The sequence below is a fragment of the Daphnia magna genome, linkage group LG5 (assembly GCF_020631705.1).
Source record: "Daphnia magna isolate NIES linkage group LG5, ASM2063170v1.1, whole genome shotgun sequence".
NCBI classification, from domain to species: domain Eukaryota; kingdom Metazoa; phylum Arthropoda; class Branchiopoda; order Diplostraca; family Daphniidae; genus Daphnia; species Daphnia magna.
Genome location: NC_059186.1, coordinates 9,570,164 through 9,835,744, shown reverse-complemented (window position 1 = coordinate 9,835,744; position 265,581 = coordinate 9,570,164). Strand labels below are relative to the sequence as shown.

The 265,581-nt window shown below is 39.9% G+C and overlaps 44 protein-coding genes, 5 long non-coding RNA genes and 2 pseudogenes across 76 annotated transcripts; 24 read left to right on the top strand and 27 right to left on the bottom strand.

Moving 5' to 3' along the window:
- Nucleotides 1-1,218: 1,218 nt before the first annotated feature.
- LOC116922667 (dolichyl-diphosphooligosaccharide--protein glycosyltransferase subunit STT3B) lies at nucleotides 1,219-4,806 on the bottom strand. The gene is made up of 15 exons (XM_045173962.1): nucleotides 4,519-4,806; nucleotides 4,240-4,458; nucleotides 3,935-4,178; nucleotides 3,717-3,873; nucleotides 3,428-3,641; nucleotides 3,189-3,367; nucleotides 2,997-3,124; nucleotides 2,808-2,939; nucleotides 2,610-2,749; nucleotides 2,368-2,539; nucleotides 2,126-2,299; nucleotides 1,946-2,059; nucleotides 1,753-1,877; nucleotides 1,606-1,690; nucleotides 1,219-1,525 (listed from the first exon to the last, which is right to left on the bottom strand). The coding sequence occupies exons 1-15, from the start codon at nucleotides 4,710-4,712 to the stop codon at nucleotides 1,451-1,453; spliced, it is 2,352 nt and encodes a 783-aa protein (XP_045029897.1). The 5' UTR covers nucleotides 4,713-4,806; the 3' UTR covers nucleotides 1,219-1,450.
- A 207-nt stretch (nucleotides 4,807-5,013) lies between these two features.
- On the top strand, nucleotides 5,014-6,712 carry LOC116922669. The gene is made up of 4 exons (XM_032929031.2): nucleotides 5,014-5,418; nucleotides 5,479-5,669; nucleotides 5,733-5,979; nucleotides 6,037-6,712. The coding sequence occupies exons 1-4, from the start codon at nucleotides 5,140-5,142 to the stop codon at nucleotides 6,601-6,603; spliced, it is 1,284 nt and encodes a 427-aa protein (XP_032784922.2). The 5' UTR covers nucleotides 5,014-5,139; the 3' UTR covers nucleotides 6,604-6,712.
- Nucleotides 6,713-7,173: 461 nt separating this feature from the next.
- Nucleotides 7,174-21,726, bottom strand: LOC116922668 (T-box transcription factor T-A-like). Its single transcript, XM_032929029.2, has 9 exons — nucleotides 21,646-21,726; nucleotides 16,954-17,009; nucleotides 13,414-16,334; nucleotides 13,245-13,343; nucleotides 13,007-13,175; nucleotides 12,373-12,507; nucleotides 12,150-12,306; nucleotides 10,679-10,939; nucleotides 7,174-8,577 (listed from the first exon to the last, which is right to left on the bottom strand). The coding sequence occupies exons 3-9, from the start codon at nucleotides 13,677-13,679 to the stop codon at nucleotides 7,769-7,771; spliced, it is 1,896 nt and encodes a 631-aa protein (XP_032784920.1). The 5' UTR covers nucleotides 13,680-16,334; nucleotides 16,954-17,009; nucleotides 21,646-21,726; the 3' UTR covers nucleotides 7,174-7,768.
- On the bottom strand, nucleotides 21,493-23,484 carry LOC116922670 (general transcription factor IIE subunit 1). The gene is made up of 6 exons (XM_032929032.2): nucleotides 23,227-23,484; nucleotides 23,001-23,164; nucleotides 22,570-22,931; nucleotides 22,267-22,510; nucleotides 22,005-22,200; nucleotides 21,493-21,934 (listed from the first exon to the last, which is right to left on the bottom strand). The coding sequence occupies exons 1-6, from the start codon at nucleotides 23,345-23,347 to the stop codon at nucleotides 21,753-21,755; spliced, it is 1,269 nt and encodes a 422-aa protein (XP_032784923.1). The 5' UTR covers nucleotides 23,348-23,484; the 3' UTR covers nucleotides 21,493-21,752.
- A 963-nt stretch (nucleotides 23,485-24,447) lies between these two features.
- On the top strand, nucleotides 24,448-25,793 carry LOC116923445. The gene is made up of 3 exons (XR_004394526.2): nucleotides 24,448-24,513; nucleotides 24,587-24,725; nucleotides 25,351-25,793. It is a non-coding gene; the product is annotated as an uncharacterized LOC116923445 (long non-coding RNA).
- Nucleotides 25,724-26,360, bottom strand: LOC116923444 (cytochrome c oxidase assembly factor 5). Its single transcript, XM_032929911.2, has 3 exons — nucleotides 26,136-26,360; nucleotides 25,955-26,056; nucleotides 25,724-25,896 (listed from the first exon to the last, which is right to left on the bottom strand). The coding sequence occupies exons 1-3, from the start codon at nucleotides 26,241-26,243 to the stop codon at nucleotides 25,834-25,836; spliced, it is 273 nt and encodes a 90-aa protein (XP_032785802.1). The 5' UTR covers nucleotides 26,244-26,360; the 3' UTR covers nucleotides 25,724-25,833.
- Nucleotides 26,361-26,541: 181 nt separating this feature from the next.
- Nucleotides 26,542-27,368, bottom strand: LOC123472443 (U4/U6.U5 small nuclear ribonucleoprotein 27 kDa protein-like). Its single transcript, XM_045173967.1, has 2 exons — nucleotides 27,220-27,368; nucleotides 26,542-27,140 (listed from the first exon to the last, which is right to left on the bottom strand). The coding sequence occupies exon 2, from the start codon at nucleotides 27,119-27,121 to the stop codon at nucleotides 26,573-26,575; it is 549 nt and encodes a 182-aa protein (XP_045029902.1). The 5' UTR covers nucleotides 27,122-27,140; nucleotides 27,220-27,368; the 3' UTR covers nucleotides 26,542-26,572.
- Nucleotides 27,369-27,374: 6 nt separating this feature from the next.
- On the top strand, nucleotides 27,375-29,396 carry LOC116923438 (pyridine nucleotide-disulfide oxidoreductase domain-containing protein 1). Its single transcript, XM_032929902.2, has 6 exons — nucleotides 27,375-27,547; nucleotides 27,609-27,805; nucleotides 27,868-28,501; nucleotides 28,593-28,727; nucleotides 28,782-28,995; nucleotides 29,057-29,396. Exons 1-6 carry the CDS (start codon nucleotides 27,476-27,478, stop codon nucleotides 29,230-29,232), a joined length of 1,428 nt encoding a protein of 475 aa, XP_032785793.1. The 5' UTR covers nucleotides 27,375-27,475; the 3' UTR covers nucleotides 29,233-29,396.
- Nucleotides 29,397-29,490: 94 nt separating this feature from the next.
- On the bottom strand, nucleotides 29,491-37,366 carry LOC116923436 (DNA polymerase theta). The gene is made up of 10 exons (XM_032929900.2): nucleotides 37,234-37,366; nucleotides 34,944-36,088; nucleotides 33,853-34,876; nucleotides 33,333-33,792; nucleotides 32,945-33,269; nucleotides 30,720-32,876; nucleotides 30,352-30,651; nucleotides 30,157-30,276; nucleotides 29,938-30,089; nucleotides 29,491-29,877 (listed from the first exon to the last, which is right to left on the bottom strand). The coding sequence occupies exons 2-10, from the start codon at nucleotides 35,599-35,601 to the stop codon at nucleotides 29,740-29,742; spliced, it is 5,334 nt and encodes a 1,777-aa protein (XP_032785791.2). The 5' UTR covers nucleotides 35,602-36,088; nucleotides 37,234-37,366; the 3' UTR covers nucleotides 29,491-29,739.
- LOC116923437 (cytochrome P450 2K4) lies at nucleotides 37,147-39,528 on the top strand. Its single transcript, XM_032929901.2, has 9 exons — nucleotides 37,147-37,350; nucleotides 37,466-37,616; nucleotides 37,795-37,934; nucleotides 38,000-38,190; nucleotides 38,246-38,451; nucleotides 38,542-38,704; nucleotides 38,788-38,902; nucleotides 38,966-39,125; nucleotides 39,190-39,528. The coding sequence occupies exons 1-9, from the start codon at nucleotides 37,147-37,149 to the stop codon at nucleotides 39,369-39,371; spliced, it is 1,512 nt and encodes a 503-aa protein (XP_032785792.2). The 3' UTR covers nucleotides 39,372-39,528.
- LOC123472442 (NIPA-like protein) lies at nucleotides 39,524-41,039 on the bottom strand. Its single transcript, XM_045173965.1, has 5 exons — nucleotides 40,726-41,039; nucleotides 40,450-40,661; nucleotides 40,171-40,373; nucleotides 39,756-40,100; nucleotides 39,524-39,660 (listed from the first exon to the last, which is right to left on the bottom strand). The coding sequence occupies exons 1-5, from the start codon at nucleotides 40,776-40,778 to the stop codon at nucleotides 39,604-39,606; spliced, it is 870 nt and encodes a 289-aa protein (XP_045029900.1). The 5' UTR covers nucleotides 40,779-41,039; the 3' UTR covers nucleotides 39,524-39,603.
- A 395-nt stretch (nucleotides 41,040-41,434) lies between these two features.
- On the top strand, nucleotides 41,435-43,266 carry LOC116923441. 2 transcript variants are annotated; one of them, XM_032929908.2, is made up of 6 exons: nucleotides 41,435-42,103; nucleotides 42,199-42,244; nucleotides 42,311-42,451; nucleotides 42,518-42,671; nucleotides 42,736-42,891; nucleotides 42,958-43,266. In XM_032929908.2, exons 2-6 carry the CDS (start codon nucleotides 42,211-42,213, stop codon nucleotides 43,085-43,087), a joined length of 615 nt encoding a protein of 204 aa, XP_032785799.2. In that variant the 5' UTR covers nucleotides 41,435-42,103; nucleotides 42,199-42,210; the 3' UTR covers nucleotides 43,088-43,266. The 2 variants fall into 2 exon arrangements, with proteins under 2 accessions (XP_032785799.2, XP_032785797.2); XM_032929906.2 differs by having other exon boundaries at nucleotides 41,717-42,244.
- On the bottom strand, nucleotides 43,198-46,239 carry LOC116923440. Of its 2 annotated transcripts, none has more exons than XM_045173966.1 (6): nucleotides 46,105-46,239; nucleotides 44,750-45,244; nucleotides 44,555-44,687; nucleotides 44,408-44,476; nucleotides 44,052-44,293; nucleotides 43,198-43,628 (listed from the first exon to the last, which is right to left on the bottom strand). In XM_045173966.1, exons 2-6 carry the CDS (start codon nucleotides 44,824-44,826, stop codon nucleotides 43,460-43,462), a joined length of 690 nt encoding a protein of 229 aa, XP_045029901.1. In that variant the 5' UTR covers nucleotides 44,827-45,244; nucleotides 46,105-46,239; the 3' UTR covers nucleotides 43,198-43,459. The 2 variants fall into 2 exon arrangements, with proteins under 2 accessions (XP_045029901.1, XP_032785796.2); XM_032929905.2 differs by having other exon boundaries at nucleotides 44,750-44,883; nucleotides 46,105-46,235.
- Nucleotides 46,240-46,249: 10 nt separating this feature from the next.
- LOC116923439 lies at nucleotides 46,250-48,377 on the bottom strand. Its single transcript, XM_032929904.2, has 4 exons — nucleotides 47,581-48,377; nucleotides 47,432-47,520; nucleotides 46,968-47,365; nucleotides 46,250-46,904 (listed from the first exon to the last, which is right to left on the bottom strand). The coding sequence occupies exons 1-4, from the start codon at nucleotides 48,125-48,127 to the stop codon at nucleotides 46,643-46,645; spliced, it is 1,296 nt and encodes a 431-aa protein (XP_032785795.2). The 5' UTR covers nucleotides 48,128-48,377; the 3' UTR covers nucleotides 46,250-46,642.
- Nucleotides 48,378-49,322: 945 nt separating this feature from the next.
- On the bottom strand, nucleotides 49,323-70,052 carry LOC116924082 (homeotic protein deformed). 3 transcript variants are annotated; one of them, XM_045173963.1, is made up of 5 exons: nucleotides 69,984-70,045; nucleotides 58,197-58,362; nucleotides 55,876-58,124; nucleotides 51,029-51,195; nucleotides 49,323-50,935 (listed from the first exon to the last, which is right to left on the bottom strand). In XM_045173963.1, the coding sequence occupies exons 3-5, from the start codon at nucleotides 57,137-57,139 to the stop codon at nucleotides 50,651-50,653; spliced, it is 1,716 nt and encodes a 571-aa protein (XP_045029898.1). In that variant the 5' UTR covers nucleotides 57,140-58,124; nucleotides 58,197-58,362; nucleotides 69,984-70,045; the 3' UTR covers nucleotides 49,323-50,650. The 3 variants fall into 3 exon arrangements, with proteins under 3 accessions (XP_045029898.1, XP_032786555.2, XP_032786554.2); XM_032930664.2 differs by having other exon boundaries at nucleotides 51,029-51,177; nucleotides 55,876-58,362; nucleotides 69,984-70,052; XM_032930663.2 differs by having other exon boundaries at nucleotides 55,876-58,362.
- Nucleotides 70,053-70,204: 152 nt separating this feature from the next.
- Nucleotides 70,205-77,129, bottom strand: LOC116924081. Of its 4 annotated transcripts, none has more exons than XR_004394743.2 (8): nucleotides 76,997-77,129; nucleotides 76,018-76,140; nucleotides 75,017-75,553; nucleotides 74,845-74,954; nucleotides 74,650-74,771; nucleotides 72,804-74,522; nucleotides 70,596-72,650; nucleotides 70,205-70,502 (listed from the first exon to the last, which is right to left on the bottom strand). It is a non-coding gene; the product is annotated as an uncharacterized LOC116924081 (long non-coding RNA). The 4 variants fall into 4 exon arrangements; XR_006646861.1 differs by having other exon boundaries at nucleotides 75,017-75,255; XR_006646860.1 differs by having other exon boundaries at nucleotides 75,017-76,140.
- Nucleotides 77,130-77,872: 743 nt separating this feature from the next.
- LOC116924078 (alpha-(1,3)-fucosyltransferase C) lies at nucleotides 77,873-78,688 on the top strand (the record flags this gene model as incomplete). The annotated part of the gene is made up of 1 exon (XM_032930661.2): nucleotides 77,873-78,688. A coding segment is annotated over one exon (549 nt), but the record flags the coding sequence as incomplete, so codon positions are not given.
- Nucleotides 78,689-80,135: 1,447 nt separating this feature from the next.
- Nucleotides 80,136-81,862, top strand: LOC116924076 (alpha-(1,3)-fucosyltransferase C). The gene is given in 2 exon segments (XM_045173960.1): nucleotides 80,136-80,516; nucleotides 80,581-81,862. A coding segment is annotated over 1 exon segment (1,146 nt). The 5' UTR covers nucleotides 80,136-80,516; nucleotides 80,581-80,584; the 3' UTR covers nucleotides 81,731-81,862.
- Nucleotides 81,863-81,969: 107 nt separating this feature from the next.
- LOC116924075 (chymotrypsin-2) lies at nucleotides 81,970-84,050 on the bottom strand. The gene is made up of 8 exons (XM_032930657.2): nucleotides 83,694-84,050; nucleotides 83,260-83,495; nucleotides 83,032-83,202; nucleotides 82,871-82,959; nucleotides 82,683-82,809; nucleotides 82,451-82,592; nucleotides 82,243-82,388; nucleotides 81,970-82,165 (listed from the first exon to the last, which is right to left on the bottom strand). The coding sequence occupies exons 1-8, from the start codon at nucleotides 83,812-83,814 to the stop codon at nucleotides 82,013-82,015; spliced, it is 1,185 nt and encodes a 394-aa protein (XP_032786548.2). The 5' UTR covers nucleotides 83,815-84,050; the 3' UTR covers nucleotides 81,970-82,012.
- A 147-nt stretch (nucleotides 84,051-84,197) lies between these two features.
- Nucleotides 84,198-86,013, bottom strand: LOC116924077 (protein D7). The gene is made up of 8 exons (XM_032930659.2): nucleotides 85,746-86,013; nucleotides 85,545-85,680; nucleotides 85,325-85,472; nucleotides 85,179-85,253; nucleotides 85,024-85,115; nucleotides 84,735-84,956; nucleotides 84,622-84,667; nucleotides 84,198-84,554 (listed from the first exon to the last, which is right to left on the bottom strand). The coding sequence occupies exons 1-8, from the start codon at nucleotides 85,848-85,850 to the stop codon at nucleotides 84,497-84,499; spliced, it is 882 nt and encodes a 293-aa protein (XP_032786550.2). The 5' UTR covers nucleotides 85,851-86,013; the 3' UTR covers nucleotides 84,198-84,496.
- Nucleotides 86,014-89,701: 3,688 nt separating this feature from the next.
- LOC116924072 (dendritic cell-specific transmembrane protein) lies at nucleotides 89,702-91,820 on the top strand. 2 transcript variants are annotated; one of them, XM_045173959.1, is made up of 3 exons: nucleotides 89,702-90,536; nucleotides 90,606-90,731; nucleotides 91,282-91,416. In XM_045173959.1, exons 1-3 carry the CDS (start codon nucleotides 89,751-89,753, stop codon nucleotides 91,285-91,287), a joined length of 918 nt encoding a protein of 305 aa, XP_045029894.1. In that variant the 5' UTR covers nucleotides 89,702-89,750; the 3' UTR covers nucleotides 91,288-91,416. The 2 variants fall into 2 exon arrangements, with proteins under 2 accessions (XP_045029894.1, XP_032786542.2); XM_032930651.2 differs by having other exon boundaries at nucleotides 89,703-90,536; nucleotides 90,606-91,820.
- A 371-nt stretch (nucleotides 91,821-92,191) lies between these two features.
- Nucleotides 92,192-93,058, top strand: LOC116924073. The gene is made up of 3 exons (XM_032930652.2): nucleotides 92,192-92,441; nucleotides 92,564-92,737; nucleotides 92,823-93,058. The coding sequence occupies exons 1-3, from the start codon at nucleotides 92,229-92,231 to the stop codon at nucleotides 92,970-92,972; spliced, it is 537 nt and encodes a 178-aa protein (XP_032786543.2). The 5' UTR covers nucleotides 92,192-92,228; the 3' UTR covers nucleotides 92,973-93,058.
- Nucleotides 93,059-94,831: 1,773 nt separating this feature from the next.
- On the bottom strand, nucleotides 94,832-96,236 carry LOC116924070. The gene is made up of 3 exons (XR_006646859.1): nucleotides 95,259-96,236; nucleotides 95,056-95,172; nucleotides 94,832-94,970 (listed from the first exon to the last, which is right to left on the bottom strand). It is a non-coding gene; the product is annotated as an uncharacterized LOC116924070 (long non-coding RNA).
- LOC116924051 (inter-alpha-trypsin inhibitor heavy chain H4) lies at nucleotides 96,203-99,836 on the top strand. Its single transcript, XM_032930615.2, has 12 exons — nucleotides 96,203-96,414; nucleotides 96,475-96,653; nucleotides 96,714-96,824; nucleotides 96,892-97,006; nucleotides 97,068-97,200; nucleotides 97,266-97,438; nucleotides 97,501-97,701; nucleotides 97,762-98,679; nucleotides 98,740-98,836; nucleotides 98,905-99,200; nucleotides 99,283-99,431; nucleotides 99,504-99,836. Exons 1-12 carry the CDS (start codon nucleotides 96,253-96,255, stop codon nucleotides 99,646-99,648), a joined length of 2,679 nt encoding a protein of 892 aa, XP_032786506.2. The 5' UTR covers nucleotides 96,203-96,252; the 3' UTR covers nucleotides 99,649-99,836.
- On the bottom strand, nucleotides 99,652-101,118 carry LOC116924071. Its single transcript, XR_004394741.2, has 2 exons — nucleotides 100,451-101,118; nucleotides 99,652-100,378 (listed from the first exon to the last, which is right to left on the bottom strand). It is a non-coding gene; the product is annotated as an uncharacterized LOC116924071 (long non-coding RNA).
- A 745-nt stretch (nucleotides 101,119-101,863) lies between these two features.
- On the top strand, nucleotides 101,864-105,661 carry LOC116924049 (inter-alpha-trypsin inhibitor heavy chain H4). Its single transcript, XM_032930614.2, has 12 exons — nucleotides 101,864-102,103; nucleotides 102,172-102,350; nucleotides 102,411-102,521; nucleotides 102,592-102,706; nucleotides 102,769-102,901; nucleotides 102,967-103,139; nucleotides 103,200-103,400; nucleotides 103,473-104,387; nucleotides 104,451-104,535; nucleotides 104,605-104,978; nucleotides 105,041-105,192; nucleotides 105,268-105,661. The coding sequence occupies exons 1-12, from the start codon at nucleotides 101,945-101,947 to the stop codon at nucleotides 105,395-105,397; spliced, it is 2,727 nt and encodes a 908-aa protein (XP_032786505.2). The 5' UTR covers nucleotides 101,864-101,944; the 3' UTR covers nucleotides 105,398-105,661.
- A 410-nt stretch (nucleotides 105,662-106,071) lies between these two features.
- Nucleotides 106,072-109,439, top strand: LOC116924055 (xaa-Pro aminopeptidase 1). The gene is made up of 16 exons (XM_032930634.2): nucleotides 106,072-106,090; nucleotides 106,152-106,287; nucleotides 106,382-106,577; nucleotides 106,652-106,733; nucleotides 106,806-106,985; nucleotides 107,062-107,173; nucleotides 107,241-107,351; nucleotides 107,415-107,655; nucleotides 107,720-107,840; nucleotides 107,916-108,165; nucleotides 108,229-108,339; nucleotides 108,401-108,634; nucleotides 108,707-108,775; nucleotides 108,843-108,919; nucleotides 108,996-109,091; nucleotides 109,167-109,439. Exons 2-16 carry the CDS (start codon nucleotides 106,266-106,268, stop codon nucleotides 109,389-109,391), a joined length of 2,127 nt encoding a protein of 708 aa, XP_032786525.2. The 5' UTR covers nucleotides 106,072-106,090; nucleotides 106,152-106,265; the 3' UTR covers nucleotides 109,392-109,439.
- A 457-nt stretch (nucleotides 109,440-109,896) lies between these two features.
- On the top strand, nucleotides 109,897-114,064 carry LOC116924048. Of its 2 annotated transcripts, none has more exons than XM_045173956.1 (11): nucleotides 109,897-109,989; nucleotides 110,049-110,179; nucleotides 110,251-110,494; nucleotides 110,558-110,783; nucleotides 110,847-112,580; nucleotides 112,653-112,979; nucleotides 113,044-113,184; nucleotides 113,255-113,330; nucleotides 113,396-113,514; nucleotides 113,591-113,775; nucleotides 113,841-114,064. In XM_045173956.1, exons 3-10 carry the CDS (start codon nucleotides 110,256-110,258, stop codon nucleotides 113,729-113,731), a joined length of 3,003 nt encoding a protein of 1,000 aa, XP_045029891.1. In that variant the 5' UTR covers nucleotides 109,897-109,989; nucleotides 110,049-110,179; nucleotides 110,251-110,255; the 3' UTR covers nucleotides 113,732-113,775; nucleotides 113,841-114,064. The 2 variants fall into 2 exon arrangements, with proteins under 2 accessions (XP_045029891.1, XP_032786504.2); XM_032930613.2 differs by having other exon boundaries at nucleotides 109,932-110,179; nucleotides 110,847-112,323; nucleotides 112,381-112,580.
- On the bottom strand, nucleotides 113,707-115,053 carry LOC116924063 (translin-associated protein X). The gene is made up of 3 exons (XM_032930646.2): nucleotides 114,595-115,053; nucleotides 114,094-114,361; nucleotides 113,707-114,030 (listed from the first exon to the last, which is right to left on the bottom strand). The coding sequence occupies exons 1-3, from the start codon at nucleotides 114,920-114,922 to the stop codon at nucleotides 113,853-113,855; spliced, it is 774 nt and encodes a 257-aa protein (XP_032786537.1). The 5' UTR covers nucleotides 114,923-115,053; the 3' UTR covers nucleotides 113,707-113,852.
- Nucleotides 115,054-115,348: 295 nt separating this feature from the next.
- On the top strand, nucleotides 115,349-132,721 carry LOC116924045 (cubilin). Its single transcript, XM_045173948.1, has 59 exons — nucleotides 115,349-115,642; nucleotides 115,859-115,919; nucleotides 115,981-116,412; nucleotides 116,490-116,619; nucleotides 116,684-117,055; nucleotides 117,127-117,378; nucleotides 117,467-117,709; nucleotides 117,772-117,898; nucleotides 117,972-118,211; nucleotides 118,284-118,430; nucleotides 118,495-118,571; nucleotides 118,643-118,750; nucleotides 118,819-118,990; nucleotides 119,051-119,235; nucleotides 119,295-119,457; nucleotides 119,534-119,724; nucleotides 119,802-119,958; nucleotides 120,028-120,209; nucleotides 120,275-120,446; nucleotides 120,513-120,875; nucleotides 120,939-121,125; nucleotides 121,199-121,359; nucleotides 121,440-121,624; nucleotides 121,690-121,846; nucleotides 121,915-122,274; nucleotides 122,334-122,515; nucleotides 122,575-123,087; nucleotides 123,146-123,266; nucleotides 123,338-123,525; nucleotides 123,586-123,673; nucleotides 123,737-123,844; nucleotides 123,914-124,141; nucleotides 124,234-124,424; nucleotides 124,493-124,706; nucleotides 124,771-124,974; nucleotides 125,032-125,178; nucleotides 125,243-125,427; nucleotides 125,506-125,646; nucleotides 125,720-126,107; nucleotides 126,174-126,395; nucleotides 126,462-126,808; nucleotides 126,880-127,291; nucleotides 127,365-127,459; nucleotides 127,635-128,034; nucleotides 128,107-128,291; nucleotides 128,352-128,492; nucleotides 128,564-128,921; nucleotides 128,981-129,104; nucleotides 129,163-129,389; nucleotides 129,461-129,675; nucleotides 129,738-129,900; nucleotides 129,969-130,186; nucleotides 130,271-130,366; nucleotides 130,434-130,578; nucleotides 130,715-130,896; nucleotides 131,481-131,643; nucleotides 131,773-131,913; nucleotides 131,994-132,109; nucleotides 132,355-132,721. The coding sequence occupies exons 3-59, from the start codon at nucleotides 116,336-116,338 to the stop codon at nucleotides 132,481-132,483; spliced, it is 11,385 nt and encodes a 3,794-aa protein (XP_045029883.1). The 5' UTR covers nucleotides 115,349-115,642; nucleotides 115,859-115,919; nucleotides 115,981-116,335; the 3' UTR covers nucleotides 132,484-132,721.
- On the bottom strand, nucleotides 132,654-134,396 carry LOC116924061 (nicotinamide N-methyltransferase). Its single transcript, XM_032930644.2, has 4 exons — nucleotides 134,252-134,396; nucleotides 133,526-133,865; nucleotides 133,116-133,362; nucleotides 132,654-133,020 (listed from the first exon to the last, which is right to left on the bottom strand). The coding sequence occupies exons 1-4, from the start codon at nucleotides 134,394-134,396 to the stop codon at nucleotides 132,820-132,822; spliced, it is 933 nt and encodes a 310-aa protein (XP_032786535.2). The 3' UTR covers nucleotides 132,654-132,819.
- Nucleotides 134,397-136,639: 2,243 nt separating this feature from the next.
- LOC116924054 (signal transducer and activator of transcription 5B) lies at nucleotides 136,640-143,434 on the top strand. Of its 2 annotated transcripts, none has more exons than XM_045173958.1 (15): nucleotides 136,640-136,796; nucleotides 137,019-137,174; nucleotides 137,240-137,396; nucleotides 137,461-137,550; nucleotides 137,616-137,900; nucleotides 137,969-138,142; nucleotides 138,225-138,388; nucleotides 138,452-138,566; nucleotides 138,625-138,773; nucleotides 138,850-138,973; nucleotides 139,039-139,445; nucleotides 139,514-139,638; nucleotides 139,710-139,923; nucleotides 140,018-140,161; nucleotides 142,077-143,434. In XM_045173958.1, the coding sequence occupies exons 2-15, from the start codon at nucleotides 137,047-137,049 to the stop codon at nucleotides 142,234-142,236; spliced, it is 2,436 nt and encodes an 811-aa protein (XP_045029893.1). In that variant the 5' UTR covers nucleotides 136,640-136,796; nucleotides 137,019-137,046; the 3' UTR covers nucleotides 142,237-143,434. The 2 variants fall into 2 exon arrangements, with proteins under 2 accessions (XP_045029893.1, XP_032786524.2); XM_032930633.2 differs by having other exon boundaries at nucleotides 137,616-137,903.
- LOC116924060 lies at nucleotides 142,888-145,366 on the bottom strand. The gene is made up of 7 exons (XM_032930642.2): nucleotides 144,956-145,366; nucleotides 144,838-144,899; nucleotides 144,745-144,755; nucleotides 144,513-144,663; nucleotides 144,358-144,430; nucleotides 144,220-144,289; nucleotides 142,888-144,143 (listed from the first exon to the last, which is right to left on the bottom strand). Exons 1-7 carry the CDS (start codon nucleotides 145,041-145,043, stop codon nucleotides 144,059-144,061), a joined length of 540 nt encoding a protein of 179 aa, XP_032786533.2. The 5' UTR covers nucleotides 145,044-145,366; the 3' UTR covers nucleotides 142,888-144,058.
- Nucleotides 145,367-145,621: 255 nt separating this feature from the next.
- LOC123472654 lies at nucleotides 145,622-147,700 on the bottom strand. Its single transcript, XM_045174536.1, has 2 exons — nucleotides 146,790-147,700; nucleotides 145,622-146,630 (listed from the first exon to the last, which is right to left on the bottom strand). The coding sequence occupies exons 1-2, from the start codon at nucleotides 147,698-147,700 to the stop codon at nucleotides 145,622-145,624; spliced, it is 1,920 nt and encodes a 639-aa protein (XP_045030471.1).
- On the top strand, nucleotides 147,201-166,006 carry LOC116924046 (thyroid adenoma-associated protein homolog). Of its 3 annotated transcripts, none has more exons than XM_045173952.1 (9): nucleotides 147,201-147,324; nucleotides 147,960-147,974; nucleotides 148,054-148,153; nucleotides 160,769-160,894; nucleotides 160,960-162,925; nucleotides 162,998-163,137; nucleotides 163,194-163,547; nucleotides 163,608-164,628; nucleotides 164,698-166,006. In XM_045173952.1, the coding sequence occupies exons 4-9, from the start codon at nucleotides 160,790-160,792 to the stop codon at nucleotides 165,810-165,812; spliced, it is 4,701 nt and encodes a 1,566-aa protein (XP_045029887.1). In that variant the 5' UTR covers nucleotides 147,201-147,324; nucleotides 147,960-147,974; nucleotides 148,054-148,153; nucleotides 160,769-160,789; the 3' UTR covers nucleotides 165,813-166,006. The 3 variants fall into 3 exon arrangements, with proteins under 3 accessions (XP_045029887.1, XP_045029884.1, XP_045029885.1); XM_045173949.1 differs by having other exon boundaries at nucleotides 160,752-160,894; XM_045173950.1 differs by lacking the exons at nucleotides 147,201-147,324; nucleotides 147,960-147,974; nucleotides 148,054-148,153 and adding an exon at nucleotides 158,336-158,473 and having other exon boundaries at nucleotides 160,752-160,894.
- On the bottom strand, nucleotides 150,495-160,029 carry LOC116923970 (angiotensin-converting enzyme). The gene is made up of 40 exons (XM_045174535.1): nucleotides 159,882-160,029; nucleotides 159,400-159,703; nucleotides 159,201-159,297; nucleotides 158,997-159,140; nucleotides 158,739-158,927; nucleotides 158,586-158,683; nucleotides 158,351-158,520; nucleotides 158,232-158,280; nucleotides 158,084-158,159; nucleotides 157,770-158,019; nucleotides 157,599-157,697; nucleotides 157,386-157,526; nucleotides 157,137-157,299; nucleotides 156,504-156,628; nucleotides 156,124-156,439; nucleotides 155,968-156,064; nucleotides 155,761-155,904; nucleotides 155,496-155,684; nucleotides 155,341-155,438; nucleotides 155,104-155,273; nucleotides 154,972-155,020; nucleotides 154,829-154,904; nucleotides 154,503-154,752; nucleotides 154,339-154,437; nucleotides 154,132-154,272; nucleotides 153,891-154,054; nucleotides 153,832-153,841; nucleotides 153,187-153,507; nucleotides 152,820-153,126; nucleotides 152,654-152,750; nucleotides 152,449-152,592; nucleotides 152,185-152,373; nucleotides 152,025-152,122; nucleotides 151,794-151,963; nucleotides 151,679-151,727; nucleotides 151,536-151,611; nucleotides 151,221-151,470; nucleotides 151,053-151,151; nucleotides 150,847-150,987; nucleotides 150,495-150,778 (listed from the first exon to the last, which is right to left on the bottom strand). The coding sequence occupies exons 1-40, from the start codon at nucleotides 159,971-159,973 to the stop codon at nucleotides 150,613-150,615; spliced, it is 5,907 nt and encodes a 1,968-aa protein (XP_045030470.1). The 5' UTR covers nucleotides 159,974-160,029; the 3' UTR covers nucleotides 150,495-150,612.
- Nucleotides 165,888-169,297, bottom strand: LOC116924056 (sodium-coupled monocarboxylate transporter 1). The gene is made up of 18 exons (XM_032930635.2): nucleotides 169,059-169,297; nucleotides 168,861-168,950; nucleotides 168,639-168,798; nucleotides 168,491-168,556; nucleotides 168,367-168,418; nucleotides 168,237-168,304; nucleotides 168,092-168,160; nucleotides 167,922-168,007; nucleotides 167,777-167,840; nucleotides 167,609-167,685; nucleotides 167,424-167,532; nucleotides 167,243-167,352; nucleotides 166,991-167,174; nucleotides 166,838-166,924; nucleotides 166,564-166,775; nucleotides 166,301-166,502; nucleotides 166,198-166,227; nucleotides 165,888-166,132 (listed from the first exon to the last, which is right to left on the bottom strand). The coding sequence occupies exons 1-18, from the start codon at nucleotides 169,178-169,180 to the stop codon at nucleotides 166,019-166,021; spliced, it is 1,902 nt and encodes a 633-aa protein (XP_032786526.2). The 5' UTR covers nucleotides 169,181-169,297; the 3' UTR covers nucleotides 165,888-166,018.
- An 8,099-nt stretch (nucleotides 169,298-177,396) lies between these two features.
- LOC123472440 lies at nucleotides 177,397-178,358 on the bottom strand (annotated as a pseudogene).
- A 793-nt stretch (nucleotides 178,359-179,151) lies between these two features.
- Nucleotides 179,152-180,211, top strand: LOC123472441 (annotated as a pseudogene).
- A 3,039-nt stretch (nucleotides 180,212-183,250) lies between these two features.
- On the top strand, nucleotides 183,251-205,442 carry LOC116924047 (neural cell adhesion molecule 1). 3 transcript variants are annotated; one of them, XM_045173953.1, is made up of 17 exons: nucleotides 183,251-183,402; nucleotides 183,471-183,710; nucleotides 191,937-192,255; nucleotides 192,552-192,808; nucleotides 198,713-198,823; nucleotides 198,912-199,026; nucleotides 199,104-199,192; nucleotides 199,348-199,526; nucleotides 199,749-199,893; nucleotides 200,002-200,132; nucleotides 200,872-201,034; nucleotides 201,635-201,781; nucleotides 203,068-203,262; nucleotides 203,406-203,593; nucleotides 203,736-203,844; nucleotides 203,920-204,381; nucleotides 204,504-205,442. In XM_045173953.1, exons 2-17 carry the CDS (start codon nucleotides 183,536-183,538, stop codon nucleotides 204,929-204,931), a joined length of 3,213 nt encoding a protein of 1,070 aa, XP_045029888.1. In that variant the 5' UTR covers nucleotides 183,251-183,402; nucleotides 183,471-183,535; the 3' UTR covers nucleotides 204,932-205,442. The 3 variants fall into 3 exon arrangements, with proteins under 3 accessions (XP_045029888.1, XP_045029890.1, XP_045029889.1); XM_045173955.1 differs by having other exon boundaries at nucleotides 183,344-183,710; nucleotides 204,451-204,647; XM_045173954.1 differs by lacking the exon at nucleotides 204,504-205,442 and adding an exon at nucleotides 204,448-204,473 and having other exon boundaries at nucleotides 183,344-183,710.
- LOC116924069 lies at nucleotides 192,144-194,229 on the bottom strand. Its single transcript, XR_004394738.2, has 4 exons — nucleotides 193,550-194,229; nucleotides 193,156-193,427; nucleotides 192,337-193,037; nucleotides 192,144-192,272 (listed from the first exon to the last, which is right to left on the bottom strand). It is a non-coding gene; the product is annotated as an uncharacterized LOC116924069 (long non-coding RNA).
- A 96-nt stretch (nucleotides 205,443-205,538) lies between the features above and the next one.
- On the top strand, nucleotides 205,539-211,186 carry LOC116924058 (venom carboxylesterase-6). The gene is made up of 16 exons (XM_032930637.2): nucleotides 205,539-205,664; nucleotides 205,730-205,801; nucleotides 207,586-207,739; nucleotides 207,814-207,962; nucleotides 208,029-208,302; nucleotides 208,404-208,627; nucleotides 208,710-208,850; nucleotides 208,937-209,093; nucleotides 209,159-209,228; nucleotides 209,335-209,450; nucleotides 209,552-209,742; nucleotides 209,824-209,986; nucleotides 210,068-210,255; nucleotides 210,334-210,508; nucleotides 210,573-210,699; nucleotides 210,760-211,186. Exons 6-16 carry the CDS (start codon nucleotides 208,442-208,444, stop codon nucleotides 210,914-210,916), a joined length of 1,671 nt encoding a protein of 556 aa, XP_032786528.2. The 5' UTR covers nucleotides 205,539-205,664; nucleotides 205,730-205,801; nucleotides 207,586-207,739; nucleotides 207,814-207,962; nucleotides 208,029-208,302; nucleotides 208,404-208,441; the 3' UTR covers nucleotides 210,917-211,186.
- Nucleotides 211,187-223,263: 12,077 nt separating this feature from the next.
- On the bottom strand, nucleotides 223,264-226,456 carry LOC116924059. 3 transcript variants are annotated; one of them, XM_032930640.2, is made up of 9 exons: nucleotides 226,290-226,453; nucleotides 226,087-226,218; nucleotides 225,889-226,022; nucleotides 224,997-225,362; nucleotides 224,745-224,937; nucleotides 224,265-224,672; nucleotides 224,033-224,203; nucleotides 223,775-223,971; nucleotides 223,264-223,685 (listed from the first exon to the last, which is right to left on the bottom strand). In XM_032930640.2, exons 1-8 carry the CDS (start codon nucleotides 226,319-226,321, stop codon nucleotides 223,794-223,796), a joined length of 1,614 nt encoding a protein of 537 aa, XP_032786531.1. In that variant the 5' UTR covers nucleotides 226,322-226,453; the 3' UTR covers nucleotides 223,264-223,685; nucleotides 223,775-223,793. The 3 variants fall into 3 exon arrangements, with proteins under 3 accessions (XP_032786531.1, XP_032786532.1, XP_032786530.1); XM_032930641.2 differs by lacking the exon at nucleotides 223,264-223,685 and having other exon boundaries at nucleotides 223,740-223,971; nucleotides 226,296-226,456; XM_032930639.2 differs by lacking the exon at nucleotides 223,264-223,685 and having other exon boundaries at nucleotides 223,740-223,971.
- A 1,524-nt stretch (nucleotides 226,457-227,980) lies between these two features.
- On the bottom strand, nucleotides 227,981-229,283 carry LOC116924062 (ER lumen protein-retaining receptor). Its single transcript, XM_032930645.2, has 6 exons — nucleotides 229,125-229,283; nucleotides 228,972-229,072; nucleotides 228,824-228,912; nucleotides 228,614-228,752; nucleotides 228,291-228,557; nucleotides 227,981-228,229 (listed from the first exon to the last, which is right to left on the bottom strand). The coding sequence occupies exons 1-6, from the start codon at nucleotides 229,213-229,215 to the stop codon at nucleotides 228,101-228,103; spliced, it is 816 nt and encodes a 271-aa protein (XP_032786536.2). The 5' UTR covers nucleotides 229,216-229,283; the 3' UTR covers nucleotides 227,981-228,100.
- Nucleotides 229,284-230,019: 736 nt separating this feature from the next.
- LOC116924067 (partner of xrn-2 protein 1) lies at nucleotides 230,020-230,743 on the bottom strand. The gene is made up of 3 exons (XM_032930649.2): nucleotides 230,578-230,743; nucleotides 230,372-230,503; nucleotides 230,020-230,308 (listed from the first exon to the last, which is right to left on the bottom strand). The coding sequence occupies exons 1-3, from the start codon at nucleotides 230,607-230,609 to the stop codon at nucleotides 230,167-230,169; spliced, it is 306 nt and encodes a 101-aa protein (XP_032786540.1). The 5' UTR covers nucleotides 230,610-230,743; the 3' UTR covers nucleotides 230,020-230,166.
- A 551-nt stretch (nucleotides 230,744-231,294) lies between these two features.
- Nucleotides 231,295-232,617, top strand: LOC116924065 (TATA-binding protein-associated factor 2N). The gene is made up of 5 exons (XM_032930647.2): nucleotides 231,295-231,545; nucleotides 231,718-231,756; nucleotides 231,836-232,090; nucleotides 232,153-232,317; nucleotides 232,386-232,617. The coding sequence occupies exons 1-5, from the start codon at nucleotides 231,338-231,340 to the stop codon at nucleotides 232,487-232,489; spliced, it is 771 nt and encodes a 256-aa protein (XP_032786538.1). The 5' UTR covers nucleotides 231,295-231,337; the 3' UTR covers nucleotides 232,490-232,617.
- On the bottom strand, nucleotides 231,625-245,913 carry LOC116924053. 8 transcript variants are annotated; one of them, XM_045173944.1, is made up of 17 exons: nucleotides 245,813-245,912; nucleotides 245,391-245,750; nucleotides 244,288-244,437; nucleotides 241,321-241,940; nucleotides 240,756-241,262; nucleotides 240,350-240,691; nucleotides 240,115-240,283; nucleotides 239,673-240,046; nucleotides 239,456-239,596; nucleotides 238,887-239,396; nucleotides 238,389-238,806; nucleotides 236,917-237,292; nucleotides 236,699-236,850; nucleotides 236,277-236,418; nucleotides 233,144-233,535; nucleotides 232,699-233,009; nucleotides 231,625-232,343 (listed from the first exon to the last, which is right to left on the bottom strand). In XM_045173944.1, exons 4-11 carry the CDS (start codon nucleotides 241,660-241,662, stop codon nucleotides 238,789-238,791), a joined length of 2,403 nt encoding a protein of 800 aa, XP_045029879.1. In that variant the 5' UTR covers nucleotides 241,663-241,940; nucleotides 244,288-244,437; nucleotides 245,391-245,750; nucleotides 245,813-245,912; the 3' UTR covers nucleotides 231,625-232,343; nucleotides 232,699-233,009; nucleotides 233,144-233,535; nucleotides 236,277-236,418; nucleotides 236,699-236,850; nucleotides 236,917-237,292; nucleotides 238,389-238,788. The 8 variants fall into 8 exon arrangements, with proteins under 8 accessions (XP_045029879.1, XP_045029877.1, XP_045029878.1 ...); XM_045173942.1 differs by having other exon boundaries at nucleotides 238,389-239,396; nucleotides 241,321-241,675; nucleotides 241,735-241,940; XM_045173943.1 differs by having other exon boundaries at nucleotides 238,389-239,396; nucleotides 241,321-241,675; nucleotides 241,841-241,940.
- On the top strand, nucleotides 233,531-238,871 carry LOC116924052 (transient receptor potential cation channel subfamily V member 5). 5 transcript variants are annotated; one of them, XM_032930616.2, is made up of 19 exons: nucleotides 233,531-233,730; nucleotides 234,564-234,640; nucleotides 234,748-234,926; nucleotides 235,002-235,083; nucleotides 235,181-235,357; nucleotides 235,427-235,616; nucleotides 235,691-235,844; nucleotides 235,910-236,060; nucleotides 236,144-236,247; nucleotides 236,316-236,398; nucleotides 236,470-236,866; nucleotides 236,937-237,068; nucleotides 237,147-237,298; nucleotides 237,410-237,519; nucleotides 237,900-238,063; nucleotides 238,142-238,204; nucleotides 238,272-238,325; nucleotides 238,401-238,526; nucleotides 238,599-238,871. In XM_032930616.2, exons 1-19 carry the CDS (start codon nucleotides 233,690-233,692, stop codon nucleotides 238,785-238,787), a joined length of 2,625 nt encoding a protein of 874 aa, XP_032786507.1. In that variant the 5' UTR covers nucleotides 233,531-233,689; the 3' UTR covers nucleotides 238,788-238,871. The 5 variants fall into 5 exon arrangements, 4 of the variants coding, with proteins under 4 accessions (XP_032786507.1, XP_032786512.1, XP_032786511.1 ...); XM_032930617.2 differs by lacking the exon at nucleotides 233,531-233,730 and having other exon boundaries at nucleotides 234,036-234,640; XR_006646858.1 differs by lacking the exons at nucleotides 238,142-238,204; nucleotides 238,272-238,325; nucleotides 238,401-238,526; nucleotides 238,599-238,871 and adding an exon at nucleotides 237,583-237,839 and having other exon boundaries at nucleotides 237,900-238,016.
- Nucleotides 245,861-246,995, top strand: LOC116933778 (homeobox protein araucan). The gene is made up of 4 exons (XM_045173947.1): nucleotides 245,861-245,955; nucleotides 246,035-246,148; nucleotides 246,210-246,281; nucleotides 246,356-246,995. Exons 1-4 carry the CDS (start codon nucleotides 245,938-245,940, stop codon nucleotides 246,593-246,595), a joined length of 444 nt encoding a protein of 147 aa, XP_045029882.1. The 5' UTR covers nucleotides 245,861-245,937; the 3' UTR covers nucleotides 246,596-246,995.
- Nucleotides 246,996-252,036: 5,041 nt separating this feature from the next.
- Nucleotides 252,037-254,120, top strand: LOC123472653 (alpha-protein kinase 1-like). Its single transcript, XM_045174534.1, has 3 exons — nucleotides 252,037-252,665; nucleotides 252,727-253,315; nucleotides 254,041-254,120. Exons 1-3 carry the CDS (start codon nucleotides 252,510-252,512, stop codon nucleotides 254,118-254,120), a joined length of 825 nt encoding a protein of 274 aa, XP_045030469.1. The 5' UTR covers nucleotides 252,037-252,509.
- Nucleotides 254,121-255,679: 1,559 nt separating this feature from the next.
- Nucleotides 255,680-258,213, top strand: LOC116924057 (histidine-rich protein PFHRP-II). Its single transcript, XM_045173330.1, has 3 exons — nucleotides 255,680-255,909; nucleotides 255,978-256,376; nucleotides 257,963-258,213. Exons 1-2 carry the CDS (start codon nucleotides 255,682-255,684, stop codon nucleotides 256,281-256,283), a joined length of 534 nt encoding a protein of 177 aa, XP_045029265.1. The 5' UTR covers nucleotides 255,680-255,681; the 3' UTR covers nucleotides 256,284-256,376; nucleotides 257,963-258,213.
- The last annotated feature ends 7,368 nt before the right edge of the window (nucleotides 258,214-265,581 follow it).

The following is a 265,581-nucleotide window of genomic DNA, read 5'->3' as shown; positions in this document are numbered from 1 at the left end:
ACTATAGCAATAAATATACATGATTTAAATATGAAGTTGAACGAGGATCGTGAAAATCAACTTTGTTTTTACCTGGAGTTGATAATTTTTGAGTTATTTGTGTTAAATAATCTTTTCTAATATGCAGGCTGAACCCAGTTTTTTGCCAAAAATTTTACTTTCCAATGTTGTTATAGTATCAGAAATATCAGTTTGATATTATCATGAAAATGGCTCTTTTCAAATGTTGTGTTTCAGCATCATCAAGTGGATTAATCTGAAACTTTGTTAGTCTGAAATAAATTCATGTGTTACAGTTGCAAATTTCTCATTTTTAAATAAAAATTTTTGAAAGACATCTTTTAAATGTTAAATGACAAAGTACATAAAAAAAGCCTTAACTTCTTTTTCTAACTGTTTCACACTTACCTTATTTAAAGACTGTATCTCGATGTCGTTCGGAGATAACAAAATTCCCTGATGCCCTAATTTTCACCCGTATCATAAAAACCAATTGGCTTACCCCCCAATCTGACCTCGTATTTGAAAGCCTCATTGAATCTCCAAGAAAATGGCTTATAGTTTCGTCAAAACCTGATACAGGGTACAGATCACACTTCTGGAATTTTTGAGAAACCAAAATAATAAATGTAACTTAAGGGCTTTTACAGTTTACAGCATCAAACTAAATTTGTTTAGTTAAAAAAACTTACGTTTCAACGAGCTGTTTCTTGAACGGTACCGTAACGAATTTTGAGCAGACCGATTTTATCTAGATGAATTAACATGATTTAGGTATTTAAAAGTCCAATTTCATACGCATTAGATGTGTTTGGGGCAGATTCTATGATTTTTTCAACTGTCCAGGCGTACCGCGCACTAGAACGTGTAGTGCAAGATGTCACTTCGCTGCATTTACGTTAACCAGATGAAAATTTATTAACGTATAGTTAATACCACTGCGTTAAGAAGATGCGTGTCCTCCATGGAGTGGTGCAAAACATGTACTGTGAATGTCAGAATGGCTACACCACACTAGCAAGTCTCAAGGGTTTTAAGTTCATTAACCGTGAACAAAACTAGCCGAACTTCGAATCCGCCAGTATCCACGTCACACTGGGATACAAATCTTCAGCAAATTCAGAAGTTACTTTTGACTACACTGGCTTAGATCAACACTTGCAATTCAATGACATTTGTAGGAGTTTTCAATGCGTTCATAACGTGTTTCTAACCCAATTTCCACCTCAAGAAACCTTTTTTATTACCTCTGATAACGGCATTGTTGGTGGCAACACTCAAGACTATTCGCAACATACCAAATGGACAATTTTTTGGAATTGTTAGTGATCGATACAACCGTACAGGGAGGAAAATGTAACTGGGACGCTGATTTTTTCCCACGTCAAAATTTTTTTTATCTTTCCAAGGCAGATTTGTCTTCATTGTCGTCAGAGAACTGGCTAGGAAATTACTGATCACTTAGTCTTTGTCCCCGTATGACAACTGGCTTGTTCTTAATGGACCCCTTCTTCTTTTTAGCCGTCTATGAAGTGAAAGAACAGACAAAAATAGAAGAAAAACGCAATGAATTTTGTTCTTTGTTTTCCATTTTAAAAATCTTACCTTTTTCGAAACAAATGACTTGCTAATGAATCTCCTCTCTGCTTTATCAATTTTGGGGCGATTGAATTCGTGTGGTTTCTTGACCCTGTCGTAGATACGTATTTTAAGCATGTCTTTTAAAGAAATAACAAGCAATAGCAAACAAACCTATATATTCGAACAAGCCAGTGTTCCGAAGTGTAAGCCTCCTCCAAATAAGTCAAATCAATTGAGCGTTGTCCGATGACTGCATTACGAGTTCGGTCGAACCCAGCTGGGTTGCGGAAGTCCAACTAATAAACGCACAACAGATTATGCAATACAATACAGGATAGGGTGTTTCTTCGATTGGGACGTTTACCTTCATATCGCCAAATCGATAGTAAGAAAGTTTATACATCAAACAATTAAGCATGGTTTGAGAAGCTTCGGAGTCGACACGAAATTCACCTCGTTCGCTAAAGTAGTTGCTTTCCTGAAAACAAACGAATAACCATGTGGAAGTTGTACAAGACGGTTTTACTCACGCTAAACGAAATACCTGGATATCTTTGGGATGCTCCCCTTCAGCAATGCGCACCATCCATAGAAATTTGTTAATATCATCACCGGAATAGCCGATAACTCCTCCAAAGATGACCAAAACGTAGTCAACATCTAAGTTAGTCATGATCTTGTATGCTTCGCTTTCGTTCGAAGACATGGCTTTCCCAACCTACATTGTTTATCATTATACTTCCTTCGAACTGCTTGCATTTTCAAACAGGTAAAAGTAAGCCTTACCAAAGCAATATGTGAATTGTTCCAAGTGTTGTTGTCCACAAGTGTAGTGCGATTGCCCATTCCTGCTATCTGATAACCATAATCCCACCAGGACATAATACGCGCATCATCACGAGTGTTTTGCCAAAGCCAATAGTACGCCTCTCGGAAATCATCAATAATTTGGCGTGAACTGCATGGAACAATAGGTCACAATTGATTTTTAAAAATCTTTAAATTCCATTAAAACAACCGAAACGTACCCATCTTGACCGTAGGAAGCCAAAACTATTGAGGGACTGGAGTATGCGTTGCTCGTAACCCAAGTGCAATGGACAGCAAACATCATAAGCATCATCATGACCGCGACGACGACGAAACTGCGAACGTTGATTCCCAAACCCTATAGAGCAAAATTGTTTCGGTTCTTTTTAAAATTAAATATAGTTTACTGAATTCACCTGATCAGCCTCGTTTTCTTTTAGCTGTTCGTGTTTCATTTTCTTCAACTTGCCGGCCTTGTCATACATGCCTTTCTCGTCATTTTCGTCGTTATCAGATGAGTCTCCCCCCTTTGAAGCCGATTCTTCTTCCTAAATAAAGAATGTGTGTTAGCTGACGTTCAGATACACAGAGTGAAAAGCGATTACCTTTAGATACAACTCCAAGAGACGCGAGAACGCCACGGCGCTCAGGATGCATACAACAGGTGTGAGCGTAAGCATCAAACGAACCATTACACCGGCAAAATAAACGGCACTGACAGCGTACAAGACAACTAATAAAAAAAATTGAAACATTTTAATTTAGTTTTCACAGCCAATACTTTGACTACGACTTACTGAAGACTCGTTCATCGTTTATGTTTTTGATGGTGTACCACAATCCGACCGGGAAAGTTATTACCAGAATATGAAGATCGAAAAAAAAAGAAAACCATGTAGTAGGTTGATGTTCAGAAACCGAGGCAATGATCGGAATGTGAATTTTGGCATAGCCAGTATCCCAAAGGGAATAAAACCTGAGTTGATAAACGTTCAGTAGGATTCAAGAGACAGCAGATTACAATGTGTTAGCGTACCTTCCACTCCAAGGAGCAATTACTCCAGCATATGTAAGCAGAACAACGACGCAAAACACAGCGGCACCAGCAATCAGCACTCCGATGGTGAAAACATATTTGATCTCGGAGGAAGAAAGCTTTGACTGCAAATAGCGAAGAACAGCTACGGCATTGAGCAAAGCAAAAACGCCCAAGGACGCCATATGCTCGCTTGTACGAACAGGCTGGAAACCTACAGGACGAAACATATTTGTGAAGTTGGGAAAATGATATGATTTTTTTTTTTACTGATTGTCTTAAAATTTACCGACAAAGGGAATCTGCATGGAAAGCACGAGTCCCAAAATGAAGAAAGTGGTGTAGGCTGTGTAAATTCTATTCGAAAATCTCCCCATGAGCAGCAAAACGAATACGTGAAGCGGGATCAAGTTAATAATAAACACATATCCACCCCATGCTGAAACCTGACATTGAATAAGAGAAATTGCAACATGTTTTGTTGATTGTTTAAAAAACCAAATTTACCATGTAGAAATATGACAATGCAGTCCATGTTGCCCAGTAAACTGATCCTGTCTTAACTGATTTGACCCACAAGTAGTAGGTAAACATTAAGGCAAATATAGCAATGCCTTCATTGTCGTAGCTTCCTGCTACTGAGCGGCTGATGTACCCAGGAACAATTGCAATAAAACAAGCCGCCAAAAGCCCAGCACCAGAAGACCAAAGCTCTTTGGTTAAAAAGTAAGTGGCCAATGCTGTTAAACCACTGAAAAAATAATTTTTAATTGAAGTCAATTAATCAACTATATAAGTTTTCAGTTGAATACCTGAAGAAAGGAGCAAGAAAAACACAAATATCCCTTATGTGAACTGGGATATTCAAAGCATGCAGGATGTAATGAATTGAGCCAGATGTGATCATCAGGCCAGGATAGACTGTCCCTCCAACAATTCGTCCCAATGGATACCATGCCCGGTCATCAAACCAATTCAAGAAATTGTAGAAGTTATGTTGGACCATATATGCTGTTGCTCTGTAGTTAAACCTGCAGAAGCAATAATGTATTACAAATAGTCTTCACTTGCACTTCAGTCGAACAATATACCAGGGATCGAATTCATGGATGATGCTTTCGAAACGTATGACAGCAAACAATCTGGAAGCAAAACCAGCGATACATGCTAGAGCTAGTATGGTAAACGTTAACAAACTTTTGTAACCCAGCGCATTAAGGAGTGTTGCTTTAGATTTTGTTTTATTAGATTTCGATGCCGGCTTCGCTACACTCGTCGCCGCCATGGCTATTTCAACAACAGACGAATTTGGATTTCTGAACTTTGTGGATGTGTCAGTCTGTCATCTGCCAATCTAGCATAGCCCACCACCTTCTGCCACGTTGATGACCACCTAGCGGTAAAATTAATCTAACAAATAATGCAGCAGATAACGTTTTGCAACTGAGTAATCGGGAAAAAGAAATATTTTCTATTTTTTCTGTATATTGAAATCAAAAAAATTATTTTTGTTCTTTATGGGTGATCTTTTTAATACATAAACACATTCACCCAAGGGTAATTTTATCTTTCACAAAATTGCAATAGTGTGTGGAGCAGACTGAGCTTAGAAAACAAACTACCAAAAATTGTTTACAAGGCGGGAAATGTGTGGAAATTCTGCTGCTGCCCATTAACAAAACAACATTTTCAGTGCGTCAGCTAACTTTAAAATGGATGATCTTAACGAAGACGCTGATAAGAGTGCATTTTGTGGCGACAAAAGAGATGAAGATGGTGAAGAGGATGACGTGGATATATATCAAGACCTACAAGAAGAAATAACGATAAAAGAATCTGACGCCAATTCTAACGTCATTGAAAGGTTCAACAAACTCTGCAGTCCCAGAAAGCGAACGCGCGTCGACTTTTCAGCCGAGGAGGCCTCAGATGAAGATGTTGATTTATATGGTGACCTCAACACTTTTGAGAATCAATTAGTTGCTGAAGAGGTATACCCTAATTATTCTTACAAATGTTTCATTCTTGTGAGTCATCTATTGTTAAACTAGCTACAAGCCAAAGTGGAATCCTTAGAACAAAAATGTTCAAACCTGGATAGTCAAAATACAGAATTAAAAAATGAACTGGATAAAGTCAATAAACTAAATTTGGCTCTAAGGCGTAATATTTCATCCATATTTAAAACTGCAAAAGCTGAACTTGAAAGGAAGGATCGACAACTGAAGGAACTTCAAAGAGCGTAACTGCTACTAAGGCTTATTGTCTGTTACAAATCTTGATTTATTTTCATTGATTCCGATAGGCATGATGCACTGATATTCCGTAGAGGGGCAGGGAACAATCAAATGTTACCACCTATCAGTAGCAATCCGCCAACTGACACCTCCACTCCGACAAGCAACATTAATATTAATACTCCATCTTCATCAAAAGCAAGCATGCTCAACCCAGACTACATGACAAACCCTAGTCAATCTACCACTATTCCCAGATGCTTTGTACTGAAAAAAGATCAGGTCAAAGGCAACATAGTGACAATTGAAAATGAGGTAGTTGTTTTTAAATGAAACCTCAGTAACTGCCAGTTATCAATCTGGTGTTTTTAGACAGAGTGCACGTTTCATATGGGCAAAGTGACTGTTTCTTTTACGACGGAAAATGCTGACTTCAAAAAAAGACGCCTCCAACGGCTTGCAAACGCAGCATCCGGAAAAGCATTTGCTAAACAGGATCTTAAAAATGCAAACCAAAACGTCAATGGTGAACAACCCCGACAACAGGAGGACAGCAACCAGGGCTTACCCAAATTGCTCGCTGAAAAAGCTTCTTTACTTGACGAACTTGCCAGTACTGATGAAAATCTGGAGGAAGGAGAATTTACAGAAGAAATGAAAGGCGAAGAAAATCCAAAATTAAACAAATCTCGCGAAACGTATCGACGAAAAGACAATTTCAATCCACGTCACAGATCACGCTCTTCCTCTAGGTCCCGCAGTCCAGTCAATAACAAAAGGAAGAGGAGCTCGAGCAGTGAAAGGCATTTTTTGCGGAATACAAGGCCCAACGAACGAGGTCCACCCAAACGTATGATCAAACCACGTTCTCCTGCCAAGAACTCGCGGTACCGTAACACAGGGAACTCACACTTCAATTCTCGTTCCAGCCGACGCTGATGCCAGAACGGATAGTCGTAATTTTATACGAGAATTGACATTATGACGAATCCAATTGAATTGTTTGCGATTGTGTTGACTAATTTGGTATTACATGTTTTTTTTTGTACCAACGAATGTAATCATTATAAAAGGGGAATACCTGCAAGCAGCCGAGTCACAGCAGAGGCGATAGAACTCGAAATATCCCAGGGACCACACGTCCACACCCTTGGTCGTTTCAGCCGATGTTTGTTCGAACCTTTTGAACTGGGTAAACAAATCGGTTGAAACATAAAAACTCTACGCCTTTTGTTTCTTTTCCTTTCGTCCTGAACGACCACATGGCGTCAAAGAGAAGTCTTAAGATCACAGTTGTCGGTCGAGAACCAACACCAAAAGGGAAGAAGAAATCCCCTGCTTTAAAACAAAACAAAAAATGCTCTACACACATAGAGAAAAGATTGTGAATCATTCTGTTTGCCCATCTCATTTACACTTGGGTCCAGTCGCCGTGGAAGAAGTCGTCCTGAGGGTGGAAGGGAAACCTTTCCAAGTTAGTACTCGACAGCAGGTGGAAGACACCATCGGTGAAAATGATTCGATATCTATTTACAGCTCTTTTGTCTGTCCCTTTACAGTACTAGACACATACAGCACTACGCACAGACTTTTGCTTATATATCAGTCAATGGGAATAATAGGGGAGGTGGGACAGGGACAGCAGTAATAAGGAAATTGAGGGGGGATTCAAAAGTGTTTTGTAATTGGATTGTAGGGGAGAAGGTGCTGTAAGAATTGTAAAATCAACAAAAAAAAAACAATTGCGATCTGGGGGAGCGGATTATTGCGCACGTGAAAAAAAATCACACAAAAATAAAAGAATACATGGTGAATGTCGTGCTAGTTCAGCAACCTCTTAGCTGTGGCGATGACCACAAATTAAAAAAAAAAAAAACAAATCAAAAAGAAGCTAAAGACTATCGAGTAGAGACGGAGATAAATATGATACAACTGTCCGGTTGAATTCGAGACGAGGCCTACAATGATAATCTCATCTTCCGGAGTGCTCAAAACAAACAAGGAGCAGTCACTGGCGCTTCGACGACGATAAACATTTTTTTCAGTCACGAATTAATTTTTTTTTGTTTTCTTTTGACATCATTTTGGTTTGATTTGAATTGTTTTAAACTCCGGTAGGAGGAGTGAGTGGACTCCAATCCTGTCTCGGCGAACTGTGATCGCTGAAACTCTCGGAGAGGAGATCTTGCTTCACTTGGACTTGTTGTTGCAGCACCACCTGCTGTTGTTGTTGTTGCTGATGAGATTCAAATGCAGGACTGGAACTGGTTGATGCTGATCGCTCCACGGCTACTGGTGACACTTGCTGGTATTGCTGTTGTTGGTGAGTCTGTTGTTGTTGTTGCTGGCATCCAGCATTGTTATAGAAACCGCAATTATCTCCACCACCGAAAAAGTAGTGACCAGATGGATACGAGCCGGGCAAGCCGACGGGATAACCAGTTGAAGAGAAGGACAGTCCGAAATCTGTGCTGTGATGGGCGGTCGGTGCTCCTCCGTAATGGGACGAGGGCATATAGCCGGCACTGTAAGCGGCTGCTGGATTCGTTCCGTAATGTTGTTGTTGATGCTGGAAAGGTTCGCCAGCCGACGAGAGCCATGGCAATTGATGATTGCTGGTCCAGCTGCTACCTCCGGCGGAAGATGAGGAGGCAACCGGAGCGCCTACAGATCCATTTGTGATATTGTTGTTGCTGGTAATGGGTGGTGAACCGGAAGAAACGGCTGCTGCAGCGGCGGCGGCTGCTGCGGCTGCTGCGGCAGCGGCCGCCGCATTATTAGCACCGCAATTCCAGTTGTTGGCCGTCCAGCTGGCCGCTGTGTTGTTGTAGCTGCCGGATTGCCCCGCATTGTGATGCGGTGCGCCGTACGGTGTACTAGTCGTCGTCTGAGTTGCACTGATTGGATAAGAACCTAAGAGATAATAAAAGAAAAAAGAACAAATAAATGCAATGTTCTCCATGTCACGCATCAAGGAATTCACGTTTTCTCGTACGCAATTGACGAGCGCACAAGCCAAACACGCAAATCGCCACAACATTCCTTTAGTAGTCGCTATCATTTGGCCCATCTCGGCGGTTAATTGAACGCAACCAAATGGATCCATCCGCCATTGCCGCCGCCATCATTTGAACCATCAAAACCGTCAGAGAGGGGTACCACAAGAACCGACTGCTATTTTCTTTTATTTCTTTTCTTTTTTTTTCATCTTTATGCTTCGTCAAAGGGTCGTAAACCGTTTGGGGGGTTTATCCAAATGAAATAACATTGGCCTATCATATAACCCACCCGCCCTTGACTTACTACTACTACTACTACAACACTAGTTCTTCAACAACGATTATACGAGACTCTTCTATTCCGAAACGGGTAGCAGCTAAAGAAACTCTCGGTTGGCAAGAAGTGTGTGTGTGTGACAGTATATAGGACCCCATGCCGCCCAGTTAATGGTTATTACACGTTGATCATTTCAAGTTGCCGCCGCCTAAAATACAACTACAACAAAAAATAAAACAAAGACCAAGAGAGAAGTGGCGTTTTTGTTCCCTTTTTTAGGCTTCGTCAACTTGAAAATTGACCCGCAGGAATGTGTGCATCGCTTTAATTGGACTCGATAGGTCAACCCTGCAGGCCTGACATATAATACCCAGTACAAATTACAACTACGCGCATGTTTGTCTACGTAAAGGCGCGGCTAAAAAGACGCTCCAAAAAGAAAATCGTAAACTTAAGAAAAGAAATGTAATAACGGGGGCCTATCACTACTCGACGATTTGATCTTCAAATTCTCTTTTGTTTATTCTTCATTTCTTGATTTTGATACTTTAACGACCGATCCATCGTCAAATGGACGCAGTCGATGGAAATTCCATTCGATTTCGTACTGCAAAAAAGTTTTTTTTTCGTGGCCGTTAAAAAGAACCACGAAATTTATAGGAGTCAGGGGTGCTAAATGGTGATTGCAAGTCACACTGGCTCACTAACGAGGAAATCAAAGACGGTAAAAAGATACGAAAAAAGACGGCGATTCCAATACAGGCGATTGTTGTGTTGTAGTTTTGATGCTCCACTTGCCCATGTGTCTAAAACAAAAAAATTTTCTAACGACTCTGCTAACAAAAAAAAGCTTTACCCGCTCGGATAAAAAAAAAAAAAAAAATCAAAAATGATCCTCAAAGGACACAAAAGCCGACTAAAACATCTCCGCCTAGTACAGCCACTGTGTGTGTATACGACATCTAATCACTGTTCTCGGAAGACTGTCACACAATCCAATGTTTTTTTATTTATTTCCCCTATTTTTTTAAACGGACTTGCGATAAGGGGATCTTAGGTATTAAGTCATCAATCTAAAAGAGAAGAATTTTCTTTTTACAGCCAAAATTAGGCCATCGGAGGTTAAAGCGCCGATGCGCGCGAACAATCGCCGCCGTGACCCCTAAACTAGCAGCCAAAATAACGCTGCATACCTGATGACAGATACTAAGGGGTATAGGACGCGGTGATTATGCTGTAGAGGGAGGCGGGGTGTTATTATGCTGTAAATTGATAGGAGAACACACGAAAGAAACACACAGGTTCGAGGCAGCCAAAACTCATTATTTCAGGTGGGTTTTTTTTTTCCTCTTCTTATTCTTCTTCTCCCTGTGTGTGTGTGTGTGTTGCCCGTTTACAGCCCAGGTGGACGTGTTTTTCTTTCGACTCTCTTTATACAACATGTACGAGGGGGGAAACCTTGATTGGAGTTGCCGCGCGTTCTTCTCTTTTTTCTCTCTAGTTTATCACTCTCAGTCGCTTTTTTTTTATTAAAAAAAAATAAAAAATTAAGTACACTTAATGACACCGCGCGGCAACGGTTCTATCTCCATTGCCCTGGCCCGTTTTCTTCCAAAGAGATAACATGACATCATCATTACAACTAGAGACGACGACTGCACACCGATAAGTCAACCACAGGTGTGTCGTAAACGATGATGTCAACGTGTGGGCAATACTGTGAAAAAGGAAAGCTTACCGGGAACGGTGCTGGGCGATTTATGTCCAGCCGACGGGACGCTGTAAGGAACGACGCGGTGACTTGCGTGATGATGATGCCCGGCGTTTGTAGTGCCAGTAGATGATGATGAAGACGATACTCGACCAACAGGCGATGAAGATGAAGTCGATCCGTTGCTACCCGACGGTAATCGAGATCCTCCTCCGCCGGCTGCTAATTGCTGGGCAGCGTAGACGCTCTGATGATGGGCGGCGCTAGGCGACAAATACCAAGATCCGTCTACGTATTTGATTTTTAAAAAATGTGATGTGTTAGCAGGACGAAAGAAAACAATCGATTGATGAATGTCCACAAGACGAAAATAACCAAACTGACATGATGTGATGAAATCTAAAGAAATAAAGTCGAGCCAGTGCGACAGTCATAAAAAGGATTCGAATGACAATTCCGTTCCCATCTTCTTCATCAACCCACGGTGATTACATACGCAGATTGCGTGATGCTTGATTATTTTCTTCTTATCAAATGCGATATATACATGTGTACAACAAAACCGGGACAACTCGTGAAAAGGCATGGCCATTCCTGTCGACGGCTTCGAATCAAAAACTTTTGTTTCCTTTTCGGCTACACTAATAAACTTTTTTCTTGTTCTTTGTAACACCAAGAGAAAAGAAACAAAATCTGATGAGAGAAACTTTATCATTCGACCGATTTTTAAAGGTGAAATCATTCAGATTTCTAAATAAAAAAAATCGTGAAAGGGAATTTAAAAGGATCATCATAAACAAAAATGTGCTATTGCGTAGGCCAGGAAGCCTCTCTATTTTAGCTCCTCTTATTTTTTGGTTGTCAACTTGTTGCCTGGACAGCCGTCGATACAAGAACACAAAAAAAAAAGGGCATAAAGCAGCCCCTACATCAGGACACGTTGCGGCTGCTGCGGGACTGAGGCCCACATTAAAGCAATATAATCTAAACCCGTTCCCCCCTTCTAGCCAAGACTGTGGGGCTCATGATGAATATGTTATTGGAGGCTGGCCGCTCTCGGCTCGCGGCTTTTTTGATTTGATTGCCGCACCGTCTCTCCCTTATTTCTTACGACATAAGAAAAACTGCTGCTGTTTATTATAACAACCCGTCCACACAAAAAGAAAAACACTAAGAGAGCAAGCTCTTTCTATTCTCAATCCTTAACCACGACGCAGAGTTGCGTGACGAAAAGGAACGCACCGCCGGCTACTACACTCTTTCTTTTAAAAGAAAAAATTGCCGTTGAGACAGAAATTTGCATTTTATATCCCTGCTCCCTTCTTTCAAATCTTTTCAGGGATTCACGAGTGTTTTTTTTTTTTTTGGCTATTTAAAACTACTGTTACAACATGTATAGAGGGAAAAGAGAGAGCTGCTACTGGGCAATATACGTTGCTAGCTGTTATTTTTGTGTCCCTTTTCCCTTAAAACCATAAGGAAAAAAAATTTGACTTACATTGAGAATACTGATGATGAACCATAGAATGCGGATGGACACCACTGTCGGACGAGTCGCCGTGCTGACCACCGTGTCCGCCTCCCCCGCCGGATCGCTCTTTCGAGTCAAGAAATGCTTTGGCGAAGGGATTGTGTTTAATTTTTAACGCCGTTACCTAAATAGAAAATAATGCTATTACTATTGATTTCTTTGATTGAATGGATGTTAAAAAGAGTATTACCTCTGGATTTTGATAGGCAGTGACAGCAATAAATTGAGTCTCGGGGAAAGCGTAAGTCAAAATGCGCCGTTCGTCGGTGCCCACCCGGACGATATGAACACGAGCCTCGTACTTATGCAATGAATTTAGCATAATCTGCGTGTGAAAAATTGGGAAGAAAATGATCAAATTTTTCCAAAATAAAAATTTGAAGGCCTTTGATTTTTTTTTTATGCACTTCAATGGTAGCAGAGACATTAAAGGAAAATAGTGTGGAGCCCGGAATTGTAGAAAAATGAAAATCCGCGAGTGCACTTTTGGGAGAAGGGGGTTAATCGATATCGCCGATTAAGAATGCCAATCGGCCAATGAATATCAAGATACTCTTGTGTGGGAAGATGTTGGTATAGACGTTCCCACGCTGGACCATGGCCGGCAACGATCAAAAGCCAGCAAGGTTACGAAATACCAAGGGAGTCATCAAGCTATTCCGCACAAAACTCACCCCTTCAACTCTCTTCTTTTCCCATTGTTTATCTCTTTCTCTAAACAAGCTATGGGCATCCATTTCGAGAATTGGTTGGTACCCCCCCCCCCCCTTCTTTTTTGCAAATTCGCGATAACAATAATAATGAAAACCAAATTTAATTCTCACCATGCCCGGCTCTGATTTCTTGTTAGATAACTTGAGTTTGGAGAAATTCACTGGCTCCTTCATCCAATGGGCACCAAAATTTGGTGACTCGTTGTGCACGTAAATGGCGTTGGATGGAGGCCGTTCAGCTTTCCCGCTCGGGATCCATCTTCCTTCGACGTATCGGCACCTAAAATAAATAGAGATAAAGATCCCACTGCAGGAATTTTTAAGTTTGAAAAACAAAAAAAACACTTACCGCCCTTCGCTATCAATTTGAACAAATTCCAGTAAGATAGAGTACATGGCTTTAGGGTCTAAGCCGCCAACTGACACTTTCACGACGGGAAACATCCGCCTGGCGGAATCGGAAAAAAAAAGATATGAAAAAAAAAACGTAAAGAGTTTCGAAAAAATCACGACTTTACCTTCCGTTTTTGGTGACAATCATTTCGTTGGTGAGTTCTTGGAATTTGCTCCAGAGATCACGTTCCTCCAGTGAAACGCGGCATTCACGATCGATGCCCGCATTGCCCGGATCGTTCTTGATGTAGCGGCCGTGACCGACCATTGTCGGGAGTCCGCCTTCAGCCGCTGACAGAATATGTTGATGAGCGGATGGATTGCTGGACACGACTGAATGAGTGTGTTGATGCGAGTGCTGGAGCGGCGCCTTGTCCATTTCAAAGCGCATCCTTGGCCGGCAAGAACTGGGCAGGTGTTCAAATTCGATTGCAGGTTCAATTTTGGGCTCCAACACGAACGCACATGCACATACACAAAGCCACACGAAATTATAAAAACGGGGCACGACAGAATGAGTACAATGAGTCTCACAATGACACGACAAATGAACTGTTGCCTATACGAAATCAATTTGTGATCGCACTGTGGAATGAAAAAAAACAAAACAATTTTTTTTTTTTCGACGTTTAAAAAATTTCGATTTTCTAAATTTTTCTTCGGTCAAAGTCACAATGGTACGTCGTCGGACGTGGATGGTTGAAGACAGTTGGGTTTCGTGTTTCACGCAGCCACCTTTCTACTGGCTTGGGAGGTCCTGCCCGGTTTACGGAACGGGGTTGTCCCATTGGTGGCAGTCGAGACTCCACCCACGACCTCTTCCGCACTAAATGATTGGTCGGCATTTTCTTGTTTTCACAGAGGCTTCCTCTTTACCTTTCTGTGTGTGTTCCCACCATCAACATTTTTTTTTTTTTTTATTCTTATCTTTTGGAGAGGGGAGGACTGTTAAAGGTTTACAAATCTACCTGTTCTGCTTTTAGATGAAGAAGAATACCCGCTGTGTGTGACACTCCTACTTCATCTAGCCCTATCCAACAGCTCATAAGGAAAAAGAATGGAAGAAAAAGAAAACTGAAAATTTAAAAAAGAAAAAGGAATTGATTTCACAAATTGACCCTAATCCACCGCCAATGTTCGAAAAACACAAAAAAAAAAGAAAATGCAGCCAACCAACAAACTCACTGTTCATTGGTCAAATCAAATAAAAATGCAATATATAACTCTGGGCAAAAAAGCAAATCCAATAAAAACACAAGAGCAATCACTCGGCACAAAAAAAGAGTCCAGCAAACTAGAACTTAGCATACATACTAGAAAATTGATTTTAAAGTTCGTACGAATGGTTAATCGAACAGACAAAAGGGAGGAACTGATTTTCGTGTGCTACCTCTAACTTTTGTTTACTTCTTTGTTAAGAGCTCAACTCAAGTCAAAATTCCGTAACAATTCCATCGTTCTAATCCCGTCTGTACTTTGTATCGGGATATTTAAGGTTGCTGTAGTTATAAAACCAAGCTTAATACGAAAACTGTCAGGAGGTCTTCGACGCCATTTGTAAGATCGACTACCCAATATAAAATCCATCAGAAAATGTAGGAAAAGACAACGCCGAAAAGATCTATCGAAGACTTTACGACATCCAAATTTTTTTACGAGCCGTTATAAGATGGAAGAGAAAATAGTATGTGGGTGATGGCGAACGTCGCTTACAAATTCGGAAAACAACAAACGGAAAAGCAACTAGAAAATCTGACTTGAAAAATGTAATGAAGGCAAAGAGTATTGTTTAGACTGCCCTGAATTTACTGCAATCACTACAACAAAAGAAGGTGTTGTCGAACCGCGACAGTTCAACCTAAAACAATCGAAAATAGCCAAGTTGCCAGCAAAGGCAAAGAACTTTCTGGGAGGTCCAGCCATCTTTTATTTCTTGTGTGTCTTTTGACTGAGATGGAGAAACGTGGCCACAATCCAAATAGACACACACAGTAAAAAGAAACTAGATTTTTTTATGACACACACACACACACACAAACGAAAAAATGTTTTTTTTTTCCTGCTCCCCTCCTCTGCGAGTCGTCTTCTGTTTTTCAGCCGGCGTTGCCTGTTCTGTGTATGTCGTAAACGAGAAATTGAAAGAACTAAAAACAAAAGAATGTTGTCGATCGTATTGATGATTGTCGAAAATTTCGAAACAAAAACAAAGTGGAATTACAAGAAAATCTGTCGGCTCCACTAACTGATGCTATCATAATCACTGAACTGTAATGAAATTCGTGTCTTTGACCGTCATTCAATATTCAGTCACAGCATCTTGTTAAAGTTGTTATCGTCCATGGGAACTCGAACAAGAACAAAAAAAAAATTGGATCAAGAATGGCGTAAGACTAGCAGTATCCCCCCTAAGGACTTCTTAATATCTACGTACGGGGGGAAGATCGATACAGGTTGATAAGAATCATTTACTTCTTTTTCTTCTTTATCAACCAGAAGCTTCTTTTTTTGTTTCCCTTTCTTAAATTTCTTTATCCTTTTAACTATAAACACCTTGTCTACGGTTTACTACTGCTGTAAGGTTAATTATAAAATGTATCCAGATCGGACAGGGGTCGCCCCTATGTGTTTCCAGTGTCAAGTCAGAGACCTCACCATTTTTTTTTTCAGTTTTCTCCGAAAATTTCATCAGCACAAAAGTGAAATAGCGACAGAAAAAAACCATCTTTTTCCCCTTTCTCTCAAAAATACACTACTGTTGTACTATACAAAATATAGAGAAGAAGAAGAAACAACTCTCAATTCCAAGAAACCAAAATATCCTACTGTACAATCTTTAGTGTGTAATATAAAGAATACTCCCTAAAGGAAACGCCGCTAGTTGCACTATCTTAATATTCCGCTTACAATGTATGTAGCATACCTTTTACATTTTTGTTCTCACTTTATTTAGCACCTGACAGCATCACGATGGGAATAATGCGACATGGTAAAAGCACACACACACACACACACCGATATTCCCAAACACAGTCTGCCAAAGCGAAACCTACGAATAGAAAGAAACGAGAGTGAAATTAGAAAGTTGATAAAAACGGATGCAACAACACATTTTGGTTGTGTGTATATGTGTGCGCGATGAATGTACCAGTTGGAAACACACATTTGGTTGGAAAAAAAAAAACATCTGCTACTGATGTTTAAAACGATCATGTAGGCCCAGGCATTCAAGCGTACAGCCCGGTAAAGTCCCTCCTATAAAACACTAATTAAATGTGGCATGCAAATGAACTTGTACTGTACATCTATACATGCGTGAGGGGGGGTTAAAAAAATGGGGGAAATATAGTTTTTGGATAGACGTGCAGCGTGCTTACATAGGCTTATGTGAGTCTAAGAAGAAAGTCAGGTAAGGTAGACAAAAACTACGAAATAATAATAATAAAAAAAAGAAAGTTATGGATCGGGCCACCCCTCATCAAAGTCGCACGTATAAAGAGCAACAAAATAGAATACTACACGATATAAATAAATTGTAGTCTCTGCTAGACGAAAAAGGCTTATATAGACCCAACAAACAGACGGGACAGTCAGGAAAAGAAAAAAAAAAAAAAGGATAAGGCACGAGCGGATCGCATGGAACATAATAAATAAATCTATATACATACCCTAGTCGTAATGGACAAACTGCTGTACAAAACGTGGCTTGTGCTGTGTTTGAGGCCTGGAAACAAAAGTTTATTGTATAGACCCTTGTAATTTTTCTTTTTAAAGGGGGGTTTTGTGTTTTTGAGGGGAACACGACCCCAAGAACCACAGCAGATAGGCCAAACACAAGTTTTCACTGACGTTGTCGTTTGCGTATCAATTTTGTTTTGAAACTTAAAAAAAAAAAGACGACGTAGGCAGCGGAGGAAGAAAAACTTTTTTGTCTCCATTCCGTCGGAGTGGACAAACCAGACAACTCTTTTTCCTCCTCTCTTTTTGGCATGTCAACTAATGAAGGCCTATACTGTCATTACCACACTAGCATCAAGAATGTACGTGTGGAACGCATAGGTGACGTGAAAAAAGTTCCAATTCCACGTAACACTTGCGAAGGAGGGGCGAGTAATAATAATGACGTGAGTTTCTATTTTTCCAAATGACCTTAAAATCAAAAATGATAAATTGATTTTCATGTGACACTATGATGATAGTGTGATCAGTAGCCACCAATCGACTGTCTCGGCGCAAGTCTCGGAAGATAATCACTTCTCACCTGGCTTTGATTACCAATCAACGTTTTGGATCCATGCCCTTTTGTTTCATTTCCCCATCCAGGGCATTTACACACTCAACCTGTACAACACAAGTTCCAGAGAAAAAAGTATCCGACCTCCGATCAAGTAATAATAATATTTCCATCTTCTTCTTTTTTTTTCTTTACCAAACTGTACCTTCATGTAGGCCTAGCCCAAAATGTGTGTAACACCTGGCTGTGTTTTGATGTTCATCTTTAGGGAGATGATCCTCTGGACAAGCCCTGCATAATTGATTCTAAGGATTTTTTGTTAAAAACAAGTAAAAAAAGAAAAATCACGTTCAATCCCGACGTTTCTTTACATTTCCATGACCTGGTCAATATTTGCATACAAAATAAAAATACTTATGCACAGTTCTAAAAATAGGGGTGATGTACGTCATAAGCGTGTACGACTGATAGGAATTATCACCAGAACGTTTGGTGTGTGCTCGACCGCTTGTACATTACTTTTGGCATTAGAGCGCTATACGGCAGCAGTCTGCGTAAATGAAACAAAACTATGCCGTTTTGCCATTCATGAAAATGGGAGCTCATTTGCTAGTTTAACGAAACGAGAATAATTGTCACTTTTCTCACTTTTTCTTTAGCGAGTCTACGTTTAGATGTGCTAATATGTACCACTAGCTTCCCATTTTGTCTATTCCAATTTTACTTACAAGTGTCGTTAACACAAAAACAACTGATATACATCATCCGGTCGTGACGATTACACACACACACACACATACAAGCCTGTAAACAAATGGCTGTGATTCGTGATTTGATAGAGTTCAAGTACGAGACAAATATGAAGCCACCAACGAAGTCTGACACTTTATTAGGCGGAAATGTCATATTTACAAAACACAACCGGACAGGCATAATATAAAGTTTCCCACCATTACTACACCCTTACCCCCCTGTTGACCCACCGTGTCTGATAAAACGTGGGGTACTCAATCCAATTGCGTACGCACAAGACGGTTCGTGGAACAACCACACATATCAGCAATTTGTCCAGTTTGTTGATAGAGTCCTATTGTTTCGTTTGACAGAATACTTTAGCCCTTCTATTTTCCTTTCCCCCCTTTCTTCCTTAAAAAAAAAAGAGAGAGATACTACAAGTTAAAAAAAAAAAAAAGGATAGTATCGGCATCGATAGCCGAAAACAAAGCGTATATACACATAGACCTTTTACACACATAGACACACAAGATAGGGCGGACTAGCATTTAGCGAAATCTTGCCGACACACCTTTGGCGGCAATCAATTCAGCAGAAGGCTTTCTCCCACCTATACAGCCGTAGGTGGACGTAGACTACATGTACACAGTGTCGTACATATGGCCACAAGTATGGAAACATTACCCTCACCTACCTGTGTGAGGTTACCACCGGAGAGTCAAATTTATCTATCTATTTTTTATTTTTTTAAAGAATAGATAGGTTAAACATAGCAAGCGCGGCCATTTTGTGAGTGGTTGGGTGCGCGGCCCTTTTGCGCGAGTCACACCTTTTTGGGAGGCTCGGAAGGGAGGGACCTAAAAGGCCGGAGCCATCTTCTTTTTTTTGTTTTTTGTTTCTCGGGATTTTCAAAATTCTGTGTTCAAATACAAGATACCTTCTTCGCCAGCTCTTTGCATCTTTAGAGCGAAGGTATATATCGGTGAAGATGAAACGCTGTAGATGGATAGAGTCGTCGTCCTTTTCCCACGATTTTCTTTTTTGTACACGAACTCTTTTGCTATCGCCCGGCGACGGCTAGATTCGATGACTCAATTGATTCGCTGCTGCGTATGACCCTTTCCCACGCCACATCGCGTCTTCGGTTAGAAAGGCGGCACCTTCTCAACCGATGCCGACCACTTTGGCAATTTTCTCCTTGTGTTAAATCACAATTTTTTGTACACTCGGGAAAGACGAAAACGTTTCAAATGACGGCAATAAAAATACAAGCCCGTAATTTCTCTATCTTAAAAAAAAAAAAAAACGCAATTTACGATTCTTTTTTTCAGGTCGTGAATCGTGACGCAATGCAAAAGAGACAATTTTAAACAACTTGGTTCACGATCGCTTCTATTCGATGGTCGAATCAAAACTTTTAAAAGAACATGGAATTTTTTAGCAGATCAATGGATTATACTTTAAGAGATAAGCAAATGATCTGGATCCTTTTGGGTTTAGAGTACAAAACGATTACACAGTGGGCAAAAATTTGTTTTGCGAGGGGTTCGAAAGTACTTGTAGTATAAAGGCATATAGATTTGGGTATTTGTTGAAGAAGAAAAAAGACATTGGGAAGGCGGAATATTTAGACAGTTGTAGGCGTGGGAGAGCGGCAGGGCGGATTGATCGTCTGTCCCCTCTTCATCACGAAAAAAGAGAATTGGTTAGTCCCAAAAGAGTTAGCAACATTATACGGCAGTCAACGGATCAGCTTTTTTTTTCGATGCCCCAATTTCTCACACGTTTTTCCCCTCTTTTAGATAAAATTTATACGATTTTTTTCCCAGGCACATTTTAGCTAAATTTGTAGGATTCGTCATATCGAGGACACTAAGAGATCAGGTGAAGACCCACAACAAAAAAAAAAAAAAAAAGGATATGGAAATGGTTAAAAAGATTTATTTATTTTTTATTTTTTGCTATAGATTCGCCGCATGCCCGGTCAGCACCGGTTTTCTGTTTGGTGCTGGTTGGGTGTTGGGGGAGTTGTCCTGGGCTGCGCGTTGCTGCTTGCGAGTGATGCTGCTGCGCGCACACACACACACACACACACACACAGCTCCCGTTCGGCCATTGGCTTTTTATTGTTGGCTATAATGTGACCTTTGACCGCCCCCCGCGCCGACAAAGGATGCCGACGTGCGCAGACAATGGCCACCGCACCTTCAAAAAAAAAAGTGCCGCCCAGCCTCGTTGTTCTTTTTTTTTTCCTAGCTGTCTTTGAATCTATATACATGTCGTCTTCTTCAGCTATTCTTTTTCCATCTCGGTATAATGCATACAGCCTTGGGCCTTACATATACAGACCTAATGGCATCTTTAGATGGGACTCTAATGCGTTCGCCCTTACCAACACTCTAAAGAGTCGAATGTAATGTGTACACGGAACGCGTCGAGAAAACATGCAGACACACCTTTTTCATTTCTTTTTCGACATGTACACTTAAAGAGTCAATCAAAGTAAATCGCCCACCTCACGCGGAAAATAGATAAATAAAAAAAAAAAAAACGAATTAATACAGGGTATTTTAGAACCAGTTATACACCAGCGAAAACCCATCTCACTTTATCAAACAAAAAAGGAAATTAACTGCTCGTTAGGCTTATCAGTGAGTCACGTCCAATAACGTCTTTCGGGGCCGACAAAAACTTGCGCTCACCAATATAATGTCTTGTCTATTCGAGATTCCGCTACAACGCACGGTGCTACAGGAGAATCAAGATAAAAGATTTGATACGGTGGGTAGTCACTGAGCATAAAATTACGTGGGATAGACGAGGGTATACTCTACTAAATCAAGGTATGACGACAGTTATTAGCTTTTGAATAAATGTCATTGCCTCTACATCAAACGACGCCGGTTCAAATAAATAACTAACGTCGTTTGCGGGTAGATGCATTGGCGTAACAAGAGCTACATTCGTTTTTTTCCTTAATTACAATATTTTCGGGGGGATGGAATAGCTCAACAAACGAACCGCGGGCACGAGTTTCACTTAAAATTGGTACCATAAACAACGAGGATAACCGGAAGGAGTATTACGATTTTGTCGGTGCTTTTAACATTGCAAACAGATTGTTACGTCAGAAAGACTACCCAAATCCAGAATTTTGTTTAATAATTTACTTCGCACCCGCTGTAAGGTTTTAAAAATTGGATCGTCACCCAATTTTTCCTCCCAATTGTCAAAAATGTTTAAAAATTCAATCATAGTGTAATCGCATCATTAGAGTTTGTAAATTTTGAGGAATATCTCGTTGCTCATTTCAAATGCAAATGGAAGAGAAAACGAAAGAAAAGAAAAAAACGGGAAAGAAAAAGAATATTTCTTTGCTTTCGCACAGTACCTTGATAGATGAAATGATTGATAGAGATAACGGGTGTCCATCTAGCGAGCGGATGACACATTATACCAGGTACCACTCTGGAACATCCCACAGCTGTCAGATGAGGGTTAATCGAGATATCCCATTCGTTCCATGTATTCTTGGTGAAGTTGGACGTAGGCATCCTTTTCAGATGGTGTCATTCGAGCAATCTGTTCGGATGGAACTTCATGTACAGGGAATTCCATGTCTCCCACTCGGACCATAGGGACGTCTTCTTCAGAATCGCTATCCATCAACTCCACGTCGCCTGCAAAGAAGGTAAATAAGAGAAATGCCTACCACATGAACTGCAATGACGTTACACAGATCATCCTTACTATCATATTGGACTTGACGTTGCACAGTGTCGGTTGCTGGAGTAATTTGTTCAAGCAGAGACCTGGCCGCCGCTTCATCATCACTTGAGTCACCAGGAACTGCGGCTTTTGTGCTTTGCTTTTCAAGTTCCATGAGGACGGACATGATGTCCTCTTGATTACGATTTTTCTCGGTAGTCTGGCTAGCTATTTCCATCTTTGAAAAAGGAAAAATTGCTGAGAAAACACTTAAAATTAAGAAATTAGAGATTTCTGGTTTTACTTCGTCGATTATGGCAGGTCCCGCAACAATTTCACTACTGGTAGTTGCAACTTCGTTGTCGACCGTACTTTCTCTCATCCAGATTGGCGCTTCTTTGCGAACTTCTCCTTTCTTGACAACGGCATTATCGCCGATAGTAACGTCCACCCGTTGTTCATCCAGTCGGAAGCCTCCTCCTCTTGTCGCCTCTCCAGACCAGTTTTCTCCCAAAGGCCCCTTAGACTTGATTTTACCGTCAGCATCTCTGTACACAAATTAGAGATGATCAAGGTACGAAAAGATAGGAACCATTTTTTAAGTAACCTTTGTAGATGGGATATATCTGTGGGTTCAGGTTCAAGCAAAGCTGGCGCGAGTTTTACGTCTTCCACCTCTCTTAGTAATTTGTAAAGTGGCTCCATTTGATCGTTGAATCGCGCCATAAGTTGCCGCGAATCTGTCTTGGGTACGGCTGACTCATCCTCTACAACAACAGCACCACAAAAGTTACATTTGAATTCCCCAAAAGGATCGTTTGGATTGAATAGTCTGTCAGCTTCCAAATCTGTGAAGTTCTTTTTACAACACGGACAATGGAAGCTTGCTCGGCTTGTGGCATCCCTCTCAGATGTTTCCATTTTCTTCCTCATGTGATCCAGTTTATATTTGACAATGTTGACAAAAATCTATGAACAGATAAATTGGATAGTATTATTTTGATCTCCAAATATAAGAATTTTATCACTGATTCAAACTTTGTAATTAATGTAGTAATAGTTGACTTTTTGAGATTTTCCATCCACAGTTTCCATCTTCAGACGTGTTTGGAGAAACTTGTCACTCCTTAATGTTGAAATCCGTCCCCTTAGCATTTTACGTTCAAATTTCAATAAGTCAGAAATGTCATCCTCTTTCATACCTGGACACAGAAAACAATTAGTTTGGAATTCTGCTATGTTTGCACTAGAAATATATACAAACATGGATTTCTGACAAGCATGTCAATAATCAACGCATCCTCGATCGTATAGAATGCCCTAGCAACCAGTCGGGCCAATTGTTTTAAACTACTAGGAACCTCATGGACGTATCCGTCATCCATTCCCGTACTGAAGAAAGCTATGAGTCTTATAAATCAAATAATTTTTTCTGTTCGGTTTGTATAAACATTTGAGTCTAAAGTAAGCAACATAAAACAATTGCAAACATCGACTGCTATGCTGGCGGCCTTCCTGAGTCCTGACGACATTGCCGCATATATTAGGGAATGCACTGTACTTAGAACTAGGGCTCGGCCCCGATCGTTTTCGATCGGGGCGAACCGCGGTTTGCCGGCCAAAAATCACCAAACCGTCGGTTCGGTTTAGCCGTTTTTGACTTTGGTGCGGTTCTCGGTTTGGAATTCGTCAAACCGGTGCGAACCGCCGCCATTTTGAAATTTTTTGAAAATTTGGCGGAAATTTCAAATCAACCAATCAAATCGCGTTGAGCGTAAAGTTTTTTAGGATTGATCTTATGTGGAAATCCTATAGTTTGCCAGCTGACAGCGAAACAACGATTGATAGTGATCCCAAACCCAAACACGGAAGTTCAAAATCCAAGACGGACCATTCTTTCATAGCTGCTATTATATCCACAAAAACTACTGAATCAAAAGCAGATGAATTGAAACAGTATGTGAATGAGGAGACCGAGCCCAGTAACTGTGATCCGACCGATATACTAAGTTACTGGGACCAAAGGTCTAAAAGATGGCCTAAATTATCAAACATGGCTAGAGATATGTTAAGCATTCCAGCCACTAGTGCAGGCAGTGAGAGGGCGTTCAGCACTGGAAAAGATTGTTTTGGAATTGCTAGGATGAGCCTTAATTCCGAGACTGTTGAAGCCCTCATCTGCTTGCGCTCATGGTTTAAAGCCGGTTTTATCAACGAAATTGATTCACGTTCCCACAATCTGACTGAATTCGATATTGAAAACATTGACGAATGATGATTAAGAAAATTGTTGTAATGATGTGGGCAAAAATACAACTGGTTTTTCACATAATTTACGACTTATACTGTTGTGTAAACTGTGTAAAACTTGATGTGTAAACTGTCTAAAACCGCGGTTCTTACGGGTCACACCGCGGTTCTTACGGGTCACACCCGTAAGAACGGGTGTGACCTTATTCACAAGTGAATAAGTTCATTATAGATCCAATACTGTCCGCTAGGTGTCAGCTTTGAAGCAAAGCTCACCTCTCTTGCCCTGTGTAGTGAATAGGTCAATAGCACATAACTCTTTTACTTTTTTTTATAACTCATTAACTTAAGATATTGTTTTTAAATATTGACAGATAAAAAAAACCCGCAAAATTGAAGAATGTAGTTCACTGTTTCGAATTCTTGAATTTGTGATCCGTACTTATGAAATTGTGAATTATACTCATCACTCACCACCTGATTGCAAACGGTGTTTGACCATCAAAACTGACGGTATATAAAGGTTGATAAAACATATTATTATTGGGTAGGGAGAGCTAGTGATTATGGAGTTGTGGGTATCCCACCACTCCTTAGTACAAGAGGCGAATGAAACGTGCAATTAAAGGCAAGACTGGTGATGAGGTCTGACGCACATAGTACCTTTAATCCACGTCGCATTCCTAAGCCGACCTGAATACGCAGTTAAGTCCCAGCGCGTTGCATGTGTGCTGTAGCAGTCACAAAGCTGGCTATCAGATGGACTAGTATTGGGTAACAGATGTGAGAATGTCGACGATCATTTCTGTGAGGATGATCCCACCATCCAATACCGATATTCGTGAATATACCCTACGGGGTATACGCATGAGTATGATTTGTAATCACGTGAAATGTGAGAATATTCGAGCAAGAAGAAACCGCTAGGTTCAGATCCTTCTGGGTCAGATTACTGAAGAAATTTCGGGTGGGGATACCCGATATTTCGACATACTCCTGTGGCGATTACTACACACACCACGGTGGAAACTCAACCGATGTATTCAAGTCACACTGAGCAAGCCTTTACCTAAAATTAATTTTTTACGTTTTCTACAGAATTCGGCAAAATTCCTTTAATTTTTTACGTTTTCTGCAGATTTCGGCAAAATTCCTTCTGGACGCACGCAGACTTGAAGAACTGTTTCACACGTTACGCAACGATTTCATTTACAAACAACTTCGCGGAACGATAAGGGGAAATGTGAACGTTTTGTGGGATATCAAAATGAAAGGCTCCTCAAGTCTATTGACGTCGATTCCATCGATTACCTTCACGTAACCAATCGGGAATGCTGGCATTCGGGTGCCCACCTCGTTTAGATATCCCGATTGAAACCCCACAGTCCTAAATTGGTATCGTAGATATAAAAATGCTTTACTTAAAAAACAAAGCCAAACTTTGTTTAAAACACTTCTTGGTGGTTTACAATAAGCACAAACCATGGTACTTTCAAAAATTATCTTTTGAATGTGTTTCTACAAATAACTGTGGTATTTATTCAAAACTGATTACATCAGCAATGATTTGCAATCTGCCAATAGTTTTTCAAATGGCACAACATCTATTGATATTTGGTAATCAAGATTTTGGTGTTGCGGCAGAATAATCTTTTCTGCCTCGAAACCTTTGCCTATTATCCAGCTGAATAACAAAAAAAGACAATAAATTTTCAGGCAATAAATTACTATCAATAAATTACAATTGAACGCTTGCATTCAAAGAATGATTTGCGTAGTTGATGACACTCCAATGGTACTGATGGGTGATTGGAAAGTAGACATTCCCGCGGTGTTTTCTTTTCCTAAAACGCGGTGAGGGTTTTACGATCATAGCTAGAAAAATCTCTTAAATAAATTTTCTAATTAACATGTCTGATTCACCTTTTTGTAACAGTCTGTATTTTGAATACAGAATTTAAGGTCGTCGCGCAAAGCACTACAAGGTCTGGTATCGGCCAACTGTTCAGGTTCATAGAAGCTCTGAGGCATTTTAAAACTATTTTCTCATATCAATGACGCACTGCGAGAGAGAATTCAAGTCTTTTTTTTTTGCAACGGTACGTGACGAACTACTCTAGCCGGTCGCAATACAAAAATTCGTCCGCTGTGGATGTAAAAAACAAAACTACGCACTAAACAGCATCCTTCTCACCCCTGAAATATTATTAGAAATTTTTTGCCCGTTACGCACGTTATTCGTTATTTTTTAAAATCGTTATTAGTCCTTTTTCTGCGATTAAAAACAATTTTGTAGGTTGCAGTGATAAGCCAAAAAATTTTCAACATGTATTACAAAAATCTGTTTATTCAATTTTCAATTAAGCGATTGGGTCCAGAGGTCGATTAAACCCTCCTTTCCTGTTCATGTACTGTCTATATTTACGTTTCAAAACAACTTGAACAGTCCCATGCAAAGGTTCTTCATTGCCTTGGACATGTTTTCCTTTAGTAGAATCAAAACTGCCAAAACCCATAAGTTTCATCATTTCAGCTTCTTCTTCTGTAGGGTCTTTGAATTCTTCTGATGTCACTGGTTTTCTTGTGACTAATTTTGCCAGCTTTTCTCTGGATCTGGAACGACTTCCCGATTTAGATTTTCTTGTCCTTCTTTCCTTGCTCACTGATCTCTTTCTGCGTTCACGATCTCTGTCATGCTCACGACTTGATTTGCTTTGCTTTTCACGGTCTCTATCACGTGGTTTGTCTCTATCCCTTTCACGATCCTTATCCGCTTTTCCACGATCTCTGTCCCGATCGCGTCTATTCCTGTCTCTTGAACGAGATCTTTCACGAATTTTATCTCGCGACCTCGATCGTTGTCTTCTTCGGGATGATGGAGAAACGCTTCTTTCTCTTATTCTTCCCATGTCAATTCCAATGAGTTTCCTGTTTGATAGAATCGAGGCATGCTGATTTGTAATGCTACTTTTCTTATTTACAAGTGGACAAATTGAAATATTATTACCGTGTTAAAAGTCAACCTCATATAAAAGGTTGTGTTGAGCGTAAAACAAGACAAATCGAAGCTGTGCGTCAAAAGTACGAACTACGAATCCACGGGTGAGCTAAACAGCATGCCAAAATTGTGCCGAAACCAAAACAAAATACAACTTCGTCTGCTTGACTGGAAAATTAAAATTAAATAATCGTATGTCGTACGAAGTCGTCTCTGACGTTGGAAAACATAATTTGTAAAATTAGCTGTTCACTGATGTTGTACAATGGGTGACTTGAAACTTTTTGATTTTGTGGTGGTAGGAGGTGGCATTGCAGGAATATCAGCAATTGAACAGGTCTGAAGCTTTAAATTTTTTTTTCACCAATAATTGTTCCAACACACCAAGTTGTACTTAGATTTGTCTTCAAATTCCGGAGTCTACTGTATTATTGTTAACTGCCAGTGCCTTCGTGAGAGTTGCCACAGCAAAGTTAAGAATAACTTCTCATATAGAAGAACTGCAAATTCAAGAGGAAGCAGTTAAAGATTTCCACAAAAGATATCCTAAAGTAACTGTTATGATAGCCAAGTTGGAGACCATCTACTCAGTGTCGTAATAATTTATAACATTATAATGACTATGATAAAGAATCTGTGCTAAAAAAAATTTCTTAGGCACTCAATCAAAACCACAACTGGTACAACCTATGGATACAGGAAAATCTGTATTTGCTCTGGCTCTATTCCTAAATTGGTGAATTTTGACAGCCCTAATATTATTGGATTAAGAGACACAGATTCAGCTGTAGATTTGAAACAAAGATTGGAAAAGTCAAATCGCGTGTGCGTACTTGGCAACGGAGGGATCGCTACAGAATTAATTTATGAACTGAGAAACATCGACGTGATATGGGTTATCCGTGATAAATATATTGCCTCCGCATTTGTGGACAGTGGAGCTGCTGAATTTCTTATGAACTGTGCTGATGCGGATAGGACTGGAGACCAGCACTCTAAAGATTTACGATACACTACTTCGTACATCGCTACCGGTACCGGGAAAGATGTTCCGGGATGCGCTTTGGGTCCTAACTGGCACTCAAACCTGGAACTCACTGGGGCTCTCGCTAAGAAAAACCTTACAATTGAATTTCAAACGTTTATTAAAGACGTAAATGAAAAGAAGCCAGACTCATGCCAGGAAATGGATGAATGGCCCGTTTACGTTACTCTGAATAACGGTAAGATCTTCGGCTGTGATTTTGTAGTAAGCGCAACTGGAGTATCACCTTCGATACCAGAGATCAAGGTAACCGATCTGAGTTTAACAAGGTTAAATATGTATAATTTTTTTTTTTTTTTTTTTTTTTTTTAATTTAAGCTCTGTTTCAATTATTTAGGAGGGCACGCCTTTTGAACTAGGAAAAGATGGAGGAATGTTGGTGAATCAGTCCATGGAATCATCTGTCCAAGACATCTATGCTGCTGGCGATGTTTGCACGGTTAACTGGGATGTGGCTTTTCATTGGTTTCAGGTCAGTTTTAAAATTTACTAGATAAGAATATTGACTCGCAAATTTTTTTAACAGATGCGGCTATGGTCTCAAGCACGACCAATGGGATCTTACGCAGGGATGTGTATGGCAGCCTCTTTTCTTAAGGAAGCCCCTCCACCGCTTGATTTCAGCTTTGAACTGTTCACCCACGTTACTCGTTTTTTCGGATTTCGTGTTGTTTTGCTTGGGTTATTCAATGGGCAGAAGTTGGAAGGAAGGTATGAAGCACTCGTGCGCGTGACAAAAGGTAAAGAAAACAAATAGATTTTGTTGAATTTATAGTTAGGTAATTTTCTTCTTTTGTGAAGGTGTCGAGTATCTCAAGCTAGTTGTCCAGGATGGTAAGCTGCATGGTGCGGTACTAATCGGGGACACAGAGATGGAGGAGACATTCGAAAATTTAATATTGAACCAATTAGACATTTCTCAGTATGGGGAAAATCTCCTCAATCCCGATATTGATATTGAGGACTACTTTGATTAATCCAAGGTCAACTTCAATGAGACTTGACCAAACCAGGAAAGATTTCCTATGCAGTGTTTTTGCTCCAGCATCTGTCTCAGTCTAAGTTTTTTCGATGGCGCAAATTGTGAATATAATTGACTTCTGACATTCTCGTGTAAATAACATGAGGAATCACAACTGGATCACTTGTCTTAATCAAATTACTTTCTTCGCTTCTACCCTTTCTCTGGACCACCAATTTTAAAATATGGGCTGCTAATGATAAAGGAAATAAAATTATTAATAATCGTGTAAAGAATAACAATAGAGCCACAAACATGTGAAAATTTTAAAAATATATAGATTTATGCATGCAATACTTTTCAATTCACTAATTGTAGTCCAATTTCACGAAGGTGCACGAGCATTACGACGGTTTTGCTCTGCGGGTTTTCAACACAAAAAAAAGTCTTGGCCACTCCCTAGACGAAGACTTGGTGAATTAGGATCATGAGTCAAGTGGTTGATATTGTGAATCACAGATAATTAGCTTTTGTAGGGCTCCATTGTTCCCCATGTTTTCCCAGTTTTAATAGCTACTGGCAAGCGAATTTTCATTGGAATAGCCGTCTCCATGCAGTGCCGCACTACACGAGCAGCGCGTTCCATACTTTTTACTGGTACCTAAACAACGGTCGAAATAAAGTACAGAAACAAACCAGTCAATGGACTTGCTACACTTACCTGGAAAAGCAACTCATCATGTATTTGATGTACCAAATGAACATCAGCCAGTTTCTCATTTAACGAACGATTCAGAAGAATTACGGCAGTTTTCACTAGATCTGCTGCTGAACCTTGAATTTTAGTGTTCACTGCTTGCCGTTCCGCTTGAGCTACGATAAAAATCAGAAGAATACAGCACTAAAACGAGTTTTTAAAAATGCGCATCTGAACCGATACCTCTTTGAACTGCATTGTTGCTATTGATGGCTGGTAAGAATCTTCTTCTACCAAGAAGCGTAACCACAAATCCATTCGTGCGGCACTGGTTAACTGTGTTTGTTATAAAGCTTTGTATACCTAAAAGGCATTGATGTAATCAGATTAGAAAGATTAGGCTATATCCAGAATCGACAACACACACGATTAACTTACTAGGATACGTTGCGTGGAAAGTGTTAACAAAGAGTTGAGCCTCTTCTTCCCCGACTTCCAACTGTTCGGCTAAACTTTTACATCCCATGCCGTAAACAATCCCGTAGCAGATTTGTTTCGCTTGTTGCCTTTCATCGTCTCTGACTTCTTCTTGCTTTTTCTTTTTCCAAACCGATACAATGCCGCGGAAAACATCGCCATCGGGTTGGCTAAGAACAGAACAAAGACCTGCGTCTTCGCTCAAATGCGCCAATATTCGAAGTTCCAACTGAGAATAATCCGCCGAAAGCAACATAGTTCCTATATTTGAAAAAAAAAAAAAGAATTACTAACCGGAAACATTTTTTAGATAAGGAAAATAAAATCACCTGGAACAGCATAAAAAGCAGTTCTAACGTTAATCAGCCTACCATCTGAAAGTGGGAATGGTCTCGGAATGTGCTGCAAATTCGGTTGGACAATATTAACACGACCCGTAACGTTGCGGAATTCGCATTCTCCTGCTATCCGTTCAATTCCATCAACGTGAAACGTCGACGCTTGTAATAACGGGCAGATGATGGTTTGGACAATAGCGCTGACTTTTCGAAATTCGACTATTAGTTTGGGTAGGGGATGGATTCGGCCTAATTTGACTAAAGATGTTTTGGTTGTAGAAGGTGGTTGGTATCTCTTTTTTAACGGATTGATGAACGACTGGGGATTTTTTTCTTCGATGCAGAGGTTCAATGACGAAATGACTTTAGATACTTCTTTGGAGCTAGACAAAGAAAACTGACGACCAGCTAAACGATGAGCTGTCTCTTCTAGCATTTTCAAATGCTCGCGCAGTGTCTGCAAAACCGATTCACAACTAGAACGGTCGAAAGCGATTCCCATTTCTTCCATTTTTAACATTAGCATTACCAAAGGCATCTCCAACTCAATCAAAGATTGCAATAATTCGTTTTGATGTAGGCGTTGCTTCATCTGATGGAAAATGTCTAGCAGAGAGCAGCATTCGTGGAGCACTTTCTCACGGCCTCTATACGTCTTGGTAGGTGAACCTTGTTGACCGTACATCCTAACGAGTTTCTGTAGGCTGACTGAAGGGTTGGACGGTTCCAGAAGCCATTGGCAAAGATCAACGTCGCGAAACAACATTTCGTTGAGCAAATGGTGGAATAAGGATCTGAGGTCTCCTGTGGTCGATCGAATATCATAAACAATGAATTCAACTTTCAATCGAATGAGAGCTTCGAACAAATATTTCAGTTTGGAAACCTTGGCTACATCCAGACTAGAATCAAATCGCTCTCTGAGCTGGATGTAGTTCACGTTCAGGCAAGACCAGGCGACAGCTAAGCCCAAGATAGAATTTTTCTCCTTGTAGACCATGATGGCCAAACAATTCTGTCGCATCGTTTCCTTGATGAACAATTCTACTCGAGAACTTGTTGTGATTTCATTAATCTTGAATTTTGGAACAGGCAGACTGGATGGAATGATAGAACTATCGTCAGAAGAGAAGGACAAAACAAGTGGAGACTGACAAATGGAATGGGGTTGGAGTGGAGAAGCCAATGTGGTAGAGATTTTGCTTTTTTTGTTTGCGAGTTTTCCGATGGATTGATGAGGCGGAGGGGTAGCATCCAAGAACGAAATGTCATCCGTCGACACGCGTCGTTTGAGGTATTTTTCTAGTGGCTTTTCTGTTACCGGTGCCAATTTTTCTGCACAGGCAACAAAGGGGGGCGTCCTTATGGTGTCGAATAATTCATCGTCGGATAATCTGAGACTCTCCAAAACTCCGGCAGCTTTAGTGAGTGGAGTGCGAGGCAGTACCTGTATTACCGCTTGATTTGTGGGTGATTGTTGTAACGTTTCGACTGCAAACGAATGTGAAGAATTTACTGACGACTCTGCAAACATGTCAGGTGTAATATCTGCTGGTTTGACATTTTCCTTCGTTGCAGATTTTGTTTTGACTGGTGGTGTAACGGTTTTCTGAGGGATTGGCGTATCTTCGAAAATCGGCGTTGAGGCTAGAGGAGAGTTAGTACATGACAATTTGATGGAAGTGTTTTTTCCTATTGGACTAGGGAAATCTTTTGGAACAAGAGAAGGCCTTTTAAATTTCTCTTGAGATGGTTTTGGTAATGCTGGCTCGCTCTTGCCTTTATCGCTCCATTGAATTTTTACACCGAGTTCTAGCTGTAAGAGCTTTCGGGCTTCGGCAACAAGGTCGTGAGCGTTGACATCAGTTTCCCCCAATTTTTTGGCTTCTTCAGTTTCCTTTGCGCTCTTAAAAGGGCACGCATTCTTCAACAACACTTCTATGTTTTCTGCCGCTGCCGTGGCTACCGCTGACACGTTTGTCAAACCGGCATCATAAAGCAATCTTGCCGTGTGCGACAACATGGATGGTAACCGCATCAAATCGCAGAGTTCCAGTTGTACGCCAAACAGTAAGCGAGACTGAAAATGTTCAAGTAGAACATAGAGTGTGTTCCATCCCAGGCGGTGACAGAAGATAGTGACCATTCCTAAATGACATGTAAAAATAAATTTATATCAACGTATGCTTTAACGGAACTCAACAAGGTTAACAAACCAGCAAAGGTGGCTGTTTGCTGTTGCAACGACTGTAGGGTTCCTTTGTTCATTTTGTAGGTTCGAGCCACTACAGCCAGGCGGACTTCGTTCATTAACTCGTGAAGCGCAAGAGCTGTGTAGAAACGTCGATGGATCGCCATTTGTCGTGATTGTCGGGGAGCAGTTGTGGTAACCGTACCCTTCATAGCCCGTACCAGAAATCGTTCCTCTACGCCTACCGCTTCTCCTACCCGTTTTTGACTTTCACTCAGTTCTTCCCACAACGTGAGATAATGAAGCCAATCAATCTGTGTCATCTGGTCGGACACGTAAGTGGGTGTGATCTACAAACAACTGAAAGTCAAATCTATAAAAAATAAAATAAAATAAATGATCTGTAAACAAACCTGGTAAACAAGATGTAGATCACTATCTAGAATGAGACCTCTTCTTGCTGTTTTCAGTTCGTTTAGAAGATTCAAGCTTTCGTCTGGGGATAGCGATGAAGCCAGGCAGGCCAAACCCAGTTGGGTAGGGGTCAATCGTTCCTTTCCGTCCTCAACTGTTTGTCGCCGAATAAACTCATTGCTCACTAACCAAGCTACACAAGCTTGAATTGCCACATCTGGCACGTCATTCAAAACTGCAAGGAGAGTACATGAGGCATACAGTTTCAAGTCGTCTTCCGTAGAAGCTGAACCCGTAGCAATGACCTCCAACATGGCACGCTTCATACTAGAGGTAACGGCCAGGGATGGATCGGTCGCCGACGTGGAATCTAGCAGCAAACAACTTTTTAAGGCTGGTGGCACAGCGTTAAACATTCGCTGCACTTGATGCTTCTCAGATGGTTGGCAAATCAGGTAACTGTTTAGTTTAAGTTTTAAACATGAATAATAGAAAAATTAAAATAGTTTTATTTGTTACCTATCCCCGTCCGTGTCTACACCGAAGCGGCCAGCTCGCCCAATCATCTGTCTGTAGACTAGTGGATCTATTACCGTTCCGTGGAACATGGGTGTACGAATGATGACTCGACGGGCAGGTAAATTAACGCCGGAAGAGAGAGTTGATGTGGCAACCAAAACGCGGATAACACCATGTCGGAACGCAGTTTCAATATTTTCTCTTTCTTCGGACGTTAAACCCGCATGATGGAAAGCTACACCAAAACGAATTGTTTGGCCAAGAACTGCATCCAATCCAGCAGGTGTAGCCTTTAGACGTTCAAGGACTTGAGCGAGTAAATCTCCTTTCAGCTGTTGGCGGAGTATGATACCATAGTGGGATGTTGTGCTAGAGCCCAGATTAAAGAATTCTGTGCTGATATTTTGAGCCATTTTTTCGCACCAGTTTTTTGTTGGGCAGAAGATCAAGACAGAGTGGCCATCAAGCATGGTTTCTAGACACAAGTAAATTAAATGCTCAATGTCGTTAGGAACAAGACGGTTCGGATCAATCTTTCTTGCTAATCGGAAGTCAGGGTGGAAAATATCGATTCCAATTTTGATATGTTCTTTCAATGCGATTGGTCTGAAGTCCGTCCGATAGAGATCTGCACGAAGCCATTTCGCAAGAACTTCCAAACTCGGCAAGGTGGCTGACATTCCCACTAATTGAATTCGGGAGCGATTTCCATTCCGTGACGTGGCATAGAAAATTTTTGTTAACAATAATTCGAGAAGGAATCCACGGTGAGAGTCCCCAATGAGATGAAGTTCGTCGACCACGACTATACCCAATTGATCGAGAGAGCCATCTTCAATTAGCCTATTGATGAGGCTGTTTGCTTTTTCTATCGTGCAAATTGCTAAATCACAGTTTTTCAGGCCGCCTGGTGGGCTGCTGGATCCAGCGAAGCTCTCAACTCGAATGCCAATGTCCTCCGTGACGTATTTTAAAAATCGCGTTTTTTCCCTCGCAACAGCCACGAAAGGCAGTATATATATCGCTGTAACAACAAAATTGCCAAAATGAAGTTGAAACTTTGTCCTTTGAAAACTTTGTGAAGTGCTTACCTTTCTTTTTCGAATCAATTATGGTTTTCAGCATCAGTAATTCTGAAACCAGGGTTTTGCCAGATGAAGTAGGGGCACTATAGATCAAATTGCTTCCACTTAGCACCTTTCCAGTCTGGAGACATTCCACTTGCCAGGGAAATAATGTCGTTATTTTCTTTTCCGCATATTTCTGTACAACTGCTGAGGGAAGGCCCCAATTTTGTAGCTGGAGTTTTAAAACTGAGCTGGAACGCAGGCTGGCTCTGCGTAGGCTAGCTGCTGAATTTGCAACTGGTGTGGAACATGACAGAGGTGAATGAATAGACACTGAAAGAGAATTAGTTCTGTGTTCCATATTTGAAGAAGTTCCTGTTTTCATTTCAGATGGATTTGAACCCAACAATCCAGCAACAGATGTCAAGCAACTGACATTGGTATCATTTGACAATTGATTACTTGAGGAGTGTGACAAGTTTAAAATTGGTTTAGTTTTCACAGCACTGGTCTCAGACATTGATGAAGAAAGATTTGAGTTGGCAAGTATAGATGTGTTGTTGGTAGACAGAGATGGAGAACATTCACAGTCTTCCATGCACTTAGCATTTGCCTCTAGTAAACTTATTTCAGCCAACACTTGGCTCCCAATTGATGCACCCCAACTTAAATCTATTGACATTTTGTTTAAATTAACTCATGAACTATGCTACATGCAAATGAAATTGAATCAATCAAGCAAACATTTACTCCTATTCTTTTTCAGCTATCTAGTAGATTTGGACTATTGTTGCAGGCTATTAAATAGTAGGAAGACAAAAGTAATCGATAAATACAGTCAAAAAGTGGCTCAGTGAAAGAATGGACCCAAAGAAATCATTGAAACAAAATTAAAATATATACAAAGAAATGTCAAATATGTAAATACATTAAATCAACCCAAATATTTTATCAACAATCCAGTTCCACTCTAATTGTAATGTAAACTGCTCTTTTGCTCCCCAATCCAGGTAATATTTACAAATTTCGTCGACAATAAATTTGAAACTTCAATTACAAATATCGGCTGTCAACTAAAATCTGCGATGCCATACCGAATAAATGTAGAACACGGCGTATTTTAAGGTTTCCGCAATCCGCATTTTCCTGCACGGTAAGTTTCCCGTTTTCTATAAGAACTCAAGAACTCAGTTCACTATTATCGTTAGAAACGCATAAAAATGAAAGAAAATAATTTATAAAATGTCAATCGGATTCTTCCTTTTTATTCTAACATAGTTTTTCTACGTACTGCTTTTCATGTATCAAGAAATGCCTAACGTCTGCTGGGTCCCGCACAATTCAAAAGTCTTGTCCAAAATTAGAACAATACTCGCAATGTGCAACTCTTACGTTTTTTTTTTTTCATTGCTAGGCCCTGTTCCCCAATTGTTAATCTTGTTTGCAGGCTCTTCGTTGAAAACAGGTAAGAATTACACAATGTGAACCCGTTTGATAAAGCTACGAATGGGTCACTTGGCGATCCATTGACTCCAAAGGAACATGTCGAAGACAAATTCGGTCTCACTATTGACTTTTAGGCTGGTACCTATGTTTAGTCCTCTGAACTTAGAAATTTTAATACTCTAATCATAAATCAGCAGTTTTGTGACATCACTGGCTTTATCGACTAGGAAATTAATCAGCAAACTTCATCGTCTAATTTAAGCTGGGTCCAAAAATCATCATCTCTTACATTTACAGGTCGATAAGCTATTTATACAATTTGCCTTATAGTTTCTATGTCTATGCAGACTTCGGGCAAAGGTTAGTTGGACTTTAGGTTGCTGATAGTGCATTGACATGTTACTGTACCAAATAGCAGTTAGCTCAATTATGCACCGCATGAACGTTCGTGGTCAATTGTCTAATGATCTAAAAAGGTAACTGCGGAAGGAGAATTGAAGGCTGAGAAGATTCTGCTAGCAACACATTATAAGTTCAATGTAGTCGAACGCTTATGATACCTGCCAATCAGTTATTTATAGCTTGGTGCTCTTTTGAACAGAAGGATATGATAGACTATTTATAGCAATGGTAATAAAAGATACGTAATCTTTAACAAAGCGCAGGTACAATCTTATCTTACACTCTATGGAATTTTCGTCGTGGATGCTCCATCCCTACGCTATAAAATCCCCCCGTTTACAAGAAGTATGACTATTAAGACTCAGGATCAAGTTCTATAATGGCCGATTTCCTTAGCGTTGCAGCACCGATCCTCATATTAGTAATAACTATCTACTACCTATCGAGATTAAATGTGAAGACTTACCGCTTACCTCCTGGCCCCGAGCAAAATCTCATCTTCGGTAGCCTGTTGGATTTAATTTGGTCGACCTTGTTCAAAAAGGAACCAGCGTTTCTGAAGCTCGCCAAATGGTCTTTCCAGGTAAAGAAGTTTTTTCTTTCCTTTGTATTTTGTTTTGCAAGTTGTAAGCATCTTACTGGATAGATGGAATAAATATTTTATTAATTATTGTTAACGTTGATTTTGCATTGACAAGCATGGACCAATATGCTACCTGAGGTTTTTCAGGCAAAGGGTTATCGTGGTTTCAGACGCTAGGATCGCTCAGCAGTTATGTATAGGGCAGGCGGACAAGTTTAGCGAGCGGCCACCAGGATTGCTTTTGTCACGAGTGCTAAAGAACAAAGGTAAATACTGTTTTAAAACTCAAATCAGTTTGGAGTAGACCAACAGTCGATAAACATGATGTAACATTTTGTTTAGTTCACAAATTTTATCTATGATGACCCGATTTCATGTTCCCTTAGGGCAAATAACTAAAAATAGAGTGTAGCCTAAGTCAATAATCATTTACAATAATAAAAGGAATCGTATTCAATGACGGACCGTCGTGGAAAGCGCACCGTAATTTCTTAACTCACGAGTTTCGTAAGTATGGATTTGGAAAACTCTCAATGGAGCAAAGAATTCAATACGTAATTGATGATTACCTTAATCAAATTGGCGTAAGTCATTGTCTGTGTGTTTAAAGACGTTGATGAAAATCACCGGTAAATTTCTGTCAATCTAGAAAATGAAGGGCAAAGTCCACGATCCCCATTCAAATATTGCTATAGCCGTCTATAACATCATCTGGACTGTGATTAGTGGCGATAAGTTCGACTGGGGCGATCCGTTCCTACAAAAATTAATTACAAACCTAGAAACTAATTTACATGCTGTCGAACTCACCGGGCCCCATAATTACGTCACTCTTCTCACGTAATCTAAATACTTTGCCTTTCAGAAAAACTATCTCAAATCCATCTTTTAACAGTCTGTGTCATTTGATATGGCACAATTTTTTCCGTTTGTGGAGCATTACCTCGACAAGGCTATATTACTTTAAACAGCTCATAAGCAAGTTCAAAAAGCAACAAGAAGAAACTACAGACTCAGAAGCAGAGGAGTCCATCATTCTTGATTACCTGGTTAAATTGGAAAATTCTAGGAAACGTGATGATGTACCAGCTGACTTCTCAGGTAGGTAGCTACTTATAAAACATGTTGCATGCCGCTTCTCTTGTGATTCCGGAATCAAAACTACTAAAAAGTTCCTTCACTACCGTTAAGAGACGCAGTTACTTTGGCTGGTATCCGACCTGTTTATCGCTGGTGGTGAGACAACCGTAACCACTATTCGTTGGATTCTACTTTGTTTGGCGTTGTATCCGCAAATCCAGGAACGTGTCCGGCAGGAGATCGTAGAGACATTCGGTCGGGACTCAACACCGACGTAATTAAATTTGATACATTCCTAGGGTTATGTTTCCTTCATGGTTTAAGCCACTAACACTCCAGTTACGATACTTTTGATAGATACGCTCAGCGAACGCAGTTACCGTACACAGAAGCATTTATAAACGAAGTGCTTCGTTTAGGCGGTGTTACCCCCGGCATGTGGCGCAATACTAGTCAAGATGCAACATATGAGGTTAGCTGTCCTTCTCTTTTTCAAATTAAAAAGTAACAGCATCTTACCTCTTATGTTTTAAAGGATTACGATATTCCGAAGGATACGTGGATTCTGCTTCATTTTTGGGCGATGAGTAATGATGCCAATCAATGGGACGATGCAAGAACATTCAAACCAGAAAGGTTCCTAAATGACCAAGGAAAGTTTTTAAAAAATGAGAACCTTCTAGCCTTTTCCACTGGTAGCCCTTCTTTTGATTGTTTCATCTATTGCTTTCTTTATGTACTAAAACGAAACTTGAACAGGCAGGAGAGAATGTCCCGGGCAAGGATTAGCTCAGACAGAGCTCTTCCTCTTTACAGTGGGGATCCTGCAAAAATTTAAAGTTGCTTTACCTGACGGTCAAAATAATATCGACATTAACAGTGGCCAGTTTGGAATTACCTACACTCCACCACCTCATCTACTGGAATTTACACCTGTCTAAAATATTTTTATTGACGAACATTATTTTAAAAAACAAAAAACTGTAAACCGATTCCCAGGGTAGATTACTGAAAAGAATGGTTGCACAGTTTCTTTTTCTAGCCAATTCAAGTTTTAGTTTCAGAAAACTTAATATAATTACTTTTTTCACAATTATATTGAATTTTTTGTATTGAAACTAGAATTGAAACAATGTTGTGTCATAAAAAAATATTACCATAGTGATAAATGCATCAGATGGTACCATTCAACAGTTTTCGAACAGCTCTCATACTGTCAGTAAGCGAACCCTATTTAAATATAAAAAAAAAAAAAAAAGGATGTAAAAACATTTGTTTTAAATCATTGGAAATTAGTTAACAAATAAAAAAAAAAGTAAACGTACACAAACACTGGAGTTGAACCGACTCCTCTTTTCCCGACTTCGAGATTCCTTGAGTTGTTGCAATTGAAGGAGACGACATTTCCAGCCTCGCTCTTCAGCTCTCCATGCACACCACATCTGATGTTGTCCAACTGGATCTACTGTTGGTTTTACACAATCAATCTTTTCTACTGCATTTCTCTGGATTAAGTATGGTTCTATAGACCACTTTCTGTTGCAGTAATCACATTGCAATAACATGTCATCTTTGAGAAATTGCCATCCAGTAAGAACCAAAATAAAGCTAGACAGATTAACATCAGGTACTGTGACTGTTTCCACAAACCAATCAAATATTTCTTTAACCTTGTGAATATGAAATATCAATGTTAATGAATTATTGAAGTTACAGAAAATGAATTTTCTTATGGCATACCTCTTCTTTTGAACTAGTTATGTGGGAAAGAACTTCAATATTTTTAAAATCAAGTAATTGCTGTTGAATTGTATCTTGTAATTCCATATTTGATAAATGGTTGATTTCCAAAACAGAATCAGGCAGTGGATTGGTGGAATACAAGCAGAATTTTGAATGAGCTGAAGCCAATCTTGATCTAATTTTTGAACAAGCTTCTCTGTCTAGTATCAAACAAAAAATAATAATAAAACTGTAGTATGTTTCAAATAAAAACCATGACCAAAAACTGGTACATACATGGCAGATGCTTGGATGGTGATGGGAGGGTGACACTCAGAAACTGGTGACACATTACACATTTCAGCACATCTTTTTCTGCAATCTCCCAGCCTTGCCTAGCACACTGAGGTGGATTGACTGGCTTTCCTGACCAATTGAAAACATTGTAGGTTTTCAAGCGTTTCAGAAAGCTCTCACGAGTGGGATCCTTACAAGGAACACCATGATATCTGGGTTAAACAATCAATAAGAAATGTTGTTATATGACATGGTGTTCAGAATACGATAGCTTACAATTTCCGAATGATGCTTTCATCCAATTTACGTTTCCTGCCTGACGTTTCCATCTTAAAAGTGGAAAACACGCGGCTAGAGCGTCTGCTATGGTTTATCGGAGTTGCCTTGCAATCCCTTACGCAGTTACGTGCTCTGCTTCGCTTGGTTCGGTAAGAGTTGGAGACTTGCAGTTCTTCGCCGTCTCAAAGATGAGAGAGAACCATCTTAAAAGAGTATTGCTTGAATAGAGTAGAACTGAATGAACAATCAAAAAATTCCAAACGCCAAAAACTAAAATTTTCAAACAATATTATCGGCTGCTACTTAAAGCTATTGCAAAGAATGGTTGTTGCTGTGCTAAACCGAGTTCGTACTACCACAACTCTACAAAATACAAGTAAAAATCTAAAAACTTTTTGTCTACAAGCAAAAAAGTAGCTCATCCAACTGTCTTCCTAAATGACTTAGTCTCTGCACTCTCTGAATATCCAGCAGAACTCCTATTTAGGTAGCAGGAGTTCACTTTGGTTAACTAACTGTGTAACAGCTATCAAAATAGTTTTGTGCTGCCGTGTAAATAACAACACGTTTCCTGATGCTATCACAAAAACATCTAATATCCCTTTATGTCTATGAAGTGTTTTGACTTGTCTTATTGACGGCTCTAGTTTATTATTGTTATGCAATTTTTCTAATAGGCTTGCCTTCGAATATTATAATCTTTTGTGGGTGTTTGAGTTAACACTTAACAGAAAGCTACAAGAATTCAAGAAAGCTTTATGAAAGCTAACTATAGAATAACTGGCCTGTCCGATGGCACAGTGGAGAGGAAAGGATATGCGTAATAGCGTGGGCGTCGGAGCGTTAATCAATTCGTCCGAGAAAGGTGAACGTACCCGTTAGGGTAGTTGAGCTCTTTAAAAACAATGGAATGAATGTTTTTGCTTTTTCAACCGTCACTGCGTCACTCAACAACACCTGTCCAGAAACAGACGCAATTCTTTCTCAAGAAAAGATACAAATCTGAAAAACGCCAGCTTAGGATAAGACAAAAACATCTTATCCTTATTGTAATGTGAAAATTCAGCAAAATTGTTGAGCAGACTCACCTGATGATCAAGTTTCATCAACTGATTTCAAATTTACTTTCAGAAGTTGACTTTCGAGTTTTTTTCAGTTTTCAGTGGCGACCGGTGGCGACAGTCTAACTAACTATTAAACTGTGATTGTCGAAGACCCTCCCATCCGGAGATTCACTTTCAATTAGCCAAATGAAGCGTGGGCTACGGAAGTCATCTGTCTTTTCTGAACGGTTAAAAACCTGATGCATCTAGCGAAATCTAATCAGTTGAAAGAAAGTAGTCGAAGAGTACAGAACTGATTCCCATCGATAGAAGTAATTAATTAGTTGTCAATTGTTTTGTGCTATTTGAAAGAACTATGATAAAAATCTGCATCTTCGCATCTTTCTTTGTAATGACGTGTTGTCAGACGGATTCGGCAATGCCTTCCGCTTCAAATTCCAGCTCATACATAGGTAGTGAAATAATTAATTTTTTTTAAAGAATATCTGGCTTGAATGATTCGTGTTTTTGGCTAACAGAGGAACGTAGGGGTGGTTATGGAGGAGATTACAGCAGTGGAGGTGGAGGGTACGGAAGCGGATACGGAGGATATGGCGGAGGACATGGGCATGGCTCCATTTCGCTGGACGCTGTCTCAGTTTTGGGACTTTTGTCCTTAGGTTAAGTTGACAACGTTCACCAGTTACTGTAAAATTTTAACTGACACAGTATGCATCCTTGCGTAGGAGCGGTTTTATTGCGAAGTATCCTAACCTTACTGCCAACAAGTGCACGTAGTCTGGACGTGTCGGACATTAACCTGCCACTGATGCTTTCCGATATTCCGGAAGCCATTGTTAAATGGCATGGAATGACGAGCAGTCACGTTGTCCACGAAAGGTAGGCTTACTCAATTTTGATTGAATCTTCTACTTACAGATTTCATGGTGTCATTATGTTCCAGGAGTATGGATAACCAAGATGATGACGATAATCCAGTAGCTCCTATTCGTCATTATCTGAACATGTTGACGACGGAAAAGGCTTGTCTTCCGCATTTCCTTTGTAAATTTTGGAAGAACAAGTCGATGGAGGAAGAGAGTTTCCTTGACGTTGTTATGTAAGCATCTTTACATCAGAATTTGACTTTGTTACGCAGCACTATGCTTTGTTTACGGCCCCACAGGTTGGCCACTGCTGCCTGGAATGGTCTCACAAAAAGTGCTGCTATCTACGACCACATAAAGAAACCAGATTCTTTGAAAGCGGAACAACATTGCATTCAAGCTCGTTATGAATGCCCAGCAGGACGCTGAGTATTCACCAACGGTGGGATGACAATTCTCTGCGATCGTTCACAATCGTCTACAACCGACTGATTTTTTGGTTTAGTTGTAACGCTGGCTATGAATCATTAGTAACTTGGTGGGTCTTTATGTCGTATAGTTTGTTACGGTGTTTAATTGGGCTATAATACACACGACGTTTATTTCTACTTAGCTGCAGTATTTCTACTTATCAGCAAAGTGCAGAGTGAATTTTTTTTTATTGCCTCTTGAATTTTACTTTGGGAAGGAAGGGAAAGGAAAAGCAAAGTTTAAACATAACCATTTGCCTCGGTAAATAGATTTACCAATTGATAAAATTACCCAAATGTAGACTAATTCTATTAAAAAAGCCAGAAGGCATTAAAACAAAGCCATTATATCAGTGAGACCACAGTCGCTTTCCGACGGTCCGTTTCTGTTGTAATCGCAATCCTGATTAGAGTCGAATTTGTCTTGAGCCGCATCGTTTTCTACCTGATCGACGTAACGGGCAGTACCTTCCTGGCCATAATGATGTGCTAGCGATGTTCTGTTACAGACAAAAGAAAAGAAAAACATTTATTGATCAAATGCCATCCTGTCACAGCGAATTACATGATATTCTTAGTCGCTAACTGGTGAAATAATAAAATGCCAAAAAACGGTATAAACCATTGCGTTTCAACAGTTTCGCATCCACCACCACGAGTGCCGAAAGCAATTAAATGGTGTACAAACAATAACTTTTGCTGGCTGCCATTCAAAACTTTAGAAAACAACTTTTCGGGAGAGGAATATCAGCCAACAATAGTCATATATATACTTGGATGGCTTTTTGAAAGAGTTAACCCATCCATACAGCCGAAACGTATAGGCACATCTCCTGCGCATACACGTATATACACGAGAAAGTGTAGATCTAATACAGAAACAAAAAAAGGGGGGCAGGTCTAAGTTGTACGAGTTTAGTTACATGTAGAGTTGCATGGCTTTGATCGCCATGGCCGGTTGCCTGTTCCACGCGATCGCGTCGTTGCCCAGCTTGCAGAGGAGAATTTTGGGACAGGAGGCCGGATAACGACGAATGGCTTGCGCGACCCGTTGACCCACTCGAAGCGACTCCTTGAAAAAGAGCAGGCGATGCGATGATTCCGGTGTCGACGACAACTCACCGTCGTCCGACCAACTTATTTCCTCGTGCCACGATTCCTCCTCCTTATTGACAGTTGCCCGTTGTTTGGGTTGTTTTAGCGTGTTTCATTTAGAAAAAGATCGATTTTAGTAAACGCGATTCATTAGTCAAAAAGCGATGTTGCTTAACGTATTCACCAGGTAATGGCTTGTGGCATTTTCCAGGAAATTGTGCAATTCTTCTGGTCGATCAGACAATTGCAATGGCTAAAGAAAATCAAATCAAAAATCAAACACACAATTTAGCTCATTACATTCAAACTGTTGTGTCGGGTGTAGGCCTACCAAATTCATGTCGGAGACGTCCACGCTTCTAGCGCTGCGGTTCAACAAGTTGTAAATGATGTTGAACAGGAAAACGCCGAACCCCAAAGAAGCCAACACAACGTAAGGGTCGACGTAATCGTTTCCGTACTCGCTTGAATGGACAAACATAACAATCACTGTTAAGCCTTAAAGACATATGAGTAAACGAATTACCTGGCGCCGTAACCTCCTCCGCCGTATCCTCCACTTCCTCCACCGCGAGCTCGTTCAGTCAATAGCATATCGGCCATCTCATCAGTCTCCCAGTGGCTTTCACGACAAACACTGAACGCGACAACGACGACTACCTATCAGTTAATGAATTTCTTGCCTTCATCTTGCAGTTTAACAAGAGTGACAGACCGTCATTCAGTGAAAGTTCACTCAACTCATCAGCTCAACAGACAAAAGACCTATCATCTCTCTTTCTTTCGTCGTCTAGGTGGTTCAAGATGACGCACTTTACGTGCACCGTTGAGTTCCATTGGTTTTTTCTTTTCAAAAATATTTGTAGGCATTCTGTGGTAAAATTCGAGGAAAAGAGGCACGTTCAATACAAAGAGAATGTAACCAAAGTTGTGTGTAGATGCACGTAGTCACTTGCTGTCATTGCCGTTCCAGTCTGTACATTCCTTATTCCGGAAATGTCCGACAGCGGAGCGACACCAGCTAAACAAAAGAACATTGGAAGTGTTAATGCCCGCATGACAGCTTTTTAGCGGAAAGGGACAAAAATAACTGTATAGGCGCGGTAGACTGGTGAATAAAAATTGTATTCACAGGCCGACGAATCGACGGTCCAAAACAATCAACATTGGAATAACGTCTACAACAATGCCGTTACCTTGGTGTTGAATCATTATTTAAAATTCTAGTAAAACAAAAAAACGAAAATTGAAATTTTTTTAAAAAATCTGTTCCCATTAAAATAATTTACTACACACAGATTAGTTTAATATACTGTTTACTTTTTCTCTTAGTATAGAACTGAAAACCCATTGCGAAATCAACTCGAATTATAAACAAATTCCTATATGCTTTACAGCCTACGCTAGGGGCATTTCAAACGCTAGTCTTTGATCTATTATCATTAAATCCAAAGAATTAAAAAACACGATGTAAACCGGTATGTGTGCGTCAGGCCGAAAACCGACATATTCCACTTTATTCCTGTTCTAATGTAAATGGTAAGTGCTTACCAGAAAGAACAAAACAACGAACAGCTGGTAAAATGTTACGGGATTATTACTACAAGGGCATCTGAAAACAATGCAACTCAAAACTTACTAAATGTTTCACCTATCAGTTATGCTGAGCCAAACGGATTATCTCGGGGAAAACAAAAGCTTCGAATAGGTGGCTATCTACGAAAGTTTCTACGTATATAGCTTTGGACACGTTAAGATCGTGGTTCTTTAAGCCGACTGTAGACGGCGGCGTGAGATCCCGGACCTTTCAAGTGTTTATTCTTACTGAACACGACTTAAATAGGATTTTTTATTTTCAAAAAAAGGACTGAATGACCTTACCAAGATAAGAATAAACGGGAACCTTTTTATCAATGAGGCAAGAATGATGAAAACCTTGTTCGAAATTTCGTGAGTCGTTACTGAAATCCTTCATTACGTACCGAGTAACTACGCGTTGCAGCATAGAATGAGAGACACCTTTTGCTTTACCTTCGTCTGCAACTTGTATTTGTTACAATAAACAATTGAAGAGAAGAATGCGTTTTGGTGATTTCTGACGCCATAAGGGGACAGAGGGAAGGGTCATAAAAACAATATTTCTTTTCTCTCTCAAAAATATCCAGCGGCATTTTCATTGGGAAACGTATCATACGATGTCGACAAAAAGGGAAAAGGAGAAGAAAGATATTTTTTTTCTCTCAATCTACGACAATCTACAGGCCTTGCCGACATGCCCTTCACCGGACTCGACAAAGAGTATTCAAAGTGGCCTTTCGTGTTATCCCTTCCTCTTTATTTTTTGTTAGAAAAAAAAAAATGCACGCACAGTGAAGTATAATGTAGTCTACTCGAATTCATTTGTCATCCGCTTTTTTTTTTATGACCATGTGATTTCATTCCGAGTAGAGACGGTGGCGTCGTCATCAGCAAGCGGTTTCAATCTTCCCTTAGTGGCGGATGAAAGCATTAGCGGCGCTGACTGAAGGCTCCGACATTTCGGCACGATGGTCGAACATAAGTCGAGTATCGTTGATCCATCAGCCGATTTGTTACCGCTATCAACTCCGAGCGCTGCTTGCATAACGCGATCCACCGTGTAAGCAGAATCGTGTTCTCCCAGCCAATAAGCCATGCCAATTCTGTTTGATAAACATTGATACCTTCAAGCGGTTAAAGAAATGAATTCATTATCGTTTAGTTACGTGGCTATTTGAACGAGAGGGTCGTAGGCGACGTCCTTGTTGGCTGTCAGCGTCTCGCAGATGCGTCGCTGAGTACAGCGACGTGAATAACCGCGTCCGACCTGAGTTTTGAGCTGATGGGCCCGCCATAATCCGTTAAAGATACCGGCCGTTTGGTCGAGAATGTCTGAATTTTCCTCCTCGGCCGTTGTCATTGAGGGTGGATCGTTCAGGTCTTTGGTAAATAGTAGAGGGTTTTCCATCAAGAGACGGTCGACGTTGTGAAAATCGGACATGAACAAAGGAGCGTCCGCGTCCATTACACGACCTGTAGCGGCGCTCTGAGTGGCCAGCTGGTAGAGTAACACGCCCAAGAAGGTCAGGAAGGAAAGGCCTCCCAAAATAGAAAAGGCCTTGCCCTTACACAATTCACAAGCACAGAATAAGACATTCGATTGATTTCAAAATGCATTGTTTTTTCTTACCGAAGAATCCATTCCATAGCTTCCTCCACCATGTCCGCCTCCACCATGTCCGCCTCCACCGTAACCACCACCACCGTAGTCTCCTCCGCCTGAAATGCATTGTTGTCAAATTTAGCCGATCGGATGTAACTGGAAAGAGTGTTACTTACCGCCATAGCCTCCACCGCCATAACCTCCTCCGCCGTAGCCTCCCCCTCCGTACCCACCGCCATGCCCTCCGCCATAGTAGCCTCTGTCGTGACTACTGTGACTGGCGGAGAAGTCCTCGTCTATTTCTTCGTCCAGATCATCGATCGGTTTCGATTTCTTGCGGATGTAGGCCGGAATTGCTGCAGGTTTGTAGCGCCAATTTAAGATGTAATCATTCATCGTGCTCCTGCGTTCCTCCCGCTCTCTTCTCCCACTTCCAGCAACGCCAGCCAAGGCTTCCAGCAAATCGGGATCTAATTTCGCGGCCAGCGCTTGGCCAGCCGAGACGTACAAATGGACAGTGTCCAGCTTTTGCACGATCCACTCGACATAAGGAAGTCTGGACAGAAAACCAATTTTCGTGACTTTCCTTAACACGCCCCTCGTGACGTCCAGCAAACGGATAGAATCCGATAAACTTTGATGTCTTTGGGGTTGACCACGATTCTCGTTTCCTTCGACCAAGGCCAGGACCAAACAAGCCCAGCAGGTAACGAAAAACTTCATCGTGATCGTAACGTTTCAACAGACCTACCGCAATTTACTAACCGACCACCGTTTCTCAGCCAAGGTCCAAGACCGTCTGATCTGCTTCTCACCTTCGATCAGTCAAGTAAGGGCTGACAGAAACAATTGAAGAACGGTACAACTAGAATGTCGATTATGCTTGTTCAATACCCGAACGTTAAACGTGGCTCGCTCGACCGCCCTTTTTTTTTCAGGTAGTGTTTCATAATCAGGAAATAAGTTAGCGATGCTAAACGTGATTTTCAATTGAAAGAACAACATGGAACAATTGACGTGAAAAGGAAAACAGTTAAAAATAGCTGACGCTATTGTCAACAGACAAGGTTCCATTTTGATAGAAAGATCATTGAATCGTCTTCTTGTTATTTTCGTAAATATGATACACACATAAGTATATAATAACATGGATAATGCCGTATAACACACGCACTCTTATCGATTATTCGCCCATTCGTCGTCAACTCTTTATCTTTTTTTTTTTTTCAAATTTTTAAAATGTTTTTTTAAAGGGATTAAGAATTCAGAAACGCCCGCGTAATTGGAAGGAGATACAGTCATTTATAAAAAAAAAAATGGAAACACGGAAGAAATTCCCAATGAATTTAACCAACAAACAAATAATAATCAGCAGAACGTAAACGACATTCAACCTATTCAATGTGATGATTGGAGAACATGTTAATTATTATAATTATGTATCAAAGAAAACATTTGTTCGTCAATTGTTTGCATTACAATCAATTATTACATATATACGACACCAGTATGACCACTCGACAGGACGCGTTTAACATGATGGAATGAATAACATTTTCTATAGAGTGGCTCAAAAGGATTTACGGCGATGATATTAAATTTTACTTGTCAATCACCATCGCACGGTCAGCAGTTGAGAATGGGAGAAATGTTCAAACACCACATGTGCGTTTGCTTTCTTTTTTTTTCTTCTTCTGTGAGATCTAGAGAGAACGATGATAATGGATATTGCTAACAGTTCCAGTAGCTCTTTTGTTTTTCCGCATCAATTAAATCTAATTTTTTTTCAATTTTCTTTCTCTCGTCTCAAAACAAAAGAGCTGCGGGTCTCCCTTTTCCCCGGCAAACCAGCAGCTACGTTTCTTTCCTTTTAGCAAAGCGGCATGTCTTTCATTATTCCCTTGTTATCGTTATTCTGTTACTTTTTGCATGCGGTATATTGTATAGTGGTAGTATAGATAGAGGCTTATAATGAATTCAACGGATTGTTTGGGAGAGGTTCTTTTTTTTCCTTCGAATAAATGGGCAACATAAAGAAAAAAACGATGCACGATTCTTTTTTTGCACTTGTTCGGCATTTCTTGTTTCAAAACGGTATATAAGCTATAATTACAAAGCATTAGATGCCCAATATCAGAGGAAACTGAAAGTTGTTTTTCATTTTTAGAGAGAACGGGTTGGGTAAGGAAAATCGAAGATGGGCGTCGCCGATCAATTTTTATATGTAACATGTCAATGAAAAAAACACACGGAGAAAGTATATAGGTATAACGAATAAAACAAAAGAAAAATACAAAAAAAAAATAAGAGGTTGAGGAAAAATTAAATGTTGGGGGGGAAATTGACAAGAACTATTTACGATTACATCCGAATTTTTTTTTTTATAGATATCAAGTTTGTACAGTACAATCAATCAGTCATTCACACATTACTATTTCTTAAAATTTAAGTTTTTTGTTCTTTAATTTTTGATTTTGTAACCTTTTTTTTTTAATTATTATTTTTACCTTCTGTTTTAGTTCAAAATGTTTGGGAATATTTTTTAAAATCTTAATTTTTCATTATCAACCAATGAAAAAATAAAATAAGGAAAATAAAGAACCAAACCTTTTCGTGAATAGAAAAAAAAAACGAAATACAAGGGACGAGAAAGAGAGGCACTATGAATATATATATGTATAGGGCGATACTGTACAGGTTGTTAACATCGCAATCGAACAGAAACAGACGCACAACGCGTTCGGGAGAAAAAACAGGGACAAGGAGAGGCAGCACTATTCAGCAGTTTAACGAAGAATTCCTTTTTTTCTTTTTTTAAAATTAAATTCACCTTTGAAACTGTCGATCAAAGAGGAGAAGAAACGACGTTTGCTTTTTGATTGTGTTTTTTCTTTTGTTGTTTCGTTTCATTTCAATCACAACAAACTGAGAGAAAATAGATCCATGACGTCACTGGAATGCTCTTGTTGCGAGACTGAGGGCAGGCTGAATCAAGGAATAAAGGATCGATTCAATTTGTGTATCGCGTTCGCCTTTTGTTTCTTTTTGTTTTGGGGCCCCTTTTTTCAAACGTCGGATCGAATAGCCTCTAGCAAAAAGAAGCCGATTCTTTTCGATCCGCAACGATAATGACACACACAAAAAAAAGTGTCTTTCAATTTATACAAAACAGCGAGCTCGATTTGAATTTCGCGCTTCAATAGAGGAACTCTTTTTAACACACACACACACACACAAAATAATAAATCAATCGAGCCCTAAGATGGGCTTGGTTTCCAACTGAACGGATCCCATATGCTGCTGCATGGATGAAGAGATTTGAGGATTGCTGACCAAGCTGGAATGTTGCTGGACACCCATATGTTGCATGTGCTGTTGCTGCTGGCCAGAATGAAGATGATGTTGTTGCTGTTGTTGCTGGACAGCGCCCAAAGATGGAACGACGTCCAATTTCTCTTTATGCAGCATTTCTTCGCGCTTCTTCACCTGTTTGCGCTCCTTGGCTCTCCGGTTTTGGAACCAAATTTTAACCTGATTAATCCAATGAAATAGAATTAATCAATCAGTATCAAATAAAGGAATACTGGGTTAATAATGAACATAAAAATCGATTTCCATATTTACCTGTCGTTCGGAAAGGCCTAAGACGCTGGCCAGCTCTGATTTGCGTCGGATCGTGATGTAACGACTGTAATGGAACTCCTTCTCCAACTCGAGCCGTTGGTGGTCGGTGTAAACGACGCGGTACTTGTCCTTGGTCCTCGTCTTCCCTGCTGAGAACACATCCGATTCTAAATTGTAGGCATGTCAGTATGTCTTGATTGTCTCTTTATTTTTAAAACTAGAGTATTCACGTTAAAATCAAATGTTATGTCTACCAGTCATTTCGCAATGGCATCTTACGTAAGAAACCCATTTTAACCCAATCTCTTGAGTGAATTTCTTTTACGATGTCATCAGATTATGTACTATCGTAACGATTAAGACCCGATTCTTTCTCTAGGGTGTGTGTGAAACAGGTGAAATAGTTCACCGCAGTTGCGCACACAAGAGTCGGAAATCGTTTGAAGTGTTCCACAAAAACATGACGCAACTAGTGACACACTTAAAACTTGATGCTCCTTAACGCTGATTAGAACGACACACACAGAAAACGAAGGACATTTCGGGTATAGTATTGCGTAGCATTCAAAAATGGCACCGCCAACACCGGAACTTTGTGGCTCAGGTGTGAATTGGTTTCAGTCGGTTCGTTCGCTTTGTTCCATCAAACGTGAGAGTTAGCTCAAAAGATAAATCCTGACTTCAAAATGTTGCGCTGTCGCCTCACAATAGGTGTGGTCTAATATACTGCGAGCGTCACCGAAAAGAAACCAAAAAAAATGGCCTATCTTTCTAGTTGGACGACAAGCCGCGGTGGTCTGTTTTTAATCTGCTCACTTTGTGTCTACCCAACAATGTCCTTACGTGTATATCAGAGGCCTTGTGTCTGTCTTGTTTGATTTTCTCTTGCACACACACACACACAGCGAGAAACACGTACTCGTAATCAAACCTGACCGTGTGCGTTATTTGTACCCCATGTCCTCTCTCTTTTTCGGTACTTATTATGTTCTCACTCACCGTGCGCGACCCGCTTGTGTCACAAACACCTTTTCTTTAGTTTGTTGCCCATGTGGATTTTCGGTTTGTTTGAACGGCGATAACGAGGAGTCAAAGCGGCGGCGGCAGACATGGTGAACATTGTAGACATTGAACAAAACACGGGTTTTTCGAAACGAAGGTGAAACACAGTCGGCAAAACATGAATGGGAAAAGCTTTTCTTCTATTATCTCTACATTTTTTGGGATGTCGGATGAAAGGAATGCCCGAGTATGACGTCAATTGATTTCTTTGGCGTGTGGATTCACGAGCAAGAGATTATCAAGTTGATTTGATTAAGCGGAGAATCCGGAACTATGTAGTCGCAACAGTTGCTCAATTGTTTTTCTTTTTTTTTCGATTGTTTTGTTTTTTTTACGGTGCCCTTGTATTGCGTACGCTGAACGTTAAACTGCGACGGGGGAAAAACGGCGGTTTTGATTAAGAAAAAATTAGAAAATCAAAGGATAAAAGAAACTAGCGAAACAACAGGAAATGTCGACATGTTCATGCAACTGACGTGAACAAAATAAGCAAAACAATCGCGCAAAAAAAAAACCCCGCGGAATACGACAAGTGACCTAAATCACCTGCACGACCTTTAGTCGTCGAACCTCGTGATCCTGACGAACGAAAAAAAAAAAGGAAAACAGCAAAAGAAAGATGCGAGATCTCTCTTTTTGTTGGGGGCTTTTCTCTTACGTGCCTCACATTCAGGTAAATGACTAGACTTTGGGCGGGGTTCTCTCAACGTCTAGAAAACAGAAGGAAGCGGACTTTCCAAAAGGAACCGCTCGACAAACATCATGGAAATATAACAGAAAAACAAAAATAGATAACAAGCCGAAATAGAAGGAAAAAAGAGGCGCTGCCAATAGCATCGTCGTCACTGACTAAACCGTCGCATTCATAATTGATATAATCATCGCCATAAAGAGTGGCGGCAGCGGAACGAAAACCGCTGCCATTGGAGCGCTGGCCATTGCTCCGTTCATTTCGACCAGGTAGGCAGATACACACCTGATATATAACGAAAAAAGAAGAGAATTCTTCTTTTTAAAAAAAGACACACAAACCCCTCCGACAGGGAGGGTTTGGCTTAACGGAGCAACTGGGCTCGGTCACGTTGTCTGATTGGCCGGAGCGAAACTCTGGGGTAGAGCGGCTGGAGCGCTCCAGGACAAAGATGGCGTCTCTGTTACGGGGGATACACAACACAATGGAAGGGAGGCGGACCTTTCCGTAGCGTGAAAGGCTTTCATCTCTTTTTCTCTCTACATGGGTGTACACACACACACACGATGGAATAGCGTGATGTGAAGCTCGCATGTCGTCATGGCCGACTGATTTTTTTTTTTTTTTTCTCATTCCCTGTTCTTTTTTTTTTTTGTTGGATTTCCTGGACAGGTTTCTACTATAATATAGTGGAAGAAGCCCCGACAGAAATCCCCCCCACAAAAAAAAACAAGAAAAAAAGGGAAAAATACATATCTGTGTACCATGAAAGAGTCATAAAAATAAAAGCTTTATTGCACCGAGCGACTTCCCTTCTCTTCTCTGCACTGGAAAACTTTGTTGTGTTGTGTGTTGGTTGGTCGGTTTTCGTTCCTTTTTTTGGGGGAGGGAAGGCAATTGTTTTTTCACCCATCACCACCGACAATTTTCTGATCCTACATGCCCTTCTCTGTCGCTCTCTCCACGTCTCACTCCACCTGAGCTATAAAAGCCCGTCGGTGAAAAAAAAGAATAAAAATAACATTCCAACAAATACCTGGCCACTGACTCGACAACGAATTTTTCTTTTTCTCTTCATTCGTCTTCTTTCTCGCATTTATTACGACGATGATTTGTCCTCAATTTTTTTGTTTTTCACAAGGTGGAGAGGGTGAGTTTTGAGGATGATTGTAGCGAGAGGTCAACACATCTCCCATCTGTGACTAGCGGGGGGAGGTTTGGTTTTCAGAGGTTTCGAATTTCCCGGGGTGAAAAGAAGTCAAACAAATGAAGAGGGGGGGCGGTCTGTTTTGTCACAATGTGGACGTGTAACATGACAAGAGGATGGCCAAATCATTTCAAGAAGATAAATTAACAAATCGATTACAATACAACTGAAACCCACCCAAAAAGTAATGATCATTCCAATCAGCGTGAAATCGAAATTGAGCTGCTTCTCGATAACAGAAAATATGTTTAAAACGATTTCAAAAGCTGCCGCTTGTCTCGTTTGTTGAAAACAACATATATTTTGTTTTTTAAACTAAAAGAACATATGGACACTTGGCATCTCGTCTTTGACACCGAAAAATAAACAAAAGGACGAAGAAAGAAAAACCCCTACCGGAATATTTTGTTTGAAACAACCAAACGTTAGCGCTCGGAAATCAGTAACAGCTTGTATACAAGAGTGATTCTTACTTGTCAGGCCTATGGTAATCTATTAGTCGTATCCACTCTATAACGACAACTTAAAAAGAAAGACATGTCGTTCGGTTGGGGTCGACCAACCCGCTAATGTTTTGGGGCGGCTCTTTCGAAATAATTTTTTTTTCATGAGACGATGGGACACGTTTGCGAAAAACTGAAAACAAAAAATGGGGAGGACACGCGCGCCTTTTTTTTTTTTTTTTGCTACCGTGTATCAGTCGCGCCGTCTTCAATTTCCCCCCTTCTTTTTTGTGTTGTTTAATTGCCTTTCGGCTCCCGAGTTCCAGTCATTAGGTCGGAGCCTCCTTCGTTCTCGGAGTAAGGATAGAAATAGTTCAAGCCGCAAGAAAAAGAGGATACCAAATAAAATATAAAAAAAAACCATTGTGGAATTGAATCGAGAATCCCTATCGACCACGAATGCTCCGCTATTTGCCCCGTTCTCCCTTTCAAAAATAATAAAAAATGTCCTACGCCGAGTAGAGCGCACAGTGGCATTGGGTTGCCGCCACTTGTCCCAACGGATCATTAGGAGAGGTCAAAGTCGGCGCGACAGTGCATACAACAAGAGAATGTGGCAACGGGGAACAAAAATACGCACACAAATACATGGAAACATTTTCTTTTAATTTCTCTTTAAAAACAAGGGCGGCATATTTCAATTGGCGGCAATACCCATCTTTCACTTTGGTCATTAGTCAGCTATTCTTTCTCTCTCTCTCTCCCTTACTGTTTTAAACTTCAAATTGAAACGTGATCGTCTTTATTTCTTAACATCGTCCCTTCATTTGCATGCGACGTTCGCAAGTGATACGTAAAAGCCTCTCCCTTCACAAAAAGGAATAGGCGTTGGTCGCTGTCCAATCAGGTATACACCTTTTGACTAGAACTTGATAAAACATTGACTTGAGGATGTGTGGAAACAATTCGCCGTGGAAAAAATAAATCATACAAACACAACAAAAAATAGGGTAGACGTTGGATCAAGTTAGGAAAAAAAAAAAGAAAAGAAACTGGGAGTGGTCGTTAAGCACGTGCTACCACTCTATCTCTATTTTTTATCAATCAAAACCATCTCGGAGTCGATCTCTGTTGTCTCATTGTCCCCATTTGTGTGTGCGCGTCTCTGTATATACAAGTCGCAACTGAGACAGACACGAGCCACCACGAATAAAGAAAAAGCCAATGTCGTGTTATCGGAATATGAATCGGAGCAACAGAAAACGCATGAATCGATCCCAAGAGGCTCATCGGCTGCGGATGATTGTGTCGCCCTAGAGTTCTAACAAGTACAGACGCTATAAACCCATCATACCCAAACGTTTGTGCCGATATTCTTATATTGAATAAGTTATAGTTGTCTACAGGCTCTTGGTTTGGTTTTAATTAAATCCAAAAATCTCACCTGGATTGACGTTGTTGTTGTGATACGATGGTTTCTTCATCCATCCGTACGGCGACTGAGCCGCTTGAGGCCGCGAGACCATTGCGGATCCGTTGGATCCGACCAATTGTTGTTGATTCTGTTGGCTCATCGATCCGGCGGATGAAGGTCCCGTCATGGCGCCCTGCGCCGCCACGGCGTTCTGTTGTTGTTGCTGTTGTTGTTGAAGGTTGATTAAATTGTTGCCGGATGAACCTCCGCCCAGCATGCCCTGCTGTTGTTGCTGAGCCGGAGAGCCCGCGCTGCTCAAGCCATCGCTTCCGGCTAGGCCGGAATCGGGAGAATGGTGACCTGTGATGACGCCCGCGTTCATTCGATGAGGGTCCGCCATCTGTGCGTGATTATTGTGATGATGCGCGTGATGCAAATGGGCGTGGTGGGGCGAAATGAAATCGCCAGATCCGCCGGAACTGACGAAAAGCTTGCCGTACGCCGCAGCCGCAGCCACAGAGTAGCTGCTGAGTTGTTGCTGTTGTTGATCCGATAACGGACTGGTCGGCCCATTGGCCGCATTACCTCCACCCTGTGGCTGCTGGACAAAGTGGGGACTTGCGTCCGGACTGCTAACTCCTCCGCCGCCGCCGCTCTGTTGTTGTTGGCCGTTGTTGTTGCTCGGCGAATTGGCCCATTCCTCGTAACCGACAGATGCGACGGGCGTGCGTGGCGATAAGCTGCTGGACAATCCGGCGGAGTAGACAGCGGCCGGTGACGGATGCCAAGAGTTTCCTCCGTCCGCCGTCACCAATCCGCCTACTTGAAATTGCTGCTGATGTTCCATCGCGGCGTTGGGCGCCGTCGATGTCTGGTGGTGTACACCCTGTCCGCCTCCACCTCCGCCACTACCCCAATGGTGCGGATGGGGATAGCCAAAGTAAGCCGCTTGATTGGCCGCCATTTGGTGATGCGAATTCAAATGAGAATGCGGATGGTGTGGCCCTTGATGATGTCCGGCGTGGTGCAAGTTGAGTTGTCCAGCCACCGACGACGACGACGGCGGAGGTGGAGGCCCCTGTGAGTGATGCCTGGCCGTCAGATTGTGAATAGCCGCGGCGGCGTGATGGTGGTGATGATGCGCGTGATGCGGAGGCGTCGTACTGTGACCTACTCCGACTGGCCCCACTCCGCCACCAGGACCCATCACTCCACCGACAACGCCCGAATGATGCGGATGATGCGGATGATGAGCCGTTGGGAACATTGGAAAACCTTCGTGAAGCGAAAGCATTTTTCTGATTGTCTTTTGTTCTTTTCTTAAACAAAAAATGAAACAGTCGATAACTCGGATTGTTGAATAATTTGGTTGTTTTCGTGTTGAGAATACGGCCCCAAATCGAGAATTGTTATTTGCACTTCACAATCACACACATCCGCCGGAATGCGGCGCTTTTCCGACCAACTGAAAATTTGAAAATGTTCGCGCTAATTTTCGAAGTCATCCAGAAACCCACCAAAGACCAATCGAAATAACCGAAAAAAAAAATTCTTTAGATGTTGTCCAAACTGTCCGTTTTGACGAATAAAAACTGGGGGGGGGGTTTAAAAAACAAAATAATAAACAAGCTGGCACTCTGGTACGATTGGGTGAAGCTCGGCGGATGAAGATGAACGAACAACTGCGAGTCGTGAGACGTCCGACCGTTCGGTATGTTGCCTACCACTGTTCACGCTAGACTGGACATCAATCGTGTCGAGCACATTCTAGCCTACACACACTACTTGCCCATTTCTCCCTCCCTTCCTACACACACGACCGAGTCCACTCCCTTACCCACCCAGCAGCCGACCCTCTTCCCTATCTTTTTTGGGTGGCTCTCTCTCTTCTATTCTTTTTGGATATCCATGTCAACCAAGTTCTCCTATCTTTTTTTTTTTTCATTTCTTTTTTTTTTATGGTAGGAAAAATAAAAAAGGAATCCAACTAGAAAGAAAGAAAGAGAGAGAGAGAGCTATTAAACATGGTGCGCTCCAATAGGAAAGTGCGTTGCCGATAGGATGGGAGGAGCCTGAGCGTGCCGACTTGCCATCCTCTGGAGAGCTCTCATTGGTGGTTTCCTTTTGATGTGAACAGAGCACCCGCATTTACATACACACACAGCTGGAAACATTCGCATCATCTTTCTAATGTCGTCCTTTTAATCGAAAATCTAAACCTGGAAGAGGAAAAATGTGTCTTTATTCCACATCTTCCTCATATTCCAAATGGCCGTTAGCTAAATCGGAAAAAAAACAAAATTTTGAATGGTATAATCAAGTAATCAAAACATCTATAAATTAAACTCGACTTGATAATTGATGGATAGATCCTTTTTTTTTTCGAGCTGCAAGTGAACAGCGAATGCCGCAGTCACGTGATCTCCAGGTGTGACATTTTTTAAAAGTTTGATTCCTCATCTTCTTCTCGGCTGTTGATCTCGTTCGTATCCGTTAGTCCGATACACGTACGCAGGCCTATAAAAATAAAGGAACAGCATCAAATATACACAGACACATTGTTTTCTATCGACATCGTTTTTTTTTTCTTTCTTAAACATAAATGTTTTTTTCCTTTTTTCAGTTGCCTTTGCTGCTGGCCTGATGGCCGGCGCATTCTAGAGTCTACTAGCTAACGGCATTCTTCGCCAAGGTTGTGACGGCTACCTTTGACACTATAGTGCCAATTGCGCCTCGGAGATTTTCGATTCTTTTATTTCTTTTCCACCTTCCAATGTTGTGTCTTTCTTTTCCAATAGCTTTCAAAAACCGCGCTTTTTTTTTCTCTCTCCCCCGAAAGCAGAATCTCATTTCCATTTTTTTTTAAACGTCCGAACCCTCAGATTAAAAAAAAAAAAACATCGATAAAATCATTGCCAATTCGATTTAAAATGCTTGAAACGTGACTGAATTTTCTATAGTCTCCGGGATACGGATCATCGACTCAACTGATCGGATTGGTGTGGTACTCAAACGCGTAATAACAAAAGTGTGAAGCTTCAAAATAAAAAGTTTTTTTTTTTTTATTGAAGGGGGATTCGTTGTTAGAGTGGTTCGTGCTCTTTTCCAACTCGTCTGTCTCTATTCAAATCGATATAGCCTTTTTTTTTCGAAAACTTCCGAGTTCCGAAAGGCGCGCGCGCGCGAGCGAGCAAAAAGAAATAATAAAATAAAAAAGAACGGTACGCACTTAAGAGGATGGCATTTAGCAAGTCGGCAACATCAGCCCGGCGCGGCGGAGTTTAAGGATCGCAGGCTATTTGGCGCGGACGGTAAACATTCTGCACTGGCGGCGGGCGCGAATGAATCGTCGCATAGAAAATAGAATTTGTTTTTTCTTCCCCCATCAAACTCGTCTACAAAACGCACAACGATCGAAACCCTATCCAGTAGAGTGGACGAGTAGAGGGGGGGGAGGGATGCTTGTTTTCTATATACCTGATGGATCCCAAGAGAGTCATCACGCATATATAAAAAAACAAAAAAACAATTTTTTTAAAGGACAACTTTTTGATACTGACGTCTGCATTTGATGTCGCCGATGCTCTCCACGTGCCGAATTTAGCAATCAAATAAAAATAAGGGAGGGGTGGGGGGAGCAAGTCCAAGGTGAAACAGCCAAACAATTTGAAATTTGGCGCGTAAACAAATTCGGGCGGATTATGATTGGTGTCTCGTGATTATTCAATTTTGTTTCTTTTTGTCTAGACATTATATATGACGCGGGTAGTTAGGAGAGCCTAACGAAAGAAAAATTAGCCATTTCTGTTTAGTCGTGTTGCAATAACAAAGCAGAAGCTCGCGCAACTTTATTGGCAGTGTGATATACTCAAACGTGTGCGTAGTAAATAACCACCGACCCTTTATGGGGGCGTCATCGAGCTACCTTACGCCAGCCTCAAACGATGTACAACTATAGCGTCTGCTCGTATATAACGTATAAAAGCATCATGTCGCAGTATAAAAAAAATCTAACTTTCAAAACAGAAAAAAGAATGAAACCTTATAAACGTACCAATCAAATTATATAGCCTATGGGTCAACCTGTGAATTTGGTTGCGAGCCATCGACATGTTTAGGCAAAGACATCAGAAACACTGTTTCTATTTATTGTCTTTAAAACAAAAAACTGAAAATTCTCGACAAAAAGGAAAGAGGAAAAACAAATTCTGTTTGGAGAGTTTGGTGACATGTTTGGCACAAAACCAATGGTCGTCTTCGAATACATGAAAAGCCCTACATGCTGTTGGAGCGTAAACCAATAAAAGAATACACACACAAAAAATGTAGTATACCTTTTTTTTTTGTTGTTTTCATTTCGGCATTTTTGTGCTGTTTGGTGTGTGTGTGGTGATGGTGGTTTGTGTGATACCCCAACCAGTCAAACCCCTATGCGTTTTTTTTCCTCCACATCTCGTAGACCACTTCGTTTTTTTTTTCTCATCCTGTATAGAGAAGTTGAAAGTCGTCACGAGGAAAGAAAAAAAAGAGGGTCTGTGATCCTTCTGGTGACCATTTCTTTTGTGAGAAATACAGGCAAATAGGTATGGTTCACGCTTTAAACCGTGACAATTCTGTTGGACCAAAAACGGGATGTTTTGGCGGTGAAATCTCATCCAGCAACGAAGGCGGCATTTTTTTTTCCCCTCTCATACACACACAAGATAAGGTTATTATGCACGGTGGCTGCTGTGTTGTTGTTCTCTGTGTATATACACAGACACAAATCCAGAAAGAAAAGGAAACACTGCGTGCGTTTTATGTATAGGCCTGCCAACACAACGGCTTTCTCGAATTTCATTTATACTCGACTGGCAACTGTTTTTCTCCACCAACATGTCGAAACATCACTCAACTATTTATTTAAATGTACGTTAAACTTTTCCCACGTCAAAGCAAAATTTAACTTTGAAATTTCGCCATTTCGATGTTTCACGTGGGTGCAGCACGTCATCAGCAATTAATTGCCGTCCTTTCCTCTTACTTAATTTTTCTTTACCCTTTCCCTCGTCTGTGCTGAGTTGCCAAAACTCTGACTCTAGTCACCACTTCTCCATTTTCACAAAAGAGTAAAATTAAAATCCTTACCCACTTTTTTTTTCTTCTTTACGAGTGTATAGACATCACACCCACCAGGGGTCTAAATATTACCGAAAGGCTTACACACACGGACAATACACTCCGACACTGGATACCATAGAATTTAGGCCTACACTTGTGCATGTATACGACGCAATAAAGTATAGCTGCCTGACACAACAATCCATTTACGCTATACTCGTGTATGCGGTACAACTGTGCAATATATACAGTTGACACTTATACGGTGTGTAACGATATTCGAACAGAAGGTGACGTAGTTGATTTTGGCCTCTACTATTAAGGCCTTTTCGTCAATATTTGAACAAGGCTCTTGTTACCACAGGTACACACACAACACCTCCAATCATGTGTGTTCTTAGACACACAACAATCCTCCAGAGTCTCTGCGCAAACGGTCTTTTAAACTTTCAAAAATGGCCCTTGTGGTGTATATAGAGGTGGTGTTAATTTTCGAGCGCCCATCACCCCATTGTTGACAAAAGCAATAGAATAAGCAAAACAAGTCAAACTTATTATGACAGATAATAATAGTTAAATCCCATTGTCGAATGATGTAGATAGTCTATCGTCGCGAGCATTCTAATGAGTCGATATGAGCCAAAAACACCCGACAAACCCCCCCCATCATCCTATATACGGCGCATAGCTACGAATATAGGCCCGTGTGAATAAAATATATACGATAAACTTGAGGGAATAAAAGAATTGAACGCGTCCATATAAAAGCCGTGTGTATATAGGCCTATATAAGACGATTTTATGGGGTGCATTCGACAGCCAATAAAACGGACGTAGACGCATATACTACACGCACGTTCGTCAACTATAAACCAGTGATTGTTTATCAATTATTCAACTCGTTAACTTCTTTTGGTCTCAGGTGTCGTGGTGGATAAGTGACACGTCTATATATAGCACCAATTCTCACATCTGAATCCATCAAGCAAAGAAATTCAATACATTTCAATCAGCGTATTATAGTCAAAGAGCCCCCCAAAACATCATTGTCAACCCAAAACAGCCACGGCATCAATATTGAAGATAACCTTCTACTTCAACTGTTGCATCTAAATGTTGTTTTCTTCTTCTTTCCGACCAAAAACTTGTCGCCGACGGTCTGTCTCTCTCCATTTCTTCCCTCATTTTCTTTTTCTTTCTCTCCGCTTTTGAATTTTATGACTGTATATATATATATATATTTATATATACATACATATGTATCGCGCCGAAAGAAGAAAAAAAAAAATACAACAACAACCAAGAAAAAAAAAAAATTTGTCTAAAAGGCAAAAGAAAAAGAAATCATGGGGACATGTATAGAGAGGGAAACAAGAAGGGGCGGCTGATGGATAACCTTCGTCTTCCGTTTGTGTGTTGTAGTGTCGGAGCTGCTGATGAAGCCCCAGGACTGCGCCGACTTTTTGGGGAATCAAGTTTTATGACGGCATAGTTTTCGCCTTCACGACAGCAACACAGCGACATACAGGATAGTCCCCTCTGTCTGCTGTGTGCAGAGTGTGTGTTTCTTTTCTCTTGTCAAAAAGATCCGCTTCGTCTATATGTATACACACAGTTCCATGTTTTTGATGGAGATCCGACTCCCTCACGGTCTCTCCCTCTACTACAGCTCCCACCCGCCCAATTAGAGGCCAACTGTCATCACGAATTAGAGAGGGGTGCAACCAGCATTACGAGGCCTTCTGTATACTGTCGTCTGTTTTCATTTTCTCATTTTTTATCAATGATTTTTGTTTTCATTTGCCCTTAATTCTATACACTCGCATTTAGCAATCACTTTGGCATTTATATCGTGTCTAGTCAATCATCGTTTCTGTGTTAGGAGGCCGTAATTCGTCTTGATGATGGACGAGGGTGACACCCAAATTATTTGTACAAAATAAAATTGAATATCTGCTTCGTTCGAAATGAAAAACAAAACGGACTTGTTCGATCTTTCTCAGTTGGTTCCAGTTTGAGGGTTGACTGGCTTCATCGGAGCGTGATGTAACGGGATGCGTCTACAGATATTGGACGGATGCGGAATTGTTTTCGACATTTACCAGAGAATAAGATGACACAATGTTTGATTCCGATCGTGGCTACATGAACTTGTGTGAATTTGGCCTTAGATTTTTATTGTTTCGTTGTTATAATAAAAGAAAAAATGTTTTCCGATGTGATTTTTTGTTTTTGCGCATGACTGAAGATGTTGGACGAGCGACATTCGAAATCCAACGCGATGTTGTTATATAGACGTGATTGCTGGTACCCCCTTTTTCGATTTTATACGACTGGAACACAGGCGGCCAGGCGTCTTTCGATAATAAATGAAAATTGAATTTTTACGGGGAATTCTATGACGTCCCTTTTTTTTTGATTAAGTGTTGATGGGACTTTGCAATCAAGCGGCTACATGCAAATGTGAACTGCCAACAACAACAAAAAATGCGGAATTGAATGCGAGGCTATTGAAATTTCAGGGCGACACGCTTGTTTTGTTCCTCCGCTCGGATATCCATCCGAACGATATAAACAATGGCGAGTGTGTGTTTCGCTTTTGACATCAGTTGGCCGCGCGCGCGCCTTTCAACTCCCTCAACACGCATTTGCATCCGCGAGCCTCGCCCATTAAAACAAGAAAACCTTTTTCTTTTTTTTTTTGACGGGGCTAAAAATGAGTCTGACCCCTCCATGCCTGCGTCGCTATAAATGCGGCCCCTCGCAAATTATTAATTCCTCTTTATTGTTGTGTCCTTTTTTCTTTTAATTTTTTTTTTCTCAAAAAATTCTTCCCTTTACGCATAGCGATTATACCGTGGCCCGTTATTCACGTATCATCCACCGCAATCATAAATACAATAGTCCTATTTCCAGGGAAAACATGATCAGCACAACCCAGCCGAGGATGGCGTACACATATTTATAATCACGCCTGGGATCCATAGTCCTCCCTGTCTCCCTATATACATGACCGAACGAGTAATTAAAATTGAAGAAATAATTTTCTATCTTTTGCCATGACGTAAATTGCCATGTACGCCCTAAAGTCATTGGAGGTTTGGCTGTGGAGTGTGGATTCACAGAGTGTAACGAGTATTCAAATTGAGAGGAAGGGACACCTTTTTTCTATTCGATTCTCGAGAAATCGGCAAAGAGCTTTTGTTAATTCGAGTTCTGATGTCTCTTATTTTTTGTGTGTGCCCAATTTGATGAATTCAATGCGAAAGAAAATGGAACAAAACAACAATGAACGACGTTTCAAACTGAATTGAGTCGCTTCAACAACAGCAGGAAGTCGTGTCAGCAGTGCCTTTCGATATTTTTATCATCATTTTCTCTTCTTCTTTTCTTTTTTTTTAAGAGGGGGGTAGGGGGATTTCTGTGACAATTCGTTCGGATAAAGACCATAGAGAGAGAAAAAAATAAAAGAATAGGGAAAGAGAGAAAAAGAGAGAAAAGTTTTACGACACTCAATTTCCCGCTGACTCGGTCGGGAAGGAAGACACGCTGCTCCGAACGCGAGTAGTCAAAAGGAACAAGGGAAAAACCAGCCGACAAAAAAAAAAGGAATAAAAACAAGAAGAAATAAAATAAATACCCTATACGAAATGGAGACATTGCCGCAAAGGATTTAACATTTTGCAACGTTCAAAATATTCTTGCGTTTGACATTTTTGCGTTTCCCATTTTTTTGTTTTTAAATTCCCCCAAAAAAGGCGCCGGACTTTGAGTCTATGGGACTTGATCCGCACGCGCCAAGACTTGAGCATACATCTTTGGCTATCCGTCTATTATTTAAAGGTAAAAAAAAAAACAGGAAAAAAAAGGGGCTAGAAAAGAATGTTGTCGTCGCCTTTTTTTTGTAGCTGGTCACAAGGCGCGACTCGCATGTCAAATGTACACAAGACACACACACAAAAAATTACCTTCTCTCTTTCTACGCTTTTGGATAGCCATCCCATGACTCCTATGCATAAAAATATCTTGTTCAAAAATCAAAAAAAGAAAAGAAGTTCGACCGGAGCCTGTATAGTCGGGCAGTCCGCCAGTGCGGTTCATTCTATCGACTTTTAAGTGGTCAGCAGCCTGTATACCTTCTTTTAGCCAGTGGTGTTCCAGGCTGTTGGCAAAAAAGGCTCCTTTTTCTTCTTCTTGTCACAACCGAAACAAGATGTGTATACGCTTTAACGCGATGGATAGAGACAACAAGACCCTTTATATACGTCCCTTCTTCTATTTCTTCTTTCCCTTTTTTTTGTTTTGTGTGTGTCTCCAGCTCATGTCCAGCGCCCCTTTTGTGTACACCAACAGGATTTCTAGAGGATTCTCAGCAATTCACATGGCGTGGATATTCCCCCCACGTATTGGAAGAGGAATCCCAGCTGGAAGAAGAAAAAAAAAGTTGTTTCTCAACAACAACAACACACAAAATAAAGGCGAGAGAACAAGCCGCTTACGGAGAGAGGCTCTCTGATGTTTCTCTTTTTTTAAAAAAGGCATACCGCTGGACAATGTGCTGACAAGCAGGAAACCACTGTACAGCCTTTATTTTCTAAGATGGGTAAGAGAAAAAAAAAATGAAATTGAGGGTATAATAGTATTGGTCACGCTGAGATAGTCTTGTTAAGAGACAGGGGGCTATCGAAACAAAACAAAATCTGGAATCAAATATCCATGGACCATGGGAAAACGTCTGGTTTTTCATTTCTACGCCATATGCAGATATCCTTTTGATTTCTCAATACGTTTTTTTTTATCTGGTGATTTCTTTTTTTACGAAAAGATATCGCGTACAACATTCCCCAAAGTTGTGTTGATTCAATATGGACACCGGTATAGAAGAAGACATCATGTTGCCATTAGGCCTTTTGGGCCAACTGATAAGGTAAATTGCACACGTATGGTGGAGGTCATTGAAAAAGCCAAACCGAATGGCTGGAACAGAAAAAAAAAGGGGGCAATTATTGAACGAACTGCATTTCTGTTTGGCAATTTTGGATATCTACAAACAACAAGAAACCGCAATGCAAAATAAAACTGTATTCAAATGGGCGCTTCTTTGAAAGGGTCATAAACCTCTTTGAAAAGTGTGCGAGTGCACAAAAATAAGAGCAATAACAACAAAAGCTCATCATGTGTGTAACTACACATCACACCCTGAAACTCATTAAGATATCGCTAGACAACTCAGGTAAGTCTGTGATAGTCTTTTAAGCTCAGTTTCTATTCAATTCGATATCAATCGTTGAAATGTTTCAATCAACGATGAGCTTTTGTATTTATACAGGCCTATAATATAGGGACACATTGTTAAAATATGTTCCATGTGCGAAACAAGATTCCGGATCCACATTTTTGTGTGTGGCTATGTACTTGGCAAAACTACTAGAAAAGATCTACTATAATTATATGAGGGCCTAATTTGGGCCAGATTTGTTGACCTCTTGTGGCCACAGGTCAGTATAGAATAACTGAAACAAGGCGGTTCCCAGCATGTTTTGCCTAGTTGGCTTCCACATGTACTACACCGTCTGCAGTTACTATATCCGTGCACAGATATTAACACATGCTGGCATATTCCATATAGATATCTGTGTAATAAAAACGTTTTGGAGATATGGACACAATTGAAAAATATGTAGAAGCAAAGGAGACCCTTTTTCTCTGTTGTTATTGCTGTGCCTCTATGGGGCGGTCAAACTTAATAGAATTATGGCTGCTAAAAATCTTTCGCCGCCAAAAGAACGGTGAGTAAAGCCATCCTAGGCCCTTGAGGAATGAATAAGACATCTCCTTCCTGATATAGGCCTACCATTTTTCTATATGGTCTACGACTATTCAAAGGGAGGGAATAGATCGTTTATAAGGCCTAGACTCTATACAGGTTTCTATCGATATATGAGGGGGGCTGGCGAAGGAAAAAAAAAGGGTGGATGATGTCTTCGACAAAGATGTGCTCTATAGGGTCTTTGCATTTTCTATCCTGAAGTTATACGATCGCGTTCATCCTCCTTTCCATGTCGTACAAATAGGCCGAGTCGAGGCATATTGCTGATCCTCCATTTTTCTCGCCGCTGATTCTTTTTTTTTTTTTGGTTTACTCTCAAAAGAAAGACCGAACACGGTTGGAAAAGGGAACTTTGAAGCAACGGGATCGAGTTATAAAAATATGAGGACGGAAAAGAAGGCGCCGCGATGCGCATTCCGCAGCTGCTGAATCTTTTTTTTTTTCCTCTGTTTCCTCATAATTCTCATTTTTTTTTTTTTATTTCTTTGTTGGTAACCGGAGATTCCCACACGAGATTATTCCATATTTTTGTTTTGACACGCAGATCGAAATGACACGAACCGAATGTCTCATTTTGAGGGGTTCTATTAAAGAGAAATTGGCACTTGAATCGAAAGGCGGGGCTCTCCATAGGGGCCTAACTGTGTTTAGTGTACCGATACAACCGTTACGACTGTTATATAGACAGCAATTATCCGCGCACAGTTTCGAATATTTATTTTTTTTTCCATTCTGATTCCTTGAAATATTTCTCTCCTTTTTTTTCTTTTCGCCCGCTGCAATTGCAATGCAATAAAATCGTATAAAAATGCATGCGCCACTGGCTATATCCCATCTTAGAGGTAAGAGTAGCAACAGAAAAGTGTCACTCAACAATGGCTGCGCTGCGCCATTCATATCTTGGGCCCATATCTTATTGGCGCCTCACGTCCGGCCCGGCCAAAAATAACAGACGCCTGCGAATCGAATGCGATCAAAAACGGAACCCGCTTATTTTGTGCTGCCCTCGATTTCATGTCATATAAAAAAAAAATATAGTGGGAAAACAAAAAAGCCGATCATTTGCGACCGAAGAAAATGACAGGCGACGCCTTTTTTTTTTGTTTTTCTTAAAAAATAAAAATAAGTTGAAGAGAGAAACAGGAACCGACCATTGAAGTTGAAAAAGAAAGCCGCAAGATTTTAGTAGTGAAGGGAACTGGAATTTCCCGTTACGACCAATGACGATTTCAACGCCTCAAACTAAAAATTATTTACAGCAACTCGCGATGCTGTCCAGCAAACAGGCCTATACTACACCGTGTTAGACGGGCGAGCATCAGGGCAAACATCGAACGTCAAGAGGCGGACACAAAAATTAAGCTGGCGATTACAAAATATATGTGTAGCCAACACGTCGGCATCAACGCCAACAAATCCCACATAGCTCTCCGGTGAACACCGATACAGCAAGCAAGAAAGAAAAAACAAAAGAAAACGAATTGTATATAGCTGGCCGCAATCCGGCGGCCTAATGCGAAAAATCACACCATGGCGCGCGTCCGTCTTGGCCGTTAATCAGTGGGACTAATTGTCGATGCCTTGCCTTTTTCAAGAAGAAGATCCTCAAATATAAAAAAATTTTTGTTGTCACTCATGGCGAGCAGCGGTTAACACATCCGAGGCAAAGAAATGAGACACACACGCATCTAGCGACTTGTGTGTGTCCAACACTCTCGGTGAAGTACGCTAGCTAGCAGACAGAGCTATATAGCACCAAAATATGCATAGGTTTTATAGGGCGCTAAACTATAAACAGTCCGATATATTCATTGCACCTGCATTGCTTTATTATGTTAAGGAAAACACAGGGAAAGAGGAGAAAGAAAAAAGTTGAATGATCGCCAAGTTCCGCTTATGTCACATTTTTTTATTACAATATCGGGGGGGTGAACAATTTTTTGTTGTTGAATTACAAGAGGCCTAACATAGGATGTGTTTTTAAGGGCGATGCGTCTTTAAAGAAAGACAGCGGACGATGGCTTTCTATTTACGGCGACACCCGGAAGTGATAATAGAGCTGTTCTTTTAGGTGTGATAAGCTTCTTGCCATATCAATTCTTTTTTTTTTTTTTTAGATTTGATTTAAAAAATAATAATTTTTATAGCCCCACCCTCTACGCCAGAAGAAAAAGATTCAAAATCTGCAAATATATAGGGCAACGTTAAAAAAAAAATCTAACATTTCTTATTTTGCTTCTGGAGTTGTGTGTGTGTGTAAGTTACGTGGTAATAGCAATTGATAGTATATAGTTATAACGGGTCATTGTGTCCAAAAATGCTGGCGGATATAGAATGATGTTGAACTGCAATGAGGTAGCCTATATTATTCACCTATCCTACATTGGCGATTAGTCTGGTTTATAGTTTGAATTATACGATGGCACGCGGTATAATAATAAACTTTAAACCAAAAAATGGATGCACCAGATTTCTGTTGACATCGTATTTTCAATAAAAGAGGAAGAGATTTTTGTTTTTTATCGTTCATTCGAATTCGGTGTGAATGATCTGGTTTACATTTCAACTGTTCTTCGGTCACTGATAAAAACATAAAAAAGGAGCCGAGTAAACGATAAAAGACGCACAGCTGATAGAAACGAATATGCCTTAGAGCTAGGCTCATCGTATATCAAGTGAAATACTACAGGGAGGATGGGTTAGCTGCGATGACGTCACCGACCGTGTTACAATTGTGCTGTTGATTCGAGACTAATCGACTTCAAAGAAAGCAACAGGCTGGACTAAGTTCAATTACTACAACAAGGGGCTAAAATTCGGCCTCTACCCCGTATTCAAGTCTCTATGAGAATCTATGGAGTCGAATGCGACGCATACCTGTCAGACTTTTCCTAAACCCTAATCGAGATTCAGGAATAGATGGAAGTGCAACTAGTATTTTGCTTTTCACTAAAGTTTTTGAATTTAACTTGAGTGATAATGGGATACGAATATACTCTAATCACGAGGTTGGTAATGGGTACAAGTAATCTAACTGAACGGTAGTTTGTAACCTTGCCTGAACTTTCGGTACAATTGCTGGTTTCATACGTAGACCATAACCCAGCACCCAAATCAGGTATGGGACCATCAACAAGTCTCCACAAGAATTTACATGTGTTGCGTTATATGGAACAAGGATCTGGGCAATGAGAAAAGAATGTCTTACCTTTTTTCCTGGAAATTTTCAAAAGGAAAGGTACGGTCAGTTCTCTCTTCTTCTCTACCATTTTTTCGTTTTTCAATGCTGAGTTGCCAAAAGCCTTCTTTTTGCATTTTCTCGCCATCTAGCGGTAGAAATTAAAACGCGTCCTTTGAAATTTTCTAACTTGTAGTTTTTCTGAAAAGAAAAGAACGTCTTTTGCTATAAAATGAAACCGCCCGGAATGGTTTCAGGGTTCCTGATTAGTTTATTAAAACTGATTCCGTGATGAAATGAATACATCAAGAAAGGCGATGTCAGTATATTTGTGAAGATCGAAATTTTATGAAACCCAACAAGATGAAATTCTATTGCTCGTACAGGCGGTACAGCATGCATAATCCTGGCTCACAGCATTTCTTTCAGCCAAATAGAGCGGTATCGTTTGGTTCCACAGTAGTGCTTATGGACACCTCGCTGTCCTCGATCTTGCCATCTTGAGCAATAGGTGGAGGTGCAGCGGTTTGCAGTTGTAAGATCTCCTCGCTGTATTTTAACAGAAACGGAGAAAGGTCGTTTACACTCAATCTCTAGACAAGAAATACGCAATACGATGAACACTTTAGTAAGTTCACTCACCTTAGCACTTGAGTAGCCCTGACTTGAATCGGTGTCTCAGAGAACCTCGTTGCAAGACTTGGGTTGTTCGAAATTGTAGTCGTTTGATGCGACCGGCGACAAGCTCCGGTTGCAGTTGCTGTTGCTATGCATTGATGTTGGGAAAAACTGATCAAAACAGCAGTTGAAGTGGAGAAAGTTGACAAACCGAAAGGTATTCTAGATGGAAATAATGGGAAACGATATTGCAATTCTTTTGGACTAAGAATAAACAGCTGCTCAACAATTTGACTGCTCAGCTGGGCTGGGCAGGAGGGAACGTAACAGCAAAAAATGAGAAGGAAAGGCAATTTGAACAATTCAGAGGTGACCATCTTCATTCGGCTGCTCTTCAGACACTAATAACAATCAGACGTTAATTTAAGAGTTTCTAGACTGGCATTTTATAGGAGAGAAGGTAAAGATGGCTGAGCCTGCTTTGGGGCTGCACGTGTCTTGTTGATTCGATAGTCGATTGCCTCAGAGGACAACACGTCAAAGTTAAAATAATGCCAACGTTGGTCAGGAAGAACATCGTTGAACTTTTGGTTAGAAATTTAGAAAGTCGGCAGCGTTAAAAAAAATTATCAGATGAAGAGATCACTTACCTTTCTCTAGAGAAAACATTGACCTAGGTCATTTTTGCTAGATCACGAAAGCTAGCCTCATTGTGTTTTTTGGACAGGTAAAATTACCTGCGTCCCTGAAGCCATTATCAGATTGAAAGCTTTGATTCATCAGTGTCAACTTTTTTTAATGTGACACTCAGTCAGAGCGATATAATATTTAAGGGTCATCTGACGTTAAGTTTATACATCGTTTTGAAATGGATCTGCCATTCACGCAGTTAAAGATAAGAGCTTTGCCCCCAAAAGCAAAGCTAGTTGCAGCAACTATGGTATGATAACACAGATCTAGCAATTGGCTAGAACTGTAGTCATCACTCTTTACGTACAACACACGTTTACGTACAACACACAGACGAATCTTTAGTCCTTGGAACGCCACGAAGCGGGTCTGTTACAGTTTTCTCGTTTTTCGATTTGTGTTTGTTTTAGGTGGCTCTAAATTCATAGCAGGAAAACACACGATCCTGTTTCCATCCTTTAAAAGCTTTTCACAGGGAAAATTTCAGTTTAAAAACGCTTATGTCGTGACTATCTGCGGAACGAAAATTATGCAAACAACTGATAAATCGATTGTTATCTGACCACAGCAGCAACAGTTTCCTTTATACACTTCCACTTGCTGTCCAATCTCTGTCACACTAAGGGACGGGAGATTTGGTGTAAAAACGAAAAATTACAACTCAGACAAATCTCAGGTATTCCGTGTAAAAGCACTCATACTTTTACGGCTCACATTAATCGTTTCTAGTGAATTGGTAGTTATGTCTAAACACCGTAAACTTTTAAAAATTTTTCTCCTGGGCATCTTAATTTCGATGTGTCTATTTTTGTACGCTGCATACTTCATTGATGTCAAACATCCTGGACTTCTCCGTCCAATATGCAGCACAACAAACAGATCAAAATATGGCAATGACACATATAAAAGAATATCCGTAGCCAAAGGCACAAAAAACATTTTACTATGGAAATCACTTTTCTGGGGATACAGGTTTGGATTAGGACGTACGGCATTTGTTAACGTGGGGTGCCGAGTCAGCAACTGCCTTATCACTTACAATGCTAGTCTAATGCCTCACGAAGATTTCGACGCTATTCTGATTCATACGCCGACGCAGAAAACTCCGCACATATTTAAAAATCGAAGACCAGATCAAATGCTTGTTATGTTTACCACCGAGCCACCTGTCCATATGCCCCAAAACATGGAGGTGTTTGACAACTATTTCAACTGGACTATCACTTACCGAACAGGATCTACTTTCCTTCTCAAGTACGGCGAAATAGCTCCATTAGAGAGTGCACCGAGCACGGTGGAAGAGGCAATGGCAATGCGGCAAGAGATGATGCGATCAGGCATTAATCCAGCAAAGGGAAAGACAAAATTAGCCATTTGGTTGGCATCCAACTGTAACGCAAGAAGCAACAGACAAAAGTACGTTAAATTATTGCAAAACTTTACCACAATAGACATTTTCAGTAAAAATGGGCGATGTGGTGGCCGGGACGAATGTCCTAGAGATAAGAACGGAGATGTTTGTTACGATCTGATTGAACATACCTACAAGTTTTATTTGGCCTTTGAGAACTCAATATGTGCAGAATATGTGACGGAAAAGTTCTTCGAAATGATGAGCAGAAACATAGTGCCCGTTGTTCTTGGGGGAGTTGATTATGCTGCCATTGCTCCACCACACTCCTACATCAATGCCCTGGACTACACACCACATCAGCTGGCTGAATATTTGAACGAATTGGATCGTAATGACACTTTGTACGCCGAGTATTTCTGGTGGAAGCCACACTATCGTGTCAATAACCTCTATGAGACAAACAGACAAGTATTCTGTGATCTCTGTGAAGCTCTTCACTCAACGCCATTAGAAAAGTCCACAGTCAAGGGTTTACAGACTTGGTACATGAAACAAGCTCATTGTGTAAATAATCCAGTCTTCGAAGAAAACTGAATGGACTGTCAGGAGCCACCAGTGATTCATTGAGTTGCAAATTAAGAGAATTGAACAGTCACGCCTTTTAATTCAATACACAAAATGAGCTAAAGAAGAAATTACTTGTACAAATCTCAACCTCGGGACCATGCACACATGTAGTGATAGGGATACCTCCTGGTGGGTGTACTACTCAGCAATTTTAAGCTCCATTACATTGACTTAAAATTTAATAGGAAATAAAACAAACAAAAGAAAACCACAAACACTTGTAAGTATTGTAACAGGTCCAACCCCAACCAGCAATTAACGACGTGTTTTCCCATGTAGATGTGTGAAAATGCCTATGGCAAATTGGAGAATCTCAAGATCCTGTTTAATAGCTGTCGAAGTCTTTATTCGATCGGCGCACTCCAATCAGACACCATTGTCTTATGAAATTCTCAAATTTGTAAATTCTTAAGGTTCAAATAAAGCGTCAATGACACCAGGAAATTTAGATTCAGGAAACTAGTTGTCAAAAGGTTTTTCGCCATCTAACTCTGTTGCTTGATGGAGCTCGTGAAATGTCACAACACATGGGAAGGGCACAATCAAGTTTTTTGGCCTTGAAAATAACCAGTATTCTGAAGGATTGTCTATTGTCACCACGACAAGTTGAGTTTCTGGCATGTGGCCCACGTTCCAGTGAACACAATCAGAAACGCAAGAAAAAGGGAAGCAAAACGCAATCCGTAGTCGGCTAGAAACACTGTCCTATTCTGAAGCTAAGGAACTATTGAGATCGTTCAATATGTTTCTAAGGTTTCAAAAAATGGAAGGCACAAGTTGGTTACTCTACCTCTGATCACTTACTGCCCTCTGCAATTTTCCCACCATAATTTTTTACAGCAATGCCAACTGAAAAATAAAATAGAAAAGTTAGTGCTATACCGCAAAAACGTCGAAAAACTTGAGCTTTCATCCATGACGGTAACTGTGTACACATTTTTGTCGAAAGTTAACCTCAAACGTGGACTAAAATCGATGAATTGTAAAAATACTTAATATTTACCACATAAAGCATTTTATCTTTAAAGCGATGCTGCTGACAGATTGACAGCCTTGTAAATAGCCGTCTCTTTCGGTGTTGGTGGCGTTCGAAAGTTCTCCGGAACAGCCAATCAGAATAAAAGAAAGATTTTTTTTTTTTGCGACACCCAATGGTATAGAATCGACTCGCGAAGACCTCGGGCAATTGTTAAAGGGCTACATGGTTCTCGGGGAGTACGAAATACATTAGTCGATTCTCTGTATTTGAGACCTCTGATACTCAAGACCGGCGATTTTTGCTAAAAAAAACAAAAAAAAAACCAAAAAAAACAGCGTAATAAAAACATCTCATATGTCTTGCGAATAAGTACTTACAAAGTTACGGAGTGCAAAACAGAAATTAATCGAAAACAAATTTTTACCTACCCACAACGCAGTCACGACAGGTTTCACAGGTTTAGTTCCAAAAAATAAAGAAGGTTCGATGTTGCTTGAGGCAAAGACAAAAACACGATCTTATCAACCCCGTAGAGAGCTTTGTCAACATGCTGAGAAATACAAAATAAATTGAAATGTTTTAATTTTAGAATACCTAGAAAACGCTTTGAAAGCGAACTTTACTTTTATCGATCCAGTCCCGGAAAGAAGAGATCCACGTAAAGGCTCCTTAGGTATTGGTTGAACATCCTCCAACGCCCAAGCTTATGGCGCGCCGATTTGACTACCATCTTCTGCTAACACAAGCGGATCTTTACTATCACCCCTTCACCCTCTATACGTAAATCACAGGTACCTGACAAAAGATAAATAAATAAACCCAGAGGTGTTAACGAACATTGCGTTTGTGCATGAACTCCTAGTAGTATTCGTATGCCGTAAGTTTTTGCTACGCTAAAATCCTACAGGCTCTTTTGAGAATATTCGCTTATTTTGCAGCAGTCAATTTTTGCAGTACTGGTGATTTGGTCCCTCAGTTAATCTAAATTGCGTTATGTTGATCTTCCAGTTTCCATAACTTGTCACCGGTAAGTGCTGATATGTCCGGCCCAATCCAGTGGTTATCAATCCAGCAAAGGGAAAGACAAAATTAGCCATTTGGATGGTATCTAACTGCAACGCTGAAAGCAACAGAGCAGGAAAATGTGGTGGCCGGGACAAATGTCCTAGAATTAAGAATTGCAGCTATCCTGCAGCTTTGACATTAATCGCTATTGAGATCGTTCCATGTTTTCCAATGTTTAAAAAAAAATGAAAAGCACAAGTTGGTTACTCTAGTACCTCTGACCACTAACTGCCTTCTGTAACCCCCCATCATGTTTTACTGCAATGCCTATTGCAAAAAAAAAGGAAGGAATTAAATGGATTTTTTTTTACGTCCAATGAGTACACTCTACAGTACGAAGAGCACTGTAAAACTTTCCACAATGTTTTTTACTTCTGAATGTTCATTTCATCATTTCATTTCCATTTCAAGGTTTACATTAGTGGAAAGCTATTAGCAAGGTAGGGCTCGGCCCCAGATAACCTATGTGTTACCAGTGACCAGCTTAATACCGGAAGGTTCTGGCACAATCCACGTAAAATCTTTTATTTTCTTTTATTTTTAGCTTTTTTTCGCCTTCGCGCTAGTACGTGCCGGTAGTAAACAGATACGGGTAACCCATGGGTAGGCCGAAGCCTAGCCCTATAGCAAGGGTTATTCATTGTGTTCAAGTTATGGATTATTTACTAAGTTTATGGTTGAAATACTAACAATATAAGGAAATGATTCTAATGCGAAAGCTTTTTATTTACGATTCTGGAATCTCCGGAGTCAGTTATACGTCGTCATTTCTTGTTGGCAAAGCAATCATTCTTTGAAAGTTGGATTTTTTACCTGAGGAAGGTGCAATTCACGATTGCTGTAGTTCTCAGAGCCTGTAAAAGAAAGAAATAAAATTTCCATTTTCATTAGAATTATTAAGAAATATTTAAACCGGCGTTGTCCGTGGACAAACAGCAGATTTACAGGGAAACTAAAAATGTATGTTTCCCCGTAACAGAGAAAATAGGAAACTTTAGTGTATGGATAACATCCCATGCACATAGGTATTTGGTTGTCCATCGAAAGTCATACAGGAACGAGGCCTTGGCTCACGATTCTGTTTTTATTGGCTATCGGATTTTGATGTCAATCAACAAATACCAATCAGTTTCTTTATTTTTAAAAATTCAGTTAAATGGAAAAATTGATTTGATTCAACTAAAATATCAAGGAGACAAGAAATGTAAATACAGGAAACTAGTTTCAAAAGGTTGTTTGACACTGCCTTCTGTTTATCGAGGGAGCTGACAAGTAGTCCAAAAAAAATGGCCTTGGAAACAACCGGCATTTTGACGGATTATCTAATGTCCCATGACATCTTCTAAAGGTTGGACCCACGTCGCTGTGAATACAATCAGAAATGCAAGAAAAAAGGAAACTAAAAATGGCCCTTTTCTGAAGCCAGGACGATTATCGCGACTGAGATCTTTCGGTACTTTCTGATAATTCAGAAAAGAAACGCACAATTTGGGAATTCTACCACTGACCACGAAGTACGAACTGCCCTCTGCCCTCTGCAATTCCCTCCTCCATCATGTTTTACAGCAATGCCAATTGCAAAAAAAGAAAAAAGAAAACTTTCACACATGCACATTTTTTTAATTCTGAAAGTTCCATTTCAAGATTTACGTGAAAGGATTGCTATTTTTAAGAACTATTCATTGCGTTTAAATTAATCTTTATTTTTACTTGTATCTTCTTTGATAGTAGTAGCCGTAAACGTTTTATCACCCACGATTGCAGTTAAACACATTTGTTCGTCGAAATTTAAATCCAATGGGGACTCGGCTTTAACAGCTGAACTGTAAATAATAAAATATTTATTTACCACGTTAAGCTTTCTAGCTTCTAGAATACTGATGCAGCCGACCGATCAACAGCACTGTGACTGCACTCTTTCCGTAGTGGTGGCGTTCAGAAGTTTTCTGAGTGAGCCAATCAGAATATTGAAAAGGTTTTCCTGTTGAGAAAGGGATACCTAGTGTGGATAGAGCGAAATTCATCAGTCGAGACTCAGTACCTGAGACTGAAACAGTAATTATCTCCACTTTTCGTTACCAAACGGACCTTTTCATTTACCTATTTCGTTGTGCTTCCTAATTTCTTAAAAACTCACGACAGAAGAATTTCATATTATAAAACACACAGGAAACATCTCGGGTGTATCGTGAAAAAGTAATAACACTGTTACGACTCCCAATTAGTCGTTCCTGATGGCGTTTGTAGCTATGTTAAGACAACGTCAACTTTTGCGGGCTTTTCTATTAAGCGTCTTAATTTCGATGTGTCTATATTTGCACACTGCATATTATGCTGAAGTAGAACATCCTGGACTTCTTCGTCAAATAGGAAGCAGAACAAAAGAATCAAGTTATGACAAAAGCAAATGGGAAAGAATATCCGCTGGCAAACGCACTAAAAACATTTTGATGTGGAAAAACATCTGGGGATATAAATTGGAAGTAGGTCGTTCTCCATTTATTGACGCAAATTGCCCAATCAGCAATTGTTTCCTCACTTACAATACCAGTTTTCTGCCTCCCCAAGATTTCGATGCCATAATGATTCATCCATCGACGCAGAGAATTCCACACAATTTCAAAAATCGAAGGCCCGATCAAATTTTTCTCATGTTTAATAACGAGCCGCCAGCACACCTGCCCAGATACATGGAGATGTTTGACAACTATTTCAACATTGCAAAGAAGTTACAAATTCTACTTGTCCTTCGAAAACTCCATCTGTGAAGAATACGTCACTGAAAAGTTCTTCGAAATGATGAACCGAAACATAGTGCCCGTTGTTCTCGGTGGTGCTGATTATGCTGCCATCGCTCCACCGCATTCCTACATCAACGCTCTGGATTACACTCCTCGTCAGCTGGCTGAATATCTGAAAGAGTTGGATCGTAATGACACTTTGTACGCTGAGTATTTCTGGTGGAAGAAACGCTATCGTATCAACGACCTCCACGAGATGACCAAGACAGCCTTGTGTGATCTATGTGAAGCTCTTCATACGACGCCTTTGAAAAACTCCACTGTCAAAGGTTTACAAAGATGGTTGTTGGAACCATCTCTTTGTAGACATTTTCCAATATTCAAGGACAATTGAATAGCCGCTGTCAGGAGCCACCAACGTCTTTTCTGGTTTCAGTGTCTGTCATTTACCAGTTGCACATTTTTAAGTAAAGACATGAAAATGCAGAAAAGAAATCAAATATACAAATTCCTGACCCCATCCCGACTTAATCACGACAGGTTCCACAGGTTTGGTTCAAGAACATCACGAAGATGCCATCGTCCTAAAGACAAAACAAAACCACGATTTTAACGAATCTTGTAGAAATATTTCTGAAGAGAAATACAAAATAAATTATTATGTTTGTGTAATATGATACCCACAAAGAAAGAAAAAAAAATTAAGCGAACTTTATTTTTATCGATCCAGTCACAGAAGAATCCGCGTATAGAATCCGTACGCATTGGTTGTACATCCGAGTTCCACAGAACCAAAAACCCATGTATCTCTCATGACCGAGAGATTAATGAACTTTGGTGCGTGGATGACGTTCTCGTGCGCACACGTACGTGGTTTTCCAGTGAAAGACACACAGGAACTAAGTTTCAGCTTGATGGCTGCCGGATTCTGAAGTCGATCGATGAACGCCATTGTCTTACATAGTTCAACTAGATTGGTAAATAGATTAAGTTCAACTAAAGCACCAAGGTCCTTCCCAAATTTAGATGTAGGAAACTAGTTGCTGAAAAGCCTCTTGCCATTGCTCACTGTCGCTTGGCAGAGTTCGTGAAATGTCCTAACGAATGGGAGTGGCTCAGTCAGGTGATTGGGGTCCACGCCGCTACGAATGCAATCAGAAATTCACGGAAAAAATGAACACGATACAGTCTTTGGTCATTAAGAAGCACCTTCTTATTCAGAATTCAAGCCGAGTCAAGCAACTTATCACGATTGAGATTTTTCAATGTTTTAGGAAATGGTATGCGTAGACCGGGTGCTCTACGTATGGCCAGTTGACCACTGACTGCCATCTGCATTTTCTGCGAGTTTCCCACCATTTGGACGTACAGTAATGCCAACTATAAAAATAAAAAATGTAAATTTCAAAAAATACATAAATGATAACAAATAAATTTAAAAAATGAAACTACCGACAGCTACCGGTTTTTTTTTCTGCTCTTGTTTTGAACTTTTAAAAACTTGCTGACAATGAAAACAAAATTTTGTGTTCATGAAAAGGAAAACTTTGTAAACCCTTTCCTTCGGCCATTGTGAATATATATATATATATTTCAAAGCTCTAAAGACAACTGTTAGATTTTTTGGTAAAATAAATACTATTTTGATGCAGTGTAGAATAGAAAAATTTTGCAAATAAGTTGAAGCAATTTAAATGATTTAGAATCAATCATACTCTACGAAAACAGAAGCCATTATTTTAAGGCGGAATTTTGGATTTCCGTCCTTATGTTATCTCGATTTAAAACATTAATCATTACATACAAATCGTTGATGAAGGTCACTTTTACATCTTCTTTTTCCACAGTTCGTGTACCGTGCTTTGTATATTACTGCACCAAACTAGCCTAGTTAAAATCAGCAGAAGAAAGAGATTCTACAGCTCAAATTCAAACAACATCTACGAGAAGGTAGCAGATAAAGCACAATAAAAGAATAATGAAAAAACAAATGTGATCCACGACTGTAAGATTTTTATTATTATACATATTCATTCATCGAAAACTAAAGTCCAATGAGCTGAAACGCTCATTGGACTTTAGTTTTCGGCTACGGCTAAACTGTGGTGAGGGCGTTTTGGCTTCAAGCGATGCCGGCAACTACATGTAGCCGAATCGACAGCCATGCCAAATTGTTATCTCTCTTGGCAACAATGGCGTTCGGAGTTCTCCAGGAGAGCCAATCACAATCAAGGAGAGAATTTTCTCGCACAAATGAAACAATGGAGTCAACTATCGGAGACATTTGGCATTACCGAAAGGGTTACATGACTCAAAGAGAGATGCAAATTCATCAGTCGAAATTTGGTATTTGAGACTAAAACAGTTATTATCTCTACTTTTAAATAGCGAAACGACATTTTCGTTTACTTATTTCGTTTGCCTGCCCAATTTCTACCATACTCAGAACAACTTAGAATTTTTAAAATAACAGCGCAGAAACATATCAGGTGTGTCGTGCAAAAATACTTTTACTGTTATCTTTACCCACTAATCTTTTGTGATGCAATTTATGGTTATGTCTAAACAACGTAAACTTTTACAAGTTGTTCTTCTAATTGTCATGGTGTCAATGTGTCTGTATTGGTACGCTGCATATCACGATGTTGTAGAACATTCTGAGCTTTTTCATCTAATAACCAAAGAAACTAAATACATTTTACTATGGAAAGAATTCTGGGGATATAAATTTGGATCAGGTAATAAGGCTTTCGTTAACGCAGGATGCCGAATTCTTGACTGCCTCATCACTCACAATGCCAGCCTCATGCCTCACGAGGATTTCGACGCCATAATGATTCATCCACCGACACAGAATATTCCGTACAAGTTTAAAAATCGAAGGCCAGATCAAATTTTTGTCATGTTCACTCTTGAGCCGCCATCACACATGCCCCGAAACTTGAAGGTGTTTGACAACTATTTCAACTGGACCATGACTTATCGAACAGGATCTACTTTTCACCTCAAGTACGGCGAAATAATTCCTTTGGACAGCGCACCGAGCACGATGGATCAAGCAATGGCCATGCGACAAGAGATGATGCGATCAGGCATCAATCCAGCACAGGGAAAGACAAAACTAGCTGTTTGGTTGGCAACTAACTGTAACGCTGGAAGCAACAGACAAACGTATGTTAAAATATTGAAAAAATATGCCATGGTAGACATTATCAGTAAAGGACAATCGTGTGGTGGCAGGGACGTTTGTCCTAGAGAAAAGAACCGCAAGGTATGCTATCATCTGGTTGAGAAAACTTATAAATTCTACTTGTCCTTTGAGAACTCCATCTGTGAAGAATACGTCACTGAAAAGTTCTTCGAAATGATGAACCGAAACATAGTGCCCGTTGTTCTTGGGGGAGTTGATTATGCTGCCATTGCTCCACCACACTCCTACATCAATGCCCTGGATTACACTCCCCGTCAGCTGGCTGAATATCTGAACGAGTTGGATCGTAATGACACTTAGTACGCCGAGTATTTCTGGTGGAAGCCACACTATCGTGTCAACGACCTCTATGAGACGAGCAAGACAGCATTTTGCGATTTGTGTGAAGCTCTTCATACAATGCCCTTGAGAAAGTCCACAGTCGAAGGTATACAAGCATGGTACATGGAACCATCTCTTTGTACACATATGCCAAATTTCAAGGACAATTGAATAGCCTCCGTCCACCTACGTTATATTAGGTTACACATACTGGAATAAAAAAATTGCGCTTTTTTAAGTCAATACACGAAATAACGTAAAATAAAAAATCTAATCCCACCCAAGCTCAATCGCGACAGTTTTCACAGGTGTAGTACCAAAACACAAAGATACCATAGTGCTAGAGGCAAAATTAAAAATACGATTTCACAGGATCATGTAAAAAGATTTGCCAATATGCTGAGACAAAATAAATGACAAAAGTTTGTATTTAACGACACCAGAAACAACGATTCAAAAACGAACTTTATTTTTATCGATCCAATCACGGAAAGAAGAGATCCGCGTATAGACTCCGTAAGTATTGGTTGCACATCCGATACCCCAGCTAACGACGCCGATTTGACAACCATCTTCTGCAAGCATCAGCGGTCCTCCGCTGTCACCCTATAAGCGTAGAAATCATTCAATGAATGGAATGTCTTTAGAACAGCCTTTATGAGTTTCACGTAGCATTAACTTACGGCACACGAATCTCGAGTGGGGGCCCATGCGCAGATATAATGATCGGGGACGCCTCCTGGCGATTGAACTCCTAAATTTTTCCGGCAATCATCCAGTGATTTGAGTTGCAACGTCACTTTTTGTAGCACTGGTGATTTCGGTCCCTCTGTTTATTTAAGGTGCATTACATTGACTTTCCAATTTCTAGAATTAATCATTTTTAGGTACTGTAATATGTCCGGCCCCATCCAGCGGTTACGACGTCTTTTCCAACGTAGCCGTGTGTGACATTATCGTGAAGACAAACTGGCGATATGACGCTGGAGAATTCAACTGGCGAGTCTAACGTAAGCAGGGCAATATCGTTGCGCTAGAATCAAGATTTTGCATTCAGCAATTTATTTTAAGACTGGCCATCATAAGTCATTTTAATTGTTAAGAAAGTGAAAGCTTTCATTACCAATTTGCGGTTGTCGAATTGCCTGTGACGAATAACGCTCTTTACCCGCCTAGTCACTCTTTTGGGGTCAGTTAATTCGACTGCACCAAGAATGATGGTTAGTTCGAGTATATTCTGAGGTGATAAACTGTGAAAAAACTTTGATTCAAGCTCTTCATTAAAAATTTTTTTTTATTACTATTTCCTACCCGCTAACGCAATGCGCAGCTGTCAAAACGTGATTAGCATCCAACAGCGATCCCCCGCAAAAAACGTTTTTTCCTCGCATGATACCTATCTGTTTTAAAGCCAAATATTTTCCAATAATAGTTAAAAACACGTTTAATTCAATGATATCCCAAGTACTCACCATAAAAGGAAATTCTCCTAATGCGGAAAGCTTTCCATTTACGATTCTGGAGCCTGCGGAGTTGCTGATGCGTCGCATTTCTTGCTGATGAAGCAATTGTTCATTGTAAGTTAAATTGTTCACCTGAGGAAGTCGCAATTCACGATGTGAATTACAGCAGATTCCGGAACCCTGGAATTGAAAAAAAAAGATGCATTTTTGTTGCAATAGTTTCAAAGAATCGTAAACCTGTCGTCCGATGGAGTCCGTGGACAAATGGCAGGTTCCCAGAGAGCCGATAACCCACGTATCTCTGGGACCTAGAGACTGATGAACTTTGGTGTACGGGTAACATTCTCGTGCTGACATGCAGGTACCTGGCTGTCCGTCAAAAGTCATACAGGAATGATGCTTTGGATCATGGTCCGGTATGATGTCTGCTTGACTCTGAAGTCGACCAACGAAACCTGATCGGTTGCCATTAGCTGATCAGATTCAAATAATAAATTAGTTAATTGATTAGGCTCAATTTAAGCTCCAAGGACATTGGTTTAGGAAACTGGATGCTGAAAGATTTTCTGCCACTGTTGTCTGTCGCTTCACGGGGATTGTGAAATGCCCAATAAATGGGAGTGGCTCACCAGGTTTTGGCCTTGGAAATAAACCGGTTTTTGATGAATTACCTTGTGACACCGCGACATTTTCCGTTTCTAGAGATTGGGCCCATGTCGCTACGAATACAATCAAACACACATAGAGAAAGGAAACACAATGCAATCCGCTATAGGTCACAGACACTGTCATTTTCTGAAACCAGCCACTTTAAGCGACTGAGGTATTTCAATGTTTTTCGATTTTTCGGGAAATGGGATGCACAAAAGTTGAGTACTCTACCTCTGACCACTGACTGCCCTGTGCAGCTTGCCTCCCGTTATGTTATACAACAACGCCAACAGCCAGGAGCTCAGGCGAACTCCGTCCCTACCTGTTTCCCTACCCGTGTTTTTTTGTTTCGGGCGAGATAGCGATTTGGATTCATGCCTGCTATCGCGATCAAGCCGTTGGCGATGTCAGTTGCATCGTTTCCTATTTTCAAGTTGTCGAAACCAGGGCGATCTGCAAAGAGAGCTCTAGTTTTTTTTTAAATATGTGAACTTATTGGCCAAGTTTGATAAAACATGGAAAGGTACTTGTAAAAGAAATCGTTTAAATCCTGTGCCAACAAGACGTTTCGAATCACGTACAATAAACACCAAACTTCATTTTAAAAATAGTTTTAAGAGTATAAAGGAAACCATCAGTTTGGTTAACGTAAATCATACCTTAGCTAAAATGAAGTCAAATTTGTTAAAAATAGTATAAGTCAAAAGTTAAGATTGAAGAAGTCGTTCAAAGTCAAAGATAGGAAAAGCTCAATTCAGAAACCTTTAGGTGCAAAACTGCAGGGTAATAAGAGATTTCCCGAAACTAGATCAACTTCGTAGCTTCAAAAGCCAGGAAAATCATCTGGCGAATAACGGTATGGAATCCCATTATAGGGATAGCTAGAAAAAATGGAGTACATGTATGAATACGCAAACTTGTTGAGATAATTTAAAATTTATAACGTACGGATGGTATGACTGTCGTGCGTCGTCATTCCACGCTGATTGAGAAACTATGTTGAAAAAGAATTCATATAAATGCAAATTGTTTGAACCTAATTAGGTTGAAATATGTCTCACGTAAATATCCCCTTCCCCTGCTAGGCATCTGCCCGTGAGAAGGCATTCTATGGGAAGTGGGCATCTCGTGAGGTGGTGGCATGCCTTGATGGGATAGCCCGTACTGGGGGAGACCAGCATAAGTATAATTCGAGGTTGTAGACGATCCGGCAGAACTATCAGGATAACTTGATCCAGTGGACGAGATAAACGACGCATTTACGGGGCGGTTGGCCGGCATCTCTGTAAGGCATTTCAGACAGCACGATGTGTTATATTAACGGTAACTGTTGGTGCAAAGTTGCAGTACCTGGTTTTCTTGGATTTTCATTTGGCTCTGAGATGACTGCTGAAGTTCCTGGCATCAAATTCTTTTCAGGTTTTACAAGAAGCTCAGCAGCTCTAACCAAAATGAACAAACACTAGTTTAAAAACATACAGAGTGTGAATGGTAAAAGCTTTTACTCTTGTTCTCGAAGTCTTTTACGTTCCTGTTCTCTATACTCTCTTCGCTTTGATTTTGTTAACCCATGAGGAATCCTGTAATATTCAGTAATTAACTATAATCGGTTTTCCTTCTAAAATTAAACAAAAAGAAAGCAGTTCTTTACGTCATGTGTGTTGCTTGTGCTCTTAAAGCTTCTGGCGTAAAAGTAGGTTGATCAGATGGGATATCCCATGATTCATCTGTAAATGAAGACTGTGTTGTTGTGGTATCATTGTAAATTAGTTTAGGCTCTCTAAATCTGGATGGTTCAGCTAATAAACAAAATAATAAGATAAACAATCTAATAAATAAGATGAAAAATATGCTTAAAATTCAGATGTTACCAGATGCCATCCTCTTTGTTGCCTGTTTCATTAAGGCATGCTCACATGTTGAATAATGTGCTTCGAGATCATGTTTCCTCACATAATGTAAAGTCCAAAATTGGCATTGAACAAAGTCATGGTTTTCAGGGAGATTCTAGAGTTATTGATAAAATTAGTTAAATCTGGGCAAATTGATTCGAGTAATAATTAATTACTTACACGCTTGCATTTTATTATATGTGCCTGCAGTCTCCGTCTCTCAATAACGTGAACAGGATCAAATGGACAGTTGACGCGTTCAGACTTGTCAGCAACAATGTCCATTTCAACAAGAAACAAAGGAATAAACGCCAGGGAACGGATAAAATAAGTTGCTAAATCGCCCAAAAGAAGCTTAGAGTAAGAAAATAAAATGGCTCTTTACAGGTTGTGAAACAAAACGGAAAGAGAATAGAAGTCGTGGAAAGTGGAAAGACAAAACTTCACAACAAACGACGTTGCCGCTCGCAGTTTTCCGATACGGATGAAGGAACTGCGAGCCTGCGACAATTTACGCATCTCCTTAAACCTTAACAGATCATGTGGTAATGGAAATTGTAATTCTAGATTTTTAAGTTTGCATTTTTCTATTGAAATTATAATAATGAATGATTGTACTACGAAAGGCATAACAGTCGGAACCGTTCGTAACAGCACCATGGCTGCTTTCTGCGTACCGTGCAAATTGTATCCACTGCTCGATTCGGTAGTGGAATCGGCAAGATAATTAACCCAAATAACATTTTAAGATTTTTTTCTCACTTGAAATAGATGTGTACCATTATGAAAAATCTGTTACGAATCGATATAAAAAATAATTTAAAGTTTAATTTTTGCAAAAAAAGAATTTTCGGGGAAAGGGTGGTTTGCTACCAAGCCATTAGCACTTGCTATCTCAGATTAATAAAGTATAAAAAAGAAAAAAAATATTATATGAGATAGCAAGCGCCTATCGCCATAATTCAGCAAGCAATATTTGAGCTTAAAACAGCAATCACCAAAATCTAAAAATGGACGATATATTGGGATTCCTAATTTTTTGCTTGTTTCTCCTAGTGTTGTATTTAAATTGGACACAAGATCGAATTTACATTAACTGCTCGTGTCAATATGATTACAACAGTGGAACGAACAGTAACCGATTCCTTCACACTATACCAGAGGAAGTTACTGAAACTGAACCAACTGACTTGCAAGAAGAACTACCAGAGCTTACGACAGTTCAAGTGGATTTCATTGGAACCAATCACGTAACGATCCTACCAGAATATGGAACTCTTATGGAAATGGAACCGCTTCGACTTAAACTCAATAGAGTCAATACTATCCTTGATTCTATGAAGATGCAATTAAAAGCTGCGTTAGAAGACCAAAGGAATAAGAAGAATTATAAACCGGATAATTGCGTGGGAAAAGGCAGCGGTGAGTTTGAAATCAACATGGAGTTTAACGAGAAAAACGCTCCCTTGGAGGTGTTATCGCTAGAACAGGAAAAGGCAATTTCTCAAACTAGTTCAACGGACTTGGTTGAGTCAACGGTCCAGCCTTCAGAACCGCATGCTGATAAACTTCAGAAACGACCGAGTACCAAATCACGTAGGGCGCCGTTACCACCGGTGGAAATCAAACCAGAACTTACTGCTGGTAACCAGGACACACCAGAGATCGGCTTACCCGACAATTTACCTAAAATAATTATGCCAGTTCTACCTCCTGGTTTGGAAGTATTGCGCCCAGATTCAGCGGACATTAACACACAACAAAAAAAGTCCGATTTCATCAAAATTGTTCATGAAGAAAGTTTACTGATTGCCGATCGGTCACCCATTGACGATGAGAAAGTAATGAAACCTGTGATCACTGAGTTTCTGTCAAGAATTCGTGATGAAGACCAGCATACAGATAAAACACCTACGGTTTCATATTTCTCACCTACTGAAGCTGCCCCTGTAATAACAGAAGTGCCGATCCCCCCTTCTGAGTCAATTGCATTTACTAAACCTCTAATTGAAGAAATTTTTGAAAACGAGGAAAGCGCTGTATCTGTTTCCGATTCAAACAACAAACGGGAATCGATACCAAACAAATTGAGCCCAGAAACACCAGTGGTAGAAGAAGAACCTACTGTTGCAGAAAATGATACTGCAACAATTACCAAGAAGAAAAGCAAATTTGAGAAATTGGGATCAAAGTGGAAAGAATGGAAAGCCGTTCATTTCATTCGCCCTCGGTTTCTTCGATTGGATTCGATTTTCCTGTGAAGAAACCGAGCGGCAATGAGAAAGTAATGAAACCTGTTATCACTGAGTTTCTATCAAGAATTCGTGATGAAGACCAGCATACAGATAAAACACCTACGGTTTCATATTTCTCACCCACTGAAGCTGCCCCTGTAATAATAGAAGTGCCGATCCCCCCTTCTGAGTCAATTGCATTTACTAAACCTCTAATTGTTGAAATTGTTGAAACCTAGGGTTTCTGTTTCATTTTTGTTGGAATCTGACACTAGCGACGATATATTACCTCAATTTAAAACAAAAGAAGAGCCTCCTGCTGAACTGGAAAAGCCGGATGATGCATCTAAAGTGACAGACGATCATGTCGAACAGCAAGTAAACGGAAGAGCCCAATGACGAATAAGAAAAGGTCGCCGAAAATGCTGAAACGTAGAAAGTGCCCGAAAAGACCATGAAGAAAAATAAGTTTCAACAATTTTTACGTAAAATTCGATCATGGTTTACACCTAAATCAAGAAAAATAACACACTGAAAAAGAAACAGTTACCGCATAACAAATACGAAGAACAAACAGCCGATTCAAGCGCCTGAAACAGTCCCCGCAAACAACACCGCCCTTTCAACGAATTTCTGCATTGTTCAGAAAGCGAACGAGAAGGGAACCCAAATCGAAACGTGTTGAGGAAACGAGAACGAGCGGCACAGAAGTAAAGAAAGAAGGCGTATATAAAGGATTTGACTCCTACGAGGGGAGGGTGAGTTTTTGAATTTCTTCGACATCCGCTTCATGGCAATGTCGATCATAGACTCTCATACAACGTCACAGACTCTGCGATCCGATTCAAGTTAGGTTTAAGTTTAGGTTTAAGTTAGGTTTAAGTTAGTTTTAAGTTAGGTTAAGATCTTGAATCGGATCGTGGGGTCGTGTTGGGGTATGGGGGTCTAGATCGACATTGACGTGGACGTGATGTCAAGGAAGATCAAAAACTCGTTCTCCTCTTAAAGGGTTAGTTCCTTTATGGTCCTTTTTTCATTTACTTTGTTTCTACTCGACTTGTTTTCTCACTATCTTTGAATTTTGGATTTTTTTCTCGACGTTTTCTGAATGATAAACTCTTTCGTTGAATGCTGCGCCAAAGACCATGTTTCCTTTCGATTTGCGATTAATACTTTCTCCCCTTGTTGAGATTGGCTGGACGTGCCAACGCCAACGACGATTACATTTTTCAGCCTTTGCAGACGTGCAACTTGAATTATATAAAAATCGTGCGTATGATGCCAGTGCTACCACTTCTACCAGGCATGAAGAAAGTCTTTGCAAATTTGAGGTTTCGTTTAGGCCATTTAAAAAATCTATAGTCTGTTTCAGGTGTTTCTGTTTGCTGTTTCTTTTTGTGTGGCTGTTTTATTTCCATTTTTCGTATTTTCTTGAGTTAAAAATTTCATACAATACATTAATTCTGTTTAATGTTATTTGATTAGTTCATTTGATTCATTTCACATCGCCTCACCATTAAAAATACCTTTTTCGTTATTAAAGATTATTTACGTAGCTGGGATTATCCAATTGATGCATCAAAGAATGCTTACAAGGGTATAAATGTGCTATAAAAACAATAAACTTATTTCACGCTTGGCTGAATTGTTTATTGACAAAAATTATTGTTATGATTTTTAAGCTTAAAAAAAAAGTTAGACATGGGGAAGGTCGCGACCAACGCGGAAATGTCAGGGTTAACCACCAACAGGATAAAAGCTTAATCGGATTGATTCGTGCTACGGAAATTGCGGGAAATCGTTATTTATCATAACATACGAATTCGGTAGACGTCCAATGAGAAAAAATTTTGTTTCACAACTATATCCTGAACGTGCGCTATACATAAACGTTTACAGCCAAATAACAACGTAGTTCAGCTTTGCACTTCATGCAGAACAGTTCAAAATAATGGAGGAACCCCCGAAAAGTCCATTTTCACTAGTTGTAATACCTGAAACGAAAGATGAGCCACTCAAAAGCCCATCTCTCTCTGTGCCTTCCGAGACAATGTCCAAATGGCCATCCCTCCGTGGTCTCGTGAACGACTGGCAGGATCTTCTTGGACCGACCAATGAGAACTCGGAAGATCCAGAAGATTTCGATTGGTCTGTCAGTTATTTCAAATCGACAAACAGCAAATGTTTCAGTCGGTTCCTCTACAGTGACACAAATAAGTTCCGCAATATTAAACTTATCTTGATCTTAATAGTCGGAATCCTGTACGGTTTACTTGCCATGGCCATTTTACATTTCTCTTTCTCTTTCCATTTATGGATTGCAAGCGCGATGGCCTTAACTGTGGCTGTAGCCGTTACCTTACTGCTGATATTCTCTTACGACAGTCGTTGCATTTTCTCACTGGTGGTGCCTTCGCTCGGCACTAGGCAGGGAAAAACCATTTTAATCGCTCTATTGGTTACCCAATTAATTGCTGGTCCACTCGGCAATTTGACGTACAATATGAAACAAAGTTCACAGTCATTGTCCTGTTACAGCAACATGACTGTCAATCAGACGCAAGCCATCAAGGAAGGCATTAAAATGTCGATACATAATTTCAAACAGAATTTCAGTGTGCATCACTTGAATCAAGTGAAAGAAGGCACTGAAGCTGTCACAAGTATCGGCGAAGAAATATCATCGATTTGGTGCCAAATTTTCCGTTGTGCCGTTGCCGCTAAAATAAAACAAAAGGTATGATGTATAGCTTGGTTCATAACTGCCACCAGTCATAGCTGATTCTTTTTCTTTTTTTAAATAAAGGCGAAACAAACAGTTAAAGACGCTGTGAGTTTCGATCAAGTCAAGAACCATATCAATAACGTCAATCAAACGATTAATCAAGCCAAACTCCAACTGCATACTACACACAACAACGTCAAAAATGAAGTTAGAACCCAAATCGGAAAATTTTTTAATGTTGTCAGCTTTCTCAAGTTGGCAACCATTTTCAGCCTGCTCTACTTGCTTTTCTCGTGCTGGCTTTATTATCATCGATTCTTGAATATTCTTTCCTACGACAACGTCTACGCAACAGAGTTACTAAAGCGATACGATCGCCATCGTTGTGAACGTGGTAGCCCTCCGCTTTTCCCGCTACATCTCCGTGAAAAAGCGAAAATTATTGATTCCGTTTCCCTCTCCATGTCACCTATTGAACGAAAAGCTTTTTTCATTTCTCTGATCCTTTACTTGGTCCATTGTGTCTTCACAGTCATCTTGTACGTGGCCGATTGGACCCTATATACTTTTATGGACATTGTCGTCAGAAATGTCAACCAAAGTAGCGGCTGGAACGAAACTGCCACTTTTCGGGTGGATTCAGTTAACTTCGAATTAGCTATACCGTTTTTTTTCGACGCTAAACAATGCTTGGCCATTCCTCGCAAGATATCTAATGATAGTATAATTGTGCTTGTCGTTGTTTACATTATTTTAGCATTAGCCGTTCTATCGCAAGCGTATTGTCTCCGATTCCGCCATTCCATTGTGGCTTATTTCTATCCGGAGAGGAACAGCGAGCGTATCCAGTACTTGTACAACAAACTATTGAAGAAAAGGAAAAGACCAAAGATCACTTTAACCTTTCGAGCACCTTCGCGTGGCCAAAGTATCGCTAACATGGGAAAAATTCTTGCAGAAAAGGAAGCATCAGTTAAAAAGCGAACGTTTCTAGGTCTAGCAAAAACCCTGCATTTGTTTCGACGCTATTGTGCCGTTTGTGGCTTTCCTGAAACTGCTGAATTCAAAAAATGTGCGAATCATAATTGCTGTAGTGTCTATTGTTCTTCGTGTTTTGATGATATGAATAGTGTCTGTTTTATTTGTCAAAATTAATTATCGACAAATATTTCTTTTGTTACTCCGTTAAATATTTGCTTATTGGGATTTAATAATTTGGAATAACAGATGAGTTCCATGTAAAATGTATCGTGCTGCACAGTCTCAATCGTCAATAAATACTAAACATTCCGGAAATTTGAGATTGCCAGCCAACCAATTGGAAAGTGTATTTTGACGCAGCAGCGATAACAACGGGAAAAGATTTGTGGCTGCGAACAGCGATAAACCTGTATAGAATTTCTTGCATTGCATGCCTTGTTTACTTGATTTTCCCTGTAGTTTATTTTTTTATTATTTATGAATAAAAAAAAAAAAAATAAACCACGACTACCACAGAGTACATCTGATTAAACTATATGCTACGTGATTGGAAACACGCCACGACTTGGACATTGAAACAAGAAATCATGCAATCAAGCAGTTCAAGGCATCATCATAAAATGTACCCAGGCTAGCCTGGTAAGAAAACATTGATGAGTTTCGTGGATAATAACTAGCAAAACATATTCTCGTTTGATATCAGAGCGTCTCTGACCGGAGCTGATGCATCATTCTCCAGCCTCCGCAACATTTCATTCGTTTTCAGATTCGCGTCGTTTTATTTGGACACTTCCAAAAATGCTTGTTGTGTCAGTTATCTGTTGTGCGTTCCTGGTGTTAAACGTAAATGCTTCACCAGTTCAAAACTACTTTGAACGACCATTGGCTTCTGCCAAAGAAGCCGGCCGGAGCAGTTCAAATCAAATTTTTCACGACGTATGTCATTGTATCTTTTAAATTATTAAACTGAACAGCCATAAAAAATTCTGTTAGTCGATGGATTATTGTGTACTGTTGTGTTAGTATGCATTTTGTAATAGGATGTCTGATTATTCAAGGCTAAGAAGAAGAATGAAGAGTCCAAAACGAAACTCTTCTATATCGCCCCGCGAGAAATGATTGAAATTAATTTTGTTGAAACATTCAATGAGGATTTGGTGAGCCAATTTTCCAGTGTTTTATGTGAGGCTGGCAAATCCTCGGGATGGTTGCACTGTACAGACCCAAGCGGAGTAAGTTATCTTCTTATCTTTAATTCTAGTCTAATCTCTTTCATGGCCATGAGTACATACACGAACTTTGTATTTCTTTTTACAGGAAGTTGAACGATCTGAAGCAGAGAAAATTTGCCAAGCTCACGGTCAAACACTTTGGACGTATGCACCGAAAACGTCGTATCAATCAGATTACGTGTTCTGGATATGCTCCGTATCCCGCAACCACATACTACGCAGACCTATGTTTTAGTGATAAGACTATTTGGTTTTGTGCCATTGGCTGTTGTATCACATACGGCATGGAGTTTCTAATAAAAAGCTGTTGAGAAAAAAAGATTGAGAAAAGGGAGATTTTAATTAAATACTGAATTAAGAAATCTGTCGTGTTTGTGAGAAATTAGTCACTAATTACGCAATTGCTATATTTCATTGGACAATTAGTTTTGCAAGCTTCATGTTTTTGTGTAAAAATAAATAACTAAACATAATACTTTAAAGCGTTTGGCCAGGAATAAGGCATATTGGCCAGGTATGTAATAGAAATGCCATATGCTATGCAGACTTAATAAGATATTGTATCATCTAGCTGATTTTTCTTAAGACATTTTTTTTTACCGTGGCTTTCCTTAAAACATTCTTTTCCTTTTCATGATTGCTTTCGGTTGCGATAAATTTTGTTTTTTGTAACCCTGCCCTGCTTACCTCTTAATGACTGTGACACACGTGCTCTTTGTTCCACGGCCAAGTGGAGAAAAAATTTTTAGGTGTGGGTTAGCAGATTTTGCACACCCTTTCTTTTTTTCTTTAAGACAAAATAGTATTTTCGAATATTTAGGGGTTTAAAAAAAATAAAGTACGGCCTTGTTCAGAAGAGAAAAAAATACAGAAATTAATTACCCAGTTTTATTGCCCTTCTTTTCCGCATTTTCGACTGCCTAATGGTAATAGTCCTTGGCCCACCAGTTCGGTTTGGGGCAATGTTTCATTTGCCGTCTGATGGCAAATACCGGAAAAATTAAACCTTTATGGATGTTTCTGTAAGTATTGCATAAAATAATGTTTCAATTGTCAATTTTAGTTCACAATTGATCAGAACAAACCAATTCTGTTTAGTTGATCATGTTTTTGTGTCAGATCGCATGGTATATATACCGCACTTGGTTTGTAATATTCCAGCCGTAATCGTCTAGTGGTTAGGACCCTACGTTGTGGATCACAACGTACAACAAAACCGTAGTAACCCAGGTTCGAATCCTGGTTACGGCACAATTCTTTTTTCAATTAAATTTATGCTTTCCTAACATTAATACCAAAGAGTTTAGCTAGAACGTTCAAATCACATCCAACTACTTTTTACGGAATGGGGAATAATTTTTAAAATTCCATTACGCAACAATTGTGCGGGACTACCGAAAAGCGTACACAAGAAGGTTGATGAATGTAAGATGTAACTGAAAATATTTATGTTGTCCTCTTCGAAAATTTTTGTTTTGTGAGAATCAGGTAGAAAACTATGGTATTAAATAATCGGTCAAAATCGCCAAATACCAAGAAGAGTTTATTCATTTAAATAATTTTCGTCTTATTCCTGCTTGACTAATTCATATCAATATATCAAATTAATGTGGAGAAAAGAAATGGAATTGAAAATGATGAATACATTTTCACTGAGTACCTGCCAGCATGGTACTTATACAATGTAAGGGTAACATTTTTACAGCCGTAATCGTCTAGTGGTTAGGACCCTACGTTGTGGATCTCAACGTACAACAAAACCGTAGTAACCCAGGTTCGAATCCTGGTTACGGCACAATCCTTTTTTCGCATTAAAAATTTTAAATTTGGCTTTAAGTACCTTGGTCAAAATACCAGTTTCATAGGGGTCTATTTAGATCACTTATTTAGTGAGGTTAGAAAATAACAACGAGTAATTATGGATCAATTAAGACGAGATTATTTCGCTTGCAGGGTAGGAGAAAAAAAACCAGTTTTCCACCCAACATTCCCTGTTAAAGTGTATGTGCCAGAAAATAATACAGAACTGGTTAATGTCACCCAAAGGCACAATAAAATTTATAATATCATTGAATAGTGTGAGTACCCTTTTCCATGAAGTCCTTTTTCCTTAATTTGTGGGAATTAACCATTTTATAGGTAGAGATTATCATTTACTACACTTTTAAGTAAAGGAACCCCTTTCTTGCTGCATGTTCAGCACAAACACAAGGAGTGTTCTCCCCAAGTTTTCCTAAATACCATTTCATTTTATTATTATTTTCTAATAAACATGACGAAAGAGCCAAAATTCAAACCGAATTTCCTGGCATTTTTACCGTTAGAAATTATCTGCTGCAAGTCAACAGTTGAAACGATTTGTTCACGTCAAACGCTAGTTTATTTTACAGTGTTATGTTTCCAAACACAACAAGTTCATTTACCGATATAATCTCCTGGCATGCAACCAAAAAAGAATTCAATTTCATTACTTTGAACAATCGCCAAAGATCACTGTCAAGTATAGCTATTCGGCTCGTACCGTAGTTTTTGGTAACTTGCCACATGCGATTGCAGTTAAACGGGAAAAAACTTTTCAGGTTACCAGAGGAGTTGCACGAACACAGTCTGATGGAAAAACCTAGCCACACATTTCAATGAACATTATTGACTCAATAAAATGGCTCTGGCAGAATTCGTACTCGAGCTGAACGAAACCGGTTTTCCCCGTTTGTTTGGTTTCACAACTTCTGAGATCCGTGTAGAAGCTGACAACTTTACGCCATTCGATTCCAACAAAAACAATAGCGTTATCATTGCGGTGAAAATTACGTCGGATATACGTTTTATCTGTGGGGACGTTTAATAATAGATTTACCAACGAATAGTACAGGCTGATGTGATTGACAAATTTTCTTATTTGACAGGAAATAAGACGTAACAAAGCAGACTGGGAACTCGTGCGTATATTGTGTCAGCCGAACTAAATTGAACCACAAATTCCCGGGCTACATGCGAAAAGTAAAGTGAGTGCGGTTAGTTAATTTTATTATTCATAGTCAAGGTGAATTTGAGGACTAGCAAGAACACATACACATGGCCTTCAGAGAGTTCTTTGACGTTGAAATCCGATCAAGATTTAAAGAAAACACCTTTTTATTGCACATGTTTTAATAAAGTGAATTTTAAATAATTCATTCTGTGGATATGTTGCACCCTCCAAGTGATTCTTTATCAGCTATTCGTGTGGTTGCTATCCCAACTCCGATTCACGACATAACTTCAATCTTGAAAATCTTGCTCGTGAATCGAATAATCAATCACTAAGTGCTGTACAGTGGGGAAAACCGTAATCACAGTCCTAACCACATGCTGTGAGCCTTTTTCCCTCAAGGGAGAAGAACATAAATAAACAAGTAAATAAAAAATAAAGTATAAACATACGTGACTCGGGTTGACTATAAAATACGTGTTTTTTCTGTGAAGGTCTGCAGACAACGGTCCACTGCCGGACGAGCAATAACACCAACCAAAAGATGGCAAAAAAATTTCGCTTTTCATCTCAGTTGGCACCACATCTGGTCATTTTCCAATTATGGTTGATTTTTGCCAGTGCGTCACCAGCCAAGAAAGGATGGATCGTTAGACGTGACGTCGAAGAATTGATTGAGACAACTAATGAATTCGAGCAGCCAAAGGTAAGGCAATGATTATATTTCAAATGCTTCTACAATGCAAAATTAAATTCATTTTTACAGGAGCAAAAGGTCGTGAATGCCCTACCACGAATTTATTTCATGGAGATTGTGTCGGATATCCGGCTACGTTATGCCTCGACAAAAGTCACGTCAAAAGTTGCCAATCCTGCTGACAAAGCTCAGGAAGCCACTTTTCATGTTGTTCTGCCAGACACGGCCTTCATTTCCAGTTTCTTGATGTAAGTTTATTTTAATTTGTGAATGAGACAGACAGTTTAAATACTATTAATGTGTATTAGGGAAATTGATGGAAAGGTGTACAAAGCAAGTGTCAAAGAAAAAGAAGAAGCTCAAACAGATTACCAGAATGCGGTGGATGCGGGACTATCCGCTGCCCAAGTGACTGCAAAGTAAGTAGATTTACTACAGCTGTAAAAAAAACAACTTAAAAATGTAATTCTTCAACCAATTACGCAGTGCCCGTGATGCCAATCAGTTTACCGTGTCGGTTAATGTTGAACCTCAGGCGAAAATGCTGTTTAACTTGACATACGAGGAGTTGTTGACCAGACGCAGAGGAATTTATGAGCAGGTAGATTTATTTTGATTTGACAAGAGACATGAAATCAACAAAACCTTGCTGGTTGAAAAAGGCCATTCACGTCAGCCCGGGTTCAGTTGTCCCACAAATGAGCGTTCGAGTCAACATTTTTGAGACGCTCCCCATCAACAAAATCACAGTCCCTCAATTACGAGGCAATGATATCGAACAAAATCAAGACCTGAGTAAGAATTTGATTTGCAATTAGATTTTGGTTCTTATTTTTACCTTCGGTCCAACATGTTAACAGGTGAAAACGAGGTAGCCAAGATTATCCGCACGAACGAAACAGTTGTGAGCGTCGTTTACGAGCCGACAGAGACACAGCAAATCCAATCTTCAAAGGATGGACTGCAGGGTCAATTTGTTGTGCAATACGATGTGGATCGTTCGTCCATTGAAAAGAAAGGCGGGGAAATTCACGTAAGTTTTTTCCAGTTTGAGAACACCAAAGACATTTACTTCAATTGTTAACTCAAACACAGGTGGTGGATGGGTACTTTGTCCACTTTTTTGCTCCAACCACTTTGCCGGCCCTTCCTAAACACGTCATCTTTGTGCTGGACACAAGTGGATCGATGGCAGGAACGAGAATTGAGCAAACGAAACAGGCCATGAACTCCATCCTGGATCAACTGAGAGAAGACGATCTCTTTAGTGTCGTCGAATTCTCAACAGGCGTTGTGGTAGTTTCCGTATTAGATTCAGTATAAATCATTGACAATAACTTATATTTTCCAATTAAGGAATGGGATTTAAGAAAACCATACAAAGGGCTTGAACCTTACTACTATAATGTTCCGTCGGAAGACACGACTGAAGTTCCACAGACTAACGTAACCGAACTGGAAGAAAACTTTGGACTCTTTGACGATATTTTTGCTTATCCTGTAACGGAGCGTTCCATCAAAAGGGCCAAAGAATTTGTAAATACCATGGACGTGACTTCCTCCACCAACATTAACGATGCCCTTTTGCTGGCGCTGAAAAACAGCCAATCCGTTCAGTCACGACTGCGCCTCACGCCGATCATCATTTTCCTGACAGACGGTGAGCCCACTTCAGGCGTGGTTGATAAAACTGAAATTCTTGCCAATGTACGGAAGGGAAATAGTGACGACGTGGTGAGCATTTTCAGTTTGGCCTTTGGTACGGGCACAGATTACGATTTCTTGACCAAAATTTCGAGTCAAAACCGTGGATTTGCACGCAAAATTTACGAAGCTGCGGATGCCACTCTCCAGCTCAAGGGATTCTTTGAAGAAGTGGCATCACCTCTACTCAACAATGTTCGCTTTGTTTATAACAAAGATGGTCCTGTGCATGACGTCACTGAGACCAACGTACCCAACTTCTTCAAGGGCACAGAATTCGTTGTGGCCGGCCGAATCGACTCGGATTCAAAACTGAGTGCATCCATCACTGGAACAGGAGCAAGTGGTTCCTTTTTATTCCCCGACATTCGACCAGTGATAGACGATTACATTTTATTACCCAATCCGAATAACAGCGTTGTCGAAACGGTACCTGCCAAAAAGAGCTTTTCATTGGAGAAAATTTGGGCGTACATGACGATTCAGGATATGTTGAAGAAACGTCAAATCGTCGATGATGCCAAGGCTATTGCCGAGTTCAACGGCAAAGCTCTCAACCTCTCTCTTACAGTACGTTTTCATTCATTAGTTTACGTCATCGTGTACTAAATATCCTTTACGCTGGAACAGTACGGCTTCGTTACGCCTTTGACTTCATTGGTAGTCGTGAAACCGAATAGCACTCCAGCGGCGGCTGATGTCCGTCCCGCAGACGTTGGAAGTTCTGGTACGTTATTGCACTCATATTTCTGACGAATATAGAAAAGCAACAGTTTCTATCCAAATTGCAATTAGGTTTTCATTCAGCTGGCATCTTTGCTGCTGCATTGCCGGATTATCAGCTCGGTGCTATTCCGCCTTATTTCGCCCCTGAATCTTTGCCGTTGGAGGAATCAACTTCTGGATTTGAAAGCGAAGAGTGGTTTAGTACTACGGAAGCTGAGTTGACAACAGAATCAACATCTCTCCTGCAATACAACGCGTCACCTTTTTCTGCTGACGAATGGATCAACAACTTTGAGCACAACGCCACTCACGTCAAAATGCCAACCAACAATGATACACTTGAACTGCTGTGGCAAGATGAACTGGTAAAATCTGTTGTAGATTATATTATTGAAGAATTCACGCAGTTAGAAACAATTTCTAATGATGGTTTTAACAACGATGTAGCCTGATACCGGGTATGGTTCGTGTTATGCATATGGTGTCCACAATCTCGTATGCAAATCAATTTGGAAGTGTTCACAATTTATGCCAGAATCCAGACCTTACGCTGGACCTTTTTTGAATGCCGATTCCGCATGCGTAATCGAAAACAAGTGAGTTTTAATCCGCCTCGTTTCATCTGTCTGGTATTTGGCCAATTCAATCAGTAACGTTTGTTTTTCCAGGTACGTCGGTATCTGTTGCCATTTGGGTTCTACGCTCTCTGATCCAGTCTTCCCAGATACTACTCTTACGTCAGAGTATGTAACCGATATTGCGCTTATTGGCGATGATGTCGTGCTTACCAGTGACCTTGTTGTGAAATCCTAGAGATGTTTTCTTATGCACTATAAAACGCTATTTATATAATCCGTTATTAATTCACTAGATATTCGTAAACTGTTTTTTATTATGTCCCAATGTAAAGCGAGGACGTTTTTCTACTGTTATGCTGTACGGTAATTATTTCTGTATTCGTATAAAGGAAGAATAATCTATTAAAATGCGTGAATCTGTAACGGTTGCAAATATTTAATTTGTTTCACGAAAGAATTGGGAGTGAAACACTGTTAAAGGTTTGTAACACAAATTTGATGATTGACCTAAAAAAACTGATGGATCTACCAAAATACATGGTTAACACTACAATATCATTCCAATTCTATGATATTTCAGTAAACCATGGGCAATGAAAACAGTTTCATGAATAAGAATGATTCATACTAGATGATTTTCTGTACGATGTAGTGACATAAAACGGTCTGCCTCACCTGTAATTTTTGTCACACAATAAACTTAGCTGGAAGCTACTCCTGGAGCAACCCTCGAAGCATAGAACGTCCCTTCAATTATGACCCGCCTTCTTTGTGAATCTGTCCGCTCTTTTCGACTCTTGTGTTCCAGCCAAGAGGTTGGCAACGAAAACGAATTAATCATCGTATTGAAAATGTCTTGGGGAAAAAGGTATGACATTTGAAAACAACACATGTCATAAGGCTGTCTGTAACGCTGAATAGCAGCGCTGAGATCAAAGTTGGCATAGAGCAAAAGGGCTGCCGACCTATAGCGATAGAAAATAAGGAAGAGATTGAAAACGATAAAGAAGGATGGGCACTCAAACCTACTTCATTACCATACGTTTTCGTCTGGAAGTTTCGAGAAGGAAAGGTAGACAATTGATGAGTTGTCCACCCCCTGGCCCGTAGGTATACAACAGGTATTTGAAAAAGCAGAAAACTTTGCCTGTAGGTTATGAAGATGATGCAAATAGAGTTGAACGTTCGTAGTGGGTTCCATTTATGGATGAAAATTGTTTCGAAATATCCAACGATTTTTGTGATTAATTACGCATATTGTGAATATCAATCATTTGCGAACTCTTTTTGAACACTGCTTGGTGATGGGCATACTCGCCCATCCTTTACGGAAAACAAGAACATTCGCAAGTTATTCTTGAGATTTAAATTCTGTGGTTATAGCTGATTGCATTAACGTTAGTTTGAATGGGTCAAACCTTTTGTTTGGCTTTAGGTTTAGCTATAAGAACAGTCGTGAACAGATGGTCCCAGCCGAAAAGAAAAGCAACAATGCATCGTGTCGTGAAAAAGAACAGCGTTTTGGACTGAAATAGTATACTTGTTTTAGTTCTTTTTTGATAAAACTTGACCTATAAGTGACACAACCGGATGCTAACTCAATTCTAACAAATTGGGCTTCCCCACTAATTTCTGTTATTTCCACACGCTCGGGATTTCCAGACCTCACGTGACCTGAAAAGCGTTGGAAACTGCACGTTTGCCAAATAAGGGGGCTCCTTCCGTAAAAGTACTGGCCTTGAACTGTATTGGAAAATGCAAACACAACTCGTAAAAAAAGAACCATTTTTTAAAGAAAAGAAATCTCTTAAACAAACGGTGCGAGTCACGTTACTAACAGACAATATTGAGGCTGAGACGGAAAACAGGAAGGATAGAGAAGGGTGTAACTTGGGTTTTTGCTACGTGTAAGACTAGTGGCTTTGAAAATAAGGAATAAAATTGCGAAAACGTGACCAAGGCTTTCCGCTCAAAAGATTAAAAAATAACATTCAAAATTACAGTGGTTGCTTTTGTGCCTTACACACAGTCAAGGTGATCTTGGGCGTTGGTGAAAGTCACGTTGTGGCCTCGGGGAAGTTCTTCGTCTGTTGGTTTTAGTGAAAAATAAACAAGTTTTTTTATATTTCTTTATCTATTTAGACAATATATCAATCCTTTTACGGTAAGTTGCCCCGTGATTCCAATCGTTCGCGTTATACAACCCAAATTTCGTGAATAATTCCAATGGATTTTCATTTCAAAAATGCAAGAACAGCTTTTTTAATTCTGTATCGCATCTTACATCTTTACTCTTACGTGTGAATTGGATGCCGTAATAAATTCGTTGACGGGAAAAACCAAAAGGAATAACCCGGGGCTAGCCGTCTCGGGATCTCAATTGTATTCTCAGTTTTCACCCGAGGGAAAGAAGCAAAAAAAAAAAAAAAAAAATGTGACCACTGCCACTATAAATTGGAGGGAGGTTCTGTGAAGGTCTGCAGACAATCTTTCGCTACCGGGCAAGATACATCACAGAGGAGCACGACAAGATGACAGAGACTACCCGATTTTCTTTTCGTTTATCAGCACTCATCATTCTGCAATTATGGTTGATGTTTGCGAGTGCTTCCCCAGCTAATCGGGTATGGATCGTTCGACGTGATGTCCAAAACTTGGTTGAGGCAACTACTGAACTCAATCAGCCAAAGGTAAAGCGATTATTGTTGATTACATATCAAAAGCTTTTACAATGCAAAAAGTCTATTCATTTTTACAGGAACAAAAGGTCGAGAATGCCCTACCACGAATTTATTTCATGGAGATTGTATCGGATATCCGGCTACGTTATGCCTCGACAAAAGTCACGTCAAAAGTTGCCAATCCTGCTGACAAAGCTCAGGAAGCCACTTTTCATGTTGTTCTGCCAGACACGGCCTTCATTTCCAGTTTCTTGATGTAAGTTTATTTAAATTTGTGAATGAGACAGACACTTTAAATACTATTAATGTGTATTAGGGAAATTGATGGAAAGGTGTACAAAGCAAGTGTTAAAGAAAAAGAAGAAGCTCAAACAGATTACCAGAATGCGGTGGATGCGGGACTATCCGCTGCCCAAGTGACTGCAAAGTAAGTAGATTTACAACAGCTGTAAAAAAAAAAAAAACTTAAAAATGTAATTCTTCAACCAATTACGCAGTGCCCGTGATGCCAATCAGTTTACCGTATCGGTTAATGTTGAACCTCAGGCGAAAATGCTATTTAACTTGACATACGAGGAGTTGTTGACCAGACGCAGAGGAATTTATGAGCAGGTAGACCTATTTTCATTTGATTAGAGATGTTTGATAAAAGAATATTTCATTGATAAAAAAAGGCCATTCACGTCAGCCCGGGTTCAATTGTCCCACAAATGAGCGTTCGAGTCAACATTTTTGAGACGCTCCCCATCAACAAAATCACAGTCCCTCAATTACGAGGCAATGATATCGAACAAAATCAAGACCTGAGTAAGAATTTGATTTGCAATTAAATTTTGGTTCTTATTTTTACCTTCGGTCCAACATGTTAACAGGTGAAAACGAGGTAGCCAAGATTATCCGCACGAACGAAACAGTTGTGAGCGTCGTTTACGAGCCGACAGAGACACAGCAAATCCAATCTTCAAAGGATGGACTGCAGGGTCAATTTGTTGTGCAGTACGATGTGGATCGTTCGTCCATTGAAAGGAACGGCGGAGAAATTCACGTAAGTTTTTCAGTTTGAGAACACCAAAGACATTTACTTCAATTGTTAACTCAAACACAGGTGGTGGATGGGTACTTTGTCCACTTTTTTGCTCCAACCACTTTGCCGGCCCTTCCTAAACACGTCATCTTTGTGCTGGACACAAGTGGATCGATGGCAGGAACGAGAATTGAGCAAACGAAACAGGCCATGAACTCCATCCTGGACCAACTGAGAGAAGACGACCTCTTTAGTGTCGTTGAATTCTCAACAGGCGTCTCGGTAATTTTCACTTTATGATTTTAAACAAAGATGGTATTAACGTCTGATTCACCTTAATTTACGTTAATCTAGGAATGGGATTTAAGAAAACCATACAAAGCGCTTGAAACTTACTACTACAATATTCCGGTGGGAGACACAACAGAAGTTCCGCAGAACAGGACAGAACTGGAAGAAAGTTTTGGCCTCTACGATGATATTTTTGCGTATCCTGTAACGGAGCGTTCCATCAAAAGGGCCAAAGAATTTGTCAACACCATGGACGTTACTTCCTCCACCAACATTAACGATGCCCTTTTGCTGGCGCTGAAAAACAGCCAATCCGTTCAGTCACGACTGCGCCTCACGCCGATCATCATTTTCCTGACAGACGGTGAGCCCACTTCAGGCGTGGTTGATAAAACTGAAATTCTTGCCAATGTACGGAAGGGAAATAGTGACGACGTGGTGAGCATTTTCAGTTTGGCCTTTGGTACGGGCACAGATTACGATTTCTTGACCAAAATTTCGAGTCAAAACCGTGGATTTGCACGCAAAATCTACGAAGCTGCGGATGCCACTCTCCAGCTCAAGGGATTCTTTGAAGAAGTGGCATCACCTCTACTCAACAATGTTCGCTTTGTTTATAACAAAGATGGTCCTGTGCATGACGTCACTGAGACCAACGTACCCAACTTCTTCAAGGGCACAGAATTTGTTGTGGCCGGCCGAATCGACCCGGATACAGAACTGAGTGCATCCATCACTGGAACAGGAGCAAGTGGTTCCTTTTTATTCCCTGACATTCGACCGGTGATAGACGACTACATTTTATTACCCAATCCGAATAACAGCGTTGTCGAAACGGTACCTGCCAAAAAGAGCTTTTCATTGGAGAAAATTTGGGCGTACATGACGATTCAGGATATGTTGAAGAAACGTCAAATCGTCGATGATGCCAAGGCTATTGCCGAGTTCAACGGCAAAGCTCTCAACCTCTCTCTTACAGTAAGTTTTCATTCATCAGTTTGTGTAATCGTGTACTAAATTTCGTTCGTTTACGTGGGACAGTACGGCTTCGTCACACCCTTGACTTCATTGGTAGTCGTGAAACCGAATAGTACTGCTGCCACGGCTGACGTCCGTCCTGCTGATGGTTTATTGTTAAACCCATAGATATCCTTATCAATGTACTAAAGTAGAAACTGCTTTTCAAAATTTTCAGCTAATCAAGGCTTACAACCCTTTTACGGTTTTGCTCTCGCTGCGCCTTCTCCAATAGCAGCATTTTCGCCAAATCATTTCAGCGGTGGTATCCGCCAACCCGCTTTTGCAGTCTCAGCCCTTGTAGCACCAGGGTATCAAGCCATTCCTTTTAAACGACCAATAACATCAACTTTCAGGCCAGACTTTGGAACGTCTCAATCACCTCATATTACCGAACATTTTGAAACGTCTCGATCACCTCACATTACCGAACATTTTGAATTTCCATCGTTTTCACCTGAAGAATGGATTAGCCAGTTTGAACATAATCTTACACACGTTAAAATTCCTGCAGGCAACGAAACACTAGACCTGTCCTGGGAAGATGAACTGGTATAACTCTTGATTTTACGTATCACTTTAATAATGTTAACGATTTTCTAACCACCATTCAGCCGGATGTCGAGTACGAATCGTGTACGACGAATCGCCTTCATCACGCTGTTTGCAAATCCATTTGGAAGTGTTCCACCGTTTTGCACGAATCCACATTTGTGTCCAAGGAATTGACTGTGGACGCCAAGGCTGCTTGCGTTATCGAAAACAAGTAAGTTTTTTAAGCTTGCTTATCACATGCACTTACAAGCCCCTTATGAATAATTGACACCGTTCGTTCATTTAGATATGTGGGTATCTGTTGTGATGCATCACCCATTTTCCCCGAGTTATCCATCGATTTTACGACGATTATACCAGAATTGGAAACCACTACGTTTGTTGATGACAGTTCCACATTCACTAGTGACCCATAATCTCCCATTTATTCGGACTCAATTTTATTTTTTTTGACGATGTAAACCTATCGGATAAGGGGAAGAAAATTAATTGATTTTTATTATGTTAATTTTTATTAGTCCGTATGTTGTAATTGGTGCATGTTAATGTTTTCCCACGATATCGCAAAATCCTTGTTAACTGCGGCTTTAGTTCTCGAAGCGTTTAGTTTGTCTTTTTCAGTTATGCGTGCAATTTTCGTTATTTTTAAGAATGCAATAAACTATATGCTAACAAACAAATCTGTTTGTTGTGCTAAAATTTTGAAAAACCGGGTAAACCTTTGCAGGTATAATTGGACAAGAAATTGAGGAAAAAAAACTGATTCAGACAGAACATCTAAATGATGTCCAAATGTTTAAAAATCAGCTGCATATTTAGCAACACATTGAAAAGGAAAAATATTTTATTGCGGTGTTATGCTACATAAAAAACAGTGCAACATTCCAAGGAATAGTGGGCTACAGTTCAGTTCGTGCGGACCCATAAAACCCCCCATTAAAAATGTATTTACATCTTAGCCACCGGCTACCAAGCGAACTGTTCTTATCTTAACACAAGTCGTGACGGAATTAGTACTTAAGCTGGTTATTATGGTATATATAAGATAGAGCTACACTTACCTTTGCGTCTGGTTTCATGATCTTTCGACCTGCAACGTAGCTGCCAAAGTAAGTAGTAAACAAAAAGTCCGAGATAGGACACGGGTTGATCACAAATTATCATACACAGGCCAACAAGGACTGCGCATCGGAATTTTCGGCACAACAAAACGTGTTGGAAACAAAGATCAAACCCGTAGTCGAACGTTTTCTCCTGTCGGTAAAAGTTGTGAGGCTGTGAGCTATGCCTGAATCCAGGAAACTCGGTGAGAATTTGGCAGAAAAATCCATCACGATTTCGTTTTCATAAATGTCGTCTAACTTTTGTAATTAATTAAATCAACATTTTGAAATTTTAAGTGTTACTGGCGGGGGTTTTTCTGTTGACGCTGGTAAATCTGACGCAAAGTGGGCCAATAGCATTGAGGACTCCTGAAGACTGGGATAACGCGCCCTCATTTGGCGACCGGTTACTTAGAAAACGTTCACCCACTGTGAGCGAACGTCCGGGATGTAAAGAGGGAGCAACAATACCACCTAATCGTGTCAACACGACGTAAGTGCCGCGTAAAATTCAGAGGCTATTTGTAAGTTTAAAGACACTGGCAAATAACTCTAATATTTGTTTAGGAAACGACTCATCGATCTCCGCATACAAATGGACTTGTATAATATATCGGCCTATATCGTCACTAGTGATAATGCTCATCAGGTTATAATATCAATAAGAAAAAAAAAAAAGGTTTGTTCTTTGAAAATCTGAATTTCTTTATTTTGGTTTTAGGGTGAAGAGGTCGCACCGCACGATCACAGACGGGAGTTCATTTGCGGTCTCAGTGGAAGCTCCGGTACAGCCGTAATCACCAAAGATGCCGCTGCTGTTTGGACAGACGGACGTTACTTTTTGCAAGCCGAAAATGAACTTGACTGCAACTGGATCTTGATGAAGGATGGTGAAGCTGGGGTACTGTATAACAGGCTGAAGCGATCATTTATGATTTATGTGTTTTAAAACGATACTTTTTACGTTGCATTTCTAGGTACCAAACATCACTGCGTGGCTGCGAGAAGTCTTGAAAACTGATGAAAAAGTAGCGGCTGATCCAACATTAATCGGCACTACCACTTGGCAGAGATACGACAAAGATCTTGGTAGGCAACTTAGTTTGACATTTGTTTTTATCAAAAGGCTTTATTGTGTACCAACATTTTATTACAGCGCCCATAGAGTTTGAACCGTTGCCAACTAACTTAATCGACGTGATATGGACAACCGGTCGTCCGCCAGTCAACACTGAACCGGGCTTTATTCTTCACTTGAATTATTCCGGTAATACTTTAAATCAATGTTGAATCTCATGAGCAGATAGTTTATTATACATGGCGAAATCAGGTGAGTCGTGGCAAGATAAAGTGGACAGGCTGAGAGCAGAGCTCCCGAAGCAAGGGGCCGACGCTCTGGTCATAACCGCTCTGGACGAAGTGGCTTGGTTGCTAAATATCAGAGGATCTGATGTACCCAATCACCCTGTTTTACTGGCCTACATGTACGTTTCATCCACTCAGCTAGTGTTGTTTGCCGAAACGAGCAAGATTAGCAGTCCCGAGATGCAAACACACCTAACCGGAGTCACGTAAATTCTATTAATCCCTTTGAAACACAAATATCACCTTATGATATGCTGTTAAATTCTACAGACAGCGACCTTACGACCGATTCGTCGCTGAATTACCCGATTTAGCAAAATCAGCTAGCATGGTTCTCATTCCAAGTCAATTCGTGTACACGGGTGGCGCAAGTTATGCCGTTTACAATGCTGTATATATTATTTACTAGATTATAGATTTGCTATACCCCGAACTATACAATATGCCTATTCAAAATGCCAATTAGATACCAGAGACGAAGAGATTGCTGAAACCCTCTCCGGTGTTGATGATGAAAGCCAAGAAGAACACAGTTGAAGCCGAAGGAATGATGAACGCCCATTTGAAAGACGCGGTAGCCCTCTGCGATGTCATCTCTTTAATGGTTGAAGAGATACCGAAAGGTGTACGCTGGGATGAACTGAAAGTAAGCGCGGAACTGCTCAAATATCGAGCTCAACAGGAAGTCAATAAAGGCGCAAGTTTCAACACGATTGGTACGATAATTTGTTATTAAAAACCAGCATTCATTGCACTTCTTTGCGTTTTTTTACGCGTAGCTGGATACGGCCCCAACGGTGCTATTATTCACTATTCTGCGTCGGAAGAGACAAACGCAGTAATTGGAACCACCAGTTTGTTCCTATTAGATTCGGGTGGACAATATTTTGGTAAAATAATTACGAAATTACTCGCATGCATATCCAAACTATAGCAGATTTTGTTGAAAAGATGGTACAACTGATGTAACCCGGACCCTGCACTTTGGAACGCCAACTGCTGCGCAAATAAAAGCTTACACGCTGGTTCTCATGGGTCATTTAGACCTTGCCCGGCTCGTCTTTCCAAAAACGACTAGAGACGCACGCGTTGATGTACTCGCCCGAGCTCCACTTTTCGATCAGGGCTTGGATTATCTTCACGGCACTGGGCATGGAATTGGGCACTTTGGAAGTATCCATGAAAGTACGTGTATAAATATACGTGTATAAGCATACCGTTTGCGCATAAATTAATCCAAGTGTTTTGCTGATAAAGGTCCAACTCGTGTGGCTCTGGGCAGCTCAGTGGAAAACACATTCTTTGAGAACTACTTTTTTTCGGATGGTATGAAGCACTTTTCAGTTGGGTTGATTGTTAATTGAAAACAACATCTTTTTCAACTACCAAATAGAACCTGGCTATTACAAGGCAGGAGATTTCGGTATACGTATTGAAAGCATTCTTCGTGTGATCCCCACCACTTTTTCGGTAAACCAATATTGCTGTTTTGAAATTCTATTTTTTCAGGCAATATGATTTACAATTGATATTTGCGTTTTTGTAGACGGAATTCCCAGATCGATTTTTCCGCTTCCAGGCTGTTACTTTGGTGCCTTTTGAACGGAAACTGATTGACGTTACGATGCTGAGTGATGGCCAGGTAATCAAGCGGAGCATTTGGAAAAGAGAGCAATATTCACATTTAAAAAATATATACTTTGTGATATATTAACAGATTGATTACGTTAACGATTACTACATTCTCGTTCGACAAAAAGTGGGAGCAGAAATGACCAAACAAAATAGAACCAGAGCTTACAATTGGCTCATTAGCCAAACAGAGCCTTTGATGTTACCAGAGCCTGTTAACAAAGGTGTTTCCATAGCAAACAAACAAGTTTGGGTTGGGATTTGGACACAGCTTTTCATTTCAATGTTTGTTGTCTTCAAATTCTATTAAGCAGGGTTAGACACTGTATCGAAAATAAATTTTATGTTGTCACATGTACCATGTGTTTTTGTTTTTTTTGTTGGTGGATTGGCATTGCATTGGTTTGTTTAGCAATTCACTAGCGGCTATTGCAGCTGTGCTTTTAGCCAGTGTTACGATTTCAATACCACCAATGCTGCTACAAATGACCAATAAAAAGTTTAATCCCATTGTCTTATCTGTGATTTAGTTTATTTATTTTTGCAAGGAGGAGGTAATAATACTAACTATTTCAGAACAGTTATTCTCGATTTCCCTCAAAAGACAACGACATTACGAGAGTCCTCTTTTGTCCCTTTACTTTACATTGTGTATACTTCTTCTTTGTATTTATATTAGATGGTTTGCTAGTATATAATATGCCTAATAATCGTTTTTCTTTTTCATTTCCATCCAACGAATCAGAGATAAATTACCGTCTTGTTTTCCTGATAACTGTGCTCTTTCGTTATACCTTATTTGTCCAACAGATGGCGTTGAGATCATTCACTTTCCAATTCGGCATATTATAAATGCAGTAGATGACACGCAGACGATTTTCCAATCGCATCTCCATTGAATAATACTTGTAAAATAAAATTTATTTCGCAGTCCTAATAAAACAGTATTAAATTCTATAAAAATCAGGGGTTGGCCGTGGTTTGTAAGGTTTCAGATGGTGAAGGTACATTACCAAACACTTGTTTCTCCACAATATTGCCTCTGAGACGATGACCGGTATTTGATGACGTTAAATTGACAATTTCAAAAGCTTTCTAGTAAGTTATATCTGTGATTTCCAAATTGTACAATATACAGTAATTACAGACTTGGATTTCTCTTATGATAGCTGAAATGATGCCAAATGGGGGGAATTTCAACCCCTGGGTTGGTCAGTGGTATAATCCTGCAGCATCGCTGAGATCTGATCAAGTACAAGGAATGGTTGATGTGAACGCCTTCCATATGATTGCGTCTCAGCAACTTTCGGCACAATATGGTGCAGGGGTTTTGCCTGTTGCATCCATTTGGAATGCTGCTGCATCACAATCTCAGTGGATGCAGCAGCCATGGCAGTCAAATTTTCAAGCCAAGTAGGATTTTGGAATTAAGGTTAATTGACCATTTTTTTTAAGTAATTACTTTTCTGATATCAGCATGGGCAGCAGTATTGTACCAAATGCTCAGCCACCACCCCCTCCACCACCTGCAAACCCATCGATTGCTCCACAGATACCTCCACCGCCACAACAAGAAGATGCTTCAAGCAATTTGAATGCAATTGTTTTGTCAGAGGAAGAAAAAAACTTTGACATTCAATTTAAAGAATGGGAAACAAAGTTTCAAATTTGGAAAGATGAAAACAAAAATCATCCGGACAAGGTAATAATTTTTCCGCGCATCATATTTGCTTACGTGATACAGCCAACTAAGATTTTATTTCAGAAAGCGCTTGCCGTTTATGAAGCTCAGTGGAAAACTTGGCGTGAACAGCTGATCCAAAACCGAGAGAAGTTACGCAAACAACGAGAAGAATCCGTAGCCAAGCAGAACCAGTTAATCGCGCAACCCAAGCACGTGGGGGCCGGCGTGAGCCAGCCAGCACGTCAGATGGCGCAAGAAATCGGGAACAACGGAATTCGTGAGGATCTTCAGCATCGCAGTAATTCGCATTTCCAGTCCCATATGCCCAATCCTTCTGGGCAGCCGCTTATCCTACCGTCGCAGCACAATTCATTTTCAAGCCATGCACCGAATTCAAGTACACATTTGCATCCAGCTGAGAATCCTAAACTACATATCCCACAAAATTATCAAAATAAAGAAGACAGTGAACGTAATTCAAGTGCAAAAGCAAAGAAGCCGTCTTTTGACAGCTCACCACGGGATCGGCTTGATCATCTAGCACCTCATTATCATGAAGAATTTCGCGATCAACGCGTTTTACATTCCACGGGTGATCCTCATTCATATAGAATGGATAATCATCCACGTCACCTACCATTTAGAAGCCCTGAACCACCACAAAAGCAGCTATGTTCCCCTCTCCTTAAAGCTGGGCAGCATCTTCCAGGTTCTGAGTTTGAAGATGCCAGACAAAGACGGTTTGACGTCCCGTCGTTAAGACTTGAAAACCGCGACTTTCATCGAGAAGATATTCACTATATCCAACCTTTGTTACCGCCTAATCGGCGAGAGCCGATCGTCCCACGAGGATTACATCCGCCTACGCGTGAGACGCTAGAACCGCCTCGAAATCTACTTAACTTCCTAAGTCCTGAAAAGAATAACGATGAAGACTTACGAACCTTTCCTTCAGATAGTTCAGGTGAAACGGCCGCAAATCTTTTCCGAAAGCGGGCAATGCGTGGAAAAACTGATGGGCAACGATTTATACCATACAAAGCTCCCGGTTTAGCTCCGCACTTAGATAAAATAGCAATGACAGAAACAGTCCTGGGCTTTGAAGGTGGTGTTCGGCCAAGGTACGAGGCGCGTTTAGTGGAACACGGTGAAAGTAAGATTTCAGCTTTGTCCAAGCCACTGCCAGTGGAACTCGGTGCACCACCTCTTAAGGTTGATAGCCGCGTATTGGAACCCCTTGTGTTTGAATATAACCATCGTCCCGGAAAGCGTGGCCGCTTCGCCGAACCCATAACCATCGAGTACTCTCATTCTAAGCCATTAGAGATTGAATCTTCAAAAACTGAGATCACCGGTTGTAAGATTAAAACTGAAACAGCTGTTAAGTCTGAAAATGTCGCTCCAGTTGAGAAGTCCTTACCGGAAATAGTCCCCGTTGAAAAAAGCCCAATCAAACCAACTCCGCTGCCCCTCTTCCCTTCAGCAGCAGCTATCCAATTAGAAGAAAATCCGTTTCCCAAATCCCAATCTCAGTTATTGCCTGATAAAGCAACCGAAGGTACTTCAGTTGAAATCAAAAAGATTTTTCCCAATATCTTCCCTTTTTCGTCTCCAGGCCTCGTTGCTTTACAACATAAAATGCCAGAAACAACGCCTCCCAAACTCGACGTGGCGGTTGCCCCTGTAGAAATGGAAGTTGTTATGGTAGAAGATCTTTTACTGCCTCCGGGACGCTATGGTCGCCCTTCAAAAATTGTTGTCGTTTTGCGAGGTCTCCCTGGATCAGGTAAAAGTCATCTGGCCCGTTTGATAAAGGTTCGTTGCCAATTATTATGTTTGTATCGTAACGCACATTGAAGTTTAACGAGAAATTTTCTGTTAACGCAGGAAAAAGAGATGGCAATGGGTGGGTCAGCGCCACGAATCCTATCCATCGATGACTATTATCTTATGGACGAAGGTACAAGCCCAGTTCCGTGGCAGGAAGACCAGGAAGAGCAATATCGCCAAAGTCTGTTGAAATCGCTCAGGAAAAACCTCGATGATGGTCATTTTTCATTCATCATTGTCGATGCTCTCCATGTTAAAGTGAGCGATATTTTGGACATTTATAACGCAGCACGGAGTCGTGCATTTGCTGTTTTCTTAATCGACTTGCCTGAAGTCCAGAATAGAACTGGAACCAATAGAAAATGTACAGACAAGGACGTTGAGGTGATTTTTTTCAAAGTGAATGGATCGTTTTCAGTAGTAATTTATTGACATGTCTTTCAACTAGAAAATGAAAAGTGAATGGCAACAAGCACCAGACAGTGAGCTTCCGCGCTTAGATATTCGTTGGCTCTTACAAGAAATTGATGAAGAGAGGATTCCTACTCCAGACGATGTTGATACTTCAACGACAGTTCCCGTTGATGAAGTAAATCTATCTACATGGTTTATTAAATTTTTTATAGAACAGGTTTTAATTGCTTTTCTATCCAATCTAGGATTCGCATGGAAGTCCAAACGAAACCCCCGCAGTAAGCAAATGGGAAACGATGGAGCAAACCGAAGAAAAGCTAGGTGATAAAATCTTTCGATGAAACCATTAAGAAAAGCACTGATACAGTTTTAATGAATTATCCTAGATCGGTTGGATGGTATCATCAAGAGAAAATTAGATAAACCTGCTTCAATGGAAGATTGGTTACAATCTGGGTTACCTGACGATTATAGTGACCGTAAATGTATTGAAGGAAAGAAAAGGGTAATCTTTTGTCCTGTAATTGGCAAATCCTTCCCCTTTTTTATTTTTATATCCACCCAATTAATATCATTCTTAGGTTCGGTGGGCTGATGTTGAAGAAAAAATGCAACAAAAAAAGATGCGTGATCTTGGATTTGTCGTAGGACAGACCGACTGGTCTAGAATGACAGATCCAACATTTGGAGAATCGGCTCTTACAAAAACCAAGTATATTTGATGAGTAATCTGAATCGATCATTCATGAAGCCATACGCTCAAAAAGTACATTTTCGTTGTTAAAATAAAAATAAGAAATATATCACGGATTTTTACGATCCACCGTGCAGTTGCCTATGGAATCAGTCGTACTCTTCGTTCCAAGTAGGATTGTCATCGCTTAAAACTGCTTTGGCGGCCAAAAGTTCTTTAGGAATCTCACTACCCCTTACTCGAACGGTGTAACAGGCAGTCTCAACTTTTTTCAAACTTTGTCTTGAAACCTGCAACTTGCGTTTCAGTTCACGCTGGAATCCAAGGCTACAATCAAAATAAAACAAGATTTAAAAAAAAAGCTATACTACCATTTAATATTTACTATACTTTAAGCTCGATAATGCCTCGTGGACTTCACGCAAAGATGAACAGGTATTAAAGACAAGCTGCGTTTCGCCTCGTCCAACGGCATTAATACACAAACGCATCAGTTCGCCAGTCAGATCGGCAATACCAAGTAAGTATTCATAGACTGGCACTGGAACCTTTAAATCTTCAGCATAACTGAGTTTGCTTTGTACTTCTTCAAGAGTAATCAAGCTTCCATCTCTAATAAACTGGAGAAAGCTTATGGCCTCAATAAATTCTTGCAGTCCTGATTAAAATAATACCTTGTTATTGTTTTAGGAAACCTGCATAAGTTCTATATTCTTAATAGCAGTAGTACAATAAAGTTGATAAACTTAAAAAAATAAACAAAAATGAACAGAACTTCATTACTACTAGATAAAAGCATGAATTATGGGAATTCCCAGAAACTTGTCAAAAGTGCAATAAATGCAGAAAAATAATATTTCATAAAAAAAACAAGCAAGCAAGAAGGGTTACCTGGTGAATAACCTCGCAGATAGTGATGAGGATCCTGTCCGACTAATTCTTTGGCTAGACGATTCCAAGAGGAGTTAACCACAAGCTGTAATTTTCCTTCAGCTTCATTGGTTAACTTGAGTTTAGATGCATCATCTTGCACTCTGTGAAGCAGAAATATAATTCTCTTGCTTTCAATTGTAATATCTCTGCTTAGTTTCACGATACGCTCGTAACGATCATGGTGTGTGTCCAATTTTTTCGAACAATCATGAAAAAAAGATAGAATTTCCGGGTCAAATGATTCCTCGGGTTCCACAATCTGTGTCGCCAACGGTTGCGTTGACATTGTAAAGTACTTTTCAATGCGGTTTTTGGTTATTTAAAAAAGAAAAGGGGAAATTTGGCCGATATGTGTTTGATAAGCAGAACCCCCTCTAAAGTAAACACACAAATTTGAAAAAACTTATTCGTCTGCTTGTCTAGGATAAAATGTTTTGTCCATTGCTGTTGGCCTGTTGCCAACTTAGTAAAACGACCAAATGTGAAAAAAAAAGATAGAATACGCTAAGAAATAGAGTATTATATTACCAGTCTTTGATTCTTTGGTGAATCTGAACATTTTTGTGAAATATGATCCTTTAAAGGAACTATATTTTTAGAAACCAAAACATCCATAGATAGATCCATTAACCAGATTTGCCTTTTCGAACCCATCCTCCAATTCCCATACTCTATTCTTGATCTAAGTTAGTCCTTGAGTGTCAGGCTCTTAGATGATGGGTTCTTTCGTTCTCTTTCTTCCTGGTCGGGTTTCTCATCCACTCACTTAAAGTTGGACGAAAAGATACGTTATTGCCTGTTATTTGCAAAACGTAGTTTAATGAAGCTAATTTAGCTGCTATGTAAAGGATTTCGAACACGCCTAGATCCCTTGTGCACGAATAACGAGTCTGTCAACCGAGAACACGTGCCAACGAGACAAATAAGCGCCGCCATTAAATTGCTAAATTCGCCGGCACGAAAGGTTTGTCGTGGACAAATATGTTGCTTTGGAGTAACATTAAGGGTAGGTGAACGTTACGAAACTTTTTATTTTTGTTCTCCATGTTATAGTTTGGCTTATCTCGGCAACCTACTATCGAATTACTTTTGTTTTTTATTTCTTCGATCTTTCCCACGTAGCAAAGAATGATTTTTAGTATATCAATAATATAACTCCCCAATCTGTTTGTTTACTTCATCTTTATTTTCAATTTTTATGTTTAATGCAAATATTTTTCAGGGCTATTCGAAGAACGAAGTACAGTACGTCGGTGGAAAAGTTTTGTAGCTTACTGAATTCGGTATTCCAACCAACGTCACCTCAGTTTTAGTTCCTGAAAATTCATCGTAATTAATTTTTAGTGTTACGTAAAGCTGGGGTACAGTCGTGTACCGAGAGGCGAATTCTTACACTGTAACAAGAGACGCACGTGTTAAGAATGCTGTCGTGTTTTTACCTCTTATGTGCCAGCTTTGAGCCAAAACGCCCCCATTCTCCTATATCACGGAGTATGTACCCTACGAGCCATAGGCCTCGTTAAACGGGGTGTATCCACCTCTTGTGTTAGCACTCTTAGATTACTCTGATGCAAAACCTCTTAACCTACGCCATCGACTCTTCTCTGGTCAGTATATTACCGACCTATGAGCGAGGAACGCTGGCAAACTCGAGAAGCCGTGTTGTGTATGTTGCGATTATTGCGCTACATTCTCTAACATGCCGATGAAGTTTTTTTTCCTCTGGTTGATAGTACATGTGTTTGTCAACCGATCCAGGGCTCTATATGATGGAAGGTAAGCGACTTCGTTTGTGTTGAATTTTTGGGGTTTTTTGTGGTTATTGTCCTTATTTGTATCATTTTGATTTATAGAGTAAGAATACGAACTCAAGATGGCCATTTGCAACTAATGGTGCCGGATGAGCGGAGTATCTCTTTGATCACTGGCCGGAACGGTCGGATACTTTTTAACGGAGAAGATATAAGCTCTGCTTACCAAACGGCAAGAACAAACATTTTATTTGGTTAAAAAAATTTAAAATAAATATATCATTGCTATAAAACAGGTACGCAATGTTTCACTAGAGTTAGCCACTCTGCGACAGCGGGAATTGGCCTCTTTACAAACCAAGCAATTGGAACTATTCGCACGTCTTGATGGTGATACCGGAGAAAATCTCCATGATCGCTTGGTGGCATTGGAACAATCTTTAGCCAATCTAACCTCTCAAAATGTCCAGACTGTAACAAATGATAGAACAGGAACCCCCAATAACTTTCGTCGACTTAGGCGACGTTTCCAGACCCTTGAACGAAACGTTCAACGTCTGACGACGGCTATCCAAACAGATGACTGCGCCAGTTCACCTTGCAGAAATGGCGCCATTTGTATTGACTCTTACAATAAGTTTCAATGTCTCTGCCCACCTAATTGGGAGGTTTGTTATTTTACTCATTGTACCAGTTTAAATTACATTAATTACACTTGTATAAATTTGTATTCATGTAGGGAACAGCTTGTGATGTAGATATTGACGAGTGTGATAGTTTCCGTGGGACGGATTTGGGTTGCCAAAACGGTGCAACATGCGTCAATACGGCTGGGTCTTACCGTTGTACCTGTCCACCTGGATGGTTTGGAGTTCACTGCACTCAAAGGACAGACGGATGCAACAGTGGTACCAATGAACAGATTTGCGGCCACGGAATTTGTCTTAGTCAGCCGGGCCAAGGAAGAGGCTACATCTGCTTATGCGAGCAAGTATGCAAATTTGCCTGCATTACAGCTAATTTTATATTCTTTGTATTGGATAATGGCTGAAATTAAGTCAATCCATTCGAATTAAAAGGGGTGGACCACAGACGGCGTTAATCCTGGTTGTATGGTTGATGTCGACGAATGTCTTTATCCCATTCCACTATGTTCAGTTAATCCCCGTGTCCAGTGCATAAATCTCCCTGGCAGCTTCCGCTGTGGAGCCTGTCCAGTTGGTTATACTGGGAATGGCCATTACTGTACGGATGTGGACGAATGCCAGATCAATAACGGTGGATGCAGTATCAGCCCCCGCGTTCAGTGCACGAATACTATGGTAGCATAATTTTTAAAACTTTAACAAGTCAAGTATTAAACTAACGCAAACTATTGTTGCAGGGTTCGCGATCTTGTGGTCCTTGTCCACCAGGGTATCAGGGCGATGGGGTATCTTGTAGTTTCGTTGGAGCTTGCACACTCAATAATGGTGGATGTCATCTAGAGGCGTTCTGTTACGATAATCCTGGTAAAATAAAAATAAAAAATAAAAATCTGAACAGTAGGAGCTAATCATTCACAAATTTTCGTCGCTATTTCAGCTATATCAAGTTCGTACGTTTCCTGCCAATGTCGACCTGGGTTGACTGGTAACGGTATTGGTCCAATGGGTTGTGTTCCACTACGCGGCGGTGGACGCAGAGGCGGTGGTGGTGGTCGTGGTGGTGGGGCGATAGGACCTGTGAATTACAATGATCCTTGCTCCCCTAATCCTTGTGTTTACGGCACTTGTTCCAGGGTTGGTAACGAATTTCGATGCGATTGCCAAGCTGGATACGCAGGTAGTCGAGACTTTTTAGTTAAGACTGAAAAAAAAAGAAATCGTTAAAACATTGAAAGTTTCTGCTTTTAAGGTCAAACATGCAACATTCCGTTGGATGCTTGTATGAGTTCGCCGTGTCTTAACGGAGGAACTTGTGCAACCGTTGGTCCAAATCGACAATTTCGCTGTATCTGCCCGGCTGGGTTCACTGGCAACGAATGCCAAAATGAGATACAAGGTACAGGTCTTTCAATGTATTTTAAAATATATTTATGATTCAAAAGAAATTTCTGTTTGACTAGCTTGTGGAGGGACGATTTATGAGACAAATGGCACTATTTCCTTCCCGTCTTCTGATGGGGGTCTCTATCCTCATCAAGTATTACAAGAACTAGAACGCAGTTATCAATTTAGTTATTTTTACTATAATTATCTTTCCGTATTTTTCAGATCAGCTGTGCTTGGGTGATCAACACGACTCCAGGAAAAGTGATGAACATGACATTCACCAGATTTCATCTCGAGTCCTCTGAAAATTGCAAATTTGACTGGGTTCAGGTATTTGGCAATTCATTTTCAGAACCTGTTGCTTTCATTCGTTTTAGAAAGAGGTTTTTACTATATAGTTTCACGATGGGGAAGATGCTTCTGCCCAGATAGTCGGACGGTACTGCGGCGATCAAAATTTTCCAGCCGGGTCAATGGTCACCACTCATAACCAGATTTACATGTGGTTTCGCTCGGACCATTCGGTGAATGGTCAAGGTTTTGAATTAGTATGGAACACTATTGATCCAGGTACAATTCGTGTTCCAAGTTCCATGTTGTATCGTTGATAGAAGCTTTAAATCTTTACAGTGTGTGGAGGAGAGATCTCTACGTCGACATACGGTACAGTAAACTCACCTGGCTATCCGGGCCACTATCCAGCCAATCGCGATTGTGTCTGGTTACTAACTGCACCATTAGGAAAACGAATTCAGTTTACTTTCGCTACTCTTCAGTTAGAACATCATACCAATTGTAGTTACGATTTTCTCGAGGTACCTGCTAATTAGTAAACTATTCATTTTTCATCTGATTAAACAATATATCGATGCAGATTCGTGACGGCCTAGCTTTGACCGACAATTCTTTGGGCAAATTTTGCAGTACAGCAAATCCACCGCCTCTGACAACGTCAGGGCCGTACGCTATGATCAATTTTCACTCCGATGCTACTTCGAATGACAATGGTTTTCACATCACTTATGCTGTTATAAATGGTACAAATTCTTCACCTTGTTTACTCATCTAAATTTCTCGCCAGACTTTTAGATAACTGGTATCTTCTTCATTTAGGCATACCAGGTTGCGGAGGTTTATTGACTGGTCCGGGTGGAACCCTTTCATCGCCCAATCATCCTGATACCTACGAGCATAATCTAGACTGCGAATGGGTTATCCGAGCCACGAGAAACGAACGAATCCGCTTGACTTTCACGGCCCTATCGCTAGAAACATCGCGGAACTGCGTTTATGACTATGTTGAAGTAATTTCCATTTCCCATAACGACTTGAGTCATTGCTGCTATTAATGTAGCAAATGGTTGTTCCTTTAATCACATAGATAAGGGAGGGTAACACACCGCAAAGTCCATTGATTGGCCGTTATTGCAGCCGCAACGTGCCATTACCTGTTCTTTCTCAAGGAAATCAGCTTTTCGTGCGTTTCAAGTCCGACTTTAGCGTTGCATCAAGTGGATTTCGTGCACGTTACGAAACCGGTAAAATATAAAGCCATGCTTTTTTTTCCGCGTCACTAACTCTTAATTTCTCAACAAAATAAATAATAGTTTGCGGAGGAACATGGACAGAATCTTCCGGAATGATTCAGTCACCGAATTTCCCATCACCGTATCCGGCAAGCAAACAATGTGTTTACGTCATAGCCCTAGATCCGGGTAAAGCTGTTCGGCTGGATTTCCTCACCTTTGACGTAGAAGGATCTCCTGATTGTCGCTACGATTACATTGAGGTACTTACCTTTCTCTCAATAAAAAATCAAATATAATTCATATTCTATTCTGCCTACGACAATAGATTCGCGATGGAGATAACAGCAATTCTACGTTAATTGGCAGATATTGTGGCCCACCGTCTCTAATCCCTCCGCCCATCGTCAGTACCCACAACTACTTGTGGATCAAATTTCAAACTGACGCGTCAGACCAAAATTTAGGTTTCCAAGCCAACTATTCTTCGATTGACGTTGGTAAGTACCAAAATCTGATTATTGATCAATACGAAAATGAGTTATCATTTCTTGTTTTGATTACAGGATGTGGAGGAATATTGACTAGACCGCAAGGCTTGATTGCATCTCCCCTGCATCCAGAAGTGTATCCGCATGGTGCTACATGTCGCTGGATCGTGAGAGCCGGACCCGGAAAAGTGGTTCGCTTGCAATGGATGTCGTTTGCTCTAGAACCCGCACCCCCTTCATGCTATTTTGATTCGGTATCTGTCTATGACAACAGTACCATACCCAACACAGGTGGTTTGGTGGGTCGTTACTGTGGCACCGCCTTACCACCATCGATTACATCGACTGGTGATACGCTGACGATTGTCTTTAAATCTGATACCAGTTTGGCAGCTGAAGGATTCACAGCTACTTACGTCACCCTAAATAGCTCTTTACGTAAGAATCTACCTAAGTTGTGGCTACTCTATTTAATAACAATCATTTGCCTTTACCGTTCAGTTTGCGGCGGTACGTATTACACGGAGACAGGAATGATTGCCTCACCAGGATTCCCCAACGGCTATCCGCCAAGGTTGGACTGTTCGTGGATTATTCGTGCTCCTCTCAATCGACAGATTCAGCTGAATATAACGGATTTTGATATGGAAAATCACACTCAATGTCAAATGGACTACCTCGAAATACGGTTCTATCAATGCAAAGCGACATGTTGCTATTTGGAAAAATAATTTATTCAATAACCCGGTTTGCGAAAACAGAAATGGTGGAGGGCCAACTTCCCCTTTAATTGGGACTTTTTGCGGTCGAAACATCCCACTTACCATCCCGTCACATAGCCACGAAATGTATATTCGTCTCGTAACTGATTACTCCCTTTTTGGACGAGGTTTCCGTCTTTTCTGGGATGCTACGGCCACCGGTTCGTTTTCACTTCGATCAACTTATATCAAAGCTTCCCATACTTATACTACTAATGAAAACAAAAATATTATCCTTAAGGCTGCGGAGGCGTTTTGACTAGCCCAGAAGGCTCCATCGTTTCGCCTGGTTATCCATCATCGTATGGCGAGAATGCTGAATGCATTTGGAGGATTGAAGTTTCTCACGGATCTCGCGTACTGTTTGCCTTTGTTGATTTGGATATGGAATCGCAACCCTCGGGCTGTGCGTTTGATTATGTTGAGGTAAAAATAACCGTTTCCGTTCTAAGATTGATATTCTCTAAACCTTTTATTTTTTTAATCGCCAGGTTCGTAACGGCAGAGATCGTCGGGCACCGTTAGTTGGGCGTTATTGCAACTCTTTCTCGCTTGTACCCATCGTCAGTAAATCAACGAGTCTCTATGTAAAATTCAAATCCGATAGTAGTCTTGCCGGAAGAGGATTCAAAGCCCGCTATGAAACTTGTAAGACATTTTCGTACAAGTTTTATGGCAGCAGTTTACTTTAATAACGATTGCACGTTTTTTCTCAGTGTGTAATACCGAGTTACGAGGTCTAAGTGGTGTCATCGAAAGCCCGAATTTCCCCAACAACTATCCACACAATCGCAATTGTACGTGGACCATTGCTGCCCCACTTGGCAATAGGATAAATCTAACTTTCTCGCATTTTGACGTCGAAGACCATGGCTCTCACGAATCAACCGAGTTGGTGCCTGTTAATTGCATGTATGATTTTGTTGAAATCAGACAGCCAAACGGAACCCTGGGCCGCTTTTGCGGCTCTAGCCTGCCACCCGAACTGGGTTCAACTCAGGATAAAGTCATGATTCAATTCATGTCTGATTTATCTGTTGCCCATAACGGTTTCCGTTTGGAATGGCGAGTCATTGGTACGAAAAATTGATCAGTCATTTATGCTCAATGTGCATCACCCGGTTTTTGCATTCAGGATGTGGTGGAAGGCTAGCGAAACCGTTTGGTAGTCTAAAATCACCAGGTTACCCATCTTCATACCCGTTTAAAACAGACTGTGTCTGGGAAATTGAGACAGAACCAGGCAGCCGAGTGGAATTAACAATTAAAGATATCGATATCGAATCAGCTGTGAGCTGCAACTACGATTTCCTTAGAGTACTAATTTATTTAAAATACATTCAGGAGAATTTCCATGTAATTCAAATTGTTATTAGGTTCACGGAGGAGCGGATGAGACTTCTCCCAAGCTAGCTGAATTTTGCCATCGCCAAGATAAACCCGTCGTGGTAACGGCCATTGGTAACCGTATGTACGTTCATTTCCACAGTGACGAATCACTCCGTGGTAAAGGCTTCATTGCAAGTTTCAAAACTTTACCGAACGGTTGCGGTGGTTATTACAAATCTCCTGCTGGAATTATTCACTCGCCAAACTATCCCCAAAACTACGACCATGACGCTGACTGCACATGGCTTATTGAAGTGGCAGTTAATCATGTCGTTGTACTGAATTTCGTCGACTTTGATGTTGAACCCTTCACAAACTGTACCTTCGATTATGTGGCGGTATATGATGGACCATCGTTAAATGATACGGAAATCGCACGTTTCTGTGGCAGCACTTTGCCTAATCCACCTTATATTCGATCCACTTCAAATCAAATGTTTATTCGCTTAAAAGCTGATGGGAGCGTTTCGGCTAGAGGATTTGTAGCCAACTATACAACAGTAAGCTAATTGTTTTATCTATCTTTAGATGTGCTTTTCAATTCATGTTTGGTTGCAGGGATGCGGAGCAAGTATTACCGTCAATCAAGAAGATATTGGTGAACTGACATCGCCAAATTTCCCTCATTATTATAGTAATTGGTTTAATTGCACTTGGACTCTGACTGCCGCTAACCCAGGTAATTGAATTTAAAGGGAGGTATTTCAAGCTATAATATCTGGTTAAAACGAAACGCATTATTTCTTAAAGATGACCGAATCTACTTGATGTTCACGCATATGGATTTGCATAGCTTCGTGCCGCAATCTTCTGCCATCACTGCTGCAGATACTAACTGCACGACGAGTTTTGTTCGTGTCCAAGATGGAGATGATTCTGACGCACCTGTGGTCGGCAACTATTGTCTTACCAGAGTTCCATCACCAATCACCAGCCAGGTTCATTTCTAATTTGTGCCAATTCGAGCTGAGATTTAAATTCTGCCTTGATTCAATTAGGGTTCTTCACTCTACGTACGCTTGCAAACAACACCGTTAATGTTATTGGGCGCTGGATTTCGTGCAACATATTCTGTCTTGTCTCAAGGTTGTACCGCTAGATTTATTTATTTGATTTGAATTATTTAAATTTGTTATTTGTTCTTCGTAGCTTGTGGGGGAGAATTCACTTCAGAACACGGATCATTCAGTTCGCCCTCGTTTCCGAACTCTTATCCTGTTTCAACGGAATGTATTTGGACAATTTCAGCTTCAGCTGGTACTGTAAACGGTTTTGAGTTTCTAGATAAGGACTTTTGTAAGAGGAACTTTTCTGTTTGTGTAATAGGTAACCGAGTGATGGTCTCTTTCCGCATGTTCGACATCCAGGAAACAGAATTCTGTAACGGTGACTACCTTGAAATAAGAACCAACAATGGTGGAGGTGAATTGTTAGGACACTTTTGCGGCTCCGGATTTTTGCCAAGTAACATTACAGCAGCCAACAAACTTTGGATCAAATTCCGATCAGATGCCGATTCTACAGCACCCGGATTCGTTGCTGACTACAGTTTGCGTAAAGAGAGCTTTTAATTTGTCTTTAAACAAGGCAAAAAAAAAGAACAGTTTTAACGAAATCGTCTTTTTGCTTTTTAAACAAAAACGCAGTTCATGGAAATGATTTAAGTGGAAACCGAGGAGAGATTGCTTCACCTTTATACCCTCATCCGTACATTCACCGAGATGATTTCAGTTGGCGAGTAACTGTAGATAACGAACGATTTGTCCGGCTATATTTCTATCCTCAATTTTCACTCGAACGTGAACATGATTCTACTATATGCATCTCATCCGTACTGGTATGGTCCGATCAATTAAAATTATTGTTTAAATTAAACTTAAAAATCAATTATTATTATGACTGTAGGTTTACGATGGATATGATGAGCAAGCCCCCTTGTTGGGAGAATACTGTGGGGAAATTCGACCTCGACAGAGATACGTGATTGCTTCCGGCAATGTTGTCTACATAGTCTTTCGCTCCCGCTCAATTGAAGGGTCCTTCTTCCGGCTTCGGTGGAATGCTGTTTTGAGTAGTGCGCCTACCATGATCTCGACACCGGCCCCCGTGAACTCTAGTGGTATAAATGCAAATTATAAAAAAAAAAAATACTTAGATTACCATTACCCAATTTCTTTGTGCAGTGGTATGCGGGAACGATTTTTTCGTGACGGATGGAAACTTCACCATGGTTACGAGTCCAGGGTTCCCAATTGGTTATGCAAATAACCTCATTTGTACTTGGACGTTAACTGCTGATCCACATTACAGAATAGCCATGACACTAATTACACTTGACATGGAAGCTGGATCATGCATGTTCGACTACGTTGAGATCGCTAATAATGGTTAATATTCGTCAAATTTAAAGGTTATTCCATTAATTTAAAAATTTAATGTCACAGGAGATGTCAGACCACAATTACTTGGACGATATTGCCGACGTGATCAACAAGGATTGGTGGTAACGTCAGCTGGAAATAGCGCCACAGTAACTTTCCGTACCGATTCTACGGTTAATCAAACTGGTTTTCAAATCAACGCCAAAACCGGTAGAAAGTGATTTCTTTATTATGAGTCGTTCTTCTCAATTCTAATCTTGATTCGCTCTGCCAGTGTGTGGAGGGATCGTAAGAGAATCACGTGGTGTTATCAAGTCCCCTAAATATCCGGCAAATTATCCTGCTTCAACAACTTGCGAATGGGATGTCAGCGTTCGTCCGGGAAGAACGATCAGCGTTAGCTTTGATAATATGCAAATTGCATCAGATATGCCAGCGTGCTCACAGGACTATGTTATCGTAAGGCTTTTTTTTTTCGTCTAATCTTCGCTGTCTACTTTATTTGACCGAATGTCTAATGAATTTATTTCTAACTAGCTGCGCAATGGAGAATCTGTTGACTCACCGGTGCTAGGCAGCGGCAGATTGTGTGGCAATAGCATTCCAACCGGTTCAATGGTCACAACTGGAAACCGACTTCACATCAAGTTTGTGTCGGACGGCCAAACCAGTTCTGCTGTCAGTTATAAGCTCAGTTTTTTTTTAAATGGAAGAACTTGAATCGCTGATTTCCCATTTCTCTTTTCATTAGGGATTTCAATTGAGGTTTGAAGAGGTTCGAACGGCTTGCGGCGGTCGACTAACACTCACCAACGATATAAGAGAAATCACAATCGAGTCGCCAAACAGACCGTCTCCTTCACCGCCAAACGCAGAATGCGAATGGATTATTCTCGCTCCCGGAGGACATGCTGTCCAATTAGACTTTGTTGGCCAATTGGATATACTCAGTCAATATGCTTGTCGTAGTGCTGGAGTGGAAGTGCGAAATGGGGGTACTTTATCCTCACCTGTGCTAGGCCGGTATTGCGGCCGAAATGCGCCAGGATCGATTTTCTCAACAGGCAACAGCCTTCATGTTCGCTACTTTAATTCATTACAAAATCCTGGGACTGGATTCCAAGCCCGCGTCTCCATTGGTATTTTCAAAATAAAAATTACGAATGTATGGTCAATTAAGTTTAAGCAAAATCATTTTTTTAAAGCTCGCTGCGGTGGAACGATTGTGGCGTCACGAGGTGTCCTTATTTCACCGAATTATCCGTCTTCTTACGAACCCAACACAAGGTGTGTATGGACTATTCGTGGCCCAGTCGGTCACTACATGAATTTTCAATTCACTGATTTGGATTTGCCGCCTATCGCCGCAATCGGAGGAAATTGTTCGACCGTTGATTATGTTGAGATTCGTGAACGCAATGCTACAAGTTGGTCCTTACAAATTCTAATAATTAATCATGACTTTTGATCTAAATTTCAAATATCGTATTCAGATGAAGTATTGGCGACAGTTTGTGGAAGTGATTTTTCAAATGTGATTTCCAGCTATTCGAATGAAGTAGACGTCATTTTCCAGACTGGCAGTCGAGTTTACAATCGGCAGGGATTCCGGATAACATACAACACTAGTATAGACGGATGCGGCGGAGATGTGAGCGGTTCTAGCGGAATCATCCAATCTCCTAGCTATCCCAACTCGTATCCTCATGGGCGCATATGTATTTGGAAAATACGTGGACCAATCGGACGCAGCATAACATTAACTTTTACCGATTTCGCGCTGGAAGGACCTCTGAGGCGAGCAGGAAGTACTCAATCAGAGTGCCAGGATTTTGTCTACGTAAATCTAATTTTAGCTGTTAAATATTTTTTTTTTTATTTTATACCCACAAATGTTTTGTATTGAATAAGGCTATAAATGGACCCGACATTCAAAGTTCTCCGCTGTACCGGAATTCATCAAAGCGGTGTGGTTCAACACTGCCAGAAATTGTCAGCTCTTCCGGCAACAATATGATTCTGATTTTCCGAACGGATGGTTCCGTCACACATAGAGGATTTTCCGCCCGATACGATACAGATCAGCCAGCAGCATGTGGTGGAGAATTAAATGGTGCCGTTGGGTCTTCCGGCTACTTTACATCACCCGGTTTTGTATCCCCCACATCGGGCAATTATAGCAATTCGCTTTACTGCGAATGGCAATTGGTCAATACCGAGCCGACTAATTCAAGCGTGATTTTCACTATCGATGCGATGGATATTGAGGGTCGTTTGCCCAATAGCGATCAATGTTCTTTTGATTCTCTCAGCTTCTATGGAGGTTAGTATTTTTAAAAAGTAAATGTCAGGTTTAGATGAATCTCCGCCAACTGTTGCCTCTTTTCGATTCTTAGGTTCAATGCGTATACCTATGGGGCAATACTGTGGTAACCAAACTAGCGATACTTCTATCTACAATCCGTTCCCGGAATCTCTCATCCGCTTCACGGTATTTCTGATTCTACAGTACATAGTCTAAAGGTTTTCGATGAACTCGTCACTTAATCTACAAGGGTTTTTCAAGGGTTTTCATAGAAATAGTCTTAAGAAGCTTTTCCTACTTGAAAAGCTGTTTTGTTATGTTTGAAGTTTCATACATTTTTTTTTCTGTTCATCTATAATAGACGGATATGACCATAACGGGCATAGGATTCAACACGACCTATCGCGTGTCTCCGTGCGGAGGGGACATTACCAACCCACAAACGATTTCTTCGCCTAATTTCCCTACCTATTACGGACTTAACGTGGACTGTGTCTGGTTAATCGATTTGTCTGAGAATGGACAACAGGTGCAAGTTACCTTTGACGATATGCAACTCGATTCGGATGATTGCTCCCAGGATTACCTGAGAATTCTCAATGGCCATATGCCAACTTCGCCACAGCTGGGCCGTTATTGTGGTTCGACCCGACCCAACGTCATCCGTTCACAGAGTTCTTATCTATGGGTCCATTTTCATTCTGATAATGTTTCAGGAAACTCAAAGGGTTTTTCAATAACCGTGGACGCTGTAACATCCGGTGAGAATGCAGTAGTAAAGGTTTTCGTTAAATAATTTTTACATTTACAGAAAATGTTGAATATAATTTTAGGTTGTGGTGGAATTATGCACAGTCGGACTGGAGTAATAACAAGTCCTAATTATCCAGCGGCTTACGGTACTGACGCTGAATGCGAATGGGAAATCCGTGTTGATCCGGGCTACAAAGTGATTGCCGATTTCTTCCAACGATTTGACCTGGAAAACAGCACCAATTGTCAAAACGATTTCGTTGAGGTTGTATTTCCCTTTGAATTGACGGTAATTAAACTAACTTAATTATTGGTTTGAAAATAGCTTATGGACTGGAAAAATGAAACGTGGCATTCTCTTGGACGTTTCTGCGGAAAGCAATTCCCAGCGACCATCACTACTTCTGGCGAGACGATGAAAGTCCTTTTCCGCTCTAATTCCGTTCATCAGGGTGACGGATTCCGCGTACGAAGATGAATGATTTTTTTTTTTTCTTTTTCTCTTCGTTCACCGTGAATCTTTTTTGAAAATATTAGATGCGTTGGAAAGTTGGATGCGGAGGAGAATTTGACAGTCCAACTGGACAAATAACATCACCAAATTATCCGCAACGTTATGGCGATAATCTGTTGTGCAATTACACCATCACCGCAACTCCGGATACCTACATCATTGCCAAATTTATAGACAAGTTTGAAATTGAATCTCATCCGCTTTGCATTTATGATCGACTTGCTGCCTATCAAGGCAATAGTTCTATATCTGCCCCAATTGGCCGTTACTGTGGGTCCCAAATTCCACCACCGATCGTTAGCCACAACACGTTGTTTATGCAATTCCGCACGGATGGCTCCATCAGTGGATCTGGATTCAAAATCAGCTATACCAAACAAGGTTCGGCAAATTCCTCTTCGCACCTGGTTAAGCAAATCAATCAAATCATTCCTTCTCAGAATGTGGTGGAACCATTACGTCTCCCACCATCATCAGTTCACCCTCGCATCCGGATACTTACTACAATAACCTTAATTGCACCTGGAGGATTGAAGCACCTGCTGATCAAGTGGTCGATATCAAGTAAGCGTTGTTAAGAATGAATTGCGTACATAATTATCGATGGGATTATTTTGAACAGATTCCAATCATTAACATTGGAGACGCATCGAGACTGTCGCTATGATTGGGTTGCTGCTTACGAAGGATTACGGGTGAATCAGTCTCAGTTACTGGGTCGCTATTGCGGCAATTTCACCTATCAATTGCCTCGTGTTAAAAGCCGTGGGTCAAAGGCGCTTATCCATTTCCGTACTGATTGGAGTGTCAGTCACGGTGGATTTAGCGCTAGCATCCGTTTTACGTCAGGTAAAACATATAGCCAAAATGTATTTGTAAAATAAATTCGACATTTTGATTAATTGGTTTCATCTCCACAGGTGAAAGACAAGGGTGTGGAGGGCTTATCAATCTGACAGCCAACGCTCAGCAACAATTGCGAGCACCAGATGCAGCTGTGTTGCCCCGCAACGGTCACATTGATGGCGAACTAGATTGCCAATGGACTGTGATTGCTCCACCTGGCAAAGTCATACGACTTCAACTGACTCAAATCGATATGACAGAGGGCGGTTGTTCTCAAGACTATGTCGAAGTAGATACTTCCATTCCTTGTTAGGCTGATTTCATTTATTTATTAAACAAAAACTTTGTTAGGCTAGAGATGGTGCAGGCAAAAGTGCGAGTCTGATTGGTCGCTATTGTGGTAGTGTTGTGCCATCGTCGTTGATCGGCTCTACCAACATCATGTGGATCCAATTAGTAACGGGAACGTCAAACAGACGAGCCAACTTTGTTGCAACTTTGTCGTACCAAGAAAGTAAGATTTTATTCAATTGTGTGCCTGGCTTTATTGATTATGACTGTGACGCTATACTTGTATGAAAGCACCTTGTGGCTCAACTGGAACGCTGGATGCTACTGAGATGAACCAAATACTTTCATCTCCAAACTACCCGGCACCTCCTGGTGCGAATCTACGCTGTCGCTGGCTCATTGACGGCAACTCAACTGCCGTCCAAATACGTTTCCAGCATTTATCGATCGGCTCTGCTGACTCCGCCCAATGCACCAATGATCGTTTAGAAATTCAAGATATTATCAGCGTAAATAGTTGCCCTTGTTTTTCATTCTTCACCGTTCTATTTGGATTGCTAAAAACTTCATTTAATGCTGGATTTTAATTACAGGCTAGCCAGAATCAAGAGGCCAGTGGGGATTTAATATTGAATGGCGATGGGGCATCTGTCGTGACACTAGATCAAAATCAGAGAATCATAATCCAGGTTTAGATTGACGTGACCAAGCTGCGTTGATTAATGATTCTTCATCATTGTTTATTGTTTTTTCTAGAGAGAATTAGGGCAACGTTTGACTTTTTGCGGTACGCGTTTGCCGCATGATGTTATCTCATCCGGCGGTGCCCTAGCTGTGACTTTGATCACGGGAAATTCAGCTGAATCATCAGGAGGTTTCCAGCTGCAATATTCGTTAGCAAGTAAGTTGCTTTAACTCACTGAAGTTACACAGACAACTTTGTCTTGTTACAGTGGACGGCATTTCACAATTAAAAAAGTGTACACAACACTAATAAAAACAAAAACTTCACTTTTGATTGCTGCGTACCCAAACAGCATGTAATCGAAGCTACGAAGGCGTCGAAGGAAGAATCGTCAGCCCACGCTGGCCGGGATTTTTCCGCTCGAACGATTACTGCCAGATGACTATCGAATCTCCAGCCAACACTACAATTTCCCTCTATTTTAACCTGTTTCGCTTGATGAACAGTCTGAATTGCAGCGTCTCTTCACTAGAGGTTGGTTTTTATCCAAACGTTTTTTCTCCTTATAATTAGATTTTTATTTTGTTTAAACATCGCCGCTCATTTACATAGTACTCCGTGAACGGCTTACTTGGAATTAAATCCCGATGTGCTTCCTTATAGAAACCTATCCGAGCTCCCATTTTTGTATTAAATATTTTTTATATAAACAAATAATTTATTCCCTAACTCTTAAATTCAAAAAAAGGGCAGAGGAACGCGATAAGAAAGAAAGGGCAACAATTATCTCCAGACAGAGACGAGCCACGATGAGATTATGAAACCAGTTTCGGTCGTTTGTGTACTTGTATACACGCTTCTCTGAATTATTTAAAGAAACCCCTTTTCTATGCGTCCGTACAGTTACGGTGCGAGTGATGAACTACGCTGAAATGCTTTTATTGATTTTCTTGTTTTCTTTTTGCCCGTCACGAGTTCTATGCACACGATTACATGGTGAATAATGCATGGAATAACTCGAATCGTATAGTAGAAATGCGACTGCAGTTGCAGTAGAAAAATTAGATTATACAATTTTACAGCATGTCAGTCATTTTTTTGTATTGATTTTATGACAGATCCGAGATGGCGGCACGAGTTCCGATCGTCTCCTTGGTAATCTCTGCGGTTCGGCTCTACCCAACTCGATCTTTTCATCTAGCAACAGGTTGTGGCTTCAGTTCAGACCATCCCTATTGCCACAGAGAGGTTACGATCTTACCTTTACCTCCACTCAACAAGGTACGCACTACATAAGTATTATCGATTCGTCCTTCGTAGGGTTTTGTTCACTTTTTAATATTTCATTTAATGAATTCATAACGCCCCTTATTCGTGTGACGATGTTATTGAAAAATGTATTTGCATCAGGTCCTGGATGCGGAGGAGCTGTGTTTAACACCCGAGGTTCTGTAACGAGCCCCGGTTTCCCTGGCAACGTTTCTCGTGCTACCGACTGCCGATGGGAGTTATCTGTTCCAATTGGAATGATTATCAAAATCGATTTTCCCAGTACGTAGTACCAGTAAATATTTATTGTAAAAGGCTTAACCATTCCATCCTTATTATTTTTCATTTTTAAATACTCCCAGTGTTCCAATTCGGACCATCTGATGACTGCATGAATAATTACGTGGAAATATCAGATATTCGTGCAAGTCCAGACGGGACATTAGGAGAGGCTTGGAGAGCGCGCTACTGTGGAAACGTAAGTCCATTTTTAATGCCAGGATTTATGTAGTTGTAGGGCAATTATACTTATTTCTGCGTGACCTAATGCAATCAGGCAGTTAGGTTGCTTTAAAGCTAGCCTAGCAGTTTCGAGGTGTTTTGTAGTACTCACCATTTCTAAGTGTTTGTTTTGCGTCGCATTGCGTCGTATCGAATTTTTATTTGACTGATGGTGTCTCCTTTCGTGTCCGCTACGCTTTGTGGGTTTAACTGAACACGCAGGATCGGCCATCGACTTATGTGGGCTCTAGCAATGGAGCTACTCTTCGTTACGTCACCTCAACGAATAACACCGGATCGGGATGGAGAGCTGTCTTCCAGGGCGTCACCAGTATCCATGGCAACCAATAACAATTGCAACTCTCCCACATCATTGATAACGCAACCATACAAAGTTTCCCCTTTTTTTTTTGGTTTTTTACTTAATCCATTTTTTTAAATTTTAAATGCAAAACACGTGGGGGACTCTTTGTTTCCTCTCTTTTTCATTTTTTTTTAAAGATTATTAATCACAATAGGTATGGGTTTGTTTGTTATGTATCCATAACTTGTTATTCCATTTTCAATACGAGACAATATTGACAATTGACGTTTTTGAAGAACCAAACAAAGCGACTAAGGTTACCAAGAGACATATCTTATCCGATCCTACGGCTGGATACAAATTGATAATGTGAACTCTTGAGATCAAATTTTCCGAGCTAGGCAATAGAAGACGGCGGAATGATCAGCTGGCTTCTCTTGCTGAGGGCAACACCTTGCCAATTCTTTCCATTCGACCGTCTGACATCCGGCATCCGCTAAAGCTGATTCAACTATTGCACGGTTAAGTACAACAGACGGAAATTCCTGATTATTGTGCCAATAATGGCTGTTTCCCAGGGCGCCCTAATTTATTGTATTTATTATTTTTTAAAGGTCAGAACAATGGAGCGCGTGTAGGCGGCTGAAAAATAATACAGCATTTTTTCAAGCATGTTTACCTGAACGACGAGAAAGCCTGCCGGACGTAAGAGCCTGGTTACATTGGCCACTGCTGTCGAATACTCTTCAACCGTAAGCGTAGCGAATTCGAGACAGAGTGTAGTGATAATCACGTCGTACAATGAATGGCCGTCAGCATTACAGGCGGTATCTTTGTTATCCATCAGAGGATCAGTCAATAAGACATTGCACGGTACAACAGCCCGAACGGAGTGACGGACTCGGTCCAGTAAAATCGTCTCTGATCTTGAATGAATGAACGAATAATAGAGGAAGGAAAAGAAAATGGAAGGTGTTGGATATCCCAACTCTATTCATGACCTTCGTTATTCTAATATCTATCTAGAAAAAATTCTAAATGTGACGCAACGAAGAAGACTATCATAAAGAAGAGGATGAAGAAAAATACTCGGCTCGTTCCAGTTCGGCGACGTATTGGAAGAATGGAAGCCAAGTTTCAACTTCGTGCCGTCCAGGTGCTGGTGTTACGGCCGTCATCATTGTCAGCCAGTGTTTGATGTTTTGTCTGTTCTGTTCCAAGAAATCGCTGCAAACGATCCATTCACTCCAACTACTGGCTGAGATCATTGAAATGGGCACGGGGCCTGAGCCGATTTCCAAGACCCGCCTCTTTTCTTTCGTCTTCTTTTCATTTTTCTTTGCCACCTTTTCGTCTTCATCCACTTCTCGTTCTACCTGCTTTTCCAGTCCTTCAAAGTCGCTAGTAGTGGCGGAAGATTCTTCTCCTCCTACAAAAGAAAAAGAAGTTTTTAATTTGTCAAACAAGTTGCGTTACCAAGTCAGGATAAAGTCGTCAGTTCAATCAAGAGATTTAAATTCACACATGAAACAAGAAGTTGGATAAAAAACAAGGTTTGAAAAATTTCATCCATGTAGATACCGATTGCCAAATTAGGTTTCACGTTATTCGTGCACCCGTTGCTGCGACAACCAGCAGAAAAAGAAAAAAAAAAGAATCTACGAAAATCAATACGTGTATACAGTGCAACGCCCAGCCGTCCGTGAATAATTATCTGTCGCATACGGGGGGCGAAAAAGGCAGGCGGAGACGCATGTGAACTTTTTTTTTTTCAAACCGGTGACACATTCAACTAAAGATAATAATGTCTTGTACCGTTTGAAACGAAGAAGAAGTGATGGAAATTGCGAAGAAAGAACTCTACTTCGGGATCCAGATTCCGGTAATACGTAGTAAGATATTCTTCCGGCTGAAAATTATCTTTATACAATTTCTCGAGTGCTAGCCGTTTTGACTCCATCGTTATTTAAAAAACAAACACGTTGATGACGAGGGTAGACGGTAATGAATAAGGCCGTAATGTATGTCCGCCTATTTATATGATTCCTATGGCTGTACCGGCCTCATTATTATGTACTTGATCGAGATGTAGGGGAGCTGATAACTAGGATACTATCCCAAAAACACCAAAGAGTTATCGCTCCCACGAGTGCATCGTATATCTCCGACTGTGCCTCGAATATTGAGTGTACTGTACTTTTTTTTCTTTTAGTACTTTACTTTTACTCTATTCGCTAATATAATACTACAGCAGTAGCCGACCTCTGCAAGCCCCGTCATCTAGCATTACTCAACTCTGGCTCTTGAATAAATAAACCTTTCCCCTCCACCAAAGGAAAAAAAAAAAAGAAGTCTCGTACTACAGTACTGATAAAGCGCAGGGAAGACGTAGCGGCAACTTGGGAGCCCCTCCTCCCCTCGCGGGAGTTGTGTGACAAACACTGCACAGAGAGGCAGACAGACTGCGAGCGACAGGGAAGAAGAAAAGCCATCCGTACATTTGGATCCAAGAATACAAAAACAAAACAAAAAAACTCGTCCTTCTTCATCTTCACCATATCTGCGGACGACGTCAGTCAAGTTTTCTTTTATTATTGTTATTTCTATCTGTGGCATCCATCGGTCCGCTCTCGTTTTAGAGACCCTACGAACTTTTTTGTCGTTCAGGTTTTCTTTTTGAACATGTTATTTTTATCGACAACAAGAATACCGGTTTCGTCATAGTTTTCTTCTGCCTTTCACCACTACGTCTGTGCGTGTAATCAATTGTTGTTGTATCCTGTGATCTCTTCAACTCTAGGTAAGAATGTACTCTGAAATATTTTTTGGAATATTATATATCTGTTATATTATTAAAAAAGGACGATTGATAATAACAGTAGCTCGAGGTAGATCGTCTTGGTTGGTCGTGTGCTGTTCTTTAATTCGTGTTTGGGGAGGGAATCCGAAGAGTCACACTCTTTGATGTCCTTGGGGTTACCACGATGATTCGCTGTTCTACCTTTCCCCGTCTTCTTCGTGCTAGATATTACTTCGTCGCCTTATAGCTTTTCTGATGGACCAACTCGTTTTACCTGTTGTTATTTTGTGCGTGTGTATGATGGGAGGAACAGAGAAGAAAAGTGATGGTATATATTAAATCTGTTGATTTACCGTGTTAGAAGGGGAAAAAAGCCTTCAGCTTTCTGGTTGGGCATCGTCTGGTTATATTTCCATCTTCAACAACAGCAGAACTTGCCCTCTCTCTCTTCAACTGCGCAAGAGAGAGAGAGAAAAAAAAACGTTCGGTTTCTCTTGTGCCATCAACTTCTTCTTTGATATTGTGGTGTGTGCGCATATCCCAAACCACGATTCTTTTCTTTTATGTGTACATGTTCCGGAGCTCTGCATCTACAGAGGAGGGGGAAGCGAAGGCTTTTCCTGGAAAAACTTCGATCCGGAATCTTTTTTTTTTTTTTTCTTTTTTGTCTTCTTTCATTTTTATTTTCATTCTCTTCCCCAACCAAAAATACTATTTTCTTCTTTTTTGCTTTTACCCACTCTTGACGTCAGGACTGTACAGAATTTTCTGTCCCCATTCACCAACTCCCTCTTCTTATTCATCTTTCTTTCTTGTAAAAACCCCTGAAATCCTCCCCTATTTTTGGAAGAATAAGGCTGAGATTTTCTACCACGTTTGATTGTCATTATTATTACTTGAAAATCTAACTCGCACACCGTGAAATTGTATGACACGTCAGCAGAGCCCAATATTACACATATTCAAGTATTTTTGGTTCCAACTGAATTGACTGGATCCTCACCAATACTTGTCTCGATCAATAAAACCGCCTAGCAACTGGTTCAAGAAAAAAAAAACTGCCACATACATTTTTGTTGCTGTACTGTTTATTTATCTTTAAGGTGTACAGTGCATGGTTAGGTTAAAAATCAAACTGGTCTTTGACTTCATCGTTTTAAAGAGGGGAGGACAGCTTTTACGTGACAACTATAATCTAAATACTGCAGCATCAATTGTTAAGTTCACCTTTAGCATTTACCACCTGGCACGTGTGTGTTTTCTTTTCTTTATCTCTTGTCAAAAAAGGGGGAGGGCCATTGGGGTGGGCTTACAGGAGGAAAACTCGTTATGGTTTGACTGGCAACAGAGCTCGGCCATTCTTTTGACTGCGTGTGTAGTGTGTGTGTGTGTGTGTGTCTGTGTCTACCTATCAGTGTGTGTGTTGCTGTGCGCCTCGTTGCTGGAGGGAAACGCGAAGCTCAAGTTACAGGCTTCATTTTTTAAAGATTTACATGAGTTGGTCCCCTATTCTCCTTTCACTTCATCGCCGTTCTTTCTAGTTAACGGCTCGCATTTCAGGTAGTCTTTTTTTTATTGTGAAAGATTGTAGAGAGCTCGGTTATGAGGTGCCGATACCTGTTGTAGAGGGGGGTGGGAGGATTTATTGTCATTCTCCATTGGAGAACTATCTGGTTGTGATCAGATGTATTGTCATAAATGTGCATATCCGTCGTGAATGACTCTTATCTGTTCTTATCTGGATCAAGACTGATTATACATTTTTTTGTGCCACACTTGCAGAATTCCTGGGTGAAGTGAAGCTTTGAAAATGTCTCTTTGGACAAAAGCGCAGCAGCTTCAAGGTGAAGCTCTGCGACAGGTGCAGGCTGTTTATGGTGAACATTTTCCCATTGAAGTTCGGCACTTTTTAGCCCCATGGATTGAAAGCAAAATTATGCAAGTCTTGTATCATATGTCAAACTTTGGTTTGCCAGTTATTCTGATTTGTATTTATGTTCCAGGAGTGATGTTGACCCAGACAATCCTCAACACGAGCAGTATGCTGCATCTGTTGTAGGTGCACTTATCCAAGAATTAGAATCCAAAGCCCAGGCTTTAACAAATGAGGAGTTTTTCCTCACCAAAATTAAACTTCAAGGTGCTGCTGAAATGTTTAGAGTAAGTTTCAGTATTTGGCCATAAAGTTGCAAAAATAATTCAGAATGATTATCCTTAACTTCAGCAACGATACAGCCAAAATCCCCTCGGTCTGCTCAGAATCATCAGACACTGCCTGGGTACCGAACTAAAGCTTGTTCAACAAGCTGAAAATGTAAATACTTTTTATTTGCATGCATAATTTTCAAACCATATTCCTAATCTCAAAATTATTTACAGATGAGCCTAGGCATGAGCAGCAACCCAGCTGCATTACTTCCTGACGCGTCGGGTGAAATTCTTCAGCAATTGGACATATTACGCCAACGTACACAAGAGACGAGTGAAGATCTCAGAAGAATGGAACAAGAGCAAGAAGCCTTTGCGTTAGAGTATCACGAACTGACAAAGATCCAAGCTAATCTGACGCACTTACAGAACCAGGCTCCGTCACAACAAAAAAACGACTTTGAGAAGCAATTGCGCATCAAGAAAGAAATGAGTGAACACAAGCTCAACGTCAAGGTGGTAAAAAAATAATTTTGCCCAACGACATCAGTTGTAGATCAATCACAATAAATATTTATTTTCAGCTGGCTGAGTTGCTGCAAATGCGGATGGCTTTGGCCGAGAAACATAAAGAGACATTGATGTTGATTGAAAATCTGCAAGCTCGAGTTTTAGATGATGAACTTATCCGCTGGAAACGTGAACAACAATTAGCTGGGAATGGAGTGCCCTTCCATAGCAACCTAGATTCTATCCAGGTTGGCTATTTAAAGGCTCGAAGCCAAATATTTTGCAACACGTAATGACTAAAAAAAAAAAAAATGATTAATCCACTTTCAGGAATGGTGTGAAGGTTTGGCGGAAATAATCTGGTTGAACAGACAACAGATCAAGGAAGCCGAACGTCTACGAGCTAAATTCCCTATCATGCAAGCAAATAATACAGACCATGTACCTGCACTTAATACGCAAATCACGCAGTTACTCTCGTCGCTAGTGACTAGGTTAGTATTTTTTTTTATTGGTCTGTTGCAAATCATTCACATAACTTAATATTCTTCTGGCAGTACCTTCATTATTGAGCGCCAGCCCCCGCAGGTGATGAAAACCAACACCCGTTTCACAGCCATGGTTCGACTGTTGGTCGGTGGAAAGCTGAATGTGCACATGACACCCCCGCAGGTATTCCGAGCTTGTCAAGAAAGTTAATAGAGCATTACATATAATGGGTTTTCAATAGGTTACGGTGTCTATAATCAGCGAGCAGCAGGCCAATACGTTACTGAAGAACGACAAAATGGCCAAAGGAGAGGCATCGGGGGAGATTCTCAATAACACGGGCACGATGGAATACCAAAAAGCTTCACGTCAACTCTCTGTCTCATTCAGGTAGTTATATGAAACTTCTTTTAAGATCAAAATTTCACCTTCTAAATATGGAATTCTGTATCTTACCTGACAACAGAAACATGCAACTGAGAAAGATCAAGCGCGCCGAAAAGAAAGGCACCGAATCGGTGATGGATGAAAAGTTTTCTCTCCTCTTTCAATCCAAGTTTTCGGTAGGCGGCGGAGAATTGGTATTCCAGGTATTTACATCTTGTTAAAATAAAAATCGTTTTGATCAGAGTTTAACTATTTTAATTTGCTCTAGGTCTGGACTTTATCCTTGCCCGTGGTAGTTATCGTGCACGGCAACCAAGAGCCTCATGCTTGGGCGACAGTTACCTGGGACAATGCATTCGCCGAACCCGGCCGTACGCCGTTTGTCGTGCCGGAAAAGGTGCCCTGGTCTCAGGTTGCTGAGACGCTCTCAACTAAATTTCGTTCGGCCACCGGTCGTGCTCTGACGGAAAGCAACCAGCGATTCTTAGCCTCGAAGGCTTTCCGCAACCCGAACCTGCAGTTGCCTCTGGTTGGCCCCGAAGCAGGCAATTTAATGCTTACATGGTCTCAGTTTTGCAAAGAGCCACTGCCCGAACGCAACTTTACCTTTTGGGAATGGTTCTACGCCCTGATGAAGCTCACTAGGGAGCACCTACGTGCGCCATGGATGGATAAGTAAATAATTTCTTGAGTTTAAAATGCACTTCGTTGGGAAACTAGAGAATCGATTGTTTGTTTTGCAGCACCATCGTTGGTTTTATCGGCCGAAAGCAAACAGAAGACTTATTGAAACAGTGTCTACGGGGTACGTTCATGCTGCGCTTCTCTGATTCTGAGCTGGGGGGCGTCACCATTGCGTGGGTCGGAGGTAATCTTCGTACAAATACCTTGACATTCTACCAATACCTTTAACGCGAGTTTCGTATTGTTCCGTGACAGATTCAAGTGAAGTTTTTATGCTACAACCCTTCACGAGCAAGGATTTTGCCATCCGCACGCTGGCCGATCGTGTTTCGGACTTGAAACACCTAATCTATCTGTATCCTGACATACCGAAAGACCAGGCGTTCGGCAAATACTACACGCCGTTTACCGACAGCCAGACGCCCACCAACGGTTACGTCAAGCCATTGCTCGTTACTCACGTACCTGGGTAAGATCATTGTCGCACCACCATTCGCTGAAACCTTAAACTTTACATTAGTATTTACAATAAAATATTCAAAATTCAAAATTATTTTGCTTAGTTGGAGTAGTGGTGGTGGTAACCTGGAAACGGGTAGCTACCCGCCAACGCCGCAAGGGTTCTACAACCCACAGTCACCAGAAGCGAGCATGGGCCGCGACACTCCATCCGTTCACAGCGCGACCTCCGAGACGGTCCACAGCAGGCAAGTCGATGGCCGTTCCACCTACATAATTCTCTAATTAGAAAGCAAAAAAAAAAAAGACCAAGTGTCTACACTTGCCAATCTCTTCCTGCTCATCCCTTAATACCTCGATGGTCAAATCTTAAACTCTTCCTTTTCTTGCTCATTTCCTTCCGGTTTTCTAAGTCTTGTTCGAAAGGTCTTGCTCTCATCTTCTTCTTCCTTTCATTTTTTGTGTGTGTGTGTGTGTGGGTGTGATACGCCACGTTTGGCGAAGCCAAAAAAAGGAGGAGGGGAATCGTTTTTGTCTTGTTCCATGTCGTGGGTGAGGGGTGGGGCTAGGTCGACGCGGTACTCTTCTTAACTTGTTTCTCAAATTGACCTCTCATTTCTTGACTACTTTGATAAATTCTATTCTTTTTTTGTTGGTGTCTTCGTTCAAGTTTTTAAGGTGTCGACTTGACGTCGTTGTCGTTTTATATCAATATTGTTATGTTATTGTTGCCGTAAAATATTAGCTGGTTTAGTAAAGCAAAAACAGACAAAACGAATTGTCAAATCCGGAGGTCTCAGTTCCTATAGGCGTGGCAATTCTCTGAGGCCATAATGAAAGAATTTCTAATCTTTCTCTCAGTTTTATCCCCAGCTTCACTCTTAATCTTTCCCTTCGTATATCTTAGTAACCCCCCCCTCATACAATTCCGCTGTCGGTTGTGTGTGTTTCGTAGAAGAAAAATGTCAGACACAAAATTTTATTAGAGTGATCGTAATTCACGTTTTAAATCAGTGAGTGGCTGTGATAAAGAGGTAGGCAGGAAACGAGGGATAATCTCAAGCTTTATGAAACGCGCTAGTAATGCTGAAATGGGAGAAGGGAGGCACCTGAACAGGTGTAAACGCAACTCTGCGTTAACACTTGAAACATATTCTATCTTTATTTGTATGTTTTTTTAGTGTCAGTATGTTTTTAGTTTCCGAAAATTGCTCTGGTCCTAAGAAAAAAGAGAATCGATCTCTCGTTGGTCAGGATATTCTAAATTTGTAAACTGATTACGAAATTTTTAAAAACATTAAATGACGGCACTTTTTCCCTCTCCCGAATATCTGATTAGAAAAAATTTTTTGCGCGATTTTATTTCCATTTTTCTCCCAATTCAAATTTTAAACTGTTTCTCGTTTACTCGTTGACAACTTCTTGAAGCACACTCTCCACCTACTGATTTCTCTATGAACCCGTGATTTTTTTTCCCCTTTTTTTCCCCTTTTTTTCCTTTTCCTTTTTCTCATTACTCCTTTATTATGAGTGTTGAATGTGTTGGATATTTTACTTTTATCCCCTGGTGTTGAATGTACGCGTTTCATATTTACCAAAAAAAAAAAAAAAAGGTGAAAGAAAACAAATTCATTAAATACATAGTGTATGCTATCATCACGGATAGAGACTGGCCGTTCGTTTCTCTCTAAACTTGTTGTATATAACTGTTTTTTTTTTTTTTGTTATTTTTTTTTTTCTCCTCCTTGTGCTTGACGTTACCAATCGAGCCCTTTTTTTTTAATTTAACGTGGTAAAATTTTTTGTAAACTAGAAATTTCAAAAAGAACGCGACACATTTTTGAAGTTAGTTGCTGTTTAACAAACAACCAGATCCAGTTTCTATCCTGATTTAGCAGTCGCTTATTTATTTATTTTATTTTAATTTTATTTTTTTTTCCTTTTTTTCTTTTTCTTTGGAAATTGACCGTGTGTGTGTTGAATTCTTGAACGCAGAAAAAAGGGCTCGGTTTCTTTATTATTTTAATTGATTATATTTTTTTTCCTTCCCCCCCTTTTCGTCGCTTTCTTTTTTCTTCTTCATTTTATGGTTTTTCCTATTTCGTCACACCTTCTCGTTCGTGTGTTCCTGTTTTCTCCCTGGACGGTTTTGTGTGTGCGCAGCTTCTATCCATCGACCCAGACTGGCCAGCCCAACGAGGTATCGGACTCGTTTCAAGACTTCATGTCACAAGTAGAGGAACTAGACAATCTGGAGGAGTTTCAGATGGACCTCAACACGATGGGCGTTATGCCAGCCAGCATGACCCACTTCAAGAGCTAAATCAAAGGGTTACATCCCCAAAACCAACCCTACTTTCCCGGTTTTCTGAAATAGGAAAGTCTACGCAAAGAAGACGAAAAAACAAAAGGGGGAAACAGGAAAATATTTCTCTACCAAAGGAATAAGAGCAAGCACACACAGAAGTCGTACGCCACACCAAAGTTCAAACTAAGACAAAGAGAAGGGGGAAAAAAAATGAAAATTTTTTTTGGAACCGGTTGGGTTTCGTGTGAGGTAGGTCACATAAAAGTGCGCGGGAATTTTTTTTTTCTTTCACTTTTTTTTTTTTTTTTTTGCTTTAGTTTTTAAATGGGAATGAATTTTTTGTTTACTTTTATTGTGCTATTTGCGCATGAAAAAGAAACACTGTCATGTTTTCATGGTCTTCAAGTTTGTTTCAAAATCACGTCTTTTCAAAAAAAAGCGTCGAGTTATTTGCTCACGCGTGCCTTTTTTACAATTCAAGCAGATGGTACAATCATGTAGACCGCTTAGCAGCGACGCAATGTTTATAGTTGCCGCTCATTTGAAAAATGTTTTGCCTTCTATTATGTTGTTATTGCAGCTGTTGTGAGCATTCGCACGGCTATTACGTTGACATATGATCAAACTCTCCCTCACCTTCTCTGTTTTTGTGTCTTACTTAATTTTAGAGAGAGAGAGAGAGAGAGATTTTTTTTTTTTTTTTTCCATAAGACGGAACGTGGATCGCTTACCACGGTTTCTTATCTTTTGCCTCTTGCAATAAGAACTTGGCTTTCAGACCTTTAACATGGATAGGATCCGTGTGCGTTCAATCACTTTTAAAATTTACCTTTGAGTGACTTAAAAACAAACAAAAAAAATCATAGTTTTCAATTCATATTTTGTGCATTGCTCAAGTTGTCGATTTTCGTCATAACACAATGAAATAGAAAAAAAAAAAAAAAAAACCTTGTTCCCCATTCTCCCATAATCCTTGCAACGAATCAAAGTAGAGGAATCGTATTAAGCACGTAAAGAACCGCACACTATGCAGTGTTGTGTTTGGAGCCTTGTCTTTTATTATTATTATTTTTTACGTATTCACCCATTCTTAATTATTATGTTGGTTTTTCGTGTGATGTCAAATGCGAAAGAAAAAAATAACTTTCACCTACCTTATTATACTACTTATAAACTCCCTTGACTTAGAAATAAACTGGCGTGCGGCAATTGATTCATTTGTAATTATTTTCTCATTTTTCAAACGTTCATTTTGTTGTCTATTCATTTAATGAGTAAGACCGACAGTAGACATGAATTTATTTTTTATTTCCCTGTTTCCTGGAAGTTGTCCTTATGGCATTTCTTTTGTCTTTAACTGGCCCTAGAAATTTCTCGTTTTCAGAACGCGCCCCTCAACGCCAGACGTACACTATATACCTGCGAGCAATCAACCTTGCAAACAGCTTTAAGCTGTCAAAATGCTTCCCTTTTATTTGGATGAGAAGACACCGTACTTTGCTTTTTGTTTACTCCTCTTTTTGTTGTTGTTGTTATTCTCCACAGCGGTTAGCACAGATGACAAGTTGACAACTAGTCTTTTTCTTGACGTGGAAGTTGCCGCCAGACTGCTCTTTTTCAGTCTGCCGAGTTCAATACGTGAAAGGTAAACATTAAGCTTGGAAGTGACAGCCGGATTATTTTTCGTCGTTCTATTTGTTTCCCAGGAAAATGGAGACAGATGAGTATGTGGAAAACGTTTTCTAGCAATTTGTGTAATTTTCAATCTAATCAGTGTACTGTGCCAGCCAGCTACTGCTTCAGGGAGCAAACTTTCTAAACTTTTCTTCCCAACTTCTTATCTGCTATACATAGCAGGGACGCTGTACACCAATTTGTCATCGAGACTGCATAGTCGAAGTTGGTCTTGATATTCGTTTTTCCTTGCATATTAATTAAAAAGGAGACATATCAAGTTTGAGTCAGCATTGAAAAGAAATAATAATTACGGTAACATACCGAAAGTTCTTGCTACAGAAATTTAACTTGGGCTGACGATTAATCCTGAGGGAATGAGTATCATTAAAATCTGGAAGAATACCAACCATTTCATTAAGTATGCCCTTCAGTCCTCGTCTGCTCCAATTATTTTTTTACCATTTCCAAGTAAGGAATGCCACACCTCCGTTGGGTTGGGATTCCTCCTCTTGTAATTGCCCCATTGGGTATACTTTTAAAATAAGTTTATTTAATTAGTGTATTTCTTCCAACTATACAGAGTTAAAAAAAAAACGATCTGACCTGAGCATTACTTTTTCATATTCGGCAATCAGATGTTCATTTTGACCACTTAGTTCATTTAATTCGATGAAAAGATCCTGATTTTTAACAGTTCCACGAAGTAAACCATTGAAAACCGTCACATATGACCATTTTTCAGACACTACCGCATTTTCCATATTCCTGAATACCAATCAAACGATTGATACAACTGATGAATTGCCGTAATGTGAACGTGAATGCCAAGTATAAATTGGTGGTTACCTGAGTGAAGTCTGGGTACAAGTAGAAACAATGCACCAAAACAAAAACAACAATTTCAAGAGCTTAGAAAACGTCATCTTGTCGTTGAAATACCTTTTGCCAAGATGTTCCATGCTTTGAGTTTCCTCGTTGATTTATAATGCCAGGGGGGAGCTCTATATAAATCCTCGGTAAAAAAAAAAAGTAAAACCCATTGACCTGGTAGTAGTACCTCTCCAGAACTGCGTTCCAACCCCATATCGCAGTATCTGTACTAAATTCCAAGAGCCCCACAAACTCCCCAAATCAGGCGTCATCATTCGTTATTCTTTCAAGAACGTTAACGGTAAACCCACTTCTGAAACATCATCACCAAGTTTTTTTCCCACCCAAATGGTTTGACATATCTAATAATTTTAACGTACCCTAGCTGTCGTGTGGTTATGTTATATAATTACAAGCTGGTATAGATGGCTGGCGGCGCTGGCGGCCTATTTCTACCAGAAACTTGACCAAGCAACTATTTAATAACTGTGTTATTGTCACCTGTTTGTGTTTTGGCAGTATGTTTAATTTGTTATGTGACAGATTTTCACTGGACACATATTTTTCAAAAAATCCAAATGGAAGTAATCAAGAAAACAAATGCCATTAATTTTTATGTAAAATGCAAAACATCTTACTTGTTTGCATTTCCGTTCCAAAATCCAAAGATTTTTTGTTTTCGCAATTTAAGAGTCACTATCAAAATAATTAAGTATGGCAACACAGTTAGAAAAATGTTAAAGAAATTTTGTGTAATCAGCTGACAGAACAGTGAAAATTATACGATCATCAAAAAGGAAAGACAGAAAAAAGGTATTAGAAATTGATGTTGGAATTTCAAATTATCCAGTGTTTAATGACGGCGAACAAATGAATGCAAAGTAGCTGGAATCTCCTTCACGTCAAATAGAATTTGATTTTGGCGCAGGACTTGTGCTGCCAAACAACTTAGTGGCAAAACGGTGTGAAGCAAAGCTTGAAGGCGAGGATCGGGCAATCTGCCTATTGCATATGCCTTGCCTATGCATTGCCTAAAGTGCATCAGAGGTGTTTGCCTGTTGTAATCAGCTTGATCAATATGGCCTCCATGTTCCATGACCACCTGAGCTTGGCCAAAATCCTTAGAATACATGCTCAGCCAATGTAGAGGTGTTAATCCGGCAGCATCCTTTGCATTAGGATCAGCTCCAAGTTCCAAGAACAACCTAATTACGGCAATCTGCAACTCCTTAGAGGGTGTTTCCAAAACTTGCTCCTCTTCTATTCCATCTTCAAAAAGGTTCACGTCCAAAAAATGTTCATCATCTTCAAAACGAACCACGTCAAAATCATCATCGTTGTCGTTAGGACCGCCATTATCAGCGTGGTAGCCACACGAAGAACATCCGCTAACAGATCCATCAGTTTCGTCATCATCACTAACACATGAACAAGAGTCGCTATCATCATCGTCGTCGCTATCATCATCGTCGTCGCTATAATCATCGTTGTCGCTATCATCATCATCTTCGCTATCATCTTCATCGCTTTCATAGGCACAATTAGGAGGTCTGCTGAAATATTGCAATGGATCTTCACAACGGCAAATCATGTGCAAGAAATTTTGGTAATCCAAACCCCATCTACGGTCGTAACGAAGGAAACGGTAGAGACAACGTTTGAATTGGTGACTTTCGTGAGCATCTAACTGTGGAAGCATCTCAACAATTAACAAGACCATCTCCAAGATGTTGCGTGCTATATCGTACGATGTACGATCGCTACGTTTGCTATATTGTAGACCAGTAACAGCATAGTCACTAGCAAACTCGAAAGCAATCATTAGATTGGCAAATGTAAATTCTTCTCGATTGTCCGGTTGTCTGTCACGCAATTTTTTGAAACTATTCTTCATGTAATCAAGTACGCAGCTGGCAATGTCACTAGCCTCGAAATCCTCCCATTGATGTTGTTGAAAATACTCAAGAAAGAACAAGCCAATGCAGATCACACGGTCGTACTGCTATTCTTTGTTATAACACATGCTAACATATTGGCAGAGGTGTGAAAGACTAAACAGATTGGCTCCGGGACTGATGCTGTGCATAATTCGCTGGCTAACCAAAACGCTCTGAGTAAAGAGCTGAAGGTCTGATGCGTTGATTTGCTCCAGTTGTTCTTGTGTGGTAAATTCAAATGTAAAGCCCATAGCTTTACGAGCATTGTCAGACGAAAACGGGACCTCAGGTTTGGGTATGACCTGCCATCCGTCAGTGGTCGCATTACGAAGATTAATGGCTTTTTCCCAGCAGACCAGCCCGAGCTCTCGTGTTCCGTGTATGTTGCAAAAGCACAGGTAAGTAGCTCCCAATAGTTCCAATATGTTTATCTTTTGATGTCGGTCGTTGGTGCTATAGACGATGGAACTAATCGAACTCGATGTTTGTCCAGATTGTATCTCAGCCTCAATCAGATGGGTGATTATATGTGTCTGCCCGCAAAGAATAGCTGCGAATAATGGTGGAACTTGCGGGTATTCAACACCGTTCCACATAAATCGCCCATGCTGACTAACAGGTACTTGCAATTGTTGTAATAAAAATTGGACCATGCTCTTTTTTCCTAGACGAGTGGCCATTAGTAGAGGTGTTTCTCCATGTTCGTTGTATGATTTTGCTAATTCAGCCGTCACTTCTGGTCCGTTCGTCTTGAAGAACATTTTGTTTAATTTCTTTATCGAGCCTTTGCTTACTGCTTCGAAAAATGCTTCGCAATCCGAGTAGGTTATTGATTGCGTATCCCATCTATTACGTACTGCGGGAGAGGAGTCAGCAGTTTGCGGAACTTGACGCCAGACTTTTTGCCAAACTTTACGCATACCGCTCAGTGTATCTTGCCAAACTCGTTGTAACATGTATCGCCAAACATAACCAACCGGTGCTCGGGAATCCATTTTTGAAAAAAGGTAAAGAGTGATGATTTCGAAAGATTTATTGAGGGGACATTTCATCCGCTTATAGCCATTCTTCCATGGCACCGGCCCTCTGGCAAATTGGCATTACCTCAGAATTCCGAGTGTAGAATCAAAGTATCTTACTAAACCAACCTATGCGTTGTTGTTATGGTTGTATAGAAATGAATCGCTTATTGTTCAGTATTTTTACGCAGTAATTGTGCTAGATTTTATTGTTTATTTTTGTTTTAATTTGCAGGTGTTTTCTACTTTGGTAATGCATTATTTGACCACTAGAGTGCCACATGGTCATTACCACATTACGTAATTTGTGCGTTATGTCACTTGTGCAGTTGTTATCGGGAATTCGGGAGAAGTAAATGGTAGCCTACCACCAAAGTGAGACAACTGTTGCCGAGACCCATTCATCTTAGAGATTCTTCAAGTATTCATGTAAGTCATCCATTTAATTGATTTTCATTAGCATGCCCAACCATCCTCACAAATCGATTGTTTTTGCATTGACTAGTAGACCTACTTTGTTTTTGTTGATCGTTACCTAATTGCCTATAGTTGGTACTTTTTGGTTAGCGTTTTTTCTTTTTCTTGTCAATGCTTGTTTTGAAAATGCCATGTACATTAGAATCAAAGAAATGAAGGAATTAGCACATTCAGGGCGATGTCAAACCCCATTTCTTGTTTTCGTTACCGTCTCTGCAACGGTGTTGCATCATCTTTAGCCGGGGGGAGGGCGTGCTTTCTTAAACGCATTCTGACTTTACTGCTACGTACTTGAGATTTTCTTCGCTTTTAATGGAATCGTGTGATATTTTTTTGGCCCTGTTCTAAGGCCATAGAAAAAAGCTTTGCTTGGATGACGCAAGTATCTGTCTGATATAGTCATTTATGTCATGGTTACTTTTCTTGAAATCGACAAATCAATCTGCGGTTTTGAATATTCATATATTCAGAAATCTGTACCGATTCTCTTTTTGTCTTTTTTTGTGTCACAAATTCAAGAATTAAATTCATCTTGACAACAGGTTGACGTTAGACGTTAGGTTCATTTTGATACCGTCTGGGTTAAGGCGTTTCCAATGGGATTTGCAAATGGGATTGGCCCCACTTTCTTTTTATTGTCTCGAAGGCTCCTAGAAAATTGGTAGTAACTTTTCTATGTATTCTTTATTAATTTCTCTAGCTTCAACTGATTTCTGATTTCATTCGTGTTTGCTGACGTTGTTTGGCTAGCTCAGATCTCACCAACTGGTTCGCATAGCACCTGCGCCATTATGCATTGCCCAAATTGGCCAGATAAAAACCCGTGTTGGATTTAAAAAGAATTCACTACCATTTGTTTTCAATCAGATCTCAAACCTGCAATGATTTTCTATCCATTAAAACTGGAGTGCGATGAAATTAGTCGATTTGTCTTCACCGAGGAAAGGAAACCTGTTTTTAAAAACAATTCCTTTTGCATCGCGCGTCTGTTGTCTGTATTCAGTGTGATGGTTAACTTTGCTTTAATTGGCTCATACGAAGTTATTCTTCTTGTCGGCTGGCTAAAATAACAAAGAAAAACATTTCTTTTTTAGTATTGCCCATTTTTGAATTTATTTTCAATCCAGTTAGCAGATTTTTGAAACTATTTCACCATGCGCGGAGATGACTGCGTAACTTTTTGGGGGGCATCCGTCTTTGCTCTCTACAAGCTTTTTAACGAGCAGCAAATAACAGTTGAAAGAAAGGCTTAACTTTTCAGATTCATAACTCCAGGGCTTGCTTGATCTAAACTCGGTGAACTTAGGGTGAAGGTAAGTTTTGGGTTTATGATAGTATTGAAGTCCGTCGCTCTTTGATCTGCGGCAATAAAGCCATAAAGACATTTTGTTTTAGCTGCTGCTCGCTCTGATGCTTCTTTTTTGCGCAATGCCAAAACCCTTTTCAATATAAGACTAGTCTTCAGATTAAATGTTGCAATAATCATTGTTTTATGTGTCAAGACGTAAGCAAACCCATCTCACAATTTCGAAAAAATTGTGGCTAGGCAAATTGAAAAAAATTTGTTTCGTAAAGTTTCAAACTGAAAACCAGAAAAGACGGAAAACTTTCCTACCAGAAAAGAGAGATTACAAGGCACTTTATCTCGCGATACTTTCAACGCTTATGTTGTTGTTGTTTTGATACTTTTTATGCGCATTCAAGCATGTTTACGATACGTGAGTGTGACAATCTTTTATGCGTGATAAATCGAGCTTGTCTTATTAGGAATGCAATTCCATCTTTGAACAATCACAACCTTTTTTAAGATAAAAACCGAACTAGATGGGGGACATTCATAGAATGATTTTTTGCTGCTAAACTTGATACCTACCTGTTTATTTCACTTGCCAGTACATTCCCTTTTGTGTTATAAAACTGTTTTTTAATGCCTTTTAGCAACTCACAGTGATTTAACGTGTTTTTTTGTCCAGCGTAATTGATCGGTATGTCCGACAAATTCGGTTTTATGGTACTAGTCTTGCCAGTGTTTTGCAACCATATTTGGATGGCAAGTCTTTTTCAAACTTCTATAACGTTACTTCAGAAAAAAAAAGTCTGTTTAATCGTTCCAAGCAGCTGCAGTTAAATCCCTTTATTTCAACTTTTGTATAGTAGCTTTGTCCACCGTAAAAAAGCATCATAAATCTTATTTTGCTAATTCATTTTTTAGCATTTTCCCGTTTCTGTAATGCAGAATTCTAGTTATTAAAAGAAGATGATTCAGACATACGAAATAAGTACATTTTTTGGGTTTAAACTCAAGGAGGTGTATTTGCTTGCGTTTGTAGCTTCTAGTGCGATTCTGTGTTTATTGAATGCCATCTTTTGAGATAAATATCTAGGCCACTTGCCCTGTCAGATGTAAAATTTTATTTCCAGCCAGGTATTTCGCCCATTTCTTCGTTTGCTGCTGTAAGCCATTTTTCTAGTGGTTTGAAATATTCGCGGATGGCGTATGCATCCATTTTCTCTTGTCCTGTTATTACTCTCATGACCTCCGGCCAAGGTTTGGACGAACCCATAGAAAGCCCAGCGCTATTTTCGTAACAAAAATTTTGAAAACTACCTTTTGTAAAATAAAAGGGCTTTAAATTCAAACTTACGCCAGTTTAGAACCAGCGGCTTTGCTTCTGTAGATATCACAGTTGTGTAACGGCTTTTTAGGATCTAGTGGATCATATTGTCCAGCTTCAATGCACAAAGAACGATGAAATTGAAACTGGATGATTGTGCTCACAAAGTATCTGTCGAAACCAAAAAGCGAAAATTAGATTTTTTAAAAAATTTCTTTTGAAGCTCAAAATCACACCTTAGATATTCGACATTGGCAGGGACATGATACTTTGCACCGGCGTCAAAATTTGCCTCTGATCGCGCATTAGGCGGTTTGATTCCCTGGTATTCTTTCCTTTAAAGAAAATGAAGTGAAATGATATGTTTGTTTTTTTTATGTACGTTTGTTAATTTGCAATCCTACCGTAGTCTCCACCAATGCGTGTTGTACTGAGACTCATCAACTGTTCCATCGTAAATATCCCACCGATATTTGTCAATTAAATAGCTAAACGGTAAAAAGGCAATTTTATTGAGAGCCATTGAAAAGAGGAAGTTGATGGAAGTCTCGTAATCGTCAATGGGAATTGATTCGTCAAGCAGCCCAATTTCTTTCAAATGTTTGGGGGTAATGACGGAAAGGGCTAAAGTGTCTCCTACTGCTTCGTGAAATCCTATAGCAATTTCGTAGACCCTTCAGTCTTTTTCTCGGAAACCAAAATATGCATTTGCTTCCTACCTGGATTTGCTCCTTCGCGATAAAAGTATGGCTGATCTTTGTAGAGTAGATCATATTGGATATGTCCCATTTCGTGCTGTTTGGTTTAAAATTTAACGTTTCAATTAAGACGGTATTCTATTGAGTTTTGTTAAAATAATTACGTGAACAATGACGAGATCGGTTGCCGTGACTCTTGTACATTGCTTGATTCTAATCATTAGAAAAACCGTACGTATTATTTGGTTGCAAAATTTTATTAAAAAAATAATAATTTACCGAAAGTCTTTTCCGTTGCAAAAATCCCATGCCGAGGCGTGACAAACCACTTGGCGATTATCAGGTTTCTCAATCAAAGATTCTTTCCAGAATTCGTCGGGCATTGGGATCAATCCCAACGATGTGAAAAACTCGTCAGATACTTGAAACATTTTGAGCGGTGTGTATCCCTAGTGATCCAAAATTCATCAATCGATTAAAATTCCAAATAAATTTTCTATCCAGCACAACCTGTTGAATCATTTGTTCGGTGACGTCGATAGACGCCTTGTTAGGATAGGGACTCGTAAGAGAATCAATGTTTTCCCAAGATTGAGCCCACATGTTTCCTATTTAAATTCAAATTTGAGGAATGATGCAAGACAAAGTTCTTCAGCATTAACAACTATACCAAGCAGATGAGCGGGTATAAGTCCGTCATCAGAAAACTGATCCCCGTACACGTTGCGTAATTTAGCTCTGACGTAAGCGTGAATTTGTTGATAGAGGGGCTTGAGAGTTTGCCAAAGCTCCTCAACATCGTCTTTGAAAGTTTCTGATTCGTAACTGTTCAACCATAGAGCTCCGGTGTCGTTGAAATCTATGAATAAATGAGGGAGTCTGTTGGTTTTCTTTATGTCAAACAGCAAAGGAAACTATCGACTTTGTACTCAACCGTTTAATTTCGCAGCTTGGTTGCTTATTTCGACAAACTTTTTGTATGTTTGCTTAATTGGGCCACCACTTTTGTCGTGCCATTCTGTCCAAACGTGGCGCAATTCTTCCTCATTACGACTCTCTCTCATGATTTTTGTCAATTCTATTGTTAGAAAGTGCTTGAGTTTTATATATCTCGAGGGCAAGTTCTATTAAAATTGTACCTGGTTCGAGGGAAAGATTGCACGTTTCTTTATATTTGAAGGAGCAAATTGTTGTCGTACTGTAATGCTTCGTCATATCAGTTTCCAATTGCGCGTACTTTAAAATTGATTAAAGTGTTGTAGGTTTATGCAAATGCAAGTCAATTGTTTTTTTTTATTTATTTACCTTTTTGAATTGATCGTCAGGAAGCCTTGCTGCTCCAAGAATTGTGATTTTCTTTAATTTTCTAACGAGGTCTGGATCTTTGAATTCCCGCCATAGCGGAAATGTAGCAGTGACATTTTGCGAAATTTCCTTTGAAAATTTTGCCGAGTCCAAACTGAGTTCTAATTTAACCTTTTCATTTTCATCGTTAATGTCAGTAGCGTAGGCCCATTCAGCAACAGACGATTCGTAACATTTTTGCGACGATAACTGATCCAATTCCACCAAATAAGAATGAGCTTCGGATTCTAAGTCATTTGTCGATTTCCTGTAAAAAGCGACAAAAATTGAGGGTAATCGTTTGGGTATGTAATTGAGAGCACAATACCTTAATGATGGTAGGTTCCAAGCATCAATGATGCAAATTAAAAGAAAGGCTACAATGGCGAGTGTCCAAATTGTCATGTTATCGATTGTTCTGCAGTCGAGAAACTGCAACTCGCAAGGTTCTAACATCAACTTATTACCTTTGGGATGAAACGGTACAACGTGGGACAAGCACGTTGACCTTTTTAAATTTTTATTTGTACCTTTTGTTTTTCTGTTCTTTCTATAGCCCCGCATAAATTTCTTGCTGGTTGCCTTTTTTATTTTTAAATTAGTAAAAATATTTAACGGTAAAAACCAGTTAGATTTCATCCATTTCCTTCTTTAAAAGATGATCAAGACTGATGCTGTATGATTCGGAGTGTTTTGGTCTGATGGAAATCAAATTTGGCACGATGAAATTCTTAAAATCGTGCTTGGCACTTGAATTACAGACGAGTTTTATTCGCTTTTTATGTAAAACTCGAGTCCGTTTTTTATTTTCCTTTGTTTCGTCTTTTGCTTTTCATCAAAGGGTCAATGATCTGCCCAATTGCAGCTACTTTGTTGCTTAACTCTTACGGTTTTCCAGTCCAATGACACATCGTTTTTTGAACGATTTATTTGGTTTATTTATTCACCAAGAAACATGTTGATACTGAATTACGTTTTGCCCACTTCAAATCTCAAATCCGAGCAGAAAAATGATTGAATTCAGTAGTTTTTACTGCCACCCAGGTGGTTGAGCCAGTTTGGCATTTTGCAAGATGAGCCAATCTTCTAATGGCTTGAAATATTCGCGAATAGCTGATGCATCCATTTTGTCTTGTCCGGTCATCACCTTCATGGCTTCAGGCCACGGTCGTGATGAACCCATTGCCAGGCCAGCACTACCAAAAAATTTTATTAATCACTTGATTCAGTCTCCTCTTTTGCTGTATGCTATTTTTCTTCTTGCTATGCTTACGCTAATTTCGATCCGGCCGCTTTGCTTCGGTAAATATCGCAGTTATGGAGCGGCTTTCGAGGGTCCTCTGGATCGTATTGTCCAGCTTCTAGACATAAGGAACGATGGAACTGGAACTGGATGACTTTACTGACAAAGTATCTAAAATTTACCAATTCAGATTAGGAAAAATTCGAAAACAGAGAGACAAGGAAATTACAGATCGACCTCAGATATTCGACGTCAGCGGGAACGTGATATTTGGCTCCAGCGTCAAAATTTTCCTCAGATCTTTCAACGGGGGGTTTAATTCCTTGGTATTCCCGTCTAAAAGTAGAACGAAAAATTACCATTCATGTTTTCCCGCATTTGGTGCGCTGTATTCGACTTACCGCAGTTTCCACCAGTGCGCATTGTAATTAGAGGGTTCAACAGTCCCGTCGAATATGTCCCATCGGTACTTGTCAATTAAATAACCAAAAGGCAAAAAAGCTATCTTTTCCAATGCCATGGATAGTAAGAAATTAATGGATGTCTCGTAATCGTCTATCGGAGTCGAATCGTCCAGCAAACCGATCTCCTTCAGATGTTTGGGCGTTATAACGGACAGGGCTAATGTGTCCCCTACCGCTTCGTGAAATCCTAAAATTAATTAACCGAGATTAAATTAGCGACCTATAGTTCAAAGTATAAGAGTTTTGAAAATCGCGAAACCTACCTGGGTTTGCTCCGCGGCGAAAAATAAGAGGTTGATCTTTGTATTGCAAATAATATTGGACGTGGCCCATTTCGTGCTATATAACAAGCGAATCGTTTGACTAAAAGAAAGAAGAATTTTTAATTTTTAAAAAATTATTTTACGTGAACAGTGATGAGGTCCTCTGTTGTGACGACGGTGCATTGCTTGATCCTATGAATATCGTACGTGTACGTTTATTCGTAATCAAAAATGTGTTAGACTCGAGTTCAAGAAATTCATTTTTCAAAACTCACCTGAAATCTTTTCTATTGCAAAAATCCCAAGCGGAAGCATGACACACTACTTCGCGATCATTGGGCTTTTCCAAAAGGGATTCCTTCCAGAATTCAGGTGGCATTGGGATTAGACCCAAGGAAGTGAAAAATTCATCGGATACTTGGAACATTTTTAGCGGTGTGTAACCCTATTTGTCGTTCAGAACAGGCGGTTGTTAATGGAAATCTGCAACTACGTCACATGTTGCAATATACCTGCTGCTTCATTTGTTCAGTGACGTCAATCGATGTTTTTTCGGGGAAGGGCACAACGAGAGAGTAAATATTTTCCCACGATTGAGCCCACATGTTGCCTAAATTTTTTTTATTTTTGTAATTGATTCAAAGCTTAAACGCGAATAAGCAAGTACCTAGCAAATGAGCAGGAATAAGCCCGTCTTCCGTAAACTGGTCACCATAAGTGTCCCGTAACTTTGCTCTCACATATGCGTGCATTTGCTGATAAAATGGCTTCAAAGTTTGCCAGAGCTGTTCGATCTCTTCCTTGAACGTTTCCGATTCATATTCACGCAACCAAAATGCTCCGGCGTCACTGAAATCTGTTTGGTTGTCATTTGAAATTTTACTTTGAGAATGCACTTATTTTTTTTTTTCAAACTTGAATATTCACTCAACTGTTAGTTTTTGCAATTTCGTTACTAAAATCAACGTATGGCTTGTAATATTGTCGAATGGGGACACCCACTTTATCGTGCCACTCTTTCCAGGCATGTCGCAGTTGCTGTTCGTCACGACTCTCCTTCATTATCTTAGTCAAGTCTATTTAATTTAAAAGGGTCAAATTCTTTGACTTAAAATGCTATTTAATTGTTTGTGACTTACTTGGATCCAAAGAAAGATTGCACTCGGTCACATCCTCGTAAGCGCATGTCTTTGCGGTGCTATAAATTTTCGACATTGTGTTTTGGAGTTGCTTGAACTGCAAGAAAATGTTTTTAATAATAGCATGGTGAAACACATTTTTGTACAGCTATTTACCTCTTTAAGCCTCTCTTCAGGTAGGGCAGAAGCAGACGTTCCAATGATGGCTATCTTTTTAAAGGTTCGCACCAGCACAGGATCTTGAAAATTTTCCCTTGTTTTGAACTGAATTGTTATATTCTTCCAAGCTTCCTTTTGGAATTTCGAATTCTCCAAACTCTTTTGCAGCTTAATTTTTTCAGTTTCGTCTCTAATGTCCGTCGCGTAGTTCCAGTTTGCGTTAGCTGCGTTAAAACATTTTTCCGATGACTGTCGATCATATTCTGCTAAAAATAGACGCGCCTGCGACTCCAAGTCATTTTCGAAGGAGTCACTATCGGTGTCGAAAGCATTAAATTACAATTCGTGTAAAAAATTCGTAATTGTGTCGTTTTTACCTGACCGAAGGAAACGAATAAGCGCCAGCAATGAGCCAGAGCGAAATTATAGCTGCCACTCTCCACTCCATGTCTGAAGCTACTGTCAACAGAACAGGTGTGACACCTTGTAGTCTTATAAGAGACTATTCGTCGACGTTAGTACAAACTCGGCTTTTGATTAGGCTTGACTTTTATTCTTGTGATCCAGCGGTATGCATGCTAAGCTGACTGCCGTGTTTTGAATTGGTAATTGTGAAACCTATCCTGTAAGCTTGCCATAGTCGTAGAGGTGATTTCAAGGGTTCCAAAAGAGGGCAGCAGTTTCTTGGGCGTGTTCCATGTACGCAGTCGTCATTTCTTGTTTCATTTTGATAACTCGATAGCCAAATAACCAACAGATTTGCATTTAACGAGTAATCCCTTTGTTAACGGATAATTTTTTTGTACGGATACACTAGCTTTCGGGACAGGTGTAAAGTTTCTCTGGTTATAACGTGATATTCGTAGAGGACTATAGTTCGATCAGTTAATATATTTTTATTGTTGCTTAAACGAATGTGAGGGACCGGAATGGCTCGGAAAAACCCAATAACAAGAAAGCTTAGCATGATGCGGTTGTCTTGTTAACCAGTTTAGAAATAATATAACTTAAGGCCATCCAGGTATTTCGCCAAGTGCTGCATTTTTTATGGTCAGCCAGTCTTCTAGTGGCTTGAAGTATTCGCGGATGGCGGAGGCATCCATTATTTCTTGACCGGTCATTGACTTCATGACCTCTGGCCAAGGTTGGGATGCTCCCATTGCAAGTCCAGCCCTAATGAATCATTTGTTGCCATGCCAACAATCTCTTAATCTCCTGACTTTAAACGTAGTTCACCACCAAAAGTGATTTGTGCTTACGTTAATTTTGTTCCAGCTGCTTTGCTTCGGTAAATACTGCAATTATGCAGAGGCTTTAACGGATCCTGTGGGTCGTATTGGCCAGCTTCTTTGCACAGCGAACGATGGAACTGAAACTGAATGATGGTGGCCGCAAAATACCTGCAAGGTAAAACGATTTAAACCGTGACAGAAAATAAATGATCTTCATCCGTGATAACACAGGGCGTTCACCTGCTGTAGTCAACGTGAGATGCAACATGATAAATGGTACCAGGGTCAAAATTTTCTTCTGATCGCTGAATAGGAGGCTTGACGCCTTGATATTTGTTCCTTTTGTTAAAAGAACATTCATTTTTAAACCTAGCTAGATCTTGAGGTATTTTTTATAACACGAGATTGTACCTGAGTTCCCACCAATGCGAGTTGTATCGAGAAATGTCTACTGATCCATCAAAAATGGCCCAGCGATATTTATCGATTATGTAGGCAAAAGGCAGTGATGCGACCTTTTTCAAAGCGATGGCCATCAGGAAATTGATGGATGTTTCGTAGTCATCGATTGGAGTAGCCTCGTCTAGTAAACCGATTTCTTTCAGGTGTTTTGGTGTCTGCACCGAGAGAGCTAGTGTGTCACCAACAGCCTCGTGAAAGCCTTCCTCGTTATCAAAAATGTATTTATTGTTTAATTTATAGCATCTTGGTCGTAGGCAATTTACCTGGATTGGCTCCATCGCGATATGTGAATGGTTTATCTTTGTACTGTAGGAAATATTGAATATGCCCCATCTCGTGCTATAGCAAACAGTTTCAATATGTAAGGTCCACATTGTGTCATTTAAGATAAGATAAAAACGAAATCGTTACGTGAATAGTGATGAAATCTTTCATGTTGACCTCAGTACATTGTTTGATCCTTGTTAATAAATCAGTTGCATAGATTAGGAACCACATAACAGTCAAATCATACGCACACAAGTTGATACCTGAAATCTTTGCCGTTGCAAAAATCCCAAGCTGTTGGATGGCAGACCACTTCTCGATCCTTTGGCTTTTGAATCAACGATTCTTTCCAGAATTCTTCTGGCATGGGGATGAGACCCAATGAGGTAAAAAACTCGTCAGCTTTCTGAAACATTTTTAATGGTGTGTATCTCTGTATGGGAGTAATATTTTGCTAATTAAGTTAAGAGCTTTAATTGCCAAGCAATGTTATCAAACCTGGACATTTAATTCTTTAGTAACGTCAATCGAAGCTCTGTCAGGAAAAGGAATCAATAGTGAGTAAATTCCGTCCATGGAAGATGCAAAAATACTGCCTGGAGCAATAAAATCTTTTATTCTCGTTACACAGCTCGTTTTGTGAACCATTACCGAATAGATGGGCAGGAATCAGACCGTCTGAAGAGATCTGATCCGCGTACACATCACGCAGTTTGGCTCTTGCGTACGCATGGATTTGCTTGTAGAGTGGGGCGAGTGTTTCGTAAATCTTTTCAAAGTCTTCCTTAATTGTGGCCGATTCGTATTCGCTTAGCCAATAATCCCCCGTGTCACTAAAGTCTGGTTTTCAATCAAATTAAATTTTAAGTACTCTTCTTCTTCTTTTTCAAAAGCGATCTGCAACTCAACTATTCAATACGGCAGCTTGATTGCTCAATTTTACAAACTGTTCGTAAGGCTTCCTGATCAGATTGCCGCACTTATTATGCCATTCGGTCCATATGTGACGAAGTTCTTGTTCATTCCGGCTTTCCTTCATGATTTTTTTCACATCTGTAAGATTGAATTTCTATCTTCATTTTAACGCAAAACTTTATCTTATCAATCGCTTACCTGGATCCAACGAGAGGTTACAACTGGTTGAATTTTGGTAAGCACATACTTTAGTCGTGCTATGCGTCTTTGACATATCGGATTCGAGTTGATTGTACTTTGATTAAAACAAAATTAATGACAAACTAATGATTCCGTACAGCCTAGTGAATTGGTAAGCTATTTACATGCCTAGCACTAAAAAGGGAGAAAAATGTACCTGAGCTAAAACGTCTTCAGGTAATACGGACGATCCGAGGACCGTCGATTTCTTGAATTTTCTTTTGAGGTCAGGATCTTTAAAGCTAGGCCACGACTTGAATTTTCTATTCAGATTCTGCCACGAAAGTTTTGCAAATTTTGAATATTCCAAGCTTGCATTTAGCCGTAATTCTTGGTTGATGTCGTTTATGTTTGTGTTGTAATTCCAGCTTGCCACTGTGTAATCGTAACATTTTTCAGCCAAACGACGTTCTTCTTCTTCTATAAAGGCTCGCGCATTTTCTTCTTCATCGTCAACAAATCTTGATTGTTTTTTCGTAAAAAAAAAAAGGGAACTTATATTTAGGTATATCTGAGAAACACAAAGCAACTCCGAACAAAACAGAAAGCAAAGACACAAATTTAACAATAAAAGCAATTACAATGTTAAATAACAACAGAAAAGAAAAATTTTTATTGTTTTTTAAACTGTTGAAATACCTATGCAACTGCGGTAGTGCCACAATTCTGTTGACAGAATAGCAAAGAGCGAGTGTCAAATACAATGTGTAAAAAATACTAAGTTGCTTCATGCTGGTGTTTTAGACCACACTGGTTGTTGGATCTTTGCTGGCTGTTTATATAAGGAAAGGCCATGGTGATTAGTTTAAAGAGCCTGAAGGTATCTATAAATTCAAATGCCTAACGCATGCAACTGCACCTTCACGTGTACAAACTTAAAAAAAAAAAAAAAAAATGGGTGGGTCAACGTACCAAATATTTGCAAGGTGTCTGGTAAAATGATAACGTTTACATCTCTGTGTTAATTTAGCTCTAAGATGCTTGATTTTCTAGCTAATGGTGTTGCTAAATTTAACTACTGAAGTTGTGTACTAAAGTACATATTACTAGTTTTATTCATAGAGCAACATCATGTGAAATGCAAGGAGAGATATGATACGTATTTGTAACACAAAATAGGACGTTCTGTACTTTGAAATCCTAAAACGGGCTGTTATCAATAGTTGTCACTTGTTTGATTTCATATCTATGCGTTGTCACAGCTTCTTTTCTTTTTCATATGGCATATAAAATGAACTGCCTTTCTTTAGATTTATTGCTACGTACTTACGTCTAGTAAGCTTTTGCTTTTTCGTGAGTTCGTGAATTCGTGACACATCATTTTTACACACGGAATATGCAAAGTCATTCTTTTACCGGCAACACTGTTAGACAGACAAAAAATTTTTTTTTCATTGTTTTGATTTTTGTACATGTGATTTCTAAGCCGCCGCAAGTGACAATTGTCGAATGCGCGAGGTGCATATATGGCCAATCGCGAGTAGTTAAAGAAAAGTTTTTACTTCACAGCATTTTGGCTATCTCAGAAATAATTTAAACTACAAGAAATGGATCCAAACCTGGATTACCAAGAGAATTTCAATCACTACACGGCTGTGGCAAAAGCTCTTTCACATGATGTGCAATCAGAGGTTTTCTATGGTACTATTAGGGTGAGTGTTCCTGTAATTGTTGTTTTTTAATTTGGTCTTGTATAATTAATTGTTTGGTTACTTAGGCCCTTCTTACAACAATACAAATATCCAGAAGGCGAAACTACAAGCTGACGGAGCCCCCTGATCTCTTGCCTATAACTGAAGCTCTGATTAGGAATACAAAGCTAACTATAGACCTTGCCATAGTGGCTGGGAAGATAAACTGCCTGACAAAAGTATTCATCCAAAACAATCCTGTGACAGTCGAGCATTTGACAATTCAGTCTTCACAGATCATTGAGACTATTCCCAAGATCTGCTTCTTATTTGGAATTATTGATTGTCTACCTTGTGACAGATATGATGGGATGGTAGTCACCATTGGTGAAGAGATTTTTTGTTTGTTGCAAAATTTCAACTCAGTTTATTTCCATAAGATGAAACTTCTGCTTTCGTGGTTGCAATATGTCCAAAGCATTGTATGTTTTATTCCTCTTTCGAATCCCATTCGAACAGATTTTCTCCTCCCTCAAAGTGAAATGATGAAGCTTATTAATTTACATTGGGAGACAACACAAGTGCAAAATTTACCAGAACAGTGCCTAGCGACAATCTGCGGTATATGGCGTACCGCCCAACCAACTTCACAATATGCCGATATCGTGGCTAAGATGGCGTTGACTAACTTGACATGGAGATCAAGAACAAAATACCTCATCCTTGCTACTGTATTGCCTTTCACACATTTCAAGGAAATTTTGTGCGAGTACCCAGACACTGTTTACGCAATCACGACGAGCCTCGATTCAAATTGTCTTTTGGCTGCTGGAACAGCTCTTTTTAAGGCTTTTACTAAGAATTTGCTTCCGGATGAATGGGAAGACTACTGCCAAAGTGTATTGCTTGATGCGTTGAACCACACGAACCGAAGCACACAATTCAATGCTGCCCATTACTGGCTTCCCTGTTTGACCCATGCTTCACCTGTGGTTCTTATTGAACTAAAGCAACGCCTTTTAAAAGCTGAAAATTTTAATTGGTTAGCATACATATCACTATTAAAGCTGATGGATCATCTCGACGAAAGCGATAGACTGCTAACCCAACAAGCTTTGATTCACGGCGAGGAAGAAGTAAGAGCAGCGGCATTCGGGATGCTTCTCCATACAAATAAGAAGACAGAAATCCTTCGGATTAAAGATTGGAATCTAGTGAACAACTTTCTGCTAAAAAATCTTCGATCAGACAATCCCCAATTTAGACTGAAATTGCTTTCCACAACTCGGCTATTTCTGATCCGGGTACTGGAATCTTGCCTTAACAGAATGAAAACTAATTGCTCTATAGACGAAGATATTGACAACTTAAGAAATCTGTACGACCATCTACTCAAATGTTTAACACCCTTATCCAGCTACCAAAAGAAAATCACTTTATTGGCTGCCCTTCGCTACATCCATCAGCTATTTGGCGACAATGACGTTCAAGCAGATAGTTTGGCAAAAGGTGCATCACTGACAAGACGCCGTCAGTTAATCCAACTAGCCGGCGATCGCTGGAACTTTACTGGCAAAGAATCGTTGGATCGTTACACAATCTGTTTGATGGATGAGGTTATTGACGTTCGACAAAAAGCAATCGATATGCTGCGAGACTTTTTTCCTTCCCCACCACTCGATTATGTACGATTACTTTATCACCAAGGATTGGAAATGTGTGACAGTGCAAAGTTTCAACGTAGTGAATGTGGTGCTTCAGTAATTCAAATGGTCAGTCATTGGTCATTGACCAGCACATCCACTGTTCCAGAATTGACTCTAGAATTTCTAATGGAGGAGATCCAGAAGCGATTTCATCAGCTTAAATTAGACTGGATGTCGGGAGCTTCAGAACGGCCTGTCCACGGTTTCATTGGTGCTTTGGTCAAATTTCTCCAACTTCCACATCCTTCACGTTCTATGACATCGTATGCGGCTCTGATTGATTTGAGTAAAACGATTAGTAGCTACATGTTGGACACGTTAGCTAGCAAATCTACTGGAAGTCCGGGTAACCATAATTCTCAATATATCAAGATAATCTTTTGCTAATGAACTGTTTTTTTGTAAATTTTTTATCAAGATATGGCGCCCTCTTTTGAGGAAATGAGTCAGGCAATTGACGACATTGTTCGCCGGAGTAATGCAGTCGAAACGAACGATACCATTTCCATCAGCGTTCAGCAACAGCTTGTCTTGGCCTGCGCCTGGCTTAATTTGAAGGTACTACAAATCATATCCTGAATAGTTTCGCCACTAAACTTTATTTCTGTGCTCAGGAATCGGGTAATTTGGCCGTTCAAGTTGCCATCTTGTTGCTAAACGATGAAGGACTGACCAAAGAAGACCGAGTGCGTCAGGTTGAAGAATGTGCCCAAATAGTATACCAAATTCTTCTACGTTGCCGACATAAAGGTGCCATCGAGGCAGCCGGTGATGCTATGGGCTTACTCTGCCGAAGATTGTTTGCTAGCCGAGAGGAAACGATCAAAGCTATTCCCGGCAATATATTGACGAACTTTCTTGATCGACTCGAAAATTCAAAATTGGGTGCGTCCATCACTCGCCGTTCAGCTGGACTGGCATTTTTGGTCAGTAAAGTTGTAAGCAGCCAATCGGAAAAATCCTCGACGGTACGATATCAAGCACAAGTTTAAATAGAAAGCAAATAATAAAATTAAGTCTAATTCTAGGACTCTTTACTCGTGATGACCACCAAAAGGTTGATTACTGTTGCCCAGCGCCCATTTGATGTGAATGAAAAGCAAGACGATATCTGCGACTTGCCACAATCAGTGGCTATGCATTTACTCAAGTCGTTAGTTCACGATGCTTCGTTGAGCGTTGGTGTGCAACCAGAGCTGATGGAACCTATCGTTAAGTTGAGCGTCGACTCTTTCTCTCATCCGCACTGGTCCGTCCGCAATGCTGCCCTCCAGCTGCACGGAGCCGTTATACCACGTTTGATAGGTGCTACTGGCAAAACGACTGCAGAGCTGTTCCACAAACTTCCAGGATTAGAGCCCTTCTTTCTTCAGAAATTAGCCGAACAACCAGAAGGTCGACAGCTTGTTAGCGGGGGTCTTATTCCCAGTCTCAGCATTTTGAGCCGCCTTTTCCCTGACTATGGGAACGAATCGCGAAATTCACGTTTCACCACTCTTTTGATTGTTTTACTTGGCCATCCAGTGATTCAAGTTCGTCAATTGGCAGCGCAGAGCTTATTGGCATTCGTTTCGCTCTTCAAGACCAAATGGATAACGATGCAGCTTTGCGAGGATGCAGTTACTTTAGTTACTCGAACACATTCGGAAACACCGCTCCATATGTGCGTCCCTGGTTCTTCGATCACCAATAGCCTTCACGGCTGCCTATTTTCCATATACGAATTTTTAAATCGCTGTCGGGACGTTGCGCTAAGTGTAGAAGATTGGGAAATGATTCGCGAGGCCGTTTCGGCACTTATTCCTGTTGAGAACAATCATCCCAGTTATTACATTAAGTCAGCCATCTTGAAGCTTTTCCAAATGTTGCCAAACATGGCTGGCGATCTGGATTTTTTTACGATGTACCGAGACAAATCGGTGCGCAAATTATACCAAAATCAACCTGGTTTTTGTGATTGGCTAAAACTGAAAACTGAGCTGATCGTTAATCAAATCTCGCTTAATTGCATGCTGCCAGCCATCGAACACTTTCTTCCGCCCTATAGTGGTATGAATAGCTAACTTAAAATTTGCATTTTTCTTTTATTTAACTTGTCTTTACTATTTTTTTCTTCAGGAGTGGATGTATTGGAAACGGCCCTAAAAGGCATGAAAACGCGTTTGGCTCGTCTGTCAAGTTCCAGCGTGTTGGCAAACACCGTAACTGGCTTTGTTACGTACTATATCACTAATTGGAGATTGTACCCTAGTCTCTTACCTGTTTGCCTTGATTTCGTCCAAGCTCGAGGAGCCGGAGCACTGCTGGAAAGCGATACTTCACTACAAAATCACTTAGATTTTTTCCTGGATAAATGTATTCAAGCAAGGCAATTGGGTTCTCCTGTGGCACTCTTGGCGATCCAGACAACATCTTCCATCATCAAGGAAATAATTGAAAAAGGTCTACCCATTAACGATTTAGAAGAAGTGGCTTTTCGACTAAGTCGCTGTTTATTGGAGGCTTCACAGCCTGAAGAGTCAACATCGTTCCGTTCAGCAGCTGCCGTCAGTCTTAAAACGACGGGGAAGCTGCTAGTAGAGATGGCAAACAAACGTGCAGAAACCAGTCAGAATTTCTTCCTTTTGATTCTGAATCTTATTCAAGACGAAGAGAAAGATATACGAACAGACACTGCCTTCTTTTTGACAGAATTAATCGCCTCTGTCAATGGTCATTCAGAAGGAATCATAAGCTTGGTTCAAATGAGTCCTACCCAGTGCCTAGAAGAATTTGCCTTTCACATTCATCATTGGTTCCCAAAACAACATGTCGTCCCCGTTATATTTAATTTGCTCAAGAACTCCGATCCAGTTAAAGGCGAAAGCATTCAACCTCTGTACGATCGTGAACCCCGAAATTTTTTCCACGAAGAAACTGAATCCGTTTCATTCCTCGTCAAAGTCTTTGAAACTTTGTTCGCGAAAGGTCACAGCGAGGCGTGGCAATTGGATATTGACGTGCAACAAGTTATAGAAGAAGCGAATTCCTTGCTTGATCGTATTAAAGCCGATACGTTATTCGATGAACAGGCAAAGGAATGGCTTTTTACTCAGTCCGCTGGAACGTATTCAGCCCTCATTCGGCTATCTGCTCGTTTGAATATTATAGCGTCAACGTGTCCATCGTGGAAGACGAACCAACTTGACCTTCAAAGCACAATCGAGATATTGACTCGTCAATGCGTTTTGTGATTTTTTAAATTTTGGCCCATTTTTCCTTCTATTATACAAAATTTGAAAAGTCGCTAAAAATGGGATTGGATGTGCTCCGGATTTCTGGAATGTTTCACCAGTAATATGGTTGTAATATTTAAAAAAAATACTGTCTGAATGGTGTAACATTATAGTCAAAAAAGAAAACGAAACATACAAAATTCTGCTACTTATCCCGTTACAGACTAAGTTTGCATTCTAACGTTGCTTATCGTTTGAAGATCATCTGGGTTACTGGAAGAGAAGGCGACATTGATTTCACCTAATTTTATGTCAGATTTTGGCTTTATTTCAGGCACCTGTAAAAATAAAATGGAAATTAATTCCACGTTCGGCTTGAAATTCCTTATGACCTGTAACCTACATATTCGTCACCAACGTGAAACCTCAGAAACTGAAAAAGGTAAACAAAACAAAATCATTAAATCAATAACGTAGTTTGATTGAAAAAGCGAGCCCTTAATTACCTCTTTGGCTTTTTTTGGGAGAAACCAATAAATGGTGTTGCCCGTGTTACAGACGAGCCCAGGGTTTAGTTTTCTTGGATTTTGCGGTCCCGTGAAGGCGCTCACTATTAAGCCAACGACAATGACTGTCATACATCCGCAAGCGGAATACCACATGTATGAGAGGTTGTACAAATCCAGCGGCTTATCCATTTCATTTCCCCTGTTCATTAATGAATTAATTTTTTGAGCTGAAAATGTTGTAAAAATTGAAATAACGTTACAAAGGCATCGAGGTAGTTGTATCGAAGCCAATAGTAGGAAATTCCGTTGTGGTTGAACTGGTAAAGTTGGCCATTGTACTGTTGAAAGGGCAACCTTCGAAACTGACGGGTTTGCGTGGTACTTTGATGAAACCTTGAGCTTTGGCTACCTGGGTTCCTACACCAATCCATAGCATGAGCAATAGGCTACTTAAAAGGCCAGCAGCTGCTCCCTATGGTCGGAAAGGGAAACTGAAAGTTAGGTGTCAATTTTCGCTTGAATATTCAAACTAACGATGGAATTGGCCCATGGGAAAAACATTCCCAGAGTAAAAACACCGAGAAGAGGTCCTCCAAGAATTCCAAAGATGCTCAAGGCGGCCTGTAGATCAAAGAAAAGGGCTCGTGTTTTCCCGGTGGATCTATTATTTTTCTTGACCAATCATACCTCAAGGACGTTGCCTAGTTGGGCGGCTACAAACACCAAGCCGAAGCACAAGGCACCGAAACCGAGTGCAATAAATTTGGAAATGCTCGTTGCCCGGGCGTCGTCCATCTCTCTGCCACAAAAAGGTCGAACGAAATCTTCCAAACAAATAGCAGCCAACGAGTTCAAACCGCTTGACACGGTGCTATACGTACGTAATGTTAATTGGTTAACGAGAAAATTCAGAAATAATTAATTGGCCACACATTATACCTCAACGCCCCGCTGAAGATTCCGGCGACAAATAAACCCGGAACGCCTGGTACGTTTCCAAGAGTGTCCATTACAAACCGTGGGAAAAGTTGATCCGGTTTAGCGATAAACTAAACAAAAATTTTTAAATTAAATGCCATTGAATGATGATGTCATTAATTAAATAAGATAGGTACGGTACCCCAGCAGTGAGGAGATCGCACTCGGAGTATCTAGCAAAGATGACCATTCCGCCGTAACAGCATAGTGAAATTAGGGCCACCAAGCCAACCAAATTAATCCAAACAGCGCTACGTACGAAAAGTAAAAGTAAAAAACTTTGTCATTGGAAAGTTAGAACACGAAATACTTTTACGTTGTTATTACTTTCTAGCTTGTTTCATAGTAGTGGCTGTCAAATACCGCTGGACTTGCGATTGGTTCACCCCGTAAATTGTCACCCACTAAAAAAACGGGAGAAAAACGGTCAACTCACTATAGAAGCAGCATAAAGTTAGATACTAAACTGCGGTAAATTAAGCTTATAAAACATACCGTAAAGTAGCCACCAATAATTAAGGACCAGACAGAATGTCGTTTGGCTGGACTGGTATCGAAACTAATAATTCAAGCAAAAGCAAACCACTTTTTAATCTAGTTTCTTTTAATTTACATTTTAAAAATGAGTAAAAAGACATACTCTCCAAATTCAACGCGATCCGTTTCCTGGTTTATAGCCCATACAGCTGCGCTACCACCTTTGTCAATGTCCCCTTTAAATACCACCTGTCCTCAGTTGACGTCATGCGTAAAGATGCAATCTTTTGAGGATGAATTATTTTTTAAGTCCAATCATTTTAACAAACCTACCACGGCCATTGAAATGAACATGATAATAACTTGAACTGTGTCGGTCCACATGACAGCTTTCATCCCACCCTGAATGTTTGCAATTATATGTTATTAATTCCACGTTTTGTTTAACATAAATAGTATGAAAGAGTTGATGACGCACGACGACAGTGTAGAAAACACAAACTACGAAAATTGCCGTGACCGAAACGTAGACGTGAATCCCGGTAACTGAAAATGGTTTGATCATTGGCATTAAAATATTTAGCGCCAAACTTTTTCAGTTGTATTACCTTGGCTGAGAGCCAAGGCAGGTGCGTAGACAACCACGGCCATGTAGAGGGTCTAAAACAGAACAGAAAAACCCATTTCTGTAGTAAAAATGTCTTGAAAATTTATCGTCGGAAAGGTGATTACCATTTGAACGGTAAATGTGGCTGAACCTAAGCAGCGGACGAGTTTGCTGAAACGCAATTCGAGGTACTGTGATTGACAGCCAATATTAAAGGATTAAAGTTCAATTCCTGCATCGAGGCAGCTGTCTTTTCGGTAATCGGGTTATTACCTCGTAGGCGGATGTGACATGTAGTTCATAGAAGATTGGCATGTACAAGTAATTGGTGGCCGGCATAACAAGGAAAAAAGCCAACACTATTAGCCAGTACATGGTGCCGTATTGGTAAACTTCTGCCGGAGTTCCCAGTAACGTAATGGCCGACATGAAACTTGCGGACGCGTCAAGGTCAAATAGACTGTAAACTTTTCACGCTAGAAGCATTAGCATTACCTTGCAATAAGAGACATGGCTACAGGAAAGGTTCCCATATTCCTTCCGGCCATAAGAAATTCACTGGTTGTGTTCTGTTTGGCTCCAAAACTAAAACACATTGAAGGGGGAAAATAACATGAGACAATCAAATTAGGTCAACAGGTCCATGTTGACCTGAATTCTATTGTTGTGCATAATAGAAAACGAATGGTTTACCATGCATAATAGATCCCGATGATGGCTGAAATAACCAACATTCCGACAAACACCAGGTAATCTGCCCAACCGAAAAATTGTTCTGCATTATAGTTGATGGTACTCGTGTTTGAACCTTCCATATTGATACAAATAGGAAAACACACGATGGAAAGCGTAAAAAAAAATATACAAAACAGAATAAAAACAACTTGGTTGACCGGTTACTGGTCACTGACTGGTATATCGCTGGACGGCAACAGCCAACAGCTTCGTTTAAAGAGCTATGGCGGGAGTACCAAAATGGTACAGCTAAGCACACCTAGGCACCGCTAGGCACCGGTTTATGTATGTTTTATGCATATCGTTGCATCACGAAAATTCCCTTCACCTTTAAAGCCTCAGGTGAATCATGTGAATGGCTATCTAACTACTTTCAATTTTGCACTTGGTTTCTTTGTAGCAGTTAAGTGGTCAGACTCTACATCAGCCAGTAAGGCAATTTGAAGAGCAAAACATCACCATGGTATAGGAGTTTAACAAACTCCTATACCATGACATCACAATATTCCATGTTACAATCCTTACCTAACAATAATGTCTGCTATGTACATTGTTATTCTTTTTCAGCATTCAGAAAATATTTATAATATGCTACTATACTCTGGCAGTAAAGTGCTTGAGTGTTTGAAACCAAGGAAACGAAATTTTGACTGCTATTTAGAAATTCAAACAGTTAATTGGCCATTCACTAAATAAACAATGATCGATTCATAATACTCAGCTAAGAATCGCATGTTAATTTTTTTTTTTTTTTCAAAAACATGTATATTTACATCATTCGCAATTTCAGGTTGCGTGTGTACTGTAGTTTTACTTTTATAAAAAAAAAAGCATATTGGGCTTATGCAATCAGGTATTCATTTATTGTGACCTTGAGAGCTTGAGACCGTGTAGGGGATATACGCAATTTCCTTTTTTGAGAAAATCTAAAGCGAGTTGAAATCATGACTGGAAGATGGCGTTCAGCAACCACGTGGCCTTGGATTTTTTTTCGTCCCCCATTTCTTTCGTTAATTCGTCTTCGAACTCGACAACTGTGACACCTCGTGCAACCTTCCCATTTTGTCAGCGTGTGGTATTAACTGGTTGACCTTCTTGTCGAAATGATAGTTAAATGCAAAACAAAGTATGAAAGAACTTTTAATTCTTGCTGGGTTTTGCATACCTCATACTTGTGTGACTTGCAGAAAAAGACATTTGCATTGAAACTTTTCCAAGACCAATTTGAAACCAATGGTAATGCATTAAAGTCAAGCCGATGCCTCAACTATGTCTAAGACTGAATCCACTCGAAAACTTCGGCTGGTCCACTTACCAGGCGATATGAACCGTCAAGTGGTTGATGTCAAAGTTGTTGGTTGGACAAATCGATAATTATGGCGGCGTGGTCTGCGTGTCTGCGTTATGAGCAAATGCTTCTCTACAAACCAGCCACGGCATATTTGACATTTTCATCGAGATTGTGCGTCGTACGCCGTACCCAAAGAAAATAAAAGGTAAGCCCACATCTAAAGCTCTTGTCGTTGCAATCAAATGAGATGTCGTTCTTTCTAGTTTTTATGGGTCGCGTGATTTGTCATTCGCTTGTCTAAAAAGAAACACGAGGTTGCAAACAAAACGAATTGCAATAACCTTGGGTCAAGTACTCGTCGTGTGAAACTAGTGATTATGCCATTCCCTTTTGTATTGATCTTTTCATAGTGCCAGATAACTCATTTTTTTCTCAATCTTGTTGACTTGTGACGCCACTTGATGTCTAGCTTACATTTTTATGACGTTGTATATCTAAAAAATGATGTGCACGTTTTATTTTCTATCGCCTAGTAAAAACCCGTCTGTCAACGTTAAAAGATCTCCTAAATCTACCAACTTTTCGCTCTCTCTTGATTTCATTTTCTATTGGAGGCAGTTATACATTTTTGATGACTTCCCCCCTGTTTTTTTACGACAAAAAGTGTGACGTTTTTCTTTCTTTTTTATTGGCGCGTAAAAGAGACATTACACTGTTGCCATTTATACGCCACGCTCGTTACTGGCTGACATGGCGCGCTCTGGGCTCTCTGAAATGGCGGCAAAATAAAAAATAAACACGACTTGTTTCGTCTACTAGGAAATGCCAGGAAAAAGTTAATCAATATACCTTTTTTGCGGTTTTATTTTTAAATCCTGGCTGATGTTTTTCCCGCTGTCAAGTAGACTCCCCAGTGTAGGAGATCTTAATTTTTTCTTTTTTGAAAGGTAAAATGTCAGTAAAATAACACGAAAATCAATGATGGTATTGGGGAAAAGGGGGAGAAAAAAAAAACATGTCGTGCTTATCGCTTCATCTCACGCCGGAAACCCTCTTCCGTCTGAATATATCGCACCCACTTAGTATTATAATTCCCCACCAATCAGATGTCGAGTTCTACGTACACCTTTTCTCTTTTTTGCTGCTGTTTTTCTTTTGAAGGGACAAGTTTTTTTTTCTTCTTTTCAATATGACAACGCTTACACATGTAAAGTAAAAGGAAATTTTCATTTTTTTTTTTAAAGATTTATGCGAGACTTGCACCGTCTCGCTGATGGCGCATAGCATGTGAAATGCATGAAGACACGCTTTGTTGGCGGAGTACTCGTTTTTTCTTTTTCGGGAGGGGTTCACTGCTTGCGTACTTTCGCTTTGAGAATTGCATATCACAGCAGGTCTTTCCAGCCACCCTCCCTCCGATTTTTTCCCCCTCTTCCGCAATGGCTTTTGAGCGCTCCATATATCCAATATCCGACTAGACTGATGTCTCATATCCGTATTCCAATTTTTGTTTTTTATTTCGTGAAATTTTTTATTTTTTTTTTTTTTGCTTTAAAATGTCTTTTTTGTTTCGGAATATTCCCTGGCGCGCCTTGTATTTCTCACGTCCCCTTTAACTGATGCGAAAGACGCAGCGCTTTGATCTCATACCATCTCGAAACAATTTGATGTTTATTATTTTTCGGCTGGTCATGCAAAAAGCATCTTATCTTCTTAAGAGTGCCACTACATCCATTTAAAAATGGAATCAACAATTTGTGTACGGCTGTCCCTTTGTTATTCTGTGGTAGTCGCGAGGTGGATGGGTCCCTACAGTCCAAACGAAAATTGTGCAAGTGCCGGACATTTTGTGTCTTTCTTTTTTAAACTTCAAACATTTGTTGTTGACCCTGTTTAACGATGGGTACGAGATGCTGTATATAATACAGCCCTTTCTTTTGTTTTCTCCTACAAGAAATGAATATATTTTTTTTTTGAATATTTTACTTGGCCATCGATCTAATTTTTCAACATTGAAGTCCCTTGAGCTATTAGATGGTGGGTATGCACTTCCGGTGGATACCTATCATCAAGTTTTCTAATCTCAATCTACCTGAAGACGAATGATGTTCATTTTTCGGTTATTGTCAGTCTTTTTTTTTTTTTTTTATTTGATTTCCCATTGGCCTTTACAATTTCCAAGCCGGAAATTGTAAAGGCTTTAAAAAAACTTTGCTCTTAGCTGCAATTTTTGTTTCTTTTTTCGACATGGTAATAGGCCTCAGAGTTTGTGTGTGTGTATGTGAGCACCCATTATTGAAAAAAAAAAAATATATATATATAATATCGATCGTTTGGTGGTAACATCCCCGCAAGTCTCTTCCCCCTCCCCCACCAAAACGGATAATGCCAAGCGCTTGAAAAAAGGTGATTTAGTTAAGAGCTGTTTTTTTTTTCTTTCTCACTCTTGTTCTATAGATCTGCCTTCGTATATTTTCTTTCCTCTATAGAATTGGGAATCATGTACATATATATTGATGCTTGATAGAGAGACAGGCAAAGGTATATTATATAGAGCTTCGTGTTATGGCTGTTGGAATCCCTTTGGAATAGGCAAGAGAGGGGGGGGGGGCACCACCCGCCAGCAAAGCAGAATGGATGGTGTCTTCGCTCTGTATGTCTCGGGCTGCGAGGCAAAGTGATGTCAGATAGCGCCGGAAGAAAGTGCCTACGTTTAGACGAGACGGAAAAGCAACACTATATATATATACTTTCACACACACACACACACACACACACACCACTTTTTGTGAGCCCCCCCCGTTAGGCAATCCTCTAGAGAAAGTTGAGCTGCCGAAAAAAAAAAAAAAGGACCTTAAAATACGAGATATTGTCTCCCTTGCCGACGTACAACTGAAGAAATAGCGAAAGAGAGGAAATACAACGTCTATAGATCATTGGAAGTTCTACATACTCTGTAATTGAATCAAGTCAAGTCAAAAGAAAAAAAAAATAATAAAAGTCATTAAGCAGAGAGGCTCTGTAATGTTTTGTGGCAAAGTCTATGAGAACGAAGGGATTCAATTGGGGGCGTGTTTCCAACCGGTACGTTTATACTAACACAAGGCCCCCCGGAAGGGCATTGAGGGCAGACTTTTCAAGGGGGGGATTCAAGCCTCTTGAACAAAGTTTGCGAATAAAGTTCATCTTATTATTTTTTTTTTGCTTAATGCCCTAACTCGTATCATCACGAGAGCGATCAATAAAAGTTCACGAAATTGTTTTTTGTGTGTGTGAGTGCAGGCATTCCGCAAAATTATTTTGAAATGAAAAGAAGAACTGTTTTTCTTCTGTTCTTTATTTTCATATGTAATTTTGTTTTTTTGTTTTTTTTTTCGGGCAGGATATAGAAAGAAAAAAAAAGAAAGCTCTTGGGTATTACCGTCACGCGTGATTTATGCACGGAACAGCGGTAGTGCGAGCTACGTGCCAACACGATGAAACTAATAGGACGCGTGCTTTATGTCGTGCGGACTCGTCCATTTGTTTGGGGGGAGCTTTTTCATTTCTCTCAGCATCTCGGACAATTTTTTTTTTTTTGCTCTTGTTGTTTGTGGGGGGATTTGTTATTATTATTATTATTTTTTTATTTTATTTATTATTATTTTTTTTTTCAAAATCAAATCAGCTGTGGCGGACCGGCAGCATCTTGCGGCTCAAGTATCAATCACTTTGGACATTAATCGGCAACTTCTTTCCTCGTCCGGAGTTGTATCTCATCATCTCGAATAACTGTCGTTAAAAAAATATTTATTTTTTCCCTTGCCTTCTTACGTAGTTATTTTATGGATAAAGGCGCCTTGGTCTTATGTATTTGACTGCCGCCAGGACTTGAAAGGCCAATTTTCTATAGCGACAGGATTAAATGGTTTTGTTGTGCGTTATTAAACTTACAATATTGTGCATCAGCGTTGTAGACGCTTCTATTTTCATAGCCAGCAAAGCTGTCGCGTTTTGTCAAGGCTTTTGCAGTTCATTGTTTCATGAAATATTTTAAAAAATCGGGAGTTTTTTTGTCTTTTTTTTGTTTTGTTTTCATCGTCGTTGTTTTTCATGTAGGCATATAAGCGATTTGCTTATCGATTTAGTAGAGTTTTTGCCCCCGTTTACGATGAATTTAAGGGGTTGTTAAAGAGTCACAGGTGTTCTCGTTTCATCGTGTCTTATGAATAAAGGTTTTGGGGCCATCTTCGAGTATGACGTCAATTGTCGGATTTTTGGGTCTCAGTTGGGATAGACTTTGCCAGCTGATCTCGCCCACCAGCTACGGAACTCTAGCTGTTGTATGTTTTAATTTTATGGCGCCATTTTTTTAAAAATAGCGTTTCGATCGATCGCCACATTGTCTAGGTGAAAGTCTTCAATCGCATTGATAACTTTAATAAAATAGGGACTTTGCATTTCAAACTACTATCTCCCCCTTTTCTTCTTTTTTTTTAAGAATGTGACATTTTTTCGCAACCGGTTTTCATCTCGATTGCGTTTCAGTTCCTTTTGAATCCTTCTCAAGGCTTCTCTAACATTTGTCAAACTTTCCTTGTCGACTTGTTTTGTTTTTCACCTCGACTTTTGTTTATCTAAAAGTTGGATAAAATTGCAAACTATTCAAAGACTTGCTTCAACTTTCCCTTCAAAATGTGCCTCCCTTTTTTGGTTACCCCCCCGAGAAGAAAATCTTAATTGAATTTTACACAATCATGGATTGCAGCCATTTTTCGTCCCACCTTGAAATTCGCACCTGTAAGTGTTCCATGAAAAATATTCAAATTTTTTTTTTCCCTCACTCATTTGAACTTTTTTTTTTTTTTCCCCTTACTATTTCTGAAGTAGGAAAGTAATGAAAGCGGAAAAAGTATATGGCAACATGCGTCAAGATAAAAAAAAAAAAGTATGAACGTGTCAGTGTAGCACGAAAACTGCTGTCAGTGACAGCCGACGAAGAACGCCCCCATCTTTGATCGTTCCTCTTTAGCCTTCTCCGTTAAAGTATGTGAATGATGTACCGACTTTTCCGGGACACCACAAGGAAGGGATGGAATTTCAAATTTTCTTTTTGATGAAGAAAAAGTGAAGAAAGAAAAAAACCGGAGATGGATTTTTTTTTCTTTCTTTCGCATCATCATCATCATTGCTATGCCCAATGCAGACGTGAATTTTTGAATCGTTCGAAGACGAAAATCTCATATCCCAATTTCCCATCAAGTCGAGTCGAGCAGACCGCCAGCATTTTTTAGATTTCAAGATGTTTTAATAAGATTTTGTTGATTTGCTGAAAATAGAGGGCCGTGAAAGAAACTCGGCAGGCAAAGACGATTTAAAAAAAAAACGATGCAACAATAACACACAAAAAAATGGAGCAACTTTAGCGAGATATGCAATAAGCGGACAGGCACTTTGATATTCGAGTTGGCGCGGGAGACGCGGTCGTGCGGAATTGCTGGCGGGTCTTCTAGCAGCTTGTGCTACTAAGAGTCCCTCTTTTTTTGTTGTCCTTCTATCTTGGGCGATGATGATGATAGCACTCGACTTGCAATCCTCCTATACTCTCCAGACTACGAGGAAAAAGGTCTTTTCTCTTATTTGTTTTTTTTTTTTTTTTGGCTCCACGTCTGTCCAGATCGCTAAACTTTTGAGATAATCACAAGGGGGTGGAGGGCAGCCCTGGACGGGATTAATGTGCAGAGAAAAAGAACCCCATATGTATATATATAGGCCTCTTTCTTTGTGTGGTATCGGTGCAGGCCTAAATGCGATAAAAGAGAGAGAGCGGGGGATGAGTTACTTTTTATTACATGTATCTATAGTTGTGTGATGGAATAGTGTAGTACAAAAAAAGATGCGCGTCTCTTTGAGTGAAAGTTGATGGCTCAGAAAATGAGGTCGGATTTTTTTTTTTTAAGCCGCGAGAAAAGTTCTTGAGAATGAAATGTCTACTACTATCTACCACGCTCGGATCGTTTCAGATTATCTTGCCGTTACACACCGAATTTATTCAATTACAAATTTAAAAGGGCTCGTTTTTTTTTCATCACTTAAAAGAGGGGCCTTAGGTCCAACAAAATTAGAAGGGTGGAGTAACTGGTGGGCGATTCATTTTTTTTTTAACATGCGATAACCGAGGCTTTTATTTCATCCCATTTTTTTTTTTTTTTCTGGGGAGGACTATGCAAATCATTCTGTAAAGAAATAGCCTGCGTTGACTATATAAATACGAAAGGGCAGCACATGATTCTTTGGCTTTGTATGAGGACGTTGTTTGAATGCATTTTTCAATTCACTGGAATTGCCGATTAAAATATTCCGCCCTTCGGTCGTGTAGAAACAGTCAAACATACAAAGTATTCTTTTTTGGGTTCCTCCCCCCACTATTCTCTTAAATTATTGTTGAGTTTGTCCAACGTAGAGACTCAACCTAGCGTGAAATGAATCACAAACGAGAATTTTTCTTTCTTTTTTTGTTTTGTTCTGTTGATTGTTTTCATTTCTTTCCTTGTCCTTTCCACTTGCCGAATCAAATGAAATACAACATCCTCGATCATGAAACTCGTAACAAAGATGGAAATAATGAAATAAACAAACAGGCCAAGGGGTAAAATTCTTCACATTGTGTGTGTGCGTGTGCGGACGATATTTACCAATTTTTGCTTTTTTATATTTTTTACGTGGTACTCCATCGAACGTGATCCGCCTTTCCTCTGATTGAATTGACCTCGTTTCTTTTTTGTTGGTTGGCTTGTTTGTATCCTTCACCAAGACATTGCGCCCCCACTCACCCCCTCTCAAAACACAATAGATCAGCAATTCTTTCCTGGTTTTCCATTTTTTTTTTTTTTTTTATCATCTTCTGCCCAGGAAGGCGAACGATTTGTCTGGGAGCAGCGGTAAAATGCGAGTTTTACAAGATGTTACCTCGTTTAGTTTAACTTTGATGAATTCTTAAATGTACACCAAAAGAGTACACAGAAGTACATTTTTATCAAAATGAGATTGAGATTTATTTTGCGTATCAAAATTTAAAAGTCAACTGAGTACAATGTTTCACCATGATCAATCATCATTTGCGTTAGATTTACTACAGAATGGAAATAAAGGGGATGCAAATACAGATCATGGCGGAATCTTTGTTGTAAGCAGTCAAATTGCTTTAATCGTCGGTTCAAGGTTTCGTGCCTTGCTAAAACCTGTTTTTTCTTCCCATCATTGTTTCCGTTAGGGAAATCAAAAAAGTTTGGGTCGTTGTAACCGCGATCGGCAATGGCTTTCTCTCCTTCTCTAAGACCGAAAATAAAGACATCTCGGGCTAGCCTAAGATCTGACCATTCGCCACAGGGAAGTCCACCGTAAGCCCAAACAATGTCTCCGGTTCGGATACAAATGGCTAGTTCGTATCTAAGACCGGGACCATGAAATTTATGTGAGTACCATTTGGGGTTGAATGGCGATGGCTCCATGATTCTGAAATCTACTCCATCAATAGATACCAGAATGTTGGAGCCTTTAAGGGCTCTATGGAAACGATTCTCCCATTCAATCTATGAATGAAAACAAATTAGCATTATATATAAACCCCAAAGAAATTAATGTTGTCTCCTACCACTGGCATTTTTGCGAGAAGGCGAATGAAAATATGGCACCACTTCCGAAATGTTTTTTCCGACACTCCAACTAGAGCAGAACTTATGTGTTCAGTAGCATAATGCTTCAAATGCAATAATGTCCATAAAAGATGCTCTGGGCGCGATTTAATGGGACGGACATGAGATAAATTGTCATAAGCAGCAGCACACACACTCGGGGAAGTCCCAAAAAGGATCTGAATTTCCGATAGCCTAAAGCAATACTACCGTCAACGTCATGTTTAGTAATATTATGGCCAAGCCGCCAGAAAGTTTCAGCTGATGCCATTTTTTTTAGTATGAAAAAGTATAAAAAAACAAGACCGAAAACCCAGTAAATCACTAAGTCCAATAGATTTTCGTCTGCTTGACAGGGTTGAACTGTTTGTGTAATTAGAGAATTTGTAAAATATTTAAAAATGGGTGTCAAGAAATTCTTTTATGAATGATTAAATTGCCTTGACGAGTTTTGCCTTAAATTAAGCGTTCATATGGAATAACTTTTAAAAAAGTAACTTATGCGGAACATTTCAAAAGTTTAAAAGATTAAAAATGTCGAGATTTTTAGGATCTTTAAGATGCTAATTTGTCTTCAATATTGTTTAAATAATGGAAATTTCTTTTTAAAGCTGTTGTAGACATGAATCTGCGGCTATGTGCAGTGAAAAAACTAATAAACCTTCCTTGTGGTGAAAAAATTAGTGGATTGAATGTTCAAATATTTGAAGAAAAGCTCAAATTTTTTAACATTCAATCCACTAATTTTTTCACCGCAAGGCAGGTTTATTAGTTTTTTCACTGCACATAGCCGCAGATTCATGTCTACAACAGCTTTATAAAGAAATTTCCATTATTTAAACAATATTGAAGACAAATTAGCATCTTAAAGATCCCGAAAATCTCGACTTTTAAAATCTTTTAAACTTTTGAAATGTTCCGCATAAGTTACTTTTTTTAAAAGTTATTCCATATGAACGCTTAATTTAAGGCAAAACATCGTCAAGGCAATTGCATGTTGCATAAAACAACTTTTCGACAACTATTATTAATTAATTTAACCATTTAAAAACATTTTGCAAATTTTCCAATAATAGAAATCATTCAACCTTGTCACAACAAAGCAGACAATAATTTTTGTTTAAGAAAGTCACGTCTTTTGCCACACTCAGTGTTCATTTCTTTAATAGCTAATTTCAAGCTTAGAATGAGCAAAAAATGCCGCAGTGGAAACACAATCCTCCGTGTAAAGCCCACACTATTCTTAGTCAAATGTTCGCAGACGGAAAAATTGATCCAGCAACCACTGCAAAAGCTGCATTCTCGTTTCACCCAGAATTTGCCAAGTTTACCATGCCGGTCTTTTACAACAACTTCAGGCAGCTTAGGCAATTGCATGGCCTCGAATGTATACCACATTTTATTATTCTCTATTTGTTTAGCAATTATTATATTTTCAGATATTTTTTATAGTAAAAAATTCCGAAAAAAGCTCATCGTCTGCCCTGAGTTGTTTGGAGGACTCGGCCAACTCTAGTAGTACCAGCTCTCTTATCGTTTCTCGCAAACGCCTCCGTGACGATCAAGAGTCTGACTTAAACGAGGAAATAGAAGATTTGGATAGCAGGATAATTCACCAGAACCAGCCGGTCCTGATGGCAGTTTATAAGGATCACTCATTAGCCGAGATAGTCTCTATCTGTGTTACGCTTCCTAGTGGTGTCACTGATATCCGCTTCACTCTTGATGGCACTGGGCCCGCAACGACGTTTGCTACCATTACGTACACCTGGCCTCAAGTTATGTTCGACATTGAAGGTTTATTTGCATCTGCCATTAAAAAAAAAACTATGACAGTCGAACACCCCAAGATCATAGCCCTTAAATTGGAACTAGAGAACAATAGACAACACATAGATAGAAAACCTCAGGGCTCTATGGAGATCTCTCTGCCTATTCCTGTCAAAACCGATCCGAACACTGTTAACTATAAGTTGGCTAAAGGAACAGATGGCGTAATAGTATTAATGGCTGATTTATGTGCATTCCACAGATCATATACAGCAATCAAACCTGAATTCAAATGTGATTTTGAAGAATTCTAGACTTCTAGTCGTTTTGGTTTATGTTTTTATTTAAAACAAATAAACTGACACTCGCAAACCCTATTCGTACCTATTCGAATTTCTCTCATTTTACCGCAGCTCCCTGGCAAAGATTGTGTTTTGCGGGATCCATCTGTCGGGAGTAATTTTTCGCTATTTTTCAAATCATTTTTTTGTTTTTATGACTTGATATCGTTTTCTCTCACGCGGGATTAATAATAGCACCATCCCGTTTGGTTTACACACGGACAACATTTCGTATCGAGTCTGGTGGTGGGTTGTATCGATTGACCCAAGTAGCTATTATAGCCCCGTGAGGCCTGTTCTGTTCCTTTGCCGGCTCTTTTTCTAAATGAACGACGGTTTATTGGATTGTTCCATAATGAACGGTGTCTCTCTCTCTCTCTCTCTCTCTTTTTCCTGAAGGAAACACACTGGGAGGGAGGGAGGAGCCTGAAAGTTAATTGAGCTTAAGTTGCCTTATTTTTTTTTTTTTCCTATAGAAACATCATCAAGTAAAACAAGAGAAGGAAAAATGTCAAAACTTCTTCTTTTATTTTTTTTGCTTGCGAGTTTTTCTTTCTGGCAGCGTTGCCTAAAGATTATGGGAAGAACGGGAGGATAAAACGATTGCGGTTTGCTCTGCTGAAGCTGTTGCCGTGCTAAGAAAAGGAGAACGACGTACACAATCCAGGCGGGAGAGAACATTCTCCAGAGAGATGAGCTTCCTAGGCAACGTCATCGTCCTCTTAAAGGCCAATAGGTTCTGTAAACACACTCGGATATCAGGTGTGATGGAGCTGATGTGTTTAAGGCACTACGCCTTCAATGTAAAAGCCACCAGTTCCTGTAGGGTTCACCATATTTTGTTTTTGTTTTTTTCACGAACGAAAGTTCATTTTTTTTTATTTTAATTTAACGATTTTTACCCAATTTTTGTTTTGTTTTTGAATATTGATTATTTTATCCTCTTGAATAAGTGAAGGATGAAAATTGGGATGACGTCAACCGTTAGGGTAGTACGAATTTTTTGTTGTTGAGAGAAAAGCATTTGATACGATACTCTTTTTTTTTTTTTGCTGGAACACGGGGGAAGGGATGGTCGTTTGGTATTGTTATTATTGTGAGACTACGACGCGTATAATAATGAGATTAACCGCGCCCTTTTCCCCTCCACTTGATTCGCCCTTATTTATTTGTTGGTTAATGAGTGGATCAAATCAAATACGTATAGATATGTATTAAAAAGTTCAGCTCTCGTACATAAAAGAGAGGAAATGATGATTGCAGGGCATCTCTCTCTTTTTTTTTGTGTGTGTTGAAATCTAAAACAAAAAACTAACAACCCCACCAAACAAAAAAGTTTAAGTCAAGGTAATGCCCCCACATTGGATGAGGGAGGGGCTTCACCATGTAAATAATACCCGCTAGCAAGTCTGAGAGGCGAGGGAAAACTGATTTTATTTTATTTTATTAAGTTTTGTGAATCGAGAACATTTTGAGCTTTGTGTTTTTGCGTATATTGTTAATTGGGAAGGCATATGGTATATATACGGTAAATATCAAATCGTTTGCGGATATGTCGAACAAGCGCGTCTGTTGGGTAATCGCCCCTCAAGCACTCCTGGTTAACAAAAGGATTACAAAATAGAATTTGCTTTTGTCCGGAGAAAAGGGCAAAAAAACAAAATCAAATACAATTTAAAAGAAAAATGCGTAATCAGATTTGCGATCGTGATAATTTTTTCTTGAAGTTGTTACTTTTCACGCGTCGGGAATTATTATTATTTTTTTTTTTTTAACGAAATATGTTGTCCGGATTCACGGGATTAGCCGGCACGTCAACATAGAAAATTTGAATACAAAACTGGACGAATGTGACCGCTGGATTAATTCACTTTGCGCACATCACGAAAATGGCACTAAATTAAAAGCGGCCACCAATTAAAAACGACACACATCTAAATACCATTCCATTTTGCCATGCTGTCTATAGGGTTTCTATCCCCCCCCCCAAAAAAAAAAATTACGAATGCGCGCTGGGACAACAGTCAAACGACGGACAAAAAAAGAATTGCCCTTCATCTGATACCCTACGAAAATTGTTTGCGTTTGTCACATTCACCCTCCCCCCCACCCACTCTTCTAGTAATACACATGCGCTAGTAGAGTTCGCTAATAAGGCGTCACACACGAAGAAAACGAGATGCGCAGCAATGGGCTCACCAGTGTTCCTCTTGGGTCATTAGTGGTGAGATTGAGTGATTGCTTTTTTTTTGTTGCTCCCCTTCTTCTTGCCCCCCCTCCTAACCATTTACTTGTAGGCGCGGCCTCTACAGAAAAATACAAAAAATGCCATACTGTTACGTCAGTGATAAAATGTCTTGTTAACCATAAACATAAGGACGCTACACACTTGATATTTTGAAAAAGAAAAAAAAAGAAATTTTTGGCTTTGAGTAATAGCTTCTTTCAAAGGCTTGTTTTTCTTTTGAAACATCACTGACTAAATACTTTTGGTGGCTGTGTGGACTGTACAAATATAACATCCAAGCCAGATGACCCAGCCCCCTCCCCCCTCCACCCAAACACAAAATCATTGGGATTTTGTATAGGAGAAAGTTTCCAGTGCTAAAGCCGTTTTACGTGTACGACGGGGGTATAAACATAATAAAAGTTTTTGTTTCTTGTAAACACAAGGCACAAAACGCAATGTAAACAGGGGGTCGCTCGGGTCAATTGGATCCGTAATATCAGCGCTGAAGTAAGAAGGAGTTGGGGTTTTTTTTCCTTCCAATTTTTATGTTTGATGTTTCAATAAAAAAAAAAAAAATACGGGGCTGAATGGAATTGGCTAGTGCGAGGGCAATGTGTCATGTGGTCGTGAAAGGATATAATACTGTATACAGCAGAAAGATTGGAGGGGGAGACTCGATGTGTGTGAGTGGCGGCGGGCAATGTCTGAATAGAAACCAGAAAAACTTTTATTTATTTCTTATTCTTACTGAACCGCTTCGTGACCGAACGTATCCAAGTCTTGACTGCGCCTGTCCGCCTTTTTTTTTTCTTCTATGACTGTGGCCAGACGCTTCTATATACTCACCTTGTTTTGCCCACACTCAACCCTCCCCTACTGCGCGACTGTGTGTGGGGAAATGCAACGCGGGACTTGAATGTCACACACGCTGTCTTCAACACGGGCCGTTGCAGTCGCGTTCCTGCTGTCGAACACAACGGTCGTGTCTGTTTTGCGAGTAGGGGCTAAATATTTGTTGTTCTCGTTTCGATTTGAAAAGTTTGAATTTTTTATTTTTCCCGCCAGTTTTGTTTTAGTGGGTGCGTGTGACATGATTTAGAGAGAGGCAGAGAGGAAAATGGAACTCGATTATGAATATGGACTTGATTGAATTTGGCTGGCTATTATCACACGTCGTTTTCTTAATTTGCCGCTTGAAAATGAGATGCCTCATTTGCCTCTTGATTGCAGCGATGATTGGCTGGGCCGATTGCACCGCCGATGCGGATGCTCAGGTTAACGAGCAGGCAGATGTCGATCGACCAGGTAAGACATTTCTGGTTTTATTTCTTTTGTCGGGGAAATTTAGTTTGCGGTTTTAATTTTATTTTAAAAAAAAGAAAGCCTTTGAACTCGTAATCAAAAGAACTCAACTTTTCTTCCGTGTTTTTTTTATTATTCGATTCTAAAAATCAAATCCCAATTTCAAAAGTCCCCTCTCCCTTTTTTTTTTTCAGTGAAAAAAAAGATTAAAATTTTTTTTTTGTATCCCCCCCCCATCTTTCTGTATCGTACTAGCATTTATTTCAGGTTATGTTGCGGTTTCGTAGACTCGTATGATTACAACTGATAGCCCCCCCCCCAACATATCGTCAGAAATCCCTTGCTGCTCTCTCCCTTTTCGGCACTATATTGAACAATCTCCGTTGTCCCGTACACATATAGTCGTATGGCTTTATTTGTTCTCTCTTCATCGAAGACTTAACAAAATAAAACGAAAAAAAAAAAACCACCGTAGTTGATGATATTTCACGACTACGATTCTAGCCGAATTTGTTTAAACATTTTTGATTTATTTGAAGTGGAAGTAGGTATGATCGTCCATCATCTTTTATGCATCATGTAGTACCACTATTGAAAGCTGTCAATTTTTATTTTGAAAAAAAAAAAAAAAAATAGATAAAGGTGGCCATCAAGGTTTCGATCTCTCTCGTAACTTGGATCGAGTTAGCATACATTGATATTTCTCCCACGCCCGCCTTCTCTATACCGCAAAGAAATGCCGCACGCAACAACCCCCTAAATTGCTGTCTCTATATCTATTCAACGATTTTCATCGGCTTCTTCTTGCCAAAAGTGTGTCTTCTTTGACTGTCGAACACGGACAAGTCTTCCCACCATCCGCATGTCTCTCGTTATCAGACTGGTTGGGTGTTCATCGCGCGTATACCAGTTGAATCTTGCCACGTCAACTTGTGTTCGGTAGAAAGGATTTGACGCCGTCACATTTCCCACCTTTTATTTATTCATTTTATTTATCTTTTTTTTCAAGCCGCTACAGGAATTGAAAAAGGTTCTTATAACAAGAAATCGTTTATACATCACGCTCCAGTCTATCGATATACGCATTATCACCGAATAGAGTGTTCAGCAGAGCGGAGAGTCGGCAAAATAAGGAAGCGCAGAAAAGGGAAAAAAGAAAATCGATACACGTATGCACAAACTCTTTTCGTGTGTACGTATACCGTGGGCATGTCAAATATTATAGAGGCCGGCATAATAATGGAGGACGCGTCGCGGTGCTTCTAGGGAAATAAGAGAGACAATACTAGTGCTAGTATCAAAGAGAAAGGGGAAGGGGGGAGTTCTTTGTATTGTTAACTTAAGACAACAGCGGACAATGCGTATATGTGTATACATAGTAACTTATTAGAAAGAACAATGGCCCAGCATGAAACACACAATCGATGATGGACCATGTTTTGTTTTGTTTTTCAAAAATTTTTTTTTTCCAGCTTTATTGAATTTATTTTGTTTGTTTTAATTATCACAGCAGTTGGGATCTAGTAGACCGGAAATGGGACAACATTTCATTTTGAATTTCGCTTTTGAAAAATGAAATCGATGCAGGGTTTTCGTTTGATGCTGCTCGCATCTAGTCATCTTGTTTGCCATCTGCTTTCTGCTACGCAGAGGCGATGGCCAGAGATCTTATATATATTAAAAAAAAAGTTTAAAAGGAAAGCAACGCGTCAGCGACTTTGACAGAGTGACGATTCGGCCGGTCAATGTCCGCATTTGCCTACGTTAAAAGCTTGTCGTTTTCTTTTACGACGTAAAACGATTTCACGACCGAGTTGCAAAGGCCAATACTTGCAGCCGACAAGAGAGATTTTTCTTTTTCAGACTAAATTGAACTTGGCTGTGATGAAAATCGCCACGTTACACGAATATATTATTTTTAAAAAAAGTTTCATTTTAGATTTTCAATGCCGAAAAAACTTTTTTTCGTGTCGAGATAAAAAAAGAATTTAAAGGTGCTGTCCGTTTGTTATTTTTTATATGAAAAAAAAAAAAAAAGAAAACAGTTAATGAAGGAAAAATCTTGTTCTATGGCGTCACCCACATCTGGCCGGGTCTACACGCCCCATCTCTGTTTGTGTCGTGCAAATAACAACATACAACCCCGTGCAGTCTCTTCTCTTTTCCCTAACTATCCGAACGAATATCGGTAGAAAAAAATAAAATGTTTTCTGCATTTTCCTATTAAAGAAGAGGAGAATTTAAAAAAAAAAAAATTCAATTTCTTTATTTGGATTTTGAAAAAAAGAAAGAAAAAGAAATATACCGAAATATCGATTGGGGAGGATAAGTTTCCCGAAGCGCATACAAATTCGCCTGGCAAACGAAGCTTTAGGTCATGATAATGATCACGACTTTTTCTTTCCCTTCTAATACCCTGCCCTGCGCTCTTTCTCCCATTTCCGTCAGAAATTGTGATGTCCCCCCCCTTTCCTCCCGACGTCCTTGTGTGAAGAAAGTCACGACCCTGTGGAGCGAAAGAATCACGGATCGACATCGATCCTTAATCATAAAATGGAACTATTTTGTTTTTCTTCTTCTTCTTTATTTGCCTCCCGTAAATAGACGACAATGTCATCTTATTTCAGCCGCACTTTCTTTTTTTTTCTCTTTTTTTTAATTGCGTCATCATTTGAAAAGTATTCTTAGAACGTCAAGTGTTATACACAGATTGTAGGGGGTATATTTTTAACAATAACCTCCCATTCCCTTAAAAAAAATTGCCCTTTGCTCATTATTTTAAAACTTCGCGCTCTTGTAACCCGGCATTTCCCAATTAAAAACAAAAGAAGGAGACGAACCGTTTCTTTGTGTGTGTGTGTGTGTGTGAACAAGACGCGTTCATACAGGGGTAGTTGCTTAAAAGGGCGAAATAATTTATCGTGTATGCCTTTAGCCATCCTCTCCCTGCTCGTGTGTGTGTGACGCTAATCCATAGAAGTAAATCCTAATCAAACATCATCAAAATGTACCGAACAGGTGTAACGGTACAACTCATTTGTAGAGCACCTGACATCTTATTTACCTGATTTTCTAGTGGGACTCAAATGAAGCACCCCCCTCCCCTGCCTTTTTGTGGGTTTGATAGATCCTGCGTGGGACACCTGCTAGCCATTTGCGATCGAATTTATAAGACACGCCTACATTCCATCGGCTATTTTGCAGACGACACGGATAGGGGAAAGAAGAAAGAAAAAATGATTTTCACATTCCCTTTTGATTAAGAAATGATTGCGACGCGGCGGCCATGAAACAATGGCAACCCCGTTGTGTGTTATACCTCATTATCCCAAGTTTTTGCGTTAGTAATGGGAGGACAAGGGTGGTGGTGGGGGGAAGGAGAGACACAAGTTTGCTTTTATTGACGAGCGTGTGCGGTTTGCTGCGTCCGTCGGGTGCCAGCTGATGGCATAAAGTCATTTGCATACGAATCGTCCTGTGTTCAGCAACGCATTCAAACAAGGGGGGGCACCTGCCGTCTGGCCAGACCGAACCAAATTCAAATTGAACTAACGACTTTTTCTTTTTGCAATTTTATTTTATTTTTTCTTGTCATCTTTCTGAGCCTAACTCAATTTAGTTCTTGTATGTGTGTGCAGTAAGGTTAACATAGCACCTGATGAAACGAGTTGCTAAGGGCAAACCATTTCTTTTTTTTTGTTATTTTGTCAGGGCATTCATCGTGTAACAATAAACACGAGATCAGTTTAAGATTCTTGATTTAGTTAATACTTGTCGTTTGTAACAAACGAACTGACTTTAATGTTCATCAACAGCGGCTTGATTAGCGTGTGCCAGTTAAAAGCTATGGACCCTTTGGGGCTACATCCCTTTTTTCTTTTTCTTATAGTTTCTTTTTATGAAAGTGGTCCTCACATATGCCCATTGGGCCTGTGCAATTTTATACGCACAATACATCCCCCCCCCATTGGAGGCTCTTTTAATGTGTGTGCGGGACTAGATAACGAGTCGACTGGCTCCCCTTTTTATATTTTCTCAGTTTGGCTCGTTTCATTAAAGTCTCGTGAAGAAACAGTCCACATTGGCTCGAATCCAAATTGCTTGTCTGTCATCAATGGCACTTCATTTCTTCTTCTTCTTCTCTTTTAAATTTGAAACGACTAAAATGGCCGAATTCAATACAACTGAATTGGCCTATTTTTTTTTGTCCCCCCCTTCCTTTTCTTATACGTGTGTGTACGCTCTGCTTAAATTAATATCGTCGTAATCTATAACCGGAAGTATTTTATTAGCTCCTGGGTTACCTTGTATATTACATTTTCAGAGAATAGCCGGTGCCGTATTTCCATTGATTTTGCGAGTAATGCAACGCAAGTGGGGTAGGAAGAGAGTACAATTTCAATTATTTTGTACCTTTTTTTTAAAAAGACACTCTAATAGGTGTTGCCATTTAAACCGTAGAGGTAAGAATAGCCGTACAGTATTGTACCTTTCAAATAACAGGCGAGTCTCTCAAAATAGCGACGCTATACGCTTTTTTCCTTTTTTGCTCCCCTTCTTAATTATCGAACGTCTACATGTACGGTCGTCTAGATGCGCTTATTATATGCGCTGCGCTGCGCAGTTGGCTTGGTTACCATGGTAACAACCAGCGTCTTTTCGTACGCACCGACCCTGACATTTTACTCTCTAAAAGTTCCGAATATTTCACCACAAATAAAAAAATAGCGCACTGTGTGTGTTAAGGAAACAAAACATTGCGGAGTTTGAATGAGTTTGATTACATCTCGGGGCTGAGTGATAGAGACAGCTGTTATTTCTTGTGATTGAGAAACACGAACAGCAACGCTTGGTGGTGGGGGAGGAGAAGTGTCGCAATCTGTCGCCACGACACGTACGCCAACGCACATCAACATCGTGCGTGTATCTTTTGTGACATGTGAAACAAATCAGTTTGGCCTAGTTAATTATACGCAATAACATCAAGACAAGCATTTGGTTATTTTTTTTTTCTTTTCGCTATATGCTCTTCTTTTCTTTTCTTTTTTTGGTCTGCCATTCCTTTGTTTTTGATTTACTTGTTTTAATTTTTATTCAGTTGCGTGACTAATGGCGAAAGTCCTTTTTGCGGAACGCGGCACGTGCTGCCTTTCTTTGTTGTGGCGTGCGGTAGTTAATTGCTGTTAAAGTGTCGGGGGGCCCGACAGCTGCTGCTCCCTTTCAACCCCTTTCGTTTAAAAGAAAAATAAAAGGGAGAAATGCTTCCGGATTCCTGTCTACTATAAAAACAATCTTCTTTGAACGAAAACGAACCGTTTGGTTTTTGTTTTCTTCGTTCGTGAAAACAAAAAAACTTTTTTTTTTTTTTTTTTTTTTATAAAAAAACAAAACAAATGAAAAGCGATTTTTGTGAGAAGACGTAGTCAAAGATTTTGCGTCTGTTTTTGTTTTTGTGTTGGGTTTTATTGCTGGCACTTTCGATGACATTGGAATATGTCAGACTGCGTTAGGCCTTTTGGCCTTTTATACATTCGGGGGCCCATCACTTGGGACCTAAAGTGTGTCCGATGGACGTAAGTCGGGCAATAACTACTAGTCTTTAGCACCGACGCCATAAGATGAACTAGCAGAACAGGGAGGGGAGGGGAATTACTTTCTTTCTTTTTTTTTTTTAGATTATATCCATTTGCACTTAAATACTGTCAGACGTTTGACCCACGTCTTTAGGGGGATGATTCGTATGATCTTGCATTCGTTACGAGACCTTTTTAAAATTCTCCAGATCTGCCATTTTAATTATTTATTTATTTTGTTGTTGTTGATGATATTCATTTCAATGTGTTCCTGAATTTTTAACTGGAGGATATTTTCATATTCTCTGTGATGTTTTTATTTCAGATTTTTTTTTGCTTTTTTTTTGCTTTTGAAAGGACTAAAAAAAAAAGTGTTCATGTATGGACGCCTTCTCATGTGTTGCATGCTTTATGAAGGTAACACTGTACGTGTCTACAACATTACTAATGGATGTGTTTATAAGTTTCAAAAAAAAAAAGAGGTTGGAGAATTAAAAAAAAGGGGGGAGAAGTAAAAGAATGGCCTGACAGCTGGGCAACATCCCACTTTTGCGCATTCGGTAGAGTCAACAAGTCGACGTCAATATTTGGCTCAATAAATCTAATTGAATTGTTACGGCAAGCGACTGGGGGTGACGTTGCCGCTCGTGACGCATTGCCCGTCAATGCACACACACAAGGGCGCGGTTCTTTTGTATTTCCCCCTCTTTTTTTTTTCTGTGTGTGTGTCTTGAAACTGGTTGATTTTCTTTTTTTGGGTTAGGACAATTCCTTGTCTTTTATTTTTCTCGCCAAGTTTCTTCTGTTTTTGCCTCGATGAAAACGTGCTAAGAGGAAAAACATGGCCCGGGGATGGTGCTGCTACGCTAGAGACACTATGTACTAAAGAAGAGAGAGAGAGAGAGTCGATGAAGTCTCATCTTTCCCGCGGGAGAGTCTGAACGAAAATAAGAAGAGCCATCGGCTTTTGGCCAAGGCCAATTATCGCCAAGGAAAATGAGCGCAAAGTGCTGGCGCCCTTTTACTTGTAAAGATGATGCCTATTTCTTTTTATTCGTAGATGATTGCCATTAATGCCAAAGTCTTTATTTCGTTTGCTTTATTTTGTTTCCCGTCACGCGCTTTATCGTCAACCAAACCATTCGTCATTCGAATCGCAGAGCGGGAATTTCAAAGTTCACAATTACTCAGTGCGCTGTAGGAGTCAACCCTCAAAAAACAAAAAAAAAGGGATTATGTTTTGTGACGTGGAATTTCGACCGGTAGTCGACACTAATAGAATCAGGTGATTAACTGGGCGGGAATACCCTTTCGTGCCCACACTATAGCCGCGCCCTTACCTTACACAGGAAAGAAAGGGGAGAAACAAATCATCAAGGTATATTTATATCATAAACACGACCGGAAATCAATTCCGGCTTCCGTTTCGTTTTATCTTTTGTCTGTTTGTGTGCGTGCACGCACGCACTTGTTTCACACAGAAAAAAAAAAAGGGAAAAGGCCAAGCAACTCGTTTTGTTGCTGGCCACAGTCGTTTCATTATAAATGTGGGTATATAAGGTTTCCCTTGTCCTTTGGCCACGTCTTTATTCTTATATGACCGAAAGAAAAAAAAGAAACTTAACAACCACTGCTGGTTGGGATACTCAGTCATTCCATTTAGATATAATATGTAAACGATGTTGCCCTTCCAATCCATCAGACGCATCCCGTATCGTTTATTATCCATTTGAAAAAGAAACAAGTTGATTGACGTCAGACATGAAACACGAGTTTATCGTCAATGTACATGCGCATTAGTTAATACATGATAACGTAGACAAAACAAGGAATGCTGTGCAATTCTCCGCTTCGTTGATATACGTTTGTCGTGCGTCGGTCGATCGTTGGGCGGCATTACGCGTGACTGGTCTTATATACTCATCAGAAATTATGCGCATTTTTTTGCTTCTTTTTTGTTCACCCTCAAATGTCTTGTGAATTAAATTATTAAATCCTGCAGCTTTTTCATGACGTGACAGAGTGCCTATAAAGTTCGTGACTAAGACAAATGAATCGTGATCCATCCGAAACATTGTGAGTTGATAACCGCTTTTCATCCGCAACTGATGTGCAAACAAGTTGCTTAAATTCCCATATTTAATCAGCCAGGCATCTTTTTTTATTTATTTATTAATTTTTATATGCAAAGATATTCAACAATTATAGAAAAGAATTCGCCGTTTTGTTATGAAATGGAGTTTGTGATTGAAACCATTCTTCTAGAATATTCATATACGGAAAAGGTCAGCTGAGAGTGCCACTAGCGATTGAATTTAAAATCATTTCCCATTTATTTCTCTTAGGAAAACGAAACGCATTCGAACAAAGTAACAAACTTTACTATCCGATTATCCTACAGTATACGTGTTTATCGCATACAAAGTGTCATCGACCAAGTTTCGAGCGGCTTTTTCGTGCAAAACAAACACACGACAAACGTCCGACCAAATTGTATCTATGTGTGTGTGTCAAAATATTACGCAATAGCAACAGACAAATTCGTTCATGTCCTCGCACTGCCATGCCAAATGTTTATTGTTACCAACCGAAAATGTCGTTTGCCTGACATAATCGATTGCCTTTCTTCACTTTCTATTTGTTGACGTTATTATAGTTCCCATTGAAAATGTTTACGTCATGGCTGGAGATCGGGTCGAGTTGATGTGTGACGTTACATCGTCAACGGCGTTCCAACACGATGACGCCTATTCGAACCCGGCGGCCGTTTCGTCCCGAATTTCGGCAGGACTTTCGGGATACAGCAGACATCGTCAAACTGTGGTCCATCATCGCAGACGTAGTCGTCGCTACAACAGACATTCGACTGGTGGTGGGCCCGCTGATGTCGATCCATTCCGTCCGTCCGAAACGGTCAAGGACGATGGTTACCTGGTTTTATGGTTCGTCGATCCCGATCGCAAACCATTCTATAGGTAAAAGCGATCAATGTCTTTTCAATTCAAAAAATAAAAAAGAATGAAGGCTATTTCGAATTATTTATCAAATTTGTGTACCGTGAGGTGATGAATAAGTAATTGTATAAATTGTATAGACGAATCAATGTTGCATCGCTTGTCTATTGTCCAATTGACATGTCGGTGGAACGTCAGTGTTTAAAAGTTCTGCTTCGCTACGAGAATGGATATCTAATCGATAATTTACTGTACAAAAACGAATGAATTATTCCTTTTTTTGCTTATGTCGGGGACTGTGAAAAAACGTCACACAGTTTGGATGTGAGGCGAGGTCGGTCCGGTCGTCATTGGTGGAACGAAGAGCGTTTCGGTCGTCGAGTTCGTTTTCTGTTACCGCAGACAAGTTCATCTCCGCCATCATCTGGCGGTGGATCGTTTTCGCGCAATGCATCAGCATTAGCTCGACTGCAGATTGCCAACGTGACTCGCCAGGATGGAGGAGATTACCGTTGTCGGGTCGATTTCAACAGCGCCCCGTCTCGCAACTTTAAATATCGTCTTATCGTCATTGGTGAGCCGCAAATCTCCTATTTCTTTATCATCGTTATCTTTGACATTATTCGTATGCCAGTTGGATTTTGCTGTTTTCGCCCTCACTGTTTTCCATCCTTTTCAAGTAAGAAGAGTTCTCTTATTTCCGATACTATGACTTGTGCACAGTCATCAAGTAGAGAGGCCGCCCTCGGGGGTGCACGCCTGCGGCTATATAGGGATAAGGACTTGTCCGGCTGCAATGATTCCTTTTCAAAACGAGAGAAAGTCAACATTCACTCTTATATTTTAAGCTCGGCTATACACTGGCAACGTCGCCTTTTTGTCGAGAAATTCGATGAGAAAAAAAAAAAAAAAACTTTTTACCGCACAATAGAAGGTCGTACGATGAGTTAAATCGACTGGCGTAATTAAGTTTCTCCCTCCGTCCATTGTGATGGGCTTAAGTCCGGTTCGTCTATTTATTCAGTGACATTCGCTATAGAAAAAAAAAAAAGGAGAACTTTTGCTTCTTATTAAGGCCATGGGTTTAAACGCGTTCATTTTCTTAGGCTAAAGTTTGATGCGCTACCGAGGCGATGTTGCAATCAGTAGTATGCGGCATGCCATATCAAGGCGGTCCAAAACATCAAACCCCCCTGCGAAAAAAAAGGTTGGGGGGGGACATTTGAAAAGAAAAGTTTCGTTGTTTCTTGTTTTTATTTCATTTCAATGGTAATATATTTTTAAAAAAAGAAAAGATTGAAGGCGCTGTATTCACCACATTGAAAGGGAGAGAGAGATCAATGGTGTGCGAATGACTGATGGGCTTTTCGGCGATGGTCGTGTAACAGAGTTCTGAATGTTCTTTCCTCCTTGATATCAATCCATCTAAATGATGCCGGCACGACAGTTTTTGAACGTCGATCTAATAGACTCTCTGCCAAGGCTTGGGATATAAGGACAGTCCTCGTGGTTGGATTCGTTCGACTATAAATGATGATGTGCCATCGAATGGCAAGCAATAAAAGAGAGAGAGAGGCACCCACCGATAAAGACGTTTGTTAGTTACGTATCGAGTAAAAGACGATAGATATGAAACTAATGACTGTCCGTAACAGTTTTTTTTTTTTTTAATGTGTGTGGATAAGATAAAGTCTTAAGCAATGCATATTTCCGAACCGACTTTTTCATGTTTTATCACAGCGCAATTGAGTCATAACATGATTAGCTATGAATGTCTATACTCATAGGATAAATATGCCTTTCCTTCCCTAACGGCTTTCGTCTCTCTCTATCGATTTTTTTTTTTTGTTCACGTCGATCGCAGACTTTCTTAAAAATCGATATCATTTTTTTTTGTGGTGGGGAAACAAAAATTTGAATATTTTAATCTTAAATTTTTCTCAGTAAAATATGACGTGATGATGTAATGCGAATTTAAAAAAAAAGAACTTGGAACAAGCGATGGCAACGCTGTTGATCTATTTCTTTTTATTTTGTCATTTTGATTTGTTGTTTTGCGGATAGCATCTCTTTCACCGTACATTTTCGAACGTTACATTATGCATGCGCGCTCAGGTTGAGTGAGTACCACTTTCATAATAGATGGCGCTGTCAAATGATTTGTTATTTCTTTTCCTTCCACTATTGACGAATTCACGAACTACCGCATTAAAAGTTTGCCCTTTTCCTTTCTTCAATTCCAAGTTGTCGCCCGCTAACCAATAAGCCCAAATTATATTCGACGAACGAAAGAACAATCCCCATCTCTGCTCCTTTTTTTATTTTTTTAAACTTAAAAAATCGCTCTCCACGTAATCAGGTGGGAAATCTTCAATTATATCCGACACGGACGGCCTATATCGTTGCGCCCAAAGTCTACATGACAAATAGCTCTTGTTTAGCGGCGCTGCGGCCGAAAAACGAACACGCGCAATTCTTTTATTTCCATTTTTCGCCACTCTCCTATGGGGATATGTTTTCAGCTAATCGATACACTACTTGTACGCTATATACCTCTACAACGTTATCTATGCGCTAGGGGCGAACTGAGCGCGCCCTCTACGGCCAAGTCTAACTTTCCACTTGCCGTGTTGGCCACTGCAGACGGGCGCAATAGCCGGCCGAGAAAAGCAACGATTTATGGCGTTGTCAATGTTCAGCACGCTTCACGGAGGAACCTGGCAAAATATATAGACTAACACAAGAGCATGGCCAATATCAGATGAAGAAGATGGAGCGTACAATATATATATAGACTTGTTGGATATCAATCCGACCTTTTTTTTTCCCTGTGTGTGTTGCTTCTTGTAAATGTAATATATGCATTTGATGTATGTTTTAGCAGCCCAAAACGACACACAGACAGCCAATATCAGCTGATATCTTTTAGGGTTACGTGTATCGTGTTACTAGTTTGTTTTTTTCCTGGTTGCTCCGTGATATTAAAGTATGAAATTCAGGTTGGCGTCTCATTTTTCCGTACCCGCCCTTTTTATGCAAACACAAAAACAGCGTAGAAATAATTTTGTTGTTGTTGAATATTCATGTTTATTATTGTGAGGATATTGCGTTCTTTAAAGGGTAGATGTTTATAGTGTCAATGCCAAAGAATGCTGCTTATTCTTATTCTTTTTGCTTTGTGAATGAGCGGGCACACGCAATGTCTCGTTTTTTTTTGGGGGGGGGGGGTAAACACAAAATATCAAGCAAGAAACTTGTTTAGTGTTTTGGTATTTTGTCGTGTGTATAGACGCAAGGAATTTGTCTTTTTATTTTTATCGCATTTTCCCAGACGCCATAAACACAAACCATACCTTCAAGTGTGTATCAAAACAATAGAGAAGGAAGGGCAATATAAAGGAGGATGGAGGAAAAAATCGATGGCAATTGACTGTCTATACGTGAGAGTTTGAAAGTGGTTTGCTCTTGTGGCACGAGCAAAAACAAACCCCCCCAAAAAAAACCTTGTAAAAAAAAAAGAAATAATAATAAATGCAACAAAAACAAAGGATGGCTCAAACGTTGAATAAGGTCCTTTAAAAAAATGTAACACATTTTAATACATTTTTACATCTTTACGTAAGAAAATTCAATATACAAAGGCGAGTAAGATACACACGTGTTATTGCGTGCTACAAAGTTTTAAAAAAGGAAAAAAAACAGAAGAAAAGATCCTCAACGTCCTTCTCCGGATGTTTACACTTTTGCTCGGATGCGTCTCTAGCCAACGACATTTTCCGGGAAAGAGTAAAAAAAAAAAAAAGAATAGGAGAGAACAAGAGAAAGTAGAGGCAATATTATCGTGTGTGTTACACCAACCCTCGACATTGTCTTGTCAACTTTTTTGGGGGGGGTAGGGGGGGGTAGGACGCGTGATTCCCGCTGCGCCACCGCATAATCCCCCAACCACCCGTTTCAACCCTTCCACCATTTTTTTGTTTTTCCCTTAATGTTTCTTTGCGCCATGTTCGCCGCAGGGAAAGAAACAAAAATCAAAATACTTTAACGCTCTTCCAGTTTATGCAAAACGAAAAAGAGACGGTCGTTTATCAAAAATGCGAACTAGCTCAACGCCCTAAAGCTCTCTTTCACATTGATGTTAGAAGTTTTTTTTTTTTTTCTTTCTTTCTCTATTCACACCGTAGGCCAAAAATAACTGAGCGCATAGTTATGTCGAGTCTTTTTTTCTATTTGAAAAAAAAAACAAAACAAAAAATAGATATCCAACTAATGTCATAGTTCAAAAGCCGATGGTTTGTTTTTCTTATCAACTGAATGTCTTGATAAATATTCTCGTGCAATGTTGAGAAACGCGTGAGTAAAAGGGGAAATAAGGTGGGACGGTATTATGGAAGCCCCGATGACGACAACGATCGATGTTGATGAAATGGTTGGGTCTTTTTTTTTTTTCTTCTCTTTCTCTCCCGGTTAAAGAAGGTGAACTATGTAGGCATTTGCTATTTTTCGATGGATAAATATCTTCGATGGAGATCGCACGCGCGAAGAAAATAAGAAAATTTATTTTATTTTTTTACGCATATAAAGAAAAATGAAAGAAGATTATTTTTTTGAAGAGAACGGCGATAGGAAACGGATCGATAAAGTTGAACTGTCATCCCCCGGAAATTTGTTATAGCCATTTCAAAATGGAAGGAAAAGGAAGAGATAGAAAAAAAAATAAAAATGTCGCAGGAACAAGAAGAAATCAGATGCGAAATAAATTTTTTTTTCTCAATTGTTTATTACGTCAACAAATGTCCTCAGATGGCGTGCACTAGTTTTAACTTTGGCCAAGATAACGCCATGCATGTGATTCTCAACAGCTGTCCAGCTCTTGAAATTGCGTGCGGATGATTCACAAGATTCTTCAAGTCGGCCATCTGTTTTTCGCCCCTCTCTTTTCCCCTTTTTATTATTAGTTTTTGTGTGTGTGTGTGTGTGTTATCTTGTGTCAACTGGAACACGAACTCTTTGCACACACACACACAAAGAAATCCCCCCCTTCCCATCCATTACCATCGTTTCTATTCACTAGCGGGACGTCGATACATCAACGCGAGTGTCATCTCTCCTTGCCTCAACATCTTCCATTTTCTTTTTACAACGTCCAAGTTGTCGTTGCAAAATTGCTTACGTACCCTCGTCGTAATCTGCGCACCTCTCTCTCACTGTAATTGCGCACATCATCGACAGCGATGCGTGTCTAAACGAAGAATAATAATAGGAAAGACGTAGTTTTCTCTCCTTTCTTGCCCTAATGAAAACACTGGAAAACTCTTGTAACAAGTGGTGGGTACGAATCGTAACTTAAAACTATAAGACACAGCAAAACTGTAACTTTGCGCTTTCGTTGTCGAGGTAATGCGGACCAATCTTGCGCGTAATTACTGTATGGCGAATTCTCGTGAAATGCAAATGCAAAATCATAAGCTGGAAACACAACAGACGTCCTGCATTCCCAACGGCTTGTTTACGTGTTGTTTCAACGTTAGACACTCGGGCGAACACACAAGTCTAGAAACAGAGTGAGACATCAGTGTTGATTCAGCGAGAGAGGCAGCAAAATTCCGCGGAGCGATTGGTTGGCATGCTCATAGAACAAACAACGTCAAGTGGAGAGAGAGCAGCAGAGAAATGAGGGAGTATATCATGTTGACGTAAGCGGTGGCGCAGCAGTTGGGTGGTGTTTTCGCTCTCTGCATAAAGGCAAAACAACGCAAGACAACGGGAAAAAGATTTGGCGGCTGGCGCTCTATAAATACAAGGCTGACATTATCCAGTTGTCTCACGACATATAAACAAGACGAACGCTATAGAACAGCCTTATATTTATACATGGGAAGAAAGAAAGAAAAAAAATTATCCGGGCCAAGGGTTTCAGTTCACCCATCAAATATAAATTAAACACACACGTGTGTGTACTTGGTAAAGTTGTTTGGTCCTGTAATGTTTACCAACGTCAAAGAGAGAGGCTCTGTGGTCAAACACAAGGCTCCCCCGTTTTCTTGTCCAGAAATTGTCTGCAATAATAGACCGAGAGAGACCACCCCAAACGACCACAAACAAATCATACTACCCCCGGCCGTCTCTATTCCCTACTCCACTTGTACACCAGCGCTCCCTGGACTCTTCTCCCATTTCTCAGTGTATGTGTATGTGTGTGTGTGTGTGTGTAGACCAGTGTGCGGTGTTTGGATGTTATTCTCTCGGTACGTTCTAGTCCGTTGTTGACTTTCATTATCCGGCTCACTGTGTTTTGATGTATGGCGCGCGCCGAACAAATATCCCGCACGCAGTTCTGCGTAATAACAAAAACATAGGATGCGGATGTAATGGCTTTACCCGTTAACGGCCAACATATTCTCTTTCTACCCGTTTTCCTTTTATTTATTAAATATTATTTATTTTTTGTGTAAATAATTCTTTTATCTACGTACAGAACCTCCTTCATCGGTTGTCATCCTGGACGGCTTCTTGCAACAGCTGAGCGTTATTGCCGGCCCTTTGGAAGAAGGCAGCGATCTCATATTAACTTGCAAAGCGTATGGAGGTAAATAGATGCGCCATCGAATGCGAATATTTAAATAATAAAAGGTCCCTTTTTTCTTCTTCTTCTTCTTCATATGATGCGTTAACAGGTTATCCTCAACCGTGGGTGACGTGGTGGAGAGGTGGCCAGTTATTAGATAACACGACGGACGCCCGTTCACCAGAATCGGTCAGCAATTTATTAGTCGTACCCAGGGTGGGAAGGTAAGAAATAAAAAAAAAAAAACGATTGACTTAACTTTATTTGATACATATAAAATATGGATCGTGTGTGACCGCAGACAACATCTGCACGGCGCGTTTACGTGTCAGGTCACGTCAAGTCCTCACCTAGCGCCAATTATGAAGACAGTCACACTGGAACTTCATCGTAAGTATCACTTAACTTCAATTTTAGCTTCTGTCCACTTAATTGCAGTCCCTTTCAACGTGAAAATTGATTCAATTTCCTGTTCTTTTATTTATTTATTTATTTTTTTTTTATATATTCCCCGCGCAACACACAAAATGAATAAAAAAAAAAAGTTCGGCCTTTCTTCGTCGAGATTCAACTGCCGCCGACAATTTCGTCGACCAATCAACGCGTCTTTGTCGCCGGCCAGAGTGTGGAGGTCAAGTGCCGGACGAGCGGCTCTCGACCGGCGCCCTCCATCACCTGGTGGAAAGGAAATAAACAAATAGCGCCTCATCTTTCAACCGTTATGGTCAGTGTTAAGTCAGCCGAACATCTTGTGCGTCTCCCACTCTCCTCACTTGAGCACGTCGACGAATATTTTCTCTCTTTTGAAGCCCATCCGCTGCTCCACCTTATTATGCATGCCGTCCGTGTGTTGGGCCGTCCGTTCGGCTAACGCTCCGGAAATGCTTGCTGACATTTCACTTTCTTTTTCTTTTTTTTCGGGATTGGCCGCAATTTTTTTTTTTAGAATTCAGACGACGGAAACGCGACGGAAAGCCGATTGACTTTGACGCCCGTCTCTGAAGACGATGCCAGTCACCTGATTTGCCGTGTAGAGAATTCCATGATCCCTGGAGCCGTCGTCGAGGATTCCACCAAGCTCGACGTCCATTGTAAATGTCTTTTTTTTTTTTTATGTTCTATTTCAATTGAATCGTTAAAGTTGATTTATTATTTCTGGTGGGCTTTTTGGTGGTCGATCGATCAACAACAAAAAATAGATCCGCCCGAAGTGAGCATCGCGCTGGGCAGCAATATCAACGGTGGCGACGTCAAGGAAGGCGACGATCTCTACATCGAATGTCACATTCGCGCCAATCCCTCGTTCCACAAGCTGCAGTGGACCCACAATGTAAGTTGGCCTGTTTCGCAAATTAGATGGGTGACCCCTGCTGTATAATCCGGCCTCGCCTTTTTTAAATATATATATACGTATATAACCCCCTTAAATATTTGATCGGGAAGGATTTCATTTTCTACTTTTATTTTGGGTGTTCGTCTGCCAACTTGCGACGAAAAGTTTAGGACATTCACTTGAATTTTCATTGGCTATAAAAAAATTAAAGAAAAGATGAAGCTATCAGAACGAAATCAAATAATGCAATTTTTTTTTTCTTCTTTTCTATTTGTTTACTTTTCATTTCCTACTGTTGTTTCCCCCGGGATATGGCAATGACGAAAGCCAGGGAGGCGGAATCTAATCCGCTGGCCTATAGTCTCTTTCTCTGTTTGCTTACTCTATAACCGCAAGCGGCTCTTGCGTTGTTGCCGCCCCTTTTCTAGCCGACGTATACACGCACAGTAGACGGAGAAAATCCTCTTTACCCCCCAAGAAGATTTCCAAGATGATGGTGACTTGAGCATTAGCCGGCATTAATGGAACCGTCCGTGACACGAGATCTACACTACACCGTTAAATTATTGTTTATAGGGAGGGTGAGGTATCAACGAGGGAACAGCACTCTATAGCAGACGATTCGTAAACGAGATTAAGCGTCTTTAAATAATTGAACTCGTTTCTCTCGTTGTTGTTTCAACGTTAACTAACTAATGAACATTTACTTTGGCCCGTTGCAACGAAACAAAAACAGGGGGCAACGTTGGTGCATAATGTCAGCGCCGGTGTGGTGCTTAGCAACGTCAGCCTTGTCCTCCGTTCAGTCACGCACTCCCGGGCCGGATTGTACGCCTGCAGCGCCGCCAACAGCCGCGGAGAATCCGTCAGTCAGCCGCCACTCAGACTCCGCATTCAATGTAATTATCGCAATTTTTTTTTGTTTTTACATTTAAGAAATTGCGTGTTTCATTTTTGGTTGAATTGCCTTACACTGGCCACGCCCTACCACATTGCGCATGATATTCTAAAAAGCTAGATTGAAGCAGTTAAGTTGTGCGTTTGGCACAATGGCGATCAACAACAGAAAGATAAAAAGGAAAATTGAATTTATTTAAGTATTTCTCTTATCGAACGCTACTGAAGAAACAACATGGACGCACTTAACCCACGACGTGCTAGATTGTGAATGGGTCTCTTTTCGAATTCATGGTCGGCTCATGTTCTTTTTGCGAATGAGCCGCTCCTTTCCCAATCTGCCGCTCGAGGCAAGTTTAAAAAAAACAAACGGCCTCGGACGACTGTTGGATATTCTTTAACGATTAAAGGGTTGAGAGAGGGGGTGCGTCCGTGCGCTTGTATCGCATCGTTGCAGCTGGCCGGAAAATATTGACCCATGCAATTGTCCATTGATTATACACACTTGAAAAACTTCCCCTTTTTTTTTTAGATTTCTTTTTATTTCTTTAATTCGGAGATTTATTTTTATTTCATTGTTTTTTGTTTTTTTTCCGTTCCAGATGCTCCACGATGTCGGAGCGTGTCAGCTGCCGGAACTGTTTCGGGCGTTTCCAAACAAGAAACGGCGTCGCTAGACTGTCAGGTGGACGCTGACCCTTCCAACGAAGTCCATTTTTGGTGGACTTTTCTCGGCACTCCCATGAAAAGTAAGTGGGGAATAAATAAAACAAAAAAAAAAAAACCAAAAAAAACAAATCGCATTATCGCAACTATTGCACATTGTTTTGTAATTGCACCACATTGTCCCACGGATGGAAAACAAGCAGTAATGAATAATGGCAAACAAAAAGGAGTTTCAACATGAACGACAGGTGGACATTATCAGTGGCTTTTTGGCGTGACGTCGCGAAATTGAATGTTTAATAATTCGCATCCATCATGCGGCCATAGTACGAAAATGGCGATCTATCTGCCGTGTGCGAAGAGTCTAAACGCATTAAAGAAATACTCTCATCTATACGTTACTTATAGGACCGTGGAGTGCACGTACAAACGGCTCTCCCCCCCCGTTCTCTTCTTTTCAAAACCAGCCAACGCAGAATGACCCACTCATAAAATCCCCCCCGAATATATATGCCCCTCTCGTGGGACAGGCCCGAAAAAAAGAGAAAAAAACGATACAAGAATCGAATGTTGAGCACGAGCAGGTTATAACACAATAGTGAACGTAGAAAGCACGCAAACTTGAGTGTATATTCTTATTTTATGCCGTTTTCCTTGTTTCTTTTTTTTGTTTTGTTTTTTTTTTCTCGCTTGTTTGGCCTCACTAAAATATAGCTTTAACCGTATATATATAAGATCTACGTAGCAACTAGCCAAAGAGCAGTTTATAAAGGCAGGCAGATGCATGTCTGTTGTAACGTGTTACACAGAAGAGAATTGCACAGTCGCCGTACCCGTCGAGCCTTTTCTATTTTCAAATGCTGTCCAATGCGACGATCGCGTGCTCGTCATCATACCCACCAAACTTGGTCGTATTATATTTTTTAAACGAAAAAAAAAAAAAAAACTAAATAAATAAAAATAAATATAATATATTATATACGCTATAATTAGTTGTGCATGTGCTGGCTATTATTTGAACTTGCTGCTGTGACGTAAGCAGACACACACACTGTTCCCCTTATAGAAAAAAATACGTGTGTGTGTGTGTGTGTGTGTCTGCTTTCCCGAAGGAAAGTTTCGTTGAAAGCACGGGCAATGGTCTGGCCAAAAAGAATTGAATTGCTGTCAAGCGGATTTGATTGATTTCACGCCCGGTGGAATGAACAAAATGAACCATGGGTATAACGGTTTCGGTGTTAAAGAAAAGGAGTGGGTTTTCTTTTTAAACAGGCGAAAATCCGAATGATGTGGTGGGGAAAAAAAAATGATAACAATTGCGTCCTTTTTATCTATTTATTTGTGTGTGTGTGTGTGTGTGTGTGTGTAGGTAATGGTAGCATGTTGGTGACAAGTAGCGGTGATGCCATTCTACTGCCGCGGTCACTTTTCACCAGTCAGGGAAGTACCAGCGTCCTGCAATATTCTCCTAAATCGGAATTGGATTTCGGTGTCGTCGCTTGCTGGGCTAGCAATCCAGTTGGTAATCAACGCGAACCTTGCCTCTTTCATGTCGTCCCTGCCGGTAAATAACAATTACAAATAGATTTTTATTATTTTAGTTTTATTTTTGGTTGTTGCGGGTTCTGCCCGCCCGTGTGTGAATCTAATGTTAATCCATTTTGAAATGTTTGTGTCGGTTTATTTTTGATATCGTACACAACACAGGCAAACCTGCGGCGCCATCCAACTGTGCCATACACAATCAGACAGCCGATTCGGTTCGAGTCGATTGCCAAGAGGCTTTCGATGGAGGCCTACAGCAAACATTCGGTCTGGAACTGGTCGATCGTAATACTCGCACGCTCCGCTACGTCTTCAACAATACCAAGCCCGTCTTCACCGTCTACGGACTGGTAAAGGATAACATTCTATAAATACTCAGCCCGTCTCTCTCTATCCTTGTGTGTCTTATCGATTTGTTTTTGCCTTGCTCTCTTATTAATGACGTTTACTTTTTTTCTATCCCCCTCCTTTTCAACGATGCGGTCATTTCAGGAGCCCGAAACGGCATTTTTGCTCAATATCTACGCATTGAACGCTAAAGGACGTAGTCAGCCGATTACGTTAGAGACGACTACGTTACGCGCCGCTATGAAACACACAAGTGAGTCTTCAAATGTGATCAAATGAAAAACCTCTAAAATGCTTCTTTTGAATTTCTGATGTTGTCGTCTTGCAGGTCACGCACTCTACTTTCAAATGACACCGTTATTGGGCGTATTGGTCGGTGCGGCCGTGACTCTCCTTGTTATCGTTTTTACGGTGGCCGTTGTCGTTCATCGTCGCAACCGAAGCAAAAGACAGCGTCAAATGAACAACCAAATCGGAGAGCAACAGCAGACGACGGCACTCAACGGAGCCAATCAACCCCTTCTTCCGCTTCCGCACGCGTTACCCGGCACAGATCCAAATGCGGGGTTCGGGGTCGATGATACCGGAAACGCAATCAACGGCAGTAACGGAGGTCACACTAACTTTGGTGAGGGTCGACACCAAAGAGCAGTGCTTTTGAACAAGACGGGCAATAGTGTCAATGGACAACCGACACACTTCAATAAGCTCATCAACAGCGCTCATTTGAAAGGTGCTGCCAATCACCAACTTCATCAACAGGATCCTGATATAATCCTCAGAGAGATAGGTAGGCTAACAAGTTGGGGTGATATTTAACATCCATTACGACATGGCTGATATACGCATTTAAAAGAAGGGTATGGATTTTGATTTTTGCTTTAAAAAAAAATAAAAATAAAATAAATTCAGTCGACTTTCAACCGAAACGAATGCTGCCAGCCGTCATGCTAATGAATAATCCACCACCATCCGGCGTCGGGGGCACTCTGTCGAGACGTGGCGCGAGTGTAAAGACGAGCATTATTGAGGAAGAAGAAGACTATGGTGGAGCTGATTCGCTGGCGTCATTCCGTTGCGGTGCGGAATTGTTGGGCAGGAGTTGCACGCAGCAGCAGCAGCAGCAGCAATCACCGCTATCATTATCCAGTCGGTCCAGTGCTGGTGCTAGTTGGAACATTGGCTTCCCTCACGGTGGCAATAACCATTGGCCAACGCCGGGCCATCAAAGCCCGTCATTAGGTCCATTCACCAACAATGGGGCACTGATGCAGCAACAGCAGCACAATATTGCAGCCGACCTCTTGGCCGATTGTCGGCTACCCGAAAGCTCATTGTGAAAATTATATATAATATTAAAGATATTAGGAGGGAGTAACGAAAAAAAGAAAGAAAACCTTGCGCAAATGTGCGTGCACACTGTTGTACAGTTCCGTACCGATTTCTTTGATTCATTTCCTTTTTTTATTTAATATATAATTTTTTTTTTCTTCTGCAATCTTTTCATGTATTTTTTTTTTTTCTTGATATCCTTCCAATCGAAGCAATCAACGAGCTTTTATTCAAAAAAAGAAGAGACAAGTCAGAAGGTGACCATCTAAAGACATTCTCATCCGGAGGTGGAAGGCTTTCTTTCTTTGTTTTTCAATTGCCAACGGTCGTCACAAAATTTTCTTCTTCCGAGTTCCTGTTAAATATGGGGTTACGTACGATATCGATGGATTTCTCCCTTAATTTTGTTGTTGAATATTTATGGCTGTAAGAAATGTTATGTTTTTTTTTCCGATTCTAAATTTCTTCAATTGTGTCATAATGTCAACTCATTCTTTCAATAAATATTCTTGAATTTTATCTGTTATTCAATTTTATATAATTTCCTGTCATACCTTTGGCGTTTTTCACGGATTTTTCACGGTCCCGCGGTTGGCTTTTCCAAAAATCAGTGTTGCTGTGGTTACAAGTTGTGCGTCGTCTGCTCAACCTTTTCAAATGAATAAGGAAACAAAACGTGTGAACGTGCGAAAACAACGAGGACGGCATGGGCTGGTGTAATCAGATTTCATTCCACGTCAGGTAATGGCCCATTCCTGCTTTTGCTCCCAAAAGTCTAAAACTTATTAACCATCTTCTTTACGTAGATAACCATAACAGTAAAAAAGAGGAAGCAGTCAACGGAAAACCGGAATGAGAAAAATAAAGAATCTTGTTACGTAAGTTTTTTTGTTTTTTTTTCTTTTAGCATATCAAATCAGCAACTAATCAGTAAGCGATTTTCCCATTAGGACTTCCTTACTGTTAGATATTCAGTTGTGTAGGATGATTAAGCACAGCTGATGTTTTGTCTGAATATTGAGGTCGGACTAGCTCTTGATATAATATCCCAACCTATTTTTTATTTTACCATGTGTTTCTTTATAAATTGTTGTCTGGATGAGGGCCCTACAATTCTGAATTAGGATGAGTTTTACCAGGAATGCTTCACATTGGTAGTGCAAACCTGTTTTGTAATGCCTAGGTCAAACAAAATAATAAAACTTGAACCCTGAACCACAACTGGTTCTCTCTTGAACAAAAATATAGCTTGCAAATTCATAAAACGACGATGTCCCCTTACTCGAGCTAGTCAGTTCATAGTTTGTTAAAGACATTCTTGACACGTGAATCGTCTGCTCGCCTTCGCTTTAAAAGAGAAATGGTTTTTCTTTTCTGTCTGAAGAAAAGCATCTAATTCTAAGTCTGCATGTAATTTATCATAGTGACCTTAGAAATTTCAGCACTCGATCACACTCATGGCTCGAAAAAATTCTTTCTGCATGTTCGGTGGGAATCTTATCTGCTTACGACCTACTCATTATCCCCAGTGAACGAGCTTCGTTTCTTTGTAAGATTTTGTTTTCTTTAATGCTTATCGTTTCCAATCGCGTAAAATCCAACCGAATGTTCAACACAATCAACTAACATCACGTAGCTCTCGATTCTTTAATTGGGTAAACAAAAAGGAGCTGGTATAGAAATCTTATAGCTGGTCAGCAAGGGTCGTGATGTGGTTTTTGCTCGAGAGGTTGTTACATTTCCGTGGGGTTTCCTTGTTTTGTAATGTAATGGATGCTAAAAGATGAGGGTGTAATTATACAGTATATTCTACAGTTGGCACTGATCTGCGTTCTGCTCGCAACACTTCCAGCCTTTGCTGGTGAAATTAGAGTTCATTATCATTTTATTTTCAGCTCAGTCCTTAAGGAAAAATCCAGTTTTACGAAATTAGTTTCTTTAAAAAAATAATGCTCTGAAAATAAAACCGTCCATTTTTAATTGTTGTTACTAATTAAAACGTCAGAATGCTAACAGCTCCTTTCGTATTAAACGTTTCAGTTAAACTATCTTCTATTCACTTATTTGCCTACTTCATCGGTGTACCAAGTCAAAAAATTCTGTAAAGTTCTCGACCCAAAATGTGCGTCTTCAGTATCCCGCCAGTCGACAAACACAACCAACAACCAGTTCTTGGCTTGTGTACGGAAACAGAGTCAGTGGGGCAAAAGAGCAGAATTCTAGACGGAATTAGGGCACGCCATTCAAGGATGAGGAGAGTGCCGTGTAATTGCATACAGAACAAGGGAAAGCCTCTGAACAAGAAATGAAACCCGTGGTCAATGTTATGAAATCATGATTTCACCGATAAACTTGAGATGCCATGTACAGTACATAGTAGATGACCCAATACATTCGTAGTTCTAGACTAGTGTAAATATTTCGCGAGACTCACCCTACTGCTTTTATCACAAACAAGCTTAGTTTCACTATACATAACTAACTGACTTGTTTTATGTTGTTTTTTCAATTTCGTATATTTTCTAAAGGCAAAACGATGCAATCCGTTGCATTAAACGTGTTTCGAAAACTATCCGTGTGGACAACCGGTTTTGGCAAACAACTTTAATTCCGAAAAATAGAAACTGAGCTCAAAATATCTCCTTCTTATCTCGTTTTACAGGATTTCTTAAATGGTAGCCAGACGTTGGATCATACAATATTGCGAAATTTTGGCAAGAAACCTTGTTGATTGGCAATCTTCACTTGAAATTTAAAAAAATCTGTTGTGCTACTGAACTTGCTGAACCCATCTGCTCCATGAAACATAATAAAAGGTGCGATTAGTTATAAAAAATTAAAAACACAAAAATTTCGGATTAACTTTGAAAGCCAATTTTTTGCCTCCTAGGTACACAACTGGTGCCCAATACCCACTCCATTGATGAAAACCAAATTTGAATAGGTGCCGATCGTCGATTTCAAGATGAACAGCCGTTTTAGAAACATGTACAGTTATGACAAGAGTAATAAATACATCAACACCAAAGACGGACACAGGTAACCAATCTTGTATTGCATAAAAACTAATTTTCGAAAACAAATTTGAATGAATAATTTGAACAGAATAGATTGAGTATTTCCCATTACACTGAACAGCAAGATACGGAGCCACGGGAATGAGGTCGCATCCGTATGCATTTAATTGAGAGTGGAACAACGTTACGTTGAAACGTGACGCCAAAATGGATAGAACTTGCTCCCAGTTACAGAAACGAGATTGCAATTGGCCACTGGTACTCACCCTGGTCAAGAAACACGAATAAACTATTACGAAACTGATGGTGAAGAGTGCCTAGGGGTGATTAAGCATCGAATTCCACAGAACAAGTCAAAACAGGTTTGTTTTCTGGGTCATATAAAAGCCTTGCAAATTTATAAAACGGTGGCGTTTCTTTCTTCTGGTTAGTCAGTTGATTCTTGGTTACATATTCATTCCAGGAGGTGTACGTGTAGCTGGTATCCAATCTGAAGCAAAGATGAACTTCCGGGAATTTCTGTGTCTGTTAAATATATGCACCTTTTCCGAACGTTCCCCTGTCGTCACGATTCCGGCACTCGGGCAAGTGCGGGGATCAAAAATGGTTTCTTCATCCGGCCGGAATTTCTACGCCTTCAGAGGTATCCCTTATGCAAAACCACCTGTCGGAGAGCTTCGTTTTCGGGTAAGTTGTTGAACTGATTTGTTTACTGGTAGTAGCAATTTTTCATGAGAGCTTCACAAACGTTCAATACTAAATTTAATAGGACCCGGTGGCAGTTGATCCTTGGTTTACAAAAGCTCTTGATGCCAGTGGTGAAGAGGCTACTTGCATACAATTCAATGGGATAATCCGAATATTCCTTGGCTCAGAAGATTGTCTCACGCTGAACGTCTACACTCACAATGTAGGATGCCCTTGTTTGCTACACTGATGTTGCCTCATTTGCGTTTGAGCAGAACCTGTTCCAAATAACTATGGTTTTACTGACAGTTTAGTACAAGTAGTCCAAGACCGGTTATGGTCTATATTCATCCTGGATCGTGGTTTTTCGGTAGCGGTAATGCAAAGACTGACCTGGCTGGACCCGGCTATTTTCTCGACCGAAACGTTGTTTATGTGACCATAAAATACCGACTTGGCGCATTTGGTTGGATTAGAATTACGCCTTACATTTCAGCGCTAACAACATTTGAAGATCCGTATTTCAATCAGGTTTTCTTAGTACCGATGATAGTGAAGCTCCAGGAAATTATGGACTTTTGGATCAAACAATGGCCTTGAGGTATTTCTCCTATCTATACGTTAACGATGGCGATTGTTTTTATAATTTACTTTCTCTCGCTTTTATAATTACTTTCTCTCGCTATGATGGAATTCCCATTTGGTAGGTGGGTGCGTGACAATATTCGGTCTTTCGGTGGCGATCCCAATTTGGTTACAATTTTTGGTTGTAGCGCTGGGGCAGCTAGTGTTAATTACCATATCCTATCTCCTCTTTCCAAAGGTATAAGTTCAACACTTAAAGAATTCGAACTTAAATTTTGGTTGCTGTAAAATTGAGACAACGAACATGTAACTAATTCTACGATTAATTTTTTTTTAAAGGATTATTTCACCGAGCCATCGCTCAGTCTGGTTCAACGCTAAATCCTTGGGCAAAAAAGAATTCTGTAGCGGTTTACACCAAGAAATTGGCACAGTATTTGAAATGTCCGCATGAAAATTCAACGCAACTATTGGCTTGTTTACGACAAAAACCGGCCAATCAGATAGTTCGATTCCAAAAGGAAATAGAGGTAATTATTTATTAAGATAGACCTGGGAGTTCTTAACGTCACGCAGCCCAATAATTCTCCATTACTGGGACATCTCTTCAGATTATGCACGTTTGCCCTGTGGGGTTTGGACCACGCGTCGATATTGAGCGGGAATCACCATTTCTTCCAGCCGAGCCGAGGAAACTGATGGAACTCAAGCAAATCAATTCGGTACCTATGATTACAGGAACTACTAGAAATGAAGGTGGATCAATGGTACGCAGTAAGTTAGTTAAATATTTCCGTCGTCCTTAATTTTGCGACCTTAAATTGTTTGATGAAAAACTATTCTGTTCTGTTGCAGGGCTTGTTTCCGATGACCGAAAATTATTGAATGAATTTAGAAAAAACCCTCTCAAATATTTCCGCTTCATGATGGGTTTGGAAGAAGGAATCGAACATGACAGTGAAAACATTGTTCAGCAGATAGCCTATCGTTATTTCACTATAGACAGGCCTGATCATCCCAATCAGCTGGATAAACTAGGAGAGGTAAGAAGCAAACAACAGCTAGCCAATCGATCAAACAAATTTTTCACGCCCTAATTAACATGTTTGACGTTCTTTCAGATTATCGCCGACTACTTGTACTATCATGACATAAACGATTCAGTTGAGTTGTTCAGCAAGTCTAGCGACCAACCCATCTTTTATTATCTTTACAACTACAACAGCCATATCTATTGGTCAAGGAATATTAGGCGTGTATCGTCTAGCGATCTACTAGTATCCACTCTCGATTTGAGTAGGATTCACTCTTTCGTTTTTGCATCGCGTTCGTTGTCGTTAACTGTTTATTGATCTTTCAGGTGGCACACACAGCGAAGAATTGTATCTTATGTTTTCACACATACTGCTTCCTCGCTTACGTTCGGCAAAAGACATTAAAGTATCAAATATGCTACTTGATTTATGGACTTCGTTTGCAGCAGACGGGTAAGAAACATTTAAATAAGTCACACATTGCCCTAGTAGTAAAACCATTTCGAATCGTAGCATACCTCGAAGTGACCTCGTTCCTGGTGATTGGATTCCGACCACGGAAAACAATCCAAGATACTTAAGGATAGAAGCCGATCACCCTTTATTGGTGAATGAAACAATGCCGTTTCATCAGCGTTTACAGTTTTGGAAAAACAAATTAAATCAATAGTTTATCAGCGTTTTCATTACGAAAGAACTCGCCATTAGGTGTCATCTATGATGTCTGCTTCTGCAATAGTGTTATCCTGCCAATTTCACTCAAAATTGCTATGAAAAACGAGACGAATGGTTCTGCTGGTTGCTGGGCAGAGTCTCGTTTCTATTTATTTTGTCATTTTGTGTCTCATTTGTTTGGCCTCCAGTTTTGTTCCTCTAGCCATATTGCCGATCATCAATAGTAGTTTCAAAATGCTGCAAAAAAATTCATATTTTTTCCCTTTCTGTGTTTGCAACTGATTTTTAATAGCTACTTTTGCGAATTTACTGTAAACGGAAAAAAGTTGACATGAAAAGGAGAAATGTAAATAGTTAAGAGGAAAGCTGATAAGTGCCGTGAAATAGTTGGGCCACATACAAGGTAATAAGCTCCAGTCATCTGCTATTACCACATTATTCTGCGGGATCTGGATGTGAATTGAACCACATACTTCGGATTTCAGAGGCTTTACGATGCCTTACCGAGCCGGCTTCTGTTGTTCAGCAAGTCTAGCGAACAACCCATCTTTTATTATCTTTACAACTACAACAGCCATATCTATTGGTCAAGGAATATTAGGCGTGCATCGTCTAGCGATCTACTAGTATCCACTCTTGATTTAAACGCTAACTCCTATAAATTATTGATATTTTCATCAAATCAGCCGTTGAGCCGTGTAGTATATGAAATAACACATTATATTCTTAATTGAATGCTGATCTTGTGGTAATGATTTGTTTTCTCGACAAATCAGCCATTTTTGAAAAATAATGAATAATTGTGCCGTATCACGTGCATGCTGGCTAACAACTTGGTTACCGTTTTTTATGTTTATTATAAAAACTTAAAGACCTACGACAAAACAAAGTCAATTTTCGAAATCAGCGTTCAATTGCGAATCGAAATCATGTATTTTTCACTAGATCTAGATTTTTGCGAAAAATGAAAAAGTGGGAAGGCTATACCCTTCTCACTTTTCTCAAAATCTGCAAAATACGAAATCTCTTGAAATTGCTTGAAAATCGCACAGTATATTTTTAATTGAATGCTGATCTTGGGGTAATGATTTGTTTTCTCGACAAATCAGCACTTATTGAAAAATAATGAATAATTGTGCCGTATCACGCTAGCGCTGTAGCTTGCTGGCGCACAACTTGATTGCCGTTTTTTATGTTTATTTTTTAAACCTTAAGACCTTATACAAAACAAAATCAATTTTCGAAATCAGCGTTCAATTGCGAATCGAAATCATGTATTTTTCACTAGATCTAGATTTTTGCGAAAAATGAAAAAGTGGGAAGGCTATACCCTTCTCATTTTTCTCAAAATCTGCAAAATACGAAATCTCTTGAAATTGCTTGAAAATCGCACGGTACATTGTTAATTGAATGCTGATCTTGGGGTAATGATTTGTTTTCTCGACAAATCAGCCATTTTTGAAAAATAATGAATAATTGTGCCGTATCACGCTAGCGCTGTAGCTTGCTGGCGCACAACTTGATTGCCGTTTTTTATGTTTATTTTTAAAACCTTAAGACCTTATACAAAACAAAATCAATTTTCGAAATCAGCGTTCAATTGCGAATCGAAATCATGTATTTTTCACTAGATCTAGATTTTTGCGAAAAATGAAAAAGTGGGAAGGCTATACCCTTCTCATTTTTCTCAAAATCTGCAAAATACGAAATCTCTTGAAATTGCTTGAAAATCGCACAGTATATTTTTAATTGAATGCTGATCTTGGGGTAATGATTTGTTTTCTCGACAAATCAGCACTTATTGAAAAATTATGAATAATTGTGCCGTATCACGCTAGCGCTGTAGCTTGCTGGCGCACAACTTGATTGCCGTTTTTTATGTTTATTTTTAAAACCTTAAGACCTTATACAAAACAAAATCAATTTTCGAAATCAGCGTTCAATTGCGAATCGAAATCATGTATTTTTCACTAGATCTAGATTTTTGCGAAAAATGAAAAAGTGGGAAGGCTATACCCTTCTCATTTTTCTCAAAATCTGCAAAATACGAAATCTCTTGAAATTGCTTGAAAATCGCACGGTACATTGTTAATTGAATGCTGATCTTGGGGTAATGATTTGTTTTCTCGACAAATCAGCCATTTTTGAAAAATAATGAATAATTGTGCCGTATCACGCTAGCGCTGTAGCTTGCTGGCGCACAACTTGATTGCCGTTTTTTATGTTTATTTTTAAAACCTTAAGACCTTATACAAAACAAAATCAATTTTCGAAATCAGCGTTCAATTGCGAATCGAAATCATGTATTTTTCACTAGATCTAGATTTTTGCGAAAAATGAAAAAGTGGGAAGGCTATACCCTTCTCATTTTTCTCAAAATCTGCAAAATACGAAATCTCTTGAAATTGCTTGAAAATCGCACGGTACATTGTTAATTGAATGCTGATCTTGGGGTAATGATTTGTTTTCTCGACAAATCAGCCATTTTTGAAAAATAATGAATAATTGTGCCGTATCACGCTAGCGCTGTAGCTTGCTGGCGCACAACTTGATTGCCGTTTTTTATGTTTATTTTTAAAACCTTAAGACCTTATACAAAACAAAATCAATTTTCGAAATCAGCGTTCAATTGCGAATCGAAATCATGTATTTTTCACTAGATCTAGATTTTTGCGAAAAATGAAAAAGTGGGAAGGCTATACCCTTCTCATTTTTCTCAAAATCTGCAAAATACGAAATCTCTTGAAATTGCTTGAAAATCGCACAGTATATTTTTAATTGAATGCTGATCTTGGGGTAATGATTTGTTTTCTCGACAAATCAGCACTTATTGAAAAATTATGAATAATTGTGCCGTATCACGCTAGCGCTGTAGCTTGCTGGCGCACAACTTGATTGCCGTTTTTTATGTTTATTTTTAAAACCTTAAGACCTTATACAAAACAAAATCAATTTTCGAAATCAGCGTTCAATTGCGAATCGAAATCATGTATTTTTTACTAGATCTAGATTTTTGCGAAAAATGAAAAAGTGGGAAGGCTATACCCTTCTCATTTTTCTCAAAATCTGCAAAATACGAAATCTCTTGAAATTGCTTGAAAATCGCACGGTACATTGTTAATTGAATGCTGATCTTGGGGTAATGATTTGTTTTCTCGACAAATCAGCCATTTTTGAAAAATAATGAATAATTGTGCCGTATCACGCTAGCGCTGTAGCTTGCTGGCGCACAACTTGATTGCCGTTTTTTATGTTTATTTTTAAAACCTTAAGACCTTATACAAAACAAAATCAATTTTCGAAATCAGCGTTCAATTGCGAATCGAAATCATGTATTTTTCACTAGATCTAGATTTTTGCGAAAAATGAAAAAGTGGGAAGGCTATACCCTTCTCATTTTTCTCAAAATCTGCAAAATACGAAATCTCTTGAAATTGCTTGAAAATCGCACAGTATATTTTTAATTGAATGCTGATCTTGGGGTAATGATTTGTTTTCTCGACAAATCAGCACTTATTGAAAAATTATGAATAATTGTGCCGTATCACGCTAGCGCTGTAGCTTGCTGGCGCACAACTTGATTGCCGTTTTTATGTTTATTTTTAAAACCTTAAGACCTTATACAAAACAAAATCAATTTTCGAAATCAGCGTTCAATTGCGAATCGAAATCATGTATTTTTTACTAGATCTAGATTTTTGCGAAAAATGAAAAAGTGGGAAGGCTATACCCTTCTCATTTTTCTCAAAATCTGCAAAATACGAAATCTCTTGAAATTGCTTGAAAATCGCACGGTACATTGTTAATTGAATGCTGATCTTGGGGTAATGATTTGTTTTCTCGACAAATCAGCCATTTTTGAAAAATAATGAATAATTGTGCCGTATCACGCTAGCGCTGTAGCTTGCTGGCGCACAACTTGATTGCCGTTTTTTATGTTTATTTTTAAAACCTTAAGACCTTATACAAAACAAAATCAATTTTCGAAATCAGCGTTCAATTGCGAATCGAAATCATGTATTTTTCACTAGATCTAGATTTTTGCGAAAAATGAAAAAGTGGGAAGGCTATACCCTTCTCATTTTTCTCAAAATCTGCAAAATACGAAATCTCTTGAAATTGCTTGAAAATCGCACGGTACATTGTTAATTGAATGCTGATCTTGGGGTAATGATTTGTTTTCTCGACAAATCAGCCATTTTTGAAAAATAATGAATAATTGTGCCGTATCACGCTAGCGCTGTAGCTTGCTGGCGCACAACTTGATTGCCGTTTTTTATGTTTATTTTTAAAACCTTAAGACCTTATACAAAACAAAATCAATTTTCGAAATCAGCGTTCAATTGCGAATCGAAATCATGTATTTTTCACTAGATCTAGATTTTTGCGAAAAATGAAAAAGTGGGAAGGCTATACCCTTCTCATTTTTCTCAAAATCTGCAAAATACGAAATCTCTTGAAATTGCTTGAAAATCGCACGGTACATTGTTAATTGAATGCTGATCTTGGGGTAATGATTTGTTTTCTCGACAAATCAGCCATTTTTGAAAAATAATGAATAATTGTGCCGTATCACGCTAGCGCTGTAGCTTGCTGGCGCACAACTTGATTGCCGTTTTTTATGTTTATTTTTAAAACCTTAAGACCTTATACAAAACAAAATCAATTTTCGAAATCAGCGTTCAATTGCGAATCGAAATCATGTATTTTTCACTAGATCTAGATTTTTGCGAAAAATGAAAAAGTGGGAAGGCTATACCCTTCTCATTTTTCTCAAAATCTGCAAAATACGAAATCTCTTGAAATTGCTTGAAAATCGCACGGTACATTGTTAATTGAATGCTGATCTTGGGGTAATGATTTGTTTTCTCGACAAATCAGCCATTTTTGAAAAATAATGAATAATTGTGCCGTATCACGCTAGCGCTGTAGCTTGCTGGCGCACAACTTGATTGCCGTTTTTTATGTTTATTTTTAAAACCTTAAGACCTTATACAAAACAAAATCAATTTTCGAAATCAGCGTTCAATTGCGAATCGAAATCATGTATTTTTCACTAGATCTAGATTTTTGCGAAAAATGAAAAAGTGGGAAGGCTATACCCTTCTCATTTTTCTCAAAATCTGCAAAATACGAAATCTCTTGAAATTGCTTGAAAATCGCACAGTATATTTTTAATTGAATGCTGATCTTGGGGTAATGATTTGTTTTCTCGACAAATCAGCACTTATTGAAAAATAATGAATAATTGTGCCGTATCACGCTAGCGCTGTAGCTTGCTGGCGCACAACTTGATTGCCGTTTTTATGTTTATTTTTAAAACCTTAAGACCTTATACAAAACAAAATCAATTTTCGAAATCAGCGTTCAATTGCGAATCGAAATCATGTATTTTTCACTAGATCTAGATTTTTGCGAAAAATGAAAAAGTGGGAAGGCTATACCCTTCTCATTTTTCTCAAAATCTGCAAAATACGAAATCTCTTGAAATTGCTTGAAAATCGCACGGTACATTGTTAATTGAATGCTGATCTTGGGGTAATGATTTGTTTTCTCGACAAATCAGCCATTTTTGAAAAATAATGAATAATTGTGCCGTATCACGCTAGCGCTGTAGCTTGCTGGCGCACAACTTGATTGCCGTTTTTTATGTTTATTTTTAAAACCTTAAGACCTTATACAAAACAAAATCAATTTTCGAAATCAGCGTTCAATTGCGAATCGAAATCATGTATTTTTCACTAGATCTAGATTTTTGCGAAAAATGAAAAAGTGGGAAGGCTATACCCTTCTCATTTTTCTCAAAATCTGCAAAATACGAAATCTCTTGAAATTGCTTGAAAATCGCACAGTATATTTTTAATTGAATGCTGATCTTGGGGTAATGATTTGTTTTCTCGACAAATCAGCACTTATTGAAAAATTATGAATAATTGTGCCGTATCACGCTAGCGCTGTAGCTTGCTGGCGCACAACTTGATTGCCGTTTTTTATGTTTATTTTTAAAACCTTAAGACCTTATACAAAACAAAATCAATTTTCGAAATCAGCGTTCAATTGCGAATCGAAATCATGTATTTTTACTAGATCTAGATTTTTGCGAAAAATGAAAAAGTGGGAAGGCTATACCCTTCTCATTTTTCTCAAAATCTGCAAAATACGAAATCTCTTGAAATTGCTTGAAAATCGCACGGTACATTGTTAATTGAATGCTGATCTTGGGGTAATGATTTGTTTTCTCGACAAATCAGCACTTATTGAAAAATTATGAATAATTGTGCCGTATCACGCTAGCGCTGTAGCTTGCTGGCGCACAACTTGATTGCCGTTTTTTATGTTTATTTTTAAAACCTTAAGACCTTATACAAAACAAAATCAATTTTCGAAATCAGCGTTCAATTGCGAATCGAAATCATGTATTTTTTACTAGATCTAGATTTTTGCGAAAAATGAAAAAGTGGGAAGGCTATACCCTTCTCATTTTTCTCAAAATCTGCAAAATACGAAATCTCTTGAAATTGCTTGAAAATCGCACGGTACATTGTTAATTGAATGCTGATCTTGGGGTAATGATTTGTTTTCTCGACAAATCAGCCATTTTTGAAAAATAATGAATAATTGTGCCGTATCACGCTAGCGCTGTAGCTTGCTGGCGCACAACTTGATTGCCGTTTTTTATGTTTATTTTTAAAACCTTAAGACCTTATACAAAACAAAATCAATTTTCGAAATCAGCGTTCAATTGCGAATCGAAATCATGTATTTTTCACTAGATCTAGATTTTTGCGAAAAATGAAAAAGTGGGAAGGCTATACCCTTCTCATTTTTCTCAAAATCTGCAAAATACGAAATCTCTTGAAATTGCTTGAAAATCGCACAGTATATTTTTAATTGAATGCTGATCTTGGGGTAATGATTTGTTTTCTCGACAAATCAGCACTTATTGAAAAATTATGAATAATTGTGCCGTATCACGCTAGCGCTGTAGCTTGCTGGCGCACAACTTGATTGCCGTTTTTTATGTTTATTTTTAAAACCTTAAGACCTTATACAAAACAAAATCAATTTTCGAAATCAGCGTTCAATTGCGAATCGAAATCATGTATTTTTACTAGATCTAGATTTTTGCGAAAAATGAAAAAGTGGGAAGGCTATACCCTTCTCATTTTTCTCAAAATCTGCAAAATACGAAATCTCTTGAAATTGCTTGAAAATCGCACGGTACATTGTTAATTGAATGCTGATCTTGGGGTAATGATTTGTTTTCTCGACAAATCAGCCATTTTTGAAAAATAATGAATAATTGTGCCGTATCACGCTAGCGCTGTAGCTTGCTGGCGCACAACTTGATTGCCGTTTTTTATGTTTATTTTTAAAACCTTAAGACCTTATACAAAACAAAATCAATTTTCGAAATCAGCGTTCAATTGCGAATCGAAATCATGTATTTTTCACTAGATCTAGATTTTTGCGAAAAATGAAAAAGTGGGAAGGCTATACCCTTCTCATTTTTCTCAAAATCTGCAAAATACGAAATCTCTTGAAATTGCTTGAAAATCGCACAGTATATTTTTAATTGAATGCTGATCTTGGGGTAATGATTTGTTTTCTCGACAAATCAGCACTTATTGAAAAATTATGAATAATTGTGCCGTATCACGCTAGCGCTGTAGCTTGCTGGCGCACAACTTGATTGCCGTTTTTTATGTTTATTTTTAAAACCTTAAGACCTTATACAAAACAAAATCAATTTTCGAAATCAGCGTTCAATTGCGAATCGAAATCATGTATTTTTTACTAGATCTAGATTTTTGCGAAAAATGAAAAAGTGGGAAGGCTATACCCTTCTCATTTTTCTCAAAATCTGCAAAATACGAAATCTCTTGAAATTGCTTGAAAATCGCACGGTACATTGTTAATTGAATGCTGATCTTGGGGTAATGATTTGTTTTCTCGACAAATCAGCCATTTTTGAAAAATAATGAATAATTGTGCCGTATCACGCTAGCGCTGTAGCTTGCTGGCGCACAACTTGATTGCCGTTTTTTATGTTTATTTTTAAAACCTTAAGACCTTATACAAAACAAAATCAATTTTCGAAATCAGCGTTCAATTGCGAATCGAAATCATGTATTTTTACTAGATCTAGATTTTTGCGAAAAATGAAAAAGTGGGAAGGCTATACCCTTCTCATTTTTCTCAAAATCTGCAAAATACGAAATCTCTTGAAATTGCTTGAAAATCGCACGGTATATTTTTAATTGAATGCTGATCTTGGGGTAATGATTTGTTTTCTCGACAAATCAGCACTTTTTGAAAAATTATGAATAATTGTGCCGTATCACGCTAGCGCTGTAGCTTGCTGGCGCACAACTTGATTGCCGTTTTTTATGTTTATTTTTAAAACCTTAAGACCTTATACAAAACAAAATCAATTTTCGAAATCAGCGTTCAATTGCGAATCGAAATCATGTATTTTTTACTAGATCTAGATTTTTGCGAAAAATGAAAAAGTGGGAAGGCTATACCCTTCTCATTTTTCTCAAAATCTGCAAAATACGAAATCTCTTGAAATTGCTTGAAAATCGCACGGTACATTGTTAATTGAATGCTGATCTTGGGGTAATGATTTGTTTTCTCGACAAATCAGCCATTTTTGAAAAATAATGAATAATTGTGCCGTATCACGCTAGCGCTGTAGCTTGCTGGCGCACAACTTGATTGCCGTTTTTTATGTTTATTTTTAAAACCTTAAGACCTTATACAAAACAAAATCAATTTTCGAAATCAGCGTTCAATTGCGAATCGAAATCATGTATTTTTTACTAGATCTAGATTTTTGCGAAAAATGAAAAAGTGGGAAGGCTATACCCTTCTCATTTTTCTCAAAATCTGCAAAATACGAAATCTCTTGAAATTGCTTGAAAATCGCACGGTACATTGTTAATTGAATGCTGATCTTGGGGTAATGATTTGTTTTCTCGACAAATCAGCCATTTTTGAAAAAAATAATGAATAATTGTGCCGTATCACGCTAGCGCTGTAGCTTGCTGGCGCACAACTTGATTGCCGTTTTTTATGTTTATTTTTAAAACCTTAAGACCTTATACAAAACAAAATCAATTTTCGAAATCAGCGTTCAATTGCGAATCGAAATCATGTATTTTTCACTAGATCTAGATTTTTGCGAAAAATGAAAAAGTGGGAAGGCTATACCCTTCTCATTTTTCTCAAAATCTGCAAAATACGAAATCTCTTGAAATTGCTTGAAAATCGCACAGTATATTTTTAATTGAATGCTGATCTTGGGGTAATGATTTGTTTTCTCGACAAATCAGCACTTATTGAAAAATTATGAATAATTGTGCCGTATCACGCTAGCGCTGTAGCTTGCTGGCGCACAACTTGATTGCCGTTTTTTATGTTTATTTTTAAAACCTTAAGACCTTATACAAAACAAAATCAATTTTCGAAATCAGCGTTCAATTGCGAATCGAAATCATGTATTTTTTACTAGATCTAGATTTTTGCGAAAAATGAAAAAGTGGGAAGGCTATACCCTTCTCATTTTTCTCAAAATCTGCAAAATACGAAATCTCTTGAAATTGCTTGAAAATCGCACGGTACATTGTTAATTGAATGCTGATCTTGGGGTAATGATTTGTTTTCTCGACAAATCAGCACTTTTTTGAAAAATTAATGAATAATTGTGCCGTATCACGCTAGCGCTGTAGCTTGCTGGCGCACAACTTGATTGCCGTTTTTTATGTTTATTTTTAAAACCTTAAGACCTTATACAAAACAAAATCAATTTTCGAAATCAGCGTTCAATTGCGAATCGAAATCATGTATTTTTCACTAGATCTAGATTTTTGCGAAAAATGAAAAAGTGGGAAGGCTATACCCTTCTCATTTTTCTCAAAATCTGCAAAATACGAAATCTCTTGAAATTGCTTGAAAATCGCACAGTATATTTTTAATTGAATGCTGATCTTGGGGTAATGATTTGTTTTCTCGACAAATCAGCACTTATTGAAAAATTATGAATAATTGTGCCGTATCACGCTAGCGCTGTAGCTTGCTGGCGCACAACTTGATTGCCGTTTTTTATGTTTATTTTTAAAACCTTAAGACCTTATACAAAACAAAATCAATTTTCGAAATCAGCGTTCAATTGCGAATCGAAATCATGTATTTTTCACTAGATCTAGATTTTTGCGAAAAATGAAAAAGTGGGAAGGCTATACCCTTCTCATTTTTCTCAAAATCTGCAAAATACGAAATCTCTTGAAATTGCTTGAAAATCGCACGGTACATTGTTAATTGAATGCTGATCTTGGGGTAATGATTTGTTTTCTCGACAAATCAGCCATTTTTGAAAAATAATGAATAATTGTGCCGTATCACGCTAGCGCTGTAGCTTGCTGGCGCACAACTTGATTGCCGTTTTTTATGTTTATTTTTAAAACCTTAAGACCTTATACAAAACAAAATCAATTTTCGAAATCAGCGTTCAATTGCGAATCGAAATCATGTATTTTTCACTAGATCTAGATTTTTGCGAAAAATGAAAAAGTGGGAAGGCTATACCCTTCTCATTTTTCTCAAAATCTGCAAAATACGAAATCTCTTGAAATTGCTTGAAAATCGCACAGTATATTTTTAATTGAATGCTGATCTTGGGGTAATGATTTGTTTTCTCGACAAATCAGCACTTATTGAAAAATTATGAATAATTGTGCCGTATCACGCTAGCGCTGTAGCTTGCTGGCGCACAACTTGATTGCCGTTTTTTATGTTTATTTTTAAAACCTTAAGACCTTATACAAAACAAAATCAATTTTCGAAATCAGCGTTCAATTGCGAATCGAAATCATGTATTTTTCACTAGATCTAGATTTTTGCGAAAAATGAAAAAGTGGGAAGGCTATACCCTTCTCATTTTTCTCAAAATCTGCAAAATACGAAATCTCTTGAAATTGCTTGAAAATCGCACGGTACATTGTTAATTGAATGCTGATCTTGGGGTAATGATTTGTTTTCTCGACAAATCAGCCATTTTTGAAAAATAATGAATAATTGTGCCGTATCACGCTAGCGCTGTAGCTTGCTGGCGCACAACTTGATTGCCGTTTTTTATGTTTATTTTTAAAACCTTAAGACCTTATACAAAACAAAATCAATTTTCGAAATCAGCGTTCAATTGCGAATCGAAATCATGTATTTTTCACTAGATCTAGATTTTTGCGAAAAATGAAAAAGTGGGAAGGCTATACCCTTCTCATTTTTCTCAAAATCTGCAAAATACGAAATCTCTTGAAATTGCTTGAAAATCGCACAGTATATTTTTAATTGAATGCTGATCTTGGGGTAATGATTTGTTTTCTCGACAAATCAGCACTTATTGAAAAATTATGAATAATTGTGCCGTATCACGCTAGCGCTGTAGCTTGCTGGCGCACAACTTGATTGCCGTTTTTATGTTTATTTTTAAAACCTTAAGACCTTATACAAAACAAAATCAATTTTCGAAATCAGCGTTCAATTGCGAATCGAAATCATGTATTTTTCACTAGATCTAGATTTTTGCGAAAAATGAAAAAGTGGGAAGGCTATACCCTTCTCATTTTTCTCAAAATCTGCAAAATACGAAATCTCTTGAAATTGCTTGAAAATCGCACGGTACATTGTTAATTGAATGCTGATCTTGGTGTAATGATTTGTTTTCTCGACAAATCAGCCATTTTTGAAAAATAATGAATAATTGTGCCGTATCACGCTAGCGCTGTAGCTTGCTGGCGCACAACTTGATTGCCGTTTTTTATGTTTATTTTTAAAACCTTAAGACCTTATACAAAACAAAATCAATTTTCGAAATCAGCGTTCAATTGCGAATCGAAATCATGTATTTTTCACTAGATCTAGATTTTTGCGAAAAATGAAAAAGTGGGAAGGCTATACCCTTCTCATTTTTCTCAAAATCTACAAAATACGAAATCTCTTGAAATTGCTTGAAAATCGCACGGTACATTGTTAATTGAATGCTGATCTTGGGGTAATGATTTGTTTTCTCGACAAATCAGCACTTATTGAAAAATTATGAATAATTGTGCCGTATCACGCTAGCGCTGTAGCTTGCTGGCGCACAACTTGATTGCCGTTTTTTATGTTTATTTTTAAAACCTTAAGACCTTATACAAATTGTTAATTGAATACTGATCTAGGCGCAATGTTTTTCTCGTTAAATCAGCTGTTTTAAAATACACTGAGCAACTTACGCTAGCGCTGTAGCATGCTAGCGCCCTAACTGAACTAACACAAATAATTAAAAAAACTATGAAATCCACGGAAAAACTAAGTTGATTTTTATGATCCTTGTTCAATTTCATATTTTAAAGAAAAAGTCGGGCTTATTTCATTGGTTTTTTTTTTAGTTCGATTTTTTTACTACTGTCGGACTGGGTTGGTGTAGGGAGGGGGGCTGCTGTCGGGGTGGACTAGTGTCGGTTTACCCTCGTGGGCTACTGTCGGGTGGTCCAATGTCGCGTTCCCGGCCATTAAATGTCAATGTAGAAGCTTAGTGTGTCAGAAGCTGGATCGGTACGGCATCTGCTTCTCAATTATAAGGTCTATGGTTTGATTCTTACCAAGATTCAATACAAGATTGAACGATTCAATGTTTTTTTTCCAAGTTTGTTGGGTTTGTTTTCAAAGTTGTTTTCCGTTTACGAGTGTGGTTTACTAGACCTTCTACTGGAAGTAGACTATGTAAATTGAACATATCAAATTTATAAGAAATGAAAGCAGAAAATCTTTAATCGGTTTTGACAACGATTTTTATTAAGAGCTATACCGATGTGTTGTTGTCGCCCCTATTCCGTTGGAGGAATTAGATACATTTTTTCAAAAAGGGGATCTTCTCCTTGGGATTCAATCAACTCATTGAGAAGTTCAACGAGAGGCCGTTTTCTACGCGATCGGCGAACGGTCAGTTGGCGATTGGGTTCTCTTCCAATACTCGATGAATGCAATTTCAATTTATGGGCAATTCTAAAGAGGTATTAAGAATAGATAAGTAAAAATATTGATGCATTTAATTTTAAAAAAGTACAAATGAATTCGTTTTCTTTGGTCAGTAGAAAACTCGTTGGAAAAAATGATGGTGTGCACAGAAAAACTGTTCATATAATTGTTTAGGTAACGGCGAATTAGCTTGACAAATGAATTTTTGCCTCCAGAGCCATCATATCCAATGCCTTTTCTGCCGACAATCACATCAGATCTAAGAAAAATAAAAGTTTATTGAAAAAAATTAATTTTGACGCTTAAATAACAGTTACTACTTTATAGGTTCCACAATCCCTTGTTTCTTTGCACCAAGTCCGGTCCCCTCACTCCACCCCATCTTCTTCATCATTTTCATAGCAGCGGCACAGTTAACGGGTTGCGCTGCAATACTTTCTTCTTTGGACAAGACCTCGAAGGCGCTATTTGTGGATAAATGTTTTCCTTCCATGACGTCCTTTGTTATGGTGGTCCTCACTGAGTTTTCCGTTCGAGCTTGTCTGATGTCTTCCTCCAGCGCTATGAAGTGGTCGATTGAAATGCAGATTGTATCAGTAATGATCATCTGATAATGTGTTTTTTCCAAAATAGGAAACGCCAGTTCGTAGACGCCTCTCTGCGACATCTTTTCGTTTTCGTGATACGAAGATACGATCTTTCTGCCACCTATATACAGCACTGATTGCCTTTAATACGACATAAAATTCACCATATCAAAACCAGGAATCAGATAATTGCCAATATAAGTAAATAGTTACCACTGTCCTTGTTGTTTAAAAAAAAAATTCTTGACTTTAAGGTCAACTGAGGATAAACGAGCCGAAGTTTCAATTATTATCCGATAACTTGGTACCGAGTTAGCTTTGTTTTTGGCATGTTTTGTGATTTTTTTTCTTTGGATATCTGGCATAATTATTACAAAATTTGGTATCCTGGGTCCTACATCCTCATCTATTTTGTAAGATAGATTTAAAGGTAACACAATTTAATGACTAAAATTTTTATTTTGCCTTTTTCCCATGTCCGTTTCTTGGAAGCTGGTTGAACAAACGCCTCGTGTTCTTCGTAAGTTTGTGAATCATTCTGAGTTATCGTACACTCATAATTTTCAGCATTCTTAAGAGAAAGTTTTTCGGTGGCACGAGTTTCTTTTTTTCTTTTTCTCTTCTTGGATGATTCTACATTATTGCCATTCTCGATATAAGCTGCTGAGGGCGGATTCAGTTGAGTAGTATCTCTCTCACTTAACTCATTATTGTCATTGCCAGAGATATTTTTCAAATTACTGGATAAAATGGCGCCCATGAAATATCTTGCATTTGACTCTGCAGTATTCTTTTCGATTTGACATTTGGACGTAGTTGCATGTCGAAAGCCTAGACGTTCGAACATAAAAAAAAAAATAAAATTCACACATTCTGTTAAACTAAATAGGTATAGATCTAGCTTTTGTGTTTGAAAACCATCAAAAGTGACAGAAGATAATTGTTAAATGAACTATTGGAAATAAAGCTATAAAATATTGTTTCATGCGAAACTCTTATCAAAGTATCATTCTCAACTCTTCCCCTTCCTGGAAAGAGGAATGTGGGTTTCCATCTTGTCATAGAGAAGGAGAGAGACATAATCTTGGACTTTGGCAACATAATCTTTAAAAAAATTATGTTGCCAAAGTTAAATAAATCATAATTTCAAAAGACATGAACCAAAGCACATCAAAATCACGTAGTTATCAAAATCAAGTAGTCATAAATCATAAGCCACTGTTAGGTGGGTTTTCTTTTTAGAATATTAAATTGTATATAAAAAAATCTAAAGCAAAATGGTAATAACTAAATCAATCATGCCTTCTTAAGAAACCATAGATTCTCTTTGAATAAACACAATATAAAACGTACTGACCTTTGACTTTGGAACTTGCTGCATCAGAGGCTTCCACAAATGTCCTTTGAAGTCTTGCTTTTTGTTTTTCTCTAAAGCCTTCTATAATATTCTTTGATAGTTCCATAACAGTTTTCATAGTTTCAACAGGGTACCTAGAATAGTTAATATTGATAACGAATGATGCTGTTTTAGTGGGAAGTAAAAAATAAAATATACTTTGCTCCCAAAAATTCCATGTTCACAAGAACCTGGGCAAGACAGACTACACGTTCTTTTGGAAAACGATGCTTGTGTGTTTCAATGAATTTTCTTTTCAGCTCCCATTGCTCATCAGGTTCAAATTTGTTTCTGTTGGCAAATATATGATATGGAATTATATACTTAGGTATGTATGCCCCATTTTTCAAATGAAAGCCTACCTGTACCTGTCGATATTCCAATCTTCTTTCATGGCGACGTACGTCTAGAATGCTCAGCTATTATAAAAGTAAAAATACAAAAAGGTTAACCACGCTTTGGTTTATGTATCATAGTACAACATTTAAATCCCTTGTTGCATGACTGAATCGTCTGTAAGTTGATGGTGAATACTAATCAGCAACTTAAAAGTTGATGAAGCAGAGTCATAGATAGACCCGACCGCCCCGACCCAAAACCCCCCGTTTTTTTTTTTATAGTAATCCCCGCAAGAGGGTAGGCCTACCTAGGGCTCGGCCCCGGTTCTCGAAAACCAGGGTTACCCGCGGATCGTCGCCAAAAATAGTCGCCCATGGGCGATCTGGGTAGCCTATTTGCTAAAATAGGTAGACTGGGCCGGTTTTGATGGGTAAACGGGTATACCCACCACCATCTTGAAAAATGGCGGCGGGGATGGCGCCAAGTTAAAAAAAAGGGAGGGTAGCAAAAAAGTTTCTGGGAAAATCCCATCTTGTAGCGGAAATTCAAAGCACATGACTAAATTCCGGGAAAACCCGGGTAGTCAGGCAAAAAAACAGGGTAATCGGGTAGAAAATCGGGGCTAACCGGTTTTGAAATTATGATACCCACTTAAAACCCGGGTAGGTAGTGGGCACAAAGTCTCAAGAACCGTTACCCACCAGATCCAATTTTTTAGCCGAGAAGAACTACCCATTCGCCCAGATACCTACCCAGATACCTACCCATTGGACGCGGGGCCGAGCCCTAGGCCTACCCCTTTTCTGAGAGGGAAAATAAGCCATAGTGGAGGAACCAGGGGTCTATGACTCTGGATGAAGAAATGAGTAGGGTTCGGCCCGGGCAGAGTCGTAGAATTACATACAGTATATAGTCATAGATTAGTTTACTTTTCGACGATAAAAATATTTTCAAAACATTTTAATTATCGAGCAATGATTTAATTAAAACGCGAAGAATTCAGGAATAAAAATTTGCTTTTTTTAGTTTATTGAATTCATATCATTCATCGAAAAGTCGGTTACTTTCTATACAAGAGCTGGTGTGATTTTGTTTTTAAAAAATTGAGACACTCAAAAACAAATTTCGTTAATTTTTATAGAATTTGTGTTTAAGTTAAATGTTTCCTAATCATGATTTTATTCTAAATTTTTGGACGTAAAAATAATTTGTGTAAGTTAAGCGTAAGTATTATTATTTTAAGATTTAACTTTCTAATGTGGCCTATTTTTAAAAGGAATCGTTTAAATATAATTTAACTGTGTAGGATATATATATTTGTATAATATTATTAACTAATATCTAGTGCATAAGTTGTGCTGCTGTCGGCATTTTAAAACGCTCTAATTCTACATGTGTTTAATGGCGAAAAAGCTTGCATTTTTCTATTATTTGCCATTCGATGCCCTAACATGCCCTTGGCTACTTGACCAAAGCTGAAATCACGTGACTATTAGACTTAGTTACCATCGCGGCCATTGGCAATCGTCTGCTTTTAGCTTTGCTAAAGTATTAAAATTGTGTCGCTGAGGGCAGCATATTGAAAGACGCGACAAAACGGTACAAAGAAGTGATTCACATTCGTCTTACCGATTCGTCGCGTTGGCTGAGATCAAGTTGAATCTATGACTCTGGTTTGGATAGTCTGAACATTCCAGACGAGAAGGACAACAACTGCTGGTTAACTTTGTAATCAAGAAAGTTTTTCAACTGTTGTAGAGTGCATTCTGCTCTACCAGAACCTGGCATTGTATACAATTTGAGAATTTGATGGATACGTTCAACAGGGAGAACTTCAAGATTCGTCAACATGCCCACAATGTATAGCTAATAAATTTGTTTCTTCCTCTGATTTTTTGTCATTTTCCTCCTCGTCGTCGTCTTCTTCCTTTTCCTCCATTTTTGCCAGCGTTTCTAATAGAATCTACAAAAATTGGAAATTCGAAAGGCGTCGGATTAGGTGATGTTGGTGTCTTATTAGATACCTTATGTCCTGTAAAAGTCGGGTCATTTTCATCCACCTTAAAGCGATCGGTAGAAATTTCCTGAAGGACATCATGTGTCTGCCAAACATACAAACTAACATAAAAACAAACATACAATGTAGTTTGAACGATGCCAGCTATGACAGCAATCCAGTCTTGGAAGCCCTCATCATAATAGTAACGGTAGATCCAGTTGAAGATGTAGAGGGCACGGTATGAACCCAAAGCAAACAAGTAGTATGATATCATAGATTCAGCCTCGCCCGTCTTTGAATTCAGTATTAGAATATGTCTTCCAATAACTATAAGTTAGGTTTAGTCACCTTAAACATCATGTAAAACTGAGGCAAGATAGCTACTGCTTCTAGGTAGATGGAGAAAGCCCATAGAACTTCCATAACAGAAAATTCGTATTTAAAAAGAAGAGCTAAAGCAGCAACAGGAATCAGCAACAATTTCACTCTTAAGAATATAAATTATTTTAAAACTACAAAATTTCTACATTCTAACATGAATGTTATAAAAATCTTTACCTGAATGTGTCCTGGTTTTGGTCATAAGTAGCTCTAAATTTAACGTAGATTAAATAAAGGATGCCATAGGATGTAGCGATGAATACCACCTAATCCGTAAAATTGCATGAAATTTCTGTGAATATATATGATAGAAAACTGGACTTACCTTCAAGAAAGAGTTGTAAAGGGAGTAATAGTATGTGAACAAATCCAAGTACCGGGTTGTGTAGACCAAAGCAAACAAAAATTGAGACTTACCGGAAATACCTAAAAACAATGACATAGAGGTATGATTTAAGAAATGTTCCTTCTCAGATACCTGCACACGAGTAGGTCTTCCATATCTTCAACAGAAGAATGACAATAGCTAGGAGGTGAGAAAGGTCTCCCAACAGTCGAAAGATGTTCATTGTGATCTAGATTATATTCTAATGATCCAAGTTTTGGAAGTCGCATTTAGACGACAAATGTTTATTTTTTTTTTTTTATTTTTTTTTTTTTTCTTTAATTAGGTGCCACTGGCCATGGCTGGGCGCCACTGGTTACAGTTTACGGGCTTGGATTTGGCCCTTATACACCGATAGATCGACCTCGATTAGTTCTAATCGAGTTAATCACCTCGCCCTCACTGAAAAGGGCTTTCGGGGCTCCATCAGGGTGCCGCTTCATCAACCCGGGCGGGGGGAAATCAAGGGTTGCCCCGATTGCCCCGACGAGTCAAACATTAGCTTGGTAAAGCACAATCGGAGGGAGCGAGGCTTGCGAAAAGTGACGTGGGGCGTACAAGAGTAGTTTGACTATCTAATCTATGACTCTGGTAAGAGTAATTGGGTAGATCTTCTTCTCTCAAGAATTGGACCCGGTTTGTAACGGTTCTTCTTTTTTTTGCCCACTACCTGGGTTTTACGTCGGCAATGAAATACCGAAACAGGTTCTATTACCCGGTTACAAACCCAGTTTGCATGCTTTCTACCCCATTAATCGGGGTACCGAGGTAAAAAGTGGTGCATCTATAGGGAAGGTCACTTTGTTCTAATAATCCTAATCTGCAAATCTAGTTATTTCTAGCACCTATATGTAAGATTAGGAAACCATGAGCTTTTTAATTACTCACAGCGAGATGAATTATGCAGAGGGATTGCTAACTTCTTTCAAAAATATAAAATAGTAATCAATCTACAGATTGTGCCTGAGTTCAATAGAACTAGAACCTCTAAGTAGAAATATACAATGTATGGTTTAGAGTTAACTGACTCTGCATCAGACTTTACATCCATTGATGATACATTGCAATAGTTAGGTGAAATGTTGTCAACTTTGGTTATTACAAATAGTAAATCATGAAGCAGGTGAAACCATGGCTATCTTCGATTGACTTTGGCACTCGCTGCAGCAGCAGCTCCAACAAATGTTCTCTGCAACCTTGTCTTTTGCCTTTCTCTAAATTCACCGACAATTTCTTCTGACAGTTCTGCAACAGTTTTCATTGTTTCAGCAGGGTATCTAACACAATCAACATTGGAATAGAAGTATGTTTTTATGCCGACTTGGTAAAGGAAGGGTTACTTTGTTCCTAAAAATTCCATGTTCACTAGAACTTGGGCAAGGCAGACCACACGATCTTCGGGGAAAAGACTTTTGTGAGTTTCCATGAATTTCTTTTTCAGTTCCCATTGTTCATCAGGTTCAAACTTATTCCTGTTTCAATTAGAATCAATTCAACAGATATTAACAACATACTGTCAACAAAAACTATCCCACCGAAATCTAACCTATACTTCTCCACTTCCCAGTCATCCTCCATGATTTGTTTTAGGCCTGCAGCAAATTACTTAAAAAGATACAACAAAACCGCGACGAAGTTAGTTGAAGGCAATAACGTCAAAACTTGGCTGTCGAGACTGAAAAGTCTGGTCTGCTAAGAAAAGCCAAGGTCTTAGCTAATCAGCATGACCTGTACGCTGGCTTAAAGCAATCTGGCAATTATGCTTATTCACCATTTTTCCCATTGGGTCGCACCCGACCCAAGTGAAAGGCGATGATGAATCAGTAAGACAAAGCGTCATTATTGGTAACAAAACTATCAGAGTAACAAAAAGTACGTCGAAGAATGGAAAACCCAAAGTTACTTGGCATGACCTTTACCTAAATGATGAAAATAGGCTCTAGCAGCATCTCGTCATCGTCGACCTTGACCGCTATCCGTAAAGAAATTGGAAAAAACCCAAAACTTTCACTTTTTTCACGGAACCTCCGTTTCTTGAAATAAAAATTCTTTGGAAAGAAAGCGATATATTCCACAAGATAAAGTCACCGGAAGAGTTTTCACCTTGACTCTTGTAATAAAATAACCGCACGCGTCACAGAAACTGACCAATGGGCGTAGTAGGCGGATAAAGCGGGATATCCTGACCTCAAAATGGAAGTGATACTTTGACAACTAATTTATGTTTACCTCTAGGCGGCCAGAGTATAAAAGCGGATGACGGTTACAGACAAACCAGTCAGTTTAACACAGTCATTCCCAATAGAATGTTTTCTTTAAGAGTGATTGTTGGTTTATTGTTGGTCGTCTGGTCTACAGCCAGTAGTGTGGTCTTTGAAGAATCACCCAGCACATCTAACGATAACACAAATGTCGGTACTCGTAACGGGCCATTTGATGACAGTGTGGTGATCGAGGCTGCTGGATCTCCCTCCGGTGGAGATGTCGATTCACGATTCTTTGGCTTATTGGGAGGTAATCCTTTTTTGTGCATACATTGACGACTTACATTTCACGACAAAATCCGCTTTTTGGCCATAAACTCAACAAGAAATTTTAGTTTCCACAAAAATAGTTTTATTTTTTTTACTTTAAATCGATTTTTTTTTCTTATTATTATTATCATAATTATTTTTAACTTTATTAGGTGGCAATCGGCCGTTCGGTGGTGGCGGTTTCGGCGGAGGTAAGCATGGAGATAAAATGATAATGCTGACCAAAACAACTTTTTAATTTAAAAAAAATGCATTGCCAAATATGTATAGGTCATCCCATTGGAGCGACAAAGCCTGGTAGATGTCCTGGCCTGTTAGGTCTAGGCCTTGGCCAACCTGAAGGTGGATATGGTGGATTCGGCGGCTATGGCGGCTATCCCGGTGGATATGGTGGATACCCTGGCGGATATGGAGGATACCCCGGTGGATATGGAGGATACGGTAACCATCATCCTCATCACGGTGCTGGTGGATATGGTTATCCTGGACAGTACGGATACGGCGGCGGATACAACGGTGGCTTCGGTAAAAATACTACCATTACATTAAGAAGAATTCACGTGAATAATGCCACGTTTCGTTTACAGGATTCCGAAGCGCTGATCAAGGAGGTGAAAGTGGAGATAAGACAGAGCGTCGCAAGAGATCCGACGAGGCTAACAAGGAAACTTCTGGGGGAGACGCTTCTGTCCAAGGACGTTCTGGTGGAGAGACCGATCCTCGTTTCCTTGGTGCCATCGGTGGTCTTTTAGGTAAATTTCGAGCTCTGAAATCAATTCTAAAAAGTAATGATATTGAAGGATCGATTTTGTAAAATTAGGTCAACCTTGCTATCAAGACTACCAATGCCCGGGCCAGCTTAAGTGTTGCGCAAAAGCTCTTGGAAACCAAGCTTCCTGCCAACAACCTGCCTTACTTGGTTAAATTTTTCGACTACGATAACTGAGAGTTTTTCATTCCTCTACCGATTCCAAATTTATCTAATAACTTATATACGCGTGATAATAAATCACATCCTCCTTTTTTAAATAAAATACAAGGATTCAACTCTATGAATTTATCATGTACCTTAACTGACGAACATTTTACGACATCATTACTCAAAGCCCCAAAAATATGCGCACAACACTTACTTGTGGCTGGTGGTTTATTGAATTGTCTTTTTGTTGTCACCTTTTGTCCCGATTCTTATTAGCACCAGTTCTCTCCCTGGCATCATATGACAAAAGATTGGTGACTTTTTCATGATGCCGGTCATTTTTTGTTTGTTTTTGTTTTTTGCACTATTTGATCTACGTAATAATCGTTCAATCGGCACCCAGTGACGATTCTCACGTGGTATATTCGTCCTCGAATTTTCACGCATTTCGATCTCACAGTATACCGAGAGAAGTGAAACGCGAACAAAGGCCAAAAGACGTCACGATTCCTTGAGGCCGCTGAACTGTTGGGGAATAAACAACTTAAAGTAATTTGCATTTCTTGGACGCAAATAAAATTTATATTCTACGCAAAAAGAAAAAAAAAAACTTGACAGCGATCGTTTAGCTTCATGCATCTAGCTGGCCGTAGAATTACTTGAGTGTTCAAAGTTATGCAGTGCACCGGTCTTTCATCGCTCTTTTCTTATGATTTTCCCCTCTTTACTTGACGGACTCGAGTCAACCAACACCTCCCTTCCATTTGATGTGTGGCTATCCCGCCCACTCTTTTTCGCCACCGTCGGACTCGTCGGAGTCGCGGGTCCGCGCTGATAGGTTAAAATATAGTTACCTCTACAACAACTCTCGGTGTCGAGTCTGTTTCTTCAGCACCAACTAGACGGGCGTGCGATTTCGTTTAGTTTTCGTTTCATCTCGTAAAGCGTCGACTGTTTTTTTTCGCTGGCCAATCGATTGTTATCTAAAGACTTTGTGTCGTGTTCGGATCCATCAGCCGCAGAAACTTGTTCGTTGATCATCGGTCGCCGCCTATCATTTTCAAAGAAAAGAAAAAAAAAAACAAATTAGTGGACAGTTAAAATTTTTTATTTGCATGCTGATCAACTGTTTCACATCGTCAGCCGAAGTGATTGATTGTTAACACACTCTTTTCAAAGGGCTTCTTAGTAATTAACTCGGATGAATGATGAAGTTCTTTAGTAAGAGTAGTGACATCACCGCCGTGTAAGTCTTTAAATTTTCACCAAAATTTAGTTCTTTTACGCCATGTTTTTTTCCCTCTATCTAATGCCCTATGACCTACGTAATGCGCCCTTTAATTAATTTTTGTTTTGTTCCTTCGCATGCGACTCCGGTTGAGTTCGCGTACCTTTCAAAAGTGAACAAGTAGCGCGATAAATGCATTGGGAACAGAAAGCGCACCAGGTTTCATTGAAATGAATCGGCTGTCAGGATAAACTTCTCTGTATGCCTTCTCTTTGTAGATATTTGCACTCGAGGCAATAAACCAGCGATGAAAAATAGCTGGAAGGGAGGGGGAGCCTCAAGCGGGCAGACACGACGGGAGCGAGGGAGCGGGAGTTTAAGAAAGAAGAGCTCTATAATCCCTCGTGTGTTTGAAGTTCAAACGGTGCCAGGCACGTACGACATAGTAGTGACAAGTTTCTTGTTGCATTCTACGCAGCTGTTTTACGTCGTCGCGACCCGGCATTTGAGACCCATTCTGTGCATTCTGTTTCTCGAACACTTTGGAGCCCCGCCGTTTGACTGCGTTTCCATGGACACTGGCTGCACAGTTGAGTCGATAGCGCAAACGACGTCGGCGACGACATTCAGTCGAGACTTATTATAGCCGACGATTTTCTCTCGAACAGTGCAGGAAACGAGTTGCGAAGGCACATCCAAGTTGATTAAATAGCTCTTGTGCGCCTCTCCCCATCACAACGCCATATTTATAGTGCCCGCTGCGTTGTTCTATTAACACTCACTTGATTTATTTTCACATTTCGGCTTGCGTCTACCTCGAATCCAATCGTCAACATGGGTAACGCATCAAGCAATGTGACGAGCGGCATTAAAAAGCAGGCAGAAGGTGCTGCGTCATCGACTTGCTACAAGCTGGTCGATCTCAAAGGTAATGTCTCCTGGCACTTTCTTTATTGCCCTCGCCCATCAAATAATCCTTTCCCTCCTCTTTTTATGTATTTTTCTTTCTTTTGTGCCGGAACGCTTGATCTATAGGGGGTGGTCTCCTGATTGAATTAATGAAGAAGGCTGTCAAGACAAAGGATTTCACGGAAGTAGACAGGACTATCGTCGAAATGGTAGAGCCTTGTCTCTACAACAAAGGTGCAGGCAAAATGGTTCACATCGCTCATCTGGTTTTACTCAGAAACAGGGACCGAGCCAAAACCAAATTGGTACTTAGTGCATAATAAATACATCTCTTACACTACGAGGAAATGAACCATTTTTTTTCCCCCGCTACGCCCTAGCTGCCCTGTCTGAGAGATGTCGAAGACCCTTACAAGTTTGACATTGAAAAATACGTGGCTGAAAACTTCGCCAACGACAAAGGTATATGTTAGTCATGAATTAGTGAGAATCAGTGAACGAAAGAGCGAAGCGATCGAATCAAACATTGCAAACTCGTGAATTTCACGGCGAACTTTAGATCCGACGCATTATCGCGAAGTGTGCTGGGATTTGGAACAACGCGGTGGCGTCGGCGAAACTGTTATGCATCTGTGCTTGCTCTCGGCTACTTCGATTCACGCAGACTTGGCCAAACGGCTTCTCAAGTTCTACCCGAAACTTATCGTCGATATTTACCTCGACGAAGAGTATTACGGTTCGTATAATCGACGCTGAATATCCAAACGTTCACAGTTGTTATTTGTTTTTCTCGTTAACAAACAAGGCGAGAATGTCCTCCACATCGCCATCGTTAACGAAGATCCGGCCATGGTCAAATATTTGCTGGATCACGGGGTCAATTACCAAGACCGTTGCTGTGGTAATTTCATGAGTCCAGAAGATCAAAAAGCAAGTCGTTACGATAGCCTAACTTCAGAGGTCGTCCTAAATGATTCAGTTACTAATTACGACGGGTACAAAGAGACACTGATTCAAATCGTCAACAATGTACAATTAACCATGACGATCAAAAATTCAAATGATTTAGTTACGTTTACTGGGGCGAATATCCGCTGGCTTTCGCCGCTTGTCTCGGACAAGAGGAATGCTATCGATTGGTGCTGGCCAAAGGCGCCGATCCTAACGGTCAAGACACCAACGGCAACACTGTACTTCACATGCTCGTGATATACGACAAAGCGGTAAAAGGGAATTCGCTAGAATTTTAATTTTGACTTTCGAGTCACGTCAATTTGTGCGGATGTAGGCGATGTTTGACATGGCTCACGAACTCGGTTCTTTGCTGAATGTTCGCAACCGATTGGGTCTCACTCCGCTCACTCTGGCGGCCAAATTAGCTCGTCGTGACATGTTTTTTCACATCCTCAAAATCCAAAAAGAAGTCTACTGGCAATTGGGTAAAGTAACATTCGCTTGATGCAAATCGCATGTCAATTTAAAAAAACAAAAACAAAAAAAACCTTGGCACCTATTTTCTCAGGTAACGTAACATGTAGTGCTTATGCGCTTCCCCAGTTGGATACGATCGACAACGCTACAGGGGGCATTGACAAGGATTCAGTCCTCAACCTTGTTGTTTTCGGGGTAATATTAGAAAGTTTCCTTTTACTCACTTGTGAAATATAGAAGTTTTCACTGCGTGCGGCAAACAGGATTCAGAAGCCCATCTAGAACTGATGGATGATGTCGTCATTGACCTTCTTCACGCAAAGTGGAACACTTTCATCAAATTCCGGTGAGTATTACAGCACACGTCTGTAACAATATGATAAAAAAAAAAAAATTATTCATCACGATTCAAAACAGGTTCTATCGATGCTTCTTCCTCTTTGCATTGTACTTTGCAATATCCTTAATTTGCTTCACGGTCCGCCCAAGTCCTCCCACCCGTTTGAGAGAAGAGATAACCACAACGCCCAGTTACACGACCACTGACATGACATGGCCTTCTTCCTCTTTCCCATCATCGGAAATGCCAATGTCCAGTACTACTTATTGGCCAATGGAAAATGACACTATAGATCCATCTACTTACGATGATTGGAATGGAACTGTCACGGAAACAACAAAGCCCCTTCGCACGGATCCTACGACTCCCATCACAAGTACTCGTCCTCGTACAACCAGCCACCCAGTGACGTCATCAGTATCTCCTAAAACTGGACACAAACACGCCCCTGTGGATGCCTGCATTTTACAACACGTAATAACAATAAGTGAGACCTAATTATATTGTTCGTTTAAATTTAATACCGTGTTTTGTGGGCAACTAGTATGACCCTACAATCCAAGGATACGCCAGGATGGTTGGTGAAACCGGGGTCTTGATCGGTGTGGTTTTATACCTGGGTGCGGCGGCTCGAGAAGCCAGATTTCTCGGCAGGAAGATGTTCTTCGAGAATTTGGTAAGTTCCATTCAAGAGCTGAACTCTTGCAAATTTTCATTGACAAGGCGATAACGCTCATTCACTGTATTTTGAAAGGCCACTGCCCCATCGAGAGTCCTTTTTCTGATCTCTTGCATGCTCGTAATTGCTATGGTCTTCTTGCGCTGGTTCTGTTTGCGAGCTGAGGAAGATATCGTCGCCGTGCTGGTCATGCTGTCCACCGCCCCGTATTTCCTCTTCTTCTGCAGGTAAAACAAAACAAACAAAAACAAACAGAGATGAGATTAGGCAAAAACGCACTGTATTTCACAAATATCATTCGTCTATTAATGTTATTGAAAATTTGAACTTCGTCGCAGAGGGTTCAAGAAAGTCGGACCTTTCGTCGTCATGATTTATCGCATGATTATGGGAGACTTGTTGCGTTTCGTCACCATTTACGTGGTGTTTGTTATGGGCTTCTCTCAAGGTAAGCAGCTCTCTCCCGTCGTGTGCATGATCTAACGAATGTTACAACATCTATCGAAGCCAGTTAGTCCAACCAAGCGAACAGTTGACTGGGATCGGACAAACTTCAGGTCACCTGAACACTTTCTCCCTAGCCACCCTTCACCAAAAAAACAAAACAAAATTGGCTGACAAGTCAGATGCTTGATTGCGAAAAATTGAAGGTGAGCGCACGACCAGTCACCCCATGTCACTTTAAATTCAAGGCGGACAGTGTCTGACTTCGTTCTATGGAAAATGCATAATTACTGCTATCGACCCAAATGGCAAAATTTTCTTTTCGTAAATTGCATCACCTGATTTCCAGTTTTAGAAGCATTAATCGATAATTTTCAATGACAGCGTATTACATCGTATTCCTGACACACCCACCGAATCGGGAACACGCTGAGAATCCAATGCCAAGCCCGGTCGACTCGGTGATGATGATGTTCCTCATGTCCCTCTATAACTTTGGAGGAACTTACGAAGCATTTGCGCGAACGGAACATGAAACTGTAGCCAAGGTAAGGTCTGACATATTCGAATTTCATTGACACGAATGACTAACAGGTGTCAAACATTGCTCATTTCCCTTTGATTAGATTCTCTTTGTCATTTACATGGCGATTGTCGGGATTCTGCTCATTAACATGTTAATCGCTATGGTAAACATATCGACACAAATGTCCATTAAAATTTGGCTAACATTTCGCTAAATTTCTAAAAAACTAGATGGGCAACACTTACACAAAGATTGCCGAGACGAGGAACGAATGGCAGCGCCAGGTAATGAGTTTGGGCTTCCCCGCGTTATTGAAAATATCGTGACTTAACTGCATGTCCGATTACCTGTATTTCTAGTGGGCGCGCATTGTCCTCGTGGTGGAGAGAGGTGTTGACCCGAAGTCTCGGTTGGAAAACCAGGTTCTCTACTCGCAGCCGATGGTAGACGGAAGAAGGGCATTCATGCTTCGGCAGCAACAATCGGTAAAGATTTGAATTGTTATGCAACTACCGAGCAATAACCACAATTCCATCTCAATGTGACGAAACAAACAGGACGATGATTTGGAGGAGATGAAGGAATTGGATGACATCCGAACTACACACAAGCGCAGCGTGGCAAGAAGAGCTGCAAAGTTGGCAGAGGCTCAGGCAGCGGCTAAGGCTGGCACCAACGGCAGTGCATGTCCTCCTACCCTCATCACTCAAAACGCTACTTTACCGATTACGAAAACCCAACTTTGAATCAAGTCCGTTCTCCTTTCTTTTCAAAGTTAATCGTAGAAAAAAAATATTAAAAATTAAATACGACAGTTGACTTCACTGCAATGCTTCTCTGATGACCTGATTGATTCTCTTCAGCGTATCGACGCTATCGCATTCGTGAGCGACACGCTCTAGGGTTTTCATTTGTACGGCGATTGCACGCCGTAGATTGCATACTTCTGATTCTGTTTGGGTGGAGCTACGGTGGAATTCCGTCAGTGGTCGAAACGGCTGGTTAGAAGCCAGGAATTCGAGCGAGTATATGCACTTGTCCAAACGTTTCAACGATCTACAGCGGCGAGCTATGAGTTCCAGTTCAACGTTCAACTGTTGAAATGGGGAGCAGTCTGGTAAGGGATGAAAGCCCGGCCAGTGGGCAGCTAATCGGGCGTAGCTGTTGGTGAAAAACCGCGAGAATTCTAGCAAAGTTTCGTCAGCAGCTAACATGCCATTTACGAGCTGAAGGAAAGTAGCAAATTTGGATGGATCAGTTTCACCGAGCAAAAGATCTAAGCATCGCTTTACAGCCTCTCGTTTCAGATCATCATCGATATACTTGGCTCGAGCTTCTGCCCACTCATTTTCCACCTAAACACACAAGATTGAGATTAGAACTTGAAATGAATTCAAGCTAAACTAAGGTTTACATTCCACGAAGGACTGAGAAAGGTCGGGAAAGCATCCGATCGTGATATCCAGGCGTCAGCGACTGTTGACGGGTCGTGACAAAGAATGAAGTCCGGTTGAAATGTTTGGCCCAACTTTGCATGAATAGCAGCAAAAACCTCCTAATAATTGGCAGTAAGAATTTATTTTTAAAAAACTGTTACGATAAAAAAAAAAAAGGGACTAGACAATTATAACCTGTAAGGGTTCCGGCCCGTTCTGATCCGTGATAGCATAAGCAATTAAATAAGCCTCATTATCCGTAGCTGACAAGGTAGTTAGCACAAGAAGCCTGTGACAGCGGTCCCAGTTGACTGAAATATCGGTGACGTAAATGATGCGAGCATGAAGTCTGGCTAACATTACTTGATTGTCGTCCATCACGGCTAAAAGAAGAATACTGCTGTCTGGATTCCAGATGAGAACAGAAGATTTGGATTTGAGCTCTTCCACCCACAGTTTCACGCTTTTGCTGTCGTCCGGATCACGACGCTCAAGGTTAGTTACTCCGTGAGATCGGCACACGTTGAACACGTCTTGTCGAGTCACAGTCATCATTCGTACAGTCGTTCCTGTTGCGCAGGTGTTTCAAATGGGAACACGTTCGAGAATGATGGATACAAACAGATCAAAAACTAACCGGTTATCGTGCCGCTCCGCAAGGTTTTCACGATTTCGTCCGAATTCCAACCTCGAACCAGCAGTTGCAATATCCAAAGCTTTTCTTGTTTGCTTAGATTTTGTCGATGTGGCTCCTTTGTGTCGTGACCGTAGTGGGTTGGGCAATACTCGCACGAGATTCGGTTTAACTGGAAAGTTTGAATTAATCAGTAAACAAAGCTACTGGTTAACAATTTGGATATGAAATGAATTACTCCTTTATCGTGGACGAGGCTAATCGAAGCTGTGCAAGTACCGTTGATCTTAATACTCCCTTGGCTACTGGGTTTCTTCTTTTTGCTACCATTGTTCACCCGGATCCGCTGTGAGCCAGAGCGGTTGCACGCATAATACATGTAGACTATAACTTTTTGGCTTCCAGACTGGCGGGTTTGGTGGTCTCCAGATGATCGATTAAACTTGCTGCCAGACAGTTTTTCCTCAGACAATTTCCACGCTGCAAATTCTTCCATCGATGCAAACGTGTGCATCTGGGATTCCATTGCGAATCCATGAGTCAAGTTTAAGTGCTTTCTCAAATCTTCGACTCTCCAAGACTAGGCAATCAAACAAACGATTTATTTTACTTTTACAATGAATGAAATTTTAAAATGGTCTCACTTTGAAAGAACAGTTTTCCTCTCTGCAAAATACAGACGCATTTTTCAGGATTCGCAAATGATGACTCCGACTGTAATGACGAGAAAGGTCTTCAAACCGTCGGAATTTAACTAGTTCTTCTGTAGACGGACATTTATCGCACAAAAAAAACTTTTCAGGTGTCGGTCCGTCACCTGTTGTGATGATTGATTCAGGGTTGAATAGGCAGACTTCATGTAACAGTGAAGCTTTTTTTCTTTTCTGGCGTTTCTTCTGTGCAAAGGCAGCGGACGTGGAAATGTCATTTGAATTGTTTAGATGCGATTTCGGGAGAAGTCGGCGAATTCTTCTAGAGGGGCTGGTTTTCGTTTCTTTTCTAGCGTTTATCTGAGTAGCCACTGCTGGGATTTGACTAGGCTTTCCTTGTTGTGATGTTTCCCCCATAATAAATAAAATGTGTCCTTCTGGGATATACACAGCAGATGCAGCATTGATGACATTTGGAGTACTGGATAATGGTGATTCAGCCTGAAAAGAGAAAAATAAACTAATGCAACATGGAATTTACGCTTGGTATCTCATTTACTGTGTTTATAACTGGAATAGATGTAGGAACTTGAAGGGAAGCAATGAGTGAATGTGAATCATCCACACCATAACTATCTGGTGCTTGAGATGATGAAGAGGCATCATTCGTCTCTTCCTGTAAGTCAGTATATGTAACATTGGAACTGTTGATAACATCTGTTTCATCAGTTGTGATTATAACTAGATCATCTTCTTTGTTTTGCTCAGTAAAGTTTGACAATGTTTCAGTGATGTCAAGCACCATTCGCCCATCTTCATCTACCACGATGGTCAATTCTCCGTCAATATCACAGGAAGACTCTGGAATTGTTGTCTTGAAGCAGTCCGTAATCCGTTCCATTTTCTTTAATCATCTGTTGCGAATACCACGACAATAAGGTGCCTGAGGTATTACTTCAAATTATTTGTATACATTGAAAATTGCGGTAATTTCTGCAATTCATCCATATTGTAAGAGAGAAAGGCTGGCGTGGAAAGGGATGTAGAAGACCACCATGCACAGATGAAATTGATAATACCAGATTTGAAAAATTGTTTCCTTCCGTTCGTCGACTGCAACTTTGCAGAGGAAGACGTCATCGCAAGACAGTTGACATTTTAGATGGTAGGTGGCGTTTTCTAAATACAGAACAACATCGAAAAGAAAAAATGTAATTACTAGCCATTCTAAACTTATAATCATAATGAAAGTCTACTAAAACAATCACGAAAATAAGACACAAACAATTGATTTCCCCTTCTACCAACTCGGTAGCTGCGCTTTGAAAGATGGCAATACAAATGGTGCGCAGAGCCAATCGACACGAAAGAGTGCCTACATCTCTCACGGTTTTCGTGCAAGGAAAAGTTCCAACGACCCCTTCACCGAAAATGGGACGAACAGAAACAATTCCAGTGCGATGAGCCAGGAACCCGCCGACTTTGAACTGCTAAATCAGCACGGAGCTCATAGACGTCACCAAGATGAGGCCATGTCGTCTTCCCCCCACAAACCCTTATAGCTTCCTGCATGCTGTTTTGGAAGCGTCGTCACTATTTCCAGCTTTTTTATTACCAAATCAGAGAGGTAGGCAGTCACGTCAAAACTAGCAACTCGTTGCTGCTGAGACATTGACGGCCGAGACATTCATAATAATTTCCAAGCCGCCACATCCGACGAATACATTTCAGCCCCATCCCCTCACTGTTCTCCAACTGAACTATTATTTATTTAAAAAATTCGAATTTTATTTTTATTTTTTCTTCTTCTACGAGAAAGTGTTGAGGCTCCAGAACGCACCGTGGCGACAGTTTAGGCCCTCCGATAAATATTGTAGTTTCATCATCTCTCCGGACGGCCCCCCCCCCCCCCTATACACACAAAATTATAAAAAAAACAAAAAAAACAACAACAAAATATTCCGTTAACAAAAACAAAACACAATGACGATAGAAGCAGAAAAGTTCTCGTGCATTTCACATACGTCATAGCAATAACTGTGACGACACATTGCGCGGATAAGTGTCGGCATTCACAAGATGACGGAGCAATAACTTCCTTTTGGCTGTTGTGCTGTATCTTTTGTATATAGATTTACGAGCTACGCGGCCGCTATAGTTTTTACTAGTGGTCTCTCATTCTCTCACTCTGTGACTTTTCAAAAGGGACCGAGGAAAAAGAAAGAAAAAAACAAAAAAAATCCGGCGCGTTTTGCGTTCTTTCAAACAAAATGTTACGAGAGATTTTGAAGAATGATGGCAATTTACGACATGACCAGACCTCGTCGCGGGTTTTGTTTCTGCGCAGAAAAAAAAAAAAAATAAAATAAAATAAACCGCCCAATGTTTTCAATTTTTATACGTAATAGGTAAATCATTCCAGAGCTTCAAGCATCCGTTAGGCATGTTGACCTTTGATTACTACATTTTCTGGCATCCGAAAATCCCACGAGAAACTGGGTCGTAACCGGCCGTTTGATGAACTTGAACGCAACAATGTTATTACATAGTAATAAAACAAACAAGAGCGGACCTATAGGCAGAACGGGAAAAGCGGCTCGTTAGCAACGGCATGGATCAAAGCCAAAAACAAAAGTAGAAAAAACAAAAACAAAAACGAAGAAACTTAAAACATAGCGACAAATCATCGTTCACGGTTTATACGCTGAATGACCGGTGATAAACGCGGCCTATACGAGCGTAGAGAACGCGCTTTGGAATTAGAACTGCACGCGATAAAAACAAGGGGAGCTAAACAAGGTAGTAACAATATTGTACGCTTGCATTTTTACATCCAACACATCGGTTTTTAAACAACCATGGCCACCAAGGGTTTTCTTTTGGCCCCATACATTCCTGACATAACGATCGACTTCATCGTTTTCTTGAACCGATCGAAAGAAATCCATCAAATGAGGGGGGGAAAGAAAAAGAGAAAAAAAAAAAACAGCATGAATTATTCTCCGATCGTCGGATATAGACAGGCTAAACAATTATTCCTCATTCTTTTATTATTTGATGTGGGAAGCATAAGAAGACAAAAGTGGGGGACATTTTTTTTTTTTTTCAATATTGTACCATCGGTGCCCGCGCGTGTCCCGTCTCTATTATTAGACGGTGGAAATGAATGACCTCTGACGGGTCTTCTCATAATTCAGAGATCGTGCACCGCGCAGCAGCACCAACAACCAACTCCTCTCTTCACAGAGGATCCCCTAGCTCACCAATTTCGTAGAATTTACGGGGTTCGTATGGGCAAAAAGAATAAGGGTTTAAGCAACCCTTTAAAAAAAGGAAAAAAAAAATAGAACTTTACATCGTTTTGTTTCAATTTTTAGCCTTCGAAAAAAGAAAAAGAGCTAAGCAGAACGATTGTAGTTGCTGGAACAGACCAGACTAGAAGCAGGTGAAAGACATACAAGGGGTCGATATTGTTGGAGTGTATATAGAATAGGTTTAATAGTTTGCTATGCAGTCAAAGGCCTACCTTGCAAGATGCGCTGCGATGATTATGTCGACTGGCATGTGCTTATTGTCGAACCCCATCACACCGTTGATTGTCCTCTGACGAACTTCTTCTTCTTCCCTCCCATATAGTCTACCGTGTTTGTATGTATAAATATATATTTTCGTGTTCCTTTAACCAACAAATAGATATAAATATAAGTAGACGAAGAGAGAAGACGAGCACAGAATGAAAGTGGAAGAGAAAGAGAGAGAGAGAAAAAGGAATAATGGGAACGATTTACGAGCCATGGCGTTTGCCAAACGCTCCCGTGCGACCCATACACCGGCCATGATGCTGGGCTTCCACACAACGATTTATGGAAATGACTCTTTTTTCTTCTGCTTCTTCTTCGTCATCATCGTAGTAGAGTCGTTCAGTCGCTTTAAAAAGACGACTCTCTCTCTCTCATTTCTTTCACCCCCCCACCCATTTTTTTTTGTTCTCTTCTTCTTCTTCTCTTTACTACACTACTTTTGTGTGTATGTGTATACGCATCTAGTAGTCTATATAGTTATAGTGCATATTACCCGACTCTTCCTTCAACTGGCTCGTTTCACTAAAGCCTGCGAGACGGGGGGGCCAAGACGACAGACGTAGGGAAAGAGACTCTTTTCTTTAAATGGAAACAATCTGAGAAGAGTTACATTTCAAATGGATATGACTCCATTTTTGCTCTGTCGTTCTCTATACGAGTCAACTGAAGTATCGGATTTCTTTGTTGGCTAGGCCGCACGACGAGTCTTTGGAAAACAAGACGAGTTTTGTTTTTTTTGTTTTTTTTTTTTTCTTTCGTTTCAAAGAAGAAATTTATCATCGAATTATTTATCCAGGAAAAAGACAAATGGAAAAATAATCGTGCGATTAAGTTGGGTAGAAAAATAACAGGAAAGGCCATTAATTTCATTGTCAGAGTCCTTTTCTAATGGCCGTTTTGCTGGCGTGAATGTTATCGAATAATTCTATAGTGCCTAACAGACCCTGATTCCTATATATACGTATATATATACTGTATAGTTAGAAAAGAAGCTAGCGCCAAAACGAGAAAATCATCTTTCGCGTCACACTTTCACTTTCGCACTCACCTTGCGTAAACATGCGATCCTTTCGGCCGAAAAAAAGGAGACTGTCAAATGAGTCCCTTCGGAGGTATCCATCCGTTAAAAGGAAGCAGCCCTCGTTGTATAGATCAGTAGGCCTTTTTTTTTTCTATATTTCGAAAAGATGAAGAAGAAAAGAGAAAGATTAATGCGTGAAATATAAAGGACAGTGTCATATGGACTATTGAATCATCAAGGCCATCGAAAGCGAAAACAAGCGGCTTTCTTTTTCATCCGACGTGGACTCTCATTTTCCATGGATTTAATTGAGTGCATCAAAAGAAAAATGGCGGAAAAAAAAATTGCGCCATTTTAACGGCCGTTGCGGTCAGACTTTAATGGCGTCTGAGTAAAAAGAGATGGACACAATTATAGGAGCATTACACACATTTATGGATTATACTCACTTTTCTGTTAGGTATAAAAACGAGCCGCTGGATAGAATGGACACTGCACACCTTCGTCGACAACCGCAAAGTTCAGTCAGCTCCCCCCTCCCCTTAAAAAAAAAAAAAATCTATACCAAAACAAGATGAAATTAATCGCTGCTGTAAGTAATTATCTCTCCACTTAATTCGAATTAAAAAATAAAAAGATGTACAGGCCTATCCTTTTACGTGTTGATCCAGCTATTATTGGTGGCCATCTTGTGCTCCATCGGCGGAGAGGCTCGCAAAGGTAAAGGAAGAGGCGGAATGCAGCAATCGTACGGCGGAGGAGGCCAACAGCAATCTTACGGCGCGGTATCTATTTTCATACTTTAAATCATATTTAACTAATCAAATAAATGAATTCGAAATGTAGTCGTCGATGCAACATCGAGCCCCGATGCAAAGCAAAGGCAAAAGTAAAAGCAAAGGTCAACAACAGCCAATGGTAGATAATGAACTGATGGTCTTGCATTCAAATTAAAAAAAAAAATACAATTTAATTCAAATTTTACTTAAAAGAGTCACGGACGACCGGCGGCAGCAGCTAGGCCCATGATGTCTTCGTATGGCGGCGGATCGGCAGCACCGCAACAGATGTCGGGATCGTATGGATCATCGGTTCCAAGTATGGCCATGCCTCCTCAACAACCTAAACCATCCGCTCAATCGTCTTACGGCGGCGGCAGCGCTGGCGGAATGGCCGCACCGGTGGCTCCAGTTGCCGCTCGTCCACCAGCTCCAATGTCTTCGTCCTATTAAAAATGCAAGAACTGATCATTAATCGAGACGAACGTGTAATTCTTCGATGGGATCCAACACGCGGATGTCATTGACCATTCATCCAGAAACACTAGGAGAACCCTTAATTTTAAATTTTTTATTAACGGGAAACAATGGAAGGTTCTTTTTTAAAATTATTATTATAAAAAGAGAAGGTGCCACTATTCATCTATAGAATCGTATTTAATGTCACCTATTGCGTGTAGGGTCACAAAGAAATGGTTTGTTTGGTTTTTTGCATTCTAATTTCTCGTATGAATTATGTTAAGCATTGGATGTTATCCATATTTCTGCCTATAATCACATGCTAATTAGAATGAAAAAAATAATAATATTTATCAAATAATACAACAACAACAAAATAAATTTTTTAAATGTCTTTGCCTTCATCCCATCGTCTTTTTATACGCAGCATTTCGTAGTGAAATACATACGTCTACGTACATGACGGGCGGAACTCTAACGTTTTACTTCTTGGCCGGTTGTTGTACGTGTCATTCACCGGCTGATGTTTAAAAATGTAAAAAATCACGAACAAAAAAAATCCCAAAATCAAAATAAGATAAAGAGATAGAAAGGATTAAATAAAATATACCTATTCGCTTCAGTTCTACGGTATAGACATACATGTAAAGAGAAAATAGAGAGGCGGCAGTCACACACAGCAGCACATAAAATGATAGGAGGTTTTCAAAAAAAAAAGAAAAAAAGTAGACAGCAAAAAAGAAAAGAAAAAAAAAGCATTGAGCAAAGACAAGTCGTCGGTGCCGGTGCATTCTCAACGTTCCTCCACTTGATTATCATTCCGGCACGCATTGCAGCACGACTTTTCTTTTCTCTCTTTGCGTATTATTGCTGCTGTTTCAGAGTTGTCGTCGGCGGATAAAAAATACACACACACACACACACACACAGCCGCTCTTGTGCCCGCAATGTAATAGCGCATCATCAAAGAGTCGCAGCAACAAAGCGCAATAGCATCAAAATCATCCAATTTTATTTGGTTTTAAAAACATTTTTTAAAAAATCATTTTTTAATTTCTAAATAGAAGAGCAAAATCTACGAATATTAACGAATCGGAAGATGCTGACGAAAAACGAGGAAGACGCGGGAAGTTGTCACGAAAACGAACCCAATCTCGAATATCTCACATGCCAGCTGTGCTCTCTCTCTTGTTTTGCTGCTGTTATATTCCAAGATCCTTACGGGAAAAAAAAAGAAAAAGGAGGAGACAGGACACAGATAGAGATACTGGATAGATATATATATACAGAAGAGATCTACATTGTCAAAGCTCTCGTTACAACACACCCACGCCCGTATATATACATCTATCCTTTATCCCGGTTTTAAACCAACACAAAAAACAAAAGAAAAGAAGAATCGAAACGTTGAGATATGCGTCAAAACAAAAAAAAAAGGGAGACACATCGAATGAGCGATGAGATTCGTAAAGTCTTTGCGCGCCAAAAAACACATACTGTATTGAAATGCGAAATTTTAAAATAAAAATATGAAAAAAAAAAAAACACGTAAACACAGACGGGAAAAAGAAGGACGGATAAGAGCACGACAGACGCATTCTTTTTCCGTTTAGAGTTGGTTTCGTTTCTTTTTTTTTTTTTTTTTAATTTTTCTCTCGGTCCGGTCTCACGGTTCTCTGCGTTCTGGCGTTGGCTTTTTCAGAACTTCTTATCGCCATCAGAAAAACAAAAAAAAAACACACACACAAAAAAAAAAATGATGATAAAGACGAGGTTATTGTATAAGCGGTGTCGCCGCATCGTGTCTTGGTTATATCAAATACGATGGTCGAGGTTTTGGGTGGGCGCATTAGAAAAGAAAAATTACGTTTCAAAAAGAAATTTGATTGACTCACGAAAGTTGACTGTTTAGCGTGTTGCCGTGGATTGAACGCGACCCAAAGGGGAGGAGGAGTTCGGCTCTCTAAAAACACAATAAAATATAATCCCCTCGTATAAACAAACCGCTGATTTTTCGGCCGCACCCCCCCCTAACCCCACCCCTTGTCAAGGACCGTTTAAAAACAGTATACAGTTCCTTCTTCCTAATATACACGCACCTAATAGGATGCGTAATGTGCCCAGTTTTCCTATAGCTGTTTCCTATACATTTAACCGCACATAAAAACAACCAAGTAAAAAAAAAATGGGGCTCTTTCGTTTGTTTGTTTTTTCCCCTATTTTTATTCTTAGGTCTATATAACAAGGCTCGGAAAATTCAAATCTAAATGTCTCTCTTTTAAAAATAATAATAAAAACAAAAAAACAAACAAGCAACGAGCGCATCATTTTTGTTTTTAAACATGAGGCTCTTTCATTCCGCATCATGAAATGCTGCGTGTCATTATTACGTGAAAGGACATAGTTCACTCACTTATAAACATTAGAGCAACCGACGCCCGACGACGCTGAGTTATTGAATGGAATCAACCGTGTGTGTAAAGGCCATAGAGTTGCACGATACACAGCAGCCGCTAGAGAGTTTCTATACACAGTTAGATATTCAAAAAAGATTCTTCAAGTGATTGAAATTCCGAGCGGGCTAGTAATAGTTTCGACATGTTGGGACCCCCCCTCTCGTCTCTCCCTCTCGTCTATATGGCAACATATACAGATGACAGAAGGTAACGATATAGATAATGTTGGAGAGGGCAATCAACGAGCCCGTTGATGATACGGTAGTCATAATGGGTGGTGGGATAGGAAGGAAACAAGCAATAAAGATCTTCAGATGATGAAGTCGCATATCCGTCATTTGATTATAAAAGCGGAACAGAAGGGAAGTCTCGTTTTTTTTTTGCGTAGAGGACCGACTAATTAAAATCTAAGAGTTAAAACAATCGATTTTTAGCCAATTCGATATGCACAAATGACATTTTTTTTTTTTAAATTGACGAATGAAAAAAAAATTTAATAAATAAGAAACAAAAATTCAAAAGAAAATGTGGGAAAATCAAAATGAACATTTTCACGACTGGATTCTTCATTTTTGTCGCAGGCTAACATCTCGCGTTCATGCTGACCCGTTTGCATCAAAGACATTCGAAACCTATTTTCCCGCGGTATTAATAAGAAGCCAGGGAAACGTGCGGGCGTGTAAACTTTTCCCATTAAAAACAAAACAAAAGCCAAAAACTCTTTGGATCCGTGAGAGAGCTTTTCACAGTAGCGTCAGACTATAATACACACGCACAGATATAAAAAAAACAACAACGATGAAACCCGTACGCACACCGTTGCGTATTGCCCCCCCCATCCCCCTAAAAAAAAAACGTATATATATACACAGAGAAAAAGCGTCTGCTGGGAAACCCGCCGACCCTGGGAATGTTCGGCATGCGTTCAACCTGACTGATGGCCACTTCCACCTTCTTCCCAACAGCATTCTCCAAATACAACAAGAGCATAACAGACAACAGCAACAACAACAATACATACAATGCCTAAAACAAAAAAAAAACAAAAAAATAGACTATCGATGGCCATTGTCGTATATACTGTGTGTACTTGTATTTTTTATTTTTTGTTTTCTAAATTGTTTTTGAATAAATAAAAATAGGAAGAAGAATTTTTTTAAAAGAGAAAGAGAGATAGGTATAGATACTTATTAGATAGATGACTATGTGTAAAAATGTCCATCTGAAGAAGAAAGAAATAAAAAGGCAAACGGAGACACAGAGAGAGTAGCCCGTTTTCCCACGCGCATTCCTCGGCGTTTGCTACCGCACTGCTGTCCATCCACGTTGAATGTAAAAAGCTCGTCTTGATCCCAAAAGCCGTACGGACTTGTATATTTGAAAAAGAAAAGGAAATGCACGTTTTTTTATCAGCCAATTTTTGTTTTTGTTTTCAGCGTGAAAGTTTCTAAGAATTGCCGATAGTAGCAGAGTTATGTAATATCTCCAATATTCATAAATTGAATTAAAAATTGTCCTTTTTCATACACGAAGGAATGCGTAGCTCGTCAGATCGCTAATCATTTCAAGCAGCGCAACGTGTAGATTTTGGGGTATTTTTGTGTATGTGCGCGTGTGTCTTTAAACTCGAATTATTTTGAATGTGACTGGCATAGCTTCAAACTAATATCACGGATTCACTTCAGACAATTGAATTGCGTTGACTGAACAAACTTTTTTTTTTCTTTATTTTTTAAATTGGGAAAGATTCCTGAGACGAGGAAATGATTTGACTTTGTTTCGAAACATACACACACACCAATGTGAAAGAGAAAACAGCCAATCGCGCACCGTTTGTTTTAAGAGACACGACAGAAGGGGGGAGTCTGCGGAACGATCCATCAAGACGTAAGCGGACAGGTCGAAGGCGATATAATAAGAAGCGCAAGCGCGCACGGGTCTTCCGAAAAAGAAAGAAAAACCGGAAGGCCGAAAGAAGAAAATTTTCAAAATCCAGTTGACGGATGATTGAGATCCATCACTCTCGGCAGGACGGGGGCAAAAAAGGGGGACTTGGTGCCAGTCACGCCTTTTGTCTATTTTATTTTATTTTCGGGATGTATTTCTTTTTTGACTAAACACAGAGACCCAACAGCAATGGCTTCCTCGTTCACTAGCGTATAGTTAGTAGTAGTTCCTATTTATACACGCTAACAATCTTTTTGGGTTTTTGTTTTTCGTGTCCCTTTTTTTTCCTATACCCTCTTGTATCCCAAGTCTGAGAGGATGGATGCTATAGTGCAATGGTATTTTCCAATTATATCGCGTTCGCTTTCGTCCTATTCAAATGTCAAATTCAGTGTCAACCGACCGGAACTCAAGAGATTCGATATTCCCATACATCCGGCGCGCTCTCCTTCACGAGCGTCCCGCTCTTTTTGATTTCTCTTCTCGAGCTTCCTATTCTCCTCCCCAGTCCGCAGTTTGAATAGAAAGATTCAAGGGGGAGGGGATAAGAAGCAGGGGGGGGGGGCTACCAAACAAAGGCGGAGCTTTGATAGGACAGTTCTATCAGAGTCGGGCCACGATTGCTCGAAATGCGAGCGACGACGCAAGGACAGCGCCCCCATCGTTTTTTGTTTACCCTCAAAAACTCTTTCGATGTGTATATATTTTATTTATTTATTTATTTCCATCATCACGAAAGACACCCCCCCCCCCCTTTGTCCTTCCCCCTTTCGGGGAAGGATGTGCGGACACTCCGCCCACTTTTTGTTTGGCCTCATCCGCAGTGACGTCAGCACGGCCGTCTCTTTTCGTTTGTGTCTGCACAGTTTCCTCCCATTTACGATTCTCTTTGATTTTTCTTGTTTGTTTTTTTGTATTTTTTCTTCTTTCTGTCTGCACGTCTACGCGACAAAATAAACCCGCAGCAAACGATCCGCCCTATACGCCTGCCCACCTCCTCTTTTTCATTTGAGAGACAGAGAGAGAGAGAGAGAGGAGAGTTCCTCTTGGGGGATTTAGGGGAACGACTGGATAGTACCGGGCGACATTTGACACGACCGACTTGCTGCCGAGTGAACGACGGCCAACTTCGCTCCGCTTCTTTCCCTCGTTTCTTTCGTATCGAACGTTACATTTGTCCTTTTTTTTCTCTCCAACCATCTCGAGTTTCTATTGATTTGTTAAAAACCCCTTCTTTTTTTTTGTTTTGTTTGAATTTGAAGCCAAATAATTTCGGGATTATCTGTTTACCAAAAAAAAAAAAAAACCTAGCGGTGATTCACTTAAAAAATAGTAATAACGACCGTGCATAATTTGTGAAGTGTTTTCTGTGAATGTGAATGTGTGCGATTTGAATTTTTGTTCCTCCCTCCCGCCAGTTGATTGCGGGAAAAAAAAAAACACTTGAACCCTGCCATAATTGAGCAGTTCAATCTGATAATCAACTCAAGTGAGCGATTGAATTGATGATCAAAGGGGGTGGCGAGCGCACCATGAGCTGTGCCCAAGTGATGTACCAGCCGTACGTGCCCTACTTGTCGTCTTACGACCGGTCGGCCGCTGCAGCAGCAGCCGCCGCAGCCGCCGCATCGGCCGCCGCCAACGGCGAATCCCCCGAAAAGGTATAAAACACACGTCAATTTCCCACAATATTGATTTTAAAAAACAAAAAATTGTGTACAGAAATATCGACTACACCACGACGGATTAACCGACGGAGCGTCAGACAACATGGCCACTAATTACGCAAGTAATTACCTGTTATTGAGATCCAATTATCCGTCGGCTTCGACATCGTCGGCGGTGCACAACGGGCCGAGTAGTAGCAATACAAACACGTCGGCTGGAACACCTGTGCCGGTGGGCTCTTCTCCGTCGTCTCCGGTGGCCGGCCCTTCGTCGTCTGCAACCAGCGGCGGAGTGTTGATGCTGGAAAACGTTTCTCCAGTCGGCAATCGTTCGGGATCGTCGTCATCCAATTCGCAGCACCTGGCAATGGTGCAACAACATCAACATCATTTCCAGCAACAGCAACAGCAACAACAACAACAACAACAAAACGAGGATATCAAACGCGACTTGTCGGACATGTGCGGCCAGCAATCGGGCCAACAAGACACTATGCAAATCGATCACGATGCAGAAGAATCAGAAATGAATAGTCAACACCATCAACAGCACAAAGAGGCCCAATACATTTCGGCTAATTGCGTTGTCTTTATGAATTATTCGGGCGATACGGCGTCAGTTGTCGATCAACATTTCAGCCGGGGTAAAAAAAAAAAAAAAAAATTAAAAATAAAAAAAAAAAAAAAAAAAAAAAAAAAAAAAAAAAAAAAAAAAAAAATTTTAAAAAAAAAAAAAAAAAAACACCAAAAAAAAAAAAAAAAAAAATTCAAATTCACAAAAAAACAAAAAATCAAAAAAAATTAGAAATACATATAAAAAATGAAAGCTTTTCTGATCGTGTGTATGTGTGTTTGCCGGCGATCAAAAGATATTTCTGTTGTTGCTGTTGTTAGTTGTTGTTGGTCGTTGTTAGTTGATAATGCCGTATACGGTGCGACAAAAGAACTTGCCGACGACGACCGCCTTATTCTATCCAATGATGTACACACACACACACACACAAGAAACAAAAAGCCAAAAGGTCATCGAAAAGAGAGAAAATAATTTTTTTTTTTAAATTTAAGAATAGAGAAAAATAGACAATGGATTTTGCTGTGTGCGTGTAGTTGATTTCTTCGGTTACATTTGCAATCTATTTTCAAAAGTTTTACATTATACCACACACACACACACACGATTCAAAAGCCAAAGTGTATGGGGTAAGAGCAAAAAATGGACAAGAAGCGGCTTCTGTCTCTTGCGTACACAAGGGGCAAATGTACGTAATCGATCGTGTGTATCCTCTTTGACTAATAACGCCCGCGAATCTCTTCTATTAAGTTTTGGGACAAGAAAAAATCACTCAAAAATTGATATTTCGCCAAAAAGGAATTTTAGTTGATGTCACCACTTGTTATAGACTGTATAAAGTGGCTCCATCTAATCACCGAACGAATATTTTTGATTGAAAACTAACGCAAGGGGCAAATGGGTAAAAACTCGTTCTCATAAAAGAAAATAAACTGATGGAATAATAAAATAAAGGTACCATCGAAAAAAGAATTCTCCTACCCCTGTGTGGTGTGTAATTAGCCACTCAAAATGTATATTCTCAAGCTTTAACCAAAAAAATGAGTGGCGGCTATGTCGGCAAAAAAAAAAAAAAACGGACAAATAGAAGAAAAAGCTAAAGAAATAAAAAAAAAAAAATGACACAACCGACCCTGCGTGATGAATAACCTGGCAGTTTTTTTTAGTTAATTTGATCTTTGAAGTCTCTTTTAAAAGTTCCATCCTTCTTCTCAAGAACTGTGTGCTCTCTTAAACTTTCAAAAAAAAAAAAGACAACACACATAATGTCATTCATTTTTTACTACTCGACCAAGTCGGCTGTCATCGTAGCGACCGACTCGTTTTCTTTCTGTTTGATATATTCGATACTGCTACTGATTCTTCTTCTTCTTCTTCTTTCCCACCGTGTGTTTTTTTTGTTTTGTTTTTTTCCCCCTCCTAACCTTCTTATAAAAGAAATGGAAAACGAAGAACATTTTCTTGTTAGTTCGTTGGGTTCGATAAAAAAATACGCTCGGCAGACCCCCACCTTTTTTTTTTCGAATGGGAAGAGGGACGAGAGGGGGGAAAACGAAAAACAAATACCAGTAGCAGGTAGCAGCAGGTAGTAATAGCAGCACTAGTAGTGTGGCCTATAGTAGTAAGCAAATGTAAGACATCAAGACGAACAAGGCCGCTTTTCTTTTTTGTTTCTCTTTGCGTGTGTGTCTTTTCACGTAAATTATAGATTCGTTTTCTTTTAGTTTGAAAAGAAAAAACAAAACAAATGCGGACTCCCGAGATACGGGACGGCAGGGAGAGAGAAAAGAAATGCGGCCATTGTGTGAATACAAAATGATTGGAATGTTAGGAACTCGGGATAGGCTTCTGTTAAATGCCCGTTATTTGGGCAAGCGAAAGAAACAAAAGCAAAATGAGACACCCTTTATTTCATCGAGGCTGTCCACACGCAAAGGAAATATTTTTCACGGCAGTAATTAGACGTGCGCTATGCACAGCCATCGCACATGACAATATAGGCCTGAAAAAAGGGAATAGATCATTTGGCCGGTTGTCATTTTGATTTGACCTTTTGTTTGACTCTTTTGATTGAATCCTTTAACGCGTGTGAATAGCCACGCGTTTAAGGGGGGAAGAAAAAAAAGAAAGAGTTTGAAATGTTCTTTGGCATGACGAAAAGAGAAGTGGACGTCATTAGCGCATCGCAAACACGCACACGCTAACTACAGCTACACTCAATTCTTTGCCTTTTCCATTCGTCAACCGGACATGTTTGGATCACTTATTCGTGGCTCAATAACACTTTGGCTCAAAGGAGTTTCCCACCATCGTTTTGGAACAGCAACTACCAGCCGCCAAAGTGTCAGGTGCAGGTGCAACAGCACCAACAGCAGCAACACGTTCCTTCCCCACCAGCAAGCAACTAAACAACAACAAGCAATTGTATAGCACGGAGCTATGACAGGTAACCTCGGCATATCGTCGGCAGCCAATCAGCAGCAACAACAGCAGCAACAACACGACCTGTTTAGTCAAGCCGAGGCCTATCACGCTCACGCGGCCGCTCTTAATCATCACCATCATCATCACGCAGCCGCCCATCATCACGCAGCCGCTCATCATCACGCTCACCTGACTCACGCCGCCCAGTCAGACCCATGGACGCATTACTCGCTCAGTTCACAGGTACCGCCACATTCAAACGAATGTTAAAAGGAAAATTGAACATTAAATTCAAAACAAATGGGATGTAGGCCTATTCGGCGCATAATCTTAGCGGAGGTTACGCGGGAGTGTCCGGCGTTTCGGCCGCCACGTCGGCGGCTGCCGCTCGATTCGGTAGCCATCACCAAACGTACGGATCGTTCCTGCTTCACCAAACGGCCAATCCGGCCAGTCATCGAGTTTTACCGGCGGCTGCGGCCGCCGCTGCCGCCGCCGCTGCCGCAGCGGCCCACTGTTCCATTAAATCCGAACCGTGGACTTCGGTATCTCACCACCGTTACGGCCATCATCCGCATCATCCTCACGCCCACCATCCGGTAATCCGCTCGCCCTAACAGCACACAGCGACCTGTCGACAGGTCATCATCACCCGGCCATCGATGCGGCCTCCTACACCGCCGGTCACTCCTACACCAACATGCCACCAGGTCAGACATTTCAATATAAAAATCACAAATAAATTCATTTAAAAAGATAAAAACGATTTATCAATTTTTATGGGCGGGAAAAAAAGAAAATTCAAACGAGGGGATAGATTTTATTGGTTTCCCGCCAAACATGAAGGTATAAAATAGTTAGGCCGATGATCAATGACTGTCTCCCGTCAACACCCCTACACATGTATACACATATATAGTCAGCTGCCTGTTGTTGCATTTCCAATAAAAAGCGGATGACAATCCGATCCAGAGATTTTGTCCTCCCCCACCCTTTTCTTTTTTTGCTGTATATTTTTATATTGAAAATGCAAATAGCAAAGAGTGAAAAGAGAGGGGAGACAAGTTTTTCGGACGTGTTTGATCTCCCAGTCGATATATATATAGGGTTTATATCCAATAAAACTAAAACGTACGGTACAGTTTCGTTTTTAAGCGCAAAATATCGCAACAGGAGACACACAAAAGATGATCTATAGCTCGAGGTATAAAGGGAGGAGGTTCTCTCTTTTGACGAGAAAAAAAAGAAAAAGATTCTTGACTACACGTAGAGAGAGGGGTGGAAGCGACAGAGACACGTGTTCCCATCAAAGCGACAACTCTTGATCTCATCTCATGTGTGCGACAAAATCATTTGTCCCCCTTTCAGCGTACAACGATGACGAGCTATTCGAAAACTCAATGTCGTACATCGATTAATGGTGACTACCTTCCCTCCAATAACGTACCGTCAAACACTAGTTTCTTTACCACGCGCAACGCACATAACACGAGATACAAACAATATAGACAGCGGAACTGAGCTCGTGTCACACTGCACCATCCCTTTTTAATTAAAAAGTACACCATCGACCCCCGCCGTCCTGGAACCTGCCACATGAGATGAATCAAAAAAGTATAGGTGCCCCCCTCTATTTCGCAATAATGTCCACCCCTACACACTTGAGAGGGAGAAAAAATGGGGAGGGGGGGATCCGTTACAGCCACTTGAACAAGGTCCTTATGGACGTTTATAATCATATCCGTCGGACAAAAAAAGTTTTTTTCCCATATGTGAGCAATCCGGCCATTTTCCCCAACGTGAAAACGACATAAATCTTAACTACGAGTCTCTTACTGGATAGCAGAAGAAAAAAAGAGGGCGTAGGGCTGCGTATAGATAAAAGTTATAGGTTGAAGGTTATGAGAAATTGCGAGAGAATGAGAAAGAAAAAAAAGGGACGAACGACATCAAAGAGGCCCCTGATATTGCTGTGCCTCTCTTTTTTTCTTCTTCCTATACGACAATCAAAAATCAGAAAGAAAGAAGAGATGACAACCCTATAGAGAAACGGGGTTCTTTTTCTTGATATTACGGAAGCGCGTAGGCGCCTCCTATGTAGGCTCGCATTTATTGCGTCGACAACAATCCAATTAGCTTTGATATTACCATGTGAACAAGAGAAGAAAAACGGGCACCTATTGACATTTTCGTTTCATTTCTTTGGGCAGAAATAAAAAAAAGGGGGGAGGAATTTTGATTGCGTCATTGATTATTGTTTTTGAAATGATTGCAATTTTGTGTTGGACGTTTATAGGTTTGGAAGCCGGGCAGGTGCAACAAGAACCGGGCAAAGATCTTTACTGGTTTTGATAGAGCGGCGTATTCCAATGCATCGCAATACGGCCGGATGGAATCAACACAAACGCGATTTAAAAAAGAAAAAGAAAAAAAAAAAAAAAATTGTTTTTGTTTTGGTTTTTGCCAATGATTTCATGTCATTATATAATATCCAATTTTTCATTCGCATATGCTAATAATTTCGTATATGTGTGACCGTATATCTTTACTGTTGTTACCTTTTTTTTTTTTGTTCATTTTTACAATTTCTTTCATTTCGGTGCTTGTTGTTTTATTTTACTCCCCCAAAATGGGACGTCACCGGTTCGTACTTTTTAAATCAATCAAACCCAAAAATGACAAGCTAATAATCTTATACATACATACTATATAATATAAACCTAATCATTCAATCTGCGTGTACTAGTTTTGATTACTGTTCGGCCTGTTCTTTTCGACAATCTTGATGAATTTTACGATTCGATGAGGAAAAATTCAATCCTCTCCCCCTAAAAAAATAATATGAGAAAAAAAGGAAAACAATTTGATTTGGGTGTTTTTGTATATTGTTATCCCCTCCAAACAAAATAGACTCAAAACGATTTTTATTGTTTTTTTCAGTTATTGCAGCCCGTGATTTTTGGTTCGGGATGTTACGTTTCGGGATTTTACGTGAACTCTTAAAATGTGAATTTGATTTTTGCGATAGGCCGTTTCTTGGACATTTCAATTTGGTTTTCCATTTGACATTTGAGTAAATTTAGAACAAACAATTATTTCAACAATCGCCCTAACCCTGATTTGCATGCCGTTTTCTCTTCGTCTCTGTGCTGCGATATGGCATAAGAAAAAACAAACAAAAGCGATCAAGAAAAACAACAGGAAAACGGCAAAAAAAAAAAAAAATGTTTAAACGTCAGTGGACTTCCGACTAGTCAAATTTGTGAAAACGGCAAAAAAAAAATGGTTTCATCGATTTCCAAGCAAACAATTTCAAAATGGACACCCACACCCAGCGCAATTTGAATAAAATCATCGTTGGCATGTATGCAAATTCAAGAATATGAATTCAATTACTCGTTCAAATGATATTGTTTCCTTTTCGCCAACTTTCTGATTTCCTTTCGACTTTTTTTTTATCTCTCTCTTTTTTTTTCTTTGTAATTTGGTTTGCCCCAGTTTGACATGTCTCCTCCCGACACGCCCACACGATGAAATGTTGACACACCCCTCCCTACAATCTCAGTGGCAAGACATCTCCTATACGCTACAAAAATTGTATACGTTCTTGTTTTGTTTTCATTTTCCTCTTGTTTCTGTTTTTGAAAATTGGCCGCTTGATTTTCGTGAATGTTTGTTTCTTTTTTTTTTTTCTTTTACATACATCTTAATCTTCCTTCCACAAAAAAATCCCTCCCCTGCCGGAAGATCGAAAATAACCACCGCCATCACAGAAAACAAAAAATTGAAGAAAACAAATACAATAATCTAATAATTATTTACGTCAACAGTGTGCGTGTGTGTGTGTGTGCGTGCTATACTACTCTACATATTATATATAAAATATACATCAATGGAAAGCGAAGTAAACTGAACACAAATTGCTTCTTGTCTCTCGTTATTTCGATTTTTTTTTTTTTTCCAGGAGGAAACAAATAGCAACACATGTTTTTTTTTATGTGGTTCAACAAAACAAACCGGTCGGGGTTTCTCTCTTCCGTTAGGCTGCAGGAAAAGAAAAAAACTCGTGCACGTTTCTTAATGAGTCGTCTGCGGACGGACGAAGGCCATCGTGATGGATGGGTAAAAGACACTCTCTTCAAGCAGGGCGTCTTGTTCTGCTTTTCGCGCAATGAACTTTGAACTTCCCGGGGCAAAAAAACAAAACAAATGTCTTTTCTAAGCGGAAATAAGGTCCAGCATCCGCTTATTGCAATACGTGTTTCTTTCTATCCATCGACGTTGGAAAGGGGTGCACGGTTCGACTCGAGACTTTGTCTTGATGGGGCCCAACACGTGTCGAATTCTTTGAACAAAGAACCGGAGAGAAGTAAAGCGACATGTTTATGTCCCCAAAAGGATTTTCTTTCGCCAAAAAAAAAAAAACCCTTTAGCACTTTGGAAGACGAGGGCAGTGCGACTGTTTAGCCCATTTAGTCGGCAGTGACATAATATTAAGGCAAAGTTTAAGGAAGATGTTATTTTTTTTATTGGGCGTCGGGAGTCCTTTGCAACGGAGAAGAAAACAATCAGCACGCGCCACAGTTTTTTTTTTTCCGGGAAAGTTTAAAAAAAGAAAAGAAAAAAAAAGGACGTTGGCCATCAAATAAAGATTGAGCCGGAGAACGTTTTCAACTATAAGAAAGAGAGTTTTCAGCTGTTGTTGTTTTTTTTTTTTAAGGGGGGGGAGGTTTGCTGTAAAAGAAGAACGTACTACAAAACTTCCATTCTTTTGTTTTACTCTTTAAAAAAAAGAGAAAGAGAGAGAGAGAAGAGAGTCTTCTTTTAACTTTAATGACTTTGACAGTTGCCCCGGTTGTTGGGGGCTTCTGTTTTCGTGTTGGAACTCGCGAGACGAAAATGGCCGATCGTTCGCGGCCATGTTTGATATCGATCGTGGCTCTGCGTCTCTATAAAAGACAGTCGAGACAGAGATGAATAGTTAAGAAGAAGCGGAAGAGGGCGGAGTTTCATTTCTCTTATAAATGCCGGCCTCCCACGCTCGACCGCACTTGCCTGGATTGTTCTATTCTCCAAGTTCTCAATCGAGGCACCAATCGTCTCGTAGAGAGGGAAAAGGAAAAAAAACGAAATTCAAAGGCACAGACAACGGATGGAAGGCATTCCTTCATGCCAATATTACAGTTTTTCTTTTCCCTTTTCGATTTTCTACTTTTTCAATTCTCTTATCGACGTAAAAAAATCTGTCGTCTCTCTCGTCATGCTCGGCAGAAGACGCGGCGGAAATATACATCATCCAACGCAACCCATCACAAACGTTCCAACTCTTTCATAGATATCTTTCTCTGCTAGATGTCAATCTCTTTTGTATTCTTTTTTTATTATTATTTTTCCTTTGAAAAAAAAAAAAAATCCTTTTCCCTGTCTTTTTCTTCTTCTTCTTTTAAACAGAAACAATCCACTTCCGCACTATCGTGAGCGGGTAACCAAAAAAAAAAGATGCGACGGTGCGCGATCACGCTCTGCAAAACGTTGCGAGGTAATGTCCATCACAAATCACGCTCTACTAGGCATCAAACACGTCTCAAACTCTTTGTAAAAAAAAATAAAAATAAAATGTTCCTTTCAAACTCTCCCCCCCCCCCCACTCTCTCTCACGTGAATCGTGGGAGGAGAAGAGAGCCCGAAAACAAACGGTAGGGGTTTAATGAGAGTAGGCCTAAGGGGTTCATCAAGACTTTTTAAAAACAACAAGCAAACATTAATAACACAACATTTGTTGTTGTGCATATTAGAAGAGTGCGCTCAGCTTACTCTACCGCAAACGATCGCATGCAGCTTCATCTTTTGCGTGTAGGCCATATCACCTTTCGCTCATGTCCTCGCGTCTTGTTGAAAGAAGCAGAAGCAACTTTAAGAGCTAAAGAAATCGTTGCGGTGACAGACCCCCCTCCGAAGGTTGTAAAAGCAAGGAAGAACCACACGACCCCTGAGGAATCTTTCAACAAGCACATCTTCGTGTCGGTACGATGGTGTGTACACAACATCCGGAAATGTTATAATTTTTTTTTTCCAAAAAAGAACAACATCCAAAGGGAACAGTTAAAGGAAGAAAAAGCCACCAACGAAGTTTAAGATAAATTTCTCGGCCAATTAATTTTATTTTTAATTTTTTTTTCTTAAACTTGTAGCCGGTGATTGTGTCTTCCAGATTAACAATAACAATGCGGTAGATGGACCTGAGCTTCTATCACAGCTATTATCCGCTAGAAAAATCTTGGAACCATCTCTCTTCTGCATCCGCTAAGACAAGACAACACACGGGAGGTCTTTTGCTTGTTCTTCCGCCATTCGATTTTCGTGATGTTTATCGTTACCAGAAATCATTCGAAAGATGGAGGTCATTTGTATTAGCATAGCATAAAAACTAAAGGGTCCCCTCCTACATAGGTAAAAAAAACGACCCATCAAAAGCGAGAAAAAAAAAATGACCACTACAGATCCAATTTCGAAAAAAAAAATGAACGTTTTGACAACTTTGTTTAACAAAAAAAAAAAAAATAAGCCTGGACTTGGAAAACGGTAGAAAGGACAATGTCTATACCTGCGATGAACAGAGAGAAACAGTCGCCGTTGCTATGGTAACGTCATCAAAGAGAGAATTCAACCTCTCTCGTGTTCTATGATCATATACAGAAAAAGCGAGAGGGACTTGAGTGGATGGACTGTTTAGTCGGCCCATATTAGAATCTCTGATTAACGCACACCGACGATTCTTCATCATCAGGTAGAGAGGCATACTGTTCTAAATAGGGCGGACTTTGGCTGTGTCTGGAGACCAACAGGGGCCAAGGTGTATAGAATACATCGGGACACACGGGATTTGATTACAAAGCGGGACTAATAAAGCGAGAAGCTCTCCTTTCCGCTACTGGATAGAGATCCCTTTGATTCTCATTTAATGTACCCCCCACTCCTCGTCCTTCCTAGCGAAAAATAGAAGCTCACTGAAAGCGGAAGGGCTAGCCCAAAGCAGTGAGACAACACAAGTCAAACAACACATCTTTTCATTTGTGTTTTCGTCTCTTTGGCGACGTTAATCAAGCGAATAAAACACGGGCGTTTATTAGAGGATCAAGGAGTTCAAACTGGGATGGGGCAGACTTCTAATTTCGTGTGGCTTATTGTAATTACATTCGGTGTTGGATGGTGGGGCCGGTTACAAAAACAAGAATAAGGGAAGACGAAGCCCAAAATTGATCCTGGTCGGGAAAAGACACTCGCCTTATCTCTTGTTTCCTTTTCGTCCAAGAGTTCTTATTATTTTCGACTCCAGATTTTGAATGTCTGTGTAACTATGATGGATGTGGGTCGGCCTCTACTTTTTTTTTTTTTTCTTCTTCGTCTTCTTCTTCAACATTGGAAAATACATCAAACATCAGACAGCAGATAATAATATGGAGGGGTATCGTCTATTTTTAGAACTGTTTCTACATCCCTGTGTGGCTACCCATTTATGCTGTTTGTTGTGTTGACGGTTTCGAATATCGTTGTTTCTTATTACTTCAGTGACAAGACAAAACAGGGGAGGGGGTTTCTTTCTGCTCTTATTAATGTAATCAACCTTGTGGCTTTAAAACTGATGGTTTTTGAAGAACAAGAAAACAAACAAAAAAACACGGAACTACTTCAAATCAAATAAAAGAAAAGAAAAACAAAAACAAAACAAAGCTTCGGGATTGAACCGAAGCCGCCGCCGCGTCTCCTTTTCCTTTTTTTTTTTTTTTTGTTTTAGGAGGGGAAAGGGGGGGGTCGACAAAAATGACGGATGACTCCCGTCGGTCCCCGAATTAGAAAAAAAAAACTGGCATTTGCGCTTCTCTTTTCTTTTATTGTTATTTGATATCCAACTGGACTCTGACAAACTACTAACACGCATCATTTTCAGCGTGATTTCCCTTTTTAACCGCCAATTATTCACAAAAACCAAACCAAACAAAAATGGCAAAGGACGAATTGCAAAAGTGTTTTTCGAAATCTTCCACCTGGCGAAATTATTTCGAGAGCGCCCAATTCCATTCCGTTGTTTTTACTCTTTTCAACCCATTATGCAATCATAGGCCTATAGTGTTACACGGGTTATTCAACCAATATGGTGTTAAACGCGTCCATTTATTATAGGCCTATCCGCCTAGTCGTGTTCTGCTCCGGCGGAGCTGCAAATGGGCGCAGCAACAGAAGAAGGAACACAACAACAAAAAAAATTAAAAGGAGAGAAAGAGAGGAGGGCGGAGGGCGGAAAGAGGATTGCCGGGGTAGTGAAGGCGATAATACCCAACTGGTCGTAAATCAGCCTACACGCGCGCACCACATTTACACTAAAGCACTAAATCAACCGTCATTCAATCACGAAATTTTCCATCCCCAATGACCCCCCTTTCGCTCCTCCTATCCGGTTATTTAAACCTTTTCAGAAATACAAAATGAGTGGTGATGTCGCATTGAACAGGAAGGAACAAACAAAAAAAAAGCCTGTAACTTTCCAAATAAGATACAAGTGAAAAAAGAAAGAACCAAAATGGGAAAGTTTTGATGCAATCGTTCTTGAATTTCCAGCCTTTCTAACCGTCTCTCTCTCCCTGTTCCCACTCTTCATTTTTTTTTTTTTTTTTTAAACAACCGACGGGGTACACGAACGTAATCGATATAATGACGTATGATTTACTACCATTGGCTTGTAGGTTTAATATACACACTGTGCACAGACATTAAACATACAAGAACAATTCCAATAGATATTAGTAAACACGACAATGATACATTTTTCGTTTAATGACTGAGAGTTTAATAGTTTCCTTTTCCCCCCAATTAAAAAACTATGTCACTCCCCCCCTAAAGAAAAAAAAAAAAGTGATGCCTGTTTTGATCTCACAGTTTCCGTTTTCCTTAAAAAAAAAAAATAAAACCCGAAAATTATTTGCACGTACGATAATCAGGCCTCTCTTTGGCCAATTAGTACATGAAATTATGACAGTTTGCATCTAAAAGGGAGACCGCCGCCGCCGACATTAGAGTATATACTTTGATTGATATTCCAAGGTTATTAAACAAACAAAAATATCTTCCCGTCAAACAAGAGTGAAAGTATAGAACCTAACCTACTATAAACATATCAACTCTCTATTTCAGTTCTGTTTTTTTATTGGAATCAATATCGCTTGGAGAAAAGACGAATAAAGCGCACAAACATTTCTTTCTCTCGCTGTTGAAGAGATTTGAAAAAAAAAAAAAAAAGGGGGGAACACACAATGTTCTTATCGGGTTGAGCCTGCGGTGATGCAACGTGCACCGATTTATCATTCCTCACCGGTCGTTGTGGAATAGGACACGGAGCGACGAGAGAGTAGCTAACGCCAAAGATTTCACTGTGTGTCTAGTAGCGACCCAACTGTATAGCAAACACCGTTTCGTTCTTCTTCTCTTGTCTCTCTCGTTTTTTTTTTCTTTCTTTTTCTGAAGAGTTATGCGACCGAGGCGGGTCATATACACAAAATTTCCCACCGTTTTCAGCTCACGTACCAATTTCAAGTTTTTTTTTTTTTTGTGAAGACGAGCTAACCGAAAAAGAAACAAACGTTCAGGTTGATCATGCAGCTGCTGCTGCCGCGCTCTTTTTGCTGTTGGATCGACTAATGTGGATGTGTCACACTGGCCGCGCGGCGGCTCCTCACACAAAAGCCGCACCGCGCCGCCATCAGAACAAACACAAAAAAAAACAAAAGCAAGAGAAGAAATCAACATGAGAGAACTTGCTACTACCACTACTTTATACCGTAGGAGATCATCGCTCCCTCTTATATCAGAAATGGGGAAAAAAACAAACAAAAAACAAAGGAATCGTAGAAAAGATGTCCT

Coding starts and splice junctions, on each gene's coding strand:
- LOC123472654 (XM_045174536.1), bottom strand. CDS start 147,700: ATGGATTCCCGAGCACCGGTTGGTTATGTTTGGCGATACATGTTACAA. Junction 146,631..146,789: donor CTCTGCCAATATGTTAGCAT/GTGTTATAACAA, acceptor ATTGCGTGACAG/ACAACCGGACAATCGAGAAG.
- LOC116924056 (XM_032930635.2), bottom strand. CDS start 169,180: ATGGAAGGTTCAAACACGAGTACCATCAACTATAATGCAGAACAATTT. Junction 168,951..169,058: donor ATCGGGATCTATTATGCATG/GTAAACCATTCG, acceptor AATGTGTTTTAG/TTTTGGAGCCAAACAGAACA. Junction 168,557..168,638: donor ATGTCACATCCGCCTACGAG/GTAATAACCCGA, acceptor TGTCAATCACAG/TACCTCGAATTGCGTTTCAG.
- LOC123472442 (XM_045173965.1), bottom strand. CDS start 40,778: ATGGAAACGTCAGGCAGGAAACGTAAATTGGATGAAAGCATCATTCGG. Junction 40,662..40,725: donor GAAAGCATCATTCGGAAATT/GTAAGCTATCGT, acceptor TGTTTAACCCAG/ATATCATGGTGTTCCTTGTA. Junction 39,661..39,755: donor GGTTCAACTCCAGTGTTTGT/GTACGTTTACTT, acceptor ATATTTAAATAG/GGTTCGCTTACTGACAGTAT.
- LOC116924077 (XM_032930659.2), bottom strand. CDS start 85,850: ATGGACATTGTTGCTGACAAGTCTGAACGCGTCAACTGTCCATTTGAT. Junction 85,116..85,178: donor AAAAGACTTCGAGAACAAGA/GTAAAAGCTTTT, acceptor CATTTTGGTTAG/AGCTGCTGAGCTTCTTGTAA. Junction 84,668..84,734: donor CAGGGGAAGGGGATATTTAC/GTGAGACATATT, acceptor TTTTCAACATAG/TTTCTCAATCAGCGTGGAAT.
- LOC116924057 (XM_045173330.1), top strand. CDS start 255,682: ATGACAGGTAACCTCGGCATATCGTCGGCAGCCAATCAGCAGCAACAA. Junction 255,910..255,977: donor ATTACTCGCTCAGTTCACAG/GTACCGCCACAT, acceptor AATGGGATGTAG/GCCTATTCGGCGCATAATCT.
- LOC116924047 (XM_045173953.1), top strand. CDS start 183,536: ATGAATATGGACTTGATTGAATTTGGCTGGCTATTATCACACGTCGTT. Junction 183,711..191,936: donor GGCAGATGTCGATCGACCAG/GTAAGACATTTC, acceptor ACGTTATTATAG/TTCCCATTGAAAATGTTTAC. Junction 192,809..198,712: donor ATATCGTCTTATCGTCATTG/GTGAGCCGCAAA, acceptor ATCTACGTACAG/AACCTCCTTCATCGGTTGTC.
- LOC116924054 (XM_032930633.2), top strand. CDS start 137,047: ATGTCTCTTTGGACAAAAGCGCAGCAGCTTCAAGGTGAAGCTCTGCGA. Junction 139,639..139,709: donor CACCATTGCGTGGGTCGGAG/GTAATCTTCGTA, acceptor GTTCCGTGACAG/ATTCAAGTGAAGTTTTTATG. Junction 140,162..142,076: donor TCCGAGACGGTCCACAGCAG/GCAAGTCGATGG, acceptor GTGTGTGCGCAG/CTTCTATCCATCGACCCAGA.
- LOC116924048 (XM_045173956.1), top strand. CDS start 110,256: ATGATGCCAAATGGGGGGAATTTCAACCCCTGGGTTGGTCAGTGGTAT. Junction 110,495..110,557: donor CAGTCAAATTTTCAAGCCAA/GTAGGATTTTGG, acceptor TTCTGATATCAG/CATGGGCAGCAGTATTGTAC. Junction 113,185..113,254: donor CGACAGTTCCCGTTGATGAA/GTAAATCTATCT, acceptor TATCCAATCTAG/GATTCGCATGGAAGTCCAAA.
- LOC116924051 (XM_032930615.2), top strand. CDS start 96,253: ATGGCAAAAAAATTTCGCTTTTCATCTCAGTTGGCACCACATCTGGTC. Junction 98,837..98,904: donor CGCAGACGTTGGAAGTTCTG/GTACGTTATTGC, acceptor AATTGCAATTAG/GTTTTCATTCAGCTGGCATC. Junction 99,432..99,503: donor GCATGCGTAATCGAAAACAA/GTGAGTTTTAAT, acceptor TTGTTTTTCCAG/GTACGTCGGTATCTGTTGCC.
- LOC116924067 (XM_032930649.2), bottom strand. CDS start 230,609: ATGGAGGATGACTGGGAAGTGGAGAAGTATAG. Junction 230,504..230,577: donor TGGGAAGTGGAGAAGTATAG/GTTAGATTTCGG, acceptor TAATTGAAACAG/GAATAAGTTTGAACCTGATG. Junction 230,309..230,371: donor ATGGAATTTTTAGGAACAAA/GTAACCCTTCCT, acceptor TGATTGTGTTAG/ATACCCTGCTGAAACAATGA.
- LOC116923970 (XM_045174535.1), bottom strand. CDS start 159,973: ATGAAGCAACTTAGTATTTTTTACACATTGTATTTGACACTCGCTCTT. Junction 159,141..159,200: donor TAACCTCTCGTTGGATCCAG/GTAAGCGATTGA, acceptor TCAATCTTACAG/ATGTGAAAAAAATCATGAAG. Junction 155,905..155,967: donor CAATCTTTCTTTGGATCCAA/GTAAGTCACAAA, acceptor TAAATTAAATAG/ACTTGACTAAGATAATGAAG.
- LOC116933778 (XM_045173947.1), top strand. Junction 246,149..246,209: donor AACAGCAATCTTACGGCGCG/GTATCTATTTTC, acceptor TTCGAAATGTAG/TCGTCGATGCAACATCGAGC. Junction 246,282..246,355: donor AAGGTCAACAACAGCCAATG/GTAGATAATGAA, acceptor TTTACTTAAAAG/AGTCACGGACGACCGGCGGC.
- LOC116924058 (XM_032930637.2), top strand. CDS start 208,442: ATGAACTTCCGGGAATTTCTGTGTCTGTTAAATATATGCACCTTTTCC. Junction 208,851..208,936: donor TGAACGTCTACACTCACAAT/GTAGGATGCCCT, acceptor TTTTACTGACAG/TTTAGTACAAGTAGTCCAAG. Junction 209,451..209,551: donor CCTATCTCCTCTTTCCAAAG/GTATAAGTTCAA, acceptor TTTTTTTTAAAG/GATTATTTCACCGAGCCATC.
- LOC116924072 (XM_032930651.2), top strand. CDS start 89,751: ATGGAGGAACCCCCGAAAAGTCCATTTTCACTAGTTGTAATACCTGAA. Junction 90,537..90,605: donor CCGCTAAAATAAAACAAAAG/GTATGATGTATA, acceptor TTTTAAATAAAG/GCGAAACAAACAGTTAAAGA.
- LOC123472653 (XM_045174534.1), top strand. CDS start 252,510: ATGATCAAAGGGGGTGGCGAGCGCACCATGAGCTGTGCCCAAGTGATG. Junction 252,666..252,726: donor ACGGCGAATCCCCCGAAAAG/GTATAAAACACA, acceptor AATTGTGTACAG/AAATATCGACTACACCACGA. Junction 253,316..254,040: donor CGATCAACATTTCAGCCGGG/GTAAAAAAAAAA, acceptor TTCGCCAAAAAG/GAATTTTAGTTGATGTCACC.
- LOC116924073 (XM_032930652.2), top strand. CDS start 92,229: ATGCATCATTCTCCAGCCTCCGCAACATTTCATTCGTTTTCAGATTCG. Junction 92,442..92,563: donor CAAATCAAATTTTTCACGAC/GTATGTCATTGT, acceptor TGATTATTCAAG/GCTAAGAAGAAGAATGAAGA. Junction 92,738..92,822: donor ACTGTACAGACCCAAGCGGA/GTAAGTTATCTT, acceptor TTCTTTTTACAG/GAAGTTGAACGATCTGAAGC.
- LOC116924045 (XM_045173948.1), top strand. CDS start 116,336: ATGCCGATGAAGTTTTTTTTCCTCTGGTTGATAGTACATGTGTTTGTC. Junction 118,572..118,642: donor GGGGTCTCTATCCTCATCAA/GTATTACAAGAA, acceptor CGTATTTTTCAG/ATCAGCTGTGCTTGGGTGAT. Junction 123,845..123,913: donor GACAATTTCAGCTTCAGCTG/GTACTGTAAACG, acceptor TTTGTGTAATAG/GTAACCGAGTGATGGTCTCT.
- LOC116924060 (XM_032930642.2), bottom strand. CDS start 145,043: ATGATGACGCCTGATTTGGGGAGTTTGTGGGGCTCTTGGAATTTAGTA. Junction 144,431..144,512: donor TGATTGCCGAATATGAAAAA/GTAATGCTCAGG, acceptor TTATTTTAAAAG/TATACCCAATGGGGCAATTA. Junction 144,144..144,219: donor TTCTGTAGCAAGAACTTTCG/GTATGTTACCGT, acceptor TTAATATGCAAG/GAAAAACGAATATCAAGACC.
- LOC116924075 (XM_032930657.2), bottom strand. CDS start 83,814: ATGACAGTGTCTGTGACCTATAGCGGATTGCATTGTGTTTCCTTTCTC. Junction 83,496..83,693: donor AAATGTCGCGGTGTCACAAG/GTAATTCATCAA, acceptor GAATCTGATCAG/CTAATGGCAACCGATCAGGT. Junction 82,389..82,450: donor ATGGGGCCGGACATATTACA/GTACCTAAAAAT, acceptor TTAAATAAACAG/AGGGACCGAAATCACCAGTG.
- LOC116924046 (XM_045173952.1), top strand. CDS start 160,790: ATGGATCCAAACCTGGATTACCAAGAGAATTTCAATCACTACACGGCT. Junction 160,895..160,959: donor TTTTCTATGGTACTATTAGG/GTGAGTGTTCCT, acceptor TTGGTTACTTAG/GCCCTTCTTACAACAATACA. Junction 164,629..164,697: donor CTTTCTTCCGCCCTATAGTG/GTATGAATAGCT, acceptor TTTTTTCTTCAG/GAGTGGATGTATTGGAAACG.
- LOC116923438 (XM_032929902.2), top strand. CDS start 27,476: ATGGGTGACTTGAAACTTTTTGATTTTGTGGTGGTAGGAGGTGGCATT. Junction 27,806..27,867: donor GAGACCATCTACTCAGTGTC/GTAATAATTTAT, acceptor AAAATTTCTTAG/GCACTCAATCAAAACCACAA. Junction 28,728..28,781: donor TGGCTTTTCATTGGTTTCAG/GTCAGTTTTAAA, acceptor TTTTTTTAACAG/ATGCGGCTATGGTCTCAAGC.
- LOC116924062 (XM_032930645.2), bottom strand. CDS start 229,215: ATGAACATCTTTCGACTGTTGGGAGACCTTTCTCACCTCCTAGCTATT. Junction 229,073..229,124: donor GAAGACCTACTCGTGTGCAG/GTATCTGAGAAG, acceptor CATTGTTTTTAG/GTATTTCCGGTAAGTCTCAA. Junction 228,558..228,613: donor AGTTTTACATGATGTTTAAG/GTGACTAAACCT, acceptor CTGAATTCAAAG/ACGGGCGAGGCTGAATCTAT.
- LOC116924052 (XM_032930616.2), top strand. CDS start 233,690: ATGATGAAGTTCTTTAGTAAGAGTAGTGACATCACCGCCGT. Junction 233,731..234,563: donor AGTAGTGACATCACCGCCGT/GTAAGTCTTTAA, acceptor TAACGCATCAAG/CAATGTGACGAGCGGCATTA. Junction 236,061..236,143: donor AGAAGTCTACTGGCAATTGG/GTAAAGTAACAT, acceptor CTATTTTCTCAG/GTAACGTAACATGTAGTGCT.
- LOC116923440 (XM_045173966.1), bottom strand. CDS start 44,826: ATGGCCGATATGCTATTGACTGAACGAGCTCGCGGTGGAGGAAGTGGA. Junction 44,688..44,749: donor GGAGGAGGTTACGGCGCCAG/GTAATTCGTTTA, acceptor TGTCCATTCAAG/CGAGTACGGAAACGATTACG. Junction 43,629..44,051: donor AAAGCCATGCAACTCTACAT/GTAACTAAACTC, acceptor TGTCTGTAACAG/AACATCGCTAGCACATCATT.
- LOC116924053 (XM_045173942.1), bottom strand. CDS start 241,662: ATGGAACGGATTACGGACTGCTTCAAGACAACAATTCCAGAGTCTTCC. Junction 241,263..241,320: donor CTATTCCAGTTATAAACACA/GTAAATGAGATA, acceptor TTCTCTTTTCAG/GCTGAATCACCATTATCCAG. Junction 240,047..240,114: donor GCGGAGCGGCACGATAACCG/GTTAGTTTTTGA, acceptor CCTGCGCAACAG/GAACGACTGTACGAATGATG.
- LOC116923437 (XM_032929901.2), top strand. CDS start 37,147: ATGGCCGATTTCCTTAGCGTTGCAGCACCGATCCTCATATTAGTAATA. Junction 37,935..37,999: donor ATTACCTTAATCAAATTGGC/GTAAGTCATTGT, acceptor CTGTCAATCTAG/AAAATGAAGGGCAAAGTCCA. Junction 39,126..39,189: donor CCTTCTAGCCTTTTCCACTG/GTAGCCCTTCTT, acceptor AAACTTGAACAG/GCAGGAGAGAATGTCCCGGG.
- LOC116922670 (XM_032929032.2), bottom strand. CDS start 23,347: ATGGATGACGGATACGTCCATGAGGTTCCTAGTAGTTTAAAACAATTG. Junction 22,511..22,569: donor GATATATCCCATCTACAAAG/GTTACTTAAAAA, acceptor ATTTGTGTACAG/AGATGCTGACGGTAAAATCA. Junction 21,935..22,004: donor ACGTCAAGTCCAATATGATA/GTAAGGATGATC, acceptor CCTTCTTTGCAG/GCGACGTGGAGTTGATGGAT.
- LOC116924059 (XM_032930640.2), bottom strand. CDS start 226,321: ATGAAAGAAGATTGGAATATCGACAGGTACAG. Junction 224,938..224,996: donor GAAACGGACATGGGAAAAAG/GCAAAATAAAAA, acceptor CTTACAAAATAG/ATGAGGATGTAGGACCCAGG. Junction 224,204..224,264: donor GGGATTGTGGAACCTATAAA/GTAGTAACTGTT, acceptor TATTTTTCTTAG/ATCTGATGTGATTGTCGGCA.
- LOC116924055 (XM_032930634.2), top strand. CDS start 106,266: ATGCCTGAATCCAGGAAACTCG. Junction 106,288..106,381: donor GCCTGAATCCAGGAAACTCG/GTGAGAATTTGG, acceptor TGAAATTTTAAG/TGTTACTGGCGGGGGTTTTT. Junction 106,986..107,061: donor TGAAGGATGGTGAAGCTGGG/GTACTGTATAAC, acceptor TTGCATTTCTAG/GTACCAAACATCACTGCGTG.
- LOC123472443 (XM_045173967.1), bottom strand. CDS start 27,121: ATGGGAAGAATAAGAGAAAGAAGCGTTTCTCCATCATCCCGAAGAAGA.
- LOC116923444 (XM_032929911.2), bottom strand. CDS start 26,243: ATGCCTCAGAGCTTCTATGAACCTGAACAGTTGGCCGATACCAGACCT. Junction 26,057..26,135: donor ATACAGACTGTTACAAAAAG/GTGAATCAGACA, acceptor ACCGCGTTTTAG/GAAAAGAAAACACCGCGGGA. Junction 25,897..25,954: donor TTGAATGCAAGCGTTCAATT/GTAATTTATTGA, acceptor TTTGTTATTCAG/CTGGATAATAGGCAAAGGTT.
- LOC116922667 (XM_045173962.1), bottom strand. CDS start 4,712: ATGGCGGCGACGAGTGTAGCGAAGCCGGCATCGAAATCTAATAAAACA. Junction 3,125..3,188: donor AAACGATGAACGAGTCTTCA/GTAAGTCGTAGT, acceptor TTTTTTTATTAG/TTGTCTTGTACGCTGTCAGT. Junction 2,750..2,807: donor AAGAAAACGAGGCTGATCAG/GTGAATTCAGTA, acceptor TTTGCTCTATAG/GGTTTGGGAATCAACGTTCG.
- LOC116923441 (XM_032929906.2), top strand. CDS start 42,148: ATGATAAAAATCTGCATCTTCGCATCTTTCTTTGTAATGACGTGTTGT. Junction 42,452..42,517: donor TTTGGGACTTTTGTCCTTAG/GTTAAGTTGACA, acceptor ATCCTTGCGTAG/GAGCGGTTTTATTGCGAAGT. Junction 42,892..42,957: donor AGTTTCCTTGACGTTGTTAT/GTAAGCATCTTT, acceptor ACGGCCCCACAG/GTTGGCCACTGCTGCCTGGA.
- LOC116922669 (XM_032929031.2), top strand. CDS start 5,140: ATGGATGATCTTAACGAAGACGCTGATAAGAGTGCATTTTGTGGCGAC. Junction 5,670..5,732: donor CTGAAGGAACTTCAAAGAGC/GTAACTGCTACT, acceptor TGATTCCGATAG/GCATGATGCACTGATATTCC. Junction 5,980..6,036: donor TAGTGACAATTGAAAATGAG/GTAGTTGTTTTT, acceptor TGGTGTTTTTAG/ACAGAGTGCACGTTTCATAT.
- LOC116924082 (XM_032930663.2), bottom strand. CDS start 57,139: ATGCTTTCGCTTCACGAAGGTTTTCCAATGTTCCCAACGGCTCATCAT. Junction 51,196..55,875: donor CAACAACAACGTCAATCCAG/GTGAGATTTTTG, acceptor CCTACAATTTAG/AATCGGATGTGTTCTCAGCA. Junction 50,936..51,028: donor TAGGCCTTTCCGAACGACAG/GTAAATATGGAA, acceptor TGGATTAATCAG/GTTAAAATTTGGTTCCAAAA.
- LOC116923436 (XM_032929900.2), bottom strand. CDS start 35,601: ATGTCAATAGATTTAAGTTGGGGTGCATCAATTGGGAGCCAAGTGTTG. Junction 34,877..34,943: donor AATTGATTCGAAAAAGAAAG/GTAAGCACTTCA, acceptor TTGTTGTTACAG/CGATATATATACTGCCTTTC. Junction 33,793..33,852: donor GTAGACACGGACGGGGATAG/GTAACAAATAAA, acceptor TAAACTAAACAG/TTACCTGATTTGCCAACCAT.
- LOC116924065 (XM_032930647.2), top strand. CDS start 231,338: ATGTTTTCTTTAAGAGTGATTGTTGGTTTATTGTTGGTCGTCTGGTCT. Junction 231,546..231,717: donor ATTCTTTGGCTTATTGGGAG/GTAATCCTTTTT, acceptor TAACTTTATTAG/GTGGCAATCGGCCGTTCGGT. Junction 231,757..231,835: donor TGGTGGCGGTTTCGGCGGAG/GTAAGCATGGAG, acceptor AAATATGTATAG/GTCATCCCATTGGAGCGACA.
- LOC116924049 (XM_032930614.2), top strand. CDS start 101,945: ATGACAGAGACTACCCGATTTTCTTTTCGTTTATCAGCACTCATCATT. Junction 103,140..103,199: donor GGAACGGCGGAGAAATTCAC/GTAAGTTTTTCA, acceptor ACTCAAACACAG/GTGGTGGATGGGTACTTTGT. Junction 104,979..105,040: donor TGTCCTGGGAAGATGAACTG/GTATAACTCTTG, acceptor ACCACCATTCAG/CCGGATGTCGAGTACGAATC.
- LOC116922668 (XM_032929029.2), bottom strand. CDS start 13,679: ATGCGCTTTGAAATGGACAAGGCGCCGCTCCAGCACTCGCATCAACAC. Junction 13,344..13,413: donor ATTGTCACCAAAAACGGAAG/GTAAAGTCGTGA, acceptor CGATTCCGCCAG/GCGGATGTTTCCCGTCGTGA. Junction 12,508..13,006: donor AGAAATCAGAGCCGGGCATG/GTGAGAATTAAA, acceptor TTTCACACGCAG/ATTATGCTAAATTCATTGCA.
- LOC116923439 (XM_032929904.2), bottom strand. CDS start 48,127: ATGAAGTTTTTCGTTACCTGCTGGGCTTGTTTGGTCCTGGCCTTGGTC. Junction 47,521..47,580: donor TGGCGGTGGAGGCTATGGCG/GTAAGTAACACT, acceptor AATGCATTTCAG/GCGGAGGAGACTACGGTGGT. Junction 47,366..47,431: donor GCTATGGAATGGATTCTTCG/GTAAGAAAAAAC, acceptor GAATTGTGTAAG/GGCAAGGCCTTTTCTATTTT.
- LOC116924061 (XM_032930644.2), bottom strand. CDS start 134,396: ATGGAGTCAAAACGGCTAGCACTCGAGAAATTGTATAAAGATAATTTT. Junction 133,866..134,251: donor CTTCTTCTTCGTTTCAAACG/GTACAAGACATT, acceptor TTTCTTTTGTAG/GAGGAGAAGAATCTTCCGCC. Junction 133,021..133,115: donor CAGGCTTTCTCGTCGTTCAG/GTAAACATGCTT, acceptor ACAATAAATTAG/GGCGCCCTGGGAAACAGCCA.
- LOC116924063 (XM_032930646.2), bottom strand. CDS start 114,922: ATGTCAACGCAACCGTTGGCGACACAGATTGTGGAACCCGAGGAATCA. Junction 114,362..114,594: donor TCTGCGAGGTTATTCACCAG/GTAACCCTTCTT, acceptor TATTTTAATCAG/GACTGCAAGAATTTATTGAG. Junction 114,031..114,093: donor GAGGCATTATCGAGCTTAAA/GTATAGTAAATA, acceptor TTTTGATTGTAG/CCTTGGATTCCAGCGTGAAC.